This window comes from Panthera tigris, chromosome D3 (assembly GCF_018350195.1).
Source record: "Panthera tigris isolate Pti1 chromosome D3, P.tigris_Pti1_mat1.1, whole genome shotgun sequence".
Taxonomy (NCBI): Eukaryota; Metazoa; Chordata; class Mammalia; order Carnivora; family Felidae; genus Panthera; species Panthera tigris.
The window spans coordinates 1,852,254-2,135,590 of record NC_056671.1 but is presented as its reverse complement, the minus strand read 5'-3'; the positions used below and the strand labels follow the sequence as shown (position 1 = coordinate 2,135,590).

General features: G+C 54.8%; 4 protein-coding genes and 1 long non-coding RNA gene across 22 annotated transcripts; 3 read left to right on the top strand and 2 right to left on the bottom strand.

Moving 5' to 3' along the window:
• Nucleotides 1–852: 852 nt before the first annotated feature.
• Nucleotides 853–2,641, top strand: FZD10 (frizzled class receptor 10). The gene has a single exon (XM_007090046.2). The coding sequence runs from the start codon at nt 896–898 to the stop codon at nt 2,639–2,641; it is 1,746 nt and encodes a 581-aa protein (XP_007090108.2). The 5' UTR covers nt 853–895.
• Nucleotides 2,642–104,559: 101,918 nt separating this feature from the next.
• PIWIL1 (piwi like RNA-mediated gene silencing 1) lies at nt 104,560–135,496 on the top strand. 4 transcript variants are annotated; one of them, XM_042963111.1, is made up of 22 exons: nt 104,560–104,689; nt 106,541–106,709; nt 107,908–107,993; nt 108,548–108,659; nt 113,322–113,447; nt 113,955–114,169; nt 114,757–114,878; nt 115,017–115,097; nt 115,739–115,936; nt 116,356–116,467; nt 120,751–120,877; nt 121,079–121,196; nt 121,703–121,817; nt 122,898–123,085; nt 123,457–123,529; nt 126,916–127,116; nt 127,226–127,329; nt 128,181–128,251; nt 128,346–128,499; nt 131,718–131,843; nt 134,387–134,534; nt 134,669–135,496. In XM_042963111.1, the coding sequence occupies exons 3-22, from the start codon at nt 107,916–107,918 to the stop codon at nt 134,783–134,785; spliced, it is 2,586 nt and encodes an 861-aa protein (XP_042819045.1). In that variant the 5' UTR covers nt 104,560–104,689; nt 106,541–106,709; nt 107,908–107,915; the 3' UTR covers nt 134,786–135,496. The 4 variants fall into 4 exon arrangements, with proteins under 4 accessions (XP_042819045.1, XP_042819041.1, XP_042819042.1 ...); XM_042963107.1 differs by having other exon boundaries at nt 104,560–104,695; XM_042963108.1 differs by having other exon boundaries at nt 104,687–104,769.
• A 10,983-nt stretch (nt 135,497–146,479) lies between these two features.
• Nucleotides 146,480–241,654, bottom strand: RIMBP2 (RIMS binding protein 2). 15 transcript variants are annotated; one of them, XM_042963106.1, is made up of 21 exons: nt 241,565–241,654; nt 232,297–232,419; nt 216,155–216,259; nt 208,638–208,688; nt 197,560–197,761; nt 194,327–194,472; nt 193,619–193,698; nt 189,957–190,066; nt 186,798–187,610; nt 178,323–178,474; nt 176,004–176,465; nt 174,719–174,862; nt 169,586–169,744; nt 166,399–167,085; nt 164,679–164,796; nt 159,737–159,921; nt 158,687–158,855; nt 154,111–154,211; nt 153,044–153,115; nt 148,906–149,040; nt 146,480–146,864 (listed from the first exon to the last, which is right to left on the bottom strand). In XM_042963106.1, the coding sequence occupies exons 3-21, from the start codon at nt 216,254–216,256 to the stop codon at nt 146,676–146,678; spliced, it is 4,077 nt and encodes a 1,358-aa protein (XP_042819040.1). In that variant the 5' UTR covers nt 216,257–216,259; nt 232,297–232,419; nt 241,565–241,654; the 3' UTR covers nt 146,480–146,675. The 15 variants fall into 15 exon arrangements, 14 of the variants coding, with proteins under 14 accessions (XP_042819040.1, XP_042819037.1, XP_042819038.1 ...); XM_042963103.1 differs by lacking the exon at nt 166,399–167,085 and adding an exon at nt 207,166–207,186 and having other exon boundaries at nt 241,565–241,639; XM_042963104.1 differs by lacking the exon at nt 166,399–167,085 and having other exon boundaries at nt 241,565–241,639.
• On the top strand, nt 159,848–160,984 carry LOC122232803. The gene is made up of 3 exons (XR_006210215.1): nt 159,848–159,931; nt 160,039–160,182; nt 160,698–160,984. It is a non-coding gene; the product is annotated as an uncharacterized LOC122232803 (long non-coding RNA).
• On the bottom strand, nt 241,093–245,315 carry LOC122232711. The gene is made up of 3 exons (XM_042962797.1): nt 244,613–245,315; nt 241,565–241,654; nt 241,093–241,260 (listed from the first exon to the last, which is right to left on the bottom strand). The coding sequence occupies exons 1-3, from the start codon at nt 245,162–245,164 to the stop codon at nt 241,093–241,095; spliced, it is 810 nt and encodes a 269-aa protein (XP_042818731.1). The 5' UTR covers nt 245,165–245,315.
• Between the last annotated feature and the right edge of the window lie 38,022 nt (nt 245,316–283,337).

The following is a 283,337-nucleotide window of genomic DNA, read 5'->3' as shown; positions in this document are numbered from 1 at the left end:
GGCAGGTTTACAAGCCGAGGGGCCACTTTATGGCCAGGGCTGTAAAACGCAAATCCCACCTCGCTTTGAAAGCGCCCCCCGCCCGGGGCCCACCGTCAGGGCGAGGGAAGATGCGCCCCCCGGCCCCCCGCCGCGGACCACCCGCCCGCTCCGCCGGCCCCGTCTCCGAACTTCGGCGAGCCGGGCCCCCCGGCGGCGCAGGGGGGCGGGGGGGGGGGGAGGGGACACCCGGGGCTTCCCGGGCGGGGGCGGGGCGCGCGGGGGGGGGGGGGTGGGGGGCGGCGGGCGGGCCGGCGGGGGGTCCGGCCGGCGGGGCGGCGGGAGCGGGCGCCGGGCCGGCTTTCTCATGCAAAGCGGCGGCGGGGGCGGGGCGCGCGCCCGGGGGGCGGGGCCTGTCGCCGCCCGGCCGCGCTCCCCCCGCCCCCCCTCGCCTTTTGCGCGTCTTCTCCGCCCGGGACGCGCGGCGCCGAGCAGCTGCGGCCGGGCCCGGCGAGGCCGGCGCGGGAGGGAGGAGGCGCCGCCAGCCGGCCGGCCACCGTGCGCCCCGCGCCGCCGGCCTCCCGGACGCGCTCGCGGAAGAGCCCAAAGTTTGCCGCGGCCGGGAGCCGCCGCCCGCCGGGAGCCCGGGGCCCGTCGCGCTTCCCGGTACTGTTGGCCAACTTTGCCCGTCTCTCCCCCGTCCCCTCCCCGTCGCCTCCCCACCCCTCCCCTCCCCTCCCTCCGCGGCCCCCCACCTCGGCCGAGGCCGGGGGCGCGGAGCGCAGCGCTCGGGCCGGCCGAGCGGGCATGGGCGGGGGCCCGAGCGGGGACGGGGAGCCGGGGCCCGCGGCCCGAGCCGGGCAGCGGCGGCGCTGAGGGGAGCCGACCTCCCCGCCGGGGCACCTCCGACGCCAGCATGCCGCGGCCGGGCCCCCGCCTGTGGCTGGTCCTGCAGGTGATGGGTTCGTGCGCCGCCATCAGCTCCATGGACGCGGAGCGCCCGGGCGACGGCAAGTGCCAGGCCATCGAGATCCCGATGTGCAAGGACATCGGCTACAACATGACCCGCATGCCCAACCTGATGGGCCACGAGAACCAGCGCGAGGCCGCCATCCAGCTGCACGAGTTCGCGCCGCTGGTGGAGTACGGCTGCCACGGCCACCTCCGCTTCTTCCTGTGCTCGCTGTACGCGCCCATGTGCACCGAGCAAGTCTCCACCCCCATCCCCGCCTGCCGGGTCATGTGCGAGCAGGCCCGGCTCAAGTGCTCCCCGATCATGGAGCAGTTCAACTTCAAGTGGCCCGACTCGCTGGACTGCAGCAGGCTCCCCAACAAGAACGACCCCAACTACCTGTGCATGGAGGCGCCCAACAACGGCTCGGACGAGCCCTCCCGGGGCTCCGGCCTGTTCCCGCCGCTCTTCCGGCCGCAGCGGCCGCACGGCGCGCAGGAGCACCCGCTCCGGGACGCGGGCCCGGGGCGCGCCAGCTGTGACAACCCGGGCAAGTTCCACCACGTGGAGAAGAGCGCCGCGTGCGCGCCGCTGTGCGCGCCCGGCGTGGACGTGTACTGGAGCCGCGGCGACAAGCGCTTCGCCGTGGTCTGGCTGGCCGTGTGGGCCGTGCTGTGCTTCTTCTCCAGCGCCTTCACCGTGCTCACCTTCCTCGTCGACCCGGCGCGCTTCCGGTACCCCGAGCGCCCCATCATCTTCCTCTCCATGTGCTACTGCGTCTACTCCGTGGGCTACCTCATCCGCCTCTTCGCCGGCGCCGAGAGCATCGCCTGCGACCGCGACAGCGGACAGCTCTACGTCATCCAGGAGGGGCTGGAGAGCACCGGCTGCACCCTCGTCTTCCTGGTCCTCTACTACTTCGGGATGGCCAGCTCGCTGTGGTGGGTGATTCTCACGCTCACCTGGTTCCTGGCGGCGGGCAAGAAGTGGGGCCACGAGGCCATCGAAGCCAACAGCAGCTACTTCCACCTGGCGGCCTGGGCCATCCCGGCGGTGAAGACCATCCTGATCCTGGTGATGCGCCGGGTGGCGGGGGACGAGCTCACCGGCGTGTGCTACGTGGGCAGCATGGACGTGAACGCCCTCACCGGCTTCGTGCTCATCCCGCTGGCCTGCTACCTCGTGGTGGGCACTTCCTTCGTTCTGTCCGGCTTCGTGGCGCTTTTCCACATCAGGAGGGTGATGAAGACCGGCGGGGAGAACACGGACAAACTGGAGAAGCTCATGGTGAGAATCGGGGTCTTCTCGGTGCTCTACACGGTGCCGGCCACCTGTGTGATCGCCTGTTACTTCTACGAGCGCCTCAACATGGAGTACTGGAAGGTCCTGGCCACCCAGCACACGTGCAAAACGAACAACCAGACCAAGAGTCTGGACTGTCTGATGGCCGCCTCCATCCCCGCCGTGGAGATCTTCATGGTGAAGATTTTCATGCTGCTGGTGGTGGGTATCACCAGCGGCATGTGGATCTGGACGTCCAAGACCCTGCAGTCCTGGCAGAACGTTTGCAGCCGCAGGTTCAAGACAAAGAGCAGGAGGAAACCGGCCAGCGTGATCACCAACAGTGGGATTTACAAAAAAGGCCAGCATCCCCAAAAGACGCATCTGGGGAAATACGAAATCCCTGACCAGCCTCCCACCTGTGTGTGAACTGGCTCGTGGGGGGGGGGGGGGGGTTGGGGGGGGGAGGCTGGAGTGGAAAACTTTTCCCAGACAGGATACAGTGGCAGTCAGAGCCACGGGTCGGTCGGTTGGTTTTTTAAATAAAAGTGAAAGAAAAAAGTTTTTGCCCTGAAAGTCAGGATGCTGTGATAACACTGAAAGTAAATATGAGCTTACAGGTTTGTTGTTGTTGTTGTTGTTGTTGTTGTTGTTCTGTTTTGTTTGCGGAAGGAGAGCCCCTCGGGGTTAAGTAACCCCTGGTGTAACTAATTTGCGGTAAAGTGGTTGGTTCAGCTTCCAGGAGAAAACTTTTGTTTAGAACCTTCCGTAAATGCACGGTGCTATGTTGTATGTTGACGTTGGCTTTGCTACCCATTTGCAAATCAGAAGGGATGACTTCTCTGTCAGTTAAAGAACTTCTTTCTGCTGGGTGGCGTGGAGGGGGACAGGGAGGGAGGGAGGGAAGAAGGCGAAGCGGGTGTCCAGGAAGGAGCCATCCCCGGGGGCCCACCCGCAGGAGGGCTGTGTATGGGACAGCAGTTTCTGTGCAGACAGGAAGAAAGGGGAGCCCTGACAATTCAGTACACTCCAGTGGATTCGGAGTCACTTAAAATAGACTCCAGCCTTCACAAACGGTCTTTCTCCAAGACAGAAACTGTCACCAAACCCCACATTTGCAAATGCAAACAATGTGCGATACATTTCTTCCCTCTTTCCTTGAAAACGAAAAGACAAACAAGTATTTTGCTGTTCCAGAGAGACGACAAAAGAAGTCTCAACAAAAGCACGGGGAGGCCCAGCCCTCAGAAACCCTCTAGTGTTAACATTTTGTGGCTTTTTAATGGAAACCAAGCCAATGTTATACACGTTTGGACTGATTTGTGGAAAAGGGGGGGGGGGGGGGAGGGGAGAAAGATCATTCAAAAGTACCCAAAGGGTTTATTGACTCTTTCTATTGTTAAACAAATGGTTTCCATGAATAGATCCAGAAGCACTAGACAAGTCTGGTGTAACCTCTCTACCACACCCGGAAAGAGTGGTGCTGCTTGTGTATATTTGTAATACAGGGTATTTTTCACGCTCCACTATTTTTATTAAAAATAAAATCTGTTCTCTAGTTCGGTGCCCGTCCCTTGTGCATCATGACGTTTCCCTCTCCCGAGTGTGGAGAGACTAGAGAAAACTTCCCCTCTGTTGGCTTTTCGGGCAAATCCCGAGTGTGCGTCTCTTCCTAGAGATTACGGTGCTCCGTACGGAATGGCAGATGGGCGGACGCTAAGGTAGGCAGAATGATTTAATCTCGAGTTTCGGTGGAATTAACGCAGGAAATGCGGAAGGCTGGATGTGAGGGCCTGGTTGGAGACGCTTCCTCAGGGAGTGACTTGGCTGCAGAGTGGGGGTACCCTGGTGAGCCCCGGACCAGCCTCCGGTAATATCTCTGGGGAGCGGGGCCAGCCCAAGTAAGAGGACCAGATCGGAGTAGTGTTCAGTTTCTTGCTGGGATCAGGTTGTGCCTAGACGGTTCTGTGCACCCGTCCAAAGCGTGCTGGCTTTGTGGCAAGTCTCGGCCATGTTTACGAAACAGATTATAGACCTGGACAGGAAGAAAATAGCTGCTAAGGGTGGGCAAGTCGTTAAGGAGAAGTTAATCAGCTTTGTATGTCTGTGAACTTGGTTCTTCTCCTGTGTTGGCTGCGGGAGGGACGTAGGTAATACCTGAAGGGAGCCCAGGTTCAGCGGTCAGAGGCACAGCTACACTCAGGTCCTAACCCGGAGTTTCCAAGGGCACGGTCCAGACCCACTGCCGTGGGAAACCGGCAGAATAAACCACGCTATCCGTGGGTCGTGGTGAAGTCAAGCTCTCGGTTGAACAAAGAGCCCGTAAGAATTTTGAACGTGTGTTAAGGGCTTACTAAAGACGGACAGAAGCCTGGAGTCAGGACAGCCTGTTTCTTGAAGAGGGTGTTTAGGAATTGAGCCTGGTGACGGTAAGGCCACCCTCGCATCGATACCAGAGCTGGGCAAAGGTACGGGTCGGTGTGGGGGCACCACCTCCCGTGGACGTGTATGGCTGCGGCCTTCCCGAACAGGGACCCCGGGTGGTTTGGGATGACGTTCGAGAAACACCACCTGAGTAGGCAAATTAATTCAGAATAAAATCCAAATTAGCCTTCAGCGCATTGAAAAAGAAAGACAAAAGTTTTTTTTAAATGCCCGCAAATAAAAACCTATTTGTGGACCGTTCCCGCCCAGCCCCCCCCCCCCCGAAAAGACCATCTAGAGATACTCGTGTATGGGTGTATGTATGTACGTCATGTTCCCTTAAAGTGACTCTTAGGAAAAATAGAAATGACGTGCTGACAGAGCTTTGGAAAGTCTGGAAAGGTAACACTACGGAGAGCTGCTGTGAGCATCAGAGCTGAGTGTGACCCCCAGATTCCTCCGTGGTGAACTCCGCGGACATCTGCCCGCGTTCGGCTGTGTCGGCCGCAGACCTCAGTCCCCGGGAAAACTAAGTTCCGCGGCAGTGGCATGCGTTTCGGCGTGGATACAGACCGCAGGAGTCGTGTTCGCAGATGTCAGGGGCTCTTACCACACGGTCGGGGCAGGGGCACGGGGCGGGGCCGAGTCGGCCGGAGATGCGTGCCCGTGGCCACAGAAGGGATTTCTTACCAAACTGCTTCTTGGGGCGCTTTCCTGCGGAGCCCCCATCTGACCTGGGTCACGCGCAGATAATTTGTGAATTTTAGGAGAAGCATCGAGGCTCGAAAGCGCAAACGCCACCACTAGGCCCTCGGGTCCTCTCGAGCCGGACTCGGGACTTCCGCAGGAATTGTCGCCTGCCTTAACGTGGTGATTTCCCAGCCTCCCGGCCCTCGCGTTCGCTCCAGGGAGACGGAAGCCCACTTTGGGGGACGCATCCCAGCCGCGAGGTCGTGGTGAGAAGCCCAGAGCAGGGGACTGTCCAGAGTCACGCTGCAGTGCGTCCCCGTGTGTTCCGTCATTCTTTCCCTCTGCCGCCCAGCTCCTCGCCACCTCCTCCGTGCCAGCGCCCGGGAAACGGGGCACCGTGGCTCCGAGGTCACGGCCCGGCGCGGGAGACCAGCACGCCGTGAAAGGGGCTCGTGAGTGACGCGTCTTCTGTGTACTTCTGTTTTGAGCGGGGGAGGCCGACCAAGGGTGGCCCCAAGTGCACCAGACAGCAGATCCCACACGAATCGTCTCACAGCAAGGCGATGCTGCAGGGACAGGGCAATGGCCAGGGCAGAAGCCGTGAGCCGCGCAGAAGCTTCCGCGCGGCCCTCGCGGTGCCCGACGCCCGGCGGAAGTTCCCGGCGTGGTAACAGTAACTCCAGCAGCAGCGGAGACAGCAGTCGTTGCTGCTGGGCCGAGTGCTTTCCGGGAGTCTCCTTTCATGGTCGCCCAGAGAGGTGCCGCTGTCAGCCCCGCTTTCCCTTGGGGCCCAGAGAGGTTCAGTACATTCCCAGGGTCACCCAGCAAGTAAGAATTAGAGCCGGACAGGACAGGCAGTCTGGTCACAGGTCCTGGACCACCGACTGCCTCGGTTCTTGTTGAGCGAATGAACGATCGCTGAGCACTGGATGCCACGTGCTTGCTCGATCCGCTGACCCTTTCTGGCAGGACCGTTCCCATCCCCGTGCCGCAGATGAGGACAGGGGACCACAGAGAAGTCGAGACACGAGACACGTGCCCAAGGCCACGCGGGGAGCCAGCAGGAGCCCGATCGTGGACCTGGCTGTGTGGCTCCAAACCCACAACCGTGAGCACCGGCCCTCCCACCTCTCTCCATGGTCCTAAGGACTCCAGTGTGTTGAGTTCCTTGGCCTTCACAGCAGCCCCCCCATGCCTGTGCGGTGAGCCGGGGGGGGGGGCAAGGGCATGCTGGCACGGAGCACAGGTCGCCTCGCCGGCTTGGGAGACGACAGGAGGGGGTGGCAGCCGCTTGCTGCGCTGGCTGGAGAGTGAGCCCAAAGGTGGGCGCTCAGGGGGCGGGGGCAGCAGGGCTGGGCCCAGATGGGCCGGAGGGGCCGGGTGGTCAGGGACGGCCACGGTTTTGACTGGGGCGGCCAGGGGGCGCTCGCCAAGACAGAAGAGGACAGGTGGCCGCAGGCCGGAGGAGAATGGAAGGGGAAAGTGGCAGGAGACGGGGCCTCTGATGTGCCGGGTGGAGGTCAGCACGCAGGCTGTGCCTGGGCTGCGGGACTTGGGAGGGAGCCTGGGGCCAAGGGTGGGTGTCCCAAAGCGGTCAGGGTTGGAGGAGGGTTTAATTGGGAGCAGAGGAAGGAGGAGGAAGAGAGGGATGAAGGAAGGAGTGGGGAGGGGGAGGAGGGAGGGAGGAAGGAGGGAAGAAGGAGGGAGGGAGAAGAGGAGAGAGGGGGAGGAGGGCAGAGGAAAGAAGCAGGGGGGAGGGTGGGGAGAAAGAGGAGGGAAGGGAGGAGGGAGGGGGAGGGAGGAGAAGAGAAGGAGGGAAGGAAAGAGAGCAGAGGAGGGAGGGAGGAAAGAAGAGAGAGGGGAGGAGGAGGGAGGGAGGACGGAGGAGAGAGGAGGAGGAGGGAAGGAGGAGGGAGGGAGAAGAGGAGAGAGGGGGAGGAGGGGAGGAGGAGGGAAGGGGACAAGCGGAGGAAGAGCAGCCACTAAATTTCTCAGGGTCACAGTGGGAGTGTTGCGGGAGATCACGTGACGGTCTCATCTGGAAGCAGATATGTGGTCCAGATAGAGGTAAGGGGAGCTAGGAGGGTGGGCGCCTACGAATCCCTCCCGCCACCCTCCGGAGCCTGGGGCATTCGCCTCTCTCTCTAACTGACCCCTTGGGCCACCCAAGCAACATTAAAATGATCTCCACGGGCTGCTATTCTTTAATCCTCTACCGGCGCCCGCGGGAATGCTGCTTCAAGACCGAAAACAGAAAGCAAAAGTCAAGAAGTGACGCCAAGCAGTGGATGTCCTCCGATTTCCCACACCGCCTTCTCGGGGCTGCAGACAAGAGACCGGGGTCCAAGCTGGCGCCTGACACTTGCAGGGCGCGGGGCCGCCGTCTGATCTGGGACCGAGCACCGTCTCGCCCCCACTCTGCCCCTGTCTCCAGTCTGCCTCGACCGCCGGGGCGGGCTGCTGGACTTGTCTGCCTCCGTTTCTCTGTTTGTAAAATGGGGGTGCTGTCGGTGCCTGCCTCGCTGGGGGCTCAGCGTCCCCTAAGTGGTCCAACGTGTTCACCTGTCTGCTCCCCACGGCTGTCCGGAGCCTGGAGAAACCCCCGTGTGCACGGTACCCAGAAGACGATGTGGCGGAGGACAGAGGAGGGCGGGCGTTGTGTTTACGGCCTCTCCCTCCCCCAGAAAGTAAGCCCCGCAGGCTAATGAAGAGTGATCTTTAAAGAGGATGAGGGGTTCTTTTAGAGAAACACTTTCCCAATGCCGTGTTCGGTTACACAGGATACCCACTGGTCTTTCAAGTTGAAAAGGCAGGTGCAGTGTCTCTGCCACGGTGGAGAATGTGCTCGGCCTTCCTCTTTGAACACAATCACATCGCACTCACTTCCCGGGGACTCAGACCTCATGCATGGACATTTCTGTACGCAAATGGATGGAGGTGGCTGTAATGGGCCGACGGAGAAAAAACGGCCAGACTTCAGGGAAGCTCGCCGAACACGCTCAGGCAACATAGCGTGGCGTATTTTTTAATGCTTTATTAAGAGTGTGAAGGCCAAGCTGGAGGGAGGAGGGAAGGAGGCGTTTGAAATCCGTGCGGGTGAAGTTTCTGCCGCTGCCGGGGTGAGCCGTCGTAACTGGGGACTCCCGACAGTCCCGCCCCTGGGAAGGTGATGTCCCGGACCCCGCACACTATCCGCAGCCGAGGGGCACTTCTCGAAAGTCCCTGAGTTTCGCTTTGTTGTTCTAAGACACGTCTTTTGTGCAGGGAGGAGGGCGGATACCAAGCCCGCATCCAGAGGGCTTCAGTTTGTAGGAAAGAGCTCTTAACATCCATCCTTGAAACACATGCTTCCGTCCCACACGGAGGGACTCTTCTGGAATCGGTGGCTTCCGGGAGCGCGGTAATGATGGATGGGATGCTCTCGGGCGGTCTCTGGCGACCCGGGGTCTCTCCCAACAGATGTCCTCAAAGGGAGCACTCCATGGCGTTTGGGGGAGTATTTGCACTAGAAGAAAGAAAGGGGGGAAAAAAAACCCTCTTAAAAACCTACCTTGACAATGTTTTTGTAACTCAGGCCGGACTACAAAGTTATCAACCCTGACAGGTGATCTATCCCGGCCTGCTTTGAAAGGTGGGCGCCCGTGATTATGGGGGGCAGGTGCCGGTGCCGACTTTGATCAGCAGAGACAAGCTCTGGGGTCGGGGCTGCGTCCTCCCTCGCTCGCCCCTGGGGCACGGCAGCACCTGTTTACCTCCGGGCCGCCCTCTCATAAAACACTTGGGCTCTGCTGGCTCCCAGTAAGATTTTTCATTTGCAAAAGGCTTTTCTTCCCACAGCTCGTCTGGAGTGCTGTTAACCAACCTGTGTCCATGTTGGCTAACTGTCCTTGCATTTCAGGCCGCAGCTTAAATTCAGGAACCTTGTAAGCCAGCTGACACTTTTTTTTTTTCTTAAAGGGAAGACATACTTTCTTAAGTACTGGGAGAATAAAAGTCAACTTGCCCTTCTGTGCGTGGCATAGCAGACAGAGGATGTGAGAGATGTATAAAGAATTTGTGGTTCTACTTTGCTCTAATGCTAATACAGGCCTGCGCAGGCAAAAAGAAACACAATCAGAATGAAAGGGAAAGGTCAATTACAAAATGTAACCATTCGTCTAAGGGTTTTTTCCACCAATGAAGCCCGATACCGCAGCAATGTTCACAGTATCGCGTGACATCTTTTGGGTAATAGAGGGCATTAGAGAGAGAAAAGAGAGACGGGGCATTAGAGAGAGAAAAGCGTAAGAGAGGAAGGGGCATCAAACAAAGTTGGAACTGTGTTTTAATTTCCAGCCCACCTCTGTCTTCTCAAGGTTTTATTCTTGTAAATAAGATGATCCCACTGGGTTAGGGGTGTTCAAATCACTCAGTCTGGCCAAGCAGGTGGGACAGAAGAGTGGGTGTGTGTAGGTGAAAGTCAGGGAAGCTTCTAGGAAAGATTGTGCTTCGTGGTAAAAAGACAGATGATGAGGAAGCCTGTCCTTTTCCTGCACAGAAGTAGCGTGTGAAAGTCGTACGTGGAGCTGTTGCAACCGTTTTGTGACCGTGAGGCAATAAACTCAGTATTAAAGCCATCGCTCTGAGGATGGCAGGTGCAAAACGAGAACGCCAACCTCACGATGACTTCATCAAGCTCCTACACCTCCAGGCTTCTTGATACTTGAGGTAATTAACTGCCTGGGTCCTCCGAGAGTCCTTGAGTTGGGGGTCTTATGACTGGTAAGAAAACGTATTTGATGTGGTCAACTAGTCCAGTGCTTCTGAAATCTTAATGTGCATACAAATCACCTGGAACTCTTGATAACCTATCAGATCCTAATTCTGTAGGTCTGGGCGGGACCCGAGAGTAATGAACTGTAATAAAGAGGAATAAAGTTTGTAATAGACTCCCAGGCGGTGCTGAGGATGCTGGCCCCCTGACGTAGTCTGAGTAACCATCCACCACCACCTGCACTGTAAAGTTCTTGCACATTGTTCCTGGCCACAATTAAACGGCCTTCTCTTGGGCACCACCACTTGGGTGTCCCAGCTTGGATTATTAGCTCTCCGTCTTTAAAAACGTCTTACATTGAAGTAAACTCTGCTTGCTTATGACTCTTGCCTCTTGGCTCTCCTTCTGACACATGGTCTGCTATCCTTCATCTAATTCATTTTCCCCACGAAGCCCCCGTGTCTTTAAAGTTGAGCGTTATGTGTTCCCTGCCTCTGGTTGGATTCTTAAAACTGTGGCCCAGACAGCTTGGCATCACTTTGCTGACTGTCCTCCGAGTACGCTCACCTGGGTCTAAATTCTCGTTCAGGAGCGGTGCCCACAGGCGGCTTCGACTCTCCAGGAATTGCCGAACGAGGACCCGAGGATCTCTGGACACCTACGGCACGCAATGTCCGTAACGGTGGGACACTAGAGGCATTTTTATGAAAGCGGGAACCGAACAAGGCTCTCGACGATGGTCCAACGTTACCCCAGACGTGCCGGACCCACCATGCCGTGAAGTAAGGCACGAGGAGGAGACACAAGGGAGAGCAGCGGAAGCTGTCAGTATTTGCTGACGATGTGATCGAAAAGATAATTAGCTTAAAACAGAATCTATGAGAACGGAATAGAATTGATAAGGAGACGAAGAGAAAACAAATCTGCAGAATTATCAGCTTCCTTAGGACCCAGCAGTAACCAGTCGAAAATATAAAGGACATAAAGACCACCTTTGCAGAACCTACGAAAAGCGTAAGTAAACCTCCAAGAAACAAGGTGCACAAGCCCTTTGGAAGAAAACGCCACTTGTTCCCGGAAAGAGAAAGTAATTGGGTCAAATACTTGCCAAATGATACCATGTACCTGGCCAACATGTCAGTTGTCCCCAAATCAATCCCTAAATATAATGCAATTGCTATGTAAAAGCCTGTATTCTTTGGAACTCTACAAAATGATATTAAGCCATCAAATCTGAGCAAAGACCCAAAGGAGGGGAAGAAACTGAGACAATGGTAAGAAAGAGTGTAATTTTCACAACAGTCAGGTGCCCTTTGAAGCTACAGTAATGAAAACAGTATGGGAAGACAGCATTGAAACAAACAAAATATAAGGCCCAGAAAGAGCCTTAAATGCGTTTGGGACTTTATTTCAAATGAATAACAAAGAATGCCTTATTCAATCAATAGTGTTGAGGCTTGTTTTAGATTTGGGGACATATTTATACCAGAGCTCTCATACATTTATCAAAATCTATTTTGGACTGTTCAAAAACGTAAATGTAAAAATAATACTACCATCAGGGGGAAAAAGCTATTTGAAATTGTCATTCCGTGCCAAGTAAATTCTGGTAAATACTACCTATCACTTCCAGGAAGGAATCTTCCTAGTATGTGACACCACAGCCAAAACCAGTAACAAAAATGATTTGACTCCATCGAACTTACACATTCTGTATGGCAAAAAAATAAAATAAAATAAAATAAAATAAAATAAAATAAAATAAAATAAAATAAATAGAAAATTTAAAATGCGAAATCCGGGGCACCTGGGTGGCTCAGTCGGTTAAGCGTCCGACTTCAGCTCAGGTCATGATCTCACGGTCCGTGAGTTCGAGCCCCACGTCGGGCTCTGGGCTGATGGCTCAGAGCCTGGAGCCTGCTTCCCTCCCTCTTCTGTGTCTCCCTCTCTCTGTGCCCCTCCCCTGTTCATGCTCTGTCTCTCTGTCTCAAAAATAAATAAACGTTAAAAAAAAATAAATAAATAAAAATAAAAATAAAATGCGAAATCCCCAGGAACAAAATTAAAAAGCAAAAACTATAGTTTCCTGCACGGGTCTATAAAGAGGCGATTCAAATGGGAAGAAATACAATCATCCGTAAACGTGTAGAAATAAAGTTCATCTCCCCCAATGTAATCAAAGCGTGCGTGTGTGAAAACATGATTATTTTTGCCTAAGACGTCGGCACTCTCGTTTTAAGGCTCCTAATACCTAGATTTGGCTTGGGCGTGGAGAAACGGGTTCCCCGTGTCATGCCAGTGGGGATCTAATGTGGATTGTCCTCACTGTAGCGAATGCAACGTGTATCCAACACCTTTTCAGATGGGTGGACCCTGTGAGGCAGGAATTCTACTAACATTAAATGTATTGAAAGATGGAAACAATCTAGGTGTATACCAGCAGGTTGACTGTTCAATTCAACCGTGGTAAATCCTTAGAATATCATGTAGTCATTGCAGTAATTATGTAGAAACATGTTATTAACATGGGCAGATGGCCAACCGCGTTACTAAGCAGGTGGACACCAGCCAGGGAAGACCAGGGCAGCCCTCTGGCTGTTTATGATTGGCATGTTTTCTGATTGGTTCATACCTAGGCCACATCAGTCGTTAGGCATTTTGAATATTAATCTGCTGTTAATTGAACAAGGCAGGGCATGCGATACATTCTGTGGACCCTACCATCTCGTTTTTCGTCAAATGTGTGTATATTCCTGGGAAGACATGAAATGTTTACAGTGGTTATCTGTGCTTGGCAGGATTTATGGACAATCTTTACATTCTTCTTTATACTTTCTCAATTTCAGTGTTTAGTGATAAATATGTATTATGTAGAAAGAAAGAAAGAAAAAAGAGAGAAAGAAAGAAAGAAAGAAAGAAAGAAAGAAAGAAAGAAAGAGGAGGGAGGAAGGAAGGAAGGAAAGAAAGATGGATGAGTAGGTGGATGGATGGATGGATGGATGGGAGGATGGATGGATGGGCAGACAGATGGACACATGCATAGGTGGACAGATGGGTAGGTGGATGGATGGGTGGACAGGTGGATGGGTGGGTGGAAGTTTGGATGGATGGATGGACGGACGGGTGGACAGGTAGATGGATGGATGGATGGACGGATGGGTGAATGGACAGGTGGATGGATGGATGGATGGATGGATGGACAGATGGGTAGTTGAATGGATGGATGGATAGATGGACGAATGGTTGGGATGGGTGAGAGAGGGTTTGCAAAGCTATTAAAAACAATAGGATAATTGCGTACTACTTTGTACATCAGAGGCTGCAAATCCAAATGCCTGTAGGGCTAGAGAAACAGTGAATGAAGCAGATAATGGGAGAGAGTAAACAAGGAGAGTTGTAGGGTCTCTGGATCTATGTGTCCTGTCTGAAAGGCTGCTGCAGCTAAGCTCCAAACCACTGCTGCAGTGCAGATTTGGGAGCCTGGTGTTAACAGAAATTCTGATTTTTCAAGATAAACCAGAAATCTTGATTTTTTTGGGGGGGGGGCGGTTAGTGTTACGCTTTTAAATATGGACAACTAATCACAACTTGTAAAAAACGCTCTGCTAGCCTGCCATGTCTATGCCCTGTTCTAGACCCCAAATTTGGGGGAGAATTACAGCGGCTTTCCAGCGGGTCCCCGGCACGAATGATTTAAATTGGGCTCTCTCCCCGCTGTCCTCCACACCCCGCGTCTGACCCGTGCTCCCCCGACCCCTGTCCCTGTGTGACTGCGCTTGCCTCCCCCCGGAGACAAGCGTTACATTTACCCTGTGACATTTCCTTCCCCAAGCTCACGGCCGTCCCTTTGGCCCCGACTTGGCTCCCCCCTTCCGGCACGTGCCTGGTTCTGAGCTCCTTCTGACGCCTACTTCTGTCATACAACGTGTGTTGTTCTTTCCGAGTCTCTGTCATCCCAAACTTGACCAGTGTGTTCTGGGGCCTTCTGGCTTCACAAATTCGTTGTGGGAGGGGGGAGCGGGTTTTCCAATTCCCTGAGTTGGCTGTTGGGAAACAATCAGGGAGCGGCTAGCAAAGGCAGCCCGTCCTTGGTAAGCCCGGCTTTGTTTCCGGCGTGGGGTTCTGACGGCGCCGGGGACGGCTTTGGTCGCAGCGACCCGGGCAGATTTCTGCGTGCCCCTCAATGCTGACATTCGTTAAGGGATGTTGCAGAAGTTCGGGAGCTGGGTGCGAGATCCGGTTGTCAGCATCCTTCCCAGCTCCGCGTGAGGCTGGCGGCTTGAACTCCACACAGTGGGAGCGTCTACACCGCAGAAACTGGCAGGTGCCCCCAGCGAGGGCAGCGTCTCCCTCTGGGCAGCTGCCCGCTGACTTTTTCCAGCAACCATCCCCCCCATGAGCTGTCTTTGTTTTTATTCTCAGATAGAAACGCAGGCAGCATAGTCTTCAACGCGTGAGCCGAAGTGTATGTGTGAGAATTTCTCACACCTCGTTTTCTTTCACTACTTTATTTTTTTACTCTTTATTTATTTTTGAGAGAGAGAAAGAGACAGAGAGACAGAGCGTGAGCAGGGGAGGGGCAGAGAGAGAGGGAGGCACAGAATCCGAAGCAGGCTCCAGGCTCCAAGCCGTCAGCACAGAGCCCGACGCGGGGCTCGAACCCACGAACCGCGAGATCATGACCCAAGCTGAAGTCGGACGCTCAACCCACTGAGCCACCCAGGCGCCCCTCTTTACGTTAAATATTACCTCAGTTCTTATAAGTGTATGATTTATCTCCTGCTCTTGAATTATGGTAACAACGAGCAGAACTTGGAGGTCTTTCTCATTGTAGGGAAAGCGTGGTCGTGGCGTCCGTTTCACGAATGGACGTGAGCTGGTTTCCTCCCCGCCCCCACCAGGATTCACCGGATCCTTTCTCTGTTCGTGGCTCCGTGTGGTTACAGGGGTGCAGGAGCCCGCTCCGGCCTCCATGGGCTCCCTCCATCCGGCTCCCCGGGGAGGTGGGCACGTGCGGGGTCACAGTGCATCTCTGTCACCCGGTGGGCACAGGCCCTCCCTCCCGGGGTCCGGCGGCATGGCAAGGCCAGTACCTGGAGGGGAAGGTATTTTCAGAGAATCTGAACCAAAGCTGTGCTCACATCATGAAACGCTGGGCCCGTCCGAGCCTGAACGAGGACATTTGGGCTTCTCGGTCCCGAAATGACTTTTTAGATCGTACGGCAGGGTCTTCTCCTCCTCGCAACCTGACAGAGGGGCTCCCACTGGCACAAAAGCGGCTCGTGAGGACTTCGTAGGAGAGCCGAGGAGGTGAGTGGACCCACCCCGGGCTCTGGCCGTCTGTCCCTCCGTAGCAAGCACCTAAAACTCTTATTCCCAGCGGCGCGTTGGTTTTGCCGGTGATCTGGTGAGTCGGGGATTCTGGAAGGGCTCGGCCGGGTTGTTGGGCTCTGATCGCCCTGATGATGGCCGTCCTCTGTAGGGCTCCCCGCGTGCGGCCCACCAGCCTCAGCGCTGGGTTCACAGAGGGTGGCCCCTCCGTGCGGGCTGTGTGCGCGAGGGCCAGACCCAAGCCCTGTCTGACAAGGGAGTCTCGGAGCCACCTGGGTTCGAGGAGAGAAGTTAGTCTTCACCTGCCCGTCGGAGGAGGCAAGGACGCTGTGGCCCTCTCCAGGCCCGGGAGGCGGGGCGCCTCCCAGCTCACCCAGAACAGAAGCTCACCTCCTTCCCCCTCCCGCCACGGATCCCCCACCTGTGGTTTTGGTTTTTTTTTCTCTCATAAATTGCAAGAAAAGGGTCCCCAGGTGGGATCATTCCTCCTTGTCAGAATCACGCTGTCCCTGTCTTTAGCGGCATGTTGACTTTCAACCAGAGGACCTCAGCCCTGGAAAGAGCGCGCGTTGGGCCGTTTTGTCCAACGTGCTGACGGGTCTGGTCTCCAGGCCGACGAGGGACACTTTTTGTGGGCCGAGTCTGTTTACTTCTGGAAAAACCTGGCTTCCTGTCTCTAAGGGGGAACAGGTTTAAAAGGCCTCATAAAAAAGTGCTCAAAGCCCCTTAACATCAAATGGTTCTTACAGGACAGCGTCTGATGAGTTAAGTGTAAAGGAATCAGAAACATAAGGCTTGAATTTCCTCACAGATACACATAGGTTATAAATTAAGGGGGAAGAATCATGTCAAAACATGTTCTGGCATTTAGCCAGAACTGAAAATGTTTCAAAATTGGTTTTGAGATGCTGGACGTTCCCGTGTCCCGTGTCCGTGGACCCCTTCTGGTCTGCGAGGTTTAGTTATTTTTTAAGTAAACGGCAGTGGAATTGAGGGACGGGGGAGCGGCTCCAACTTGAGTTACCAAATTTAAACAAAAAGTTTCTTCCTGCAAGACGGTCCCGCACGGAGACTCGAAACGCTCTCGTTTTGTGTTGGTTTTAATTGAGACTTCAAAGAAAGGGCCGTAGCTTTTATGGTGGTTGGTATGGTTCTTATTTAGATTAAGGCTCCAGGAAGGATAAAGCTCATTAAATTCAGTGCTCGGCCAGGGAACGGCTGCGTGGCCTTTGTTTCACCTGTTTTCTGGAGGTTTATGTACCTACAGCCCCGCGTCTGGCCATGGGCAGAGCCCGTGTGTGGACGGAGACACGGGAACCTTTAGGAGGGAAGGGAACGTGTATGACCGTGTTCCCAGGGGAACGTCTGTGAGCTGGGGCTGCAAGGGCAGGGATGCACCAGAGTTTTCGTTTAAGCTTTTCGTTTGAAAAACTTTAGACGTGTCATACTTCTTAAAACGGATGCCCCAGTGCCAGCTCAGCCCGGAATTGATCAGCGTCTACATTGCTAGGGGTCCTCAGCTGGGACGCTCCCTCCCATCCTTAAAAAATCAGTCGGCGGTAGGAACGTTGTCCTGAGCAGCCCCAGCCACCAGGGAGGTCACAGACCCTCCCGCCCCTCCCCCCGCCAGCTCAGCAGAGACCGGCAGGGCTGATCCCCGGGACCCGAAAGCCAGTGTGACCTGCCCTGTCCTTCCAAGCCACCTTCGGCCAAGGTGCAGGCCAGCGGGACGCCGGCTGTCCCTAGAAATACCTTCTAGTTCCTGCCCACAGGGCTGTGCGGCAGGGTGAAATGAGGACACGGGTGTAAGCACCTGTCAGAGCGGCCAGCGGGCATCTGGCCTTAGCTGAACCCTGCGTGCACGCCGTGCCGTGGGCGCGTCCACACCTTGTCTGCACTGGGTATTTGTCAGGTTCCAAGTCCCTCCGGGAACCCACGCCGGGCTGCTCCCTCGCCGTTTGCCCCTTCGGGCCCTCGGTCCTCCCTGCTCTGCCGGCCCCTACTCACCGTCTCCTGCCCTGCGCTCTGGGCCCGCCTGACAGAGCAGTGATGGTTTTCCTCTCCCCACTGCCCCGCTCCTGTCTGGCTGTGGCTCCCGTCCCTAGGGGTCAGCCCTCTGGGGCCGAGACATCACGGTGCCCACCCGGGTGTCCACGCAGCCCTGCCATCCACTGCTGGGCTCTCCACGCCACCCACACTTGGCTAGGGTGTCAGTGACTTAGATGGCCTCCAGGTCGGCCCGCCTGAGCGATCCCGGGCGGCTCCCACAGGACACGTGTACCCCTCAGGGCTCTGCAGGCAGGCGTCCCAGATCTGGATGCTGGCAGCTTCCGTCCCAGGCGAGGGCGGCGTCCTGGCTCACGGACGGCCACCGTCTGGCCGTGTCTCCCCCCCCCCCACCACCTTCCCCCGAGTATGCAGACACTTTGCTGACTTCTGCCTCCCACAGAGGTGCCGACCCTGTCGCATCTAAACCTGGTCGCCCCCAGAGGCCCCGCCTCCTCACACGGTCCCACTGGGGGCCAGGACTTCCACAAATCCACTTTGGGGGGAGCACAAACGTTCCCGCGGATGCCGGCCGCTTCCCGCAGGAGCCCTGGGTGCCGCACGGTCTCAAGACGCGAGCTATTGGCCTCGTTTCCACGTTTCTCGAGCATCTGCAGGAAAACAGACGGACCTGACAGTTGCATGAGGACGAGAGCTCAGGGAGCGTGCGAGGAACGTGACCCCCACTCCCACAGAGATGCGGGGCCACCCCCACCTCACAGACGGGACATGACGATTGAAGAGAAGGAGGAGGCAAGGACGCTACGTGACAGCATGGTGATCGATCTCCCCGGCTCGGAGCCTGAGCCTCAAGGTGCAAGGTGCTCAGTGAATCTTTAGGTTTCTTTTTAACGAAACGGCGACGCACAGAGTAAGGCGGTGAGTGGCCAGGTCTAGCCCAGCTCTCCCAAAAAGTCCGGAGAAAACGGGCACCAGACGCAGGCGGGGAAAGGCAGCTGCGATGTCACAGCGTCGCAGACCAGCCGCCCGCGGCTCCTCCCTTTCCGCAGCCTGGTTCTTCCAGGGCTCTCGCGGGGGAGGCGGAGGCGGTGCTCCCCCCCTCTCCCCTAGGCAGAGCCTCCGTTTCTCCTGACTTTCCACCTGTCAGAGGCGTCCGCAGAGGGGGCCCCGGGGCACGTGCCCGCAGGCGAGGGTCCGCCCAGCCCCGCGGCCCAGGGACGCTGGTCATTCTAGAACAACGTCCGTCTGTGTCCACCCTAGGGGCGCCTGAGTGGCTCAGTCGGTTAAGCCTCTGACTTTGGCCAGGTCATGATCTCACGGTGTCTGGGTTGGAGCCCCACAACGGGCCCTGTGCTGTCAGAGCGGAGCCTGCTTCGGATGCTCTGTCTCCCTCTCTCTCTGCCCCTCCCCTGCTCTCTTTCTCTCTCTCTCTCAAAAATAAACATTAAAGAAAAAAAAGAAAAAAGAAATGCAGGGTGTGTAGCTGCCTGGCTGCCCGTAGTTGTGCGGGGCAACGACGCGTCTGACTCTCTAGCACTCTCCACAGGGGCCCCACCCGGCTTGTCCGTGGTGCGAGGGGACGGGGGTGGGAAGCCGGCCTGCAAGCCGCCGGGTCCCCGGACCCCCTGGCCCGTGCCCCCCGCCCCCAGCCCCTCTCTGCTGCCTCAGCAGCAGCCCTGAGGACAGGCCAGGGATTCCAGGAGTCACACAGAAGAGAAAACTGCCCCCCCGCCCCGCCCCCGGGTCCTGCTGACTCAGGCTTTCGGGGCAAATGGACAGAAACAACTGTACCTGGTTTGTAATGAAACACTGACTTCAAAAGCCTCAGCAGCTGTTTTCTGGGACTCGGTGCCCAGCTCCAAAGCCCCGAGCTCCCGGCCCAGCGTCGCCCTGGCCCAGGCCGGACATGCCAGCCACGGAGCAAAGTCGAGGAGGACGTTTGACCATCCGAGCCCGGGAAACCAGGCCGGTGACCTTAGGTCCTCGGTCACGATTTTCTCAACTCCCTTTTCCACGGGACGAGCAACCTGTGGGATGCTCGGGGCTCCCCTGCGAGACCCGCTCCCCGGGTCCGTCCCAGCAGGCAGGGACCGGGTGGCGAGCAACGGGGCTCACCGTCCCCAGCAAGAGGGGCTGTGGGCGGTGGGGAAGGCGAGTCCGAAGGAGGCCTGAGGGTCCAGCGCCGGGACTCAGGAACCGCCCGGCAGGCGTGCCCCCGTCCCCAGGCCCCGTGTGACCACAGTTTATAAAATAATCTCCAGCCGTTCCCACTGGTTTGTGTCACCGGCTGCAGAATCCCAGCTGGGGCGGTGCCACCGGCCAGGCCAGGTGGGAGAGGGGTCGGTCGCCCTTGGGCCTCCGTAGTGGGAAGAAGAGTTCTTGAGAAGGCTGACCCTGACCCGTGTACCTCCTTGGAGCGAGGCCTAGAGGGCGGGTGGCCCCCTCCCCAGCAGGGGCCCGAGTCAGCCATTCCACAGCAGTGCACCTGCGACCTCCAGGCAGGAAGCGGGTCAGCACCAGATGGGAGCCAGGGTGCCATTTTCCCACCCACTCTGCTGTGATGGCGGGACCCCCCTCCCCGGGAGCCGTGGTGTTCTCCGTGCCTCTTGTGGGTGCCCCCCTGCCCGGCCTGCGTTCAGGGGTCTCTACAGACAGCAGCCGCTGGAATAGGGCCGGGGCTCAGGGGTGGCCTCCCTCTGATGCCCAGATCCGGTGAGCCAGTCGGAAGGGGTGGAAGGCCACACCTGCGCCAGCTGGGACCGGGACCCGGCAGAGGATTGGGCCGGGAGCTCTGACCTTGGGGCGGCCTTGCCAAGTGCAGGAAGCTGGACGCCAGAAGCCAGACCCCACTTGAGGCTGGGCACACACAACGTCACGTCCTCTGCACGCGTTCCGTCCGGGCGGCCTCGGCCACCACAGGGATTTCCTCTCCCGCCGGGGCCGCGCTACCTAATAGCCCGACAGATGACGCGCCTGGGATGCCGGAAAACTATGGGCGCCAAAGCTTCATCTTAAAGCGTTTAATATTTCAAAGGGAGCCTGAGGGGGAGGCCAGCACGGGAAATGCTGGACATTCGCTCGCATATTTTACCCTTCAGAGTTGCTTTTGCTTTGAGTGATTTGCAGGGGCACGAGGCTGCTGGAATGTTCTTCAGTGTCACACGTGCGTGCACACCCCCAGCTGGCCAGGAGGCCCCCCCAGTAGTGTGACGCTCCCGGCCAACAGCCGACCTTTTCTGTTCTCTCTCCCAGGGGCAGCAAAATTAAAAATCACTTTTTTTTTTTTTTTTTTTTTTGCCTTCTACTGCACTTGGATGACCTTTCCGTGACATGTCGGGATGTGCCGTCTTCCTGAAGCCGCTATCTGCCGCTGATTGAGACCTCAGGTTCTCAGAGTGGGGTCCCCGGGGCCGGCACATCAGCGTCACCTGGGAGCTGGGTAGAAACAGAACGGAGCCTTCTCACCCCACACCCGCTGAGTCAGAGTCCCCGGGACCGGCCGGGCGGCGCGTGGCCATCAAGCCCTCCATGATGCTGTGCGTGGCAAAGTTTGAGAACCGATGGCTGAGTCAGAGCAAAGGGGGAAGCCAGACGCACGTGCTTCGCCAGCACAGGGCACCCCGCCCTTGCAGACACACCTGCTTTCTGCTTCCCCGGGAGCCTCCCCACGACCCCGGTGGCCGCGCCCGTGAAAGAAGGATCCCATAATCGTCGCACGCGAATTGTGTATTAAAATGTGTTACATTCATTAATTAGTTTGGATAGTGCCAAGAGCTTGTAAATCTACTCAGGCCCTTTTTATACGAGGCTTGGAAAGGTATTTTCGTTTTCTTCCCGGTTTAATATACCATTCATCCCCGGAAGACAAAACAGAACAATACATGCTTGCTGTGTATTTGTTAAATGTATTTATAACAATTTTTGCTCTTTTATAATCGACTTGTTTCTTTTAGCTTCAATTTCTTTCACCTTTTCACTTTAATAATTGTCTGTATTTGAATTTATTCCTCAGTTTATAGCATATCCTTTTTACAGATGTGTATGTATACATCATTCTGATACGGTATTTGTTACATTTGTTAGATTCTTGATTTAAATGTGTGTCTGCCTTCCACCATTTTCCTGTTTTCTCTCCGAAACATTCTTTAAAAAAAAAAAACCACTGAACCCACTGAAGGTGGTAAAACGTCTCAGGAGAGCAGCTCTGGGCACATCCTGTGCATTCTAAGATTTCATGTGTTTGTAATTGTTATTCTAACGTCCACAGTCGGAAAGTCTATTTCCTCCTCCTTGACAGACTTTCAGAAGGCAAATTTTTATTGTTGGAAACCTGAGTTTCCTATTTAAACCTTCACAATGACTCCTGCTTTCTGGACCGTAAACATGGACGGTGCTGACACTTTTTAAATGTGCTAAGGTTTCTTGGTGCCCGATCTGTCCTTTGTGTCGCTGGCGTGCAGGTAGGTTGATAAAGGGCCTGCTTTCTGGAAGGCACAGGGCGGTGAGTTGTGGTCAATCTTAGTGCTACGTGGTGGGCGTTTCTTCTTCCCTTCTGTTGCATTAGGAAGTTGGAGGTCGGTGGGGGCTGCTGGCAGGAGCCTTTTTTTTTAAATGTTTATTTTTGAGAGAGAGAGACAGAGAGAGAGAGAGAGACAGTGTGTGAGTGGGGGAGGGGTAGAGAGGGAGGGAGACACAGAATCCGCAGCAGGCTCCAGGCTCTGAGCCGTCAGCACAGAGCCCGACGTGGGGCTCGAACTCACAAACTGCGAGATCATGACCTGAGCCGAAGTCGGTTGCTCAACCGACGGAGCCACCCAGGCGCCCTGCAGACATAGCAGAATTTCAATGGGAAAATGACTATATTTTCCAAAACGGCAAAAAAATAAAAAAAATAAAAAGTAAGAGCATTGTGGTTTTTTCCAGATTTTGTGAATCTCTTTCCTCTCTGGCCTAATAAGACAGTGCTGGGTTCTCACGGAGGGGCGTGGCCCCGCTTGGCAGGCGCCTCTGCTCCGTGGGGTCGCGCCGCCACCCAGGTTCCCTCCGCTTGGTTGCTCTTCTGGTCCCTGGAGCCTCGCCCTCACCTCCCCGAAGCAGCCGTGGGAGTGGCCGTGGGCACCGAGCGGGGTGGCCGTGGGCACCAGCTCTGGTGCCGGGCGAGGTTTGATCTACACGGGCGTTTGTTTTCGAGAACGACAGCCCAGCAGCGTCTCTGTCGGCTCCGGCTGCTGCCGTAAATCACCCCAGGCCGAGTGGCTTCAACGGACATTCGTTTCCCGGGGTTCTGGAGGCTGCAAACCGGAGCCCGGGTGCCGGCACGGTTGGGATCTCTGGTGAGACCTTCCTCTGGGCTCACGGAGGGCCGTCTCCTCCCTGCGTCCTCACGCGGGAGAAAAAGAGTGAGCTAGCTCTCCTTGTGAGGGCCCGGGTCCCATCCTTGGGGACTCCACCCTGTGACTCATCACCTCCCAGAGGCCCCACCTCCTAACACCAACATTGCAATTAGGGTTTCAACACACGGGTTCGGGGAGGACCCCGAACATCCAGTTCGCGGCGCTTGGCAACCTTCCCCTTAAGGTGCTTTATCAAGAGCGGCCGAAAGGGAGGCGGCCCCTCCGGCAGAGCAAGAACCTTCCAGAAGCTTTCTCAACGGACAAGACAATTCGCACTTGGTTTGGTTTGACTTTTTTGGTTTCCTCGTTTGGTCTTTGAGGCCGTTGACCTGGCGTAGCTAAAAGTCTCAGTGATGGTGCCGTCACCTTCTCGTCAGCCAACATGGCACGCCATCTCAGAACAAGGCAAGCAGAAAACAAAGCAATACAATCACAATGATCATAATAAACCAGCAGCCCTGCATTGTCACATCTGAGAACTTGGAGAGTTCTGTCCGTTGACTCACATTTTGATGGGGCCTGTGGCCTAACCAGTATTTCATTTCCAGGAGCTTCCTCGGAGTTGTGGCTCCGGTGTCTGAATGAACAGGCAGGTGCTCGCGATGAAAGCAGAGCTATTTTTGTCACAACGAATCCACGGGAGGCCGCAGTGCCTTCATCCTGACCTACTTCCCTCAGCCCCTTTGCAAGTGCACTCGCGGCCCGAAGGATTCTCTATTAGCGTCTGCCTTGCCGTTCCCCTCTTCACCCCACCGTCCGGGAGAGACAGGCTGTCTGGCCTGCATTTGGCGCTTGGGTTATTAGACGGCCTTCCTAAACGTAAGGACCGGGAAACACAGTGGGGGAGCAGCCCCTTGCTACTTTAAGGTTGTGTTATCACCCGCGGCTCCTGTAGACGCAAATCTCCGTTTGTGTCTGGACCCGGTTTCCCTGTCTTATAGCCAGACCTTTGGCCCCAAACCTTCCACGAGAGCCTGGTTTTCGTAGGCAAGAGGCAGAAGGATTTTGGACAAGGAGGGAAGGTGTTAGGAAAGAGGCAAGCGGAGAGGACACGTTAAAGGCTCAAGAACTGTGTGGTGCTGTTTTCCCGAAACAGAGGCCGTCGTGGACGGTTCACGGCGTGATAGCCACGCGTGCCCCACAGGACTTACACTCGGACACAGAACTCCGTATTTAGGAAGTCAGATAAAGTATCGAGCCTCGGAACACCCGAGAAGCTTCGTATGTCCCTCAGCCCGTGCTGCTGTCTTTGAACAACCTACAGCTACTTTGCCCGCAACTCAAAGGGCGGGACTCCGTCACCTGGTGACATTCTTGTTTCTCGAGACCGCTGTCGACGATGTCTTCCAAATGCTCCAGCGGTAGTGGTCAGCGATAACCAAGCTCCTCCTTCCTGAGCTATTGGCCCACCAGCTCGAAGGTCTCCAGGCCCTGCTTGTCACAGGCTTCTCCAACGTTGCGGATCAATAGGCCGCCGTGGCGCAGGAGAAGATGCCTCCCCGCCTGACGCTGCTAGAAAAAATAATCACTAATGGGAAAAGTGGCACTGTGCATGAGAGGAATACTTGATTAAGTATCATAAATAAGCCTTTACTTCATGCCAGTACTGGAAGTGTCGAAATTACTGTAAACGTCACGTTGTCAAAGGTGTTAGCGCAGTAAGACAAAGAGGAGAGCCCATCCACGGTCACCTGAAGGCCTGTCACACTGCTGTGTGGCCCGCACCTCGGATGAGCCCAGCGCAAACCGTATCTCAGAGCCACCGCGGTTATCCCCCGAACGCGGTCCTCCAGCAATACTCGCATACGTGCGGGCAGGTGTTTGTGGCATCATTTTTTTTTAATTCTTTTTAACGTTTATTTATTTTTGAGACAGAGACAGACAGAGCATGAACAGGGAAGGGGCAGAGAGAGAGGGAGACACAGAATCGGAAGCAGGCTCCAGGCTCTGAGCTGTCAGCACAGAGCCCGACGCGGGGCTCGAACTCACAGACCGTGAGATTGTGACCTGAGCCGAAGTCGGACGCTTGACCGACAGAGCCACCCAGGCGCCCCGTGGCATCATTTTTTGTAGTAGCACAAAATGCAAAAGGAAGCAGACGTCCACAAGAGGTTAGCTAGAGTGCTGCACATTACGGGGAAGCAGGGAGCCCTGGGGAGGGGCGGTCGTGCCCCTCACGCGCCCGCAGCACAGCCCCCTGGACGGACGTATTGAGTGGAGGAAAAAAAGCCAAGAGCCCGACAGTCATCAGAGCCTGACTGATTTGTACAGAACGACAGGTATGTGTCCGTTTGCTTGTGTGAATGTTCAGAGCTGAAAAACGGACGGACACAGGGAAATATTAACAACATTGTTTCGTGAGACAGGAAGCGGAAACCGTCTGGGGAGGGTAGGAGGCGTCAGGGGCCGGAGCGTCTGAACCTCTGTGTTTTCTGTTACTATGATCAATGAATGGTGGGAAAACCTGTCATATTTTACAAAAATGATACTTGAGAGGCACTTGAGGAAACTGAACACAGACTGGGTGTTATTTTACATCAATGAATTGTTGACAATGGTCTTGCTGTGGTGTATTTCAAGGAAAACGCTCATTTGTAAGGAATATGCACTTAGGTGTGTGCAGGTAAAGTGACAGGATGCGTGGCTTTAAACACGACATCAAGGGGCGCCTGGGTGGCTCAGTCGGTTAAGCATCCGACTTCGGCTCAGGTCATGATCTCTCAGTTTGTGAGTTCGAGCCCCACGTCGGGCTCTGTGCTGACGGCTCGGAGCCTGGAGCCTGCTTCCGATTCTCTGTCTCCCTCTCTCTCTGCCCCTCCCCTGCTCACGCTCTGTCTCCAGGGCCACCTGCAGGGCCTTGGAGCCAGCTTTTCGGTTCACACGTGGCCGATGTCACACGTGACCAATGCTCCTGAGTTCTTGGAAGAAACTAGGCACGCAGATGGGGGTCTGCCTGGGGCTAGCAAGCAGGGAGCTGAGACTGCTGAATTTGAGGAGCACTCACTCTGGGGGAGCCCCACCCCCGCAGACCCTCAGACCGAGCAGGGTGGGGGACCAGGGGGGTAGTAATTATGTGGCCCAGGCTTCTGCTCTCCTCCCCCAGTCAGGCCCTGTCCTGGTGGGACGTTTACCTCCTATTTTGAATTTACCTCCAATTCAAATATTGGCCACTGATATAATTGCACGTGAGTGAGTGTGTGCGTGCACGTGTGTGAGCGTGCCTACAGGTGTGGGCGCGTGCATACCGTGAAGGAGAATGTGTCTGGGCACCCCTGGGCCCACGGGTGAGCAGAGAGTGATTCCGGAGCTCAAACCGTCCCTGTGAAGGGTCCTTTCCTGCTGGCAGGCGGAGGTCCTAACAGCAAGCCGCAGGTGGTCGAAACAGAGCCCGGCGATCCGGTGACCAGAGGCCGGAGGGAAGGTCGCTAGAGGGGCGCCAAGGTTGGCTTGCACGTACGTCAGAGTCTCTCTAAGTGTGTGCTTCCTCTATACGTACCCTGTTCAGTACAAAGTGATTCTGACTCCCTCGGAGACACCCGTCCATCCAAGTCCCTCGTGTTGGAACCTCTTGTCGGGTTAAGGGTCTTTAAAAGACGTTTTGAAATATAAACGGGGAGCACGGCCCCAAGGTTTCCTTTCATCGCAGAGATTATAATCTCATGGGGCTGCAGGAAGTCAGCAGATCAACAGAGAAATGAGCAAGATCTTTCCAGAAGGGGGAAAGGGGGCCCCCGGGGGATGGCTACGCCGGAGGGGCGGCTGGGGACTGAGTGGCCCGCGCGAGGCCTCGTTCCGAGGACCGGGACGCACGGCTCTTCCCGGCCCAGGCCCTGCTCCCGGCCACGTGCGGCCGGGCCGGGGAGGCTCGCTGATGCCCGGGGCCGAGAGAACCCGCAAACCCTCTCGCACTTACCCCCTGCCCGGCCTCGCTCCCGTTTCCGCTCTCGCCTTCCTGCGCCCTCACGTCCCGCTCACCTGCGTCAGCGCTCTCCTTCGGCCCCCAAGGGATGACGGCTTCGGTGGCGCTTGGGGCCAGGTGTGGAGAAGGGCGAAATCTGGGCTGGAGCCCCCGTGACCCGAGCCGGCGGCGGCGCAGCAGAGAAGCCGCCTGGAGAAAACCGGGAGGGGCTTTCAGACGCACCGCCAGGTGGCTTCCCTTCTCGTTCCCCGTCTTTAACTTCAGGCCAGGATAATGCCGGGGGAGGAGCCACTTTGGAAAAGTGGGGGAGCCTTCCACCCCCAGGCTGCTGGAGGAAGAGGTTCCCGCTGTGACACTTGAAAGCCCCGTAGACACGTCTGAATTTATAATACGCTCTTGAAGTGCTCATTCATAGTCCTGAAGGCAATTTCAAAGCCACGCAGAGGACGGATGACGCGTGGACGGCTTAGGTGCGGGGAAGGGTGTCTCCGGGGCTCTCGGGGCAAGGGCACGAGCCAGACTCTTCGCAAACAGCGCCAGTGGCTAAAACTCTGGCGCTTAATTCCATCTGGCACACGTTTGTCGCGTGCCGTCCGTGGAGCACAGGTCGGGAAAGGGCAGGAGGTAAGGATCCGAGGTGCCCGCGAGGGCGCGCGGTCCGCGTCGGGAGGGGCCTGGGTGGGGCTCCCATTCGCTCTGGACACACGGGGGCGGGGCGTCCGCCGTGTGCAGGGCTCTCTGCTGAGCACCGGTGCCCAGGAGGTGCCCGTCCTGGAGCAGAGAGGCGGGAGGCGGGTGCACGGCAGGCACGGCCCCGGGCTCGCCTCAGAGCGGGCCGCACCAGGCTGCCGGGTGTGTGCGCCATGCCACGGCATCCGAGCGGATAGCGGACAAGGCGTGCGGACGGTAGGGATACGCACCGTTGCGGGAAGTGAGGTGGGGCCGGGGGGCTGGGGTCCAGGAGGCTGTTTCGAGGACACCGTGTGCACGCGGGACGAGAGGCGACGGGTGACAAAGAGCGAGCGACTCCGGGAGGAAAGTCATTCCGTGAACTTCAGCCAGAAAGTTACCGCGGTGAGCCGGGCACAAGTCCGTCCCTGGGGTAGAGGCGCCCGCCGACCCGCTACCGTGGAGCTCACGGGTCAGGGCTGTGCCCACTGCAAGATGGGATGTGAGCGGTGGGCGCTTCGCGATAAGGAAAGGCAACGGGGAAATGGGGCCGGGCGTCACCTTTTCGAATGGGATCGCAAGGAGAAGCCAGTGGGAAGGGGGTGTCAGGGGAAAGCCCTGACGGAGGTGGCCCCCGGACGTGTCAGAGAGAAGAGAGATCCGGGCGGACGGACCAGGCTGTGCAAAGGTCCTGAGGCAGGGACAGCCCGGCAGGCCCAACGAAGCCGGCAAGCTCGGCGGGAGAAGGATGGATGTGAGGGTGAGGGGTAGAAGACGAAGCCACGGTGGGGGCAGGGTCCCAGCGTACTAAGCCTCAGCGACCGCCCAGTGCTCTGTGGGTTCGCCTTGAGTGAGATGGGGGAGGGTCGAGGGCTCAGGAGCGGAAGCCGGGATCGACATCCCCCGGGAGGGGATGGGGAGACCGAGGCAGCCACATGAGGGTAGAGCGGGAGCAGAGGAAATGAGAGTTCACTCCTCGCGGACCAACAGAGGGGCTGAAGCAAAGCCTCCAGGAGCGGTGTGGTGCGCACCCGGGACCCCCTGCTCCCTGGAAATCCCAAGGAGGGGTGTGCGGCGGGGTGAAGCCAGGGGGGGCTCCACCCACCACATCCGGGTCCAGGCGAGGCCGGCGGTAGCTGTCGGAGCCCTCGGGGGTGCTGCCGCGGGAGTCCCGCGTCTCCTTCCCTCTGAGGCATCGTCTGCCGTGGCACCTGCCACCAGGTTGCGTTCCTTGAAGGAAGAAACTGGGCTGACAGCTCACGTTAGGGCCTGGTGCTGTCTCACCACCTGGAATTCGCATCGCGTGCGTATTTTGCGCACGTGGCAGGAGCTCTTTGAGACGAGCGTAGACCCCGAGCTTCACATCACGCAGCTCTCTGCGCGTGCAAAGTGCCAAACGCACACAAAACCAACCTGTCAAGGTGTCTGCAAACTTCTCCGTTCAGAGTCCGACTCCTCTGAAACGTTTGAGGCCAGAATCATCGCTGCCCAGGTTTTCCCACACGCCTGGGGGCAACGGTGGTTCCAAGTCATGGGCGAGGCTGCCTGCCTCCCTCCTCCCTCCCTCCCTCCCTCCCTTCCCTCCTTCTTTCCTTCCTTCCTTCCCTCCCTCCCTCCCTCCCTTCCCTCCTTCTTTCCTTCCTTCCTTCCTTCCCTCCCTTCCTCCCTCTTTCCTTCTCTCTCTTTCTTTCTTCCTTTCTTTCTTTCTTCCTTTCTTCCATAATCTCACCTACTTGATTCAGAGAAGGAATTTGACTGAAGCAATATGACTTAATTTTGAGATGATCTTGAAATGTTTAGTGAACTGAAGTGTAATTCCGTACGGTCTTAGAAGTAAGTACACTTTTCATCTGTACTACAGCGCTTTCTTTTTAATTCTTAGCGCGTCTTTTACCTTTAAAATGTTCACTATTGGAGTACAGCTGGCATTCAACGTTATGTCAGTTTCCAGTGTACGATAATGCTCCCTTTCCGGAAAGAGCTCTCCTCTGTGGGCTCTACGGCTTTCTTGGACCACGGTAGCCGTTCCGCAGTGTTGCACTTAGTGCTCTGTCTCTGCAGACACATCGCTATTGTGTTGGTTTAGCCAACTGAGCCACCCAGGCGCACCAACATCGCTATTGTGTTGGGCGCAATCGGTTACAAAACACATCCTCGTATCAGAAACGTCAATGCAAAAAGATACACCGTTTAGAACCAACGGCAGGTGGTGGGATCGACTGCCCAGCGACGCGGTGCAGGCTAACAAGGGGAAAAGGAGCGCACGAGAAATGCCTATGCTCGAGCAGGCGAGCGTAGGAGCTGTGGTCTGGACAAACGTCTCAGGCGGCCACGGCCACAGACCTCAGAGGCCGGCGGCAAGTGTTGGTGGCTCCCCGGTGGGGGTGGTCCGGGGCTGAGCGGGCCTGCGCGTGTGCGAGGGGTGGGCTGGCCGTGGCTCCGTGGGTCTCCTCCCCAGCAGGCGCGCCTCCTCGTGGTGACAGAGCACGGGGACAAGGGCAGACACACAGGCCTCTTGAGGGTTGGAATGAGCACGCTGTCCTTTGCATCCCACTCTGCTGTCTAGACCAAGGGTCGCCGGCCTAGACTCAGGAGGAGGGGTTGGGCGTTCACCTTTGTGAATGTGCGGGTGAGGTTTGGAGGCCTCGTTCCAACTTCCCCGGGCGGGCCTGACGAGCACTGTCCCCCGGAAACACGGGGACAGCGGCGAGGGGACACGGGTGCGGTCAGACTTGCAACTTCCTCGGGTGAGATCATTGCAAGGGCGTCGGACCCAGGGTGCGATCCTGGTGTGGGTGACCAAGGTCAACCGGAGTGATGGGGTCCCAACTGTCTGGCCATGACTGCTGGAGGGGCTGTCTACATGGGTGGAGAAGTCCCCCCGGGGCTGTGGGTGGGGAGGACAGGCTGGGTGTGCGGACCCTGTAGTTTCATAACAAAGAACCACACCCGGGGCGCTGCAAATAAGAGACACTTGTTCTCGCTCGGTTCCCGAGGCCAGAAGCCAGAAAGCAAGCGTCCAAAGTGCCCTGCTTTCGGCGCCCAGGTGGCTCAGTCGGTTGAACATCCGACTTCAGCTCAGGTCATGAGCTCATGGTCCGTGAGTTCAAGCCCCACGTCAGGCTCTGGGCTGACATCTCGGAGCCTGGAACCTGTTTCGGATTCTGTGTCTCCCTCTCTCTCTGCCCCTCCCCCCGCTCATGCTCTGTCTCTGTCTCTCTCTCAAAAATAAACATTTAAAAAAAAAAAGTGCCCTGCTTTCTCTGAAGGCACAAAAAAGGGGGTCTGTCTGTGGCAGGCCCGCTGATGGCCGGCCACCCCTGGCTTTCCTTGGCTCGCAGACGCATCGCTGGGTGCTTTGAGCATCGGGGATGTCTGGCACCGGCTCCACGGGGCGCCCCTCTCCAGGCGCCCCTCTGTCTCTTTCCCCTTCTGACCAGGACACCAGTCACATTGGGCTTAGGGCCCCCTCCCGCTCGCAGCGTGAGTTCATTTTGACACATTCCATCTGCAGAAACCCTATTTCCCACTAAGACTGCGTTCTGAGGTCCTGGGTACACATGGACTTGGGGGGTTGGGATTTTGGGGGCCAGTGCTCACCGCAGGCAGAGAGTCAGTGCTCCAAGTCTCAGTGATGGGGGGCACCGCAGGGAGGTTGGTAGAAAGCAGAGGCAGGAGGGCGGAGAACACAAGCAGATGGCAGGGGCCAGATGCACGGGGCCTGGTGACCTCGACACCCTCCCTCCGCACTGGCTTGGCCTGATCTACCAAGCAGAGTGGTCCCTTGATCCCGTCCCCCGGGTCAGCTCAGGGAGCTGCGGGACCTTGATGCTGGCTGGTCCCTTGACCACCTTGACCGGTCCGCCCACCGGCACTGGTGTCTCTGACCTGCCCTTGATCCTGGGCCATCCTCACCAGATACGGGCTCCGGGCACTTTCCCAGCCCCCTCCACAGCCGCCATTCTATGCAGCGACAAACAGGACTGGGGAAGGGAGGCCTTGGACGGGCATTTCTGGTTCCTTCTCTCTCCTTACTAAGAGTGCTTTTCCCACTACGACCTGCATTCCTCCCCTTGTCTGTTGGCGTCGTCCTCAATGTACGGGCCTCACACAATAGCTCAGCTTAATGCATTCTAGCAGAAGGAGAAAGCGACGCGTGTGTCACGGAAATGTTTAATTCCTTGTTTGCACACAAGGCCATTGCTTACAATATGCTTATCAAAGGCGGAATCATGAAATAATGTCCCCCCTGCCCGAAGACGTCCCTGCCCGAAGCCACAGAAGCCGGGGGTTTGTTAGGCTGCAGATGCCACGAAGGTGGGAATCATCTGGCCCGACAGAGGGAGAGTCCTGGGCTTTCCAGGCGGGCCCAGTGATCCCTCGCAGCCGATCTGACGTCACCCCTACCTCCATCCACTTTCCCTTCCCCGGATGAGTTGGAAGCAAATCCTAGACATCATATCATCTACTATTGATGATTTCAGAGCATCTCTGTAAAAGACAAAGACTCTTTCTTGAACAAAACCGTGATGCCATTAGGTTCATAGAGCAGTAAGCCCCTGACCGCGTCAAAAACCCATCAGTGTTCGCATTTCAGTCGCCTCATGTACTTTGTGCGGAATCCGATCACATCTGCATGGTTTTATTCATTTATTGACGTATTTACTTAATTTACCCGTGTTGATTTGAATCAGGACCCAGAATCACTCCACACTTTTGCCTCGGGGGTGATATCCTTACACCTCAGCATTTGTGGAAAAATCTAGTTTCCATGGTCTGGCTGTGCTTGTGAGTTTGGGTTTGTCAATCACGGCCTCGCGGCGACGCTAATATTCTTCTCCGTCTTGTGTGTTTCCTGCCAGTTGGAAATTGGAGGGCCAGGCTCGATCGGTCGTCACCTGGATTTTCGGCAAGAAAGCCGCAGGCGTGGGGTGTTGTTCTCCCCTCCCCCAGAGCAGGGAGGGGCGCCGAAATCTGTCGCCTTCCACTCTGATGTCTGCAGCCGTGGTGCGCGGAGCCTGGGCCCGTGACCTCAGTGCAGTGGTGTAGTGGCAGCTTCGTGTTCACATTCTGTTCTGGGCTTTCTCCTTCATCTGTCTGCTGGACAAGCCCGCAAAGAGAAGATTCTTCTCAACTGTACTTGCTTATTAATTGGCAACGTTTTCTGAACTGTTTCTTGATTAACGAGCATCGGCAACAAACCTAAGGTCTGCTCTGTGTTTGGGGGGCTAAGGCCTGCGTGTCGCTAGAGACCCACGGGGCTCCCGACGGTTGAACGCTCACACACAGTCCCTCTCTGGCCGAAGCCAAGGGGTCCTGCCTTCTTGAAGGGGTCTCTGCTGCCCCAGTTATTCTGGCTTGAGGGCCCTCCACTTCTCCATGTTGGGTTGTGTTGAGCTGTGTCCTCCTCCCCCCAAAATCCCGTGATGAAGTGCTAACACCCAACACCGGAGTTAGTTAAGATGAAGTCGTGAAGGTGGGCCGCGATCCAATGTACCTGCTGTCCTTATGAGGAGGGAACATTTGGACACAGACATGCACACACGGAATGAGGGAGGCGTCCACAGCCGGGAAGCACCGACGGCAGCCAGTGCCCGCCAGAAGCCGGGGAGAGCCCTGGGAAGGGGCGACCCCAGCACACGGTCACGGCTGCACCTGGGAACAAACGTCCACTGCACAGAGGTCTCCTCTCTGGCCGTTTCTTTTCACACACGCTTGGTGCATCTCCGACTGGTCTGGCATTTTGCACCCGGAAGTCATTCAAAGTTTCAATCCAACAAATATGTACGGAGATCCTACGTCAGGTGCGGCTAAGGATAACGGATTGAAAGAGGAAATAAATCACGTCCTCTACCCCCGTCTGGAGGCATGCAGACACTTAGCAGGTAAATATATCAGATGGTCACTCACACTGATGGACATTCACGTTTGTACCATGAAGGGCAATGAAGCCAGAGTGGGGTGGAGGGTTTGGGGAATTGAATGGAGATGAGGGAGGTCGAGGCTGCAGGGCTGGGGGCAGCTCGGGAGCTCGGGTGGATAGCTGCCCGCCCCAAGGTGAAGACATGGGAGGAACCAGCCTGCGACACAGGGGCACAGAGCCACGGGGCCTGCAGGACATCAGGGGTGGGGAGCTCTGGCAGACACTGTGGTCCCCGAGCCCCAGCTCACGGGGACAGCCTAGGGCACAGCGCTGGAAGAAGCCCACGGAGACCCAGGGACAACACTTCTTAGGACCATTCTCTTAACTGACGAATATATTGGGTTGGGGGGAAATGTTGTTCGGATGATTCACAGGCTTCTCTGCGGTTTCCCGTATCAACTGGTGATCGGTTGGGGGAAGGGGGACGTGAAGGAAAACCCTGTGGCCTCAGCATAGCCCTAGAAACTGGACAGGGAGCCAGCAGTGAGCAGCACAAGTTGCCTGGTTCTGTTCTATTTCCCTCGTATTCCCCTCCGGTACCCGGGTAGGAGTCCCGCATCGACCGGCTTCAGCCCCTTCACCGTCTCCAGCACCCCGCTCACAAAAGCAGCGGTCTTGCTGCGTAATCCCAAGCTGGGGACGGGCCCTGTGTCCTCGTCCCTTGGACGGTTGTTGGAAGGACATCATACATGTAAGCTCAGTAGCCCCAAGCCAAGGCCAAGGGCAGGAGAGCTCAGCACGAGCTCTGGAAGCAGACGGGGCTGAACCATCACTGCCCAGCTCACTCTCCACATTTGCGACATGGAGACAATCACAGGGACTTCACGGTCTCAAGATGAGATGAGACGAGATGGCGCCCAGCCCCCACCAGCCCCTTCTTGCCCTTTTGACGCACTCGCTGTTCCCACTGCCTTACGTTCTTCTGACACAAAGCGGCAACAAGAGCACAGTGCAGAACACTAAACGAGGGTCCGTGAGCGTGAGAACCGGTCTGAGATATTTGCTGGCATCCCCGGTGCCGAGCTACCAAAGGAAAGATCAATCGGGACCCCCTCAACCCTGGGTTTATCAGAAAAAACGAGCCTGTCTTCGTCAGGTCACACCCTGCTTTGTGGACTCAGAAGTCCCCACCGTGTCTGTGCCACAGTTTCCGATGCTTAGAAATTTCTCCGATAAAATTCTCAGGAAGCAAGATGAGTGGGGGCCTGTCTTCTCTTGTCGCAGCTCCACGGCTCTCGGCCTGAGAGGATGAACATCTGTCGTGCAGGGAAGTAGCAGGAGCCCCCCCCCACCCCCTTCCCCGCTCAGCTTCGTTAGGGAAACCCAGGAGTGCCCGAAAACGGCAGAGAAGAGTGCCCACATGCTCATGGGACAGGAGAGGCCATGCTCCTGGTTTTGCAGTGGTGGGAACATCACGGGGACAGCTGCTCCGGGATGCGGAGGGGGCCGTGTGACCAGGCTGGGGGAGAGGCCCCATGAGAGTTTAGGCCCCTGAGAATAGCTGATGGGGCCCTGGGATACGTGGTATCATGTTCCATCAATATTTGAAGAGACTGAAGGAAAGGGCCAAGTTTTCCTTGGAGCGTGCTGCTGTAAACCAAGCCCTATTCCAGGTTTCCTTTGGACTGTGCTATTGTAAGCTGAGCCCTATTCCAGGTTTTCCTTGGAGCATGCTAGTGTAAACTGAGCCTTATTCCCGGTTTTCTTATCAGTATGTTGCTGTAAACTGAGCCCTATTCCAGGTTTTCCTTGGAGCATGCTACTGTAAACTGAGCCCTATTCCAGGTTTTCTTATCAGCATGTTGCTGTAAACTGAGCCCTATTCCAGGTTTTCCTTGGAGCATGCTACTGTAAACTGAGCCTTATTCCCGGTTTTCTTATCAGCATGTTGCTGTAAACTGAGCCCTATTCCAGGTTTTCCTTGGAGCATGCTACTATGAACCGAGCCCTATTCCAGGTTTTATTTGGAGGGTGTTACTATAAACTGAGCCCTATTCCAGGTTTTCTTATCAGCATGTTACTGTAAACTGAGCCCTATTCCAGGTTTCCTTATCAGCATGTTACTGTAAACTGAGCCCTACTCCAGGACCAGGATGCACATGTGAAATTTTGCTTCATCAGAATCAAAGACAATGAATTGGATCGTGCAGCGACCACACCACAGGAGACCGTGAGCGCTTCCCCCTCAGGCTGTCCCCGGCCACTTGAAGAGACAGAGAAGCAGGTCTCCTGCGTGAGAGTCTGTCCCTGCTGTCTGGGTGGGTCGGCGCTGGGCGGGCAGCGTGAGCTGAGGCTCTCCTGGAATCCAGGGAGAAGGCGGTGTGTGGAACAGCACAGGCTGGTTAGGGGCCCGTCGGGACAGAGAGCCAGGGGGAGCTGTGCTGCTGGAGACACATGGGAGGGGGATCCCGCGGACAGGATTTACTCTTACCAGGTGCCCCTCCAAGCATCCGGCTGGCTGAGTGCTGCTGCGGGAAGGGCCCCCCCAAGGTCGGAGCCTCGAGTGGGTATCGTGAACAGTGCCTCCTGGTTAAAGTGAAATACAGCCTCACCAGGGCCCCCGTGTGGTTCTGGTGACTACTGTCCTGCTTTGCCCCGGGATGGAGGGGCTTCCTGGAACACAGGACCTTTGGAGCCCAAACCCGGAAAGTCAGCCGCCCGTGACCACCTCATGTCAGCATGCTCACACGGGGGTTTCTGGAACACCCGGCTCCGGGCTTCGGCCCTCGCCCCTCCCTTTTCCTACAACACTCTTTGACCCAGACCCGGACCCGGACCTTTCAACGGTGACCTGATTCTTGTCATCCTGGCCTCAGGTCCCACACCACCTCCTCCATGAAGCATTCTTGGCTGCCCACCCCCCCCCCCGCCTCCTCCCCTGTTTTCCCGGTTGTGTCTCTCAGGAGGGACTTTATTTGGGTGTTTATCGTGTGCTTACGGCTGCGTGTTTCTCTAGGAGGTAAGCTCCATGGATTCCAGTCCCTGAATGCAAACGGGACACGGGTAGATGGGAGAGGGAAGAAATTCTACGCACCCAAGCGCACCGACCAGGATCCGCTGCCCCGTGATGCCCCATGATGCCGGCACACCACGCCCCGAGGCTTCGCGACAATGCACGAGCTGGGGTGTGTGGGCGGGGGTCCAGGTGTGACCTCTCCTGGGTGCCCCTGTGGCCACACTCCACCCACGGGCACCGTCTCCCGGGGTCCACCGTCTTCCCAGCCCCCCATGCTGTTCCCTCTGTGTGTCAGAACCGGGCTTTCTGAGATTTACCTGCAGGCCTGCATTTCCCACTGGGGCCCCTTCCCTTCCTGCCCGCGGCCTCCAAGGCTGCTCCCCCTGCCCCGCTTCCACTGGCTGCCCTCCCCTCTGCACCCCAAACCGCTTGGTCTCTGTGCTGCTACCGTGCGGGACTCAGACCCAAAGCAGCTTTGCTTATGTTTAAAAACTTCTGTCCGTCCCTCTTTCTCCTTTTAAATAGACTTTAACCCCTCAGGTGCACGGCCTCCAGGCCGTCAGCATCCCCACCAGGGGGACACTTGTCACAACGATGACCCACACGGACTTGTCGTCCTCCCCAGAGTGCAGCTCTTAGGCTGGGGTTCGCTCTTGGTGTTGGCCATTCTGTGGGCTTGGGCGAATGTCTGCGGGCTCGGGCACACGGCATGGTCTCCCTGTCTCAAGCCGCATCTCCCCCCCAACAGGGATGCCCCTGTTCACGCCTCCGCTGCTGTGCCTTTTCCAGAATGTCACCGAGCTGGAATCGCCCAGTGAGACCCCCAGAGCTTTTCTCGCATTGGCCCTGGTTAGCTTCCCGCATTCCATCCGTCCTCCCCGCAGCCTCTAGAAGGCTCCGCGTCCACGGCGGAGTGCACACAGGCCGCCACGTCCAGCGAGCAGAGTAACCGGAGTGAAAGGAGAAACTCGGACACGAGTCTGACCCCGAGGTTGGCGTCGGGGTCCTCCAGGCTGCCCCCCGTCCCGGCTGGAGGGCCCTCCTTCCCCGCCCTGCCCCCCACCGGCCCCATCAAGTCTCATAAAAATATCAAACGAGAAAGTAAAATCTCCCCCTGTTTTTCAAAAGCAAAACTTTAACGAACGGTCTTTGATCCACAAATGTAATTGGAGATGGAACGGATATTTGTCTAAACGCATTAATTTAATTCCTGGCCCAGTTTTTTTCTTTCCCCCTTATCGGAGCCCTTGTTCTAACGGTGCCTCTGGCAGAATCAGAAATCAGAGGGAAGGAACAAGTGAGTCTTCGTGCAGCAAAAGCACAAATAAAACTTCCACTGAAAATATTTTCAGAACCAAGGTGCACGGAGCGGCCCAGACAAGTGGGCCCGCTCCGAGGGCGCGTCAGAAACCCAGGCTCGCCGCCGTGCTGACGGCCACGGTCTGTCCACACACATTCTCGCCCACGCTCAGTGGGGGTCACGTGTGGAGCTCGGCGCTCAGGCCCCGAACACCATCTGCCCAAACGTTTCTCTCGCTGAAATTCACGAGCTGCTGATGTCATGTCGTGTTTACAGACAGTGACTTTACGGCCCCAGTTGAGAAGTTCCGACGAGGTTTTGGGGAATGAGATGTCTTCTCTTATTCAAAGTGGAAGAGACATGGGGATTTAAAGCTGGATTTTTCCAGTCACCTGCCGGGTGCGCGTGCTCGGGCCGCCTTCACAAAACGCCACCGGCCGGGGGCCCAAACAACAGACGTTTGTTCTCAGGCTCCGCTGTTGGGACCCCCACAAATGCCTCTGGGGGCACATCCAGCCCACGGCACCTGCTCGGCCAAGCGTCTAACAAGACCCCGCCTCTGGTCTCACCAGCCGGGAACCTCAGCGCGCCCCTGGTTCGCAAGCCCTGACTTCATGCGTTCTGGGGGAAACTCGGGGTCTTGGCGGCCACCGGAAACACCAGAAGCCCCCCAGGGGCCTCGCTGCCCTCAGCCCGTCTCCCATCACCGAACGTCCCCGCAAGCTGGGTGGTGCGGATCGATCCCACGCTTCTCCTTTGCTCCCCGGAAGCCGCACCGGGCCTGGAGCCCACCCTGTCGTGCTGACGTCGCTCTCCTCGGCTGCAGGATCGATCGGCGGTGTTGTAAAGGTTAACAACGTGTAGCTGTTTCCCCATCCCCTGCACAGTGTTGTCAACTGCTTTATTCATTTCCCAAGGAGGAAAGTGACTCTGGCGGAACAAAGGCCGCGTGGCTGTGCCAGAGACGGCCCTCGGAAGCGTATCAAAGCCACGCCGAGTGGGAATAATTACTCGCTCTCAGCTGGGGGTGCCGGTGACACCATCTGAGCACCAGGGCCGCTCATCCCTTTCAACGAGGAAAAGTAAGAAGAAAATGCAGGAGCGATTCTGGGGAGAGGCCGGGGCCCGGGAGACACAGGCAGGACAGGGGCCTCCTTCCCTCCAGAGCTCACCAGCGGCAGTGTCTGAGACGAGACAGCGGCCTCAGTTCTAAATAGTGTTTCTAAAGAGCCTCAGGGGAAGAGGAAGGAAGACAAAACCTTTCTTTATCTTCCACCCAGAAATCGAAATACATAAATAATAGAAGGGTTGGCTGAGGAGGAAATCGCGGGCTCGTTGAAGGAGTTTTTGCTTAATAACTGATTAGGCTGCTCTTCAGAAGAGTCGGCCGTTATTCACTTTTTATTTCAAAAAACATATACGAATTCGTATAAGACAACATCTAGGAGCCGAGGTCATACTGTGCACCCTCTGGCCCCCTGGGCGGGGCCGCGTGTAGTGTGCTTGCAGCCTGACCCGAGCGTCAGTTACAGGGTCCCCAAATGCAGTCGTGACCAAAACAAATCCGGTGCCCGTCGCATCCTTCCACCCTCCCCACGTGGTGTGCTCCACAGAAGAGCGGGAGGTGTGAGCAAAAACCCTTCAATAGAGACAGGAGCGTTGTACGGGGGAGGAAAGGGACGAAGGGTGGGGGTGGATGTGCCCACATGTGTGCGACTGTATGTGTATGTGTGTGCACGTGTATGAGGATGTATGTGCATGCGAGTATGTGTATAAAAGTATGCGTGCATGTGTGTGTGCTTAAAAGTGTGTGTGCACATATGTGTATACCTATGTGTGCACATGCATGTGTGAATGCCTGTGTGTAACAATGTGTGTGCGTGCAAGTATGTGTATAAGAGTGCATGTGTATGCATGCGTGTGTATATGTGCATACATGTGTGTGAAAGCGTGCACACATGTGCATGTGCGTGCATGCATGTGCATAAGAAAGCACGGGCATGCAATTATGTGTTTAAGTGTGTATGCATGTGTGTGAGAATGTGTGCAAATGCGTGTGTGTGTACATATATGTGTATAAGAATGTGTGTAGGCAAGTATGTGTATAAAAGTGTGCATTCATGTGTGTATGTGTGTGCATGAGTGTGTGCACACATGTATGCACATATGTGCATTGTGTGCATGCATGTATATATATGAGTGTGCGCACATGTGTGCACATGTGTATCGTGTGCATGCATGTATGTATAAGAGTGCACACATGTGTGTTGTGTGCATGCATGTACGCACATGAGTGTGTGCACATATACGTATTGTGTGCATGCAGGTATATACGTACGAGAGTGTGCATGTGTGTGCACACAGTGCGTCCGAGTGTGTGTGCATGTGTGGGTGCATGCGTGTGCAGGACAGAGTGTGCCGTGTGCTTGCTGAGGTCAAAGCACAGAAGAGCCCCCTGCCCACCTCCACAATCTCTGGTCGTTCCCGCCACGGCTCCTGTGTGAACTGTGACCCCACTGCCGTTGGATCTGGAGCCCTTGATGCCCCGAACCTGGTCCATCCCAAGCTTGTGACGAGCAGGCTAGAGTGACGGCGGGGTCTCCTCTCCTTTGCCTTTGCTCATCTGGATAATGACTTTATACAGCTCATGGAAATGAGCCCATCCGCCTATAGGATTCGCACTCTTTTGGAGATCAAAAAACATGCTTAGTGGGCTGGACGAGAGGGCAGGGTAAGTGGGATGAAAGTCCCGGGGAAGGACTGAGGCAAAGGCAGACGCGATCCCGGTGCAGTGAGCTGGTGGCCAAGGGCGGTGTCGCTGGCATTGCACCTGCTGGGGGAAAATGCCCGCACTCGCCGAAGATACGTGTGGCCACTGCTCTTTAGGGAAAGTCGAACGACGTGCCGCTGGTAAGAAACGAGGGGGCTGGCAAGCTGAAAATGCGGACGGTCTCATCTCCACGCGGGTCCCCTCTCAGGGGGAGGCGCCTCATCCTTCTGCCTGAAGGGCGTCCCCCGGGGCTGTGCACGGCCATCCTGAGGGCTTGTGGCCACCACGCCCAGCTTCCTCAGCCCTCTGAGCCACGCGAACAAAAAAATAAAAACAGGTATTTGGGACCTTCGGATTCCAGGATTTGGAAGGCACAAGGAATAACAGAAATGCAGTCCCCGGTCCGGTGATGAGTGGACACTCACACACACAGACGAGCCCCAGGCCGGGCACGCTGCACACACACCAGGCCAGGAGCCCCGGCAAGGGCGCGCCAGAACTGCCCCCCACACGCGGCTCTGGCAGATGCCTGCTTTGCGGACGGAGCCGGGTAAGCCCTCCGGGCCACCCTGAGTCGTGCACGCTTTCTGCCATCGAAGTGACCCAGGCAAATCCGGGTGGCGTTTCAGGGGCTCCGATCGAGGCGGCAGTGGGAGAACAAAGCTGGTGGAAACACAAGCTGGGGCCCGCGTGGGATGGAGACCTCCTTCCTTCCTGCAATAAACAAGTTGCTGCCCCCCCATCCCCCCTCCGCCACGCACACACCCACTCCCCTCCGCCGGGGGCTGCTTAGATGTTCTGTAATAAAAATACCGCGCGCATGCTATGTATTCCGTAAGACTGGCACAGCCGTATTCAAAACGAGTTGAGTACCAGGGGAAAAATGTTCCCCATTGTCAAAAAGAAATGGTTGGTAGGGCTTTCATTTTTTTTTTTTTTTCCTTTAAAAAAAGCAGTCGCTACTTTCAAAGTCAGGAAAGGCAATTTTTTTTTTTTAACACAAAGAAAGAGATAGCAACAGCAGGGTGTTGCCTTACTCTGCCTGTGCCCTTTAAAATTCCAGCTTCAGGATACACTATTAATTTTCCCCTTTCTCTTCCTGCATGAGGTTCTGAAAACTACCCATCATGCTGCAAATCTGCAGGCAAATTAGCTGAAGATCGCTTGCCTTGTGGGATACGGGGTGGGTAGGAGTTCCTTCTCCGACTGCCCCCTGCCCCACGTGCTCGGGCTCCGTTTCTCCCCGGGAGCGACTGGTGACCGCGTGGCCCAAGTCCTGCCGACGTCCCGCCCGGGCTCACGGAGACTGATGAGGCCCGTGTCTCTGCCCTGCCGCACAAGCCAGAGATGCACCGCCGCGGTGACCCCGGGGCCCGCGGTTATTGTCAGCAGGTCAAAGCGCTGAATATCAATAGAGTCGGTCCTGCGCCCCGCAACCCACCCTCTGCCGGGAACGTAAACTTCTGTAACACACGTCTCACCTCTGCCCCCGCCCTCTTCACGGCTCCTTGCTTCAAAGGACGCTCCTCACGTGGAAAGCGCTTCACGGAGGAAAAATGGCCATCGCCGCACAATTATTTCAGAAACTCTGCATTGTATTTTAACGGAGGGCAGACGCCCTGGCTGAAGTCTGGAGTGCTTTTAAGATGAAGATCTGAATCCCGAGGTTTAGAAACGGGCGCGTCAGAAGTACAATCGTGCCTGCACACCGAGTCGGGTCTTTGCGCCTTGAAATAGATTAAATTAAAGAATGAGTCTCGGCTTGACAACTCGCCACACCGTTTTCAAATAAAGGTAACAAAATCCCAGTGCTAATAAAGCCACTTTCTTTTCTGCAAGTTGGATGACACTGTTGATTATTTGATAGCTCTTTGAACCTTCAAACAACGCTGACTTTGAAACGCTGGCTGTGCCGGGCGAGGAGTCCGCTGCCCTCTCCGAATGGGATTTCTCCTCCGATTCCACATCACAAGCCCTTCCTCGGCCAAGTACAATGCGAAGACGGTCCGTGTCGGCCTCGCAAGGAGGGACGCGGGAGCCGGAGCGCGGGCGGGGCGGCGGGAAGGGGGTGGGCGGGCGAGCTCCCGGGGGGGCCTCCCGGCTCAAACGCGTCCTTCGGGGAGATGTTAATACAACAGGCGGGTTGCGATCAACGCAGCAGCTCGACACACGGAAAGTGGGATCCCGCGACCCAGCCCACTTGTCCGTTCCCGGAAAACAGCCGAGGGCGGCATCCGGGAAGACGTTTTCCTGTGTCCTCTGGCACGATCCCCGTTTCTGCGAGAAAGTTTCTGATGGCGAGGGGGGCCCCCCGGGGACACACCTCTGCTTGGCACTAACCTTTTCGTGTCGCCGCGCAAATACTCGCGGGTCAATCAGATGGTTTATACGCGGGTGCTTGATGTCCCCCTTTTAGAATTTCCGTGTATGGGGCCGGAGGACGGTAAAAGGTGACTTTTGTCACCTTCATAGAGGTGTCTGATCTTTGGGAGAACGGTCCTCACAGACATATCCCCACAGAAAAACCGTAGCAAACATCCCTGTGGCGATCACGTGGGTCCCCCTTCGTGGGTTTTGATGGGATGCGCGTTCTCGTGAGGAGAAAAAGCACAATGAGTTTGCGGTCAGAACGCAGACAGCTCAGGACATGCCAACCGGCCGCGAGTCCGCTCCCCACCTCTGCCCCCGGCTCACGTCTACGCGCCCTCGCCGGTCGGAGCACTGTGACCGATCGTTCCGTGTGCTGGGCTCCCTGCCTCCCTGAAAGACGGAAACCGCCCGGTTCACGGAATTCCCCCCAGTGTAGAAAATGCCCGCTGCACGAGGCTCTTCCCCACTGCTGTCCGCTGGCCGGTCCTGGCCCGGGTGCCGAGGCCTGCTCCAAGCAGCGGTGGGCAGGGCGTTCGGACAGGTGATGTCTGACAGTTTTAGAAGCTTGTCTTGGCCCCGCGTGCCCTCCCGGGTCCCAGCCGGGGCTCCCAGTGCTTGTGTGCGAGCAGGCGGCAGGGTGCGGGGTGCCCGTGAGGAGCTGTGCGAAGACAGGGCTACCCGCCGACCCTTCCGGGAAAATCCCCCCCGAAAGCCAGACCCTGGCTCCCAACAGGCTGCTGCCCCACCAAAATGGTCATCGCGTGAGAAGCTCGGTACATCTCACATTTCCGAAAACACGGGACGCTGTCTCTTTCCAGGTGAGTTGTGGGAACAGGGCATTCGAGCTGGTCTCCAGCCTCCCTGTCCAGACTCACCCATCCGTCCTCCACAGGACAACCGGAGCGAGCCTCTGTTGTTGTAAAAGCCATGTGCACTCCTGGTTTAAAATAAATTCAAATTATCGCATATCCATTAGGAGGGCTGCTATGTAAACAAACAGAGAATAACAAGTGTTGGTGAAGAAGTGGAAATGGGGAGAGATGTGGAGAACTGGGGACCCGTGGACAGCAAAACACCAGGAGGACACACCCACAAGCTAGAAGAAAACGTAGAGCTTTTAAAATAAAACGATAGGAGGGGCGCCTGAGTGGCTCAGTCAGTTGGGTCCGACTTCGGCTCAGGTCATGATCTCGCGGTTCATGAGTCGAGCCCTGAGTCAGGCTCTGTGCCGACAGCTCAGAGCCTGGAGCTGCTTCGGATTCCGTGTCTCCCTCTCTCTCTCTCTGCCCTTCCCCCACTCATGCGTCTCTCTCTCTCTCTCTCTCTCTCTCTCTCTTTTTCTCTCTCCCTCACAAAAGTAAATGAAAAGAAAACATTAAGAAATAAATAAATAAAAATAAAATGATACGAGATTAACTAAAAAGAGAACAATATAACTTGAAACCAGAAACCTCAGAAGGGTTTTATACCCAGCCCTGCTGGTCATCGAGACTGTCACCCACTTAACGTGTAAGGACTGAACCAGGATGCATCTGTGGATCTTTCTGGAGAACCTTGTAAGTTTATAGCTTCATACAACCAACAAGAGCGGAGACACGTCAACACAGCTGACGTGAGCTGTGAATGTGTTCATTTGTGGGTGAGACCCGTTGAATGGTGTGAGAAGGTAAGGAGGGTGTGCAGGCACTCTCCGTCCCGACCACGTCAGCAGAGGACAGCGGTCATAAGCAGTAAGTGGTGGGAAAACAAATGCAAACGTTTTTGCTATTTTCAAAGGAGGTGGCCTTGGTTTTGCTACTTTGAGACTGTCATGAGCGTGACACGGGATAAGGCACCGTTTTAACCAGTGTCCTATCACACTGATGTCCTTGAGAACGAGGCCACTGTGGTGGCAGCCAAATGACACATGTAAAGGAGGAGACATGACATTAAGAACCCTGTAGTCCTGGGGCCCCTGAGTGGCTCAGTCGGTTAAGCGTCTGCCTGCGGCTCAGGTCAAGATCTCGCAGTTCGTGGGTTCGAGCTCCGCGTCGGGCTCTGTGCTGACAGCTCAGAACCTGGATCCTGTTTCCGATTCTGTGTCTCCCTCTCTCTCTGCCCCTCCCCTGTTCACGGTCTGTCTCTGTCTCAAAAATAAGCATTAAAAAAAAAGTTTAAGAACACTGTAGTCCTAAATTTGAGCGGGAAAAATCAGCACGAAGCCCGGAGGTATTTTTTTTTACAGATCTTGATATGTAAACCTGTATTTCCCGCCTCTGTCCACTGGAAGGTCTAGAATTCAGGAACAAATTAATGGAATGAACACACCTAGCATAGATTGTGGTCTTGAAATACCATTTCCAACGTAAACTAACAAATTAAACAAGACTTCTTTCCTGGAGGGATGACTGATGGCTGTCCCCAGGTCTGGGGCAGGGGAAGGACAGAGGAGGCTGGCACCAGACAGCAGTGAGGTCCCCAAAGACTTCTAGAGTCCAGCAGAAAAAAAATCTCAAAAGCCAACTTGGAAAGGCTGCCACTAACCAAAGGTGAGAGAGCACGAGCATCGCTAGGAAAATGACTATAATGAATTAAGACGCATTAAGCATGTTTAAATCCACGAGTTCAAAATGACGTTGCAGACGTAGAATCGGTTGCTGTTGACCATGGGAATAACTCAAAATGTTGAAAACTGACAGCAAAACAGAGCTCTCCTATGTGAACTGTCCCATGATAACTGTGTCACTGCATAACCAAATAATAGAAAGAGGAAACTGCCTTTTTATGAAACTATCCCAGCTAAGAAAGGAAGAAACAGTATAGAATTATAACACCATCATCAGCTACTTCTAGTGAATTCAAGGTCCTAGGCGTCCAAGGTCACATTTGCCATAACAACCACTTGTGTTTCCAAAGGATACCACTGTGCGGTTGATGAATTTGTCTCGCTGAAAAAAAGGTTGAACCTGGCGACACCTGGTTGGCTATCGGTTAAGCATCCAACTCTTTTTTTTTATTTCCTTTTTTTAATGTTTATTTATTTTTGAGAGAGAGAGTGGGAGAGAGAGAGTCAGCGCGGGAGGGGCAGAAAGAGGGAGAGAGGGAGACACAGAATCCGAAGCAGGTTTCAGGCTCTGAGCTGTGAGCACAGACCCCGACACGGGGCTCAAACCCACGAGCTGTGAAATCATGACCTGAGCCGAAGTCAGACGCTCAACTGAGCCCCCCAGGTGCCCCAGCATCCAACTCTTGATTTCAGCTCAGGTCATGATCATGATCTCATGGCTCATGGGATCGCGCCCCGAGTCAGGCTCTGCACTGATAGTACGGAACCTGTTTGAGATTCCCTCTCTCTCTCTCTCTCTCTCTCTCTCTCTCTCTCCCCCCTCCATTTGCGCACCCTCTCCCTCCAAAAATAAACAAATAAACATAAAAAAAAATTGAACCGGAATCTGATCAAGCCTAGATGGCCAACTATCAGTTTACAGGAAATACAAAGAACAGAGGAACACGGTGGGGACTGGTCTCTAGTGACGCTTTCGGGAAAACCCCAACCGTGGGAATACACCACATGCAACAACCTGGTTTCTTCACCAAACAAATTACACAGAAAACAGAAGAGGGGTAAGGGAGGAGTCTATAGATTAAAAAAGACTTAAAAGACATATTAAAATGGACGAAACCAAACACGCCATTGAGAGATCACACCTGAGTGATAAAACTGTGGGAAAAGGCCAGGAAGTAACTATCAGGAGACCAGGGTGGTGGTGATTTCCAGAGCAGGGGAGAGGGTTGGCGCCCAGGGGCCCCGGGCCGCGGAAGCGGGCTGACGGGATTCTGTCGCATGACCCGCATGGTACCTACAAGGGTTTCGGTCATCATATTAAGTGGGCTATACGTTTTCTTTATGTAATTTTCTGTATCTGCTCCATACTGCATATTATATATGCATGATAAAAGTTAAAAGCGTATATAACAAAGAAAAAAATGCACATAGCATGCAAACACATTCAAATGTATTCCACACACTTTAAAGCTGCATTAAAAAAAAAAAAAAGAAGAAACCCTGTGATTCTCTATCATGTATCATTAGACGGGGCCCTTGAAATGTGTTTAAAAACAGACAATTCTGTAAGCAACGATGAGCAAAAAAGGAAATCTGAGTTATGTAGAATGAATAAAGCTGTAAGTTTTGAAGGGCTGAAAGGTAAGGAGTGTATGAGTGTGTGTGTGTGTGTGTGTGTGTGCGCGCATCCTGCTGGAAACCCCAGTAGGAGAGAACAATTAACCACCGTGATGCATGTATTTCTAGTCTCAAGACGATTTATTTATTTAAGGTGTTTTGTCTCGATCAGAAGTGTTATCACATGTGCACGTTTGATGAGGCTGGTTTCCTGATGTACAGGGCAGGCGCTGTGAGCATCAAGTACGAATGAAAAATGTAAGCGCGTTCATTTGCTAAAGGAAGAACTTTTATTTAAATCAATATATAAACAGCTTTGGGAATACGGGGATAAGTAGACACACAATCTGTGAGTGTAAATAAATGAATACCGTGCTTATTAATTGGGGCATTACCAGCGCTGGCAGTGGGACCTTTCCCAAGTTCCTTCCCTCCTCTGCCTGGAAAATGGGAGTGCCAACCTTGGAAGTTTCTTCTGAACAAAAATGAGGGCACGTTTGCAAGTGCTTGGTGAATGTTCCTTGAACAAGCTGCCCGGTGATGCTGATGCACATTCCTGGGACAAAAAAATGAGCTGGAAGGAAAAGAAATTACTACCTGGGACAGAGATTAAGGGCTGTGAGAGCAGTCCAGGCAGGAGAATGATCCAGATCCAAGGGGCAGAAGAGATAAGATGTGACGTCCGATTGGGGAAGGTTGGGACGCCATTGATGTAGGGAATGAGCCCGGAGGAGTTGGGCTCGGGTCGTGGGATAGTGAATTTAATTACAGACTTGTTACACTTGAGTCTATGGTCTATTTAGAAGGTCACGTTCAAGAAGCTCTCAGGAAATGGTCCATCGGCTCAAGGGAAGGTTCGAGGCGGAACAACGGAGTTGGCGCTCAGTGTGTGGCAGAAACCAGGGCAGGGAGTGTGACCCTTAGGAGTGCTCTGCAGACGTGGCCAGGGTGACCAACCACGGGACTCATAGCCACAGAGTCCGGAGACAGAAGAAACAGAAAAGGAGTAGCCAGATGGGCAGAAGGGCCATCTAGAAATCGAAGAAAGGGTGCATTTCAACAGGCGCCTGGTCCGCAGAGTAGAAAGTTCCTAGATGAACTTAAACGTGGTATTTAGTCTTTGGAAGGTGAACAGGGCCTTCAAACGTGGGTTTCTATAGAGAACACGGGGGCTGGGAGCCAGGCTGGTCCTGGCGGCCGAGCGAGCTGGAGAAAAGGCGCTCCGGCTGCCCTTGGGCTGCCCCAGCACGAGGGAAGCAGCTGGAAGGAGAGCAGAGAGAGGGAGGACAGCTGAGCTCGGGGGCAGGTGGAGGCGAGTTTGGTGCCTGAAGGGAGGCACGAGCTGCGACAACAGGGACGAGGGAGGGCATACATCCCGTGGGGGGGATAATGCGTGGAAGGAAAAAGAGCTGTGTTTTCCCCCAAAGAAGAGATGGGGACCATTGTAGGTTTGTTTCTAAGCAGGGGAGGGGACGTCAGGGGGCACGGTGGCTCGGTGATCTCTAGTTTCCCTGGGACGGAGACAGCAGAAACAACGGATCCTGTACAATGGGAATTTGTACACACTGGGAACAGACGCCTGGAAACATTCGGAGGCACGTGGCCTTATGATTCCAGCCTCAGGATGAGCGCCCTTGCCCGGAGTTGGCCAAGCACAGCCCGACGGCTCGGGTCTGTTTTCACCCCCAGGGTTGGGGGACCGACTTTTATGAACTCTTGGGAGAAACTGGGATGAAACACAACGGGCTGGGGGTTGCGGGGTGGGGGTGGGGGGTGGGGTGGCCGAGAGCCCTGGGGCATCAGGCGCCTTACAGACCGAAGGAAAACTCTACTCATGAAAACACACCAGCACTAAAGTCAAGACAGAGAACCAGCATTTGTGGACAGATTTGATCATCAGACACTTGAATTTGGAAAACATTTTGAAGTAGGGATTTCCTTTCAGGTCCCCTAAGAGGTAACGGAGGGGGATCTGAGACATGGTCCCCCATGTCCTGGAACAAGGCGGAAATGCTTTCATCATCAATTGGATTGTAGTTGGGTTAACAAAGAATGCGTTTCAGTCTCTCCCTCCCTCCCTCCCTCTCTCTCTAGAAAACGCATTTGGCCCAACTTTATTGTTCAGTAGACATTACGCTCCACCCACCCATTTACTTTGCTCCTAAAATGTTTCTAAGATTCTAAAACGAGAGAGACCCATGCATTCCCTATGTCCTCCCTCTTTTCTACGTCCAGTTCTGGGATCATGGCTCCCCTTTGGTTTTGTTCTGGTCGGATGCCTTCCTTCTTTTATTTTTAAATTTTCTTTCTTTCTTTTCGCCTGCCTTCCTTTAACACTGCACATCTTCGCGGCCGCCATGTTTCGAAGATGGTAAAGTGGCCCAAGCTGAGTTCCACCTAATGGAAATGTGCCGTCCAGACAGGAAGCAGGGACCTGTTAAGGCTTCTCATGGACTGGGATCTTGGTTTTTGCAAAATACACGGCGGCTAAGAAAATGCCACCACATTTGCTTTGCACGTCTCCTGTTTCAATTTTTTTTAATGTTTATTATTTATTTTTGAGACAGAGAGAGACAGAACGTGAGTAGGGAAGGGGCAGAGAGCGAGGGAGACACGGAATTCGAAGCAGGCTCCGGGCTCCGAGCTGTCAGCGCAGAGCCCGACGCGGGGCTCGAACCCACGAACCGTGAGATCATGACCTGAGCCAAAGTCGGATGTGTAACTGACTGAGCCACCCAGGCGCCCCTGAACTTCTTCCATTTTAAAGACTTTTCGTCACGTCCAATGTTCCTGTTTTACCTGTGTGGTTTGGGAAGGATTCACGCCACAGTCTGTGCAGAAGACCTGGGTAGAGACAAGTGGGAATTGAACACGTACGGGTCGTGTTGCTGGGTACAGAGTCCAGGAGAAGAAGAAAGTAGCGCATTATTTTAAATTAGGAAGTGGTACCTGCGTATCAGCCACACGCTCTGCTGCCCTCACCCGAGCTTGACCAGGCCGTTCCCCCTCTTATGCCCCGGATTCTGGATCCCCCCTCCTTCCCCCGAGTGCTTCCCTCCAGCCTGCAGGTGTGCTCTTAGCCGGTCTTAAACGAACAAACCTCCCTGGACCCCTGTCCCCTCCAGCCCCTGCCCCGTTTCTCTCTTCCCCTCTCCACAAAGCTCCTGGAAGCTCCTGTCGGCCAGCTGTCTCCGTTCCCTGCTCTTGTCTGCTCTTGACCGCTCACGCCTGGTGTCCGTTGGGCAGCCGTGGGGGGATGTCAAGGAGCCGGCTGGATATGCGGGCCTGGGGTTTGAGCCAGAGGCCGACGGAGGCGACTCGGGGGTCATGATGGTGGAGGCCGTGGCTCGAGCCTTGGGGCCGGGGGACTGCCCGGCAGGCAATGGTGGGGAGACGCGAGCCCGCGCCTGGGCTCCGGGGGCGGCCCGGTTAGCTGGTCCGGGGGGGAGAGGTGCGGGCTGGGTGCTGGGGGGCTTCCCCAGCGCTGGGCGGAGAGCGGGGTGTGGTCTCCGGGAGCCGAGGGAAACAGGGTCTGGGGAGAAGTGAGCTCTGGCCTGCGTCCCGCCGACAGATTGGGAGGAGGGAAGAGCGGAAGGGCCCAGGGGAAGCCGGTGGAGTCCTCGGGGGGCTTGATGGGAGCGGCCCGGCGGGGGGCGGGAGGGTTACAGGACTGCACGTAGCCCAGCGAACCCCACCTCAGCCTTCAGGCCCCAGAACTGAGAGGGGATATTTTCACCGCCACTGAGTTCGGGTGGCTTGTCCCAGGAGCCTCGGGAAACGAATCCAGTGCCCGATGCTGCCAAAGAGCCGTGAGTGAAGATCACGGTCAACGGGACTCTGCGGCGGGAAAGAACGAACACGTACAGCTGTTGCTCTCCGTGCAGATGGAGACACAGACACAAGGAGGAAAACAACTTTGTAGCAGCTGCAGGGGACCCAGCCCCTCTCTCACCGGATCCGTGCAGATACTGAGCGGAGAGACCGAGAGACGCTCAGACCCGTGTGTCCGTCTCCCTCCACCTGCTGAAGAACAGAGCCCCACACTGCCCACCTGCCGCCCACACGCCCTCTGCCTCTCACCTGAGTGACTCCTGCCTGGTTCCACGGCCTCTGCTCTCACCGCCTCAGCAGCCAGAGCGACTGCCTAAAACTCGGTCGGTGCCTGTCGCACTTCTGCTCCGACCCTCCTCGTACTGGCCCACGTCTCCCAGAGAGAAGGCGACGTCCTTACTGGGTCTCCATGCCTTGTGGTCTCACCTCTCCTCCCTCCTGGGCCTCAGCTGTCACTTTCCTGTCTGCTTATTCTGCTCAGTTCCGCAACAGGCCACACCGGCCCTACCGCAGGACCTTGGCACTTGCTGCGCTCTCAGCCCAGAATGCTCTTCCCTCTGATTTCCACCTGGCTCGTTCCCCTTTCTCCCTAAACTCTATGCTCACCTGTCCCCTTCCCAACGAAGCCCCTTCTGGAACGCTGTCCAAAATTGCAGCCTGGCTTTCTTCACCGGTTGACACTTTCCTCAGTCCGTACCGCCACCTGCCAGATGCTCTGGATGTTAACTGTTGACCTTGTGTGCTACCTGTATCCGCACACTAGCTCACGAAGGCAGCAATTTCTGCCGTGTCCTGTTCGCTGCTGTGTCCCCGGTGTCTGGGACAGCGCCCGACACGTAGTAGGTGCCCAGTAAACACTTACTGAAAAAATGAATGAGTGAAATTCTACATCGGGTTCATGAACACTGGACGGTCATGATGGTGGGCCAGAAGTTTCCTTTTTTAGCACAAGAGAAGGGAGCACTGAGGCATTCGGCCGGTTTTGTGAGGTCAGCACCACAGTGCTCGTCTTCGGCAAGTATCGCCAAGAACAGTGTTACTGGGGAAAGCCGGAAAATCCAAACCCGCGGATCATGATCCATATCCGTTGATTTTTCAAGAGCGACTTTAGGTGGGATTTTGACTGCGTTTGATGTACCTGATTAGAAAGCAACACCCCCCCTCCCCCCACCTAAATTTCTGTTTTAAAAGCCCGAATCTCAGTCCCAAATTCAGCTGACGGCAGGGTCCTGCTCTCTCGGAGGTTCTGGAGAACAGTCTGGTCCGTGACACCATCCGAGCTTCTGGGGGCTTCTGGCAATGCTCGGTGTTCCTCGGTTTGCAGAGCGATCATTGGAATCTGTCTGTCCGCACGCGGCGGTCTGTTCCGGACACGAGTCGCTGGCTGAGACCTGCCTTAGTCGGCCATGACCTCACCTCCACCCTGTAGGCTAAGACCCTCTTTCCAAATAAGGTTTCCGGTAGATGTGAGCTTGAAGGGGGGGGGGCAGTACAATTACCCCCACATTATATGGAAAGGGAGCTGGAAAAGGCTGACCTTTCAGAGGCCATGTTGCCCAGTTGACAGAGAATTAAAATCAAAATATGAGGCCTTGTGATCTTCCTTTTCTTATAGACGGCAACACTCTAGGGGGCTAGCGGTCTGCTGTGCACCCCGGGAAAAGAGGATTTTATTTAGAATATACCGTAGTGGTGTTTTGCAGCAGGCGTCCAAGGAGAGGCCTCCGTGATGAGCCGCTGGGGATCTCGTCCCTCCCTCTCCCCCACAGTCACGCGCTGTCATTTGAGTCTCTGCTTCTCCATGACCATCCCGGAGATATTTACACCCACAAACACCCTGTCCAGTAACGCACTCCGGTTCGGACACGGATAAGGTGCTCCCACACCCCGGAATCCTCAGGAGACCCCCCCAAGTCCCAAGAATATCCGGCGTGTGACCCAAACCCTAATTCCACAGAAAACCTCCGGAGGACTGATCTCTAGCAGAGCTCTTGTCTTTAGGGGAGAAACAGACAGGAAGCCGCTGACGGGGCTCGCAGGTGTTTGCCGCAAGGAGCCGGGAGCACGGCCCCTCGGTGCTCCCCGTGCCGCGTAAGCCCTTTCCGAAACCCCTTTGCCGGTGTGAACGACTTGGCTGCTCGTGTCAAGGCAGCATCACAAATCTGCTTTCTAACTGCACAGAATCTGCCAAGATTGAGTTCTGTAGTGAAGATCCCACGGGTGTCGAGCGATATGAGGGACGTGCTATAATATTTGCTGCTGATCACACTCTGTTCCCAGAGTTTTGAACATCCTCCTTAACTTCGTCTTTAAAGAGCCCTTGTGAGTTAATTGCTACTATTACTCCCGCCCTACTGAAAAGATAAAGTTCAGAGGGTACCAGTGACCTGCCCAAGGTCACGTAGCTAACGAGAGGCGCGGGGACTGTAGCGGGGTTTTGTTGTAATGCGTGGTTATGTTGAAAAGAAACTGGCAAAATAAGGTAAAAACACAGAGGGAGGCAAACCCTAAGAGACGCTTAAATGCAGAGAACAGACCGAGGGTTGCTGGAGGGGAGGGGGGTGGGGCATGGGCTAGATGGGGGGATGGGCCTCAGGGGGCGCTTGTTGGGATGAGCGCCGGGCGTTGTGCGTAAGAGGAGAATCACTGGGTTTTGCTCCTGAAGCCAAGACCACAAGGTACGTTAACTAACGTGAATTAAAATTCTAAAAATAAAATAAAAGATCCTGGGAAAAACCACCATTGGACACACAGTACGATAATAATCATTTTAGACAAGAATCGTCCATGGATGCTAAAACCAGTGGTGAAAGTTTGATGAGAAAGCAGCTATTTACAGAGTCCCAAAGTATCTCCTCGGAAGACACTAATTCCTTACAAAGGGACAGACGGCAGCTTTGCGGTAGAGAGATCTGGTCGACCCCCCTCTATCCCCGAATAGAGTTCCATCATACGCCCTGTCAGCATTTAGCACCTGCCTCGGAGGTCACAACGCTGAAGAAAGCATCATTCTCGTCTCAAAATAGTTGAGAGCGACAATCAATCATCTCTGCATTTCTTCGGGTGTAGAGGATGTTTGAGGTCAAGCCAACTTTAATTACTTGTTGAAAAGATTAAAAGGGGAGTAGGTGTGAAGGGTGGGGGCCAGGGTGGAGGGTGAGGTTGCATAAGAAACGTGTTGTGATCTCACTCCCACCGGTACAAGTCACAACCTGGAGAGAAAATCCGGCCAAGTCGTGTCGCGGCCGAGCCCTCTCCCCTGAAGAGCTGAGCACACAGCTTCCCCATCGAGCCGAGAACGATCCCTCCAAGGACTTACACATCCATCAAGGGTTCCACCCTCTCCCCGCTCACACAGCATGAAGATTGATAACAGACACCCCGTTCCATTTATCTCCGTGTCTTGAAAACACTTGGAAGTTGGTACACTGCGGGCTCGGTGAATATTCCTGAACGAGCCAATTCATCAAGTCCTTGGGGCTACCTCAATTTGAATCTCAGCAGCTGTCAGGCAGCGTTTAGGAGAAGAAAATGATGCAGAAAAGTCAAGTCCAGGCAACAGATTTTCATTTTTTAAAATGCAGAAAGAGCCTTCGTTATACCGTATAGTTGAAGCAGAGCGAGGTGTCTTTAAACTGTGTTCTGTGAAACGGAACGATGCTTTTGGAGAATATTAAATCACCCCTTCGGGGTGTTTCCTATCTTCAGCTGATGGGAAAGTCCAGTTTGTGGTTCTTACCTTCTGGCTTCAAGCCCCTTTCCCCTTCTGTATCCCAGCGCACCGTGCGGTGGTCATCTGTGGGCATTTACTGAGCGCTCATTTAAGTGTCTGGCAAATAGTCACCGATCGCCCAGCAGGACCTGGCGGGACTGTGGATGAAGACAAATCTGCTGGGGGTGGGGGGGGCTTCAAGTCGAGCCGCCAGAAGAGACACTGAGCGAGGAGTTAGAATGTGGGCGTCGGGCCGGGGGGTGGCCCTGGGGCTGGGAAAAGGAGAGAACCCGTCGTTGCTCTCTCCAAGGGACTCAGATGATCCTTAGGGGTAAAGAAACCAATAATTATCACAAAGAGGAGAGGAGGGGAAGAGGGGGAAGGGGGGTGCGGGGGGAGGGAAGGGGAAGGGGAGAAGAGGAGGGGGGAGGGGGCGTGTGGGGGGAAGGTAGGGAAGGGGAAGGGAGGAGGTGGGGGAGGGAGGGATGGGGAAGGGAAGGGAGGGATGGGGAAGGGAAGGGAGGGGGAGGGGGGAAGAGGAGAGGGGAGGGGAGGAGGAAGTGAGGGAGGGGGTGTGGGGGGGAGGGGGGGAAGGGGAAAAGAGGAGGTGGGGGAGGGAGGGATGGGAAGGGAAGGGAGGGGGAGGGAGGAAGGAGGAAGGGGGAGGGGGAGGGGGAAGGAAGGGACGGAAAGAGCATGAGCTTCAGTACCAGACCGTCCTGCTTTCCAGTGCTGGCTTTTCTCTCTTACAAGACGGTTGTCATTCCACACCAATCAGCTAATGTCTCTGGGACCTTGACTTACTCATCTTCCAAATAAGAGTCGCCACACCTATGTTTCTAGGCTCTGGCTAAGAAGTAACCAGGTGGATCCATTATTTAAATCTGTAGAAACCGGAAACATGCATTCAAAAAGGACGTTTGATCCAAATGCACGTTAACACCTCCTTCCCCTTCTTGCTCCAAATTTGCAAAATCCTGGAAAAAGCATGGTTACGTATACGTTGCAAATCCAAGATCCGTGGAAAACAAGAACGGTGCCATGAGCGGAAGGGGAAATTCCAGAAATACGTGGAAATGGGAACCAGGTTGGGCGGACGGGACCGGTGGTGGGTCAGTGTCCCACAGGCCACCAGGAGACGCACTGGCTGTGAGGCGAGAGCCGTCTTGTGACAACCCCAGAAAGCTGGGGGGGTGGGGGTGGGACAGGAGCAGGAAACACGGAACTGGGGCTCTTGTTGCGTTTGGCGGGGGAAGCCATTGATTAATATCGGCTATATCAATCCAACTAGAAAACTGGACATGGCGATTACGTTCTTCAATGACCTCTGAAGGTAGAACCAGGTTGCGTATCTGCCACCGCAGCTGCGAAAGAGGCGGTTTCTGGAATGAATAAGCCTTGCTTGGCTTAATTTGAAAAAGAAAAAGGCACCAAAAAAAAGAAACAGCCTAAGCAGAAACAACCCGTGCGTGAAATCACGAGGTAACCCGTGCTATTCGGGCAATTCTGCCAAAAATAAAATCAATCGATGAACCAAAGTTGCACCAACTTGGGGAAATACAGAAAGTCGGCAACATGCTGTCCACAAGAGGTGCGTTGATGATACAAAGGTTTGAGAGAGAAGGCGACGTTAATACTTGACAAATAAACTCACAGTGAGAGGCTGGAGAAGAAGGTGTCAAAAGTAAGATGGTTAAGAAAACATCCCAACCACAGAGCGCCCCCCGCACGCCGTTTCTTCCGTACAGATAAAGTGGATGTCGTCAGCCACCAAGAGCTGAGATCACAGCAAAATGCGGTCAAAGCATCTGGAAGCGACCAACTGCGGGTTGGTCGCCTTTACTTTGTGCTTTACTTAATTGCAAATACGTAGAAGTTAATGTTGAATGATGGCTGGGTTCGACCACCGGCTCACAAAACCCCTGAAATGTAACGGCCGGTGGTCAGAAGCCGGTAGGGGCTGACCCCGACGCACCACCGCCTGGTGCTGAGGAGGACCCCGGGTGCAAGTGGGTTGAAGGGACGGCCGGTAGCCGGCCCCGTATGGCTTCCCCTAAACCACAGCCTCGGGGCGCCTGGGTGGGTCAGTCGGTAGGGCGGCCGACTGCGACCCGGGTCATGATCTCACGGTCTGTGAGTTCGAGCCCCGCGTCGGGCTCTGTGCTGACGGCTGGGAGCCTGGCGCCTGCTTGGGATTCTGCGCCCCCTTCTCTCTCTGCCCCTTCCCTGCTTGGTCTCTGTGTCTCTGTCTCTCTCTGTCAAAGATAATCAACATTAAAAAAAATTTCTTTTAACCACAGTCTCTTCACTTGCTGGCACACAAGGGCCAAAGCTGTGTTCCGGCGCAGACGAGGGTGTGACGTGTTCGTCGATTGACTAATGGTTCTCCGCGGCAAACCTCCCTTTCTGAGCCGATCTCGGAGTGTGAGATAAGTGAGCTCAGCTCTCCAGAATCTCAGCTAATTCAGCTAATAGGAATGCAAACATTGATCTAAACTGAGGCCGGGAGACGGGTCTCTTACATCTCCCTCGCCCCAGGGGGATGCATGAGAAAAGATTACTCGTGGATTATAATTGCTCAAAATAGGTTGTGATGTAAAACTCTAATACCCTCTTCCCTTCAATAGTAAAGTTCTACAGACAGAGAAATTATGCTGAATGCCAGTGTCTTGAAGGTAAAAAGAAAATTCTGTTCTCCCTTTGGGGGAAAAGAAAGGACATCTTTTTAGAGCTGTCAGAATTCACAAGCCATAATAAATTATTCTTTTTCATTACTGATTTATTAAGCAGGCTGCTTGGTGTAATGGCAGAAAATTTCTGTTTAATTTTCATAGGACTAGACGACTCTGATTCCTGATCTGAAATCAAGTTGTTATTAAAAGAAGGGAACGTATTTAACGTCATGCATCAGGGTCTGTCTTTACTAAATTCTTCTAAGTGTGGAGTTTAAGTATTTATGTGATGCGGCCATTGTTTGGGTACAAATGAGACATCAGCCTGTTTGGGGGACGGGTCCCTGTCGGGTGCACAACCCGGGGCTCCGGTCTTGGGGGGACTGGTGGGGAGGTCAGCTCTGGAGCACTAGAAATGGTTCTGCAAATCCCAAGCCAACAGGTCAGAGGATGCAAAGAATTCTCATTTCCCCTGGAAGTAGAATTTCTTAAATGGCAAACGACGGACCACAAGGTAAGCCTCGTTGATGTAGCCACAGCTGGGGTATATGTGGAACATGGCAAGAAACTCGCCATGATCTACATAGAGTTGTAATTCTGTGAGCCGCGTCCGCACCCCTGGGAGGAAGGAAAGGCACCGGGTTACCTTTGCACGTGGTCTCAGCTGGGTTCCGGGGTTGCGGTCTCGGGTTCACGCATCTCGTGTGAAACAAGGGTCCACCACAGTCTCTCTCTGGGGTGATGTGGCCCTGGAGGACGTTTTGAAATATTCTGGGAAGACGGCGAGCGAGAGAAGGTCTGGATGAACTACGAGATGTTCCAGGCAGGTGTGGGAGCGTGTGGGGGCAGCACCAGTGGCTGATCCCTGCCTGGACGGGTCTGGGGGGGGGTGCCTCGCTGACCGGGGGCCCTGAAGCCGAGGCTCTATAGCTTGTATGGAATTGACCTGAAATCGAGATCGCCTGTAAATACAGCGGCTTCCTGCCATCGGTAATGAGAGAAAACTCTATTTTACCGAATGAGCACAGCCACTGAGTGGATAGGTGCTACCCGGCTCCAGATCATCTCATTTCTGGATTATTCTACCGGAGCTCATTTTTAAAATCAACCTCTAAACTTGCAGAAACTAGTCAGGTATGAATTAAATGCATGCTGACACATCCGAGTGAGTGAACTTGGGACTTTTGCCCACAGTGCAGATTTCTTGGTTGGGAATCCACCCTTCCCGGGCTCAGCCAGCCGAGGGGCTGAGACCATCTGTGGCAGCCTTTACGGGGCTCAGACACGGAGGCGTCCTTTACACGTGGTGCCCTTTGTGCGAGGTGTGTGGTGTGTAGGTGAGGCCCGCCTTGACGCTCGGCTGAGGCCCGAATGACCAGTCGGGGAGACAGGGGGACACCCAGGGAGGCGTGGGGGCCCGGAGCAGCGGCCCCTGGACACGGCCAGGTCGGGCAGCCCCCCCTCCGCCAGAAGGAACTTGCCTTTTCTTTCAAGAGAGTCTAGGAGCCCCGAGGGTTTAGGCAAGAAGTAGCATGATCCTCGTTTTAGAGCGATCTCGCTCGCTGCAGAGCAAGAAAGGCCAGGGGGCAGGAGGGAAGCAGGGGTTCCTGAGGCTCTGATTGTCCTGCAGACAAGGGAGAGCTGGCTTGAGCGCGGCCGGAGCTGATGTGAACAGAGCGGACGGGCTGGGCAGCAGGTGGGGGTTGGAACAGCGGTCCTGCCGAACGAGCGGGTGGGGGCCAGGGGCTGGGGACGCGTTCCCGTCAACAGGGGCACATACAACACGGTCCTGGGGTAGCAGGAGGAAGGTGGGAGGGGAGCGAGGATGGGGAAGGGGTGAGGGAAGGGGAGAAGGAAAAGTGCCGTCCCGGGTTTACGCTTTTCCGCCTCCGAGCGGACGGTTGTGACCCGCTGGCCCGTGGCGGGTGGCCCCCTCCCGGTCACCCCCGTGGCGTGACCTCCAGAGGCGGTGCCAGAACCCACAACGCCGAACCTTCAGGAAGAAAACAATCCACGGCTGAGGGGTCGCAGCCCATTCGCGAGGAGGGGAGGGCGGTCTGCGTGAGGCCCGCCTCCCCCGGCCGCTCCCCCCCCCCGCGCGGTCACCCCGAGCTCCTCCTCCGCGGACGCCTGGGTGCTGTGCGCTTGGACGGGTGGCCCAGCTTGCAGATGGCGGCCAGGGCGCGGGCGTGTATCACCAACCCCAACGATGCAGAAGGCCGTCGTAGGGCAGGATTTTCTCTTTCACTGGGGCCGGGGTGGGGGGTGGGGTGGGCAGGAATTAAAGGGGAGAGAAAAGGAGCAGAAACAAAAATAACAAGGCCATTAATCTTTCATTACGTTAAAGGGATGAAAAGGAATCACTTACAGGATCGTTCTTTCCTTGCGCCACAAGTGTGCTGCCCCCCGCTGACTTCAAAGGCGCCGAGGAGAAGTTGGTTAATGTTGTTGGCACAGTATCAGGCTGTGGTTTACTTTTGCTTAAGTGTGATCTTTTTTCCCTTCTCAACAAAGAGAGCGTGAGGGTCGGGCACTGGCGGATGGCAGGAGGCACATCCCACGACCTAGAAGGTGCCTTTGTGTCGTGTGCAGAGGCCTGGGGGTGGGGCTCTGCCCACACGGGGGGTCTGCAGACTGTTGTCGTGGAGGCGAGCGGCCGCCACGCACACGCGCACGCGCACACGCCTGCCGTAGGGCCATCGCCCTTCTCTACGCTCTGCCCCCCGCCTCTGAGGAGTCAGGTCCAGTCATCCGGGCTCCTGGTGGCCTCATCAAGGGGCAGTTTGCAAGAAAGCAAGAAACCCCACACACAGATGGTGGACCCCAAGCGTCTGTCTCCTGCCGGGGGGCGGAGGGGAGGGATAAATCACCTGGCTCCCTGGAAGGCCGTGCTTTCCTCCAAGGCCGTGCTGTTTACGCTGGTGGCCAGGGGCAGGGTGTCGAGGTTAGGCCCTGGCTCTGTGCTGGCGGCTACAGAATGGTGAAGGCAGGCTGTCCCACCTGGCCAGTGCAAATGGCCTGGGGCAGAGGCACAGGAAAGGGGGCTGTTTGGGAAGGTCTGGGGGCAGGTTTTGAGGGGGGCTTAGTGGGAAGCCCCCCGGAGGGCTCCTGCCATACTGGAGGATTGTTCCAATGCCCGTTTTTGGTTTGTTTTCATGAGAGAAGGCAAGGAGTGGGAGGCAAAACGTGACCCCCTCCAGGTAACGGAGGCCTTGCTCCTGGGCACCACGACAGGTAGGGGTTGAGGGAATCTTTGGGGCCCAGGGGTCATGACCTGTGGTCCCCGCTTCCCCTGGACTGTCCTGGGGTCTCTGCAACCCTTGACTTCTGCTCTTCCAAGCACCGTGAGCCCCGCCATCGAGGTTTTGGGGTCAGATTAAACCAGGTGGAGTCCTGGCTCTGCCGTAATGCCGAACGGCCGTACCTCCCGGGGTCACTTAGCGTGACGACTCACGGAAACACGGGCCCTTACACGGGGCTCGACGCAGGCTGGCTGGCTACTGTCATTGTCACCAACGTCTACTGCATCTATCGATTGCGGGAAATGTGGGCTTTTCCAAAAAGTATTTACTGTAGAGAAAGGGAGGGGATGTTACGGTTTCTTTTTTAGAAACACCAGGCGTGTAGGCTTAAATAAATTCTCCTAACGGCTTACCTCCGCACTGAGGACTGAGCGGGGCACCTCGGAGAAGCGGGGGACGTCAGGAGGGACGAGAGGGGTGGATCCCACCACGGGGCCAAGGATACAGCTTTGGCTCCCTCACTGCTTGGAAACCACGTGACAAGAGAGTGACGCGGGGCAGGTTCCTCACAGGGCTTTTGCGACCGTGTAAATGGAGCACGGGGCCCGCACATCGTCACCTCGGTTAGGAGTTAGCTGTCCATACAATTGCCGCGTTTAATAAAAGAGCCTCTGACCCGACTCGGGCCGTTTGGAGCAGAGAGGTCTTCATCCGGAGTGACCTGGGCGGCCCGGGTTGTAAGCAGCTGCACCAGGGGTCCTAACGTCGTAGGTGCCTCGGCACACGGTTTTCTCTGGAATCCCCGACCTACGTAGGCCGCACGCATACGGCTCTGCCGTCTGGTTTTTGAGAATCAGAAGCTGGACGGGGTCTCACTGCCGCTGTGAATTCTCACCTGAGGCTGACTTTCTGCACAGGGCGAGCCCCAGTTTGCCTTCATGGCCATTCCGATGGCCACAGCCAGCCATTCGGAGTCTAATAAGTGTGTCGAACAGAAGATGCAAAACCCAAACCTCTGGCCTTTCTCCCAGACACAATCCTTCTACCCCATCCCTCGGCTCACTTCTCCCCAGACACCCGCCTTCTACCCCGTCCCTGGATCACTTGTCCCCAGACACCCCCCCTTCTACCCTGTCCCCTGATCACTTGTCCCCAGACATCCCCCTTCTACCTTGTCCCCTGATCACTTGTCCCCAGACACCCCCCTTCTACCCTGTCCCCTGATCACTTGTCCCCCAGACACCCCCCTTCTACCTCATCCCCCGGCTCACTTGTCCCCAGACACCCCCCTTCTACCCTGTCCCCTGATCACTTGTCCCCAGACACCTGCCTTCTACCCCGTCCCTGGATCACTTGTCCCCAGACACCCCCCCTTCTACCCTGTCCCCTGATCACTTGTTCCCAGACATCCCCCTTCTACCCTGTCCCCTGACCACTTGTCCCCAGACACCCCCCTTCTACCTCATCCCCCGGCTCACTTGTCCCCAGACACCCCCCTTCTACCCTGTCCCCTGATCACTTGTCCCCAGACACCCCCCTTCTACCCTGTCCCCTGATCACTTGTCCCCCAGACACCCCCCTTCTACCTCATCCCCCGGCTCACTTGTCCCCAGACACCTGCTTTCTATCCCGTCCCTGGATCACTTGTCCCCAGACACCCCCCTTCTACCCTGTCCCCTGATCACTTGTCCCCCAGACACCCCCCTTCTACCTCATCCCCCGGCTCACTTGTCCCCAGACACCCCCCTTCTACCCTGTCCCCTGATCACTTGTCCCCCAGACACCCCCCTTCTACCCTGTCCCCTGATCACTTGTCCCCCAGACACCCCCCTTCTACCTCATCCCCCGGCTCACTTGTCCCCAGACACCCGCCTTCTATCCCGTCCCTGGATCACTTGCAAGTGAATCTGTCCTTCCAGTTAGTTGCTTAGACCGAAACACTTGCGTTATCTTGGACCATCCTTTTCTCTGAAACCTACATCTAAACGGTCACAAGTCCCACAAACTCCCTCCCCAAAATACCCAGAATCTGACCTTCCCCTGCTGCTTTCCTGATCTGGGCCACCAGACCTCTCTCCCGGACGACGAAGTCCAACCAGGCTCTCTGTTTCCACCCTGGCAGCTTCTGTCTAATGCTCAGCGTGGCAACGAGGTGATCCTTTTCAAAGCTGAGTCACGTCACATCACTGCCGTGCTCAAACTACCCGAAGGCTTCCCAGGAACCCAGAGCGGAGCCTTTTGCGTGTGTGATGGCCTCCGAGCCCTCCACACCCTGGCCCTGCTGCCCGTACTGGCCCATCTGCAGCCTTGCGCCTCCCGGAACCCCCGGACGCCGTCCACCGCAGGCTCCACGGCCCCCACGTCCTCTGCCGGGGTCGCCCCCCTCAGCTCTCTGTGGGCCGTGTTCTCACCTAGTCGGGGGGCTCAGGTGGACGGACGAACGCGCACATGACCACACATCTGGAGGCCCTCCCCGCAGCTCTGTGCAGCCAAAGGGTAAATGCAGGTCCCCGAATGTGGGGGGGGGACGAGGTGCAGGCGATTTCCGGGTCTCCGCCTTCCAAACAAGGCCGGTAAACCAAGACTAGTGCGGCCAGCCTGGCCCAGGGAGAGAAGGCACGTGTCCCCGATGGCAGAGCGCCCCGTCGCCCCGCACCGCCTCTCTGGAGGGAGAAATCAGCCTTGTCCTCCAGCCTCGTGGGAGCCGGTCTGTCCTGTGGCCCCCATGTTTCGGCAGCTCCCCCCTGTGCCCTTAGATGTCTCCACAGATTTTCAGGTCAGAAAACTGACTGAAAGTCCTGTGTGTCTGGCCACCGTATTCTGGAATATGACCGAGGACGCGGTCCTTTGAAAGCGTCTCCGCGGAGAGCGGACTCCCGGGAGGAAGCGTGCCCGCACCCGCCTGGCCGCGGAAGGCACCAGCGATGGCTGAGGGTGCCTTGAGAATCCCGGAATCAAAGGGAAACGATCCGGTATTTCAAACAGAATCGTGTCTCCTACGTGTCTGCTCCATTACGATAGGGTAAGTTCGATCCGGTCTTACCGGGCCCTGCTATCTGAGATGTGGGACTCTCTCTCGGTGCTTAAAAATCTTCTATTTTATTACATACACGAAGGAGCTCTTTACTACAGCTACTGTCTGTGACACGGAAGTCACGTCTCCGTTTTCTGTTTCGACGGAGACCCCTCGAGACGAGAAGGCAGTCCCACCACTGAAGAACGTATCTCACGGGTGTTCGGCACAGGGGAACGGGCCACGGGCATCGTCGTTTCTTTAAAGGACACTGTTCGTTGACCAGATTACCAAAACAGTTCACCTGTCTCCAGTAAGTTACACATTTTTGTGATTTTTGGTACCTGTGAAATATTTTTTGGTCAAAATGTAAAGCTATGAAGTGAGTGTTTTCTCTATAATTAAAGGGTAAGTCCTTGGTAATTATACATCCCCCCCCCCGCCCCCGCCCTTGTTAACTGTTGAAAGAATCCGACTGATGAAGGGTTTTGAAAAGTAACCTTTCTGGGACGTGATTCCGGGTTAATAGTTTATCCACGAACGCACCATCGTAAAATCTCATTTGCTCCGTAAAAGCAAATCTAAAATGCAGAGTTAACGAACCAGAAGAATTTTGCAAATCTAACACCGAGATTTTTGGCCCCACGGAAAATTTATCCTTATAAATGCCTAGTTTTGGACCCAAGCTCCCAAGACCGTGGCTTCTGTGGTCCTCTCACGTACGAAGCGAGGTGTGACGGCTAATGGTCAGTGCAGCCGAGTGGTTGAACAGACAAGGGGACGAATTTTGATGTTTTCCTGTTTCAGCTCGTGCTTCTTGAGAATCTAGGGTGTGCAGGCAACAAAAACTGTCCCTGTCCTCACGAAGGTAATCAAGCGGGAATACAAATGAACATACGGGCATGTGAGGCACCCCTTAACACGTGCAAAACCGTGCTGGCGTTTTTCCCAGGTTCCTATCTTTTCTTTTTCTTTTCTTTTTTTTCTTAATGTGTCACTGATGAAGTTTCTGAGTATGATGCCTCAACCCCTTGTGTCTCATAAGCGGCGTGAATCGTATTCTGGGACTCTGCACAGCACAGTGAGTTTTAGGCACGCGTGTGTCCCATTACAGCAGAACTGATTACAATGATCTCTGCTCAGTTTTCTCGACTCTCAAAATATTTTGACCCTGATTCTGTCGCTCATAAGAATCGATGTTTCTAATCTTCACGTTAGGCATGAATTGCATGAGAACATTAAATGCCTGTAAATCACCAAGAAGATGGAAGGCTATATTCGGGACTACAGCCTGTGGAATAAGGTGTTTTCAGGGTAACGATGAGGTTTTAATAATGTTATGGATTTAATAAGCTCTTTTCTGTGTTTGCTTCGGGAGGAAAAAACATTTCCCCTGGCTACTGAAATCCTTAAGAACCATGGGGCTGTGGACTTTGGGCAGCGTGTAAGGATTTGCCTAGCACGATTTCCTCACTCAAGACGCGGGCCAGCGTGGCTCTGGGGACGCCGGGGACGGAGCCAACTTTCCAGGCTCCCAGCTCACGGCCGTTCTTACAACACCGGGCCGAGCCCCGCGGTCACAAGTCGTGCAACGTCCTTGTAATGGCAACACCGCAGCTTGTCCCAAACCGGACCTCCCTGTTCCCGCAGGATGGTCCTGTGTGGCAGCAGTTAATCAGCTTGGGGAAGAGCCAGGAGAAGCTTCCCAAAGTGCCAGACGCCGAGACGCAACCGGCCGGGCAGCCGGGACCTGCCAGTCGGCCACCCACCGGAGAGGCGTTGTGCAGGCAGGTGGATGCCTGCCTTCTACACTCACACCTGTAATGGGAAGACAAACACGGCTCCTTCCCAGGAAGCCTCTCTGGAAAACGGGGGCAAGTGACTCTCTAGAGCTTTCAAAGTCCACAAGACCCTTCATTTGCCAGTGGCATGAAACGCACACGCACGTGCTCTATTGGTATTGTTTACGATGACAAAATCGGGCCGGAAGCACCGGCCGCAGTCTGGATAAGCTCAGTCTCTTGGCTTTCCTAGAATAATTCTGATTACTCCTGTGTTTATGCCATCAGAGCGACTTATTTAATTATTTAGCTTACAAATGTCGAACTGGTGAGGAGCCTCCGCATAATATCTTCACATATCCATTCATGTACGTGTTTATTTATTAATTAACTCACTTCTCCACTTACTTATCTCCGTGGAAGCTCCTGGCTTGGAGCATTCCTTCCTCCGTTGGCTCGTCTGGTGCCTGAGAAGAGGTACGGCATCCACAGGGCACACGGGCTCAAAGGCGTCACAACACAGGGGTGCCACGGGGGTTCCGTTAGCTGAGTGTCCGGCTCTTGATCTCGGCTCAGGTCCTGATCTCACGGTTCGTGAGTTCGAGCCCCGCGTCGGGCTCTGTGCTGACAGCTCAGAGCCTAGAACCTGCTTCGGATTCTGTGTCTCCCTCTCCGTCTGCCCCTCCCCTGCTTTCTCTCTCGCTCTCTCTCAAAATAAATAAGCATAAAAAAAGGAAAGGGTATACAGCAAAAATAGATCTCCTTCTCTCCCCCGCTCTCACCTCACCTGGGAGAGACAACCACGTTTTGACAAATAAGAAACGCGTCTCCCTTTCCCGGGTGGCCCACGTGTCCACAACCGAGTGTGTGGTAACCACGTACCCGTTGTTCCGGTGCTCCTCACCAGGAGTGGATTGGCCTCCCGGTGATGGCAGACGGTGTCTGGGGATAGTTTGGGTCGTCATGACCAGAGGTGGGCTGCTACAGGCATCTGGGGCATCTGATGGGTAGACACCAGGGATGCTGCTCAATGCCTCACGGCACGTCCCAGGATCCGGCTGGAGCGTCAACAGCGCAGAGGCTAAGAATAACTAGATTTTACTGTTCCCGTTTCACTTCTTTTTAATTTTTATTTTTTTATGTAGAGAGAGTGTGTATGAGTGGGGGAAAAGGGCAGAGAGAGAGAGAGAGAGAGAGAATCCCAAGCAGGCTCTAAGCCCGGGGTGGAGCCCAACATGGGGCTCGATCCCACAACTCCGGGACCACGACGTGTGCGGAAATCAAGAGTTGGGCACTCAAATGACTGAGCCTCCCCGGCGCCCCTGTTTTTGTTTTACGTCTCAAGCTACCCTGTTCTTCGAACGGTTTAGCCAAGCTCTCCTCAGAGCATAGAGGGGAGAAAGTTGTACGTTGGTACAGAACAGGATCTCCAGTCTGTTTTTTTGGATCCCAGCATGTGGCAGAGACACAGAGAGCACGGCTCTCAGCAAGTAGGAGTATGCTTTTAATGCATAAATTATGAATTAATTATGGATGGGAGACGTCCGAGATGAATAAAACAAAACGGAACGTGCCGTAAGCTCTCCCATCCTTCAAATCTGAATTTCCCACCGTTCCCACCGTTCTGCCGCACAGCTCTCGGCCCGCGACTCAGGAGCCACCAAAGAGGCAGAGCGCACGATTCTTTGGACCCACGGGAGACACCACGGCTCCGAAGAGACTTTCCTGGCTTGGAGACAGGCGCTGGAGAAGTTAGCCGCCCAGAAAAGGTCCCGGGTCCTTCAGCTGTCCTCATTTACAAAGACGAGTTATTAAAATAAACAGGAAGCCTGCCTGGTTTTTTCAACGGAGAGGCAGCCACCCTCCATAAAAGGCGTTAGAACCCACATCAGTGAGAAGGGTAGAAGGTGTTTCAAGTTCATCAAAAAGCATGAGAAGGAGGACGTCCTTTGTATCTGTGCTTTCAGGAAGTTTCAGGATTGGTATTTATTTCACATCAGAGCCGCGCGCATAGCAAGCCCCCCTTTACGACACGCGTGGCGTGTGGCGATCCCAGCGATGACCTCTACCCTCCGTGGCTGGACCGAGATATTATTTTCATGGGAAAAATGGGTCTCTTTAATCAGCTTTAAAAAAACATCATGACCAGTCGTTTCTCTTATTTAAAAGTTTGACTTTACTTTCATCAATTTATAATCAGAGTACCCCTGGTATGTTTGATTCCTGACAAACAAGGATAAAAGTCTTGTGCCCCCATTGCTAATGAGATGATAAGACAGCAGGGATCAAGTTTTTAATTACTACAGGCGAGGCACTGGAGAGGTACCGATGATATTTTCTATTGCATGTCTAAGTTGTAACTTCAGGCTCATGACAGTCCTGCTGAGTTGCACTGTCTTTGATGATCACTCATTTTTCTCTCCTGAGAACACACAAAAATTTCTGAGCTGGGATCCTGGGGGGCTGGCAATTATTGGCATAACCTGGTGCCGGTTCCCTCTCTAACCATTATGCTCAGTAAGGACCCCGTCTCTTAATGCCTGCCATTATCCCAAAAGGGAGATTGGACCCTGGAAATGTCTGTGAACTCTCCCACTGAAACGACACCCATTCTCCCTCTACCAGCGTGGGCTTTCCATTAATAATAAAATGCTTAATTGAATTGGGACATTTTTAATATAGACTGTTTCAAAGTCGGGCTTGAAGTTTTTTCAAAAACCTTATTTTTATACACTTTTGCAGACGTGTATTATACTTCGCACGCCAAGCTATTTAAACATTTCTGACAATATTCTTTTTGTTACTGTAGACAGTCGGTAACTGGAATTTTTAAAGGTGCCATTTTGGGTCAAGTGTGTGAAATGTAGAGGTTGCATTCTCCTTGCCCTGATTGAAATGGAAGCTGGGAGTGGTTTTCATTAATTCTTGGCTTCACAAGCCACATGGACACACACACACACATGCACTTCGCTGGATGGCCACAGTACTCAACAAATACACCCTGGCCCAAAATCTGTTTTTAGCCCTAAAGACCAGACCACGGAATTAATCCGACGTATGGACCATCACCAACCAAATGTGAATCTAACCAACAAGCTTTACCATCTACCCAACTCATCAAACAACTAATCTCTGATCCCTCAAATCATTTCTAAATTAGGAAGAAATGACTGAGTGTCAGAATCACAAGCGTAGACTGAGTCTAATCCTACATTTCTACGATTCGGGGTCATAAACAGAAAAAGGCATCCTCACATACTACATTGGGAAGAGCCCGCTCACGAAGAGAGCTTCACGAATAATAAAGGTAAATGGACCTCTTTCGTGTCCACCACCTCTCAGAGCCTAAACGTGCACAGCCACTAGGACTTTTCTAGGGCGATCAGCATAATTTTAGGGCTTTTAAAAAGATGCCGTGTCTGTGACACTTGAAGGCCAGATACTCGCGCTTTTTTTTTCTTCGTGGCGAGGGGAGGTTAAACATGTTTTCATTGCTTAATTTACGTGTAACACAGCATCAGTGTTGTCTGTATCAGTCAGGCTAAACCAACTGCCATAACAAACAGTACAGAACCTCAGTGGCCGAACACGGCAGGTGTTTGGTCTTGTTCGTGGAAGCCTACGTGGCTGGCCCTGGTTGGGCACTGCTCCCTTGCGGTGCCCCGCGGAAAAGGCCAGCTCCTCGCACCCAACAGCCCCCTCCCCCTGTCTTTCTTTATAGCCGCTATCAATAATGCTTTATGGTTGTTGAGAGCTTTGCTGATACCAAATCATTTCGTCTTCAGAGTCTTGGGAATTAGAGGTTATTACTATTCACAGATGAGCAAGCCAGAGTTCAAAAATATTCATTCCCTTATGAGAGTTCAGGCAGCTACTAAGAGCTGGGACCGAATGCTGGTTTCCTTACCTCTCCCTTCCTTTGATGTCTGCTGTGCCACAGGCTTGCCTCGATTTATGAAGTCCATTGTCCTTTAGAAGTAGTTATTATAAGGCCATTTATGCTGCAGATAAACAGTGTCACAAGACATGTAATCTTCTGCGTAACTTGAAATGAAGTTCACAGTAAAATGCCAGTAATCCAAGCAGCAGAAATCTTCTCATTTTTAATGCTTTACTCACTCACATAACCCCAAGTCTACAAACTTTGGCAAAACGTACCCACAGACGGAATAAGTACCCCAACTATCAGAGTGATAGGTCTTGAAGTTTGTTTGCAGATCTTATCGTCTGGGAGACCCTGACGATTTTCATTGTAGTGTGGCTCACATTTTCATAATTCCAGTGACTGTGGTGTAGTTAAACCCTATATTCTTCTCCTGGCAGACCAGAGCACAAGGGATAGATATTTATAACAATGGCTGAACATAATTGTCGGGATATATTCATACAAATGCACAACAAAACTGTAAAAACGTGCGTGAAGGCTGTTTTTAAAAAAAAATGTTTCCTTCAGAAACACATAGATCTGAACCCTGTAACTTGGTCAAACGGCTCAACTATGAGAATTTTTTGAGCACAACCACCGATGAAGCAGGTTAGATTTGGGGCAGGTAGGTAGGTAAGAGCAGACATCGCCGGGGTAGCTGGCGGGTGAAGGGTTGCAGCCATGAGTGGACCAGAGTGTAAGGGTTTCTGTCCAGTGACACCAAAAATTGCAGAGACGGACGGATTCCTGCAGGATGCCAACCACTGTGCCCAGAATCCCACGTATGTTACCTTAAATCCACGCAGCGAAAATGCAAGGTGGTGGTATTACTTTTCTGCTAACCAAAGACACACGGAGAAAAAAATGGGGGGCGGAGCCTCCTTCAAAGTGGGATCCGGCTGATTCTGAAGTCTGCGTTGGGTTGATTGCAACGGACAACACAGCCCTGCACAGGAGCAACAGACCGCCAGAGTGGCCCCGCGAGTGTGGACAGTGGTTCCAGGCCGCTGGATTCTCCCACCGCTTGGCCACGTTACTTAACTTCTTACCCCGTGTGTCCTTGGCCTGTTTGTAAAGTGGGGGTGATAATGGCACCCAGGTCCCCGTGTGGATTACGGGGGGAGGATGCACCCTTCTGGCACGCGCTGACGTGCTGGCTGTTACTAGCACCCCTGTCGGCTCCCCGAGCTCATCAGTAGACCAAGAGGCACGTGTTCAGGGGCGCCTGGGTGGCTCAGTGGGTTGAGCGTCTGACTTCGGCTCGGGTCGTGATCTCGCAGTCTGTGGGTTCAAGCCCCGCGTCAGGCTCTGTGCTGACAGTTCAGAGCCTGGAGCCTGTTTCAGATTCTGTGTCTCTCTCTCTCTCTCTGCCCCTCCCCTGCTCATGCTCTGTCTCAAAAATAAATAAAAATATTAAGAAAAAAATTTTTTAAAAATAAAAAAAAGAGGCACATGTTCAAAGCACCAACTACCACGCCGGTCCTCAGAAAGCTGAGGAAATAAATGTGCATTGTCTACACCCCCTGCTGACTCCCATCCCGCAGAAGGGAGCGTCCTCAGCCTCCCTCTAAATAAAAATCGACCCCACCACACGGAAGCATCCCGTTCCTTCAGAGAGTTGGTGATAACCAAAGTCAACCCGTGACTTCAGGCAGAAAACAAGACACACACAGTCTTCCTCGGGAGGAAGCTACGCACAGTTAGCTGAGCAAGTCCTCCGGAGAGCTGTGTGCCCGACTCGGCCCCAGCCCGGGACCAGAGGTCAGGAAGATGCCACATTTCCTGACCGACGCCCAGGAGAGCCGTGGGAAGGAGTTGCACACCAACTGGCTTTTTCTGCGAGGTGAAGACAGACGGCAAGGAGGCAGCGTCTGCCTCCCGCTCGTGGGTTTGGCCAGAGGCTCTCCTCACACACACTCAGCACCGGGACACCCGCCACGGGCCCCTTCTGGCCCTTGTGCACTTGACCCACACAGGAGTGGTTCACACAGGAGTGCGTGGGGGCAGTGTTTCTGAACTTGGAAAATTTGGCGTGCGGGTGAGAATCGTGTCCTTGGCGTTGTCCCCTCTCCCCAGACCCAACCTCGTAAGGGTCCCTGACTTGCCCCGGGGCCTGCAAAGTCACGTCCTCTATGACACGTCTCTGTCCTCGGCACCCAGAGACGGATGAGACTCTGACACAGGACTCGTGCATGAACCGTCTCTGAGCCAGGATGCCATCAGTTTTAAAATGTTAAAAATGTGTAGATCTTCATGAAATGTGAGCCATGAAGTTGAATGTACCCGTGAGCCCCTTAGTATACCAAAATGTCCACACCTGGCTACTTTTTAAATTCCTTCTATGATCTCCAAGGCAGTAAGGATGACGGGAAAATGCCATATTTTGTTCCATTTCTTTTTGTAATACAAAGTTGGTTAAATGAGAGCTCCCAACAGTCAAATTCGCCGTTAGGACTTACATTCAAGAGAAAAGGGTTTAAAGTTTTTGAATTTTCATCTATGGCGTGATGGCTAATGTTAGTCAGTTTTCACTCGACTAAGGGATGCTCAGATGGCCATGGCGTGTCTATGAGGGTGTTTCTGGAAGACATTTGCATGTCAGTGGGGAGGTGGGTAAAGACAATGACCCTCATCAATTTGGGCAGGCTCCATCCAATCCTTTGGGGGTGTCTGTGGAAGGGGGGATTTTTTGCTCTCTCTTCCTGAGCCAGGATGTCCATTTTCTGCCCTAGGACACCAGAGCTCCTGGTTCTTGGGTCTTTGAATTCCAGGACTACACCACTGTGTCTCGGTCCCCCGGCCCGGGTTCAAGGCCTTCAGCCTCAGACGGGAAGATACACCATTGGCTCCTGTGGTTCCCAGGCCTTGGCCTCAGACTGAATTACACCCCCAGCCTTCCCGGGTCTCCAGCTGCAGGTGGCAGATCATGTGACTTCCCAGTCTCCACAACCACATGAACCAATCCCTCTAATAAACCTAGCGTCGATAAATAAATACCCTACGAGTTCTGTTTCTCCGGAAAATTCTAACATGTACGGTTTACGAACCACCCAGACCTAACGCCCGTTAGTTGGTCAGAGCTTCGTTATGACCCTCATCATTGCCCTTTCTTTCATTAAAAGAAAATAATAACATTTATGTTTATGATTGCATTGATATAAAGACTAATGTGATACAGGCCAGATTATATTCGTATTTTTTCTTCTGTCAGTCCACTCTGTGTCTGGCCCTTAAATATTACATAATGAAAATTAACAGCAAAAGTGGTGACCCTCCAGAATTAAGATGTTTAGCCATCGAATACCTAAGTCACTCATTAATCGCATATAATAAAATAATGTTTTGTTTCCCTAGAGCTCGGTATGGGTAAGGCATTGTTTTAACTACTTTTATATTTGCAAACTCTTTCAATGCCTGGAGCTACTTCATTAGGTGGTTACCGCCATCATCATCACCATCATTTTCATTTTTTTTTTCATTTTTTTTTTAACATTTATTTATTTTTGAGACAGAGAGAGACAGAGTATGAACAGGGGAGGGGCAGAGAGAGGAAGACACAGAATCCAAAACAGGCTCCAGGCTCCGAGCTGTCAGCACAGAGCCCGACGCGGGGCTCGAACTCACGGACCGCGAGATCGTGACCTGAGCCGAAGTCGGACGCTTAAGCGACCGAGCCACCCAGGCGCCCCACCATCATTTTCATTTTTAGCACCGTCGTCATCATTCTCCATTTTGTAGACAAGTCGAGTGACTTTCCCTGTGTCACACACCAGTAAGTGGCAGCGGGGGGGATTCAAGTGCAGGCAACATGATCGCAGAGTTCACATTTTGAACCGGAATGCCCCGCCATCTCTTACACACCCAGCACTTATTTGAGGCAAACAACGCAGACTTGCTATTAAAATCTTCCTACCACGAAGGATGTTAAGATTTAACAGAAAAGCATTGGACTTAAAAAGAGACAAGGGGAACGCTTTATTCCTTTGATTCCGATCCGGATTTTTTTCACTTTAGTGAGAATTTTTTTTTTTTAATTTTTTTTTTCAACGTTTTTTATTTATTTTTGGGACAGAGAGAGACAGAGCATGAACGGGGGAGGGGCAGAGAGAGAGGGAGACACAGAATCGGAAACAGGCTCCAGGCTCCGAGCCATCAGCCCAGAGCCTGACGCAGGGCTCAAACTCACGGACCACGAGATCATGACCTGGCTGAAGTCGGATGCTTAACTGACTGCGCCACCCAGGCGCCCCGACTTTAGTGAGAATTTTAAAACGTAATTATACGCAGATTATTTTGTAGAGAATACTATTTAACAAATCCAACTTTATGTAAGTTTTCTTTATGAACCTATCCTGTTAGAGTTATGGCAATACAGACATAAATTTATCTTGCTTTTTTCACCTTAATGTTATTCTGATATCGTGTTCCCCCGTGTTAATGGAGCTACTGTGCTTGGTAATCTGAACACTTACATCATATTCAATTATAATGGTAAGCCACGGTTTTCCAGATCATTCCCAGTTCCTGGGCATAGAATTCTTTCCAATTTCTCACCATTATATATATATAAATATATATATATAAACCCAAGCTTTAAATACTCTGGATAAGATATTTTTAGATGGGTGGTTTTCTGGGTTTTATTCCACAAGGTGGGATTAGGGTATGGATAATTTTATAGCTGTTTACACGTAGATCCTTATGAATAAACCATCTTAAGGCCTATGGAATATACAATTTATGATAACTTCTACAATCTAGTTATATCAGTTAGGTTGCCCTGAGATACAAGTAACAGAAGACTATTCAAGATGACCTAACAAGAGGTTTGGAGGAAACATTGTTTCAGATATCTGTTGGGACCCCATGTTTTTCCACCCGGGGCCCAACATGGCTGCTCACATTCCAAAGGGAGAAGAAGGAGGGAGGAAACAGGACATCTGGTTGCCATGGCCAGCAGGCCATGGCAACAATTAGGTGAAAGATCGTGGTGCTCAGGGCAGGTGGTAGCAGCGAAGATGTGTTCAGATTCTAGAAATATTCTCAAACTCACGCTGGGAGAATTTTCTGATGACTGGACATGGGTTTTGCGGGAGACACATTGAACATGACCGCAAGACGGACCTAGATCTGCCCGTACCCCCAAGAAAAGATCCTTAGGACAGAGGAGGGAACAAACATCATGGGCGTTATCTCTATACGGACGTGTACACACATATCTAGGTGAATCGACAGAAAAAGGCTGAGACAGACTACAGAGCTTTAACAGCCGCCACTTTGGGGACAAAAACTCAGGGCGTAGGAGGGGGAAACAGCAGATACGGGGGGACTTCGAGTTTTTACACCATATATTTCGTTCTTATCTCTCACTATGAGCAGTAATTCCTTTACTACCTCTGTGACACTTTTAAATGCTTGAAACAAGTTCTAAAAATTAAGTTTTCAGGGTGTAGCAGAATGAAAAATATGGGGCAATTAGCACAACACTATTGGAGAAATATTTAAAAGCATACATATGGAGACAGACCGATAGATCTTCTTACACGGACAAAGATGTCTCTGGAAAGACACGTAAGAAAATGGTAAGAATGGAAGTCTGTGGGCAGGAAGTAACTGGCTGGGGAGTGGGGGAGGGGATTGTGACTTCCTTTCCATTTGGTACCTTTTGAATTTGCTACCTTGTACACGCATTACCTACTTAAAGTGAGTTACTTAAACGTTAAAATAAAGGATAGAAAGAAAACAATGTAGACGCCCAAGAAATAAATTAGTGCAAATAAAACAAAAATTACCCAGTCCTATTAAAGTCCCTTGGGTCACTACCATTACTTTAGACGGGTTCTAGGTGAAGTCTGGATGAGGATGAATAGGACAGGTGATTTGGAGAAAGTTCCCCAGACCCTAAAAGATCCTATAATTTCTCACGATCCGGCACAGGACGAATTGGTCTGGGTAGCTCAATTTCTAAATTAAGAGAGGAAACGGAGTAATTCTAGAAGCATCTAATCATCCCAAGTCAGTAGGTATTTGTGGAACCATGTCATGGAGCTAGGTGCTTGCTTGCTTGCTGAGGACAATATAAAACACTAAGTTATTTTTGTGGAAAATATAAATACTTAAAATAACAATAACAGCAACAACGAAAACCCCACAGTGATCTCCCTAACTTGAGAAAAACCATTTGAGTCTTTCAGGACCCGGTGCTGAGATAGGATAACAGAGGGTAGAGATTGCCGTTGCTACTGGACCTGTTGTTTCTTTTTTTTTTTTTTTAATAACACTTTTTAAATGTTTAAAAAAATATTTTTTAATGTTCTTATTTATTTTTGAGACAGAGAGTGAGCAGGGGAGGGGCAGAGAGAGAGGGAGACACAGAACCCGAAGCAGGCTCCAAGCTCTGAGCCGTCAGCACAGAGCCCGACGTGGGGCTTAAACTCACAGACCGTGAGACTGTGACCTGGGCCGAAGTCAGATGCTCAACCAACTGAGCCACCCAGGCGCCCCTAAAAAATTTTTTTAACATTTATTTATTCTTGAGAGAGAGAAAGAGACAGCAGAAGCAGGGGAGGGGCAGAAAGAGAGGGAGACACAGAATCCAAAGCAAGCTCCAGGCTCTGAGCTGTCAGCACAGAGCCAGACGCGGGGCCTGAACTCATGAACCTCGAGATCATGACCTGAGCCAAAGCCGGACGCTGAACCGACTGAGCCACCCAGGCGCCCCTGGAGTTGTTGTTTCTAAATATTGTTTAAATGTTTGTCTCTGATAGTAGTTAGTCTCACTGCCTTTCGTTCCTCCACTTACAACATCGGAGAAATCACTTCCTTTCCCCTCTTGTATTTCAAGGGGTGCCACATAGGAAAGGAGCGGAGATAAAGAGGGGCTTGGTAAGAGCGGACGCAAAGCCACCACCACTCTGGAGAACGAATGAAGGCTCAAGCCTAGTGACCAACAAGCACCCTTTAAAAGTGAACGTGTCTTGCATCAACCGTTGACCGAAAGCGTGAAGACGTCCCTCTCGTGATGAGCAGAGGGACAGGGGTAAGTTGTTGACAACATCTTGGCTTTCCTTCCAGAGAAGGTCAGTGGCTTGAATGACGTCAACACATTCTGAACGGCAGATTATTTAACGATGTCAAAAAGATTAAATTATCCAGTTAGCCAAAGGTCTGGCACACAGACACAGGTCATCCGGCCCAGGGCCGGGAGATAAAAGGCTTTTCCTAGCCGTTGGTGGCCGAGTTACACGTTACTGCTGTCTCCCCAGACCCGCCATGTTCACACACAGGGATCCTCGGGAGACAAACGCACAGCCATGTGATTGTCCCCTGCTATGTTAAAAATGCATTTCTATTTTTTCAAGCGTGCTTCGATTAAAGAGGGCACATCTGTTTTAAGTCCTCTTTTATGAAAATTACTGAGCTTCCTCAGTGTGCTTATCTTTTAATTTCGGAATTCTTTGTAGCAATAACTTGAGATAATAACGAACCATATTTCTGGCCCCTTTAAAAAATAAAGGGGGGGAGGAGAAAAGAAAGCATGAATGAGCCATTTTAGAGCTTTGAACTCTGTCTCTAATCCTCCCCTTTGGGCCCCGGTGGAAAGGGCCCCCTCATTTGCGTTTAGAACGGCTGAGCCCCGCCTTGATCGCAGTGCTGGGTCTGGCGGCCCGCGGAGAGCCAGGCTCAGCTTGAGGCTCCAGGATTATTCATCAAGTCCCCGGCAGGGGGGAGCCGCCTCTCACTTCCAAGGCGCGGCCCCAAGTGTTCCCCTTCCCTTTCTAAGCCGTCGTCGTCCTCGTTGGCCTCCTCAGACCCTTTCACAAAGTTTCCCCCCCTCTCCTTCCCTGCAGAGGGGTTTGCCTGAATGTCTAGGACGCTAGATCGCTTTTTAATCCCTAAATCCCGCCCCCCCCCCCAGCATTTCTGTTTTGAATAGCACATAATAGGCAGGGGTTGATTTGCCGTGTGCCTTTCCACTTTTCAACTGTTGTCCGAGGCTCGGACCCTTCCCCGACGGAGTCTGGGACCGAGCAGACCTGAGTCGGAGAACCCGACATGGACTGCCACCGTCCCTCTCTTGCTTCCCCTGAGCGCCAAGTGCCAGGCTCCGGGGCGAGGTGGGAAACAGGACGGCTCCATTTGTCCGGGGACTTGGGAACAGGGGGCACGTCCCGAGGCTTCCGTCTGTGACTTGTGCACTGGTCTCGGTTTGAGGACCTTCAGCAGGAGACCCGGTTGAAGTTTTGGTCTTCCTTCCCGCCCGGTGAGGCCAATGACATTTCCCAGAGCGTTGATCATCATCCAGGGGAAGGGGTTCCCGCACGGCCAAATAGGTTTTAGCGTGTGCTGTGCTGACAGGTGAAGGGTAAAACAAGCAGGAACGTGAGGTTCCTGGCTCCTTCTCGTTCGCCGCATAGGAAGCCCACACATTTCCATCCCGGAAGTGACCACTGCCATACTCACATCTGCAATAGTGACTTGGGCATTTCCTGAGCAAATGACCGCGGAAGGCAGGAGACGATCATCCAATTCAGAGAAATTCGAGGACATCTGCCTTCCTCCTGCCCCCGCATGATGGCAGGGTCTTTCTGTCTTGGTGGACAGGGACGGAAATAGAAGCAAAATCTAAATTACCCAGTCCCGTTAGGTGAGCAGCTCCGATCATCAGTATTTCTGTGGATCCGGGAGTCACAGCACCTTCTCTGCCTCTCCCTAGGACATCGGACGTTGAATTTACATATGACTTAAAAATGAACTGAATCAAAACACCTTGCTCACCATCCACAGGTTACATTTATTGTACACCTGCTATACACAAGAAGCTTCCAGGCTAGGCATTCAGGACAAATGCAAATTATCAGAGGGATAGGTTTTTAAGATTTCAGATCTGATCGGAGAGAGGACGTCTATGAAAAGAAAAGGGGCATGTTTGGGGCGCCTGGGGGGGCTCAGTCCGTTAAGCATCCAACTCTGGCTCAGGTTCTCAAAGTTCGTGAGTTTGAGCGCCGCGTCGGGCTCTGTGCTGACAGCTCGGAGCCTGGAGCCTGCTTTGGATTCTGTCTCCCTCGCTCTCTGCCCCTCCCCCATTCATGCTGTCTCTGTGTCTCTCAAAAATGAATAAAGGTTTAAAAAAGAAAAAGAAAAAGGGCACGCTTAATTCAGGATGTCATTCGAAAAGTGTCCACAGCAGTTGCAGGAGTATTATTCAGAAATGAGTGAACAATGTTATTCTTGGTTCTGGGATCATCATAATAAGGAGACATGCAAATATTCTGCTGCTGTGGAGGGTACATACAACCTTGCAAGGAGAGTGAGGCAGAAAATAGACATGCAAACACAGAAAAAATTGAATTCCAGATAGGGACACCAGGGAAGAAGGAAACAGCAGGGTGATGAGCTGGGGTGTGGGTGATACTGTAACCATCTCTGGGAAGGTGACCTTGAAGCTAGGGCCGGCCAGGTGAGGGGTGGGACCAGCCAGGTGAGGGGTGGGGCCTGCCAGGTGAGGGGTGGGGCCGGCCAGGTGAGGGGTGGGGCCGGCCAGGTGAGGGGTGGGACCAGCCAGGTGAGGGGTGGGGCCGGCCAGGTAGGGGGTGGAGTCGGCCAGGTGAGGGGTGGGGCCGGCCAGGTGAGGGGTGGGGCCGGCCAGGTGAGGGGTGGGACCAGCCAGGTGAGGGGTGGGGCCGGCCAGGTAGGGGGTGGAGTCGGCCAGGTGAGGGGTGGGGCCGGCCAGGTGAGGGGTGGGGCCGGCCAGGTGAGGGGGTGGGGCTGACCAGGTGAGGGCCTGGGGCCAGCCAGGTGAGCATAGGGGAGAGAAGGGCTGCATCATCTAGGGTGGAGTTTCGTGGGCTTTGATGTACATACCACCCACTTGAGGGATCGCGACACAGCGCAGCCTGCTTTGGGGGAGAGAGAGACGGTATTCCTAACAAGGCGATGTGATGCCCCTCATGCAGCCTCACTCATCGCGGCGGGGACAGGAGCCATGGATTCCCACCCGGCCGACCCCAAGGGACCGGCATGTGCAGCCAGCACCGAGAGTCTCAGCCCCCCTTGCCTGGGTGGGGTGGGAGTGTCTCCACCACCAGAAGCAGCGGGCAGGAGCCTCGGCCTGGCCTGCAGAGAACGGATCTGCGATTCTCTCTGTGGGACGGGTGTGCTCACGAGGACGGGCCGAGGGGGCCTTCTGGGTGCTGGAAGGGTTTGCCCTGGGGAGCAGGGTGGCGGCTGTCAGAATGCCTAGGGACGTAGAGATGGGTAGAGGTGAACACCTGAGTTGCACGCTTGCCTGAAGTTCTGTGTGCCCAGAAGGCCCCCTTTCCGTGAAGCTTGGAGCTTCTAAAGCTATTTCCAAGCCTGACCCAGAGAATGCCTGGCTGATTTCTGTCTGGATGATGAGATCTGTGTCGAATTATTGTCAGCTGGGCACAGAGCTGGGTGGAGGAGGTTTGTGATGGAAAAGTCAGCGTCCAGCCCGGGAGGGGTGGGTGCTGCGGGCGCGTAAAATTCTCTCTTCCAGCTGCCGGGATGTCTTGCCCCTTCGTGCTGTTTAAATGGGCCAGAGAGAGAGTGGCTGGCAGTTCGGATCAGGCCCCTGCCATCAAAACCTGAAGATGGGACGATGGATAAGCGAACGGACGGACAGACGGATGGTAAGGCAGCTCCAGCAGAGGGTCCGTGTTAGCGTCCAGGAGTGGGCGTCCTCCCTGCAGGTCTTTGTATTTTTCTATATGTTTGAAACATTGCATAAAATCTGGGGGGGAAGTTGGGCCCCTTGTCTCGTTTCCGCTGAGCCAAAACACCCGTGAGAGCTTGTATATAATGTAGCAAATCTCATTTTAAAGCTCTAGTTGCTGGGGCGACTGGGTGGCTCAGTCGGTTAAGCATCTGACTTCGGCTCAGGTCATGATCTCATGGTTTGTGGGTTTGAGCCCCGCGTTGGGCTCTGTGCTGACAGCTCAGAGCCTGGAGCCTCCTTCCGATTCTGTGTCTCCCTCTCTCTCTGCCCCTCCCCTGCTCATGCTCTGTCTCTCTCTCTCTCTCTCTCTCTCTCTCTCTCAAAAATAAATAAACATTGAAAAGAAATTTTAAATAGTCCTATGCACACGTGCAAAATCCAACACGGGGCTTGAATCCATGAACCGCAAGACAATGACTTGAGCCAAGGTTTGAGGCTTAACTGACTGAGCCACCCAGGCGCCCCTATAATTACATTTAAATTATATGCATAATATATGTAGCTATGTAATATAGATTATATGTAGTATAGGTGATATTAACCTGTATTCTACATAAAAATAAACATAGAAAGAAAGAAACGTGGTGTCTCTAAAATTTGACTATATTCCAAAGGATTCCAAAGTAACACTAAAGATTATTATTCGGGACATCGCTCATATTATCAAGCCGAAAAACGAGCTAAAATTTTCAGACTTAAAATCTCTGATTACCAATGTTTACAGACGCCAATTTAAGGCATTTTGTTTTGCAACAAGACGATCTAAAATATTTACTTTGGGAAAAACAAAATAATAATCCTCCAGCGATAAACTTTTTTGCGTAAACAAGACCTCAACCTATAGGGCTGTTGTAACTCGGTGATGAGCGCTCCTTGGAACGCCATGGCCCACGTGGCTGCCTGATTCCCTGGGATCGTTGCAGCTGAAGCTTATAAGACCCAGGGCCTTAAACTTCAACCCAGTAGCAGAGGTGTCCTCCCCCAGCATGCCCCAGGCACCCTGGATCAGAGTAGTTTGGATGAGACAGAGAACACAAGGCCGTGGAGGACAAACCAGAGTGGACGCACGCACGCGTGTGTGTGTGAGTGAGTGTGTGTGTGCGTGTGTGTGTGTGTTTAAATCTATCTAGGTCTACGTGCTCTCTGTATTTCTGTATTTTCGCACGAGTCAACTATAGCAGCATTGACATAGCATTCGCTGTGTGTGGAGGGCTGTGCTTGGATGGTTCCCCGACTCCTTACCCCAACTCCTGAGATGTGTTTTGAAACTGGGGTAACCTCTGTAATAGCAAGACCCAACTCCACGCGGTAATATTCCATAAAACTACAGGTAGCCTCGTTACTTACTGTCAAATGTGGGGTCTCGGAGCTATTTGGATTACACAAAAGGACTTAGGTCACTTTGTTAACTCTCAGAACAACCCTGTGACATCGCTAATATGATTATTATTCCCACCGTGTGGATGGGGACACGGAGGCATCATGAGATTAAGCCGTTTGCCCACATCTCGTGGCTGATGTGTGGTAGATGGGGGTTTGAGCCCCGGGGCTGGTTCCGGGACTCAAGGTCTTGATCCCTACACCTTGCTGCCTCCAGTTACTTCCATGAGCTCTGCGTTACACCGTTCTGCTCTGGTGCTGTTCTGTCCGGCCGCCGCATTCACCCAGGCACCTATGAACGTAGACATCATGTAACGGGAAAATCTCTCGAAGAAAAGTCTGGTGAAATGAAACTCTCACCTCAATGTGTGCGGACATCCATCAACTTGTGCTTTAAATTCCAAAGCACGTCCGCGACGGTGTTGTTGCGGATGGGTCCGGGTACCCCCGAGAGACCCCCATGTCTGTGCACCCAAAAGTACGCACACCCATGCACACTTGTGTGCACACACACTGTTTTGCAGGTTCCTGAAAGAGACAGCCTGGGTCAAAATTCTGCTCGAAAACGAACCCGTGATCCTCGAGCTGGCTGTACGATATCTCCGAGCCGGGGTTTCCTCATCTGTCCCATGCGAGGAGTGCGTGTGTCGAGGGTGCTGTTACAGCAATTGCACTGAGCTGTCTCGTCCGTGGCCTTCAGGGCTGCACGTCAGCCACCGTTAGGGATGGGCTGCAGAGATGTGGCTTTGTGGGATTCCGTCTTCATCCGACCCTGAAAGCAGAGGACGGTGGGACCTGAAAGAAAGATCTCCCGTCCAGGTGCACGCTGCCTGTCTCCCCAGGTTCGCGTGGCCGGACCGGCAGGTGACAACATCGGGCAAGAGTGTGGTGATGGCCACCGTGCCCCCGTCTGCAGGCGGAGGAACTTGGGTCATCCGAGAAAGTCTCTTTCCTGTCGGATAGACGTTTTAGAATCATCTCCCATCTTAACCGGTCCGTGGCATGCGACACATCCCCAGGGCGGTGCGGTCCTCACCACCGCCCACCCCCGGACCCCTTTGCACCCTGCAGAACTCTGCGCCCGTCAGGCACTCACCACCCACTCCCCGTCCCTCCAGCCCCCGGCAGCCACCGTCCCAACTTCCGGCTCTGCGGGTTTGCCGACATCCTTGGGGTAAATCCCTTTCCTGCTGAAATTCGCCAGAGTAGCGTGCGGCTGCTTCCAGGGAGGAACGTGGCTGGCGTTGACGCCGTGTTTGTGTTCCCGAAGCCCCCGAATCCTCGCCCCCTCGTAGGAAACTGCTGGATGGTTGCAGTGGCTAAGACACCATTTCCGGGGAGGCTGCTCAGATACCCAGCAACGCACTTCGGTGGGCGACGCCCATCTTTCCGTTCTGCCTGTAGGGTTAGCCAGAAAAATCCTTTTATATCAAGAAAGGCAAAGTGAGCAATTGCCAAGGATTCAGTTTTCTGAAGGCACGATGCACTCAACCGGAGAGCGTGTGCCCTCGTGATGTGGCGATGCTTTTAAGGGACTTCAGAATAAATCTCCTTCTGCAGGACGGTCAGGAATGTGGGTGTGAACAGCTGGTGGGTTGCCTCAGTCCAACCATTGCTGGCACATTCCACACCAGCTTCATAACTAATTGAATCTGCAGGGAAAATGGCATTTGATCTGAGATGCATTCTTTTTTAAAGAGGTTGAGGCACCCAGTAGACTCGGTCCAGCAGCTACAGAAGAAAATGTGAAGGAAAACCGAATACGCCACTCAACAGAAATCCCGTAATCAAAGGGCGGGGGAGAGAGAATCTGCTGTGGATTGAAGGGTGTCCCCCAGAATGCATGCGTTGAAGCCCGGCCCCCCCCCGACGTGATGATATTTAGAGATGAGGGCCTTGGGGGGGGTCATGAGGGTGGGGCCCTGGTGGTGGGATTAGTGCCCTTAGAAGGAGCGACTCCCCAGAAGGTGCTCTCTCTCTCTCTCTCTCTCTCTCTCGTCAGCACGTGAAAACACAGCCAGAAGCCAGCCGTCGGCAAGCCAGGAAGGGAGCTGTCACCAGAAGCCAGCCGTGCAGGCACCCTGGTCTCAGACTCCCAGCTTCCAAAACCGTGAGAGTAGCTCTCTGTGGTCCGTGCCGCCCAGTTGACGGCATTTTGTTACAGCAGCCGAGCTACTTATTATTATTTTTTTCTGATAGTGAGTAAGAAACACATGCCCGGGGGCGTGCACGACACTGAGGGGAGCCCCGGCCTGGTCTGCTGACACCTGGGGCGGTACCGCTTGTGGCCGTGGGCGAGCCAGTGCCTTCACCGTGTGCTTCCGGGCTCCCACAATGTGCCAAGGGGTGCACCGGGGGCTGGGGGTGGAGCAGGGTTTGAGTGAGGGAAGGCTCCCCCCGCCGCCCCGGAGCTTGCACACGCGCACGGGGGGGGGGGGGGGGGGGCGCGGGGAGGGTTGTGCAGAAGTGAAGCATCATCTCAGAAGGGGCAGGTGCCAGCCCAGTGCGGTCGAGGCAGAGGCCACGGCGGGCGTTTCAGCAGGTGGACGCAGCCCCGGGAACGGGTCACACGGGGGGCGGAGGGCTGACAAGAGCCAGACGGAGCAGGGGGGTGACCCAGGGGCGGTAACCGCGCGAACCACGGCCATGCTAGGGCTGGGGGAGCGGGGACAAAGTTGGGGTTACTCCGGACAGGGGGTGCTGTCCCCTCGGTGCAGGCAGCTCAGGAGCTCACCGGAGGGGCCTGCTGCTGGGACAGCCGGGCTACTCTGGGGGGAGGGGGGCGGCTGGAACCGCCTGCTGCATTGGGGGTGGACACAGTGCGGGTGCCTGGTGACTCGGACAGGGCCAGCCAGCGAGCAGGGAGGAGCGGGCCCCCCCTTCTCCCCGCGGCCTCTCTCCCGCACCGGAGCCCTCCCCTCATGGGTTGAGGCAGCCGGCCAAGGAGAAACAGGCCGGGCAGAGTCCCGACCCCGGCCTCCAGGCGGGGCGTGGAGGGCCGGGTGTGCCGCTGACTGGGGGTAGCTCAAGAGCGAGCGGGCAGAGGTCGGGTCAAGTGAGAGAGCGGTGCGTGCTGGCACCTGGGGGCGGAATATTTCAGGCGCGAGGGAACCGGCGATGAGGGTCCGCTCGCGCAGCACGGGCCACGGCCAGCGTGCAGTGACCAGAGGCCGCTCGCGTGTATGATGCCCGTGTCTGCCTGCCAGCAATACAAAGAGCCCGACTGCTGTGTTCCCCGAGTAAGCAGAGCCCCGCTGTTGTCTGATACTCTGAACAGTTCCTTGCAGCCCGTCGTGAAACCCTTTCTAGTCAACTACCTGTTACGCCCCTCCTAAACACTAAGCCCTCTTTAAAAATTTTTTTTCTGAAAGGTCCTAGAGGCCGATAAGAGACGGTTTAGAGACCGTCGAATAGCTCAGTTTTAACGTCAGCCCTCGTCCGGAGCTTCCTTCTCCTTTCTGCCCGGAACGCAGGCGAGTCTGGGGCAGCGGCAGCTGTCTTGCAACCGTGAGGTAGCTGTGGAGGTCAAAGTCACTCCCCCCACGGATGGTGGAGCAGGAAGACGGAAGAAAGCTCGGGTGGCGGTCAACCCCAGAAGTCGCCACACCAGTCTGGCTGGCCTGTCTCTTGACTTTTCGTTATCATGCAAAATTAACGGTTGTCTGTATTTTAACCGAGTGAAGTTCGAGGTTGGTTTGTTAGACAGTAGCTAAGAAAGAAAAGTCCCTGCCCGTTAAAGTATGCCACAGTATCTTAATGATAATCTCACGGACACATGAACGGTCGTATCATGCCCTCTCGGCTGTGAGATTTCTCCCATCTCTCCGGAGACTCTTGACTGTCCCTGCTGTCCCTAGTCGTATTGCTTGGCCCGTGCTGGCCAATCCAGCTTCTATCTTAGCCTCTTTCGTTGGCGGGTGTTGGCGGGTGTTTTCTTTTCTTGGATTCCCGGAAGCACTTTAATGTCGCCTTGGAAGGAAAATGTGGAGCCAGACTCACTTCTCTTAAGACAAACATGTGCCTTTGTTCATAAGCCCGCTTTCCAGAAGCACATGGGTGCGTAGTTTTGGGCTCACATCTCCACCACCGCTAAACCCAACACACACAGCGCTGACGTTGTACAGAAGTTGAAGGAAGTCGCAAAAGATGAACAGCTGTGGCCAAGCTCGAGCCCGGGCAGGAAGCTCTGGCAGCTGTCACACCTGCCTCCCAGCCCCAGCGATTCTGGGACACCACCGAGGACAAAGCCGACGCTGTCTGCAGAGATGAGAAATACGTCTTCCAATCCACGGGGCGCGGAGTGCTTCACAGAGGTTGCCATTGCCATTGTCATTGCAGTTGTGAACTTTACCACCGTTAAGAACAGTTGTGTGACTGTCCCACCATTGAATTTGAGATCTACTTGGAAACCTACTAAGTTTCTAAACCCCAAACATGAGATTCATCTGAGCTTCTTAACCTATGAGACAAATCGGTGTTTAATTCGCGTCTGTACCCCCAAAAACATTGGGGAGGGGAGTGTCCGTGTAGGTTAAATAATCTCACCCCGAGTAGACTTTTTGCTGAAATAACCCAACATGGTACACGTTTCAGCTGCCTGCGTGGACGCTGGACAAGCGGGAAGGTGGCTTTGAGGACCCAGGGCGCTGCTCGAAGGCAAAAGGTCGTCGGCATCTGAATCCTTTGAGCTGTACGCCCACGCCTCATTCATTTCTCCTGTCTCAGGTGTGCTCGTTCAGTGAGCAGCCCTTAGGTCACTAGACTTGAGAGCCTGAGCGCCCGTGCATGGGCTCACACCCACCGCCCCCTTTCTCTCTGCAGATCTGTGCATGGCACACAGAGAGGCACTCGCCTTTCACTGAAATAAAGCTCTGACTTGAAGACGGACTCTGAAACGGCCAGAGGTAGAGACCCAAGCAGGAGGGTCCCACCTACACTCCGCTTCAGGAGCAAGGGATTCAAAAGTATCAAAGTCAAGGCCCCCCAGTGTGAGACATTGCCAGTTACTCACATGACCCGTATATCGGAGTGCCAGATAAAATCCGATGTCAAGCCTTTGGAAATATATGACATTTTTTAGCCTCAAGCCACCCACGGATATTTTCACATTTAAATACCCTTGTAAACAAAACTCCATTGTGAAATGCAGCTTTAAATATTCTAGCCTTGAAGAAAAAAAATCCTATCGTGGAGATTTCTTTCCACTCATAAACGAGTCATGCATTGACGGAGCACGGAGAGTTTTTATTTTTAATTTATATTCCTTTGATAAATAGCTATCTATGGTGACAAATATTCTATCCTTTACTTCAGAGCCCCAGAGATCAAATCCTTATTATATGATACGGTGTTATAGATCATATTACACTGCTTGATTAATTCTAAACCAGGGGTATTAAAAGAGATTTAGAGTATGTGAGGAGCATAAAATGTTTTTAAAAAAGAGCCTTTGATGTTTACAAACAAAAATACTTTATTTCATTGCCGAGAAGGGATTTTTTTTTAACTTGAGATGCTAGAACATATTTAAATGGGACAGAAAACACCAGAGAGGCAGGACCACTCACTCTGAAGGAATTTGCTAAGTTTCTACCGATGTAATGTGAAGAAATTTGAGCACAGGGCCGCAAAAGAGACCCGTTCCCTCCTGCTGAGGACGCCCCACCAGAAAATAAACACAAGTGACCCGACTCAGAAGAATATAAATTGCACGGCAAAGTGACAGTAATATGGGTTGATTGTCACGGGAAATTTCAAGACCTCCGAACAGCTTTATTAAAATACACATTCTTTGCAGAGATCTTGGCAAGGCCACAAGAAAATACATTTTTCCCCCCGAGGGTCTGGAGTTTTTTTAAGAAGTCGCGGAACGACCATGCACGTGCAATAAAACTGACCCTTTGCAAGCCTACAACTCGGGGGGGTTTGCACACGGTTGTGCGGCCGTCCCTGCTAATTTTAGGACATTTTCATCAGCACGGAAAGAATGTGCGTACCCGCTGGCAGCCGCCGGCCCCGCGTCTCCCCCACGCCAAGCGTTCGTTAGCCTACCTCCTGTCTCTACGGCTTTGCCTGCCCGAGGCGGTTCACGTAAGGGGAATCCCACAACACAGGGCCTCTGGAGCCCGGCTTCTTCCGCTGAGGGCGACGTTTTGAAGGCTCGTCCATGTTGAAACGTGGCCAGCATGGTGTTCCTGCCTCTTTAGGGCTGAATCGTAATCCATTTCAGGGATAGGCCACATTTTGTGTTCTCGTCGGTCTGTTAACGAACTTTTGTGTTCCTTCCGCTTTTTGGCTCTTTGGTGCAAGTTTTTCAGGGGATACACAAGTTCGGTTTTCTTTCAGAGTGTGTGCTCTCACAGCTCCGGAGGCCAGACGTCTGAAGTGAAGGCGTGGGCAGGGCCACGCTACCTCTGGAGACGCTGGAGAGGGGTTTGCCAGTGGTCTCCCCGGGCTTGTGGCCACACCAGTCCAGTCTCTGCCTCTGTCCTCACGCGGCCTTCTCCTCTGGGTGCCACTCTGTGGCCTCCTTGCTTCTTATAAGGACACCGGCCTTATAAGCCCCCCGCCCCCCATCCCTGATGATTTTGTCTCGAGATCCTTAACCGATGGTACCTGCGAAGACGCTTCCAAGTAAGGTCACATTCTGAGATTGCGTGTGGACGTGGGTTTGAGGGGGCGTCTGGCGGTCGGTCAGGCAGCCTCGCCCAGGGCCCCCTTGCCGGCTGCCTTTGAGCTGGCTACAGTCAACAGGGGCACCAGCAGCAGCCAGAGGGCGGGAGGAGAGATGGATTTCTTCCCACCCCTGCGCCCCTGCCCGCCTGCAGGTTCCAGGCGTCTGTGGGCTCCGCCATTCAGAACCCGGGCGGGACACCCCCTATTCCTGCTTGCCTGGGGCCCCCACCTCTAGTGCTGCCTCCCTTAACCCTGCCCACCCTCCCAGGGAGCCCCTTGTTTCCACATCCTTTAGCGAACCACCGGCATAAATTCTTTTTCCTGCTGAGACCCTGATTGATAACAAAGGTCGTCCCTTACTTGTTTTTCTCAGTGCTAACCACAGACAACCCTTCCTGGGGTGAGAGAGTTTTTTCACTTTATGTACAAAATAACCAAACGTGGATGTGCCGGGCTCACCTCAGCACTCTTGAAAACACGTCTAGACTAAGAGCAGCCCTAAAACACAGGAGTCCTCGGGGAGAGGTGCTTCATGAAGCCAGGGCACATTTCATTCTTTTTCTTGGTTTGATTTTTTTTTAACCTTTATTCATTTCTTTGAGACACAGAGAGAAAGCGAGCAGGGGAGGGGCAGAGAGCAAGGGAGACACAGGCTCCGAAGCAGGCTCCAGGCTCCGAGCTGTCAGCGCGGAGCCCCACGCGGAGCTCGAACCCGCCAACCGCGAGATCGTGACCTGAGCCCAAGTCGGACGCTTAACCGACTGAGCCACCCAGGCGCCCCTTCCTTAATATTTTTTAAGGGGTCTGCCTTTTCTGTCTGTGGAAAAAGATTCTTTAGCACGGAAACATACACATATCCACGTAAAATCGGGTTCCAGTGTTTCCTTGGTTTCATTTTTTTTTACATTTAAATATTTAAACCACCTAAAACTTATTTAGAGAAAGTTATAAATTATGGGTTTGAATTAATTAATTCGGTTCTGAGTGGTTATGTAATTGACCCCAGACACGTTATTAAGTAATCCACCTTTGCCCCTGGTTTGAAATACCTCATTCTTCTTCTTTGGCCCCATCCTAAAGTTCGTACCTGTGCTGATGATCTGCCTGCTCCTGGCCCTGCCAGGCCCCCTCTGTCTTTACTGTTATAAATATATATTTAACAAGAAGATGAAGCCTCTGCAATACTCGGGATTCTGGACCGGGAGTACAGCTTCCTGTCTATTCATTGTCGCAGCCGTCCGCAAAGTGTGAGGGTCTCTTCTTACACATGGTTCGTCTCGGTACCTTCCTTTCACTGTTCATATCCCTTCTATCTATTTCTTGCCTTGTTGCATCAGCTAAAACATTATCAAATACAAGTCACGGGTTTTTAAATCTTTGATTCTGGTTCTCGTGCGAACACGCCCGTTTCTCGTGTCGGGGGGGTTGCTGGCTAGTTCAGGGTGACGCTCACCCCACCATGTCTGGCTGTGCCTCTGTCTTCCCAGTTTCTTTTGTGTTCAATCAAAAGTCTCCCTGGCATTTATCAGCCTGGTTCAGTGGCTTTCCTTCTTTATCCATTTCACGTGATGAATTATATCATTAAGTTTCTAAGTAACGAGCTACCCTTGCATTATCAAAATAAACCTTAATTGGCCATGGCGCATTATCTTACAGCATAGTACTGAATTTGATTTTCTAGTATTTGGTTTAGGATTTAGAGATCTTTAATTATAGAGGAAATAATCTCTATTTTCTTTTTTCAACTGTTGGGTTTGGGGAACCAGGATTAGACTGGTTTGTAAAACAAACGGGGAAAGATTCCATCTTTTCCTATGCGTATAAACTAAGGAATTTTCAAGTTTTGGGAATTTGAACCCCACATAGTTTCTTCCATCTGTCTTTCCCATACCTTCTTTTTTTAAAATTTTTTAATATTTATTTATTTGTTTTGAGAGAGAGAGAGAGAACAGGGAAGGGCAGAGAGAGGGGGAGAGAGGGAATCCCAAGCAGGCTCCGTGCTGTCAGCATAGAGCCCCACGTGAGGCTTGAACCCACGAACCACGAGATCGCGACCTGAGCTGACATCAAGAGTCGGATGCTTAACCGACCAAGCCTCCCGGGCACCCCAGTCGTTCCCAATCCTTCTGCCGGTGCTTGCTTCTGGCCCCTGTCATTACAGATTCCCAGCCAGTGTCTCAGCCTCCAGTCTCCGCCCCTGGAAAATTCAAGGTAGATGTTATGATTCAAAACCAAGCCCCAGACCCCATGCTCTGAGCCACCCTCCTACACTAGTGTCCGTAGGGTTCAACACTGAATTCCAACTGCCTGAGCACAGATCCAGGCCCCACCCATTGCTGTGTGACCAAAATCAAGTGACATAACCTCTCTGTGCCTGTTTCCTGGTTTGTCCATGAGTATAATAATAATTCCCTCGTGGGAGTTTCCTGGGGCCGTCATAACGAAGCACCACCCAGAGCGTACTGGAGACAAGTGAGTACGGAAGTTAGGAGTCAGCACCACTACAATTGTTTAAACTTTATTTATTTAAATTCGAGTTAGTTAGCATACAGTGCAGTGTTGGTTTCGGGACAGATATTGGCACGGAAGCAGAGAGAGGGCACCAGTCCAATCCGATGGTGCTGTTTGTCAACGCTAATTTCAAAATTGAGCTTGTATTTTGTACGTCCTTGTTTTCTCTTCCTCTCACTTTCCCGGACACTCGTTTTTGTCCTATTTTACGAGAGTAGCGGTCCGTGGCACGCCGGGCATCAAGCGCAGCAACCCAACAGTCTTCGCCTGCCGATGGTGCGGGAGCCCCGTCCCAAACAGCCTTCGCGCCTCGTCTCCGCGGCAACTCGGGAGTCCCGCAGATCGCGCCCGAGACACGCAGGACCAGCGGGGCTGTGCTCACACCAGGCGCATGTCATGTGTCCGTCAAGCTCTTGGTGCAGAAAGGATTGTTTCAGGTTTCCAAGATTCCCCACGACCGGCGGAGGCTTCCAAAGTTGAGCAGACCATACGAGGGCTCCGATCTGGGAAGCAGCAAAGACAGAATCCAGTGGTGCTCCCTGAGAGCTGAAGCCCACGTTCCTGTGGCCGGTGAACTTGGGGGGTGGCGTGGGGGGAGGTCTGCGTCCATCACTGACAAGCACAATGAGATAGGTTCCCAGTCCAGTCATGGTGAACTCCCAGGTGCCTTTTAAAAAGAGAGAGGAAAAAACCCAGGCGCTGTCTCAAATATTAAGCAGAAGGAATCGAGCCATTCCAACAGCCCATAACCGAAGCACGGTAGCTAGAAAAAGCAACCTTTCAAACCTTATCCTAGGATACTAGTCGCTTTTTTTTTTTCTTTTTGAAAAAAAAATGACAAAACGTAGCTCCAAGATCCAGCATTTCAGATGGTCAGCTTGATCCAGAGAAGCAGGACAATATTTTCTCAAACGGCAAGCCTGTCTGCGGATTAAAGGCAAGCATTTGAAAAATTACTCTGTAGCTTAAGAAAACATACTTCAACAATTACTGTTTCCTTTTCCGTGTAACCAAATTCACTGTACATTACAACTTTAAAGCTGAGATCTAAGGTTTAGATCAGCCCTTTAATCCTGCCTGTGGCTTTCGGTCCTTCCTGCTCTTTATGAGAAGGGCTCCAGGCCAGCAGCTGCCTCTGAACAAAAAAAAAAAAAAAAAAAAAAAAAAAAAAAAAAAAAAAAGGAAAAGAAAGAGAAGAACATAGCTGACTGGGACAAAGTTCCACAGCATTATCAAGGTTAAGCCACGGCATTCACAAACCTGACACTTGAAGGGTACGTAACTTTAATGACACAGCTCGGCCCTTGTGCCGGGGGTCAGATACAATCACTTAGGACAGAAGTGGCATTGAATCTCCTTCTTGTCAAGCATTTAACTTGAAAACTGTATTGCAGACCAGGAACACCTAACTTCGGTCTTTCAAAGTCAAATGCACTTTTGCCTTAATTTGGTGCACACCTTTCCAGATTTACCTCCTTTTTTTTATTCATCGGTCTTCTTCTACGTCAGCTTAGTTTCACCGTGCGTTACGATGGTGTTGTCGTGGGGGAAAGCCCAACGCGGGCTACTCACTGATCCCGCAAGCCGGGACTCCATGCCAGCTGTTCATAAAACGTGGGCCCGTGCGTGGCTCATGACTCACCACTGCGTGGCCTCGGGCCGGTTGGGTACAGCTTTGGGCTCTACCCAGGAATCTCCACCTGCCAGGGTTCTTCTGGGAATGAAACGAGATGGGAAAGTCGTGTGTCTCGTGACAACGCCTGGCCCTCCGGTGTTGCTTCTCACGTCGTATTGTGTAGACATCGCTCCCTACGTCCCCTACCACGGCTAACTGCACTGTCACCAGGCCAACGGCCACCGAGGAGCTCTGTGGAGGACAGAGAGACAGATACTGTCACACCCTCTCAGAAAACAGAAAATGCTTTCTTTTCTTGGCTCCGCCTCCCTGAGCGAGTTACACCCCGTGTCAGGGAGAACGGAGGTTTCCGCCTCAGTCGCGTCCACCGAAATGAGAAACAGGAAGTTCAGGTCCACAACTGTCACGAGAAGTCTTCCCTCCCATGTCCTTCTGCTTGATTTCAGCAGAAACGTTTGTTTCTTGCTCAGAATGTTCTAGAACATATTCAACACAACACCGGAGACCCCGCAGTGTCTCTGAAAATCAAACGAGTGACGGGATTACGGATTTTGCACACGTAACTACTGACACCCTAATGCAGTCTATGTTCCAGGTTTCCTTAAATGGGACCAGCCTGTGTCAAAACACGCTCGATCCAGCAGCAGGCGAAGACGCGGGCAACCCCAGATTCCCAGCATCCCGCCCCCCCCGGGCGGTGTGGGGGACCGCCGGCGGCTGCGGCCGGCCTTAGCACCCTTCACACCCTGACAGTCATGCAGAGGGCAAGTGTTCAGACTCCCTCCGAGGTGCACCCCTGTATCTGGGAGCTGACTCTCAGGAAGTCAGATACGGGCTCCATTCTGCCCGTGCAAAGGGGACTTAAAATAGCACGAGAGAACGTGGGGTCTTTCTCGAGCCCTCTCCTTTCCTGTATTTTCTTCCTTTGCAAATTCACCGCCGACATGAGTTAACAGCCGTCTGCTGAGCAATTCCGGTCTCCTCAGGCATCTCTTTCCTGTTTACACTTGTACATCAAATGTGCCTCTGGAAAGTTCCCTGGTTTCTTTTGTCCTGTTTTCTTTGTTCTGTTTCCACTTAGACACGACGTGGAAGGGAAGTGGCTTTACTGCAGCAACTGGGGATGGTGGGAGAGGATGCAGACTGTGCAAAAGAGAGCACACACACACACGCCACATGGGCACACATATCGTACTCACACATATGCCATGTCGACACGCACACACACACACCCCATATGCACACACACATATACACACACGCACACCATATACACATATACACACACCATATGCACACACATACACACACCATATGCACACACATACACACAGGCGCACACACATATACACACATACACACACGTGCACACACGTATACACACACCATATGCACACATGTGCACATACATATACACACATACACACACCATATGCACACACCATATGCACACACATACACACAGGCGCACACACATATACACACATACACACATGTGCACACACGTATACACACACCATATGCACACATGTATACACACACACGTGCACATACATATACACACATACACACACCATATGCACACACCATATGCACACACATACACACACCATATGCACACACATACACACAGGCGCACACACATATACACACACACACGTGCACACACGTATACACACACCATATGCACACATGTGCACATACATATACACACATACACACACCATATGCACACACCATATGCACACACATACACACAGGCGCACACACACATACACACATACACACACATGTGCACACACGTATACACACACCATACGCACACACATACACACACATACACACACCATATGCACACACCACACACCATGCACACACAGCACACACATACATAAATCACACACCACACACGCACACACACACACACACCACCCACCCCACATGCACACATCCACACACGAACCATGAGAAGGCAAATCTCAAAGCCATGTTTCCCAAATAACCACCGACCGCTACCCCTCACACACGATCGGGCACATCGAGACGTGAACGTCTTTGGGGGAAATTTTGTACAAAATGGCATGTCATGAGCTTTTCTGGAACTTTCAGCTTCACAGCTACTTTGTTTCTGACCATCAGCAGGTGTGCCCCAATTCCAAGCTGCTCAGTTCCTCCCAAAGCCCCCTCGACCCAGCGATTCCAGTCTCCTTGGAACCGGCCACATCCCGCAGGTGCGTGCACAGCGCACAGACGGCAGGCCCTGCACCACGGATGGCCTGGCGACCGACATGGGGGTTAGCCTTCCTCAAACTCACCGCGAGGAGCATAACACTGAAGGGAGAACGGCTTGCTGGCTATCCAGGGGGGCCGCCCCGGTCCCCACAGAGGCACGGGGTCCCGCACCCACCTCGAGGAAGCCTTGGAGGGGTCACCGTTGGCCCCGGCACCATGACCAATGAAATACCCTCAGAAAAACAATACTCACAGGCATTTATTGTAATTGACAGCACTTTACAGGCCAGGGAGGGACCAGGGAAGACCATCTTGAACGGTTCCAGACTAAAACTAATCCAGATCTGTAAATGTAGCCTCGGGAAGCGGGATGCGCGCTCTTTCGTGAAAGCGACACTGGTATTTACAGGTTTGGTTTTGCTTAGACTCCGCTGCCCTCCCTCCTCCCCCCACCCCCACGGCAGGGCATTTAACTAATATCGTGAAAAGGCTTTGATAATCCTTCTGTTTATCTTCCCGACAAAGCTGAGCTCAGATGATTCTCAAATCATGTTTCTGTGGCTTTAACCCCTGACCCGCAGGAGAGCTCAGCTGGTTACTGCAGAATAAAACTCCCCACTGCGGGCAAAGCGCCCAGGGCAAGTTCAGTGCTAATCAGGAGAGAGCACGCCTTGCATAACTGTGCTCTGTTTTGATGAAATATTCATCTATATTGATATTGAAGCAATAAAAATTATGGTTGAAAAGTTCCATAACCTCTCTGTGAGCTCAGTCCTGACACGCTAAATGTCATCCTTTCAAAGGGTCACCGACGTTTTGATTGGGTGATATGGGTTCCTGGCCTTTTCGATGAAAACCAAAACACAATGGAAACCTTTGATCCACTAAGACTATTAGTCAATCGCATACATTGCCTGGTTTGTTTGTTTTTTTAATAGAAATAATTCCGTTGTTTTTGTCTATTAAAAAGAGTATGTCCACACAGAACTCATATGATTAGAAAAAGACACATAAAGGACAACTCAGAATGATGAATTTACCTCTCTCCATTGTATCTATCCTTCCAGATTCCCCCAGACTCACGCACAATACACACACACACACACACACACGTGCAACATATGCACATCCACACAGAGGATATGGTTCCAAATATGTGGAAAGAGACAGAGATACAGGCAGGGAAAGGGGCAGGGGAGGAGCAGGGAAGAGGCAGGACCTGGGAGAAGAGGGACACCGAAGAGGGGCCGTGTGCCATGGGCTTGTTTGTAACCGGCTTTCGCCCATTAAGAGTGAATGCTGTGCCTTTTGACATCAATAAACATAGACCGACGCATAATTTTTCAACGACTCTGTAGATTACTACCCCCCACACCATAATTTATTCAGACACTCTCCTACTAGTGGGTGCTTGTTGTATCCATGTAGCCTCCGTTCTAATACCATATGTCCTTTATGATGTTTAGAGGCTGACCCACCCTCTAACCCTCAGTTATCCTTGGGGTGAGCGAATGCAAGTCAGATCAGAACAGAATCGTTCCCAGTTCTCAACCGTTATCAACTGGGCGTTTATGAATTCACTTCCGTGATTTCAGATCCCCTGGAGGAACAAAAATGATTGGCCTGGGGAAGAAGTGAACTGGATCCAAGAGGGGAGAATAAGGAGGAGGGTGAATGAGGCCGGATTTGGGAAATACTGTCAGATCCTAATGGGGGCGGAATATATCAGTTTGGTGAATACCAAACATACGTCTGCAAAATTACCGTATTTTACATACGTTCGTAACTTCAATTTTCAACCAGCGATGTGGCTTCTTCATCATGGTATCACACACGTCAAAAGTGTGTTTTTAAACTGTGCCAAACCCCAAATGCAGCCATTTGTGTCGGGAGGGCGGGGAGCACATAGGCACATCATTCGAATCTGCAAATGTCACTTCCTTGTACTAATAAATTCACGCAGAATATAACGTCCATCGACTATGCGTTGAGAATTCTGTCAACGTCATTGTGAGGTCCTCACTTGTGTGTTGAACGGCTCAGGGCGACCCCGACCCACAAGCTCTGATTCTTGACCTGCCCGGCCTCCGTTTCTCCACCTGTAAACCAGGGCTAACTACAGAGCTTCCCTCGGGAGTGTGGCGAGGACTGAATGAACGGCGGCCTTAAACCACCCACCAGAGCGCCCGATGCACGGAGCTTGCATGCGACGTCACGCGGCGTTTGTGTGTGACGATGGGGCGGTCATGAAAACGACGGTGTCTCTCAAGCCGAAGCTGAGCCGCCGCTTACAGCCGACCGAGTGCAGGATGTACAGGTGAGCGGTGGCATGGCCAAACCACGTGTTTCCACCACGTGAGCTAAAGAAAAAGTCGTGTTGGCGTGGGCTGCCGCACTTCCGGACGGAAAGATGAAACTTTATAAAGATGACAGTTTGTCCCAAGTTAGCACGGAGCTTCCTCACACGGCCGGTCCCGCCAGGACTTGTGCCAGAGCTCACGAGGGGTGGTGGCGTCGCCGAGTCAAGACTGTCCTCCGGTGAGAGTTTAAGCTGCACCAGCCTATTTCTTTACATTCGCCTCCATAACGGCTCTCTTGGGGTCTCGTACAATTCGTCCATTCAGAGCGTGCAGTTGGGTGGTTTTTAGCGCCTTCACAGGGTTGTGCGATCCTCAGCGCTCTTTGAGAACGTTCTCACCAACCCCTCCAAAGGAAGCCTGCACACAGCAGCGTCACTCCCACCACCCCTCAGCCACGCCGGCCCCGGCAATCGCAAGCCTAATTTCTGTCTCTATACACTTGCCTCTTCTGGACCTTTCACGGAAATGGAGTCATAGAGCACGCGGGGTCCCTTGTGTCTGGCTTCTTTCATCTGGCATCACGTTTTCGAGACGCTTCCACGGAGGAGCAGGTAGGACTGTCTAGCTTTCCGTGCTGGTGTTAAAGCGTCCGGTCTGATTTTGATTAGCAGCCTTTGACTTGTGGCCTCTTTCTGCCCCTTGGGTATCTTTCTTTTAATCCCTGAAATTCGTGTCTTTTGCATTCTACTACTTGAGGGGCTTAGCATTTTATGGCCATTCTGTAATGCTCCCTTCTGGAACACGTACTCACCTACTCACATCATATCCTTGCTGCTCTGCTAGATTACGGGCATTTTTCATACAGTATAGACGGGACTCCTTATCTGTCGTCTGCATTGCGGCCAGCTGCTCGGAAAGGTTCTTTGTTCACGTGCTCTATTTATGGGACCCTGTGGCACACCAAACTTTTTACATCCTTAAATATTTTCATCTCTCTATGATAGCTTTGGGTTTTCTAAGTCACAAAGGCCTCCTCAACACCCAGGCTGCAACTTAGTCTCCCAACGCCTTCTGAACATTTGCATCATTTCTTCTGCACGTGTACATCTGGATGCCATCGGGAATTGCATTTTGTATGGTGCCCAGTTTAGGCTAGAAACGCGACGTGACTTTCCCCTAGATACCGCGTTGGCTGTGGCACCCATTTATTTCAAAAAAGTCTATGTTCTCCCCACTGAGCTGAAAAATCACCTTTGCTCTCTCAAATCCCCATTTATACTGGGGTCTCTTTCTTAGGATCTCCCTGTTGGTCTATCACGACGTCAATACCACATTGTTTTCATGCTGGATAAGGAAGACTAGTGTCTTGTCACTTCCCTTTCTGATGGTGGCCCTTAGAGGACACAGTAAAACTGATATCTGGGTAGCTAGTGGCAATGGGGAGTAGCCCAATCAGGACTTTTCGAAAAGCAATTATGTAATATGCACAGGGCCCTAAAAGTGAACAGTTCCCTGGGAGATAATAACACGCTTTAGGGAATTTATCCTCAAGATATGTCTAAAAGAGAGAAAAGGCTACATATGGAGTAGAGCATTGTTTACAATGTTGCGAATTTTGAATCAACAAAAAATCCAATCAAAGAGAGACGATTTTCAATTTATGATGAATCCACATAATAGCATAAGCCATTAGAATGGTAATTTGAGGGGCGCCTGGGTGGTTCAGTTGGTTGAGCGTCTGACCGTTGATATCAACTCAGGTCATGATCTCTCGGTTGGTGGGACTGAGCCCCATGTTGGGCTCTGTGCTCAACATGAAACCTGCTTAGGATCCTCTCTTCCTCTCTCTCTGCCCCCCACGCACACTGCACCTCACGCTTTCTCGCACACGCATTCTCTCTCTCTCTCAAAATAAATATATTTTTTAAAGCAATTTGATTAATTTTGAATACCCGTGGCAGCAACGTAATGGTGCATTTGCAAACAGAGATAAAGGTAATGTACCATTAACAGGCCGTATGTGACACGATAAGCCAATGGTTTGAGAACGGTTTTCTCTCCTAAGTAGGTTAGACTTGTCTCTTCGATTGTGTTTGCACAATTGATTAGTATCTGGAGCCCTTCTTGAAGTACAAAGATAAACTTCAACCCAATTAAGATTGCATTATCCCTGCTCCTCATTAACAAAACTCAACATAGCAAAATTTCCCCACGCATCATCACTTACCAAATGAATACGGTTTTGTGTTCGCTCGCGTAAGGAAAACCAGCATAGCTATAACTTTCCCACCTGTAACTCAGGTTTACAGACCCCCCCTCCCCCCAGAACTGGGTACAACAAGTGAATTTATTGTGAATCTATGACACGATGGGAATAGTTTTAGGCATTTTATGTGTATTACCTCGTCTGGTTCGCACATTTCTCCTGTGAGCTTAGAATTATTGATTCTACTGTGACCGTGAGACACTGGGTGTGAGAGAGCTGTGGCTCGCACACACAGCCCTAGGTGTGTGCGCTCAGCCATTTGTGCGTTCAACAGACATTCACGGAGCCACTTTGTTCGGAGTAGAAATTAACAGGTGCTGGATGACTGTAACAAGAACGTCAGGGTCCTTGTTTACCTCGAAACAGTTCCCCAAGGTCAGGTACATATTTGTCAAAACCGGTGTCCTGGGCTAAATTCGGAATTTAATTTCTGCTTCAGAACAGACTTTGAAACAGAATTTATCAGTGCTTGTCAAAGTTTGATGTTGATGTATCGACACAGAATCAGCGGGAGAGCCTTCTAAAACCCGAGGTTTCCTGTGGCGTATCGTCTGAATTCGATGCTGTGGGTTCACGGCTCAGCCTTGGAGCCGGGAATTCTCGTTCTCCGAGTTCCTGTGCAGGTGCTGCCCTACGGGAACAGCTACCTCTCTGCTCAGGCGTCTTCGGCCGCAGTTACAGGCATTCAACGGGGTTCCCTGGATTCAGTGGGGTTGAGCCTCGAGGACAGTAGTCTGGACTCACTCTGTTCTCAGCCACAGGACGGCCACAGCACTCTGGACTGCATCTACTTCAAAGTCCAGAGTCAGGAAGCACCGTCTCTTTGTGAAGCTCCCTCTCTCTCTCTCTCTCTCTCTCTTTTTTTTTTTCATATTTCTTTTTTTCGCTGACCCCAGCCAACAACCTCTCTTGTGTCTTTGGCCAGAATTGTGTCACATGCCACTGTCAGACATAAAGCACTCGCTGGCAAAGGTTTGGGGGCCATCACTAATAGTTCAGCCTAATGTGCAGTGAGCCCGAGTCACCTGGGGAGGGGGGTAGACACCCACCGAAACGCTGGGCCGCGACAGCAGGGAAGGTAGGAAATGGCCGTGGGGGTCTCGGGCACCAGGAAGCTGTGTTCAACTTAATTTGGGAGGAACACGGCCGGTCGCTACTGCCATTGCAGAACAGAAGTACACGACAGAAAGCAAAACACCTGAGGCTATTAGCCAAAGACAAAAAGTCCAGAGCGCAGGACACGATGATACTTGAAGGGGAAGGAGACGCCAGCATGTCCATGGCAGGTGACTTTCACCCTCGCCTGGCCGCCGGGAGGCACGCGGGAGTGGGAAGGACGGCGTGCTCACAACACAAAGGCTTATATAAAGCTGAACATGGCAGCTATGCTCATGTATTCAACGGCATTTCCTCAGCTCACACCCAGCTGAGGGAGACAGGGTCCTGTCCTCAGGGAGCTTCCCGAATAACAAAGGAACTAGGGTGGGGGAGGAGTACCTACTTCCAGAGCACCCAGTGGCCAGCAGGCCATGGGCGCTCTTAGGATGTACACAGGTCAGGAGCCGCAGGCCCAGAGAGCAGGGCCCTCCGGGGCCCAGTGGCCCCCAACCGACCTCCAACATGCACTTGTCACAAGTTTTTGGAGCAGGTGCACCCAAGACATTTACATTCATTTATGACAAAGCATTACATGTATTTACAAGATACAGCACCCTATTATGCTCGTGATAAATATGCTCCAATATAAAAATCTCAAAAATTTCATCTTGCAAAGCTTTATTTTAAAGATGAAATTTTAGGGGCGCCGGGGTGGCTCTGTTGGTTAAGGGTCTGACTTCAGCTCAGGTCATGATCTCACGGTTCGTGAGTTTGAGCCCCACGTCGGGCTCTGTGCTGACATCTCGGAGCCTGGAGCCTGCTTTGGATTCTGTGTGTGTCTCTCTCTCTGCCCCTCCCATGCTCATGCTCTGTCTCTCTCTCTCTCTCAAAAATAAACGTTAAAAAAACATTTTTTTAATGAAATTTTACTTTTGACCTTTGTTTTATAAAACGATTTGATAACATTAGTTACATATTTTATTTATTTACATATTATTTTATATTTTGATACTTTACATATTTTAAATGATGTTATATTTGTGTATTATATATTATTATATATTCTCATATTTCTCAAGAGAGCAACGGGGCTGTTAGGCCTGCAGGATTCAGCATGTACAGCCCCACAAAAAACTGATTAGCGGAAGCGTCGGTTTTAACACTTTCTTACTGTTTGGTCATGTTTGCGTTTTTCATTGGTTTTCCGCCATGTTTCTGCGGCAGGAATCTTTTGAAGCAGCTTTCTCATTTCGTGAGGCTTGGTTCAGAGTGAGTAGGATTACGTAACCTGAGCCACGGCCTACAGACCACGTGCAAACGGCAGCCCGTCCCAGTGCTCACGACAACAGGCGGGTCGCGGGACAGCTGTCAACCCCTGCCCACCCACTCACTCAGAGACCCAGGAGCCACGGGAGGGCACCAGGGACACCTACCTCTCAAATATCATTGAGGCTTCATTTCTTTCCTTATTTTTAGAAAAAAACTAGTTATGAGTAGAAGCTCTTCCCCAACTTCCCACAGCTGTCCTGTGCCTGCTTACAAGACTACTGCCAAGGCAACTGAGAACGGAGTGGCTCCTGCCAGAATATGCCAGAATGGAGGCTCAGGAGCCACCCACAGACTTCAGGGCCATTGCACTAAAGAGGCCATCTGAAGTCATGGTGATAACCGGGCTCCCCCATGAGTGAGCAAGGTGGTCAACTCAACCCCTTTGCTCAGGGGTTAGCTCAGGGGAGCACCTGCTACCCGGTGAATCAGAACCGACCAGCAGGCTGCTTAGATACAGATTTCTGGCCCTCGCCTTGAGTTCCTGGTTCGGCAGGCCTGGGGTGGGACCCAAGAATTCCCCGTAGGTTCTAGGTGACGCTGATGCTGCTGACCTGGGGACCACACTTTGAGAACCGCTGCAATGGACATTTAGGACATGGGCAGGAAAAGACACACCCATGAATCACACGAAGGAGGACTAGCCTGAGCCAGAGGAAGAACACCCGGGTCATGGAAGGCAGGACAGAATATATGTAAATGGAGCATGCATCACTCGGTGCTACGGAGAAGACAGGTGGGTCCAAAAGGTGTGCACTGGATTTGGAACAAGGGTGTGATGTGGCCACAATGCCCCTCAGCACAAGTGCCACCAACCCACGGCCACGGGCTGACAATGAGCCCACAGGTCTCCAAGAGCCCTGCTTCTCTTTGAAAACATTAGACTCTTCCTTCGAATGATAAATGGATAGACAAACATGGTCTTCCCGTGGTCTGTGGGGTACCATTCGGCCATAAAAAGGAACAAAGGACTGATGCATGCTACAGCGTCCAAGGACCAACCTTGAAAACATGATGCTCAGTGAGAGAAGCCAGACCCAAGGGACCACATAGTGTAGGATTCCGTTTACATGACGTGAATAAAGTCGATAAGTCCATAGAGACAGAACATAGATTTGTGGTGGCCAGGGGCTGGCAGGGAGGGGGCAACAGGGAACTGGCTTTACTCGGGGACACTGGAACCAGACAGAGGTGGTGGTTGTCCTGGCAGGATGCATTCAATAGTCTGGACATTCATTTTATGGTCACTCAGCTTCTAGAACACGGTCTGCCCCTTCAGTGTCATCACCTGACCCTCTTCTGCATGCACTTGTCACTCCCGCAGCACCAAATCACTGGTGGTTCTCGAAACACCCCTCCCTGCTTGCACCACAGGGCTCCCCACAAATCCCATTCACCCTTCCAGACTTCAGCACCCACATGTGCCAAGCGACCCTCCCTCCCAGCTCCCAGGTCACTTGAAGTGCTCTGCTCACTCTCAGTGATTGATTCCCCCCTTTTCTCCTGCTCTTGACCAAGCTCCCAGAAGGAGGATCTACCTCCATTCATTTTTCAGTTTCTAGAGTGTGGCGCATAGTTGTATCCAGTAACTGGTGTCACTAGGTCATGCGGTCAATGTAGAAACTTAAATTAAAAAAAAAGTTTCCCCAACTTCTCTTGTAGCTTGTTTATTTTACACAAGCACTGTGTCCTTAGAAGTCCCAAGGGGTGTAGGCACATAGAGCAAATCAACTGAGGGAAAAGTGTTACTTCTACCCTGCAGGGTGCATTCCTGGCCTCTTTCTCCCCTGCATCCAGGGGAAACTGTAGACTTATTTCTTGTTTTCTTGCCCCATCTGCTGGCAAGATCACAGAACATCTTTCCCGCCAACATCTTCGATCCTTCCCAGAAAAGTTAATGTTTGCCTTTGTATCCCCAATGGTGCCTTTTGCTTTTTAAAAAGTGAACAGTGAAGCCGTTTCCCCCAAAACTACTGCTGTCATGTGCCACGGCTTTTTGGGTAAATTCCTTAAGCGTGCACGTTGTCAGGCTCACGCATCCTGCCTTAAAGGTCTCAAACTTCTCTCAGCATAAAAATCACCTGGTGACTCCTTAAAAGAAAATTCCTCGCTCCCCTCCCAAACCTATTGAATCAGGATTACCTGGGAATGTGGGTTTTTACAATGCAGCAGGTGCAGAATACGCTGAAACCCAGCCTGTTCCTTCTGTCCCACAGAGGAGACCATAGACTTGGGGACGTGGTTTGGGAAAACTCCCAGCCCCCTGAATACACGCTTAAGAACAAAATAGCGTTCGCTGTGCAAAGGCAGCTTTAAGACAAGTCCGTCTAGGCAACTGTATTCCTGCTCTCCCCTACACTCCATCGTTAAGAAACTGTTGAATATTACTGGACTTAACTAGTTACATCAGTAGTCTCATGTCCCATCCTGACAATCCTGTCCTATTGGACAATGTTTACAATAGTTTTAATTGTGTTGGGGTTGTCCAATGAGGAAACGAATTCCCACTGAAGGCATCTAACAAAGAGCCTCGGATCAACGTGGACCCAGAGCAGCGCGCCAGCATCACCGGCAGCTCATCAAGAAATGGACCTCAGCCGACCCCACCAACCGAATCTGCAGAATCCGAATCCCCAGGGGAGGGGGCCAGCCATCCGTGCTTTAACCGGCCCTCCAGGTGACTCTGATGCCCGTCAGTAAAGTTGAGAACGGCTGCCGCACACGTCAACACGCGTGCACTCGGCACACAATTTGCGCCCACTGAAATTTGCAGGTTCACAGCCGCCTGGCATTCTGGCTCCGGAACGACTCTGGCTCTTTCTTTGGGGCAAAAATCCAATCTCATTTCTCTCTCTGATGAGCTAAATCGCTTCTAATTTTAAGGGGCCACCCAAGGTTCAGTGCACCACTTTGCGGCGGGGCGCTCACAGCTAACCCAGGCCCAGCGCCGTGCACCACGGTGTCCCCGGAGCGGGGAGCCCGCCCCGCCCCCGGAGCCCGGCCCGCCCCCGGAGCCCGGCCCGCCCCCGGAGCCCGCCCCGCCCCCGGAGCCCGCCCCGCCCCCGGAGCCCGCCTGCCCAACCGCGATTGCAGCCCCGGCCTCCCTCAGGCCTGAGCTCGTCTGGCCCCGCCCCCACGGGCAAACGGCCGTGGCGTGTCAGCCAATCGGGGCGCAGCGCGCGCACGTCCTCGCCGCGCCGTTAGCCGGCTGTCACGTGCAGACGGGCTCACCGCCAGGCGGCAGTGTTCATCCGCCCAGAAAAGGAACGCCGCGCATCTTCGGCCGGAGTCCGCGCCCCGCAACCGCCCGCAGGTGGGAGCCCCGGCTGGTGGCGACGGCGAGCGGCAGGGCTTCCCGGGCCGAGGAGCGCCAGGTCACTGGGGTGGGCGTCGGGGCGTGAAGTCCCGGCGCGGAGGGATCCGGCGTGCGGTGACGGTTGGCGCGGTTCGGTCGGCGGAGGCGGAGGCGGAGGTGGAGGTGAGGCGAGGGGCTGGGGGTCGCGGGGCCCGCACGGCGTGTCGGCTTCCCTGCACCTGCAGCCTCTGGGCCTGGTGAGGCCGGGCACCGCGGCGACGATGACGCAGGGGTTGGAGGGGGCCTCGCCGGTGGGGAAGGGACAGGCCCAGGGGCGGGGAGTGCGGCGGGGTGGGGGGAGCCGCATATCCGGACACTGCTGGGGACTGGAGGCCACTTGCAAGGTCAGGGGGGTATTCCTGGACGCTGCCCGGGTTCGGGAGGGTAGTGTCTGGGTCAGAGGGCATCTGGGTCAGATAGGTTTGGCCCTATTTGGGTCAGGGGGCATTCCTGGACACTTCCGGGATCAGGGAAGGGCATTCCTGGACACTGCCTGGGTCGGGGGCCTAAGGGGCATTCCTGGACACTTCCGAGATCAGGGAAGGGCGATCTCGGGCGCTACTTGGGTTGGGGGGCACCGTCTGGTTTGGGGGACATTCCCAGACACTGTCTGGGTCGGAGGGTATTCCTGAACATTGCCTGGGTTGGGGGGCACTTTCTGGGTCAGGAGGCATTCCTGGACACTCCCGGGTTAAGGGGGCACTGCCCCTGTCGGGAGGGCATTCCCCGATACTGCCCAGGGTGAGGAGAGTGGCACTGTGCGGGTGGGGGGAGTTCAGGGGGCCCTTCTTAGGGGGTTGGTCTGGACTGGTCTCCAGTCCACAGGGGCCGGGGCAGCTCTCGTTTGGGGGCAGGTGCTGGGATTGCATTGCCTCTGGATGGAGCACAGTTTGACCCGGTGTGGTTTCTAGCTGGGGTGATGATTAGAAGCATCGCCTCCAAATCTTACTTGAAAGTGACTATCCAACTCGTCTCCTGTTCTGGGGCGCCCTGAGGTTGGAAGGATGTAGCCGAGAACCACAGCTGTACCGGCCAGCCCAGCACGGGGTCTACACACCCCACCTGTGTGTGTGGTTACATGGGTGTCTTGGTTGATGGTGAGAATCACCTGGAGGCCCGCTGAAACGAGCCGTGGACCCCGTGGGTCTGGGAGCGGGGAATCCCCCTGTCTAACTGGCGTTTCCAACGAGTTCTAGGTGTTGCTGAGAGAGAGAGATCACGTTCTGAGAAGCGCGCTAGGAAAACGTTTTCTGTCGGAGGTGACAGTTCAGCTTTTTACCAGGCTTAAAAAGAAACCCCGGACGTGCACTTGGGCCGGGCAGGTGCGCAGGCCTGACTAGGACCAGCGTCCGCGTCTAGTGAGGGAGGGAATTATCGGGCTGCGCGGTAGCTGCAGTAATGCCGGTGGGACCACAGCCGTGTGGAGGAGGTAGGGCACCCCGTGGTACAAGGTGAATGGTGGAATTTACCGGGGTGCGCGCGGGAAGGAAAAGTCTCATTCTGTACCCCTTCAGTGAGCGCCCTGAGCACATATGCCGGTAGGCCCAGGGCGGGAGTTCGGTGCGCATAGCCATTGTCCTGATACGGGCAGTATATGCACGGTAGTTGAAGACGGCATTAAACACGGGTTCCGATACGTGGGCCCCTCGCAAGTGATGTTTTGTAAGCTGCTTTGGAGATGGCTGACTTAGAATCAGATCGTGAAGGTTTCTACAATTTGGTAAGTTTGAGGATTTGCTTCCGATCCTGTGGAACACAACGGGAAGTCAAAGAGGGCTTTCCCAGTTGGAGGATGTCATTAGGTTGGTCTTTCTAGGAAGGCCCTCGTACAGCACGGATTTTAGAAGCTGTTCACACTGGAAAAAAAGATGAAAATGGGAGGTGAAGCAGAGTGATCTTAAATGTAAGTGTCACAGCCCGCCCCTCCGTAATTAGAACCTTCGTGGCACCCCACCCCGTTGTCTGCAGGGCCCTGTGCATTCGGATCTGTGCCTGCCTCCGAGCTCACCAGCCTGCCTTCCTGGTACCTGGAGTCCCCGGGCGGCTCCCAGTCCTGCCGACCAGCCACACTCAGCGCCTCGCCCTGCTGGGGAAGACAGGCACCGTCTCCCTTCCAGTTCTAATCTTCCAGCTCCGTGTAAGTGCTAGCTCCGTTGGAGGCACACTTCAGCGTGTAAATCAGTTCCTGCTTGCTTTTTGTATGAGAACGTTGTTTATTTGCCGCGTTAAGCTTTAAAAAATTCGTGGCTCCAATTTCGCGTGCCTTTCCTACTACAGCTGATGTTGAACGTTCACTGTGTGTCAAGTGCCTCGTGTGTGTTCTCACTTGCACCGCACACTGGACCTGTGTGGTAGGTTATTAACTCCCTATCACGGATCAGAGAGGAGTCCAGGTTGTGTGATGTGCTCAGGGTCACTTCTGTGAAGGAGTGGGGTTCGGGCCGACTAGCTCTGAGGTCTACACCTGAACAACCCGACGATACTGCTGTCCACTCTGGTGGGGGTGAGCGGGTGGGGAAACTTGGCGTGGTAATGTCTCTGACGCCCAGCACCCGTCCTGGCCCCCAGGGCCTTACCAACACGGTGTTGGAGAGAGGCGTTGGGTCAGAAGTAGCAAGAGCAATAACGGAGTAGTTACGTGACTCCGTCCTTTTTCCCCGAGAGAGAGATTGTGGAGCGCGAGTGATGTGCTGTCACAGACACTCGTTTGGGCGCGTTCGCACGTGGACCTGTGGGGAGATCCCAGACGCTGTGCTACGTGTGGGCGCGCACGCGCGTGAGTCCCGCGAAGGGCCTGCCCGTGCCACCAGTGCCCGGTGTCCTAGATGCGTGTCTGGGTGTGAAAGAGCTAGTCCCCACCCTCAGACGCTTCTGAACAGTTTTCTCCCTGCGTCCGTATAAAACGATAATTCAGGGCGCCTGGGGGGCTCCGTCGGTTAAGCGTCCAGCTCTGGCTCAGGTCCTGATCAGATCCTGATTTGCGAGTTCGAGCCCCCGCTCTGTTTTGTCAGCACAGAGCCCATGTGGGATTCTCTCTGTCCCCCTTTCCCTTTCTGCCTCTCCCGCATTTGCATTCCCTCGCTCTCAAAATGAGTAAACTTTTAACTATTAAAAAAAAAAAAAAACAGTAGTGCAGTGAAAATGAGACACTGTATTAAAACAGGTCTTCTGCTTTAGCGCCGCCCCGCCAGCGCTCGAGTTCGTTAGAGGACAGGTTAGGAAGATACGTGATAATTCAGGAGCTTCTTTTAGAATCTTGAGGCTTAAAGGTCACGTCGTAGAAACAGTCAAATTGTGCACATTGAGTATTGTGTTTGTGATTGTTTTCTCTCAAGGAAGAAAAATGACCGGGCGAGCCAGAGCGAGAGCACGAGGAAGGGCTCGCGGTCAGGAGACGGTGCAGCACGTGGGGGCCCCTGCCGTGAGTGCTTTACCATTTTCTAACTGCAGAAACGACCTTTAGGAAACAAAAATCTGTGAAGTCTGCTTTTTAAACTTTAGTGTTTATTTTTGAGAGACAGAGTGGGGGAGGGGCAGAGAGAAGGAGACACAGAGTCCAAAACAGGCTCCAGGCTCTGGGCTGGAGTCAGTACAGAGCCCGGCCTGGGGCTCGAACTCACAAAACGGGAGATCGTGACGTGAACCGAAGTCAGATGCTTAACCGACTGAGCCACCCAGGCGCCCCAAATCTGTTAAATCTTTATCAACGTAGGCTGTTGAAAATAAGTGTAAAAGACTGTCCTGTGATGGACACGGGAGGAGAACAAAGACGATCATGTTCCCTTTCCTGAGGATCTTAAGAGTCGGTTCTTCAGTTAGTGACCCTTTTTGAAGAAACTGCTCTGTGGGAACACAGCGTTGGATTTCTGATTGAGATGACTTTTGTTTGAGTGTCTCAGTCGTGTTTAAGACGGTTTCCTCTGTCGTGTGACCTTTGACGTGAAAAGCCTGCTGTTTATTTGCATGTACCTATAGAGTCAGCCCCCTGGCTTCGTCCAGCCTCGGCCTCAGCAGCCGGCAGCAGAGGGGGAGTTAGTTGGCCGTGGACGACAGAGAGGAGCAGGCGGAGCGCCGGCCAAGTCACAAGGTGAAAGGAGGGTAAAAAGACTTCGCGCGCGCGGTGGACCTGGCACGGCAGCCGCTGTGCAGACCCCTTACGATGAAAAGCCACAGTCCTCTGAAGTATGACAGGCGCGCTCAGGCTGTGTTGGGCGCCACGGGGTTTCTCTCCTTCTTGGAACGCAAGAGCGTGTCCTCGCCAGGCCCCCGGAGTGGCCCTCACAAAGTAGTTCTGAACCAATCCTACGTCTGCTGCTTCGCTCATTAGCCACTTAGAACGTTCTTGGGGCATCTTTAGTGATTTCACCAAAAGCTAGACCACCTGTAACGTTTCTGACTTTGCTTTGCAGGACACGGTGTCTTATGTGTTGTGTTGGCTTCCCCCGTTTCTCAGGCACAGAAACTTGGGGGCCAAAGTTGCCACAGCTGGTGAGGTCAGAACACCAGTTCTGATTCCAGAAATTGTGCTTTTTCGTTACTTTGTTACAAACCTGGATTACTTGGGCGCTTGATGTAAGATCCTTCAACAGTTAAGTTTGGTTTCAGTGTAGGAAAAGCTCCCCTGTACATGCGGGACCTGATGTAATGACGCTGGCTTTCTTGCCGGGGTGGCCACGGGAGACGGGCTGTTCTGTAAACCAGCGTGGGGACAGCTGGTGATGAGGCGAAGCTTGTACCCGGCTTTGCTCCGTGAGTGACCCCCCATGTACTCCAGAGGTCTGGTCCTATCCAGTGAGATCCACGAACGTCAGAGGAGCCCCTGGATGAGTCTGTGGTGTCAGAGCCACGTAAACGGTGCCGTGACAGCCGCTGTCCGTGTCGGAAGCCTGGAAACTTGGGGAAGTGATGGTGGGGCTGGGTCTGTGGCCCACACAACACTCCTATAAAACCCGTGATGTCTAGCAGGCTGCTGGGAGGCGGGCAGAGGAAAGGGGAGGGCAGTGCACTGAGAAGTGCAAAGACTAATGAAAACAGCCTCGTGGAAGAAAGTGAAATCAAACGAACATTTTGTTTACCTGTCTGTTGTTCTGTCTTACCGCTTTGCCGATGTTGGTGGTTGTCAGGCCGGCACTGTCCTCCTGAGGGGTTGTACGGTTGTACCGACTTTTGTAACGTGTAGCAGCCGTGACGGTGCCCGGTCGTTAGCACGTCCCCTCCTGGGAGTGCACCCGACGGGCCGGGGCAGGGACGGCATGACCGTGTGAGGGCTGTCACACACCCTGCCCCACACCGGGAATGCCTGCCCGAAGGGTCGGAGAGAACTGTCGCACTAACGGCACGGCACCTTGTTACCACGCTCAGGGGTGTAGACCCTCGCCTGGGCTACGGCAGACAGGATCGGGTGGTGAGACAGCGTTAGCTTCGTGTTTTTAACGCATACGTGAGTATGTGTGTGTTTTTGTTCAGACACGTTTGAGGGAAAATGTCAGTTAATAGTGCTACATTTGAGGGGCACCCGGGTGGCTCAGTTGTTTAAGCGTCCAACTTCGGCTCAGGTCATGGTCTTGCAGTTTGTGGGTTCAAGCCCTGCATGAGGCTCTGTGCTCACAGCTCAGAGCGTGGATCCTGCTTCAGATTCTGTGTCTCCCCTCTCTCTCTGCCCCTCCCCTGCTCACGCTTTCTCTCTCTCTCTCTCTGTCTCTCTGTCTCAGAAAGAAATAAACATTAAAAAATTAAAAATAGTGCTACATTTGAAGAGTCCGTGAGAAGTCTGGAATGGTCTTTTGTTATGTATCCAATTACCTGTTAACTATTCTGATATGTGATGTTTTGTTTTTTAAGCTGCCTGATGAGAATTCATTTATAGGCATTAATCTCCCTAAATTTATAGGGTGTTATGCAGTCACTTCCTCTTCTACTTTTGATGCCTTTGTTCCTTCGAAACTTAGAGTACTGGGCATGGTCAGTGTGTTCACCAGCAGCTAGATTTGCCAAAGTTGTTTCAAAAACATTTCCCTACTGTTGCAGCCTTAAAATTACGATAAGATTGTGGGAAATACGTTAATTTCTTAAACATGCTCTATATTGACCATTATTAATCATTAACCGTTGTGCATGAACTTAAATTTTGTGGAAACTCAGTTTCCCATCTATAGAAAGGTAGCATCTAACTTTAAGGACCATTGTGAGGATTAAGTAGCACTTGGAATAACAAATTACGTCATTTCACTGCTTTGGGGGGGTCGTCATTTCACTTCACTGGGAACTGCTTGCCCCAAATGTTCACAAATCTGCTGGGTTTTAGAAACTGAAGTGACAAGTTAGGTTTACTGTCAATAAACCTTGTTTATTGATTTTCATTCTCGAGGACTCTGTAGTAGAAGAGTAGCGAGGTCTAACGTGTAGTTTCAGTGTTCGAGCAGCTGCTTGGAGGGGGAGGTTCTAGGTGGACCTCAGAGATACGGCAGGCCCGGTCCCAGACGCTGCCATACAGCAGCTGGAACAAGGCGAGTCGTGTGAAGCGTCGCGTTTGCCGGCGTGTATGGAAGAACTGTCCGCACTGCTGTAGTCTGCTAAGTGTGCAACAGCGTTGTGTCCAGTGTATGTACCTAATTCGAAAATACTGCTAAAAAGCGCCAACCATCATTTGAGTTTTCAGCAAGTTGTAGTTACTGATCACAAATCACTGTAACAAATACGATAACGAAAAAGTTTGAGACGTTGTGAGAATTACTGAAACGTGACACAGAAATGAGACGAGCAGATGTTGGAGAAATGACCCCAGTAGACTTGTTCGATGCAGGGTTGCCACAAGGCGTCAGTTGTAAAAACTACCTGCAAAGCACAGTAAAATGAGGTACGTGAATAATTAGCAAGGTTTACAGTTTTATTCGTTCTGAAACCTGTTCTCTTTACAGGTTGACAGTTATGCTGTTGCTAAATGTGATAGCAATACTGTGTGTAGAGAGGGGAATGGACTTCATTATTTATAATCAGAAACTTGTACTTGGGTTTTTGTATCTGGAATGGAATTTTAAGACAAACTCAGATTTTTTTCAGGAGAAAAAAGCCTCTATGACCTGTCATTGTTACTAAGTTGGATTCAGTACGCTTGACCTGTGTTAGTATACAGTTAATCACCCAGTGCCGAGGATGCTCTAATTTGAAAGTTTTGGGGATAAAAAAATTCACCAAAGGAGACAAAAATAGTTAAATATTTAAAGGATTTTTTATCTTTAAGAAAAAAGCGTATTTATTAGAGAGAGCACACGTGCGCGTGAGAGCAGGAAAGAGGCCAAGAGAGTAAGAGAATCCCAAGCAGGCTCCGCGCTGTCAGCGGGGAGCGTGACACGAGGTTCAGTCCCAACTGTGAGATCATGACCTGAGCTGAAATCGAAACCTGGATGCTCCACTGGCTGAGCCACCCAGGCACCCCTAAAGGACTTTGAAATAGGGCCCCTGAATATCATGAAGTACAATAACCGACATATTTAGCAACACCCTTGAGGAGTTTTATAAATCATATTCTCATTTAAAACATACGACATACCCGTGAAGTTCCTCACTTTTCCACGTAAAGAAGTCGAAGCTGACGTTAGAATAACTGGTTTCCAAGGTGTTTCAGGAACCCGATGTTTTGCTCAAGCCGCCGTGTCCTCTAATGAGAAGTCCAGAGGTTGGCAGTTGGGTGCTAGATTTGGAACTTGCCACCAAAAACTGGGTTCTTCAGTCACTTTGTTCTTTTGTCCCAACTTCTTGTCATTAAGACCTACATTCGGTGATGGCGACCAGAGTCCAGGCAAGATTGGCAGGCAGGGGCACAGAGAATGGAAATGCCAGCCGCTGGCTCTCCTCCCAAGGTGCTTTCCCCAAAGTTTCTGCTTAAGTCTCTTCCGCCGTCCTTGCCTGCAGAGAAGGTGGAATTCTAGTCTTTTAGGTACATTGTTCCCTAAGTAAGGTGTTTTAAAAAAGAAGGCTGAGAGGTTGGGAAGGCTGAAGTCTCTAGTACACGAAGTATCATGCCGATTAACTGAAAGCTAGAATTCTAACACGTGACCGCAAAGCCCATGTTCATTCTTGGGCCCACATCATACTATGATATGAGCTGCTTCCATATGTTGTAAAAATTGGAAGCTTTAATGATTTTGGATATTATATGCAGTTTTTGCAACTAAGCATGAGCGGATAGTTAACCTGTCCCAAAAGGACAGGTGCATGATGGCCATGGGACAGGCACCACACGGTCCCATCTGCTCTGCTGGGTGTTCAAGGAATTAGGAAATTATGCTTTAGACCTGTATTTTCTATTTCAGGTTACATGTTGAAACCTAGAAACCACTAATTCCTGTAGCTATAATTATATCATAAAGCTGTGAAAAATACTGATAAAAAGGTCCTTAGGTTGTTCAGAAGTTAGATTCGAGAAGAATAACTTCCTAGTCAACAAAAGTGCTCCTGAGTTGTTGAATCTCCGTCCAGTTGTCTTAATCCTTTAACGGTACGTATGTCCTGTGGGGGAGCGGCAGAGCTTGACTAGGCCATGGCGAGAAAGGCTTTATAGGAGAAGTCCTAGCTAGGATGTTGTGATGGCCAGAGATACCTAAAACCCTCTGACGGGACCCTTCTACGTGATCTTTAGCACCTCAGTAGCTTTCGGGTCTCATATGGCATGATTTGGTGTTGATGCTGTTGTCGTATATTTGGTGTTTCACGTTACTGTGTGTATAATTTCTTCTTTTTTTTTTTCAAGACCTCCAGATATCCGCTGGATTTCAGGAGTTATCGTTAGCAGAGAGGGGAGGTCGTCGTAGAGACTTTCATGACCTTGGTGTTAACACAAGACAGAACCTAGACCACGTTAGAGAATCAAAGACAGGTAGGCGATTATGAAGAACACAGTGTTCACGAGATTACGTTTCAAGTACGTAGGACGCTGAATTGAGGCTCCGCGCTTCGCACATCCACGCGTGACGCGGTCCTGGGGAGGAGAGGCGCATCTGCATCTACTCAGGGTGCCGCGTGGCTGTTCCACCTCCCCCTCTCTCTCTGCTCTGACGAAATAAGTTATAGACGTCCTCAGCTGCATTGCAGTCTTTTATTACATGTGATGTAGATAACGTTTTTCTTTTAGAGGGTTTTGCCATAGGTTTGGTTGGTTCTGTTGTACGTTGCTTAGTCTGAGGGGGATTTACTCCTAAATGTATGCTTTTAGGAACTTCTCCGGACAGGACAGTGGTCCTCAAAGTCAGATGTCTGAGAACTATAGTGTCCTGTACTATTCCCAGCCTTGTGTTTGCAGAACCGTGTCTGCTTGCCACAGTAGGAAGGAGTTCAGGGAAGACGAAACCTGTTTTGTTAATCAAATGCGACTTCCTTCTTGCAGGGTCTTCAGGTATTATAGTAAGGCTGAGCACTAACCATTTTCGACTGACGTCCCGTCCCCAGTGGGCCTTGTACCAGTATCACATTGACTATAACCCGCTGATGGAGGCCAGAAGACTCCGCTCAGCTCTTCTGTTTCAACATGAAGATTTAATTGGAAGGTGTCATGCTTTTGATGGAACGATATTATTTTTACCTAAAAGACTACAGCACAAGGTTATTTGAAAACGTCGGGTCGGGGAGAGGGTGATGAAGGATCCCCACTCCAGAGCAGAACTGCCACAGTCTAGGGTAGCTTTTAGAGAAGCACCAGCGGCCTTCAGTCTGATGTTTCATGTAATAAACCCACGGGGGACTTGGGCATTGTTTCATTTTCAGATCCACCCAGTAACTTGATTACAATTATATTCATAAATCTTTTTTTAACGTTTTTATTTTTGAGAGGTGAGGGTGAGCAGGGGAGGGCCAAAGAGAGAGGGAGACACGGAATCCGCAGTGGGCTCCGGGGTCTGAGCTGTCAGCACAGAGCCCGACGCGGGGCTCAGACCCACGGACCGTGAGATCATGACCTGAGCCGAAGTCAGATGCTTAACCGACGGAGCCCCGCAGGCACCCCACAATTGAATTTATAACACGGGCTGCAACTACTCTTCCTCTCCTAGCGTTTTTCTTTGTTTGTTTTTTTTTTTTTTTAATTTCAAACTGTTCTGTAGTCCTGTCGTTGCCTTATTAGCAGGAATTATGCGATTGGGCTTATTTCTTTTGATAATTACAAGTGTGGTTTTCCACTGCTCCGGCTTCAGGTTACTGAAGTATTTAGTCAGACCCGAAACGGAGAGCACGTGAGGATAACGATCACCTTAACAAATGAGCTCCCACCTACATCACCAACTTGTTTGCAGTTCTATAACATTATCTTCAGGAGGTATGTTGGTGTTTTCTAACCCTCTACACAGAAAAATTAAAAATCAAGGGGAAAGTTGAAAAACCAGTGTGGTGAGGACCTGTGTGTTGGAGATGCCTGTCAGTATTCACATCTCTGTTCTGACTTTTGAATTTCTAGGCTCTTGAAGATCATGAATTTACAACAAATTGGACGGAATTATTATAACCCAAGTGACCCAATTGATATTCCAAATCACAGGTTTGTATAAGGTGGAAGCTTTCTATTCCTCGGGCTTAATCGTGGACTTGGAAAGGGGTGCTCCAGTTGGAGACGGTCAGGTTGACTACGGTGGCTGTTAGCGGTGCCCGTCATGGTACGTGAAGTTTCAGCTTGGTCTGAATAATAAGAGAGACCTCCCGGATTACTCGGCTTTAAAGACGTCACATGCTCTCCATCTGCCACTGGGGAAGCATAAAGAGCTGTCCAGCATTTGTATTTGGTCTCGGGTAACCAAACTTGTGAGCTCAGGAGATTGCTTCAGAAGTTGCTTTGTGTGGCGTGCGTTCAGGTGCGGCCCACACGGGTCAGGCTTGTAATCACAGGTGCTTTCAGTTCGATCGGCAGCTTTGTTAAGGCTTAGTCCAGCATCAGCAATAGTTTAACAGAGTGTATTCAAAATGGAACTTCAAGATTACGTTAGGAGAAAACATTCGTTGTCGAGATCTTAAAAAGATGGGTGTCTGTATGGAACCGCGTGAAACCTGGAAATAACGAAATTTATTCACTTCAGGGACTTTTGTACTTTAGACCCACTTAAGACAGGAGAAAAAGACAACGTGATACGTGCAGACCACGTTTGGGCGTTAGAGGTTACTTCGTACTTTCATTCTGCTCGGCAGGTTGGTGATCTGGCCCGGCTTCACCACTTCCATCCTGCAGTACGAAAATAACATCATGCTTTGCACCGACGTCAGTCATAAAGTCCTCCGGAGTGAAACTGTGTTAGACTTCATGTTCAACCTGTACCATCAAATAGAAGAGCATAAATTTCAAGAACAAGTTTCCAAAGAACTGATAGGCTTAATTGTTCTTACCAAGTAAGGCTTTTTTTAAAAATGCACAGCAATCGTCTTGCAAGTCTTAAGACCTCATGGCTTTCTGGTCCATCCTGTTAGAAAGTAGGGTCTACAGTTGACTGGTGGGAGCATGAAAATGGGGAGGGGTGTACGTCACCCTTCACAAGACACGAGTTCTCGGGGAGTATAGTCGTCTGAAAAGGGTATCTAATGACTTTTATCCTTGTCAGTCTTTGTTTTCTGGTAGTAATTTAGTCCCTTCCCCACCCATCTAGCATGGTCTTTAAGAAGATTTCCCTTTTCTTCCCAGGACATTATATATCGCTAAGCGATTTGAAATTTTATTTTGTAGGGACTACATACTATCTCTGTTTAGGTTCTTTTTAATAATATCTCTACACGTTCCAAGCAAATACCAGTAAATCTCAATCATTTCATAGGTATAACAATAAAACATACAGAGTAGATGATATCGACTGGGACCAGAATCCAAAGAGCACCTTCAAGAAAGCAGACGGCTCTGAAGTCAGTTTCCTAGAGTACTACAGGAAGGTAAGGGGTCGCCGTGGACCTGATCTTTTAACGTGTGGTATTTAGGCCTTCGAGGAAATCTGAACTCTACTCATTAGGATTTTCTTTTTTTTTTTTTTTTTTTTTTTTTTTTTTTTATTATTATTTATTTTGGGGACAGAGAGAGACAGAGCATGAACGGGGGAGGGGCAGAGAGAGAGGGAGACACAGAATGGGAAACAGGCTCCAGGCTCCGAGCCATCAGCCCAGAGCCTGACGCGGGGCTCGAACTCACGGACCGCGAGATCGTGACCTGGCTGAAGTCGGACGCTTAACCGACTGCGCCACCCAGGCGCCCCTCATTAGGATTTTCTAACGCTCGTACACTTGAAAACTGTAGAAACGTGTTTGTTAAGGCGGTCGGAGCATAGTTCACTTGAACTCGTTATCACATGAGAAGTGCTTGGGCCCGTTTCCTTTTTCCCAGCCAAACAGAACGTGACATTTGAATTTAAGCACAGGGAGGACAAACAGGCTGATCTGTAGTGAACACCAGAAGTTCACTGTTCTGACCCATATTCCACAGTGGACACTTTTTTAGATTCACCCAGGGATGGGGGTAAAGATGGCTGAGTCTTCAGCATGAGCTGAATCTGCCTATGGGTTACTCTTAACTTTCATCTCCCGTATCGATAACCTCAGACCAGCTCGTATCATCCAGGCTAGGTCCTTTGACTATGTGACCTTCCAGCGCTAGTTTTATACAGAGTAATCGCTGAATTGACAGATGACAGCGGCAAGAAAGAACCTCTGGGACTAGAAGAGAACACAGTGTTTATGCAGGAGCGTGCACGAACGTTGCTGTCCCGAGAGGGGCAGATCTGGCCCCTCAGTCCTTAGAAGGCTGCATATGCTCTGTTACAAGTGCTGGAAAAGCGTTTGTGAAACGCTCTGCACTTAAAATTTTAAAACTTGGTTTTGAAGTGCTAAGATTTATCTTCTTTTTCCTACTTTCAGTACATTATTTCCTTTTCCTAAAAAGCTGGGCAGATGAGCTGTTTGTTGCATATTTATATCTTATGTCAGAATCATACGTCAGGTTGGTGACCCTGAAGTGTCTTGTTACTTGCTGGTTATCGACTGTTGTGTGACGTTGAGCTGCTCTGCTATGAATGAAAAGATCAGACGCTCTGGAGGGAGAGGATTCTCTGAAGTCGTGTTAAGAGCTGTTCTCATTTTGGGCAAGATGAAAACAGGCCAGGGGCCATCTCAGCTTGATTTCTCTACTGCCCTTTTCAACCTCTAACTGCTTGAGGACTCCGGCCACGTTTAACCTAGATTCTTTCCGGGTGTTCGAGGCTACCGTGAGAAATGAGTTGGCATCGTTGCGTGGTTTCGTAATCCCTGTCAGGGTTGGGAAAAGTTGGTACGTGTCAACAGCAGACACGAAGGAGTTCTCGGCGGAAAGTTTGGTTTAGACCCGAAGGAAGGTTAAAGGAAAGTCCTCCCCTCCTCTGCCTGGTCGTGAGTCTTAGATGGCAGCTCATTCTCCGTAAGTGGCCTTCTACACATTGGCATACTTGGAGGCTCTGCCTCGACCCCCGACCTAACTATATTTTAACTTGCTAGGTGATCTCCAGGCTCGTCTGTTGTCAGACTAAAAGTGTTCTACGTTCACAGTTCTCCAGTTTCAAGCTCCAGCCCAGACCTGTCTAAGCCTTCCGGTTCTCAGTGTTTGCAAGTCTTAAAGACTCCTTCCACGTGACCAGTGCTGAGCATGTTCTGTCCCATGACCTGGCCCCTGTGCACCGCTCTGGGTCACTGCAGGGACTGTCACTTCCTCAAGGGCAGGGATTTTGTGGTTTATGTGCCCCTCCCCCCCACCCCTGTGCCCGCATAGGCACTGAGGTATTTGAGTGGACGAACACATGCCTGACGGACAGTTACAGCCTCCTGCCAGCGGACAGCTATGCCACCTGCCACCTGCTTACCTTGCTGTGCTCCTGGTCATCTCCCTGCCGGAAATGCCTCTGTCCTCCCCCTGCTGAGGGGCTGCCCTCCCTGTGGAGGCCCCTGCTGTCTCTCATTCCGCTGGTCTCTCGGTTTTCATTTCTCCTGCTTCCTGATCCATTTTCATACTCCTACAGATGGGATGTTATTTTCTACCCACAGCACATAAGTGGTTTCCCCTGCTCCCGTGGCCTATTGAAGTGCACTTGGTCTGTATCCAGTGAGCCCCTGAGCGATGCGGCCTTGGCCTGCTTGCCCTTCCTCACCTCTGTCACCCTGGCTGTCTCCTCTAAGCCTGGGGCTCCCCCTGCTTGGAACGCTCTCCATGCCTCATTCGTGTTCTGAGGCCTCAGTCTCCGCTCAGATGATTTCTTCTGGAAGACTTCTGTCACAGCCAGGCCTCATTGAGTGTATCTGCTAGCTATACAGTTAATCACAACGGGGTAAGGGTGAAATGTTGGAAGGATTCCAGGCATTCTTGGGACTTCCCAGTGGAGAGGCAGTTTCAATGATAAGTGATAGCTTGGATGTTCTATAGCAAAGGTCATATTTAAGGAAGCACAGAGAGAGAAGGGCCTTTGAAAGGAAAGATCGTGGTCAGTTTTTAGCTTCTGTTCGGGCCCCGAATATAGAGAGGGGGTCCCAGGGTTCTGCAATAAGGAGCAGAATATAGAGAGGAGGTCCCAGGGTTCTGCAATAAGGAGCCCTCAGTGAGGTAGGGACACACCTGCCTCCACTCCCACACCCCCCCGTGGGTGCACCCAGGTAACAGACACGGGAGGCAGAAGGGCGGGGGCTGTGAGCAGGGGTGCAGGGTGCTGGGGGGCTCAGGCAGTTAAGTGTCCGACCCTTGGTCTTGGCTCAGGTCGTGATCTCGCAGCTCGTGGGTGGGTTTGAGCCCTGCATTGGGCGCTGCACAGACAGCCCAGAGCCTGCCTGAGATTCTCTGTCTTCCTCTCTCTCTGCCCCTCCCCCACTCGGATGTGCACTCTCTCTAGATAAATTAAAAAAGCGCTAAAATCAGTAGTGTAGGTGCACGGAGCAGAGGTTAGATAAGAGCACTGATGTTTTCTGCCCTGAAATAGGAAAATTCGCTTTCTTACTGAATGGTTGCTGAAGAGTTCGGTACAGGACAAAGTCAAGAACAGTCTGGGATTCAAGGTCTTCATTCACGAGGGTGGGTGGCTGGGACCTTATCATGGGATGGGAACAGGAAGTAGTTCTTACTGTGTTGGTAAGAGATGGGAGCCAACGGAACGGCCGTGCTGATTAAGCTCACGTCCTGTGTGCCAAGTAGAGAGGTGTGGTTCTCTTAAAAAGAACCCGATGAACTGGGGTGTCAAAAGATGCCAGGAGAGGGTACGAGAGATGCCACGAAGAAGGTCTCTAGGAAACCAGGCCGGAAACTCTGGTGAGGTCGTGCAAGGCCAGTCCGTGGTTCTGAGGCTGCGGGGCCGAGCTGGAGGCCCGCAGGCCAGCGCACGCCTCCATTAACCCCTGGAAGTCAGCATTTTTGTCTCTTTTTGTGTTGTAAAAACCTGGCGATTGATGTGGGGGATCTGAAGGCTACTCACTGAGGGCAAGTTCAGCTTCTACCAAGTGTCAACATTTGGTAAAAACTATTCCTAATTAAAAATGTTCTCTGGCATGCCAACCTCTTCCTCCCCCACATTTATCATTCTAGCAAGACTTGTTTCCCCCACGCTTCTTGCCGTAACACTAGTAGTTTTGGGGGGATTGTTGTGAGGACCCAGAGGTATGCAGACTACTGTTGGTAGACCAAGAAATCACAAAACGAAGTGAACTGTGACTAAAACTCAGAGTTTAGATAAAGTCAGGGACAGTGAGGCTCTTAAGTTCTTGGAAAGAACGACGAGCGATCACATAAATCACACCTCGTTTTGGTAGGATTAAAAACGCACCTTGTAGGGGGCACCTGAGGGCTCAGTCGGTAAAGCGTCCGACCTCGGCTCGGGTCATGATCTCGCGGTCTGGGAGTTCGAGCCCCACGTCGGGCTCTGGGCTGACAGCTCAGAGCCTGGAGCCTGCGTCAGATTCTGTGTCTCCCTCCCTCTCTGCCCCTCCCCCGCTCATGCATGTGCGCGCACGCGCGCGCGCTCTCTCTCTCTCTCTCTCCCTCTCAAAACTAAAAAATAAAAACGTAAAAAAAGTGCACCTTGTTAGCTTTCCTTGGAAACTGATCCCAGCCTTGCTGTGGGCGTCAGTTCTCAAAACACAGAACAAAAACCCCTTGGTCCTCCGACCTGTTAGCAGAGGTGTTGCCGTGAACGGTGACGGCGTCTTTTCTTGACCAGCAATACAACCAAGAGATCACGGACCTGAAGCAGCCTGTGTTGGTCAGTCAGCCCAAGAGGAGGCGAGGCCCTGGGGGCACCTTGCCGGGGCCCGCGATGCTCATCCCGGAGCTCTGCTATCTTACAGGTACTGCCGCGCCCCGGCTCCCCCAGCTTGCTGCCCCGTTCTCTTCGGGGAGGCCTGAAACCCTCGCCGAGACGCCTGCCCCCTCCCCCTCCACGGGAGCCCTTCCTGCTGCCTGTCCCGTGTCCTCACCACCCTGCACCCCAGACGTTCGCAGACCAGACCCTTGTCACTAACCCGCGCCTTCCGACGTCTTGTTTCAAGGTCTGACTGATAAGATGCGCAACGATTTTAACGTGATGAAAGACTTAGCTGTCCATACGAGACTAACTCCGGAACAGAGGCAGCGCGAAGTGGGAAGACTCATTGACTACATTCATAAGTAGGTCCCCCCCACGGCTCTGGAGCGTGGCTTCCAGTCTGTGCTATTTTCTGTGGGCTTGGGGAGCGACAGAGCGCAGTTTGGGTTTCCTTTTTGCGTTTGCGGTCTTCGGGGCGGGCTCTTGGTGTTTCTAGGCGAGGCTGCTGTCGTCAGGGCGTGTCGCGTTCTGTAGCCCGCGGCCTCATTCTTCTGTTAGAAGAAGGTAGTAGAGCAGAAGGTGAACCATTTTGGACAGACGGATGTTCTGTCTTGGTGACGACCTCGAGGGGGTTACTTTGAAGAGGTGGTTCGGGCATCAGAACTTCAGGTGAAAGGCCATCGCGGAGGGACCCAGGGCTGCGGGGAGGGAGCAGCGGCCGGCACCTTGCGTGTTTCCTGGCGCTGCGAGGCTTCCGGTCCCGGGAGACACGGGCACGCGCGCTGTAGGTCGGAGTGGGTCCGTTTGCCTGTGTCTGTTCCTGCCATTTCCTTCTGTTGAGTGGTACGTAAATATGTTAAATTTACAGAGATGATAACGTTCAGAGGGAGCTTCGAGACTGGGGTTTGAGCTTTGACTCCAACTTACTGTCCTTCTCAGGAAGAATTTTGCAAGCAGAAAAGATTCACCAAGGTGGAAAAACAGTAAGGCGGTTCTTAAAGTTGTCAATCACGTCAGATGCGGGTGTGACTCGTGATAAAGTCCCACGCCAGTCTGCTGCTGCGCCCACTCCTCCCCTCCCCTCCCCTCGCCCCTCCCCTCGCCCCTCCCCTCGCCCCTCCCCTCGCTTCACCGCCTCCCAGGAGCAAGGAGGTGCCTGGGGCTGGGTCATCGGTGAGACTTCACTGAAAGCCAGCTTTACTTTCCCTCGTGACACAAGTCGTTGAGCTAAGGTATTGGGTTGGCGTGATGTCTGCCGCCGAAGTGATTTTTTTATCCAGGAAACTTCCAGTCTATTTGGCCTCGTCTTTGCCTGGATGACTTGTTTGTAGAGAAACATGTTAAGTGTTGCGATGCCTTTTATGCTTTATGCTCAGGAAAGGGAAGCAAGCATTCTGAAAACACTCTGGTGTGTAATTGAAACCCACAAGTGCTAGAACTTGAAAAACCCTTTTATAGAAAATGATGCCCTCCCACCTCGTAAATGGTCTGCGAATAACAGCCCGATGAAGTAGTTTCGTATTTTAACAGCGGTTGTTTTTATCACCCCCGTGGAAACGGTAAAAGCATCCGCCCCCACATAAAGGTTGTCGGGAGGTGGGGAGGACGCGCAGAGAGCACTGGGTGGTTTTCCTCTAGGGGGAAAGTAGCACCAGGTCACTGAGCTTCTGGCCTGTGAGCCCTCTGTCTTGCTGTCACACATGGTCACCGCTCGCTTTTGGTACTGACACCTCAGCCAGTTGCTCCTCCCTCTCAGAGCCTTGTTTCTCTTGGGTCTTTATCACGAGGGAAGTACCTCGCGTCCTCGCGGTATCTCAGCAGAGGAAGGCGGGTACGGGAGGCGGCGGGGCGGGGAGTGCCTGGTGGGATGGGACCCCATCGTCTGTGGATACCTCCGTGTCCCTTTCTCCTCCACCGAGGCCATTTTGTCTGTCACCACAGTCGAAAGTACAAGAAGTTCTGTAAGGTTCGGGATGGGCCACGAGAAGAATTGTTACAGACTTGTTGGCTTTGTCACCGAGAGCATTCCGTGGAATTCACAGTGTCTCTGAACTTTCTTCTAGTTTGATTACAATCCACAGTTTGCAGATTGGTCAAAAGAAACCAGAGGTGCGCCGTTAATTAGCGTTAAGCCACTAGATAACTGGCTGTTGATCTATACTCGAAGGAATTACGAAGCCGCCAATTCGTTGATACAGAATCTATTTAAAGTTACACCAGCCATGGGCATACAAATGAAAAAAGCAATAATGTAAGTCTGTCAAGTCATTTCTACTCTGAAAGATTGATGAGTAGTCATTTGGAGGGCGTGGGAACGCGGAAGCGATGAAAGTGTTGGAAACGTTCTAGATGACGGGAGTTTAAAGATCTGCTCCAGTCCCCTGTAACGTGGATGCGGAACTGTACTTGAGTAACAAAGAAGGGGCGGGAGAGCAGGCAGTCTCGTCTCAAATTATCTCTGCTGTTTGTGGTAGAACGACCTTTGCCTGAATGACCACTCTCGGTGGTTTATTTCGTATCTCATACGGAACGTGTCGTATGTTATAATCTATAGGAAACTGTTTCTGTTGGCACGTTTTTCGTTGCTTTTTCTGAATGTTGGATACCGGGTTTCCATTCCAGGATTGAAGTGGATGACAGAACTGAAGCTTACCTGAGAGTCCTACAGCAGAAGGTCACATCAGATACCCAGATAGTAAGTAGCGCACAGATACGTAGGTGGGTGTCCCGGAGTGACTGGTTTCAAAAACGGCATTTGTAAATCTTAGTGTTAGAGTTTGAAATGTCGTAGTTAGGGTCATAAAGTAGCCACACGACAGAGGTCTCGCCTTCATGAAGTGGCCCTGGTGATGCTGGCGTTGCTGTGCGCAAGGAAGGGCTGGGGGAACAGAGCCATCTCGAATTTATTTGCATTCGAAGGCTTTAACTGTATGGGTCCCACTCCGGGTTCTCTGTTCTATTCCATTGGTCTGTGTGCCTCTTCTTGTGCCAGCGCCATACTGTCTTGACGATGACAGCTTTGTAGTAGAGGCTGAAGTCTGGGATTGTGATGCCTCCCGCTGTGGTTTTCTTCTTCAGTATTACTTTGGCTTTTCAGGGTCTTTTGTGGCTCTAAGAAATTTGAGAAGAATGCTGGTGCAATTTGGAGTGGGATTGCATTGGATGTGTAGATTACTTGGGGTGGTATTGGCATTTTAACACTATTTCTTTTTCTAGTCCCTGAGCATGGAATGTCTTCTTGTTTCTTTGTGTTTTCTTCAATTTCCTTTATAAGTTTTCTATAGTTTTCAGCACACAGACCTTTTACATCTTTTCGTTAGGTTTACTCCTAGGTATTTTATGGTTCTTGGATCACTGACAAAGCAGGAAAGAGCATCCAGTGGAAAAAAGACCCTCTCTTCAGCAAATGGTGCTGGGAGAACGGGACAGCAACATGCAGAAAAATGACCCTGGACCACTCTCTTACACCATCCACAAAAATAAACTCAAAATGGATGAAAGACCTAAACATGTGACAGGGAGCCATCAAAATCCTACAGTTGGAGAAAGTAGGCAAAAACCTCTTTGACCTGGACCACGGCAACTTCTTACGCAGCATGTCTCCAGAGGCAAAGGAAACAAAAGCAAAAATGAACTATTGGGACCTCATCAAGACTAAAAGCTTCTGCGCTGCAGAGGAAACAGTCAACAAAACTAAAAGGCAACCAACGGAATGGAAAAAGGTATTTGCAAATGACATATCGGATGAAGGGTTAGTCTCCAAAATTGGTAAAGAACTTAACCAAACTCAACACCCGTGAGAACAAATAATCCAGTGAAGAAATGGGCAGAAGACATGAACGGACACTTTTCCAAAGAAGACATCCAGATGGCCAACAGACACATGAAAAGATGCTCAGTGTTACTCATCATCAGGGAAATGCAGATCAAAACCACACTGAGATACCAACCCACACTGGTTAGAATGGCCACAATTAACAACTCAGGAAACAACAGATGCTGGTGAGGATGTGGAGAAACGGGAAACTTCTTGCACTGTTGGTGGGAATGCAAACTGGTGCAGCTGCTCTGGAAAACAGTGTGGAGGTTCCTCAAAAAATTAAAAATAGATCTACCTTATGACCCAGCAATAGCGCTGCTAGGAATGTACCCAAGGGATACGGGAGTGCTGAAGCATAGGGGCACTTGTACCCCAATGTTTATAGCAGCACTTTCAACAATAGCCAAATTATGGAAAAGAGCCCAAATGTCCATCAGCTGATGAATGGATAAAGAAATTGTGGTTTATACAGACAATGGAATCCTACTTGGCAATGAGAAAGAATGAGATCTGGCCATTTGCAGCAACATGGGTGGAAATGGAGGGTATTGTGCTAAGTGAGATAAGTCAGTCAGAGAAAGCCCAATATCCATTCATACGTGGATCTTGAGAAACTTAACAGAAGACCATGGGTGAGGGGAGGGGAAAAACTAGTTACAAACAGAGAGGGAAGGAGGCACACCGTAAGAGACACTTAAACACAGCATAAACTGAGGGTGGGTGGGGGGTGGGGGAGAGGGGAAAATGGGGGATGGGCACCGAGGAGGGCACCGGTGGGGAGCACTGGGTGATGTATGGAAGCCACGAACCATGGGAATCTACCCCCAAAACCGAGAGCACCCTGTACACACTGTGTATTAGCTAATTTGACAGTAAATTATATTAAGACAAAAGGCTTTGATTGTAGAAAATTTTGTGGGGAAAAGGCACAAAAGTAAAAATCAGTACTTAGTTGGTGAGCATGCGTACAGGTACGGCTAGGGTGGTGGCAGAGACCAGTGTGATGGTAAACAAGATATGTATGTTGCTTTAAGCCTAAGAAGTGAATTGGCTTCAACTAATCTGTTCCCTTTTCCAGCCCTTCATCTCCTACTTAAGTGCCGCAGGCAGATTACTATTACGTTGTCGGGAATAACAGAGACACCTAGGAAAGCAAAGTGATTTGGTTGGGGACTAGAGAAAAGAGAAGAATCGGGGACTATAAATTAGGAAAACACAGTGCGTTAAAGATCTGTGTTCAATTCTAGAACGCAAACTCGGATTGGGCAGGGACTGGTTGTTTTATTTCCAGTGTTTCTAAGACACAGTGGACACAGAACAGCGTAAGTTGAAAGTGTAGGGTGTACGGTGTGGTCGTTGGATGTGCGTGTATGTTGCAGAAACGATTATCACGACAGGGTTAAGGCATAACGTGCACAGTGTGATCACTTGATCATCCCAACAGGGCGATTTCTCTCCTCTGTCACCTCACTTACAGTTTTGTTTTTTTGAAGATCTAGTCTGTAGTACCTTTCAGGTGCATAACACAGCCTTGTTACCTGGTCACCTGCACCGTACATCAGATCCCCAGAACTTAATTTATAACTGCAAGTTTGTGCCCTTTGACTAACCTCGTCCCTTTTCTGGCCGGGACATATTTAGATTGGGCACTCCATTTTGTCCCCAGAATTGTCCATGGACTTCCTGAGAAATTTCATAGGGTGATCAGGTTCTCAAGCCAGAGCTTTAAAAGTTTCAAAGCCACGGCGCGCCTGGGTGGCTCAGTCAGTTAAATGTCTGACTTCGGCCCAGGTCATGGTCTTGCGGTTCGTGGGTTCAAGCCCCGCGTCGGGCTCTGTGCTGACAGCTCGGAGCCTGGAGCCTGCTTTGGGTTCTGTGTCTCCTCCTCCTCTCTCTCTCTCTGCCCACCCCCCACTTGTGCTCTCTCTGTCTCTCGAAAATTTTTTGTGCACCTGTAGGTTACCACTAACTTATTTTGCCCTATTCTTTATCCCTAAAGTACTCCAGGCTGGCAATAGAGCGTGTTTAAGTAGGTTGGCAGGTTTTCTTGGCCTTCAATTTTGAGTTGTTTGCTCCACGTGGTTTCTTTCCTCTGTGAGTATCTGTCACTGGGTTGAAGGGAATGAGACCGTATCAGCTAACGTCACGCCAGTTAGCTCATGGTGGAGATGTGGCGGGTGGGCTTGGTTCTCTCTTCTCTCCCCTGAACTTGATCGTCACTTTCCTAATCCTCTGTGACGAGAACGTTTTTTGGTTTTCAGGTTGTTTGTCTGTTGTCGAGTAATCGGAAAGACAAATACGATGCTATAAAAAAATACTTGTGTACAGATTGCCCTACTCCAAGTCAGTGTGTGGTAGCCCGGACCCTGGGCAAGCAGCAGACAGTCATGGCCATTGCGACCAAGATCGCCCTGCAGATGAACTGCAAGATGGGAGGGGAGCTCTGGAGGGTCGATATGCCCGTAAGTTTGATTGATGTAATTGGTGCTTAAATGCTTTGTTTACCAAAAAGGGACTTTGTAACCACCGCTGGTATTCCGTTTATCTAAAAGCACAGGGTTTTTGTTACAGCTGAAGCTGGCGATGATCGTTGGCATCGATTGTTACCATGACACCACAGCTGGACGGAGGTCAATTGCAGGATTTGTTGCGAGCATCAACGAAGGGATGACCCGGTCAGTGCGGTCAGGTGACGGGCGGTTGGCTGTGGACACCGCAGGAGAGGTGTGCGTGCAGGGCCGACTTCTGGGGTCTGCGAGGTTCTCTTGAACCTGTTGACTTCTCTGAACTCGATAATCAAGAAAGTCAGGGAAGTAGAATAACAGCTACCTGGCCATTTGCGACTTTGTCCCCTGGCCCTTAATCTGTACCGGTCAGATCACATTTCCGGCTGTTTTATAGGTGATTTCTGTGGGGGGTGGGGAGCGGATCTCCTTAAATGCGGCCGTCTCTGAAAAGGTCTCTCATCATTTTTATTGACCGCTGAAACGTACCTTAAAGTTTTTGTGTTGACTTTATTTTGGAAAACCCGTTTCTTCAGTTTACCCAGTCACTTGTGTTGTGATGGAGTGAAATTGCTTTTCAGTGCTTTTTTTAGAACTAAGCATTGCCAAGAATAGGAAAGGATGAAAATTGAGGGAATGTTGATGTGTGAGCTTTAGTAACGGCATATTTCAAGGTATTTTATCTTTTTAAAAGAGTGCAATCTGTAATGCCTCCCGAAGAGCAGAGCGAGAGGGGGGTGTGTGTGAGGGAGGGAGGAGGTGTCTCTGGGTCTCCTGGTTCCGATTTCACTTTCGCCTCAGCAGGGGAATCGTGTCGATCTGTGACGAAAGCAAGCTTGGTCTGTCGCGTCGTAAGTGGCTTGTCGTTGCCGTCCAGGGTTTCACAAAGCACCCGACATGCCAGGGGACCTCTTTAAAGGGGCGAAAGACGAGCTGCCGGGAGGGAGGCGGTGCTGTGAAAGGAACCGCCTGCGGGCAAGGGCGTTCTCACCGCGGTCCGGTCGCGGTTTCTCTCGCCACAGCTGGTTCTCTCGCTGCGTCTTTCAAGATCGAGGACAAGAGCTGGTGGACGGTCTCAAAGTCTGCCTCCAAGGTCGGTCTCCTGTCGCCTTTTCACCCTGGTCCCTGACGTGGCCCTTCGAGAGGTGACCCCAGGGTTACGTGGCGCGGTGCTGGCTTTCCCGCAGCTGCCCTGAGGGCTTGGAACAGCTGTAACGAGTACATGCCCAGCCGGATCGTCGTGTACCGGGACGGCGTCGGCGACGGCCAGCTCAAAACCCTGGTGAACTACGAGGTGCCGCAGTTCCTGGACTGCCTCAAGTCTGTCGGGAGAGGCTACAAGTAAGCGTGTGTGTCGGAGAGCCTTCTGCGTCCGTACGGTCGCGGCTCTTCAGCTGCGAGGCCCGTGTGGCGGGATGCCGCGCGAGGGAGCCCTTAACCTCAGGTGGGGGGGGGGGGGGCGGGTGAGGTCGCGGAAGGGGCGGGAGGCGCTCGGGGAGCCTTCCCCGGGGGCGAGGCTGGAGGCGTGGAGGCCCCCTTCCTCCAGGGAGGATGCGTGAAGACACCTCTGCCAGCGGTCTGCCTTCGGCCTTCTCGCCTGGGGCCGTGGCGCAGGGTCTGAGGGTTCCGAGACGTCTGCGGGCATCTGCGGAAGCAGTTACTAGAATAGGTTCCCAACGGTCTTCGTGTACTCTCTCTCGGTTGCTTTACGCAGCGAATGCTTCTTTGTGAACCCGACTGGCACCGACGTCTTCACTCCGTCCGTGGGGATGGCGTGCGCGTGCGAGGGACACACTGGTCCTCCCCGAGCACCCCGCCTGTGCCCTTGCAGACCGTGCCGGTCTCCGCCTTCCTCCGCTCCCCCGCGGCGGTGAGACCGCGCCGTCTCCACACGGCCCTTCGGAGGAGTTACGTTTTGCTAGTCTGTCGGGTGGCGAGCAAGCTGACGTCCGTCCGGGACCGTTGCGTCAGGGGCTCGCTGGTGCAGAATGACGGCCGGCGGAGTCCGTGGCTGAGGAGCCCCAGAAGTTCCGAGAGGCCTGTTTGTGCGTTCAGCCAGCAGTCGGTACCGTGGCAGAAAGGAGGGCGTCGGAGGGCCCTTGAGTGCACCTGGGCTTGTGGTGGCGCCGGGCACCTGCGGGCTGGGCACCCAGAGCCGCTTGCTTCGCTGGAGTGGAGGCTACTTCTGGGTCAGCCTTTTGTGTCTGTACGGTCACGGCTTTTTAGCTTCTCGGTGTTGATGGCACCCATTTCTTAGAGTGAGTTTATTAGTAAGCGCTCAGAGCAAGTCAGGGAGGTTTTTCAGAGTAAAATGCTACTCAGCATTTTCCGATATTTTGGAAGTGGATGTTAATGTTCTTTTCTGTCTCCTTTAAAAACCTTAATGCTTGCGTTTTCTCACTAAAAGAACGGTATTGGCTTCCGGTCTTCGAAACGTTGTGAGCCTTACTGGATGTGTTTCTCTGAGTTCAGTGCTCCGTCCGCACGGACAGGGTCGGGGGGGCGGGGTGGGCAGAGGAAGGCGCGGAGAGGCGGCTGCCTGCTGGTCTCCTTTTCAGGTCCCTGCTCTAGCCCTCAGCATCTTCTAGCCCCGTTGCCTTTCTCTCACACGGAGGGGAAAGGAAATTTCCGGGAAGTAAGGAGGAGACGTAACGGTGCAAGTTGATCTCACAGCCCCGAGCTGCATGTTGTTTGGGATTTGGGGACACAGCCTGTGGCCGTGTGGGGCCTGGGGCTCTGCTGCTGGGAGTCTTTCAAGTCCTGTGGGCTTGGGTCCCAGAAGGAGCAGAAGTTGCTCTCGAAGAGGAGCCTGGAGCCCGAGTGAGGGGAGTCGGTGAACCGGGTCCTGCCCGGGGCGGGGTCATGCCCAGGGTGGCTGCCGGGGGGGGGGGGGGGGGGGGGGAGGGGGGGCGGCCTGCCGGCTCCCGCTCCGGGGATGGGCTAGACGGGTGTGGGGGAGGGGACTTCACGCCGAGGCCGCACGAGCCTGACCGGCTGCCACGGGACTGGAGCCACGTTGTGAGTTGTGCCAGGACGTGGTGGCTGCGGGGAGAGGTGACCGAGCGCAGGGTGTCTCAGGAGCAGGGCCAGGTTCCGCCCAGCTTCACCTGCTGCATCTGGGAAATGGGGAGGCGACCAGCCAGGGTCGTCAGAAGGAATAAAGGAGAGTGCTTGACACGGTACCCGATACGCACCCCATAAATGGTGGAGAACTCGTGTGTGAAGTAAAGTAATACCCGAGAATCGTTCCTCACTTTGAAGAGATGCGGTGTGGATGTAAATATCCGTAATTACTCTTAGAATCACAGTATTTGTGTTTTGATTGAAATGGTGGTGTTAACTTTATAAAAATGCGTAATGGATTAGCTCATTTAGAACATTTGGCAGAAGAACAAATCAGAATGTCACCTCATCCTTACGACTTTGTTTTGTGACATTTGCTGAATCGCTTCCTGTGATGTCAGAGGGCCGGAACCCACCTGCCTTAGGTTCCTGGGACTGGCTTTGTTCTATCCAGAGCCGCAGTAACTGGGCAGCAGGGTGGTGTCTCTGAAAATACCTTCTGTTTATTGAAGTGACATCACCTCCCTGCCCCTCGTCTGTTTGGTTACTGCTACCAGGAAGGAGTGAAGTTAGGTTTACCACGGAACAGAAGTTCCCAGTTCGGGGTCTCTTTGACCATTTGCCCAACAGCGTACCCTGGACCACCTTCCCAAGCCAAACGTTCCAGATCCCACTGCACGTAAAGCCCGTGGCATCCCAAAGTTTGCAATCCAGTGTACTGAGGCTCTTCAGGAGCCAGTGCTCTGGTTGGGAAAAGGGCACGGGGGAAACCGAGGCATCGGTGACCGTCCTGTTTATCAAACGTCCATCCCCTGCCAGCAGGGTCCCGAGCGCCTTCCGTGCACCAGTTCACGTATTCCGTGTTTCAAACGCTGGATTTGACGTGGGCCTTGGAGGTGGTAGAGGAGGTGCGAAAGTAGTCGAGCCGCACGTGCTGCCCTTGGAGGGCTGCCCTGCGGGGAGCCAGGGCCAGGTTAGGGGCCAGCACACCTCCTCGGATGCAGAGCCGGACGCTCGGGGAGAGGGACTCCGTCCTGGTGCGGGAAAACCGAGCAGAGAGTCTCACTGGGGGAGACGCAGAGGGCACATTCGCTGCTGCCGTGGGGTGGGCTGAGGGGTGATGGGGACCCCTGATTCCTCGTGAACTGGTAACGCTCGGACACTGCTCGCACCAGCCCCCCTAGCAGGGATTTTAGATTCGAGGTCCTATTCTCCACGTAGAAGAGGCTCCGAACCGTGTGCCGAATTTAGTGTTGCAGTGTGGTAGGCAGATGACGTGCTTACCTGTTGATTAGACACCGGGCACGTGCACGCTGTCCCCTCACACCCTGGATCGGTGCCCTGCCCTGGGGGGGTGGGGTTCTGGTTAGAGCCACATGAGTGGGTTGTTGATTGACTGTGAGAGCGTGGCTAACTCGGTGTCGTTACATTCGTCCGCATCTGCATCATCATCATCGTCATCATCATCGTCGTCGTCGTCGTCGTCGTGTTTTAAGCCCAAGACTAACAGTAATTGTGGTGAAAAAACGAGTGAACGCCCGATTTTTTGCTCAGTCTGGAGGAAGGCTTCAAAACCCACTTCCTGGAACAGTTATTGATGTGGAAGTTACCAGACCAGAGTGGTAAGTTGTGTAGTGTTCGCTGAACATTGTTTTCTGCTTTATCCACTTTAACTCGTTTACTTTTATGTTTTTTTTTTTTAATTCATTTGAGAGCAGCTCACATGTGAGCGAGCAGGGGAGGGGCAGAGAGGGAGGGAGGGAGAGAATCCAAGCAGGCTCCACAGTCAGCACGGAGCCCGACACGGGGCTGGAACTCATGAACCAAAAGGTCAGGACCGGAGCGTAAATCAAGAGTCAGATGCTTAACCGACTGAGCCACCCAGGCGCCTGTTACTTTTTCTTCTGTTTCTTACGAATCCTAAAGTCCCCGATTAGTTTGATCCAATAGTATTGCTAAAGCCTAGGATTTATTTGCGTCTGAAATGGTCAGCAGGTTTCTGTGCAGTTTTTCTTTGGGGGAAGACGGTTCTTGTCTGTGGCACTAATGATCTAGAGAGGTTAGAACGGCTGCTGTAGATTGCTTTTGTCTTTTCTTTCATATCTGTATCTTCATCCAGATTGTTTTCTCAGTAAAAATTTTTAGGTCTGTAATGCTTTTAATTACCCAGAGGCCAAAATGTTTCATCTGAAACACAAGCACAGGTAAGAAAAGTGGCTTCTGAGTAAACATTTTTATGCAACCTGGGCTACACTTTGCCGTAGGAAAATAAGCTAGTAAGTAGGACCTGAGGGGCCCGTGGTAATGAGATCAGCGCACAGTGTTCCGCTGCCCAGTGCTGAAGCCCGCTGGCCCCTGGGAAAGCCCTGTGTGCGGCTGGGCGCCCAGCCCGTAGGTCCTGTGGGTAGTGGGAGGTCCTCCCTCGGCCCAGGTTAGCCCCTCCTCGGGAAAGCACGCTGTTGGGACTGTTCTGTTTCATCGTATTGGCGCTTTTTCAAAAGGCCGATCTGGGGCTCCCGGGTGGCTCCGTCAGTTAAGCGGTGACTCTTGGTTTCGGCTCAGGTCATGATCTCACGGCTTGTCAGTTCCAGCCCCACATTGGGCTCTCTCTGTGCTGACAGCGTGGAGCCTGCTTGGGATTCTCCCTCTCCCCCGCTTGCTCTGTCTCCCTCAAAAATAAATTTAACCAAATTTAAATTCCAAAGGTAGATTTAACCAGAATCAAGTGCAGGCCTAGGTGCGAAGCTGTTAGTGTGCTGCTCCTGTATAAACCGCGGGCACAGGAGGGTTTCTTCTGCTAACTTTGTGTGGATAAACGATCACACAGGTTTCAGTTCTGTCAAGCGACCGTGAATGCGTGGCCTTGGATCGTGGCAGTGCTTCCGTAGGATTCTGCTACTGGGGGGGAGTCAGCTGAGGAAGACAGAATAGCTAAGATGCTAACTTAAGTTCCTTTCCCGCAGGATCCCTTAGCCATTCAGAATGACCCCATGGTACTTTCTAGTAACGGTATTCCTGCTGCGGTAACCAGAGCTCAGGGGGTAACACGGACCCGAAGACAACTGATGTAAACAAATTGGGTAAAATCCAAGTTGAATTAAGAAGTATGAAAACATTTCATTACTTTTTATTAGATGCTGTTGAAAATTTAGCTGATGATGCTGTTGACATACCTGGAGAAGTCCACTTTTAAAAACGTCTGTTTATTTTGAGAGGGAGGACGGGAGGGAGGGAGAGAATCCCAAGCAGGCTCTGCACTGTCAGCATAGAGCCCGGCCTGGGGCTTGAGCTCACGAACTGCGAGATCACGACCTGAGCTGAAATCGAGAGTCAGATGCTCAACCGACTGAGCCCCCCAGGCGCCCCTGGACAGGTCCACTTTTAAGGACTAGACCAGAGTCGGTGTCAGCCGCCAGCACTTTGGACGGTGACTTGCCTGTGTTGGGAACTGAGATTTTTGACTCCAGCTCTGGTGTGAATTCTCTGTTCTTTGGGGCAGGTTATTTGTCACTGAAACCCTCATTCTTCTAAAACACTACAGTGTTACAGATCAGTCCTGATTTTTATAATTTCTGTAGTTTTCAGTGAACCTAGCAAGTTGCACACGTAATCCACTTCAAGTCTGGTAACAGCCTCTCTGGATTGACGTTTTGTTGTCCGTCTTGTCCCTTTATGCTGCACTCCTTGGTTTTGCTTTACCATTTGGGTCCTGAACGAATTGTGCTTATGTCTTCGGACGCTCTAGTCTAAAATTGTTTCTTATCCTTGACGAGTAACATTAAGTGTGTTTTTGTTAAGTAGCACCGGGAACAGCAAGAGGGGGAAAGGTCCTGGGGTGAAAGCAGATTTTGGAAACCGCAGAGCCCGCAGCGAGACCTCCTCCACTCACCCCCACCGTCGCTGCCTCTCCGGGCCCGTGTCACGGCTCCGTCCTCCCCTGAGCTCCCGTGTCCACCGCCGCGGAAGCAGCCCCGTCGGGTGCCGAGGGTCCCGAGGCGTAGTGGCAGCTTGAACATCCGAGATGGTCCGCGAACCGCAGTCTCTGACTTCAGGAGGCCCGCTCTGTCTTGAACGAGGAGGTCACGTCGGCGCGCGGGATCCCTTCGCCGTCCGCTTCGGCTCTCGTTCGCCTCACGACCGTGTGGTTTTTCTGCCGTCCTTGCAGGTATGACTTTTTTATCGTGAGCCAGGCGGTGAGAAGCGGCAGCGTCTCGCCCACACACTACAATGTCATCTACGACAACAGCGGCCTGAAGCCGGACCACATACAGAGGCTGACGTACAAGCTGTGTCACATCTATTACAACTGGCCGGTAAGTGTGTTCGTTCACTTCGGTGAGACTCGGAAAGCAGTTGCTGGGTTTTTAAAGGCCTTTTATAGTTGACACCGACACGTGTAATGCACACCAGATTTAGAGTAACAGGCCCTGTGTTTCTTCCTCTAAAGGGCGTCATCCGGGTCCCGGCTCCTTGTCAGTACGCCCACAAACTGGCTTTCCTCGTGGGCCAGAGCATTCACAGGGAGCCCAACCTGTCGCTGTCCAACCGCCTGTACTACCTCTGACCTCCACCAGAGGACGACACACAGCGGTTTCTGTGTTGGGAATGTAACGTCGGGCTTTTCTTAAGCTTTTTATTTCTTTTAGCTGTTACCTTTCTAGATGAAACTTGGGGAAGGAATTAGGTCTGGAGTCTTATTTCTAGCATTGCTACTTGACTGGCTTATAGGTAAACATTCAAATTTTACATTTTCTCTTGTTTGTTTCCTCAGCTACAGCGTGAGGATTTTTGTTTTGGAGAAAAGCTATGGATGAGGTGCTTTGTATTATAAACACACTTTTAGACTATTTGAAAGGTGGGGATTTACTCAAAAGTACTTCCAGGAGTGAGCAAGTCCTTCTTTGTAGGCCTTACGTTAATTATCTTCTTTTTGACATATTTTCATTTAAGGAAGCTCACTAGAACTGTAAGGTGGGGTTTTATTTGGGTGTCTGATCTATTTTAGAGGTGAAAGCTGCCATTAAATAACCTGTAACTGTATGCGACTCTGTGGAGAAGTAGGCTGATTTTTTATTTCATTTTGGGGCTAGGTGGTATAGGGGTTAAAAGGAGATGGTTGAAAAGTTTTAAATTTCTGTCCAAAGAAACATTTTAAGACTCTTAAGAGGTCAGTAATCTATATTAACATTACGAGTTGTTTTGCAACTGAGACATTATTCTGCTTGTTATAGAATAAAATTGGATTGTTACCCTGTTCAGGAACAGTTTGTTTTTACTGAAAGCATCTGCATTTTCATTCATTTACTGTATTTTTTTTTAAACGGGGAGAGTTCACTCCGTCAAAGGGCTGTGATCCATTTACAGAAGCGAAGGTCCATGAGTTCGAGCCCCGCGTCGGGCTCTGTGCTGACAGCTAAGAGCCTGGAGCCTGTTTCCGATTCTGTGTCTCCCTCTCTCTCTCCGACCTTCCTCCATTCATGCTCTGTCTCTTGCTCTCAAAAATAAATAAATGTTAAAAAAAAAAAAAAAACCACCGAAATCCGCATCACTTGAACTTGAGGGTCTACGGCTGCCATCTGCGAGTTTGCAACCCAAGAATGGGAGCCGTAGCTCAGAAGTGCAGACCAAGAAGGGTGGTGTTGAGTTGATAATCGTAGCTGTTCACGTTTACGTATCTGTAGGAATTGCCAGGAAATTCTGCACTTAACGAACGGAACTCACTTCTAAATGTTGCTTGTAAATGTAACGGGTGTGAATGTTAGCGATCGTACATAAACTCGTCTGAGCATGTTATACTTGTCTTTTCAAATAAATGCCTTATTAACATGAACGAAAACCATCTTATTTTCCTTTTAGTTGTAGCTAATAACTACATAGCTATTGTTAACACTGATCTTGGCTATTAGCCCAGGTTCCTTAACCTGCTTCCTTAACCCTGTGAACATGAGAGGGAAAGGAACAGGGCCTGCCTTGCGAGCGTTCGGAAAGCTGCCGGAGACAAGATGCCGTTGCAGAAGTTGCGTTAGACGCTGTCCCGGTTCAAAGGGGTGTGAGGACGGCTAACCCTGCAGCTGTGACAGATTGGTTTGGGGCATTTATGTGTGGATTTGTAGTGCTGCCCAGTAGCTGTTAAGTCAGTAAAGCGTCATCCATAGCAGCTTTTACATGATCTCAAAGGTTTCAGGTCTTTACCGATTCTTCAGGATTTCAGTCTAGAGAAGTTACAGTGGCCAAGAGACGCTCACCCAAGCCCGAAGACTCTGCCGCCACGGACGGAACATCTGCTCAAATTCGTTCCGGCCAAAAGGGTTCTGGCTTGGCTTGTTCACTCATCCCGGGCAGTGGTTCCCAGACTGAATGTTAAATGTCACTCATTCGCCTGGTCTGGGTCCGCGCCGCACCTAGGCCCAGAACCTCTGCCAGGTGAACTGTCCCGTAGACACATCCGGGGCTTCGTCTGGGGACTTGGGCCAGTGCCAGGTGAGAAGGCATCTGGAGCCTAGTCGACAAGAGGATATGGGGGGGGGGGGGGGTCTCTGTTGTCTGCTTTCTTCGCTGGTGTTGATGGGCCTCCTGGGGGGACAGAGAGGGCCAGAGGGTCTAGGTTTAGGTGTCCACCTCACCCCCTTGGAAGGGGCACCCTTTCCACAGTAGTGCTGGCAAAAACCCTGGCTGTCTACACCTCTGGGAACCTAAGGGATGCACATCGGGATAGGTTGAGCCCGGCTCCCGTGCCGTGTCCAGGAGCGCACGTGTGTGCGATGCCGAAGGGACGGCGCCCACGGGAACGGCAGGGGCCGCGCTGTGCGGTCTGCCCCCCCTCTGGTCTGTCTGGGTGGAGCGGGCCAGGTGGGGACCTCGGGACCCTCCGCTTCAACACGTGGCAGAAACACCCGTTCCGAGCATTCCCTACTTGTCTGTCCCAGGCAAGCCCACGACCCACCTCGCTGACACGCCGACCCGCGGTCAACGCTGCGTGTCCCCAGTCTGCACCCTGCCCCTCCTGGAGGGCCCGGTGCCTGCCCCTCTCCACCCCCCACCCCCGCCGGCCCTGCCGCTGCTGCCCTGCTTCTCCAGCAGCCTGGGGTTGGCCACGGCCACGTGCAGCCCCCTCCCCTGTCACTGGGGTCCCCGGACTCCCTGCTGCCACACCTGCTCCCGCCCACCTGCGCGCCGGACACACCCGCTCCTTCCAGGATGTGCTATCATCGCGCCTCCCCTTGCCCCACATCAGCGTTTCCTCTGCCTGCCTCCCTCTCCGGGGCCGACAAAGCCGGCCGTGTTTTTTCCATCCTAAAAAGGCCCCCGGGGCCCCCGTGGTCCCTTTAGGTGGGGGAGGTTGGTAAGGTGTCCTCCTACCTTCATAGCAAACGGCAAAGCCAGCCACTTACTGGGGTAACTCCCCGCGGGGGGGCCCGGTGGGGAGGTCGTGACCGGCGGGAGGACAGGAGGGGGGTGGGCCGAGGGAGGGAGTTCGTCCCGGGGACCCCACAGCCCGAGGTTGGCCTCCCGAGCCACCGCAGCAGAGAGGACGGTCACGTGAGCCCGCCCGGCTATGCTGGCGGGGGTCCCTCTCGGCGCACCTAGCGGGGTCCTCGTGCGCTTCGGTGCCACGTGGGGGGCTCGCCCTGCCGCTGGCACTTCGAGGCCGGTGACGGCGGCCAGGGTCGTGCAGACCGCACGGCTGTGGGCTCTGCCCTCAGCAACGCAGTGGCCGCTGGTGACGAGCCGGCCCCGCCCCAGCTTTTCTCCACTCCTCACTGCCGAGGGGGTGACTGCCCCGGACTTCCTGCCGCACAGGGGCCTGTGCGCCCCGCACCCGGCCTCAGACACCCCCGTGCTCAGAGAGCCATGATTCTGGAAGCCCCAGGCACAGGCTCAGTCTCCTTGCACGTTTCATAGCAAGGGGAGGCCGGGTAACAGTGGCCTCCTCCCGGGAGGTGGCCCTGCCTGGGGGGAGGGGGGGGTGGTTTTCAAAGTCCGGCGCGAAGCATGCAAGCAGCCGGGCCGAATGCGGGCCACGGGGACACCAGAGTGGTTCTGCAGGCGAGCACAGCACTGAACTTCCGGGGCCGGCATCCAGGGGTGCTGCCGAGGCCGTGTTCTGCCCCCCACCCCCCGAGCTAATTCACCCTCCTTTCTAGCAGAGGTCGAACAGTCCAGTCCTCCAAAACTGGGCCTAATCGTTCACATAAGTGCGGCAAGAACAGCGACGGGTCGTCTAGGCTCCCTTAACTCTGCTGGGGCTTTTCCTAAAGAACTTCAGTTAAAAGTTTCTTTAATGGCTTCATTTTGGGGAGCGAGTGAAAAGGGGAGGTGCAGGGAGAGACAGAGGATCTGCAGTGGACCCTGTGCTGACAGCAGAGAGCCTGGCGCGGGGCTCGAACTCACCCTGAGATCATGACCGGAGCCGAAGTCCGACGCTTGACCGCCCGAGCCCCCGCCCCGGGCACGCTTCTCCTAAGGAATTTCAGATGGAGCCTTCAACAGCCGTTCAAGGCCAGGAGCCCCACCAGATGCTCACCCGCCAGCAGACTCGCCTGCAACACCGTCTGCAGCTTGGAGTTCCCTCCCTTCCTGAGGCCCCCAAGACCTGCCGAGGTTCCTGAGCCTGTCGGGCAGCGACCTCCCTCATTCACCTGGTCAGGCTCCCGGGAACCCCGGAAGCAAGGTACCAGGCCAGTGTCTTCCAAGGGCTCTGTCGGGTCCGTAAAGTCAACCCTCGCTCCCTAAAGCCGTGTGGGCGCCTCTGTCTCAACTACACTTTCCAAAGCCTTGTTGGTAACAGCCGGTGTTTCCAATGACGTCATGTCACAAGAACAGATTGTCCTCAAACTTGTGCGAATAACGAACCGATTTCCTTCTGTTGCCACAAGCCCCAGCCCCGTCCTCCTGGGTATGAACTGACACGGAATTCATCACTCACACCCCCAGGGCCTGTACCTGTTTCACCAGCATTTTCACCCGGGAGAAAGCCTCTTGGATGGCACCCAGCCCCTCGGCTTCCGAACCAAGCCACATACAGGTCTAACACCTGCGCTGGTCGGGGAATAAAAGGCCTCCGGGAACCTAACGAGAGCCTGGAATTCATCTTAGGGACCGGGAAGGTTCATACTGTGTCAGCGACCGCATCCCGCATCACTTTTATCCGGTGAACCGAATGACCCCGCCCTGGGCTCTTGCCGGCACTGACCTGCCATCCTCCGGACGTCACGCCGTAATGACGCGGCCGCTGGAGACCGAGGGTGACTCTCGGGGTCCGCAACCTGAGTTCACCTGCCCTGGTTAGATCCAGACCCTGCGGAACGTCTACCCCCACGTGTACGCAGGGATGGGGTAACTATGCACCAGGAAACAGGGGGAAGAAGCCCGCGGATCCGTAGAGACTAACGGGAGCTTGCTAATCTGTCCCCTGTAACCATCGATAAGCCTTCTTTCTCCCCCAGATTTCAAGGGTTTCTTCAGGTAGGTGTGCATCCAGCTCCAATGCCTATCGGAGCTGGTTCAGTCTGTAGCAGGACCAGCAGGACCAGTAGATGCTCGGGTCGCCCCCAGCTGCAGACCCTAGAGGGCAACGTCGTCCCTACCCTGGTCTCCACCGCGAAATTCCTCCATTACCGGACTGGCACTCGGCACACCAGTTTCTGAACCTTCTTACAAGGAAATAAACTCCTTTCCCTGAGGTCGTGCCTTCCACACGCTGGACAAGACCGCATCGGCAGGTTCCGATTTTCTCGCGGGTGCCAGATGCGACATCTTGCCACAGCTGGGAGAGGCCTGGATGGGCTCCATCCCATCGTCGTCGGCAGGATCCTGTGTTCCCAATTTTCCCACCCGTCCGTCTCGTCTCCCTGCTGCGGGAGTCTCGGCGAAGCCGGTCTCCACCGCGGCTGCCGGAGCAGCAGGTGCGGCCTCCATACCGGCCTCTAAGCGCCGGGCGGGCTGCACGTTTCCAACCAATCACGTTAGCCAAGGGCCGGGGTCCTCTCGAGCAGTGGCTGAGGCCACCCGTGACCCCCCAGACCCACGTAACGTACTAAGGTGCCCCCGGCGTCGCAGCCGGGACGCCCAACCTGCCACCGCCTCGGCCCCTTTGCTCCACCAACGCCACGGACAAGGGGAAGGCCCCCCCTCACCCTGGGCAGCCCCCTCGCCCACCGGCGCCTCTCTGGTTTCCGCCTCCTCAGGAGGTGGAGGAGGGTCCGTGTACCCTCCAGACCGAGAAGACCCTTCACTTCCGAAACGCACGCACGCCAGCCCACCGCTCGCTGTCGTTCGGGGCGACTTACCGCAGCAGACGACCCAGGACACCCCGGCCACGCTCCGTGCAGGACGGCCCGCAGCCCGCAGCTTTTATGGAGCATGGCCGTGAGGGTCTCTGCGGGTTCTCCGCAGGGGCGCCACCTGTATGCCTGAGGGCGGGGTCTCTGCGAGTTCTGGCAGGGGCGTCACCTGTATGCCTGGGGGCGGGGTCTCTGCGAGTTCTCTGCAGGGGCGCCACCTGTATGCCTGGGGGCGGGGTCTCTGCGAGTTCTGGCAGGGGCGCCACCTGTATGCCTGGGGGCGGGGTCTCTGTGAGTTCTCTGCACTGGAGGGGAACCCAAGATGAAGGACCTAGGACGCCCCCTTAAAACAAAATTCTGTTGCCCTCAACCCTCTCATTTCCTCCGCACCCGGTGGTCTTACCGAGATCCCCCCCCCCGCCCCGCCCCGCCCCCGTGTTGCTCATCGGTGGGTTCCCAGGACTCACACCCCACACCCATGTCCCCCGCCTCGGAAGCGCTCCGTGTGTCCGGCTTCTGGGGTGCCGTGCTCCGATGTCCCCTCCGCCCCCCCTCCCCGGGGCCTCCCGGCTTCACGGAGGGGCGCCTCCGGGTCTATCTGCGGAACCCCTGGTAACTCCGTCCGTCCCCACGGCTCACTTCTGCGAAAGCGCTTCCCAGATGCACCCACTTTCATCCCGTCTCCCTCCCGAGGATGGCTCGGGAGGGCAGTGACTTGTGTCCGCTTCACTGGCGTCTTCGCGGTGTGGTTCTCAGCCACCGAGCCGGTACCGCCACTCCTGCACTCGTGTTCCCTGGGCGCGGCCGAGTTCAGGAACCCTGTCTACTCAGCCACCTGCGGCACACGCCGCGCACCCGAGTCGCTTGTCCTGCGCGAGCGTCCATCCGGGCCTGGGACCTGGACACGGGCGCGCGCCGCCCTGCCAGGGCTGACGACTGGGATGCCAGCACACCAGGACAGGAGGGGCCAGCCGCCCGCGTGGGCAGCGGCCGTCAGGCGCCGAGCCCCAGCCTGTGGCCGCACCTCAGCTGTCCTGCCGCCGGCGGGTTTCCTTTCTGGGCCCCGGCTGCGCAGGCGCGGCCACCCCACCCTTGTCCGCGCTGCCCAGCCCCCCGCCCCACCCCCTCCCACCCCGCTCCTGTCCGGTACAAGGGTGCGATGGGGGGGGGGGGGCGCCAGGGGCAGCCCTCCCGGCTGCTGTGTGGCCAGGGCTGCTCCTGGCCCCGGGGCCACCACACCTGCCCTGTAAGTGGCCGGGACACAAGGCTTTGTTTGCTCCAGGGCCTTGGAGCTCCTACCTTAATCTGCAGTGTCTCCGCCCTTCCCGGTCCGGCCCCCAGGCCTGCAAGCGGGGGCCGGGCAGTCTGCGCACCTTCCTAATGGACAACACGTCCCTTGTGTCCCCTCTCACCGACTTCTGTTTTAAATCCACTCACCGAGTATCCAACGTACACCTCCGCATCCCCAGCTGGACGAGCTTCGGCAAATGCCTACACTCGCTCTGCCATCGTCAGATTTAGAAAACGTCTACTGCCTCCCTGCCCCTTTGCGAAGAGTCCTTCCCACCTGGTCCCCAAGCAACCAACGACGTGCCTTCCACCTGCTCTGGGATTGAGGACCAGGAAAGCCCGCACCCTGTGCCGCTCTGGGCAGAGTGTTTCAAGGACAAACCCACGTGACTGTGTGAGCGGTGCATTTGCTAAGCTGTGTTCCGTCCCATGCGGTTCCACGTTTATTCACCAACGCAGGGATATTTGGGGTGTTTCACGCGTGGGGCCACTACAACGAACTGTAGCAACTTCTGAAGGCTTTACGCGAGTATCTACTTTTATTTCTCGTGGGCAGACACGCGGACACGGGCCTACTAGACCTGCGAGCTAAGAGTCTGACCGCATGGAAGCCGCCCGGGCCCCGCTCTGCGAGACACGACTCCGGCCGCCCCGCGTCTTCACCCGTATTTGATGATGTCGGTCTTTTTAATTTTCACAGAATTTTAAAATGTTTAAAGTCAACCTAAGATTAAACACACCCATAGCAGTGGGCGTAGAATGTTCTCTCATTTGGGTTATTAACTGCATTTCCCTGCTGGCAAACGATACTGAGCATTTTTGTGCTTGCACACTGGCCGTTTTTACATCTCTTATAAAATACGTGTTCAGGACACTGGGTGGCTCAGTTGGTTGAGCATCTTTTTTTTTTTTTTTTAATGTTTATTTTTATTTTTGAGAGAGACAGAGGCAGAGCATGAGGCAGAGAGAGAGGGAGACACAGAATCCGAAGCGGGCTCCAGGCTCCGAGCTGTCAGCACAGAGCCCGACGCGGGCCTCGAACTCACGAACCGTGAGATCATGACCTGAGCGGAAATCGAGAGTGAGATGTTCAACCAACTGAACATATTCTTTCTAATGAAATCTGCATTCTTAAATTTAAAAAAAAAAATTGCTTTAATCCTTATTTATTTTTGACACAGAGCGGGAGCAGGGGAGGGGCAGACAGAGAGGGAGACACAGAATCCGAAGCAGCTCCAGGCTCCGAGCTGTCAGCACAGAGCCTGATGTGGGGCTCGAACTCATGAACTGTGAGACCATGAGCTGAACCGAAGTCAGTCACTTAACCGACCGAGCCAGCCAGGCGCCCCAATCTCCCTGTCTCTACGCCCTTCCCCTTCTCCTGCTCTCTCAAAATAAAATTTAAAAAGTTCCAATCTTCTGCACTTTTAAAAAAAAATTTGGTCTTATTGAATTGGAAAATGTTTTTCTACCTTCTAGACAATTCTTTTGTCAAATACACGTGCTATGCATTATGCTGCTGTCTCCCAGTTTCCGGCTTGCTGTTTTGTTAAGTATCATTCAAAGAGAAGACATTTTTAAATCTGCTGAAGTCCAGTTACCAGGGTTTACTTTTTTTCTGGCCAAATTTCTCCGTTTTCTTTTAGCAGCTTGATAGTTTTAACTTTTTCATTTAGGGCAGTGATCTGTTTGGGATTAATTTTTGTGCACCACGTGAGAGGAGGGTCAGTTTCCCACCTCCTCCCCTGTAAGTAGCTCTTTCTGCAACATTTCTTTCTAGAAAAGACCATACTTCGCGTCTTCCCCTACTGAGCTGTCTCGGTACCTTTGCGGCAAATGAACGCACCACATATGTGTGAGTCTACTTCCGGACTCCCCAGTTCATCCCGGTGATTTCAACGTGCGCATTTTACACAAAACCAACACTGCCTCCGTCACTGTAGCCTTACAAGTCTCAAAATCGGGCCACGTGACTCTTTTCAAACTCTGTTCAATCTTTTTCGAAATTGTCTCGGCTGTTGTAGATCATTTTGCATTTCTGTATCAGGACTTAAACCAGCTCCTCAATTTCTAGACAAAGCTTGCTGGGATTCTGACCGGGATTTCACTAAATCAACAGATCCGCTTGGGAGAAATTGGAAATTTAACATTACATTTTCTACACCACCAACATATTCCATTTAAGAGCTCTTTTATTTCTAAGTGACGTTCTTTATTTTTCAGTATACAGGTTTTGCTCACATTTTGTTAACTTTACCCTGAAGTATTTCACGGTTTTGATGCTAATATAACTAATCACATGTATTTTTATTACTGTACCACTTCTCTTTTAATTTCTGTCCTAATTGTTCCCTGCTAGTTTGTAGAAATACCGATGATTCGTGTACTCTGACCTTGTACCTGTTCTCTTGCCCAATGCACGTGAGTTCCAACAGCATCTTGTAGCTGACTTCGCATCATATCATCTGCACATAAACACCATTTTGCTCCTTTCTTTCCAAACCGTGTGATTTTTCTTTCCCCTCCTTTCCTTCTTGCGCTGCCTGGAAGCCCAGCACGATGTTGAATACAAGCAGTCAAATGGACGCGCCTGTGTCGTTTTTGATGGAAAGAAAGAAGCGGTCCGCGTTTGCACCGTTAAGTATGGGGCTGGCCGTTAATTTTATGAAGTTGAGATCAACTCCTTTCTTTGCCGAGTTTCTTGAACAGCTGTTTTAATCTGCTAATATTTTGTTTAGGGTTTTTAAAAAAATTCGTGGTGCTCTTGGTCTGCAGACCTCTTGTGACGTCTAGTTTTGGCATCTGGATACGGCTGACCCAAGGGGTCTGGGCATCTGTCTTCTCTCCAGGAGTTGTATACAGTCGGCATCATTTATTCCTTAAACGTTCAGTAGTGTTCGCCAAAGCGAGGTGCAGCTCGTACTGTCGCGGGTTTGCCTACATATTTTGGGAAATTTGTACATTTTTTCAAAGATGTAGAGGAACATTAGTTCTGGCTACTTTTGCTCTTTTTTTTTTTGAGAAATTGTCAACTTTTTTTTTTTTTTACTGTGGTAAAGTATACGCAGGAAACTTCGCCATTTCAACCATCTTTAATTGTGCGGTGGCGCAAAGTGCATTCACACCGTTGCGTAGACTTTAATTTCTTAAATCAGCATTTCTTGAACTAGAATTCTTTTTTCTAACCTCAGACATGCCGTTGCATCTAGCACTGTTTTTACATTAGTTCTTCAAGGTGGATTCATCTTGGGCAACTAAAGCTCTGTGCCCTCCGACCTTCCCGTGCCCCCCTCCCCCCCGCCCTGGCACCCAGCATCCCACTCTTGGTGGGTCGGTCTTGGATCTCACACGTACACGACATTGTGCGGTGTTCTCCAGTCCCATCATCTGAACTGTAAAGCTGCCAGGGGAAAGGTTACAAATACGGTTGGGGTTCACCCTCGAAGCCTTGGCTGTACGAGAGCGGTCCTCGCGCACAAGACATACCCACTCAGCGCCAACTGCCTCCGTTTCCCCGAGCGGGCCGTCTGTCGCCTGTGCGCACGGGAGAAAGGAATTCTGGGAGGCTGCTCTGATGAAAAGCGCTTGAAACAAAGACACAGAGTAAACGGCCTTGTATAAAATAACAAATTTTATTTCTAGAAAATATTTTACACTAACTGAACACATGCACACACACACATGATATGTAACCACACACTGAGTAACTTCCTTTTAATAAATGGACCACACACTAATATATTACAATTTACAATAGAGGTTTTGAAGACACAATGGGGGAAAGCTTGGTCATTCGTTTATAAACCTTCCATAAATTACAAAAGAAAGGCAGTCTGAAAAGTATGTATAAAGAGTAAAAACAATTTACAAGTGGACAAGAATTACAAAATAGAAACCATCAAATACATCTGCCGGCAACTTTGCAAGTCTCTTGTTCGAGTGCCAGTGGTGGAGACTGGTGTGGAATCGATGTGAACAGACTGAGATTTCGGGGGCTGTACGTGTGGCTTGTGCATCGTGGGGGCTGCTCTACTGTGTGTTGCTCGCTGCTGGGGGCTGTGGGGGGGGGGGCGGGCACTGGACAAACACGGAAGTAACAGAAATGCATTTGCCACGAGAGGGGACACGGAAAGCCATGAGCCTGGTCAGCTTCCTGGCAGGTTGGAGGAGTGGGACTTGTCCGAACAAAGTCCCTCCCTCCCTCCCTCCCTCTCTCTCTCTCTCTCTGTTTTTGAATGATCTGAGTAAGTAAACATTTCTTTTCTGTGTTTCTGTGTTACCCGGCTGGCTTGGAAAGACGAGAAGCCGGGACTCGGAATGCACAACTCGATTCCAGAGCAGTGTGTCTGTGGGGGTGACGAGCGCTGAATGTACAACACGTACGAAGTGCACACCGTAGATTTTATTGGACAGTACAAACCATTGTGCGTTTATAAGGCAGAACATCAAGGCGGTTAAACTAGGAGTTTCAAGACCAGAGTTAGAGTGAGTTATGCGTCATGAGGCAAGCATTCTGGAAAGGGGGTCAAGGTGGAAACCATTCCTTTAAGGGCGGATGACAAATGCACAGAGACCGGAGGGGCCCGAGGAGCCCCTGGCCCCCCGCGTGCGTGCGGAGGAGCCCCCCGGCCTCCAGGCAGCCCTCGGGCAAGAGCGGGGCGGGGGGGGGGGGGGGAGGAGTGGGGGGGAGGCGGGGGGGAGGGGCACCAGCAGCTCTTTGTCCTTGCGGTGGCCTTAAAGTGCGCGGCGGCGCAAAGAGCGTTTCTCTACTGGTGTCAGGGGAGAAGAGTGTTTGTTTAGGAAGGTACTTGAGTCATGAAAGCCCTAGTTTGGAATTAAGGAGAATTACGGAGGTGTGGGAGTTGTCCAGAAGCACATGGGTCATTTCACTGCACCCAGCCTTTTCAGCAGTTTCTTGCCTTTGGAAAGCAGCCCCTTTTTCTTTTTCGAGGACATTTCCCTGCCTCTCCCAGGACTACCAGTACCCATAGATGACGTAGGTGACCCCGAATGGAGATGGGCTGAGGGGGATGACGCTCTCCTTGCTGTACCTGAACCCTCGGGAGGAACCTAGTAGGTACAGTGTGACAGTTTATTGAGTGCGTGCGCGCCAACAACATCCATCCACTCGGTGACATCACACTGTCCCCGTCTCCCACCAGGCAAGACAAGGGGCGGCCCGCGGCTTCCCTCGGGGTGGAAAGGGGGCCCCGCAGCGGGCCCGAGGGGGACGGCCTGGCCACCACCGGCTGCTTTGCCGTCACTTTGTCTTCGGGGCTGGGGGGCGGCCGTTGCTTCGGCAAAACAAAGCTGGGTAGTAATTTACTTTGTAAGTCAAGACCAAATGCGGGAGCGTGGGAGGTGGGGGTGCCGCTTTGAGTGGAAGTGGCCGAGGACCCCTCGGCATCGCACGAGCGAACGCTCTGAAAGGGGGCTTCGGGGCTCGGCTATGGAAGTGCGGACCGTGGCGGGGGCGTCCCCGAGGGGCGGGCGGGGGGGGGGGGGGGGAGGTTAGTGGGCTACAGCAGACGGCACACCGGTTGAAAGAAAAGAAAAACTAAAATGAACCTCAATTGCAATCAAAGGAAGCGTCGAGGCCCTTGTCGCCTTTCATCATTTCCAAGCGACTGGAGATGAGGTTTTGCCAACAGAGCGCGCGCCGCGGTGCCTGCGGGTCCTCCGCGCGGTGGCACCCGGTGCGTCCCGTCCCCATCCCCGTCCCCGTCCCCGCGCTCTACGCGCCGGAGACCCGGGTCCTCCGCCCCGCACCCCTCGCCTCCCCGGCCGCAACGTCTGCCTAGCACGGGTGTCCGGGAGCCAGCAGGCACACGAGAGGAGCCAAGGGCCTGACGCTTGCTTGGATTTAAAATCAAGGTCTCGTTCCAATGGAAAACACCTAGTAATAAGCATCCCAAAGGACACCTGAAGATACCATCTATGCGTCTGAGGCAATCATTGGAGCTGCATGTGTCGCAAAGCTCAGGACTGCACTGGGGCCCCCGCCCGTGTGCTCGGAACACGTGTTTGTGCTTTGGCGAGGAGCCTCGGCTCGCTCGCGCGAGAGAGGTACGGTGGCTCGAGCGAAGCTCGCCTGGCATGCCAGCCGGCCCGGGGCGTGTTCGGAGCCAACGCTAGGTGGCCGCACGCCCACTACTCATCTGCTCGATCTCGAGTTAACGTGTTTGGGAGTGAGATCTCCTAGAGTAAACAGAGTCGTGAGCTTGTGCTTTTTCCGAGGGGGGCTAACGATGCGATATGCAGCTTCAGTTATGAGGAGACATTGGAACATTCTCTATGTAAACAAACAATTAGCCTGTTAAGAAATATGTTCCCAATGTTGGCCTTTGAAATGTTCTTAATGGAGACAGTAGGAAAGGAGTTTTCAACATGATTATCCTACTACAGATTCAGTTGCTTTACAACTGAGGCCAGTAACGGCCTGATGTTTTAGGTCCAATGAGTTTTTGAGACATATTTCTTTTTTTTTTTTTTTTTTAAACCCCACAGTGAAGCCTTAAGTCTACTGCACTCGTCCGTGTAAGGTAGCTTAAGTTGGTATCTTTATAGGTATCTTCAGCTGCTCACTTACGTGAAGGGCTACAGTGCCTGATTAGGGTGTGAAATGAACACTCTTCTTCTGTTTCCAAGCAGATGAGCAAAGAAATAAAAATATATATATATAAAAATGTAATATATAAAAACTGGCAGTGATGGAAAAAAATAAAAATGAGAGACTACACATGAATGTAATCGGATAGTCAGTTTTGCTCGAGGAGCCCTCGGGTCTGTGGCAAGAGATCTGAAACCCCGGCGGGGCAGGCGGCCGCCAGTGCCCCCTGGACGGAAGGACTAGCCGACCCCTTCGCTCTCAACCGAACCGGAATGTGCGTCTATGCTGTAGGACGGGGGCTCCCTTGGTGAGGAAAGGCGGATTTGGAAGAATCGAGAGGGTCTGTTTTGGCGAACTAAATAAGCTTGCGTAAGAATCTCGAGGCACAACCCCCAGGGAAGGGCGGAGACAAAAGATACAAAAATACCAGCACAAGGACCGTGGCAGGCCGTACGTGGCAGAGCGGGACACAAGTCAAAACTGCTGGGGGCGTGTGCTTACCCGTTTGGCCTTGGAGCGCGGCGGTGCGTCTCGGGAGTAGTGACAGGGCGCGTCGGAGAGGTAGACCTCCACGTCGTCAGGCACTTCCTCCAGGAAGTTGGAAGGGACAAGGCCTTTCTGCCCATTAAGTTCCCCCTGGAAGCACAGAAGAACGAGTTACCCTGTTTTTCCGGAACCCGACTTCCTGCTCCAGCTGCGGGAGGGAAGCTTCGAGCAGCGTGGCCTGCTGGGTCTGTTCTGGTTCAACAGCGGAGGAACTTCCAAAGGGACCCCGGTGTGTCCAAACCCACCCTGGTCACGGGAACAGCCTCACGACACGCCGACCGAGCTCCCCGGGGTCTGCGTCTGGCCGGTCTGGGCTGACGCCGAGGCACCTGTGTCTCGGGCAAGGGGCAAGGGGCCCGGGGCCACTCCTGGGCACCACTGGCTGGGATGCCCTCACGGAGCGGCCGTCGACCCCGGCTGCCCTCAGAATCCCTACGGAGCCTTGAAAAACGCCATCTGTGCGGCACGCGGGTCCAGACGGACCGAACCCATCCGGGGCGATGTGACGTGCGGGCAAGACGGGGAGCTACTGATCCGTCCACACACGTCATCTCTCTAAAAATCCAAACAACGTGGGCAAATGAAAGCACCTGCTGACCCCTCCTCGGACGATACTGCTTCCCTTCCGGAACGTTCTCTCCTTTCCATATCTACACAGGTCGCCATCCACGGGACATCTGTACCCAGCAGGTCACAGCCACCTAATGGCTTCTTCCCCACCACCCCCAACACAAACCTGCCCCCGCGGTGCCCAGAACCAAGTCCCAAACTGGTGACCCCCGGTGTACATGGGAATCTGCGTCCCTCTTCACAAGTCTAGGAAACGACGGCATGGGACGGGCAGCCGACTCCCTCCGCACCAGAAACTGCGCCCGAGGACACGGCCAACGGCGTGGAAAGGGAACCTACAGGATGGGAGGGTATCTGCAAGCCATTTATCTCGGAAGCAGTTAACGTCCGGAACGCATCAAGAGCTCTCAACACCACCACAAGAAACCGATTAAAAAACGCACAGGCGCCTGGGGGGCTCCGTCTGTTAAGCAACCGACTCTTGATTTCAGCTGACGTCACGATCTCGCAGTGTGGGGGTTCAAGCCCCACTTCAGGCTCTGCACTGACGGCACGAGCCTGCCTGGGATTCTCTGTCTCCCTCTCTCCCTACTCCTCCCCTGCTTACGCTTTCTCGAAATAAATACACGTTTTTAAAAACGGACAAAGGACTTGCATAGACACTTCCCCTGAGGAAAGACACATAAATGGCCAACAAGCACACGAGAAGATGCTCAACATAGATCGACATGAACGTCTTAGAGCAACGCAAATCAACATCACAGGATACCACCTCACATCCGTCAAACGGACAGGACAGAAAACAAAAACAATTAAAGAAAACACGACCAGAAAATAGTGTTGCCGAAAACACGGACAAGCCGGAACCCTCGCGCGCTTGCTGGTGGGGACGTGGAACGGAGTGGCTGCCGGGGGCAAAACCGTCCAGCAGCCCCAGTTAAACGCAGAAGCACCCCCCCGACCCAGCGATTCCGCTCCTGGGCCTAGACCCCCGAGAGCTGGAAGCAGGGTCCGAGGGACGTGTCTGTGCAGCACGCTCACGACTGTGTACTTCACGGAAGCCACGTGCCCCTGACGGGGGTGAACGGGGAGCCAACCCGTGTCCCCACCGCGGAGCAGCACCCGGGGGCGGACACGTGCTACGACGCGGACGGCCCCACGGGACTCGTGCCTGGTGAAGGCGGGCGGAACAGAATTCACGCGGTGACCGCGTTTCCACGAGGCCCCGACAGCAGGCGGGTCCGCGCGGACGGAGGGCAGACGGGGGGCCGGGACCGGGGGTCGGGGGGTGGGGGAGGGTAAAGGCCAACTGTGTTCAGTGGCGACGGAGTCTCGGGTTTGCGGGACGGCGACCATGTGGCGTCTGCGTCACGCCGGGAACGTATCCACCACCACTGAACGGCACGCCTGACGATGAGGACGGCCAATTGTACGGTTTTTGCAATTAAAAATAAAACTTAATTAAGCAAGAGAGGCGGCCCCAGGTACCTCCCACGTCTCCCCAGCAAGAACTCTCGCTGGGCCCGGGATGCACGTGCCCGGGGGCACCTGCCCTGGCTGCGACCCTGGAGACCCCTCTCCCCTTTCTGGCGAGCCCCCGATCCTCCTCCCTGAGGCCTCAGCTAACTTTCCTCAGCGTCCCTCAGACTCTCTCTAGGACACGTGCCCCCGGGCCTCTGCTCACATCGAGGGTCCCCAGTCACGTCTCCACGCGGGCACTCAAGCGTCTCCGCGGCCCAGACGTCCGTCAGGAAACCCGGCCCCACCAGACTCCCCAGCAGCATCAGAGAACTCGGCTCCTCCGGGTGAGGCCGCGGGCGGCTCGCGTCTGGGGGACGTGGGACCGTGTCCCGTGTCCCGTGGGAACGCACAGCCTCACGCTCAGCTCCCCGGTGGTGCCGCGTTCACCTCACGCGGGCCTGCGGCTCCCCGACCCAGGACGGTCCTGTGCACGCCGGCGTCCAGGCGGACCCCTGCTCCGGGCCTCCCACAGGCCGTCTTAGGAACGCACGCGTCGGAAGTGCTCACGACCCCCTCATGGTCGCCCCCTCTGCTGCGTGCTGCTGCATCTGACCTTCTGGTGGCCACCAGAATCTTCCGGGATCAACGGCACGGAGGCCGCTCCGTCTTGGAGAGGGTCAGCTGTCCTCCAGCTCGCTATTTGCCAAAGCACGTTTTTCTCTCTGCCGTGCCCTTACGCCCACGTTCCCAAGGGCACCCATCACCTGAGGCAGAACCTGGGGGTCCTCCCTGGACGACACTCTTACCCCAACTAGTGGCCTGAGCTCTGGGTGATACAGACGCCAGCTTCTGTCCACTTTCCTCCGTCTTTTGGCCCAGCCCGCAGCCTGTGCCCTGGCCCCTGGGGCCCCCACCGCCCTTCAACCACCTGCAGGGCAGGAAGCCTGGCACTGTCCCACTCACAGACCCTTGAGAGTCTCACCCAGGAGAAACGGGACAAAGCGTGAGAGGCCTCACTAATCAGGACCTGCACGAAGTGAGGACCCTTGAGTCCACGTGCCCGAAGCCGTGAACTCGTTGGACTCAAAGAGAAACCTGCCTCACAAAGGACTTGATGGTTTCCCAACTATTCTGATAAAATAAAAGGGGGTGGTGGGGAGGCTGGTGCAAGATGGGCGTCCTGTCCCCAAGCCACCACTGCACCAGGCCCCCCGCAGTCCTGCCAGCTCCATGGCGGCCCCTTGGGCTCGGAGGGCGGCTCTCACAGGAGGCACCCAGTGCAGAAACACTAAGATCAGCCTATCGGTGGACATTCTTAATAAAGTAACCGTAATAAAACTCTTTTCCTCAGCAAATGCCAGGAGCCATACCCCCAGGAGCACCAAGCGGGGAGGCCGGGCCCCCAAGGCGACTGGGCGGAGACCCAGAGCCCAGCCAACACTGCCAACAGCCATCAGCCCAGAGGATGGTCGGGGAGGAGTTCTACATTCTGTTGGTGTGAAATCATTAACTTTGCTCATTCGTATTTCTTTCTTCTCCCGTATGAAAACACATTTGTTACCTTACAAATAATCAGAAAGCTAACTTGTTTGGTATGTGTCCAGATGGAAGAAAATCTTAAATACAAGAATGTGGGAGGGCGCCTGGGCGGCTCAGTCGGTTGAGCGTCCAACTCTTGCTTCAGCTCAGGTCACGAGCTCACGGTTCGTGGGTTCAAGTCCCGCATCGGGCTCTGTGCCGGGAGTGCGGAGCCTGCTTGGGATTCTCCCTCTGCCCCTCCCCGCTGCTCCCTCTTTCTCTCTCTCAAAATAAATACACTTTAAAAGACAAAGACCGTGAATCCACGTGCCGTGTTTACGGCTTACACGCGTGGGAACTGCCCCTCACAGAGGGGAAGGGGCGGTGCGGCACACAGCACGGCCTTTCTGCATTAGACGGGACCCCGGGGAAGGGACACGGGGCAGGCGGGCCTCTCGGGGAGCCGAGCACACAGCGCGCACCTAAGTCAGGGGCGAAAGTATCGATCGCGAGGCGGTGCTTCCCGGGGGCTCCGGAAACTTACGTAATAGAAGCCATCTTCATCGATATCACCGAACACGGTAATAATGTCTCCCGTGCAGAACGTCAGCTCCGCCTGTAGAGACAAACATCAAGCTAGTGCCACTTTCCCGCACAAACCAGGAGGGTTTTTGTTTCTCCCAGGTTCTTCACGACTGCCCTACTGGCTTCTTTCTCTCGTTATTTTGGTGAGGAGCCACTCCCTCAGTCGTCGGGGAAGAAAGGCAGGAGGCCGCCGAGCGCCTGTAAGCACAGCTCAACGTGAGGCCCCCCGAAACGAAAAGCGCCCCGGCGCTGGGTCCGAGGCCACAACTCAAGACCGCTGCTGGGCTCCCCCGGTCGCCGTTCTTTGAAAGTAGTCAAATAGTTAACTGGAAAAACCCTGATCTCCAGGGAGACGTTCTCTGCAGACTGGGGACCGTTACATAAATTACCGCCCCCCCCCCGAGCGCCAAAACAATCTTGACTCAGTTCTCAAATGCCACTCCGCTCAGTGCCAGGCAGTGGTGGAGGGCGTGAGAAAACAGGAGCACGTGAATGCAGCTTTATCTCCGGACCTGGAAACGAGGGAGGGAGGCGCGCGTCTAAGCGTCACCAGGCACACAAATCGATCTGCACGGAAGTGCCTGGTGAGTCAGTCGCGCTCCACGTCTGCCCACGAGCTGGGGGCGGGTCCCCTTCCGAGTCTCGGTGCTTCGTGGCCACGCCGGCCCAGGCCACGTGCAGAGAGGACACCGGGCCTGTCCCCCGGCTTCTTGTGTGTCAGGGCGGGGGTGGGGGGCGTACTGCTCTGCTTTCCCTCGGGCTTTATTTCCCTCGTCAAGACGACCCTCCGGGGCCACCCCCAGCAGACCAGGATCACAGCTGCTCTGCCCGGAGCATCCCGGATGGGGACCTCCCGGCCACAGCAGCGACCTTGGTCGGCACCTGCTGTGCTCTGTCTCCTCCCTCCTGGCTCCCTAACACCATTCACCGCTCTGGTAGTGCCCCCTGTGGACGGTTCCAGCGATGGCGGGAGGCCAGATCCCGGTTTCCCGGGGCAGCACCGCAGTGAAACCGCGCTGCGGGTACCTCGACGTCGATGTTCGGTGAGCTTTCCCTGGGGTCGTAGTCATACAGGGCCACCACCCTCCGAGTCGCCCCCGGGTGCCGGCCGCCTCTTCGGCTTCTCTCTGTTTACACACAAGAAGAAAGCCGTCGTGTGGTTATTTCAAGAGGAGAGGTGCCCCCTCCCTTGCCCCAAGCAGCACAGCAGGCTGCACTTGGCCGCTGGGACCAGACCCGCCCCCTCTCAAGGGGGGCCGGTCGCCCTGGGCTGCATGTTCTAGTATCTCTGCTCGGGCACAGCCCTCCCACCCCCAACCCCCAACATACACACACACAGTGCCAAGGACGCTTTCCTTTCCCTGGCATGTCCATCAGGCCGGGAGACAGGTGAAGCAGGGATTCTCCGGAATAATAAATCTAAACGATTCAGAACATTGCTCCTGGGGGAAGTTGGCATTTGTGCATTTCTTCCAAACACAGCCACTCTGCGCCTAGAATTGGTTTCTGGAATTCGTACAAATGAAAACCGTGGAAGGCAGGTATTTTGCAAGCACCTAAAGTTGGTTCTGTGCCCCGTCAGTGGTTTTCAGCCGGCACAGGGCCCGGCTGTGCAAAGATCCAGAGATCACCCGCACCTCGGCTCCTGCCCAAGAGGCACTGCTTCATTTAGAGAAAGCAGGGCACCGTTGTAGGGCCTGTGCACTTGCTTCCTCGAAACAGAGAGGAGAGTTATTCCAGGGATCAATTAGAGCACTCCCGGGCTTGTTGGTTTTCCAGGGCAAGTTGCAAGTACGAATTCCTGCGGGTGGCAGTAACAGTGAAATTCACCCTTTCCGGCAGAGGCTGGGTAAGCTTCGAGGAGCTCACACGGTCCTGTGACCACAGCTGGCAGCAATCAAGGTGGACAGTTCTGTCAGCCCCCAAAATTGCCGGATGCTTCTCTGATGCCACCTCCAGCCCCAGGTAACCACCGGTCCGCTTTCTGTCCCGAGACTTTTACCTTTCCAGAGTAGCATTTAAGTGGAATCATCCCAGATATAGTTTTTTTAGAAAGTGGCTTCTTTCACGGGGACAGTGCACCGGAGACCCGCTCGTGTGACCGCGTGCATCAGCAGTCCTACTCTCCCGCGCGAGGGGCAGCCCCCGTGTGGACGCACCAGTTACCCGATCCGCCTACCAGGGGAAAGGCACCTGAGCGTCCCGCTGTCGGTGGTGCCCGGGCAAGCCCCCTGTGAACACCCTGTGCAGGATTTGAGCGGGAAGTCCTATTCCTGGGGGGTGAGCACTCAGCGGGGGAGCGGGGGGACTGTGCCGGAAGCGTGTCTAGCCTCGGAAGGACCTGCACATCTGACTGCGGAGATGCCCCAGGCGGGTTCACCTCCGGCGGACGGTGCGCTGGCTCCATATCCCTCCTACGCATGGTGTGCCCCGTGGCTGTGCCCGTGGGTGAGTCTTGGCTCCCTGCCATGCCTTTAATTTGCATTTCACTGATCACGTGAAGCATCCTTCCACGTGCTTGCTTCCATGTGTCCTCCTTGGTGAAGAATCTCTTCAATCTTTTTTCTTCATTTATTTTGGGAGAAACCAGGACAGAGAGTGAGCAGAGGAGGGGCAGAGAGAGACGGGGCGGGGGGGGAGGGGGGACACAGAATCCGAAGCAGGCTCCAGGCTCCGAGCTGTCAGCTCAGAGCTCGACGCGGGGCTCAAGCTCACAGACTGTGAGATCGTGACCTGAGCCGAAACCAAAAGTTGGACGCTTAACCGACTGAGCCCCCCAGATCTCTTCAATCTTTTGTCCCCATTGTTATTGGTCATTCGCTTTCTCGTTGTTGAGTTTTGAAAGCTTGCCATGTGTCCTCTGAATTCAAGTCCCCCTTCAGCTGGGTCACGTGCAAATCTTTTCCCCCAGCCTGTGGCCTCTCTCTTCCTTCTCTTCACGGTGTCTTTCTCAGCCCAGAACGACTCGATTTCCATGAAGTCCAACATCAGAATTTTCCTCTTCCGTGGCATGGTTTTAGTGTCACATCAAAGACAGTGCTGCCTGACCACCACCAAGTTTTTCCATGCTTTCTTCTAGAACTTTCACGGTCTTAGTTTTTACATTTGAGACCGTGTTCAGTTTTAAGTTAAGTCTTCTGGTTTGGCGGGAGTATGGCCCGAGCTTCATTTCCCCACCGAATCCAGCACCTGTTATGGAAAAGACTGTCCTTTCCCATTGAACAGCCTCTTGACCGTGGACGCGAATCCGTGGACGGTGTTATGTGTTGGTCCGTTTTGTGGACTCTGTTCCGTTCCATTGACGTGTGTGCCTCTGTGTCCTCCGATCCCACCATCTGGATTCGTCTCCCTGTATGGTCTTACAATCCCGTTAACGTCCACTCTTCTTTTAAATCTGCTTGGGCAACGGTAGTTCCTTTGCCTTTTCATACACGTTTTTGGCTCAGCGTATCGATTCCAAACAAATCCCTGCCCAGACGTTGACTGGGGTTGTGCTGCATCCATAGGACAGTCTGGGGATGCGGGACGTCTCGCCGCCCCAAGTCCGGGAACACGGCGCCTCCATGCACTTGGGGATCTTTAGCCCACAGATCCCGCACCCATCTCGTTAGACTCACCCCTCCCCCTTTCGCGTCTCTGTTGCGTTACCGTAAACAGTATTACTTCTTAAATTTCCGTTTCAAATTTTCCACTGCTAACATTTGGAAAGACAACTGCTTTTGTATCCAGTGACCTTGCTAATAAACTCACTAGTTAATTTACGGGATCCTTTGAGATTTTCTAGATTTTAGGTCACCTGTGAGTAGGAAACGTCGAACGTCTTCTTTTCCGGTCCGTGCACCGTTCCCTCCTGTCTCCCCGCGCGTGGTGTCCGAAAGGGACTGAGAGGCGGACACCGTCGTCCAGCCCCAGCCGCGGGAGGGGCGTACTCAGTCCGTAGCAACTAGATAGTTCCTGGTGCTAGAAACACACTAGTATCCCAGTCTGGTTCCTTCAAAAGTCATGTTTGGGAAAACAGAATAAAATAGACATTTAACCTAACCGATCACATGGATCGAGCTGGTTTCTGGCAGAGCGCTTGCTGGCTTTCCGGTCCGCGGCATACAGAGCCCGCTCCCCCTCTGAACCGGGCACGTGGCTCCGGGGACAGAGGCGGCGTGTACTCAGACGGCTTCGGCCTCGTGGACTTGACCCGGGCAGCACATTCACAGGCGGCCTCGACTACCAGATGCGGGTTCTAACCTCAAATGCTGCGTTCGTTCACACCAAAGAGACTGAAACGCGTTTGATGTGGTTTTGTGACTGTCCTTAAAAATATGCGTATTCTTTGAGTCGTTCAGTTTTGTCTCTGAAATCTCATTTCGAGCTAAGTTCACCTTATGTTTTGAAGTATTAAAACCTTGAACACGAATGGCATCCAACGGATCTGTCTCCTATTTAGAAAAAGCAAAGGTGCTTCTAACGAGTGGATTTTTCCTGCACGTGGGCAAGATCACAGATCACACACATAACGTTGCTTAGAGTCACTGAAAATAGTCTGCTGTGTGTTCACGGGTGCTCGCGGACTGGTTCGTGATAGGCGGGGTCATCGGGTCCACCTTACAGGTGCAAACCCTTGATGGCTTCTGGAGAAGCAAGGAAGAGCGTGGCAAGACCTCATCAGCCTCTGGGACTTCACCACCGACGGGCTAATGTTCGAGGCACGTCACCGACGTCTCAGTCCGTCCGCGCTGCCGGGACAAAACACGGTCACTTCTCACGGCTCTGGAGGCTGGACGTCCGAGAGCAAGGCGCCGGCAGATTCGGGGTCTGGTGAGGACCCGCGTCCTGGCTCACAGATGGCATCTTCTCGCCCTGTCCTCACAGGGTGGACGAGGCAAGGGACGTCTGCGGGGCGTCTTTCAGAGGGCAGGAATGCCCCTCCGACGGCTGCACGATCGTGACCTCAGCTCCCCCCAGACACCATCGCCGTGGGGTTTACGTCGTAACTTAAAATTTTAGGGGGGACACAACATCCAGTCAAAGACACCCTCAGAGCGGTAGTCTGCTTTCTAGACGGGACAGACTTTAAGTAAGCAAGGCTACACTTCATCTTCCATTAGAAAATCTTCTGTGTCTGCAGGGATATGTCGAGCACGTACGCCCATAAAGCGTGTAGGACTGTTATGACCTGGTTTGTAGAGTGGATTTTGCCCCAAAAAGTGGATGGTTAACTTTCGGATTCCCTTGGGATGTTCATTTGATTTTTAACGTTTATTTTCAAGAGAAAGAGAGAGAGAGATGAGGGTGAGCAGGGGAGGGTCGGAGAGAGAGGGAGACACAGAATCCCAAGCAGGCTCCAGGCTCCCACCTGTCGGCACAGAGCCCGACATGGGGCCTGAACTCACGAACTGTGAGATCGTGACCTGAGCCGAAGTCGGACCCTCAACCCACTGAGCCACCCAGGCACCCCTCCCCCGTGATGTTTAAACGGCACAGACTGGACCCTGCCCACACGCCTTGGGCGCCCGTGAGCCTGTGGCGTGGCTACGGACCGCCGGGCGGGGGGCGGGGGGGGGTGGGGGTGGGGGGAGGCGCAGGTGAACAGGGGCCGGTCTCTTACCTATTTTCTCCACAGGCGTGTTCAGAGGAAGGAACCCTTGCCTCAGAAGCTGGTCCATCATATCCTCGTCGTCGGCTTGGATCTCCGAGACCATGTTGCAGGGAATAAGGCCGAGCCGGGCACAGGTCTCCCCCCGGTAAAAGCCGTCGGCGTCTTTGTCCCCATACACCTGGAGCCGGTGTGAAAGGCCAAGGCGGCAGGACCGTGGGTTCACAAGCGCCTCGGCCCTGCCGGCACGTCGTCAGAACACGCTCGAACGAACGAGACCGCGGTCACCCACGCGCGCCCTGCACAGCTGCGCTCCTGCCCTCGGCCCCCGAGTTTCTGCCCCAGGGTTTGGACGACGCTGCTCTCCCCATCAGCTGGTGGCGGTGGGGCCACAAGTCGGGGCTCTGGCTCCACTCTGTGCGCGGCCTGCGTATCTGAACTCACGCAGCGAAGGCCGTGTGCGATGACCCCACCCGCGGAGAGGACGTCTAGACCCCACACGGCGGTGTCCCCGCCCGCAGCAAGTGGCTTCCTCCGCCAGACGGTGTGGCGTGTCAGGATTCCAGAAGTTAGGAATCTCACCTAACCCAGAGCTGTTCATCACTCTCTGGGGTCACAGCACCACGCTTTAAGGGCGTGTCTTACTGGACACGTATCATAACCACGTTCAAATGCAACTTGGCGTGCCCTCTGGGGAACCTGAACACTTAGGGCTCAAGGGCTCCCTGTTTCCCTCTGCTACTGAGCACCAGGCTCTCTCTCCAGCTCCTACTTCAGACTCACGACATCCCTCCTCTCTGCTGCTCAGCCGGCTGGATATTTAATGCAACAGAAAAAAGCCAGCCATTGGGACGAACTAAGGAGCTAAGGTATGGTGAGACCGCTCCCCCCTTCCTCGGGTGCCCCCACCAGCCCAGCGGCCCCCAGCCGAGCCCCCACCTTGAGGATCTGTCCCCCTGGGTGCCCCACCAACCCAGTGGTCCCCAGCTGAGCCCCCACTTTGATGATCTGCCCCCCCCCCCAAGTGCCCCACCAGCCCGGCGGCCCCAGCCAAGCCCCCACCTTGATGATCTGTCCTTCTTTAAAAGGAAGCTCTTCTTCTGCAGCATCCGGATTTGGGGACATGGTGAGGGGGTCATAGTCAAAAAGAGCCACAAAGATTCGAGCTGGGAGCTCTTCTGTACCAGGGTCTGTTTCCGACTCTTCATAGAAGTCTGGAGAAAGGTGGTCTCGCTCACTGTATTCATCTGGGAGCAGGTGGGGACAAAGACAGAAAGCTAGGTGATTCCCGCCCGCCATGCCCCCCACCCCCCCGCCCCTCATTGACTCAGAAATGTGTGCTGTTAATACGAAATATGGCTCAGGGAATAAGGATGGCTGAGACACCAGAACTCGTCTTTTAAAAGAAGTCTGCGGTTAACGTGTGGACCGACACCAGTGGGTCTGAGTGGCAAATCGCGGTCATCAAGCACCAGTATGAAGGCCCGCCCCGCGTGAGTCCGTGACAGGTGGGTGATGCTGGGCGGCCTCACCAGCCGCAGACCCGAGCGAGGGGTCAGTGGGGATGGACAGGCCATCTGCCACCATGCAGAGCGCCACCCGTGTCCACAGCAGGCGAGGACGGCGCCTTCCTCCCGTGACCGAGACACATTCGTGTGTGCGTCCGGGGTCATCCGCTGAGCTGTCCGCTCAGCTCTAAATATTTCAGCAGAGGGGCGCCCGGGGGGCTCAGTCGGTGAAGCGCCGACTTCGGCTCAGGTCACGATCTCCCGGTTCCTGAGCTCGAGCCCCACGTCGGGCTCTGTGCTGAGGGCTCGGAGGGTGCAGCCTGCTCCCGATTCTGTGTCTCCCTCTTTCTCTGCCCCCTCCCCCACTCGTGCTCGGTCTCTGTCTCTCAAAAATGAATAAAACGTTAAAAAAATTAAATATTTCAGCAGCAACAAATGCACTCTCCACAAAACTCCCCTACCATCCAGCTGCTAAAAGTTATTCTTTGAAATCCTATTATGTTCTCGTATATCAGACATCATCGTCGGTGTCGCTGTATACGTCATCGTAGCGGGACAGAGAATTCGCTGGCAGATGACACTGCCCTGCTCCCACGGGCCGCGCTCCCACAGCAGCGGGAAGCGAATGGGAACCGCCACCGAGGCAGAGCATAGGCGGCTCACACAGCCAGCCAGGCCCCCCGGCGACCAGGACCCCGACGGGAGGACGCCACAGGGACGCAGAAAAGACAGGAGACCAAGTGAAGAACCAAGCCACTCGGTTTCCTTCCCCAGAAAAAAAAAAAAAAAAAAAAATAGTTGAAAAATAAATAAAAAGCACTTTAGCAGCCGAAAAAGTGGACTTTTAAAATGCAGTGCACTGTTGACGTTATTTAAATTGGGGACCCTTTAAGGACGCCTAGATAATCTAGAAGTTCAGTGATTTCTCTTCTGCCAGGGAACAAGGCTTGTCAATGGGGGGCGTCATTCGTGTCCTAAGTTTTTATTTTGTTTATGGTCAATGGAAAGATCTCATGCATTTCCCCCTACTTTTCAACGTTACCTAACTGAAATCGTGGGAAGCTACATAAGCCACCCCGTGGCCTCTGGGGTCTCGGGTGAGCACGTGCAGGGGGGAGGCGGAGAAAACCGTCAGCAGCACGAAGGCGGCCGGCTTCTACTCCGGGCAGGTGGCTGGTGCGCAGAAGGGGCCCGGTGCCCGCGACAGCACAGCCAGCAGCGCCCTGCCCTGGGCGGACAACGGAGAACGGCCGGGAAGGCAGACTCACTCCCAGGGGTTCTCGGCCGTCTCCGATGGCCAGACAGCGCGAGGGCCGGGGACTAGGTCCGCTCCTAGGCGGAGGCTGGCCACGACGGCCATCGTCCTTGAGGGTCTCGAGCCACCCCTGCGGTCTGCACTGGCCCGCACACCCTCGGCAGCTGGCCCGGCTCAGGGACCCTGACGGTGGCCACACTGCCCGAGGCACGGAGGCCAGGGCAGACATCCGAGGCTGGGTCCCAGCGAAGGCTCCAGCCGGAGTCTCCTGAAACGGGGGGAGACGACGGCAGAACTGCCCACCTGCCCCACGGGCTCTTTCTGGTGGGGCAGGGGGTGGGAGTGTGGGCAGGAGGGGGGCTTCACTGCCTCTTCTTGCAGAGAAGGACGGTGTCCACGTGGAACGTGGCCATGGCCCTGGCCTCCCCAGAGACCGCAGGGAGCGGCCGGGGGTCCGGCCCGAGGAGGAGGAACTCCCCTCCAGCCCTGGTCTGACCTGGTGTGGGCACTCCTCCCCCTCTGTCCTGAGGCTCTGACCCCGGGTCACCCTGGCGGGTTCAGGGGGGTCTCTTCAGGAGGGAGAAAGGGTCTGCACACCATGCGCCCGGACAGGCCTCCTGAGTCCAGCCGTGCCGTGCCAACAAGCACCGTCTTATACGGGTGAGAGCCGGCCCTCCCTGCCTGAGACCAGCAGCCTTCACCGGTAACGTCCGCGGTCATTTGTGCAGGGAAAGAGGGAGTCGTGTGTTAAACATACTTCACGCCGTTTCATTTTCTCCTCGCCAGGAAACCCATGGAAAAGGCATCTCTGTTCTAACGGGCCAAGCTTCATATATTCATTTTCAACTGTTCCTCTGCGCACAGAATGTGCCGCGTTTCCTCGTTCTGGGAGCTCGGCAGCCGGGACAGCCGAGGAAATGGGAAAACCTGGAGAGGCCACAGACTCCTAGAACGGGATCCTCGCCAGGGGAAGGGGCACCCTCCGGGTACACGGGTAAATACAAACAGGAGAAAGCCAGAAGCCGGGCCCAGGGAAATCCACCCGTGGAGTCACCGACCCGTGTCCTGAGGCCCCCCTCACGCTGACTGTGAGATCGACACTACAGCTGTAGCTCCCCAACTCTTGTCTTTTTACATCAGGAGGGGCGCTGTTTCCTTCATTTTGGAAAACCCAGAGAATACGAAAAGGTACGGTATTTTAATTCAATCGTGAGTGCGTTGCTTCTTAAAAACGTATTGGGGAAACGTATGGTCTGTAGACCTAGGGTCCCCTGGAAAAGACCACAGATGCTTCTGGAGTAGAGCAGACCCCTAAAATGACAACTGATATTTGCACAAGAAAAACGGAAGAGGACCTGGGGGGAAAGTCTTCTGGCGCGTCACCGACCACTAGCTCCCGAGGGTCACTGGCAGCTTCCGAGCGCACGACACTTCTGTCCTTTGAGAATATACTAGGCGTTTCTGTGTGTGTGTGAACGTACCGCGCGCATGACACCAATCGTGCTTTTACGTGGTTTCTTGCATTGCTACACGGTAAGAAGTCAGGTACAATTAAAGCAGTAAGTCACAAATTTATGCAGCGCTTTTTTGAGTCACGTCATCAAGAGCTTTTGTCGTCGTTACAATGTTAGCGTTACTCTTTCCACTAACGTCACTAGAGTCTTACTGAGATCGAGACACGCGTGCAGCCCTTTCAATCCTTTACCGTAAGACACAGCCACTCAAAGGCCCATCCCGGGGTGGGCGTCCGCTGGCCCACTCGGACGCACTGATGTTTCCCCTGTGCGCCCCCCCGGCAGTCCACGGCCACGGGCAGACGTTCCCTCCCTCTCCCAGGGGACCGGGGCCGGAGGACACCCCACCCCAGCACCCACAACACTAACGCTCCCACCCCGGGAACAGCAGCGGCTCCGTGACGAGCCTCGCCGTGCCCTCCGTGCCTCCAGTCACAGCCCAGTGAAGACCCGGACACCCACAACAACCGCAGAGGAGAGCAAAGTCTGGGCGTGCGTCTGGCCCAGGCCTGCCTCGTTTCCACAGACGGCCCGTCAGTCCCCCACAAGCCGCTTACACACCAGGAGAACCCCGCCGGGCTCGGAAAGGGATACGGGGGATGACGCACAGATTACGGGAGAGACCAGCGTCTTCCAAGTCAGACTGCGGATCCGCTTATTTTCCAGTTAACGGAAGAGACCCTATCCCGTGAAATTGTCGCCAATAAATAAAAACATCCTAAGGCTGTGAAGGCGGAAGGGGAAACGTTTTTTTCCCTGTTGTCTGGACTTGACAAGGAAGAGAAGTCCAGAAGGAGGACGACACTTAGAGAATGTTTTGTGTTACCACGTCTGTCCGTCTTTCCAGCTGCTGTGACAGAAAGGACAGTCTAGCAAATGTCAGCGGTTTGGCTGCGATTAGAGCCGTGTGTGCGGGCGTCTGGAGGCCCCTAACTTGTCTCCTGGAGCCCTGAATTGCCAGGGCAAGGGGTCTCATTCTCTTCTATCCGTCCCCAGTCCCGCCTGCTCTGTTTCCCACGTGTGCGCGCGTTTTCACGAAAGGCTGGTTTATTTGGGCTGATGACCCTGGCAGACATCTTCCCATCCGACCGCCCACCACGTCCCCCTGGCCCAGCGGGTCGGTCACAGGGACGAAGATGACGGATGTCAGCAAGGCTGGCTCAATCCCAAAAAGGAATGGAAAGAACGGACATGAAGTGCCAGACCCGGGGACTCGCGAACAGGGAGGTGACCGGATGGGGGAGGGCGGCACATGCTCCGAGGACACATTTGGGCCTCCTGGCGTTTCTGTCACTTCGGGTCCCGGCTGCCAAAGCGTGTTGTGCACGCGGACAACTCTCCGTCACTCGGGGCTTATTTCTGTGTTTGGAGATTGGCCGCCATCCCCGCTCCCGTGCCGCTCTGACCACGCGCACGTCCCGCGAGCACGAGCGGGGACGTGGGAGGCAGTGCACTGCGATCTCTCCGGGGCTCGTGCCGTCCGGCCGCTCCGGGAAAACATAAATAAAGATCGGCAGGGAGAAGACAGACCTAAGAAGCCAATATGGTACTTGGTTTTATCTATCCTGTGCTTTCTGCCTTCTTTTTGCCATAAGCACTGGAGAGTTTTCTGCGTGTGGTTGAAATGCTATTTCTCATAAGTTTTTAAACGTGTTTAGATCAAGGACTAAGCAGCCACGTGCTCTGTGCTCGGAAGAAGGAGAAAGGTGTCAACCAGGCCCACTAACCGATGCATGGGACCATCACTGGCCGCGACCTCTGAGGGCCAGCACTGCCGTGGGGGAACCTCCGGCCCGCGTGGTCCGCCCTGTCGGCCCGTCCTGCAGACACCGGGTTTCCTAAAATCTAAAGACAAAACAACGGAGTCATAAGTCTCGCCAGCCTTGGGGGACACAAGAACTAAGTCAGCCAAATCAAGTCAACTTAGAAGCGGAAGCTCTAAAGGCAACTAAACTTAGCTTTTAACTGAAAGGTTAGCTGAATCACCTGGAAGAGAAACAAGCTGCTCACCCCAGGCCCCCGTCTTCCAGACCAGAGTCCCTCTGCGACACACTCACAGGGGGTGGGGGCAAGAGGGGACTCCTCGGGAGGCACTGTTTCCTGTGGCTACTGCTGCGGAAGCCGGAATCTTGGAACCAAAGCGAGAGGGGCCGACACAGGCACCTGATGCCTCTGGCACCTCTGACCACCCACGACCCTTGCCTGGTCCCAGAACCGCCCACCGCCGGCAGCCATCACGGAGGCGGGGAGATGACTGCATTTCCAAACATCCCGCCTGGACCGCGCTGTACGTGAGGTTACCAAAAACTCAAAGACAGAAGTTTCTGCGCATTATCGGCTGTGAAACTCACGGCAACGTCCTGGCCCTAATCCGAAGGCGCCAATCAATTTTCAGGGCTGACTCGGATGGTTCTCCTTTATGGACGGGTTCACTCCTAATTTGCACTAAAGGTCAGAATCATACGAGCGAGTCACAGCGAAACCTCCAGCTCACTGGGAAGTAATTTGAGTCCGGAAGTTCTCAGGGACACGGGGCATGAACGGTGGTGAGGGAGTCCCGGGAATTAGGCGGCTTGTGACAAGCAGGGGCAGGTAGTGGGGGGCTGCAGGTGGCAGGTGACTCAGCGGGGTACGGATCGGCGCCCTCTGGTGGACACACCGCGACTGCACGGGCTCAGACCGGAGGCCTGGCGCCCGGCCGCGTCTCGCCCTTGTTTTCATGGAAAAGTTCAGCGTGACAGGAGCAGATGTGCTGAAAAGAGGGCACAATATAGACATGAACGAAGCCTTGAATGAGCCCCTACTCTCCACAGCCCACTTGCAAGCCTGGAACACAAGGCAGGGGGTGCGTCTACAGCAGATGATGGAAAACCCATTCTGAAAACTGGACACAGGCAAGAAAGGGGAAGGAAACAAAACAAAAACAAAAACAAAACCACTTTGGAAACAATATATAGAAATGGATCTCTTCGATAACTGTTCTTTTTTTTTTCCCCCAGTTATGGATAAAGACCAAAACACAACACCAACCAAACACCAAAACCATCAGTAAAGACTACTGGTGGTGGTCACCAACAGGTCCCTGGGGTTCGTTTTGGAAAAAAAAAAAAAAAAAAAAGTGTTGCCAAACTTTTGGATAATCACAGTTCAGCTAACCCTTAATTAAAATTTAGATTCAGTTGCCCTTGAATTACAGCAGCCATAATCATCGCTGATTCTGTGGGGTGGGGGTGGGGGAGGGGGTCAGTATTCGACAGCAAAGTAAAGGGATCGTCAGCGTGGGCAAAGATCAGGAAGCAATGGGACGGAAATCAAAATGCATGGAAACCAAAGCCAGCCAGCAGAGGGGCTCCCCAGGGATGGCTACCAAAATAAATCGACCGGGGGAGAGAATGGAAATGGATTGGCCTGGCAAGCGGACGTGAGCAGGAACCGTACTTCACACACCAAGGGGCCTTCTGCGGGCCCGGGACGCGGCTGTGCCTGGCGGCCAGTGGCCCTACTGTCGGGCACTTTTACGCTTTTCTTGCAGACATCCCGCGAGCCTTGGTGAGCCAGGGGCTCCTCCCAGCCAGACCTCCCGGGGGTGGCTCTCTCTGGGCTCGGGGGGGCGCCATCGCTCCCGAGGGCGTCACCGGGGACTGCTTGCTCCCCAAAGTCCTCCTCGATGCTGCTCTGCCGGGTCAGCGTCCGTCGCCGGGCCAGCAGGGGCCTCAGGCTCCGCCTACAGCGACAGTGCCCGGGGCCTGGGCTGCACTTGGCCGTGTTCCAGAAGCTGAAGTGCAGCTCCTCCTCGTCGCTCCCACAGTCCAGGCCGCTGTCCGGGCTCCTGCTGGCCGAGCGGCCGAACCGGCAGCCTCTGTCTTCCGGCACGAAGTCCTCGGCGTGGGGGCCGACCCCGGGGCCCCTGGGTTTTGCCGGGAGCCAGGACGCCGGGGGGGCCTCGTCCCCGCTGCGGGCGCGGGCCCTGGCCCTGGCGGAGTACCCTAAGCCCTGCTTGTGCAAGAACCAGAGCTGCTCCCCGTCCTCGGCTACTTCGGGGATACTGAACAGCCCCTTACTGTGGTAGGTCTGCTGGGGGTGGTCGGGGCGCTCCGGGAAGACCCCTTCAGTGCGGCTACTCTGAAAGCACTCCTTAAAGGGTGGTGTGTTAATGCGGGGTGTGACCGAAGTGACATGGGGGAAGGAAAGAAAATAGACAGGATTAGTCTCAGACGCGGTGAGGGGCAAGCATGCGTGCACTCGGGGGCGAAAGGCATGCTCTGGCCCGGTTCTGGAATGAGAACAGAAGGTTAACGGACGGTGCCTGGAGCGGGGCCGGCGGGAGGCGCGCTCTGAGTGGAGTGGAGGCCGCAAGTGTGGGGGGCGGTGGGCGAACAGCCGGAGGCCCGGGCGGGTCTGAACTCGGAAGTGGCAGTCGGTGCGGGGAGGCGGTCCCCACGGCGCCCCCCCCTCCTCTACCCCCCTCCGCTGCAGCTAAACGCCTGTGGGACGGCGGGGCCTCGGCCCTTGGGCACATCCTGGCTGGGGCAGTGTGGCTGCACAGCCCTGTTCCGCCAGTGTCTGCAGAGGACCTGGTGGGCCTGGCCCTCTGGATCCTGGCCCCTGGCGCGGGGAGCCACGTTCCCCAGCCGCCCCCCCCTCCCGCCCCGGTCTCAGGCCCAGCCTGCCTGCACAGCGCCACCCAGGAAGCTGCCCCACGCCGGAGGTGACCTGGCCACTGCGAGCCCACAGGTCACACACATTTCTGTCCTCAGGGGCATCCCCGAGCCCATCCTCCACACCCACCGAGCCCACCCAGACAGCTTCTCCTTCCGGAGGCCCTCCCTGCCCCTGCGGGCAGGCCTTTCCTCCGGGACCCCCGCCTGGGGCTCCACAAGCTGGGGGCCCTGGCGCATTTCCCCGGCGCTGTGGCCGGAGCTCACTGCTTGCAGGGAGGGCCTGGGCAGCGCGCCCTTGCCCTGGACCCAACCTCTCCCCTTTGCTGACCTGACGCCAGAGTCTGTTTGGGAGCAGGAGAAAGGGGTCTCACCGGGGCTTCCAAAGCGAGGCTGCCGTGGGGGAAGCTGGCCCAGCCACAGGGAACTGTGCCAAGGTGGGAAGCAGAGCCCAACCATGCCAGACTTGGTGGGACTTTCTAGAGAACTGCAAGTCCACACCAGCCTGTGAAATCTCCTGATTTGAAAACCTGTAAGAGCGCCGTGGGCACAACAAAGTAAGTGAGCCTGTGGCCGCCACAGGCCAGCTCTGCCCTCTGCCAGCTAGCTCCCAGGCAGACAGGGGATTGGGGGGGGGGGGGGCACTGGGCCATCAGTTTCCTAGGAACTTGTTGCTCTCCAAGCCTCCCTCTGCTTCTTTACTAAACTATTTGCAGAAAGTGCCATCCCAGGGGCTTTCTCCATCCAAAGGAGAAGCATCCTGGAAAAACGGATACAGGCTTCGCCCAGCCTAGCCACAGACACCTGCAGGCAGCTCTGGGGCCAAGCAGGGGGAGTCTTGGGGGGGGCCTGGGGGGAGTCAGGCTGGAGCAGGGGCAGCCTGGGGCCTGCCTCCCTCAAGGAAGGCTGCTGTGAGTCCGCTGGCCAGTGTTGCCTCGGGAGCTGGCAAGAGGCTGGGGGGGGAGCCACCAGCACCGCCGGGAGCTGCGACCATGCAGGATTTGCATGCGCATCTGGAATGTTCTTTGGTGACAGAGGATCTCCAAGGCTCTGCCGGGGGCCTTTGCTGCGAGAACATCTGAGTCTTGTCTGTGCAAGCGGGCACTGAGCTGGCAGCCAGCACCGGATGTTGCCTTCTATCCACCACTCAAGATGCCTGGCTGCGTGTCCTAGAGGAGTTCGGTGGTGGGGTGTGCTATCCCCCAGCAGAACGTTCCTCTCCGTGGCCTTTTCCAGTTGCAAACCCCACAGGGGTCCCAGCAGCCAGGCGGCCCTTTATCTCCCCCGGGGTTGGGAACGGCCACACTGCTGGCTCGGCCTGGCGCAGGGCCTGGTGCAGAGGCGGGCGGCTCATGCCCCGGGACGCGGTCCGGGTACGGGGACGCGCACGGGGACAGGCCTCCTACTGGGCTCTCCGGAGGCCTCAAGCTCATGTTCCGTGAAGGTGACCCCCATCCAGCCTGTCACTGGCGGCCGCACCAAGGACGCGGGGCTCTGGGGGTGTCTGAGAAGGGGCCTGTGTGCGGAGCCCGTGTGGCCCCCGCTGCCCCGCCCTCCTCTGGCCTCCGTGCCCCGTGGAGCAGCGCGCTCCCCAGCTTCCTCCTTTCCTGGAAAATCTGCAAAACCTCTGCTGGCTCTGCTCATCCCCAGCCCTCGTCTGACTCAGACACCTGTGTCCCGGCTGCTGGCTCTGCGGTCAGCATTCAGGGCCGGGCCGGGCGTCTTCCCCGTGCCGTTTTCCTACCCCACTCCATTCCCCGTACTGAGTCGTGCACCCCCAGGGGTGAAACACGCTCTGGAGCTCCTCCTCCTGGGCTTTTGGGGCGAGCTTGGGACAGGAGACCGGAGGAGTGCCTGAACATGAGCTCAGCACCAAGGAAGAAGCCGATCGAAACGGCAGGGCGCGGCCCCGGCGGAGGGACAGGGAAAGGGGGCCCCAGGCCGCGCGGAGGGAGCCGGTGACCCGGGCCACTGACCTTGAGGGCGTTGTGGGATGTGCCGCCAGGCCGCCTCCTGCCCCCGTCCTCCAGCTGCGTCTCGGAGCAGAGCTCCTCCTCGTCCTCCTCCATGATGTCGGACAGGTCGGAGCCCCGGCTACTCTCCGTGTGGTACTCGTCTCCGTGGCAGCAGTGCGGCTGGGGGCCGAGAGCAGGGGACACCGTGGGGCCCCCGGAGTCGGGGCCCCCGGGCTGTGCTGCCACCCTTTCCCTGCCCTGCAGCCTTGGGAGCCCCCGACTCCTGCGTGTGCGTGCACGTGTGTATGCATATGCGTGTGTGCGTGTGCACAGGTGCGTGTGGCTCCCGTCAGCGGTGACAAGGGCCTGCACGTGTCCATCCCATCAAGCGCAGGGAGCCAGGAGGGCAGGGAGACGGCCCGGGGCTGCCCGCTCGGAGCCCAGCGGGAACAGGCGCAGACCCTTGCCGGCTCAGGCGGCCACAGGGCTAGGGCACGCGGTGTGTGCAGGGCGGGGGGCGGTGGGAAGCGGGCGTGTACGCACCATACAAAGGCACTGAAGGCTCTTACAAATATCATGTGGTCTAATACGCGCACCGTGGGGTGTCTGGAGAACAGCCCAGCCCGGGCAGGCAGTGGACTCCCCCGCCATGGGCTGTGTTCACCCTGCGCCCAGCTTGGGGGCCGCGTGAACGGTTTCACGGGAAAGCCCCCTTGCGGGTTTGGTGACATGCAAACAGAAACACAAAGAGCCCGGCCAGGAGCTCAGCTGCAGGTCAGCGCCACGTCCTCACTCACGGAGCGTCCGTCACCGACACCCCCAGCACCGACGGCAAAACAGACTGCGACCCCCCGAAACCGAATGCCCTGACGAGCTCAGATTTACGAACGCACTCTGCATTCGCTAGATGGCGGTAAGAAAGGTTTCTTTATTTTCCTGGTGGGCGACAAGACAAATGCATTTCATCGCATCCTGCGACATCCTTATTAAAAACACTCCAGCTTCCGATTCTACCCTAGATAAAAACATGCAAGCACTTCCAGCCACATTAAGCTCGTGGCCTAAGGTTTTGCCTGCATCGGCGGGGAGCAGTGGCCGGGAAGGTTCTCGGCCTGAGCCTCTGTCACCTCGGGGCTTGAGCTGTTCCAGCTGTCATTCTTTCAGTCAGGCACCAAGGAGAAGACATACAACGAATGGCTTTAAACACACAGAGACCAGGCTGATTTTAAGGAGGTCTTCCCCCAGGTGTGCAGGAAGTGCCCTCCTACACGAGAACGGTCTCATCGGATTCCAACCCCGTGATGAAGGAGTTAACTCGGGATGGAAGCAGGTGTCTACTGCTCGCCAGGGACATCGTTGGTGGGAATCCTATTCCTCTCTCGGTGCTGGGCACATGATGCCCAGTGAGATGTAGCAGGGAGTGACTTTTCTCCCAGTTAAGAGAAAAGTGCCTGCCCAATATATAAATCAATTAATCGCAAACATAAGCAAACTTACCGACAGGAATACTGTAATTGCAAGGGACTGTAATACTCCACTTACAACAATGGACAGATCATCTAGGCAGAAAATCAATGAAGAAACAATGGTCCTGGGGGCATACGGGTGGCTTGGTCGGTTAAGCGTCTGACTTAGGCTCACATCATGATCGCATGGTTCATGGGATCGAGCCCCACGTCGGGCTCTGTGCTGACAGCTCAGAGCCTGGCACCTGCTTTGGATTCTGTATCTCCCTCTCTCTCTGCCCCTCCCCTAATTCCCACTCTGTCTCTCTCTATAGATCTCAAAAATAAACATTAAAAAAATAAAAAAAATTAAAAAAAACAACAATTGCCCTGAATGATACACTGGACCAGACGTACTTGACAGATATATTCAGAACTTTTCATCTAACGGCAGCAGAATACACATTCTTTTCGAGTGCACATGGAACATTCTCCAAGACAGATCACACACTGGGCCACAAAACAGCCCTCAATAAATATACAAGAACTGAAATCATACCATGCATAGTTTCGGATCACAATGCTATGAAACTTGAAATCGACCACACACACAGAAATTTTGGAAAACCTCCAAATACATGGAGGTTAAAGAACGTCCTACTAAAGAACGAATGGGTCAACCAGGAAACTGAAGAAATTAAAAAATATATGGAAGCAAATGAAAATGAAAACACGACAGTCCAAACCCTTTGGGATGCAGTGAAGGCAGCCCTAAGAGGAAAATACATTGCAATCCAGGCCTATCTCCAGAAGCAACAAAAATCCCAAATACAAAACCTAACCACACAACCACAGGAACTAGAGGCAGAACAGCAAAGAAATCCCAAGGCCATCAGCAGAAGAGAAATAATAAAGATTAGAGCAGAAATAACCAACACAGAATCCAAAACAACAACAACAACAAAAAAAAACCAGTAGAACTGATCACTGAATCTAAGAGCTGGTTTTTTTTGAAAGAATAAATAAAACTGATAAACCCCTAGCTAGACTTGTCAAAAAGAAAAGGGAGACACCCCAAATAGATAAAATCATGAATGAAAGGAGGAGAGATCACAACCAACACCACAGAAATACAGATGACTCTCAGAAAATACTATAAAAAACTTATATGCCAACAAACTGGGCAACCTGGAAGAAATGGACAAATTCCTAAGCACCCACAGACTTCCAAAACTCAAACAGGAAGAAACAGAAAATCTGAAGAGACCCATAACCAGCGAAGAAATTGAATCAGTTATCAAAAATCTCCCAACATGTAAGAGCCCAGGACCAGATGGCTTCCCTGAGGAATTCTACCAGACATTTAAAGCAGAGTTAATACCTATCCTTCTCTCAAGCTGTTCCAAAAAGTAGAAATGGAAGGAAAACTTCCAGACTCATTCTATGAAGCCAGCATTACCTTGATTCCCAAACCAGACAGAGACCCCACCACACAGAAGGAGAACTATAGGCCAATATCTCTGATGAATATGGATGTGAAAACTCTCAACAACCTAATAGCAAATCAAATCCAACAGTACATTAAAAGAATTATTCACCATGATCAAGTGGGATTCATCCCCGGGATGCAGGGCAGGTTCAATATTCGCACATCAATGTGATTCATCACATTAATAGAAGAAAGGATAAGAACCATATGGTCTCGTCAGCAGATGCAGAAAAAGCATTTGACAAAACACAGCATCCTTTCTTGATGAAAACCCTCCAGAAAGTCGGGATAGAAGGAATATACTTAAACGTCATAGAAGCCATTTACGAAAAGCCCACAGCTAATATCATCCTCAACGGGGAAAAACGGAGAGCCCTCCCCCTGAGATCAGGGACACGACAGGGACGTCCCCTCTCACCACTGTTGTTTAACATAGCGTTGGAAGTCCCAGCCTCAGCAATCAGGCAACAAAACGAAATCGAAGGCATCCAAATTGGCAAAGAAGAAGTCAAACTTTCACTTTTCCCAGACAACATGATACCCTAAGTGGAAAACTCGAAAGACTCCACCAAAAAGCTGCCGGAACTGATACGCGAGCTCCGCAAAGTCCGAGGATGTAAAATTAACGTACAGAAATCGGTTGCACTTCTACACACCAATAATGAATCGGCAGAGGAATCAAGGAACTGATCCCGTTTACAACTGCACCACACGCAACGGAACACTACTCGACAACGAGAAAGAATGAAACCCTGCCATCTGCAACAACGTGGATGGAACTGGAAGGTACTATGCTGAGTGAAGTCAGTCAGAGAAGGACAGATGGATGTTCTCACTGATATGTGAAATTTAAGATACTTAACAGAGGACCATGCAGGAAGGGAAGGGAAAAAAATAGCTACAAACTGAAGGGGAGTCAAGCCGTAAGAGACTCTTAAATACAGAGAACAAACTGAGAGTTGATGGGAGGTTGGGGTGGGGGGAGACGGGAAAACGGGTGATGGGCATTAAGGAAGGCACTTGCTGGGATGAGCACTGGGTATTGTATGTAAGTGACGCATCATGGGAATCTACTCCCGAAGCCAAGAGCACACTGTATACGCTGTATGTTAGCTAACTTGGCCATAAATTACATTAAAAAGAGAGAGAGAGAGAGAAAGTGTCTGAAAAGAAAGCCCCCTTCTTTTCTCTCCCTTCCTTCCTCCCTTCCTCCCTGGGGGGCTGCCACATGAGGGTGTGATTATCGGAGCCACGGCAGCCACTTTGGAACCACGAGAGGAAGGCCAAAAGCATCGAAGCCTGAGAAGCCAGAGCCCAGACGCACCTGGAAGGCTGAATCAACCTTCCTCCTGCGTGGGCTTCCTATTCCTGTATGGTGGGGTAATGAAGTATGTTCATCCCCTCTGTCATCGTTAGCTGGGTGTCCTGTTTCTCGTGTTAACATCGAGGCAAGCGGAATTCTTTTAACCTTGCAGACAAAGAACCCCGATGCCTGGAGACGCTGGGAAACTTGCCCGTGGAGCTACCGCCAGCCAGGCAGGGCCAGGATGTGACCCCAAGTGTGTGAGTCCAACATCGCCCCCAAGGCCGTGACACTGCCCTGCCCTGTGTGTGCCGTGGGTGGCGGATGACCTGCGGTGTCTTCACGCCCTGACACTCCCCCCCCCCCCCCCCCCCCCCGCCCACTGCAGGGCCTGACACCAATCAAGGACGCTTCCGTTAGAGCGCACACGTCCAGAAACTGCAGCCAAAACCCACACTGGATGCACCCGCCGCCCAAGAGGCTGGTCTGGACGTTGTGTGCCCTGGGGGCGGGATGCGGACCCTTGAATTTCTGGTTCCCCCCGCCCCGATGCCTGGCACATGGCAGATACCCAACAAACATTTTTCCCATTAGTAAAGTGAATAAACAAATGGTAGGTTTTGCCCAACTTGACCAGGTGGTTATCTGTGGCTTTACCTGGCCCACAAAACCGCCCCCATGACCAGACGCCAGGACAGGGCAGTCGGGGAGTGTGGAAGCCTTCTGGAACCATCCCCAGGGGAGGTCACAAACGCACGGGCACCGTTACATCTAAAGCTCCCAAACCGACCGAGTGCCGTAACCGGGCCGGGTGCCTCCTCCTCCCCCCAGGGACGGGGATGGCCATGGCCCTGGCCCTGCAGAGGCCAGGGCACTGAGGCCAGGGGAGGCCGGCGGGGACCCCAGTCCACGCTTACCTGCTTGCCAAGCTCTGAGCCTCTCAGGAAGTCGTCCACCGAGGCGCCCCTCCTCTTGACGTCCGGGGAGCCGTAGCCGTCCTCCTCGTCTGAGTTTACATACAGACTGCCACCCCTCTCCAAGAAGATGCTCCTTTTCTCTAACTTGGAAGGACAAAAAAGAAGCGGTCGGGAGGGCTGCAGAGGGGAAGGGGGCCTCCAGGCCCCCACGTCTCCTGGGCTCGGCCCTTCCTTGGCCCAGCCCCCTGTCCCCCTGGGGGCCACCGTGGGCTTGGGCAGGTTTTCTGGTGCACTGCCCCCCTCCCTTGCCAGAACCACTTCCAGTCTTTGATGGTAACCTACAGAAACCAACGGAAAGTTCTCTCTCCATGTGTCCCATTTGCCTGGCTCTCTCGATCTGATTAACTAACGTTTTCTTGAAAAACGAGATTCACACATTTGCTTTCTCTCCATGCCTTCTGAAAAGCGAGCTGGCCAGGGAACCAGCAGCCCCGGTCTCTGGCTCCCGCCTGCTGTCGGACGCCCTCCCTGGGGGTCTTAGAGCTGCGGGATGTGCGGCTGCCGTCCAGGAGAGCACAGGGGCACCTGTTCACCTGCCAGGCCCTTCCTGCCCACAAAGCCTCGCCGAAAGCACCTGACATTCCGGGCCTGGGCTTCTGCTTTGTGAGACTCAGCACGGAGGCGGGGGGCCCCCCGGTCAGTGTGCGTATTCAGGACCGTTCTCGTCACAAGTCACAAATTAATGTCGAACTCTTTTTTTAAGTATTCCAGGCCCATACTGAATCAACTAGGAGATGTCACATAAAAGCCTGGATTTGTGGTGTTACAGGCGACACTGAAGGCTGTCACTGAACCCCTCATCCCTCCTGGCTGTTCTGAATGTCCCTGTGTCTCTCAGCTCTGACCTTCAGGGTCTGCACCCTTCCAGAGGTGCCCTGACCTGGTCCCCAGCCCGGAGGCAGGCTGGCCAGCCCTGGGGACATCCCAGAAGTGGGGGCTCCCCAGCACTGGCACGGATCTCTCCATCCGGCAGCTCAGAGAGGGCGCCGTCAGGGGTCAGGCTCCTGGAGACCCTACAGGCTGGACAGGCGGAGTGGAGGGGGACACTGACCACCACGGTCCCTGTGCCAGAGCCCTGACCACAGGCCGCAGCAGACATGCTGGGCACCCCAGGAGACCAATGCACCCGAGGAAGGGATGGGGTCCTGGCCCTGGCAGGGAGGGGGGTATGGCTCCCAGCCGGGCCGAGGGACGGTGGGACCAGGGAGAAGACACCCAGCCTTACCCGGCTGCTCTCGGCCACTCTCTGCGCGGCTTCCCGGGCCATGGCCTTGGCGACGGAGGTGGAGACCGGGGTGCCCTGCGGCTGCGGCAGGATCCGGCTGGGCGAGGGCGACCGCCGCCCCGGGCCCGAGCCCTGCATGCTGGGTGGCTCCAGCATGTGCCCGTGGGCGGGGGCCGGTGCCCGGCTCTGCTCCCAGGCCTCGTCCGCCATGATGTGGGGACCCGGGTGTTCCTCTTTGGTATCAGGGGCTCCGGCACTTGCTAATGGCTTCGGTGTGGGAGCGGTTCTCGGGTGGGGGGTTGGAGGCACCAGGAGGTCGGGGGGAATGGCAGTGAAGGCAGAGTCCGCGGACTCGCCCTGTGCAGAGAGGGTCCGCACGGTCACGGCCCTGGCTTCCAGGCTCCGCAGCCGCACCAGCTCCACGGCCGCGCTGTCCGCCACGGGGGAGATGACCTCAGCCACCTGTCCACAGAGAGTGCTGGTCACGGGCTGCCCGCGTCCCCCCAGCTTGTCCCCCTGCACCCTGACCAGCGCGAGACAGCCTCTCGTGCCCAGGGACTGGGGCCCGTCTGTGCCCAGCTAGACGCACTGCCCAGCCTGGAGATCAAAGGGGCCTTAGAGAGGGGACCAGGCAGGAGTCAGGCTCCTGGACTGGGGGCTGGGGACTTCTACCAACCCTGCACCTGCCAGCTGTTGGAGGTTTCCAGGGCACAAACCAGGGCCACGCTTTTTCCTTCCATGTCCGGCACCAATTCAGATACAGATGCAGGGGCCCCAGAGGCATGAGAACACTCAGTGTAAACTACGAAAGCTGGGTTGGGGGAGGGGGGCAGGCAAAGGCCACAGTGGACTTCCTGCTGCCTGAGAGGGAGGACAGCTCCTCTTATGCACATAGCCTGCCTGTGGGCTTCCCCACAGAAGTGGAGCAGAAGGGGGTCCTGGAGAAGGAGGGGAAGGAAGGGAGCAGAGGAGGTCCTGAGGGAGGAGGAGGGACAGAGGGGAAGAGTGAGGAACAGAGGGGAGTCCTGGGGAGGAGGGGCAGAGAGGAGGAGGGAGTAAGGGGAGGAGCAGAGGTGAGTCCTAGGGGAGGAGGGGAGCAGAGGGAGTCCTGGGGGAGGAGGGGAGCAGAGGGGGTCCTGACGGAGGAGGAGAGTCCTGGGGGAGGAGGGGAGCAGAGGTGAGGACTAGGGGAGGAAGGGAGCAGAAGGGAGTCCTGGGGGAGGAGGGGAGCAGAGGGGAGTCCTGGGGGAGGAGGGGAGCAGAGGGGGTCCTGGGGGAGGAGGAGAGTCCTGGGGGAGGAGGGGAGCAGAGGGGAGTCCTGGGGGAGGAGGAGAGTCCTGGGGGAGGAGGGGAACAGAGGGGAATCCTGGGGGAGGAGGGGAGCAGAGGGGGTCCTGGGGGAGGAGGGGAGCAGAGGGGGTCCTGGGGGAGGAGGAGAGTCCTGGGGGAGGAGGGGAACAGAGGGGAATCCTGGGGGAGGAGGGGAGCAGAGGGGGTCCTGGGGGAGGAGGGGAGCAGAGGGGGTCCTGGGGGAGGAGGAGAGTCCTGGGGGAGGAGGGGAGCAGAGGTGAGGACTAGGGGAGGAAGGGAGCAGAAGGGAGTCCTGGGGGAGGAGGGGAGCAGAGGGGGTCCTGAGGGAGGAGGAGAGTCCTGGGGGAGGAGGGGAGCAGAGGGGAGTCCGGGGGAGGAGGGGAGCAGAGGGGAGTCCTGGGGAGGAGGGTGCAGGGGAGCATACCGCCTGCAGGTGGCAGTGTTTAAGGACAAGGCAGGCCGATGTCAGAGAGGAGCCTGCACTTGCTAGGTCACCCCGGGTCCTCGGGGGAACAGCAGGATGGACAGAAGCTTCCCAAGCCTCCCCCCAAGGCACCAACGTCTGTGTCATGGGCCAGGACAGAGTTGGGCCTCGTGTGTTGAGGTGCGGCTGTCTTGCTCAGTGCTCCCAAGGAGGGCTCCCCTTGGCCGCTGGTACCACCTTGTGGAGTTTGTGAGCCTGTCAGCGGCGGGGAGGGGGAGTGCTGATTTTGTGGGGACGGAGAAGTGAGTTTTCAGTACTGAGGGGAGTTGCAAGAACCGCCCATGGCAGGGCAAACGTTGTGGGAGGAGGGCAAAGAAGATTCTGGAAAGGGGAAGGACAGGAGAGAAGGGGGCTGGGGCGTTCTGCGGGGGGCGGTGGGCACCCCTCTGGGTGCTGTTTAGGAAGTGCTGGTGGTCCTGGGGGTGGAGGAGAGAGGGGAGAGGGAGGGCGCCCCCAAGTGCTCACCCCTCCAGGAGCAGGTGCGGGCAGGCCCCGCCCCCACACGCCACCGAACCAGAACTCACCCTCTGCCCTTTTGCGTACACGCCGTAGCCGGTCACGTTCGCCCCGTTGGACAGCCCGGCAGTCGTCAGGGCGGGTGGCTTCCAGGAGACCTGGACGGTTGCTGGGGTGGGCCCAGCGTGGACGGTGACATCTTGGGGGGGCGCCGGAGGGCCTGGGGGCACAGAAGGCAGCACTTTCAGGGCACGGCCCTCTGGCAGGCGGGCGGCTGCTCTGCCCACTGCTCTCACCCGGGAGGACAGCGCCGGGCCGGGTCGCCAGGGCAGGAGGTCGGGGTGAGGAAAGGCAGAGGCAGCAGGAGGGCGGAAGCTCCCAGCGTGCACCGCGGCTCTGCCGCTCACCTGGACGCTGATCCGCCCTCCGGGGCCACCTGCGCCCTGCTCCCAGCCCACCAGGTGGATGCCATCACCCGCCACGGGATCGGCTCCGGTCGCGCTAGGAGATACCCGCGTTTGGGAGACGGAGGCGATCCCTCCCTCTCTCCCTGCCCCTCTCCCTGCTTCCCCCTCCCCTTCCTCTCTCTGTCTATCAGACTAGACAGGACGCAGGCGTGGGCCACGTATCTTGCCACCCCAGGGAGGGGACAGAGCTGAGCGACAAGACACGGGTGCGAGGACACCATCTGAACCTGAGAGCCCAGCTGTGCACACAGGTGCACCAGTGGCACACCAGGTGCGTGTCGTGCCTCAGCCGGTCTGGACGTGCCCACTGGTCTTGAGCAGTTCAAGCCACGTGGAGGCAGTGGCCGTGTCCCCGGTCCTTCTGGCGGCTCCTGGTGACAACAGGATCGCCAGTGCTGCCTGTCACCCGCGGGAGACCTCCTTTCCCGTGGGTCTGGTGCCAACCCCCCACCACACATCTTCCTGTTGGAACGCGCGCGTGGCATTTCACTCGGAAGGGAATGTGTTTATAACGTCCAGGAGGAAGGCCCTGAGCCCCACACGCCTTGCTACCGTCCCCCCAAGGCGTGAGTTTCCGGGTGGGAGGGCACCAGCTGTCCGGCGAGGCTCCTCCGTGAGCCACACGTTCTTCCACTCGCCACGGGTGCTCACACAGGCCTCGGGTGGCCGCGCGCACCCACTCTGCACACGAGGCGATCAGGGTTCAAGAGGAGTCGCTGAGCCATCGAGTGTGGGAGGCGGGGCTCACGCCCACACCCGCCCAGGCCCACTTGCAAGGGCAGCTTCGAGTCCACCGTCAAACAGCCGCCGTGAGGAAGGTCCTCCCGCCGTCTTCGCAGCCTGGCCGGGAGGGAAGCTCTACCCGGACGGCTCCCTCACACGTGACGTGCTTCCAAAGGAAGGCGTGCTGAGGGCCTGACCAGAGAGCAGACGTCCTCTCCTCTGTGCTCCCCCATCCACTCACCGCTCGGCGCGGACTCGGCCCCTCCTGGACGCCGGACCTGTCGCTTTGTGACCACATCCTCCTAGAAACGCAAACGAGCCAGAGGCAGGACGGACAGGACGGGGCGCAGATCAGAGGGCACCGGAGCCTGCCCGCCCGGGTTCCAGTCCCACATCCGCCAATTACTGGCGTGGGACCTTGGACGACCGCTCGCCCTTCCTGTCTTTATTTAGTCACCGTATCTAAAGACAGACGCAAGACGGCACCTACCGGCAACAACGGCTACGTACTCACTAGAACATCGTCGTCATGTTACTATTCTGCCTCTGCTCAGACAGCTACACTCAGTTTCCAAACTTCCCTCTCGGTAAGACGGGCCAAGTGACAGACTTCCGCACAGCAGCCCTCCAAAGACTCCCCAGGTGAACCTTCAAGGCCTTGCCCCTTGTGGTGGTCTGAGAAGGAGATGACCCCCGGGGGCAACCTTAGAGGCCACGTACTGGAAAGGGTGAGGCCACGGGATGGACGTGCCCGGGTCCCCGGATGGCCGCTGGAACAGAGCTGCCCACCAGGAACGTGTGCGTCGGATCGACTCGTGCGCGAGCCTCTGAGAAATCACAGTTTCTAACATACAATAAACAATCAGTATCACCAAGCTCACCAAGCTGCGCGACGAAGAGAACTAAGATGTACGTAAAGTGCTCATAAGAGCACACGGGCCCGGAGTAAGCGCCATCTGTATGCTTACTGTTGTTACCGGTCGTTTCAACTTGACCCCAAGGGCACGATACTGCTCCCCCTCCCATAAAAGACACCGAAATCCCTACCTTCTATATCAGAAGTGGAGGGCCATTCTGGAGGGAACAGTCCTTTGGGTGGGAATCACCTGTTTCAGGGGCTGCTGGTAGTTGGATGGTGTCTGACCAGACTCCGGGGATTTCGCGGGGAGGAGTCTGTGCTCAGTCTCCAAGGGTGACTGTTCCTTCTCAAGCACTGCTAATCGCATCAACCGTGAGTGCCGTCTGTCTCCCTTCCCTGTGATTGGTCACCATCGCGGACTCACCCCCAGAGCATGGGACAGATCGCGGGGGCTCTCATCCACTCACAGCTGACTGGCTGCCAGGGCTCTCGGAAACACCGTGGGGCACCACTTCCCCGAGTCTCCCCAACACTGTCCTCGTGACCTGGTTGCGTTCACAGATGAAAGCAATCAGTGGTTCTCGTCAGAGCCAGACTGCTCTCCTTTGTCGCAAAGAACACCCAGCAGGGAGAAAAGCAGCCCACGCCTCATGGCAGAGAGAAGACTCTCGACCCATTTCAAAATGCTTCCCGTGAACACACCCAACGTGGTTCATCCCGCGCTACGGGGTAGAGAGGGCGGACACCGTGGCTTGCACTTTTTAAGATGGGAAACACATAGCACATCGCACACGTAACCAGATTCCTTCTCATTCTCTCCTAGGGCACCGCCCAGCTGGCTCGTGTGAGAGACAGAGTCCAAGCAGAAAGTGGCAGAGGCAGTCTTGCTATCGTGGAATTGGAAGGTGGCATTCAGTGATGGCAGAGATGACAGAAATCGAGAAGAGAAATCCCAGAGAGGGGCGATGCAATGCAACAGGATCCCTAACCTCTGTGTGCCCGTTCCCCTCACACTATTTACGCAGTGACTCCTAAGTCGTGCCTGTGCAGGGCAGACAAGGATGCAAGGAACATACAGGAAAGGAAAACAGCCAGACGGCTGCAGAGTTCAGTGGTGATTCTGAGAGCTGCCTGGTGCTGAGACGAAGGACTTGGGGTTCAAGTCCTGCCAGGTCAGAGGAGCCTGGGTTTTCCACTGGAGACACGGAAGGTCCAAACCACAGAAGCTGGGATCATACATCAGGATGGAGGGCTGCATTCTAAAGGCAAAAATGAAATACACCCAACCAAATAAAGCTAAAACAAGCATATACTAGACGTAGATATGTCACAAGTAATATAACTGTCTGCAAGGATAAACCTCAACACCCTCCAGAGGTGCTGTTGTCGCTGTTACTGAGAAAGGTAACAGAATTCAGTCTCCACAGTGCATAATCTACACTGTCCAACACACAATGAAAGTCACCACATGTGGAAAGAAATGAGCGAATATGTGATTGAGAGAAAAAACAGTCAGTAGACACAGGCCCATATGTGACTCAGGTGTTAGAATTAGCAAAGACTTTAAAACAATTATTACAAACAGGTTAAAAATGTATAGGTAAAGATGAATGTGATAGGCCAAGAGATGGGAATCCCCAGAGTGATAAGAAAATTAAAAAAAAAAAAAAAAGAACCAAATGAAAATCCTAGAACTGAAAACTCCAATGGCCAAAATAAAAATTTCATTTAATGGTCTTAACAGCAGATTAGACACTGCAAAAGACAGATCTAATAAAGTTGAAGATATTATCATAGAAATTATCCTAACTGAAACACAATGAGGAAAATGATTTAAAAAATTAACAGAAGTTCATACATCTGTATGACATTAGCAAGCAATTTGACTCACGTACAATTAGGTTCTCAGACGGGAAAGACAGAATAAGGTAGAAAAAATGTGGAGATATAAAATTTGAAATTTGCAGAAAAACTACCACCAATACCACCCTTATATCAAGGATTGTCAGTAAATTTCAAAAAAGACAAAGAGAAAAATCTTGAAAGCAGTCAGGGAATGAATGGGACAATAGAAAACTCAGCTGACTCCTTGTAGAAATATGGAAGGCCAAGAGAAAAGGAATGACATTTCCAAAGTCCTGAAATTTAAAAAAAAAGCCTAGAATTCTATATCCAGAGAAAAAATTATCTTTAAATAAATGTGAAATAATGAGGATTTTTTTTTTTTACCTAAGCAAAAGAATTCTGCAAGAGACGCTAAAGGAAATTGTTCAGAGCTAAAAGGAAATCATAACAGATGGAAATGTGGACCAAAAAGGGATACAACATTATTATAACACAATGAAACATATGATAGAATATATAAAAGCAATAGCAAAATTGAAGGTGCATAAGTGGAATTACACACTGGTACTATTCTTCCCTTATAAATAAGATTATGTTATTAATGTAGACTAATTCTTAATAAGCTAAATAGGCATGTGTTACTCCCTACATCAATCTTAAAACAAATATAAAGAGTTATAACAACAACAACAAAAGAGTCAGCAGAGGAGAAAATGGAATAGAAAAAAAACTCTTAGTTGATCCCCACCCCCCACCCCCCCCCACACAAAAGCAGGGAAAGATGAAGAAAGAAACCAGACAGGACAAATGAAACATGAAGAACAAATGGCAGACTTAAAGTCATATCAATCATTGTACTAAACGTGAAGGAACTAAAGATTCCAATTAAAAGGCAGAGACTGTCATACTGTTATAACACCAAGACCCATTCACAGACCACTTGCAAGAGACATACAAAAAATAAAAATACAAAGAACTTGAAAGGTTAGGAAGAGATATAACATGCAAATACTAAGCATGGAAAAGCTGGTAGTCCTGTGAGTATCAGACAAAACCGACTTCAAGACAAAAACTAATTATCAGAGACAAAGAGGTGCATTTCATTACAAAAAAGGAGTCAATTCATCATGAAAAACTAACGATTTTAAATGTGCATGTGCCAGGGCGCCTGGGTGGCTCAGTCAGTGAAGTGTCCGACTTCAGCTCAGGTCATGATCTCATGGTTCGTGGGTTCAGGCCCTGCGTCGGGCTCTGTGCTGACAGCTCGGAGCCTGGAGCCTGCTTTGGATTCTGTGTCTCCCTCTGTCTTCCCCTCCCTAGATCACACTCTGTGTCTCTCTCTCTCTCAAAAATAAACAAACATTAAAAAAAATTTTACAAAAATGTGTATGTGCCTACAAATGGAGCTCCACAATATATAAAGCTAAAATGAGAACACTGAAGAAGAAATTAGACATGCAGACAATAACTCTCAATGACCGGATAGACCAAGCAGACAAAACCCAGGAAGGACATGAGGAATTTACAAGTTCTATCGATAGGTCTCTCATGGCCCATCTGGGAAGCAGCCTGCCCTTCCTGCAGCGACGGGGGACTCTGCATGCAGGCTCCTGGTCACGATCTGCTTTGAATCTTGGAGGCTGCAAATACCAAGCCAGGCCCAGCAGGCGGGGGGGACAGGATAGCTCAGGAGAAATGCCAGCCCCTCTGTCCTCACTCAAGTATGCAATTCACCTGGCACTGGGAGAGTGGGGGTCACGCAGGGCAACGTTTGGCCCAGGCTGGAGGGAGGAAGTCAGGCCGCTCCCAGTGAGCAGGCCTGGCCTCTTCAGGGGCCCGCTGCCAGCTGGGAATGATGTGCCTTGTTTGTCTAGGCCCTGCTGGGTCCCCGTAGCTGCCAGAGTCCTTTTGAGGAAATGCTGTATGCAGTGTTGCAAACCCTAAAGATAATCTTAAATTCTGATCTGAAATCTGCCGGTGAACGCCACCTTTAAATTCCACACCGAGAATTTAGGTACCACAACGGCTACCACTGAAAACGTTTCCTGCCCCAAACCATTCACATGGCTGGTGTCCCAAAGCACACACATTGCCCATCCCACTGCTGACGACTGTCCCTGGGACATGCAGGGACAGTTGCAATCCCACCTGCGAGATCCGGTATTGGCTTGCTCGGGACCCACGAGATCTGTCTCCTGGGCTGTGAGTGGCTTCTCGTAAAGGAGGGACTCTGGAACTCGTGATGTGCCAGCCTCTCTGCGGAGCGGGTCGCTCTATCCAGACCAGTTTTCTGAGGGCTTGCGCCGCAGCCTGTGGCTGGCACCAGTCTTCAGAAAGCCCGTTAACTCGTTCAGGGTCACCAGTGTTCCCTTGACCACCTGGCTCTGGCACTTTGGAAGTCGATTAAGCTATCAGGCCTCATTGTTCTTAAGGGCAATGGCCAAGAGCGGAAACCGGTCCGGGATCTGCCTCGGTGCTCACTTCTACCTACGGTGGAATCACACTACAGGATTCGTGGGTGAAGAAAGCCTGGTAACTGCCGTTCCGCCACCCCCGGCCCAGCTCCCCACACTCGGGCCCAGAGATGCGGACCAGCGGGAGCGGCGCTCACGTCCGTCACGTCGGGGTGCCTCGAACGAGTCATACCCGACACGAGTTCAGAGGGGCTGGTCTAGGAGCACCCCTTTCCTCCCACGCAGGGCAAGCTGCCCCCAGGCCTTCCACTCACTCCACTCACCACGGACAGGACACCGCTCCTTCTGGTCAGGAGACAGAAACGTTTGCGACGAACCCAATGTTGGGTCCACTACCCCCAGAATTCACGGGCTCAAATCCTCGCCTCCAGACCCCGAATCTGCCGGTGCCTCGGTCTCACATTCAGCCTCCAGAGTTGTGAGGCCAGACCGTCCGCGGCGTGAGCCCTCAGGCGTACGGACGAAGACATCGGTGACGGGGAGTTAAGCTGCGGCACACGACCCGTGCTCACACCCCACCTGGACCCCGTCCTCTCCATCGCACCCTGGGCTTCTCTAGAAGCCTCCGGGGGGGACCAATGCCGTGTGCCCCCTCGTCCCTCCTGAGCCCCCACGGAGCCCTGAGCTTGGCGTGTCTTGTCTCTTGTGCCCCCAGCACTGACCCACAACCTCACGGTAGGCTTCAGGGGAAAGGGGGGGGTCCTCGTTATCCCAGTTTTCATGACTGACACCGGTGGCCGGGCAGGGAATCAACTCAGCACGGAAGACAAAGGTGCTGACCCTTTATGACTCGTCTCCTCCTCAGACCGCCTCCCGCCGTCGGGTAGAGTCTGCCCCCCTGCCCGCGGGTCAGGCTGCTTTGTGGGTCAGGCGCCCATTGATTACAGGCCTGGCACACGCTGGAGAACACGACGACACGGAAGTAAACCATCACGAACTGAAAAGCCCACGTTGTGTGGGACGGAAGACGTTATGCAGCCGCTTAAAATGATCCCGGAGAAGAAACGAACTGTCTGTGAAAACTACTGACAAGCGAGGTTCGGCAGGACGGGATTAACGAATCACAGAGGTCCGACAAAGGGGCGGCTGAGACGGGCACTTCCGGGGGATCTCGCGAGTAACTTGGGACTAAGAGACGATCCGCAGGAGACAGATGACACCCCTGAACGTTCTCGAAGAATAAGAAGGCTGCTCCTCCCGCCGGTACCCAGGCTCCCCCCCACCGGGCACAGCTGACCTACATGGACGGGCGGCCCTGGACGGGCCCCACAGCAAAGAGCAGCACAGCAGACGTTTCTGGAGATCGGGGGGGGGGGGTAGCTGCCCCTTAGCGGCACGGGGACCCTGGAGGATCGGCAACGAGCTGACCCCGCAGGCGCGTGTACCTGAGCCCCTCTCTACAACCGCCCAGGGTGTGTGTGGGAAGGGAGGCGCGTCACTTCTCCTGCCATCCTTCCTAGTGGAGGACGCACAGGAGACGGGCTCTCCCTGGCAGACGTGCCCAGAACCCAGAAGGGCGTCTACGGTGGGACGACACGCCTTCGACGCAAATCCATCCCCGTGTTTGCGTCCAAAGGAAAAACTGAGACGGAAAAGAACCGTCGCGAAGGCATGTAGGCGCTTCATTCGCTGTCGCCCTCCACGAGCGCACGCGTGTGGCGGCCACGCCGTTGGGGAGACGTCCTCGCCCGTCCCCGAGGTGGTCTCGCCTCCTCCCGTCCGTTCCGGGCTAGGCCTCTTGCACGTGCCAGTGTCAGAAGGAATGCTCTCAAAACCACGGTCCCCAAACAAACTCCAAGTGGTCTCTTTCCCTCTCTCTCTCACACGCACGTGCACACATACCCATAGATACGCACACATGGGCACACATGCATACACATGCACGTGTGTACACGTACACACCCATGCACATACATGCACACGTGTGCGCGTGCACACACAATGCACACACTCACCTACACACACGTGCACACACATGCACACACACGCACACGCACTGCTTCCTGCTGACTTAACGGGATTTTCTAGGACAGCGCTGACTGAATGTGGTCTCCCCCCCCCCCCGCCTGCCCCCTCTCACCCACCCCTCCCCTCGTACAGGTGACAGCCCTTGCCCTCTCCCCAACCCCCAACCCCTCCCTCCTCCCCCTCCCCCGCCGGGAGGACGGGGCTCACCTGCCGGCAACGTGGAGAACTCCACGAAGGCCTCCTTCTTCTCCCGCTGCTCCAGGGGCAGCTGCCACGGCATCTGGTGGGGCCTGGCCAGGACCTTCACCTTGTAGGCCACGTTGGGCCTGAGGTTGAAGAACTGGTACGTGTAGCTCGCGGCCCGGACGACGTCGAGCTCCTCCTCGTTGAGGAAGATGACGTGGCTGTAGTTGCTGTTGGCGGGCAGCCAGGAGAGCTGGGCCGAGATCTGGGTGATGTTGTCCACCCTCAGCTGGGAGGGGGCCACCGCCACGTCCTTGCCCACCAGCAGCGTGCAGCGCAGCTCGTCCGAGTGGCCCCTGCTGGTGGCGCACTGCACGGAGATGCGGTAGGTGCAGGCCGCCGTGTCGAGCTTCTCGATGAGGGCCTTGGTCCTGCTCCCCAGCGTGAGGCTCACGCGCGGCTCCTGGTCCACGAGCACGCTGTAGCTGCTCACGGTCCCCCAGCCCGGCGGCACTGCCGGCGGCTCCCAGGCCACAATGACACTTCTGGCGAGTTGTTTGATGAGGGTGATTTTCCTAGGGTAAGGCACGATGTCTTCTCCGACGTCGTCGACGTTCCCGCCCAGCGTCTCCGCACCGCCGTCCGCGACGCCGGCATCGACGGGGGTGGGGGCGTGCAGGTCCAGAATGTTCTCCCCCTCCGAGCCGATGCCCGAACGGTTGATGAGATTCTGGTCCTGCTCGTTCCCCAGCGTGCTTGCCGGCCGCGACTCGTTGTCCTGGACAAAATCCACAAAGTTGGAGGGCACCAAGCCCCTCTGCCCGTCCAGGAGCTCGCCTGTTGGTACAAAGGCAGTGAGATCACCCCGCCGTCGCATCGGGGCCCCGAGGTCCCGCCGCACCCGCACGGCTCCCCGACAGGGCCGTGCGGTAGAGCCGTGGGATTCCACAGGTCGTCACGGACACCTGCTCAAACGTCCCGTCCTCGGGACCTTGCTCCCACCGCTTGCCCCCTGCGAACCGCGAACCCATCAGGCAGCGTGGCCCCCTGCTTAGTGTAACACCTGCCTACGGACACGGACACCCCATGAGCGCAGAGATCTCTTTCCGTTCGTCACACTGAAGAGTCCTGGCACACAGTAGGTGCCCAGTAAATGTTTGTTTATGGACGAACAAACGTGCATGAGACGAGAGCTTGGGAAGTTAAGAAAGTAAACGTCTTACTATTATTTTTGAGGGTATCATCATATGAATAGGATTTAAAGGTGACCTCTCCCCCTTGCAAAGCACACTGTGTATGTCCTAAGGAAGCTCCCAGAATGCCCGTTCGCTGTGAGAAAGAAACTGCCCATGTGGTGCCAGACCACCTGTAGGTTGAGTGGCAAAAAATTTCATCACACCAGCTCTCGTGGCTACTGGCGGCCACAGGGAGAACCTCTTCTTATTCTGCGAAATGCTCTCTTTTTAGTTGGGCTCAAAACCTGTTAGCAGCAGAGGTTTAAAAAAAGAAGTGTTTTGAGGAGCCTCAAAGATGCCATGATTTGGGTAATCTCGCAGGACCAGCAGGACGGGCCATTTGCCCAGTACGTGGCAGGGCGTGGCGGGGAGGTGCCCGCTCCCAGTAGACCCTGGCCTCAGGAGACGTGTGATGGACCCAGAGGAGGGCACGCGACCATACGATGGGCCGTGGATTCCCCCAGAGTAAAGGGGGACTCCGGCCTGCTCCCGGCCCCACGTAGGGTGTGGGTCAGCTGGCACCCCTAGGATGCTCTCACGGGGGCCGGTGCTCGGGTGACGCCGACAGTGATAACCTCACTCACCGTGCACCGGGTCCTGTCCTACCCGCCCTGCACCTCATTTACCCAAGGCTGCCGGCAGGTCGAATTCGCTTTCTCCGTTCTACACAGAGGAAGGCACAGAGACAAGGAAAATTCCTGAGCTCCGCAGCCCTGTTTGAATCAGGCCTCCAGAAAGCTGATGCGGGCAAGATGCCTGCTGTGAATATTCTAGAGATTTCCAACAAGGGTTTGCCGGCGGCCGCCTCGGGCGCCTGTTTCTACAGGTGTGAAAAACAGTGACGGTGACGTGAACGTAGGTTAAGAGTTCGGGCTGTGCTGCCACCAGCCGTGGCGGATTTCTCACGTGGACGGCCCACGGCTCTGCTACCACGTGCCCGGCAACTACTGGCAAGCGACGCAGCCCACGGCCTGGCGGCTGTTCAGCGTCAAGAGGCAACCTGTGGGGCGCCCGGGTGGCTCGGTCGTTCGAGCATGACTTCAGCTCAGGTCATGATCTCACAGGTCATGAGTTTGAGCCCCACGTCGGGCTCTCTGTTGTTAGCGCAGAGCCTTTGGATCCCGTCCCCCCTCACTCTACCCCTCCCCCACTCCTGTCTCTCAAAACTAAACGTTAAAAAAAAAAAACGGAAGCAATCCAACCTCACGTCCAGCAAACACCAGCTCGAAAGCCAACTGCGTCTATCAGCCCTGGGAACACTCAGCAAGGCCATGAAACAGGAGCCCGCTAATTTAGCAAGAACTGGTCCCACAGCTCAAGGTAAGAGGCCAAGACCCTTCCGTTCGTCCAGGGTGACTGAGCGACTGGGGACTGAAGAGTCTCGCGAGGCTCGTGAAGCCGCTGGTGCTGTCCCGAGCTCATGCTCGGGTTGCAAAAGGGACGGAAGGTTAGGCGTCCCAGAGGGAGGGAAGAGGTCGCATTTCCCGATTTCGGACTGGGCGGGGCGGTAACCCTGAAGGGAGGGATCCAGCAGCAGGTGGGGCAGACAGCCAGAAAGCCCAGGGGTCAGTGGGACCGCCCTGAGCCAGGCGGGGTCATCTGTCCTGCCGGGAAGGAGGTCAGCTGGGGGTCCGGGGGTCCTGGGGCAGTAAGATAGAAGACGCAACAGAGCCCCTCTGGGAACAGCAGTCCGTCGGCCCGGTGTGTCCGCACAGCCACCCGGCGAGCTCTGCGGGGACGGACGTTGCAAACCTCCGCCAGTGCCTCAGGTCTGCGGGGTCAGGGCACCCCACTCAGTCGTCAGAAGGGGGAAAGCTGAGGAGGGCGGGCGGAAGGTCAGGGCGGAGGGCTGGGGCGGGCAGGCGTAGCTGGGGGCCCGGCCCGTCCGCGGGGACCGGTCAGGTGCGCGCAGCAGCCCCGGCACCCACCGCCCCGGGCCCTAACACACCTTCATAGAAGCCGTCCTCGTCCATGTCCCCGTACACGTAGAGGTACTTCCCCGCCGTGAGGGGCAGCTCAGCTTCCGGGTTCTCGTTCGGCCCGTCGAAGGGGTTGTAACTGGAGGAAGAAGGACACTCGTGGAGCAGGTGCTGCACGCGGAGGGCGGTGGGCACCTGCACCCCCGCGCCAGCCGTGTGCCCACCAGGAACGGCGGCAGCACCCGCGCTCTCGCACACACTCAAAACAGAGAGAGAATTCTGAAACTGAGGCGGACGCTCGGGGTCCCCGTGCCACATGACACACTGATGACCCTGATCTCGGTTCGTACCCGTCACGTCTGCCGTAAGTGTTCACATCAGTAAGCAAAGAAGAATAATTAACCCTACGATCTTTCTGTATGTACCGCTCAGCAGAGGTAGGACCGCACCGCATTTACTTTGCAGTAATCTTATTCTTTCACTTTCCAGTATGCGTGACCCTCCCTCTACCTCATGAAAGATTCTATTGTGACCCTTTATTAAAAATTTTTAAGGTTTTTTGTTTTTTTTTGAGAGAGAGAAGGAGAGAGAGAGAGACAAAGCCTGAGTAGGGGAAGGACAGAGAGGGAGACACAGAACCCGAAGCAGGCTCCAGGCTCTGAGCTGTCAGCACAGAGCCCCACGCGGGGCTCGAACTCCCGAGCTGCGAGATCATGACCCGAGCCAAAGTCGGACGCTCAACCGACTGAGCCACCCAGGCGCCCCTCTGTCATGACCTTTTTTAATGGATGTGGAATATTCCACTGAACAGACTGGCATACTTCACTTAACCGATGTCCTAACACTGGGCACCGATGTGGCCTCTAACCTTTGGTTAATACAATCACCATTGTGTCAAATATCCTCATAAACGTGACATTTTTTACAATCGTGCCCAACGTGCAAATAAGATATACAGTAAATGAAATGGGGATTTTTTAAATTAGTTTAGAATAACAAAGAAGGCCCCAATAAAAATTAAAACAGCATCTGCTGATAGTCAAAGACGATAGGCACGTGTGGTAGAAATACAATAACGAGGCGATAGCGACTCGCACGCCAACAGTTACCAGAAAGCTCACCAGCACTTCCGTGTACGTTTTACGAGATCAGCGTTCCAGCTCGGCGAGGCGAGCAGAGAAGATACCATTTCTCCCAATTTGAATCCCAGAGTGAGGTCAGGGGCACCCGCCCAAAGTCACAAGCTCACAAAGAGGCCCGGGGTGGGGATGCTGGGGACCAACATCAAGGTCTCCTGACCCCTGTCCTCTGCAGGTTTAACGGCACCAAGTCACCGTGCCCCTCACTGTCCGAGTCCAGGGCCTAGGCAAGTTTTGCAACAGTCTGATGGTTTTACTGAGTCAGTAACTGCCAGGGGCCATCTGTGTAAGGAAGAGACACAGACAGACGTTTGACGTGATAGCCCAGCGGGCGGATGAAGAGAGTAAGCAGCTCCCGGCAGAGGGAACGGCACGTGCAAAGGCCCAGAGGCAGGAGCAGGGTCCCTCTGGGGCGCCAAGAGTCAGCCTGGCTGGAGGAGGGTGCTGACCTCAGGAGCGTCGAGGGATAGGGACTGGCAGGGTCCCCGTGGGTGTGGATTTGATCTTCGGTGCTGGGGGGTATTGGGATTTAAGGCAGGGAGGGATGTGACCACACCCGCATTCGGTAGAGACACTCGGGTGCCCCATGGATGGGGAGCCGGCAGGTGGCAGGTGGGGCGAGGACACCGGATCAGGAGTGGCTCAAGAGGTGACGGACACCGGCTCTGGCGGGGGGGGGGGGGGGGGGCTGAGAGCTGAGTCAGGGTGGGCAGACGGGGGTCACACGTACTGAGCCGGGTCCACGGTCAGGCGCGGCTGCACCGAGCAAGCGGGGCGAGGGTCAGTCCGGGGAGTCTCGCGTGATGCACCGAACGCGCGAGCTCAGAGTTCTGTGTCTGCAAAGCCGTTTGCACAGAGCGATGGTGGTTTCGGGCGGGCAGGAGAGGCGGGGGCAGAGGCAGACGCACCGCAGGCGACCATCCCAGGAGGTGACTGTGCCAGCCACTGAGGGGGGGGCGGCCTCAGGCAGGTATTGTCTCGTTTCAGGTTTGGGGAAACCTCCACAGGCTTATTGAATGATGTCCGTGTCTGGTCCCAGGGGATCCCCCCAGACTCCTGCCTTTACCTTCAGAACCACCCCAGCGGGGGCGGTAAGGTACGAAGAGAACTCAGACGTGCAAAGTTCTCTCTGCGCCATTCGGTCTCACGTGGTTCGGGCTTCTTTGGCAGGGTGGCTGAAAGAGTCACAAAGCCAGCACCAGCACCGCATCAAGGGCACCAGCAAAGAAGAGAACGAACGAGGGGACATCGTGCACTTGGGCCGTGCCTGGTGACGGCAACAGCAGACGGAAGCCGGTTGGTCAGCCCGCCTTCTCCCGTGCCCGACTTCACGCTGGCTACAGAACGCGTCCACGGGGTGCACCGGCTGTTGGGCCCCCGTCCCCGGAATGAGACCTCGCCTCTCCTGGAAGAGGAGGGAATGCGAGCCCAGGGCACACGGCACGCGGGGAGGCTGGGGAGTGTGGCTCGCCAGGGCGCAGGCCAGCTGGGAAGCGAGCCAGTCCCGAGAGCCCAGTTCAGCGCGAGAGCCATCACGAAGGGCTCCCGCTGGAGAAAATGGAACGCGTGCAAGGTATACCGACCGGCGGAAACCAAGGACAAGAGGCTGGGTCCTCATGGAGCGTGAGGAACGGGAGACGTGAACGATGTGGTTTGTGGCTAACTCCTTCCCGTGGCAGAATCTGGTCTCGGGCTTGCCGGCACTGTCCCCAGGTAGCGGAGTTGTGGGGAGGCAGCTACCCCACACCCGTCTCAGAACTGGGGGGTCGTTCCCCACAAGACTCTGAGGGTCGTTCAGACCAGATGGCTCCTTAGTTCCCACTGAGCGTGGACACCACAGGACCCCAGCGAGAAATTAGCGAGGGGCGCCTCGCAAGTGTGAGGACCCCAGAAAGGCAGTAAACGGGGGCTCCGGACAAGAGTGTGCCCCTGTGAGTTTCAGCTTGCCACCTGCTGAGGGCTAAACCGTCCCCCTGAATGTTGGTTCAGGTCCTAGCCCCCCAGTGTGGGGAACGTGACCTTATTTGGAAATAGGGTCTTTGCAGATGCGATCAGGACGGGGTCGTGCTGGAGTCGGTGGGCCCCCATCCAGTGACTAGTGTCCTTACTGACAGAGGAAGAGAGAACGAGCAGATGCACAGGGGAGTGGCCAGGTGAGGCCGGGCAGAGACCACAGGGATGCACCCATAACCCAGGGACGCCTGGAGCACCAGAAGCTACAAGAGCCCCCAGTGAGCACAGCCTTGCTGACCCGATCCCGCACTTCCCGCCTCCAGAGCCGCCAGAGAACGTGCTTCTGCTGGTTTAAGTCTCCCACTTTGCGGTAAGTCGTTAACGGCCGTCCTGAGAAACAAATCCGCCTACACGCTTTCCGTCAGAACCGACAACAAACCTTCCCCGTCTCCCGAGTCTGGCCGAACTGCCTGCCTCCGGCCGAGGACCCGGGGAGGGTGGGGAGGGGAGCACGCCCAGACCCGCGGCCCCATCAGCCCCAAGGCACCCCCCGCACGTCCACGGATGCTCGGGGATGCAGAGAGGAGCTTCGTGCCTACCTGTAGCGGGCGACACACAGGTGGACTTTCCCCGAGTGCCTCTGCTGCTTGGAGGTACCGGAACTGCGTTCATCATCCATCTGGTGAAGACACAAACCACGTTCAGGTTACGCAGCGGCGGGGTCACGTTTTTGCGGGAAGCACACAGGAAACCCCTCAGTCTCGCTGAGCCTTCTCGCCCCAGACCGCGGAGCTCCCACGAGCCCCGACTAGACCAACTTCTGTGTCTTGGGCACCGGCCCAGAGATGAAGCGGCTCCCTCAGTGTGGGCCCCCTGGTCACGCAGAAGGACGTTTATAAAGAACGCATCTTCCCGAGCCAAGAGTGGACCGGAGGTGGGGCCCCCCAACACGGGGTGTGGGACTCGCCGGGCAGACCGCGCGAGATTGCCAGGCCCTACCGGGCATCTGTGGACACAGAGACGGACAATGACCCACGGCCTCTGCTCGCAGGGGCTCGGCCCTGCGAGGGAGACAGACACCGTCCACCGCGATCACGTGTCAGAGGGTGCCCGGTGCTGTGGGGCTGAGACATCCGGGAATACTGCATGGAGGAGGTGACACGAGGGCCGATGAAGACCAGATATGGGAATTTACGGGAGGAAGGGAAGAAGCCCGGAGGGAGAGGGAGGAGGAGGGAGGAGGAAGGAAGGTGAGAGGACCATCGTGTTCCCACCGGACGGATCCGCGTGGGCGGGCCAGAACTCACGTCGGATTCAAATCTGCATCTTGGGCTAGCGGATCTCGACAGAAAGGTGGGCTTGATGGGCAGAGGCTCCGGCTTGTCACCAGGGAGCGGGAGGGGCCGGATATAGTCCCCAGTCACAGTGCGGCTTCCGACGGTGCTCTCCTGACCTGGCCACGACATCGAGACAATTTGAACAAGGATGCCAGTGAGGTGACAGACGCGTGGGTCCTTTGACTTTCCAGCGTGCCCGTCCCCCTCGCTGGCACCAGCCTCAGGTTTCCATCTTGGGAGCTGCCTGCTTCCTGCCCTCAGTCCCCACTGGCCACCTGACCCCCTGCCCCGCCAGGCCATCCCCCCGGCAGAGTCCACTCCTGGCTGTGAGGACGGTCTGGTGGCGATGGCAGTGTTACACATGCGGTGGGAAGGTCCAGCCACGGGGAATTAAAAGAAGCCACAGGGAAAGAGCCTCTCCTTTTCCCTGGCTGCAAACTGAGAGGCTGTGAGGCCTGGTGAGGCTGCAGCCACATTGCCCCCAGGAGGCGGAAGGTCTGTCCCACCGGAACTGGCTCCTAGAAGGGGAGCCGCCAGATGGGTAGGAAACGCATCCTGGGGGCACAGTTGGAGCCCCCGAATCCAGCTGTGCAGGAGCCAGACATACTGGCTCATCTACTCCAGGTGATAAGCAAGTTCCCTGCGGCTCACACCCATTTAGGTCAGCGTCGCTGTCATTTACGACCCAAAGTGTCCTAATTTACATACAAAGCGGCCAAGAGGCTGGGAATTTTTAGAATTTCGAGGAGAAGCACAGGAGCAGTGATTCCCTCCCTGACCTCTCTGTCCAGCCTCTGTCCTCAGTGGCCAGACCTCGGGATCATCTCACCGAAGATTCAACCTGCCGAGTCCACGCTGGGAAAGGCCAAATGATTCGCAGTAAGGTGGGAAGTGTCCCTACAGAGGCTTTCACCCGCCAGGGGCCCCGCAGCTCCGGCCCGGTTAAAGGAACTGTGGGATAACACCCCTGAAACAGAATCAGTGCCAGAACAGACACAGGGCCCTGCTGGGGCGTCAGATCCCAGAGAGCAGAGGTGTGGCCTGGTCACGGCCGTCTGTCCCCACTGCTCACGGCAGCGCTCGGCATACAGCAGGTGCAAAGTGATGCCAGGAGCCCCGGGGCACCAGCTGAGAAGGGGGAAAGGCCAACCTCTGACCCACGGCCGGTCCGACCCCCTGGCAGTGGAAGTCACGAGTCCCGCTTTTGGACAGAAGCTGTTTGAGCAGGTGCACAGTCCACTGTTTCCTCTTCGAAGGAACATTCCAGACAGAGAGGCTGTGCCTCCAGCCCAGCACTCCTGAGCGAGAACAGTGGGGCCAGTGCCCTACGCCAGCCTCAGAGGAACGCAGAGCCACGGTCATCGATGCCGGAAGGGCAAGGGTGAAGCCAGGGGCGCGTGGGCCCTGCCAAGGGCGCCCCCTCGTGGGGCGAGTCACTGACTGTTACATGAGCTACGTCCATCCTGGCGGCTGTGTGGAAGGCTTGCTACAAACCTATTCGCACACCAGGATCTCATCGATCCGCTTGGTGGCGACCCGGAACCACTGTGGGTCTGAGTGGGCACCTTCCACCACCGCGGGTCACACCCTGTTCTCCAGATTGTTTCAACACCGAGCCACTCCCACTGGACGCACGTCTGCATGCCTCACGGAGGCGCGCACACAGCAGCCCGAGACACCACGGGGAGAAGGGACGGCTGGCCACGTGGGCCGGGGTGGGCACGCGACGGTGGGTCGGGTGCTCTGCTGTGACCAGCCTGCAGACCCGACGTGGGCGAGGACCCGCCTGCCCCGGCGGTCTGGGGCTCTGGTGCACGCCAGGCAGAGGTTCCACGTGACGGGCCCCTGTTAAGCCCTGGGTGCCACGAAACCACAGGCTTCCCTGGGCCGTAACTCTGCACTCAGAGGCTGCGTTTTTCAGTGCACGCGAGCGTTCTGCGTGGCCTCCAGGCACCCTGTCCCTGTCCCTGAGGATCTGACGTGTCCCCGTCCCGTGTCAGGATCTTGAAAAGCATCACCGGCCAACCTCATGCGGCCACCCAGCCTAAGAATGTTTGTCTCATCTAGTGACAGCTGAAACTGTCCTACCCCTTCTCATCCTTCAGACGGCACAGCCCAACGTCCTTTCCTAGAGCCAGGCTTCTTCGTCCACCTGGTCTGAAGCAGTCCTGGGTCACTTTCTAGCTTGTCACTCTGTCCTCACGCATCTGTCCCCTTGTCTGTCTCCAGCCACCGAGAGGCGTTTCCACAGGGGCCTGGCCAGCTGGCTGACCTCACAGCCGCAGCCCCGACACAGGGGCTAGGTGCACCATGCCCTCGGAACACCTTGGAGGGGTGTGCAGACCCTCCTCCCTCTGCCCTGCTGCTCACAGCCACGTGGCATGTAGCTAATGACTGAGCGGGAAGGACGGGGCACGTCATTTATCAAGACAAAGGCAGCCTCGCTTTGTCTTAATATCACGAAGCATCAGAAAGAAACGATCACGTATTCTGATGCCAACAGGGAGAGATCTGGACATTCTCTCTCCGACGGAACTCAGAAGGGGGGGCTCTGACACTCATCTCCCCAAATTAAAAACAACAGTAACTTTTAAACAGGCGGGTATTCTTGCAACCCCCGTGTCCTGGGACAGCCGCCCCTGGGCGGGGAGCACAGTCCCGACTGATCAGGGCAGCCTCTGTGCCCCGGCTGGAAGCCGCGGCGAGGGCTGAGGACACACGTCTGCAATCTCCGTGCCGGATACAAAGACGAGATCCCTCCCCCGATGTGCAAGGTCCGTCCCCATCCTGCGTCCTGAGCACAAGTGTGACAGGGGGGCGCTCAATTCACCGCCGTCACCGTCGCCGCCTGAGCAGGAACGGGAATCGGTCCCCACACGGAGGGGGCAGGGCACGAAGGCGGGAGGCGGCCGCAGCCCAGCGGTGCACCTCGGGACCCAGGCCTCGCCCCGGTCTCTCTCCTCCGCACAGCGGGACCGGGACAGCGTCCGCAGGGCACACGGCCGCGCGAGGAGCGTGTCTGCCGACGGCATCGCGTGCTCAGAACGGGGGCTGGTGCACCGCGCGTGCGCAGTGACTGCGGCCGGCCCGCCGTCGCTCGGAGCCCTGGGACGCCGGTGCCTAGGCCGGCGGGTCAGACAGACGCTCACTACGCACGCCCAGATGCGGGGTCACCGGCCATCCCTCCTCCGCCACGCACTCACCTTTGCCGATGGAGGGGCTGAGTCCGTTCATGAATTGCGGGAAAGGCTTGCCGGGCGCGGGGACGTCTACGGAGACGCCAGGGCTGACTCCCAGCAGGTCGATCTTCCCGGCGTGCTGCCGGAGCCTCTCCAGGTCCTGCGACAGCAGGCTGAACTGCTCACTCTGCGTCCGGCATTTCTCCTCCAGCTCCCGAACCTTGCTCTGCACGGCAGACGCACGGACACGCGGTCAGGGGCGGGCGGCGGGGGACACGTGTGTCTGCGTGTGAAAGCGTGTGAAAGCGTGTATGCACACGTGTGCTGCCTCCCACCTCCACAGGAGGACAGTGTCCCATCAAACCAAGCGTCCTGAGCGGCCTGGCCGTGGTGCCTCACCAGACAGACGTGGGAAACCACAGGTGCAGAGAAACCCTACGGACGGTCAGCTCCCAGCCAACCGTGGATTGTTCTGGGCTGTGTGTGCAGCCCAGGGACTGGTGGTGGACACGCCCCACCGGAGCCATTTGAAATTTGGACTGCGAGGCTGACACAGCCCAGACAGGGGGGGCAGCTCGGCTACTAACCCGCCGACCCGTTCAAGGAACCTAACCCCAAAGAAGTGCTTTGGCAATAAAAGGGAACTTCTACCTGCTGCATGTGGTCAGCAACACAGCCGCCATTTGCAGACATCCAGAGGGGTCTCGGGAGCACCGAGGAGGGCGGGGGGCTCCCCCAGACACGCATCAGGGAAGGGGCAGCTCCCTGCTGACTGCCTGCTCCTGTCCCAGCCGGTGGTTCTCAGGTCGGGGGGCTGGAGACGCACTCCCCGCTCCCCACTCACGGACCACACTTCCCATCCCGGTGCAGACACCAGGCTTCGCCGTGGGGACCAGAGCGTCCCGCACTGTCCACTGCGGGACGCACGCCAGGGAGGGAGGCGAGCGGGGTCAGCTCCGCCCCTTCCCTGCGGTACCGCCCCCCGACATTGCTGCATTAGCTCCTGGGCTATTTCTCCTCTGTCTCCCGCACCGTGAGCTCCAAGCCTCTCTGGTTCCCTCCCTGATACAGCCTCAGTGCTTTTCACGGAATCAGGCCCACAGTAGGTGCTGGACACGTCTGCCGAATCCACGAAAGGGGGAACCGATCTGCTGTGCGGGGGGGCTTACTTCGTCTGCACAGAAGTCCTGCCTGCGCTCCGTTCCTTACTCCGTGATAAACGGAAAATCCCGTTTACTGTGTTATTGATTTGCCGTACTGCCCGGTTCCCCCACTAACGTGCCAGCCCCACGAGGGCAGGAGCTGCTGGCTTTCCTGCGGCGTCCCCAGCACTTGGGACAGAGCTCAGTGGCGAGTCCGCCTTCAGGAGGCGTGTGGTTCACACAGGTGTGCACACAGGAGGGTGGGGACAGCCAGGGAGGCCCGCAACTGTGGAGAGCCAGCAACAGAGGCGCCTTTCCTTCCCCCCGCCCCTCCTCCTCCTCCCTTTCCTCCCCCCTCCTCTTCCCCTCCCCCTCCCCTTCTCCCTCCCCCTCCCCTTCCTCCTCCCCCCTTCCTCCTCCTTTTCTACCCCTCTTCCTCCTTCCTCCCTCTCCTCCCCCTCCCCCCCTTCCCCTCCTCTGGCATTAAGCTTTCCAGCTCCTTAGTATAGAATGAAGTGCTATTTATGTCTGAGATCAGGGATTTCTAAAAATAAACCTAACAAACCCCAAGCCTATAATTAATTTCTTTGATTCATTAAAAAAAAAAAAAAAGCAGCAGGCTTCTTTTAAAAAGCTGAATGAGCTTGTCTGTGACAGCTGTCTCCAGCGAGGAAGGCAGAGAAGCGACATCAGCCAGCACTCCCAGGCGCAGGCGGGGGACACTGGGACGGCGTCAGACCCGCCCCCAGCCCGGGCGGCCGGGACCCAAGTACGGGGTAACATCTGCCCCAGGGCAGAGCCGCGAGCCCTTGGGGGACAGGCAGGCGGGCTACCCACCTCGGGCGAGGGGCGCTGGAAGGCCTGAGCTCCCCTGGGTTACCCAGGTGGGCTCCCAGGTGCCGGCGCTGGTGTGTGGGGTATCAGGTGGCTCGTGGGAGAACACGAGCACCACTGAGATGGCCGTGAGTTCATTTTCACATGCGTCACGACAAATTCCGGCAGATCAAGTCCTCAGCACTGTGTGCACGTGACAAGTGACCTTGCTAAAAACAGCAAACAGATTCCTCGCTTGTGTGACACTCTAGAAATGACAAAACCATAGTGACGGACAATAAATCAGCGGTTGTCGGGGCCGGGGGAGGGCGTGACTCCCAGGGGTACCAGGAGGGGGTGTCTTTGGGGCCATGGGGCATCCCTATTCCCACGGTGGCGACACGAATCTCTACGTACAACCGACCCCACGGAACTTCACACGAGATGGGGAAGAGGATGAACGTAGAAACGGGCAAAATCCACATCACGGCTTGCAGCCTGGCGGCCCGGCTTGCGCCAACACGGGCTCTGGGCCTGAGAGTGCGCCACGGCCCCAGGAGCCGAGCGAAGGGAACGGGGGAAGGATCGTAGCGGTTTATGTACCTTCTTGTGCGTCTCAAATTATTTCAAAAGAAAAAGTTTTTAAAAATGAGCAGATTCAACGAAGTAAGAAGTGATGCTGCAGGCGGCCTGCAGGCGCCAGGAACGTCTCGGTGGCGCGTGAACGGTGTTGCGTGCGGAGCGCGGCCGAGGTCCTGACGGGTCGCCGCTGGATCCCGGCGCCTGAGACACACGTGGGGCCGGCCGGAGCTGTCTGGCTTGAGGTTTCCGGGACAGGGCGGGCACAGAGGTGGAGGAGGGCGACCGAGCTCCCCTGGCCGGGCCCCGCAGGACTCAGACACACGGGGAGACGGGGGGGCACGCGGAGGCACCCAGTGGCAGCACCATTCCTGTGCCGCTGTGACCACGGCGTCCTTGGCACCCACTGCCGGCAGGCCCAGGACCTGAGTCCCCTGAGACTGGCCCTCAGTGACTCCCTCCTTCCGGGGTGTGTTCCTGTGTCCAGGGTCCCCTTCAGCGACGGGGACCGTGACACGCCGCCTCCCCTGCGGCTGGCTCTGCTGGGAGCGGACCTCAGAGCATCGGGGTGCCTGGGGCGCCCACGGAGGCTGGCGGGGAATGCCAGTGGGGAGGGGAGCAGGGGCAAGACCGCGGGATGTCGGGGGGTGGGGGACACAGCGAACCAGGGCATGGGTGTCCTGTCTGCATCCACGCAGCACCGTCCAGACCCACCGTGGGCAAAACTTCGTCTCCCGAGAGCAGCAGAAAGTCTCCAGCATAATGAAAAACGTCTCAGTTTTTAAATTCCGGCAAGTATCTCAGAGGCCAATAAACGGTCCGGGCTGACGAGTCCCATCTAGAGACGGCACGGTGGCTCCATGACTCCCGGCTAGTGTCCCCGGCACGAGCTCAGGCTGGCCTGGGTGGCCCTCGTGGCCCACAGGATGATCCCCCGCAGGGTCTGGGGCTCCAGGCTGTCAGATGGATAGTTGACGTTCTTACTGGATGAACAGCATGGACTCCTACTCCAGAGCAATCGGCCGGCACCGCTGAGAAGCCCTTCCCGGGGTGGGCAGCATGACGCTAGGACGGCTGCAGCCCGGAGCCACCTGCCCCGAACACGTCTGCTCTCTGTGCCTCTATCGGCCAGCCGTGCTCACCGGTACGGCCCAAATCAGGAAAACCGAAACAACCCTGATGAAATGGTCAGCTTTTCCCTAAGCACGATGAATGGGAGAAATGGACAATTACCGGTGACGTTAAAGGTACCATCCCACCCTTGAGCGAACAGGGCAGAAGACCGCAGGCCCCAAGCCTCGAAACGGTCCTGCGTCCACATACTGATCAGAGGACGTCCGACTGCCCAAGGCCACGAGGACCAGGCTCCGTCAGGCTGACATCTTTCCCTGAGCACACCTTCCCTGGGAGCTGATGGCAGAAGGTCCTAATGGTGCACACAGGATGTTGCTGGGCTACAGGACAAACACGGATGTGCCGCGTTGTGCCTGTCTGTCAGGGCGTTTGCTTAACCCACATGTGTCCACGTGAGGCCACTTGGTCTGGGCCTTGCTCCCATCATAACCTGGGGTAAAGGTGTAGGGGGGGTGGCCGAGCCTCTCCCACCTCCAGGTGCTCCCAGAGAGAACGGAGGAGTCGAGCCGGCCACACCTAACTGCCTCTCCCGCTCCGGCCTCGCTTCCCCTCCGGGCATCAAGGGCAACGGCTGTAGGGCAGCAGGACGTCAACCCTCGGAACCCAGGAGCTTCGGGTGCCTGTTCTCTGTAGCCTGGGTGGGTGGAGACTCAGGACAGCGAGGAGATGGGAGCTGGGGACCCGTGACACCCAACGTGCACTGCACGGGAAGACACTCCCTCTGGAAGCTCCATCAGGCTCTCCCCCTCCCGGAAGACAGGAAGGATTTCCGGGAGCACGGCGTCCCGGCCTGGCTACAGGGGCAGGGGCGGCCCGGGTGGCAGATGCGGGCCAGCGGCCGGGAGGTGCCTCTGAGGGTCCCAGAGCCACCAGCAGGAGGAACCACTTCCCCGCAAACAGGAAGGCAGCAGCGACCCCGCTGATCCGCCCGGCTGGCGTATTTGAACAAAAGTGTTTATTTCAGGATTCAGGGCACTGTCGCCTCCTGGGTGGGTGGCCTCCCGGGGAGCCGGCCACCTGCAGGCATGGGGAGTGGGGGCCGCCCAGAAGCGGCTGTGTTCTGACCGCGGCGGGAACAGATGGCAGGGTCGTCAGGCAAGTCAGCCATCCCTGGGAGAAACGCGGCGACTTGCACATTTGGATGCGGGTATTTATAGACATGACGGAAAACACGCCATGAGCACGATCGCTAGCGGGCCCAGCTCGGCCACTGGGTAGTTCACGTCTGGCGCTCGGGCTTCGTGAATGAGGGCCACGTGGGGGGCCGTGCCCGGTCACCGGCGTCCGAGCAGGGCCGCCGTGGGTCATCAGAACAGCAGGCGAAACCAGGGAGCGCTCCAGGCAGCCTGGGAGCAGCGGCTGTGTGTGGCGTCCTGACGTGCAAACGGGATTCGGGAGCCGTTTCTGAGCGCCACACGCCTGCTGCGTGCCAGGCGCTGCCGGGGGCTCTCACGCATTCTCGCGGACCGTCAGGGGGACCCACGGGGTAAGGAGGTAGGAGCCCAAGGCAGAGTAAGGAAATAAGGCCAAGGTGCGCAAAGGCCAGGGTCACACCACCAGGCAGTGGCCGGACGAGGCCAGGCCTCTGAGTCCAGGCTCTGAGCTGGCTCTAGATCCTGGACCCCCCGCTCACTCACGGGGGGGCCCCCGCTCACTCACGGGGGACCTGGAGGCAAGTCAATCACACAGCCTCAGTGGGCCTCGCTGCCTTCACCTATAACATAGGGCGAAGCACGTGTTCCAGAACCCAGTGGCAAACTGCAAAGTCAGACCCTGGGGGGCAGGGTGGGGACTCCGCTGCAGAAGCTAGAAACCTTCTACCCTCCGTGGGCAAAGCCTCAGCACGGACACTGCTGGGGGTGGGGGATCGGGTATCCTAGTAACTCAGTCACCCAAGCTCCCTCACACACACCCACCCCCCCGGCCGGACGTCTCTTTTCGGCACCTTGGAACCCATGCAAGTCTATCAAAATCCCCTACATTTCACTATTAGTGGGGACACTCAGTGCTGTCGTCCCCGTGACCCCACGAATGAAGGAATGCCCTCCGCTGCCAGTTTCATACCCATCTGGGTCGGCTCCTGCCTGCAAGCAGAGCCCATGGGAAAATCCACGGAAGCGCGTGGACGGGCTGAGTTCTAGAACGTCTGCAGGATGATGCAATCTTGACACTGAAACGAACCGCGTCGTAGCCAAGGGGAGACTCCGGTAAGGGAAGCCGTCTCTCCAGTTGAGGTCTTACATCCTACAGTGTGTGGACCCAGCACGGCTAAAACACAAGTGTCTTAAACATTTGCTTTGGTTCATACGATTGAGCGTTTCCCCAACTGTCCAACTTAAATCGCAATGGATTCTAAGCTGGCGGGTCTGGACCACTGGAGTGTTCCTGCTTCGGTACGGACACCCTCTGTCACGTGGTTTTACGGGGGCAGATAAGCACCGATCGCTGGCGGGACCTCGGAACTCCTGAATCGCCTTCAGGGGTAGTACCAACAGTGAGCGGAGGCGGCGGCATCGGGGACACAGAGCTGGACTCGGGCGGTTGGTCCCGGGGCAGCCGAACTCCCCACCGTTGGAGCGAGCGTGCCGTCCTTGTCCCTACGCACGTCGCCTTCCAGCGGAGACTCAGGAGGACGGGGCTGCCGAAGCTTCTTCCAGGGGGGCAGAGACCCCAAGCCGACCACGATTCCCGGGGCAAAGAGGATTCTCAAGACACGGAGGATGGAAAACGTTAATGATGAATCTTCAGATTCTCGACGTGGCTAATCCTCTGTCACGCTTCAGGATCACAACCGAGACGTCCTGAGGATTCTAGAATTCAGGCGGGGCAGGGACGATGCCACAGCTCAACCGCGTTCGGCTTCGTCTCCTGGGCCGGTGACGCTGTCCCGGCTTCTCCTGTGGCGAAGTGTCACTGGCTACGGCCGGTGCACAGTGGACACAGAAGAGAAGGTAGGAGCCGTCCCTGCCGCAGTCACCGGGAAGCCCTGTGCTCCGGACATAGCCACAGGAGGCAGGGAGCCCGGGCGGGGCGCTCCCGGGGGCCTTCCCAGGTGGGCGGCGGGTGTCGCCGACAGGAAGCGACCTTTGTGTGTGCAGCGTGAGGCTGCGATGCGCTGGGGAGGCTGGCCTTACGCTTCACCTGACAACCAGCTCCAGCTTTCCGACGGGACCAAACCCACGTGCTCCTTCACCCACATGCGCACTCAGTGCCACGGGGTCACCAAGTAACCAAGTGTCCTAACACCCGCCCAGCAGGGTGACGTCTCCCTGAGGGCCCCGCGACACGGTGCCGGCACATTCAGGGACCCGCGGAAACGTTTTCGTTTTAGTTTCCTTGAAAACCAGGAGTAAAGAGAATACGGGAAGAACGACTCCAACCTGGACTATAGCCCTCTTTACGCCCACGCAGATATACGTAAAACGTGACACTTGACATTTTCACGGGGCCCAGGAAAGTCACAACGCAGCCCGGATGCTGGGTCCCACCTCTAGGAAGGACCCCACGCCTGTCTGGGTTGGGGGAGCGCGGTCTGCTCTGGAAAGTCTCCCCAGATGCGACCCAGGGATGAAAGGAGCCCGCGAGGGTTCCTTCCTGGCTGTGACGAGTGTCTGGTGTCGCGGGCCATCTGATGCCTCATCCCGGAGCGGACGACCAGCAAGCTGGGGGCAAAGCAGTGAGGCGCTAGGAAGACGCCCCGGGGGAACAAGCCACAAAGCAGCCAAACGCACACGTAAAGCACACGGCACCGACACCGGTGAGAGCAAGCTCATCGCGGGGGTGGGGGCAGGAGGGGGGCTCCCCCTGCGACGGACCCCAGAGCCCGTCCCCTCCCACCCCACGGAGGGGCGCTGCTCCCCTGCACACTTTCCTCAGCCGCCGCAGACGGTGCCACCAGGGGGCCCGCCTGCCCTTGCAGCCCGGCTCTGCTCTTGCGAGCCGCGTATCCCCGGGCAGTTGGCTCAGTCTCTGTGCCTGATTTCCAACCGGTAAAGAGGATGCCGATGGTGGCCACCTGACCGGGTCCAGTGCCCAGCGGGTAGTGGCCACGTGGTATGAGGGACCGTCTCCTGCTGTGACGCACCCGCCAGGGGAGGCGGGGCTTCTGAGTCCTGCACTGTGTGAGCTAATTCACGACTCAACTCTCGCCGCAGTGTTGCTGGTAGGAGAGCTGAGCCCGGCTCCCAGGGAGGACGGGACAGGGAGGTCCCGGGAAGCCAGGCTGCAACGCAGCGGCTGAAGGGTGGGGCTCTGGCACCAAGTTCCTGGGGTTTGAGTCCAGATTTTACTTCCTACTAGCTTGCCTTGGCCAAGTCACTTAAACTGACTGTGCCTCATTTTCCCCTGGGTCGTCATGGAGATGAAGTGAACATGTGCACCAAGCCCTAGATGACCCCAGACGCATCCCTAGAACAGCACTTGGCACGGAGTAAGTGTTCAATAAACACTATAGTCACTGCTATTACTGTCATTACTGTTAATCGATTTTAAAATATTTTCTTGCTTCTTTGTCTCGAAAGAACTCCCTCACGGAGGGATTAACTGACACTACCTACTCCTGGGCGTACAGAGTGCTCTGTCGGGATTCTGGAAAAGCTCTGTTCTGTGTTAACTCCCGACACCCATCTTTGCTAAGCCCCGAAGCCAGCCCCGACGATTCTGCGGGTGCTGGGACTCTGCACACGTCCTGACCGGGAACAGACACAGCGCCCCTCTTGCCGTCCCCAAACATCCTAGCCATTCACTCATCAGAAAACGGGGCCTGGGACACCCACAGAACCGGCTCCGAGCACAACGGTGTTCTGAGGGGTTTTATTTAATGTGTTTTTGGAGGCGATCCTTACTACTCCTGTTTTCTGTCTCACTGGGCAAGGTTGGGGGCCTGTTCTGGGCTGTTCTGCTGAGTAGAACACCTGGCCAGTGGCAGTGACCAGCGCGCGACCCTCCAGGGACACAGACACGTTCCAGCACAAGCGTGTGGCACGCCACAGATGTTCCTTGTCGACCCTTCTGGTAACGGTGAGGGGGCAGAAGGGGTGGAGGTTCGGGTCACTAACGTGCTGAGCCACGGATCGGCTAAGATCCCAGAGGGCTGGCTGGTCCAACGTGCTGCCCTTCTCCAGACTAGCCTCGCAGACACTGACCAATGCTTCCCAGACGCCAGCTGCATCCGAACTGGGTCCCTCCCAGGTTCCCGGCTCCCTCCTCCAGAGCGTCGGACTCCACAGGTTAGGCAGGACCCGACAACCCGCATTTCTAACAAGCCCCCAGGTGATGCTGACACGGCCAGCCTGGGAACCCCACTCTGAGAACCACTCACCCCCAAAGTGGGAAAAGCGTCCCTTCCGTGAATACGTGATCCGAGTCAGAGTTTCGGAAAACACTCAAAACCCTGATCAGAGGGACACGCGGCTCCTCGTGTTCCCCGGGGGGGGGGGGGGGGGGGGGGAAGGTTGGCAGGGGGGGTCATTGAGAAGCGTGGCAGCTTGTTCACGGAAGAAGGTAAGCCCCCAGCACAAACACAAAGGCGGAGCGTTCAGGGGCTAGGATCGAATCCCCGATGACCGACAGAGAAGCTGCATCCTGGGCTCTGGGCCCTGGGTCCCGTGAATGACCCGAGGGCAGAACGAGTCCCACCAACTCCCACCCCCCCACCCCCAGTGGTCATCGGGGCTCCGACATGCCCTTCCAGCCTGACCGTTACAGCCTTCGCGGAAAACGGGAGACCAGGTTCGCTGGGCCCGCTCAACACGTGCGAGACCAGAGCTCGCGCCCCCGGGGCCCCCGCGGAGCCCCCTGCAAGCGGCTCCCCGAGCCCCCAGCCCCACTGCACCAGGAGGAACCTCCAGCTGCCGGCTCCGGAGGAAGAGCTGGGTTGAGCCGGCCCAGGGACCCGTGGGCGCCCCATGCACACGGAAGGCATCGCCACGCACACACGGGGACACGAGGTTCCCTCCAATACCTGCATGCTGTCCAAGGCGTTCTGGGCGGAGCGCAAAGCAGGACACAATCACAGGAAGGTGTTGTGAACAAAAGAAGACAGAGGATTCTCAGCACATCTGCACGGCCTTTTCCATTCGTTAAACCCAAAGCACGTTACGATGCTACCACATCCCAAAGCATGCACGGCCACCGGCGCCGGGTGGCGGGGCCTCGGCGGGCAGCTCCAAATGCGGGTTAGAACAAGAGACGTGAAATCAGTGGGCTCCGGGTGATGGCGGAGGAAGCAGACCTGCGGCCAGGAGATGATGTGAATGGCAGCGGGGGTCGGGGCGGGGGGGGGGGGTTGTTCAGGCAGGGGCGGAGATCATCTGTCAGGGAGCAGCAAGGCCACTTGGGGTCTGCGTCCATTCTCTCAGGTTGTGTATCTCCCACTGCCATTCGTCACACTCACCCCTCCAGATACTCGTTAGCTAACGGACGCTCTCAAAAAATCAATTCTAACACACGTGATGGTAGCGAAGCAACCTTTCCCTGCGGGAGGAATAGACGTTGAAAGGCAACGTGAGAGACGTAAGAGGTGTGCACGCGGTGGTCCGTGGCCGCCGGTCCCCTGTGGGTGAAGGACGAGGTCATCTCGGGGGACAGCCGCGTCCCGTACCTGGGGATGGCAGGCCCGACGTCACCCACGCCCGTGCGTCTGCAGCGAGGGGGTCGCTAACCGTCTGACCTGTGTCCGCGTAGGCGGGAGGCCTGGCGTGGTCGTTACTCCCATTTGTCACGCACAGAGCGTGCAGGTGGCTGGGCCTCGGGGGGAGTCTGAGTTCCGTCCAGACCCGCCCATCCGCCACTCCTGGGGAGCCGTGGGGCTCCGCGCGAGGGACAGAGGTGCGGTCACTCCTCCCAGGACCCCACGCGGGTGGGACTTTGCACAGCTCGCTGCCGAGCCCCCCGGCGCCAGCAGGACCGGCTGCAGGGAGGCCCCACGCTGCGTTCACTGGGGGCGGCGCTGAGGCGGCACCTCGGATGCCGGTCACCGCTTTCATCACCGACGTCGTCCCCCTCCTAGCTCTGCAAATGCCTCCCCAGATACCACCTGCCAAAGGCTTCCCCGGGATCAGCGCCGGCCCCTAAAGTGTGCCCTGCACAATTCACCTGCGGGCAGGGCGCCCAGGGGGGTGGCCCACCTGCTCTCTCTCCTCATTCCCGCGTGAGGGCGCGACCTCATCCTCCCTACGTGCCACCCGAGAGGCGCCCGCAGGGGACAGCAGGTCCCATCTGAGGCCCCCGCCCCCGGGGCGGGCGGTGTGGCCACGGGGACGTGGCTTCGGCCCGCTTGTGCGTGCGGACCCCATGCAGGGACGGGTGCACCGCGCTACTGACCGGCTCCCAGTGGGTGCTCGCAGCCGTCGCCCGCTTCTGGGAGGCGTGAATGCCATGCCTGTCCCCGGGCCCGCCCACCCCCGAGGGCAGCCGGCTGACCCCGGCACTCACCTCTAGCAGCTGGACGGCACCTTCATGCTTTCTCTTAGCTTCAACCTGAGCCTTTTTTACGGCAGAAAGAGAAAAGAGTCAAGGGTTAAAGCAGGGGAAAGAAAACACCCTCAGACCGATGTCTGGATCATCAAGGCACGAGTCGCCGCCTTTTCCCCCCTAAGAAGCCCCCCCAGTGGTGAGGAGCTAGGTCGGTTTTGAGTTCTCTCTCCTCCGGAAAAGACGGAAGGAATTCTGGCCGGCCGTGATGCTCTTCGTAAAACCCAGAAAGCGTGCCCCGATCTGGCAACGAAGGGACGGGCCGGACGGAGCACAGGGCGAAGGCCCCGGTCCTGACAGGCGGCCACACGCGAAAGGCGGCTGGACCCAGGAGAGCAGGACAACCCTGCCTGCCACCTCGGAGGGCATCACCGTCTCCCCAGGTGCCCTTCACTGCCCTCCACTGCCCTCAGCTGCCTGTAGCTGAAGGTCAGCTACAGTGTCCCCGGGCCCCAAGGACAGGCAGAGACGGGGGCCCTGGGCATCTGGCAGGCTCCCGGCGGCTCAGCCTATGGCGGGGGCGGCCTCCTCAAATTACTTGAAGCAAAGCCATCTGCTTCACAGAATGAGAAACGTTATGAGTTTCACTAAACCAGTTTCCCAGGACGGCTGCTGCCTGAGCCAAGTGGAGAGTTCACGCAAAACCGAAACGTAACGTGATCGTCCTTCGTCCCGTCTGGACCCGGGTCTGGCCTCGTGATGCCAGCGAATGTCTGCCGCCTGCCTGCCTGGCACTCACGGCCCCCTCTTGTAGGAAGGGTCCTGAGTGCTCTGGGGCCACAGCCCCCGGACTGTGAGCATAACAGCTCTGGACTCCACTGGCTATTTAAGGGCAGGTGTGCAGCCAGGTTACAGCAAAGACGCCTTGCCTGGGGATGCTGGGGGAGAGGGGACAGACACTCCAGGCCTGCTGGACCCGAGCCGGAGTCAAGGACAGTGTGGAGCGCCACAGCTGTCGGCCAACATGAGGGGCGAGGCTGCAGCAGCCAGTGGCCTCCAGCTGGACACCGAAAATGAAGCCAGCGCAGAGGAGAGCAAAGGCAGGAGCGAGCTGGATCCAGCCGCGTCTGAAGCCCATCTCGGCCGCGTGTCCGACTGAGATTCCCTTTCTGTTTTCTGTCCCTCAAAACCAAGAGTCCTAAGGGACACAACCATCAGCCGTTTGAGAATACAGCATTTCCCGCTTTAAAGCTGGAAGCACTGAGGTTCGGTGAGAGCCCGAGGCTGAATCCCACACCGGGAGGGAAAGCCTGTCCCCACCCGCTGTGGCCGCACGGATGCCCCCTCACACTGGGTTCATTCCCAAAGGAACTGAGAAGTGGGTCTTTGGAGAGGTTTATCTCCCACCACCAAAGGCACCTGCCTCAGAATTTCGAGCACTAGTGAAGGATCCATGTGTTCAACCGAGATTCACACCTAGAACTCTCGGTTCTAGAGCAACGTCATCTCCAGGCGCTGGCAGAGTAAGTGGGGACGGGCCACCCAAATCTCAAGGAATCCAGACAGTGTTATCTTAACAGCCTCTCGGGAGGAGGCGGGAGCCCGGCTTCCCGGCGCGTCGGACACCATGAAGCAGCCTGAGGTTCCTGCCGACTCCACCCACAGGCACCTCGTGGGCGCCAATGCCCCAGGAGGGGCTTCAAGAGCTGGGGCAGCGAACAGACTCCCGGATTAATTACACTGCTCTTGAATTCGGTGCAATCTTCAGAGTGCTGAAAACCGTTCCTTTCAAAGCAGAAATGAGAGCCACGATAAATAACAAAACAGGGTAAAAGAGACAGCCATCCGGAGAACGTACAGAGATTATATAAATAACCTCACCGTTGAGCCAGTTGAGTCAAAGATAGTTTCCAACTGGCAGGATGAAAAATAACAAAAAACCCCAAGGCGGTCTGTGAAAACTCCGCCAAGTTTGCGGTAATGACTCGGTTTCCGGCTTCGAGAGAGAATCAGGAGTTCGTTTTCATAGGCTATCGCGAGCTGGGCCATTTGGGCAATCAGAATAGATTGTTAAAATTAACAGTTAAAATTGGCAGCGTTGAATTCTCAAAACATCTAAGCAGCAGCTTAAGCGAAGCTCATTTCGGGGCCACCGTGAGCTTGCGGGGAAGCTGCGACCTTCACGCAGGCACCGTCTCCTACAGAACATGGTGACTCTGGAGAGGGGCCCAGGGGCCCGCTGTCAGAGGAAGGGGGCTGTCGTCCCGCGGACCGAGCGTCCAGGGCAGTAGGCTCTCACAGCGGCACGTGCGCTGGCTTCGAGGGAGGCACAGAGGTGCAGACGTGCTGAGGTCAAGGTCTGGACCCTGGGCTGGGACGGACCGCACACCTGACGTCCCGTCACCGTGGTGACTAGCGGGTGCTGGTGAGGATGTGGCAGGTGAGGGCATCGCGGGTGCTGCGGGCAAGGGGCCGGCAGTCACGGAACCGGGCTGGGGGCTACAAGGAGCCTCACATCCGAGCTGAGGAAGCGGATGAACAGACACGGGTACCCCGCGCGTGCACTGCGGGGGCACACAGGACTGGAGCAGGGGCCCCACTGACTGAACGCAGGGTCAGGGTCGGTCTGTGATCCTCTGTCATCCACAACAGCGAGATCCCCAGCATCCAGGAAAAGCACTCGGACCGTAGGCAAAGCACGGGTCACGACGCGCATGGTGGGCTCAGCTTCTCTCACGGCACAATCCGGTGACAGCGCAGGGAAAGCCACCGTTTCACACGTGGGAGCAGCTCTGAACCACAGGAACATCGGTCAGGTCTACAGATGAATTTTAAATACGGAAAAGCCCTTCCTTAGACTATCGTCACGGCTATTGTAATCAGGCAAGGACGTCACTTGCACAAGAATTCCAAAGTCTGAAGCAGCAGAGAGGCTGGGGTCTGGGCACCGGTCACCTAGAGAGGGCTCGGGGTCTGGGAACCAGACCTCTGGGGGACCGGCGCTCGCAGGTCGTGGGGAGGGCGGAGCCACGTCTCCGCGATCCCTTCCACAGGCGTTCACGGATCACGGCTCTTTCCCCGTCCAGTGCCTTCGGCGCCTCGCTGGCCATGTTTGCTGAGCACCCGCTACGTGCGGGGCGGTGTTGTGGGAGTGCAGACACTCCCCTCCGGAGACGGACGATCGGCAAGTCTATGGCAGGGAGCAAATGACACATCGCTCCAGGGGGCGGGGGCAGGGAGGGGAGCCCGTTTCAGGCGAGTTGGCAGGGCAGACACTTCAGGCACGAAGGTAAGCCAGCTCTGCATCATCCAGGGACCAGGCATCCCAGGCGGAGATCCGAGAGGGGGCCGATCTGGCGTGGCCAAGAACTGAGAGGCCAGCGTGGCCGCAGCCTGACAAGGGAAGCAGGGGTCGCGGGAGACGAGGAGGCCGGGAGCCGGAACTCAGGAGAGGCGAGCAGGCCTCCCGGGCAGTGGGTCAGGGTCAGTCGGTGGTCCTCCACCATCCACGCACGACAGGACTTTGCACGTTGAGAACGTTCAGCGTCGCTGTCCCTGGCCTCTTCACACCCTGCCTCCCTCACTACTGTGTCACCAGCCCCTGAAACGTCACCGACACAAGGTGCTTGATGATTCCTGAATTGTTCGTTGAATGGATGAAAGCAAGGATTCTGGACTGAGCTCTTGGCCCCCTGACTTCCAGGACAGGTGTCCCACAGCAGAGCCCAGGCCCCTGGCTGCCCAGAGATGGGGCTGTGCCCTACTCGGCTGCCTTTCGTATTTTTAGAGTCTGCCTCCACCCGGCTACCAGAGCCACGGGCCGGCCGGATGGCCTTACCGTACCCAGATTCTCACTCCGACAGTCTTGGGCACCTGAATCTCGCTTCTGTTGATTCGGCGACGTTTCCGCTTCCTTCTCTCAAGCACCGCGTTGGGCAGATGGAAGAACGGAGCTTCCAGGGGGAGGGAGGCACCCCAGGGAAGGTGTGGGTCCCGGGTCCCCGCCAGAGGTGAGGCTGCAGCCGTGCGAGAGCCTCCAGGCACCGCCGCGTTTCCAGGGAAATGATACACCTGCCTCCCCCAACACGTGCTGCCCAGCAAAGAAAGGGACACGGCAGGATCCAGGACAGCGGACCATCCGGCAAAGCAGAGACAGGTGTGAAGGGCGGCCCCCAGATGTGGGCGAAGGGCATCCCAGGCCCAGCTCTGCATCCCCAGGAGAAACCGGTGTGGGTGGAGGGAGGCTGGGGCTCCAGGCAGGAGACTCCTGGGGCGAGTGGGGTTAGCGCCTCCCCACGGGTGACCATCCTGAGAGGACCTTGGCAGCTCTGGCAGAGAGTCTGGGGGAGAGGGAGGGGCGGACACACAGAACTAGGCAGACCAACAGAAAGAGCCAACTAACTCCAGGGAAAAGGCAAGGCCGTGCACGAAAGGACACCCCGCCATTTGCAGAGCCGGGCAGGGCAGGTGAAGAGCAGGTCCTGCCAAGGCCGCTGTTCAACTTGGAATCTGTGCCGAGGCACCGAGGGGTCAGGAGGAGGGCTGGATGAAGGCAGTGGGTTCACAAGCCAGCGTGGAGAGCTAGTGTGGCAGCTGGCACACGGTCAGCGCTTAGACCCCCAGGACCAGACGGGGTCGCCCCGGGAGCCAGCGTAGACGGGAGAGGAGATGTGGTCTGCGGGCCGAGTTGCGGGGAATACCCGGGACGTTTATGGGGGATCCGCGTGGATGGAAGATGACCAGAGAGGGCGGTGTCCCGGAGCAGGGAGGGACGGACCACCCAAAACTGCTCTGGGTCACAGAGGATGAGGACAGAGGGCCGGCCCTTGGCATGACGTCCCTCTGGGGGCGACAGCAAGAGCCACTTCATCGGCAAGAGGAAGGTGGGGGTCCTGTGGGAGCTGGCTCAAGAGAGCCGGGGAGCTGTAGTCAGACAGGACACCCAAACCGCCCTGCTGTCTCCCGGGACTCAGCCTTGACCGCGGATGGTTCTGGTACTTTTACTGCGATAGGGGGACAAGAGCCAGACCTCAGTCGGCCCTGAGCCTTATGGGGCAGCATCCTGGCCTGGCGGGTTCAGCACAAATCCAGTTTGTACCGCTTACGAGCCGTACGGCATTTGGCAAGTTCCTTGACCTCAACGGAGTTCAACTTCCTCAATTCAGAAATGGGGTGATGATGCTGGTACACGCTGTAGGGTCATAACAGGCTCGAACCGAGATCACGCTTGTTAAACACTGTCCCCGGCCTCCTTTAGGGTAAAGATGCCATTTGTTTCCTTAGCCCTTTCTCATTCCTGTGACATGTGACCCCGTGACTTCCCAGCCCCAGCGTCCCCCCTCCCCGCCCCCGACACTGGCCCAGCCTGTCCACGGGTCTTTGCGGCCCTGCGATGTTTACGTGGAAACGAAATGCCCCCTCCACGGTCTTTTTCCCAGAAAATGAAAACACGGATGATGGGTCACCTGAGGGCGTCACGACATCCACGGCTGTTCCTCCACGTACAACCCGGAGCCCCTCCTCCCATCGCGATGCACCTGAGCCTGGGCCTCAGCACGTCCAGAACCACATCAGCCACGGCAGTTTCTCTCCAGATCCACACTGATGTCTGAAGCCCAACGAGCCCAGACCAGCCTGGACATCCCCGCACGCCCCTCCCCCTCCTACCACGGCCCATAAGCAGACCGGTCACCCTCCTGATTGGTACTGGGATGTGTCTGCGTGTCCCCTCTGCAACTGCTGCCCCAGTCCCGGACACCAGGCTTCATGGCCACGGCTGACGGGCCTCCCTGCCTCTCCACACACCAATCCCCAGCGCGATGCTCGAAGAGGGTGCATCAGACCCGCTAACCCCTGCCTCAACCCTCTGCCTCGGAATGAGGTCAAGCTCCTGCAGAGCACCTGGGGCTCGGTGGCACCTGCCAGGGATGCGCCCCCTGCCTGCCGGGCATGACCTGTGTCCTCCTGGGGCCTCCTTCCCCGGGCACAGGGGACCCGAGCACTCATATGACCCATGCCTCCCACTGACCTAAGCTTCACGCTGGTGGGGCCCTGCCCGGAGCCCTGCCCTCAAGACCTTGCTCTTCAAATGCTCTAACACTCAGAGTGGTAGGAAGTTACAAAATCCGTACTGTGCTTTGCACGAGTTTCTCCTCCTCTGCTCCCACCACTGGTGAGGCATCAGTGGGTCCAAAACAGAGACTGAGATGAATGCAGGGGAAGGAGACAGGAATGTGGACGACGTGCCGGGGAAGAGGAATAACAGGACCGGCTCTGGTGCACGTTCCCTGGCATCAGATGCTTCGTAAATAAAACTCCAGGCTCCCGGAGAATGCGCTGCTGAGAAAAAGCGACCTGTCGCCCTCCTGGCAGGATGTCTGTGTTTCCGCAGGCTCACTGTGTGTGCAGGAAGCGCCGGGCCGGGGCTGCGGCTTCCAGGGCCGCAGGGAGCAGGTGCCAGCAGGGCAGCTGGGTCCAGGCACCCAAAGTCCCTTCCGTGCGGAGAGCCAAGGAAAGAGCAATGTCGCTGCCCGGACGCCCGCGAGCAATACCTTTCTGGACGGCGTGCGACGCAACGTCGCTTCTCAGTGCGCCAGCCAACTTATCACGGCAGGCGGTACGGCCGACCGTCCCCATCGGCACCGGCTTTGGACGTCTATCCTCGACACGCGGTCCCAATAAACGAGTGGAGAAGCGGCCTCGGGAGTTCCCCACCTGGTGCGAAACATGCTCCCAGGCTCCTCGGGGAGAGGCCGTGCCGGCAGATTCCTTCCCATCACCGGCCGGGTGGGACACGGGGCCTCGGGAAGGAAACGAGACCCAGCCCTCGGACCCCAAGCCCCACGTGGAGAGAGACACGAGGACCATCGCCAGCGACGGAGATGAGGCGGGGACGCCCCCCGATCTGCTCAGTCCTCCCCTCTGTTTTTTCTTCTTCCTCCTCGTTTCTTCACCTCTCCTTCTCTTCCACCTTTGTGCTCTCTCCCTCTCTCCTCCTCTGCTAACGAGACCATGCTGTAAATATTGCCCTGAGACTTGGTTTGCTCAGTTAACGACGGACACATCACAAAACTGTCCCCAACACAGCGGATGTGAACCTGAATTACTCCTTTCAAGATGACGCCGTCCTGGTCCGCGGTCCGGGTGTACCACAGTGCAAACCCCCCCCTCGGAGGGGGGTTCCCCACCCCCAGCCCACACAGAGCAGTGCGGAAAAAACAAACAGACGGACTCGAACAGGGCATTCTGCCCGAATGGAAGGTCGCAGGGTCAAGATCACCGCCGCTGGCAGGCTGCTCGTGCCCAAGGCTGAAACCACGCACACCCGCAGCCGCCACTGCTGCGTGTGGGGAGCGTGCTTTTCCCCACAAGCCCGCCAGCGTCGCGTGTCCGCGGGCAAGCACGGGAACCTGGGTCGCTCAGGGGAGTACAGATGTCCGAAACGTCCCCGCGGCGGGAAGGAGGGGAGCCGCCCTCTGCCGGCCGGGGAGGGAGACTCGGGTGGGCAGCCCCCCGCCCCGGGCGTGCCCTCCGCTCACCTTCTGCAGCAGGTCGATCTCCTGCTGTTTGGCGCGGAGGACGGCCAGGGCCCGCTCATGCTCCAGCTCCAGCTGCTGCCGGCGTTCCGCGGCCTCGCGCATGTGCTGCAGGGGGACAGGGTGAGGTCGGGGCGGGGGCTGGGAGTCCCGCTCTGGCTGTCCCGGCCCCCTCCCCTTCCTGGGATGCCAGCAAGCCCTCCCCCCGCCCTCCCTTCTCTTTCAAATGCCACGGGCGCGTGAGCCGAGGTGAATTCCTCCCCCGTCTCCTGTGAGTGACAGCCAGAGGTTAGAGATCTCTGCCGCCACGGTGGGTCTGTAGGGTGACGTGGGCCCTGTAATCCTCCTAATCTTCTGGGGGACGGGCACTATCACCGGCCCCATTCTACACGGGGGAAACTGAGGCACGGGGAGGTTGTCCTCGCTCATCACCCAGCTGGCAAGTGGCCGTCCGGGGTTCAAGTCAGGCTCGAGGGAGCCTGGGAATCTCGGGTTTGGGCACTGTCTGCTGGTGAAGCCACACTGGCCTCCTCCTAGCTGCTGGAACTTTCCAAGCATCTCCGGCAGGTGCCTGTGGGGACAGCACAGATACCGCGGTGGCAGCGCAGACCCGCCTCTGCATTTCGGGGCAGTAAAGGGGCAGCACGCGGCACCGAACAGCCACACTGCCAGGGTTCAAATCCCAGCTCTGAGCTTGGGCTGGTGATTTAACCACTTCGTGCATTTTCTTCTCCTGGATTAATTACTCACGAGCATCAGCCATTTGTCAGCGGCCAATTACCGACAAGTGACGTGACTGGTGCTGATGAGTCAGTTACGAGTCAGCCCCCGCCCCTCAGAGCTCTTGCGCACGTCTCACGAGTGGGGAGCAGCGCCTGACAGCGTCCCGGGTCACCTGCCGCCCGGAGCATCACTGAGCCCCATCCGGCCCCACCAGCCTCGTACACGTGGCGCGGCCCTAAGCCCCGCGCCGCCGCCCTGACAGCTCCAGATACACGGGGAACCGTGGAGCCTGTAGGGAGCAGGGCCTCTTCCCACGGGACAAGCGGCTGGGACCACGGCACCGCTAAGACGGCGGCCGAGAAGCAGCTTCGCCGCCGTCTACGGAGCACTCGCTGTGCTCACACCGCCCCTGATGCTGGCGGCAGCCAACGGGCCCAGAGAAGCCCAACAACTTGCCCAGGGCCACACAGCACGGCCACGGCAGCGCCTGAAGCCCTTCCCGGGGGTGTCAGGCCTCAAAGTCACGGCCCGCCTACTCAGGGACCTTTCCTGGCCTGGGGCCGCTACCAAGAGCCGTCTCCACTGTGAAACTCCCCCCGGGGGCTCGGGAGCGTTTTCAGGCTCCCAGAGCCAACCTGCTTTGCATGAACAATTAAGCGGCTGTTTAATGACACCATTGTTCCAGCTAATTTCTGTGCTTCTGTTTATTTTGGATTCGGCCCGGCCACGTGCGGCCTGTGTAATCTTTATTTAGCGCCGGGAAGGAAGTGATTAGCGGAAGGAGGAAACCACTTTGCTTACGAGGGTCCAAGGCTTCGTGAGAAACACGCAGCGAGCACGGAGGTGGTCTGAGCGTGCGGCCGCGGGGTGCGGGGTCCGGGGCGCCCAGGGCACGAAAACCACGGGGACAGAAAGGGCTTCCACGCATGTCAGGCTGATGAACCGGTCAGCTGAAGGAGCTGTCCGGAATGCACACGTGCAGACAAACACGTGTCCCTCGCGGGTACGGCGTCTGGGGCTCACTGTGATGCCACGGCAGGAGAACACAGTGGCGGGAACTCGGATCGCACGTGTCCTTTCAGCCCCCCCCCCCCCCGGCTGCCTCCCTTCTCAGCGATGCGGCTCCAGAGGCATCCACCCCCTCGCTCCCTGCTCCTTACCCCTCTGCTGACACCCCCCCTCCGACATCCCCCAGGACGGTCCCGCTCCACTCCTGCCCGGAGCCCCACGCCTGCCCGCCTCCCTCCCTCCTGCGTGGTCCCTCAACACAGGGGGGCCGCCAGACTCCTTCCCGCGTGGCCGTCCCGCATCACGGCTGGACTTGCCATTTATAAGCTCACGCTTCCGAAGGAAACGCTTATGTCTTTGCTGGTAGCCAACTGCCCACTCACCCTCTCCACGTGCACGGACAGGAGGAATCTCAAATTTAGCCTGTGCAAAACCGAGTTCTGGGTTTTCTCTCCCAAACCACCCTCCTCCCTCCCCCCCAGGCTGCGCATCTCGGCAATGGCACCACCATCCACCTGTCTCTCCAAACAGCTGGCTGTCGTCCCTGGTCCCCTGTCCCTTCCCACTCAACATCCAGAGCTTTGCGAGATCCTTCCGTTTGCATGATCTTCCATATCCGCCACCGCCAGGCCAGCCGCCGTCACCTCTGACCTGGGTCGTAACCACACACACGGCTAGCTGGTCTTCCTGCCCCCGACAGGCCCCCCCCCCAGTGAGACCAGGGTGTGCCCTCCAGGACAGAAGTCACCCCACGGCTCTATGTGTCCACCCGACTGCGTAGGGGTGCCCAGAGAGCTGGGGAAGCGTTCCGTCTGGGCGCTTCTGGGAGGGGTTTCCAGAAGACACTGGCATTACGAACGCGTGGGAGAGGAAAGGAGCCCATCCCGCCATCCACCCCTCTGGGGACCCTGAAGGACAAAAAGGTGGCAAAGGGCCAATTCGCTCTCTCTGCCTGTGTGGAGACACATCCGTCCTCCTGCCCTCGGACACCTGTGCTCCTGGATCTCCTCCTTCCAGACTCGGGTCGGGACTTCCGGTCGGACCTCCAGACTCAGACTCGTGGACCGCAGATCAAGGAGCTTTTCATCCTCCATGACCGCGTGAGCCAATTCTTAGGCTAAATCTCCTCTCACATCCGCGGATCTATAAATACCCGGTCGCTTCTTTCTCCGGAGGACCCTGACGCACCTGCTCCTGTTTGAAGCACTCAGTGGGTGCCAGAGGCTTCTAGAACAAAACCCAAACTCTTTCCCGCAGCCGACGGGCTCCTCTGTGACAGGACCACTTCTCTGCCGCACGTCTTACTTCCCCCTCTTCACTGCGTCGGCCACACTGGCCTCCCCCCAGCTCGCTGTCGCACATCACAGAGCGTACCAGTCCCAGCGCCCGAGATGCTGGCCCGTGTCCCCCCGTGGCTGCCCGCCCCCCCCACAGCACTTATCCCGGCCAGAGATGACTGCGTTTGTACGTTTCCCCTCTGTCCTCCCTCCTCCCGCCTTGTACTGAGGTCCCGAGGCCGCCGGACACACCTCGGTCGACTGATACCCGCAGGGCCTAGGGCGTCCCTGGCCCGCGGCTTCCGGAATCCAAGGTTGTGTGGGAGCCCCTCCCCTGCGGCCCCGCCCCGCCGCTGGCGGTCTCCGTCACCACTCGGCACGTGACGTGACGCGGCACCACCCTCACTCCCCGCGCATCATCGGCACCACCTCGAATGGACAGACGCGGTATCCTTGCCCCACACGCGCCACCTGCAACGTTCTGCGTGGCGGCTCTCTTCTGCTCCGTGCCCTTCTACTTCTGGGCCAGTCTTTCTCGAAGGCTACGAACGAACGGGACAGCCACAAACACATTCCCGTTTTACTTCCGACATCACCTCTCGACTCAATACTTGACGTTCCAGACACGAGGTAGAAGGGAAGCACACAGGTCTTCGGGTCTATCGTTCGCCTCTGTCTTCCCGGTTTCTGCGGAGACCTCGGCGGGCGGGTGACCGGACGAGCGGCTTTGACATCGTAGCCTTCCCCGCTTCCCTTACCGTTCAGGCTTCTCGATCAGCCCCTAGGCAGGCCACCGAGTGCCCCCACGGCGGCCGGCTTTGGTGTCCCAGGAACAACTTCGAGGTCATTTCGCCTCCCTGACTCCGATTAGGGTGGTCCCTGTGCCCAGGGGTTTGCTTCCCTCCTAACTATTCACACACCCACCTGTGCCCCAGGCCCAATCAAAGTTCACCTTCTCTGGACCGACGCGGAAGCAAGCAGCAACAAAACACAAAGACAGACTATTCTCGGTGACCTCATCAGAGCTCCGTGATTCAGCCATGCCTGAAGCTTCACCTCTCTCTCCTATTTCCTACTTTACAAACTAATGCTTTTCCTCTTTTGTTTCTTCGAAGTATTTGACAAAAGTTTCGGTGAACTTTACCCCAAATTGTCCAAACTAAAATATTTTTCAACAGCATTTACGGCTGCCACAAAATTTAATTCCATAATGTCTCACATTATGCACTGACGCTTCATGATTTTTTAGTCTTGCTTCTCAAAATAAAGAGACAGCTGGTGGATCATGACAGCTTTGGGGCTGTTTCAATTCCCTGTTTGGGGTACGAAACAGCCAGAGAGCCAAAGGAGCTTTCCAGAAGTAACTGACACCGTCTCCGCAGCAGAAAGAGTATAAACTGGAGGTCAGGGACCCAGGGGGACAGCAACCAAGCCCTCCTTGTCCTGTACGTTGTGCAGATACGCCCTTCTTGTCCCTGCAAGCAGACTGCCGGCCTTGGCTTCCCAGCCCCAGACATCGGCATCCTCGCCGTAGCCAAGCACGAGTTCTGGAAGGACTGCTGTGCTAAGCGGTTCACACACACGACCCACTGCCTCTTCACAACCACCCCTGAAGCAGGCAGTATTTTCACTCCCATTCACAGAGAGGGAAACCGAGGCCCAGGGAGGTGAAGCAACCCGCCCGACGTTGCCCGGCGAGGAAATGATCGAGCCAGGACCTGAACCCAGACAGCCCAGCTCCCCGCTCCCCAGGAGGCTTCCCAAGGGACCCTCCCGTGCTCGTGGGAGGCTCCCTGCGAGAGGAGCCGAGGGAGCCCTCTGCACGCACCGCCTGCGAAGCGCTCAGGCCGCTGGACCCACGTGCACGGCTCCCGGGAGACGGTTCACACTGTCACCCCTCCCGTTTCCTGAGCCGAGATGATTCCGGCCGTCCCCGGGAGCGCTAGGGGCCACGAGTTCTCACGGAGTCTGAAAACCCCGGCCCTCCCCCGAAGACAAAGCTCCGCCAAATTCCCAACATTTGCCCTCACTTCCTTTTACCAACAGCCTCCCAACGGCAAGGCCACGTGCTGCGTTCCACCGGAACGTTTCGCATCTAAAAAGTACCACGGGTTATCCGCCACGGCAGGAAACGCCTGTCGAGAGCGCTCTGTCTGTGGCGCGATGTGTTTCTCAGGTGGCGACGCCACAGCTGGATGTCGACATCAGCGCCAGCACTTAAGTGGCCCGCCTTCCCGGCGGGAGCCTGGGCGCCAGACAGCGCGATCACGCGTGGAGCAAACCGCGCTATCCCTCCGGTGTCAGGGCAGAGGCGGATGCGTCTTCTGCTCCGGGTCCTCCCTGCCTGCGCAAAGAAGTTACGGAAAAACCGATTTCCCTCCACGAGAGTCACCGGCGACGCGCTGACCACCACGTTCGGGCGGCCGGACGCGCAGCGGCAACAAGGTGCCGTTTCTGCACACGCTCTTTCCACACGACACCTGGCGGCGACAAGTGCAGCATCTCCCGAGCTCACGCCTTCAGACGTGAGGAAGGGGAAGCGCTTGAAGCTGTCTGTCCCCCGGGTCCTGTGACGTCCTGTCCCATCTCTGCAACTCAGACTCGTTCATGACGAGAACCGGCACGGACACAGAGCCGCGTACGTTCTGGGAGCTGAGACGGGTCTTAGCCGGAGGACCGGAGTCTCGTGCTGCAAAACACTGGGAGGTGGGGAAGCCCCTCTGACAAAACCCTGGTTCTCTCCCCACTCCCCACGTGTCCTTAGTCCCGCGGACTGGCCCCCGCTCCCCACGGGACCCCAGAGGAGGCAGAGACACAGGGACAGGGGCACTCGACCCGAGCAGAGTAGTTCGGGCCCCTCCTGCCGGTGCCCGGCGGCCCCAACTGCGGCAGGCGGAGGGTACGGTCAGCCAGAGTGCACGTGGGGGGCTCTCGGGAAGGGGCCTCCCTGGGCCCCGACACGCCTGTTTATCAAATGGAGGCAAAAGCCCGCCTTCCCAAGGCTGTGGCGAGGACCGGATGAAGTATTTACTGATTCGAGGGGACCTACCCAAAGTTATGTTTAATGTAACGACCAGTGTGTTTTCAGTGTGCCATTTTATTACCTGTTCCCATTTTTTCTATCCTTTTCGTTATTCTGCTTCCCCTTCCCCGCCTTCTTGTGGGTTGTCTGGACGGTTTCCAGCATTTTACTTCAACGTATCTATTGAGCGTCTGGCTATAAATTTTCATGTAACTTTTAGTGGTGGCTCCAGGCATCTCAATACACACGTTTACATTTAAGAAACCTACTCAGCGGCGCCTGGGTGGCTCAGTCGGCTAAGCGTCCGACTTCGGCTCAGATCATGATCTCACAGTTCGTGGGTTCCAGCCCCACATCGGGTCTCAGAGCTCAGTCGGGAGCCTGTTTCGGATTCTGTGTCTCCCTCATCCTCTGCCCCTCCCCTGCTCGTGTCGTGTCTGTCTCTCAAAAATAAACAAACGTTAAAGAAAAAAAAAGTCTACTCAGAACGATAACGCACCTCCCAGGTGGAGTGGAGAAACGGGAACACAGCTTACTTTCCCGCTTTACGTACCGGTTGTCTCAGGTATGACTAAATCCAAATACACGAAAACCCATGGAGAGGTGCTCAATGTTGAGATTCTAAACGCACAGGTACATGAGCCCTGGGGAAGTGACCCATGAGTGGAGGTTTGGGGGACGGGGAGGAACAAGGCATTCCATACACAGGGAATGGTGTGTGCAAAGGTCCCGTGGTAGAAAGAATCGAAGCGAGCGTGAGGATAAAGGAAGGCTGGTGTGACCGCGGCCTGGTCAGGATGAAGGAGAAGGGCTGCGTGCTTCTGGACACAGCAGCTGGGTGGGCGGGAAAACGGAGAATCAGTGAGGCTGGACTTCTCATTTTAGTGGCTGTGGGCTCCTGCTGAGACGCGCTTTACCTCCTGGATACGTCCTTTCACTTAGCCAAAAATAATTACAGGACACTTATTCCGTTAACGAACAAGTCAAAGATGAGTTTTGTTCTCGTGAAGCATATGTTCCACCAGTGGAGGAGAGGTGCAGGAAATAAACAGGCAACCTAGCAAATAAGTCAGAGTTTCAGGGACCGATAAAAGCTGGTAGCCAGGCCGGGGGGGGGGGGGGGGGGGGGGGCGGGGTGTGTGCAGAGGGAGAAGGAGGGAGCAGAGACTCTACTCAAGCTGGAGCGGGAGGTGACGTGTGGCCGAGACCCACAGGATGACAAGGCGCCGGTCAAGCACAGTTTCAGGGAAAGCTCACTGAAGCAGCAGCCGGCCTGGTGTGCATCTCTGTGGTGCAGGGGTACACGGGCCGGGTGGTTAGAGGTGAGGGAAGCGGGCAGATCTGGAGCAAATGAGGCAATCCCCCTGGCACGGTCCAGTGTGCACGCAAACCGGCATGGCAGCATGGCACAGCCCTCACTTGAATACACATTTTGGCTGCTAGTGTGGACCTGACTCAGTTTTCACGGACGGCACGCTGATCCGAAGTATCCCTTTCGCTGGTGCAGAACAGGGCAGGACACGCGTGCGTCCACACCACCAGCCAGCGCGCACGCGGCCGCTTGCAGAGCCTCTCCCCACGGAGATGGAGGTGGACAGGGAAGCTTCCAGAGCAGCAAATTTCCTGTTTGCGGCTAGTGTCTGAACATCTAGACGATACTCTCGCTGTCTGGATCAGGCCCATCCAGGGTTTTGCTGGAGACGGAGCCCTAAACGTTATTCTCATGTTGCAGAAAAACCCCGGAGGGTGTTATTGGTGTTTGAGAATCAGAACTTAGAAAAGGAGCCAGAAAACATTAAATACAGCTGATAACGGCAGTAGGTCCAGGGACGCATGTCCACGGGCAGGTGCAAGGACACGGGAGGGGCACGGGGAACGAGCCGCGGATGAGGAAGATTACTTGTTACTCTGAGAATCACTTATTAATCCCAGATAATCAGTTGTTCATTAACAAAATAAGCCTTAGATTACGTACGTTTAAATGGACTAATCTGTTGATTACGAGAACAAAATCTGGTCCCCAATGCTTTTTCCCTTTTCCTTTGAATCATAAACCATAACACGCCGAGTTTAATTAATCAAAAACATTTTTGCGTGCTCAGGTCAAACTTGCAGACTTGGCACAGGGTGCCGTGAATTCCGGCCGGTCACTGAAGGGAGACTGAGCAAGTCACGGGGAACCTGCCGCGGGCATCCCGCGTGTCGGACCAAGAGCGTGCAGGACGGCCTCGACCAAGCCATGATTTTAAAAGAAGGATAGGGGGCGCCTGGGTGGCTCAGTCGGTGGGGCGTCCGACTTTGGCTCAGGTCATGATTTAACAGTCCATGAGTTCCAGCCCCGCGTCAGGCTCTGTGCTGACAGCTCGGAGCCTGGAGCCCGCCTCCGATTCTGTGTCTCCCTCTCTCTCTCTGCCCCTCCCCTGCTTGTGCTCGATCTCTGTCTCAAAAATAAATAAACATTAAAAAAAATTAAAAATAAATAAATAAAAGGATAAAACCCAGCCTCGCTCCGCAGTCTTTCTGAAGGGGCCTGCAATCAGGTGTGGGCAGGGCCAGGCTCCCCCAGGGGCTCAGGGCAGGGCCCCTCTGCCGATGGCCACCAGCCCTTGGCGAGCCTCGGCCCCATAACTCCCGTCTGTGCCCCGTCCTCCCGCAGTGTGCCTCCCACGCCTGTGTCTCCAAACCCCCTTTTCTACACGGCAGGCTCGGGTAAGCTGCGTCCTCCTCCCGTGTGGTCTCATCTTGTTGGGTTCCACCTGCTGAGCCCTCTTCCCGGACAGGGTCCCCCAGCCAGGCTCTGAGCAGACATGACCGTGGGGGACACCGCTCACCCCACTGTGCCGCCCTGCAGTTTCCACGGCTGCGGCCCCGCCCCCAGGAACTGCCCCCAGGTTGGGAGGGGACGGTGGCTGTGCCCTCTCAGGGGGGGCAGTGGTCCCTCCCTGCTTTGTGGCTCCTCAGCGGTGTCTGTGTTGAGCTCTCCTTGGGACAGGACGCTGTCCCCTGCCAGGGCTCTCGTTCTCTCCTGACTACAGAGGGACATCTCTGTTCTGTCTGACAAACAGAACCACCTCCCGGGCCCTGAACCAGAAGCCAGACAAGACAGAGGCGGCTGTGCCTGGCTGGACGCACGGCCGTGATGCCACAAGCGGCTCTCCCTTTCCACGGGAGCTGGTGGCACACTAGGATCTAGAAGGCCGTGACTGCCGGGCAACGGGAAGTCCGCGTGGAACACACCGAGGCTTTCTTGCGGAATATCCTAGAGCCCGAGAAGCTGGAGGAAGAAAACGTGGGTTTGCTCCCTTTTGCCACCAGGTCGGACACTTGCCAGGACCGCTGGGCATGCGGGCGCAGAGCTCGGCACGGGCGTCCATGTCAGACCGCCCCCCGGCCAGGCTCGCGCAGGCCAGGAGCCGCGAGCGCTGCAGCGTCTTGTCCTCTTGGAGACGCTCTGTCTGTGCCAGGAGGAGACAGGGCTTGATTTGCGGCTGCGTGTTTGCAGAGCACTGGCAAACCCCAGAGAAGCAATCCGCCCCGACAAGCTCCCCTGGCTGCCGGCCTTCAAGTCCACGGCTATCCCCCGCGGCACAGAGAGCGTTGGCAACGGGGACGCTCACACTGCATTCACTTGTTCGCCGATCTACTCAATCGACTGGTATTTACTGTGTGCCCACCATATGCCAGATTTTGTCCTAGGCACTGAAACAGGCTCTCTCAAGTGTGTTACTTTTGGGAGGGAAAACCAACAGTACGCAAGTAAACAAAACAAAGACGACGGGGTGTCTTGAAGAAAACGTATTCAGGCAACGTGGTGGTGACGGGCAGGACAGTAGCTCCTGTGGAGAAGAGGGTCGGGAGAAGAATCGCCAAGGAAGGGACACGAGACCAAGACAGAAACAAAGTGCTGAGGGAAACAGCATTCCAAACAGCAAGTGCAAAGGTCCTGAGGTGGAAACAGGTGTCGTATGTTCCAGAAAGACAGAGAAGACCAGCATGGGTAGGCACAGGGTGAAGGGGTCTGGATAGGAGCAGGGGTAAAGGACTAGGTTGGGGGGCAGCGGCTGGGGTCTGTAGTAAGAGTGCAGACTTTAATCTCTGGGCAAGAAGAAGCACTTGCTAGATGTAAACAGCGGTCTTGTGTTCTTTTGCCAATATGGCTGTGGCTGCCGTGTGGAGAATGGGCTCTGGGGGATAACGCAGGGAGGGCACACCTGAAGGCCTCTGAAAGCTGAGGGCCTCACACTGTTGGCCATTGTGAGCAGGTCGCTTGGAAGTGACCGGTTCCACCGGGCAGACTTAAGACTATCCCGTGCCTGTGTGTGACTCAGCCCACGCTTATTATGTGGCTTCTCTATGCCTGCGTGGGCACCGGGCATTCGCTGATAAGCAGAAAAGATAGGGAAGCTGCCCACCCGGCACCTATCGTCTCCTTGGGGGTGATCGGGACACAAGCCATCGCACAACAGGCACCACAAGTGCAAATGCCCTGGGGTGGATGGAGCATGCCCAGAGAAGCACTAGGAGGCCAGTGTGGCTCAGTCTTCAAGACCTGAGCTTTCCTGGCTCTTCCCTGCCTCCCTGACCTCATCTGCTTCCTATTTCTGCAACTCAGGCCCCTCGTCGTTCCTCACACATGTCAGGCACCCACCCGACTCAGCCTCGGTACCTGCTCTGCACACTCCCTCCCTCCCTCCCTCCCCCCAGGTCGCTGCCCACATGTCACAGCATCACGCAGCTTCCCCAAGCACTGCAGACAAACGGGCATTTGCGTCTTTACCCCCCGTTCTTCTCCCCACTCGACATAAACATTAGTTTCTTGATAAACTTGGCCTAAATCGAGGGTGTGGACTTAGGTCCCTTTTCTCCGGCACCCGGAGCGTTTGGCACATATTAGGTGCCCGTTAAATACCGCTGAACGAACGCGTGTGTCCTTGGGTGTGGGTCCCGCTGGGTTTTTCAGCGGGGCGATTGCAGGAGCTCTTGAAGTGTCTGAGGCACCCCGAAACCCGTTTCCCCTTCCAACTGGCACACGGGGTCGTATTGTTCTGGCCGTTTGAGGCCTGTGTTACCAGGCAGCCCCTGGCATGGCAGACGGGTCTCTGGAAGGGCCGTGTGTCAGTGGACCCGTGATGTACACAGCCAATTACAGCCCATCAGAGAAGAGTCACGGGCACCTTTAGCTAGACGGAATCACCAGCGCCCAGGCCGGCGGAAGATCGGTGATCTTTGGAAACAAAAAGAGGCAACTTAGGAACGTGACCGACGGGCCGATTATCAGTTGAGACACCCCGGGCACGGAGCCAGGGCCCGTAACTACACCGCGCTAACATCCAGCGAGTGGGCCTCGTTTACCGAGCGGCACGTCCCCTCTGGCACGTCCCCTCTGCCGCCCGTCACTTCGAGGGCTTTCACGATGGCGTCAGGCACGAGCCGGCTGGGACCAGCAGGTGGTCAGGTGACAAGGTGCCAGCAGTGCCGTCCGAGCATCACACTCGAACCCGGCGAACCGCTTCTGCCACACGCGTCATCTGTAACTGAACGGAGCCGCCTTCTGGACGATCAGCAGGATGGTCTCTGGAGTGAGGCCACGGGGTTCTTCCGCACAAAGGATCCCACGGCCACCGGGCACCCCATCTCCAACACACGGTGACCGTGACCCCCGGCCCCATCGCCGGTGTGCTGCATCACAGCGAAAACTTACAGCCCAGCCCTTGCCGTTGTCCTTGCCACCCCGTCTGTCCCGCCCCACGTCCAGGCCCTCGCGAGGTCTGACTTTACCTCGGAAACCCACCTCTGGCTCTGCCCTGCGCCCCCTGGGGGAGGCCGCCCTTCCGGCGGGCTGGAGGGCGGCTCCCCATCCGTCTCCCGCTCCTCACGCCAGGCTCCGCATGGCCACAGGAGTGACCCCTTCACAAACGGGACAGCAGATGCACTCTGTCACCCGCCAACACGCCGGTGGCCTCTGCGGCGAGCTGCCCACGCAGCGTGCCCAACGCTGTCCTGCCCTGAGCCCACGAGCTTGGCGGGGGACCGCACAGCCCCACGAGCCTGGCTGTTACTCCGCCCCTTGCAACGTGCACGATTACGCGGCGATCGGGAGCCGGAGGGAGCCCACCGGAGGACGGAGCACCCAGGCACGGAGCCGGTCGCCCGCCCGGAGCCAGCAGATACCAGCCGAGAGCCGGCCGGCCGCGGGGAAGCGTTCAGCCACTGCGGCCAAGAGGACACGCACCGCGTAGCCAACCCACAGACTCGTGAGCAACGCGGGGGGCTGTTCCCGGCCACAGGCCTTGGGGTGCTTTGCGGCCCGGCAGTACTGCGACAATACGTGACCGATACAGTGTCGGACGACCCTCAGGACACGTTCCGTTATCTTGGAATTCTGCTTTGGCCTGGAGGCCTCTGCCCCAGCTGACCCCAGTCGGGTCATTTCCGCCGCCTGCCCCTCCCCCACCGTCTGCGCGCCGTCCCGCCGATCCCGGTGCGTGTCCAGCGGCGGCCGCCAGGCCCTGTGTGCTCCCGCCCTGTGTGCTCCCGCCCTGCGTGCTCCCCAACGCCCGCAGCGCTCCTCCCCTGAGCACTGACAAGGCCCTCCGCGCAGCGGGACGTCCGGGAGAGGCCACCCCGCAGGGCCACCACATCCCTTCCCGCTCCTGCACCCTGACCCGTTTCCCTTCAGAGCACTCACCGCCGCCTGACAGCCTATCACCTACGCCGCTCTCGACGCTCTCTGTTGGCGCCACCCTGCCGGCCGCCGTGTCCCCGCGGCCCGAAAGGTGGGACGAACGAGGTCAGTGCTCCGTCGACACTTGGGGATGAACGGGGGACGCAGTTTTCACGTAACTCGTGGGCTTGGGATCCGCCGTGCGTCTCGTCCACACAGACGCCGCTGAGATGCGCGAATCCATCCCTTTCCCCTGATGGGAACACGGCAATTCGCAACGCACAGGGCGGCCACGCCCACACGCAAGGAGACACGCCATCACGCAGGGCGGCCACGCCCACACGCAGGGCCGACACGAAGGCACGCAGGGCCGACACGCCGACGTGCAGGGCGTACACGCCCACATGCAGGGCCGACCCGCCGTCACGCAGGGCGGACACGCAGGCACGCAGGGCCGACACGCCCACACGCAGGGCGGCCACGCCCACACGCAGGGCCGACACGAAGGCACGCAGGGCCGACACGCCGACATGCAGGGCGTACACGCCCACATGCAGGGCCGACCCGCCGTCACGCAGGGCGGACACGCAGGCACGCAGGGCGGCCACGCCCACACGCAGGGCCGACACGCCTTCACGCAGGGCGTACACGTCCACACGCAGGGCCAACACGCCGTCACGCACAGTGGACACGCCCGCACGCAGGGCGACCACGCCCACACCCAGGGCCAACATGCCGTCACGCAGGGCGGCCACGCCCACACGCAGGGCCGACACGCCGTCACGCAGGGCGGCCACGCCCACACGCAGGGCCGACACGCCGTCACGCAGGGCGTACACGTCCACACGCAGGGCCAACACGCTGTCACACAGGGTGGACACGCCCGTACGCAGGGCGACCACGCCCACACCCAGGGCCAACATGCCGTCACGCAAGGTGGACACCCCGGCACGCAGGGCCGACACGCCCACACGCAGGGCCGACACGCCCACACGCAGGGCCGACACGCCCATACGCAGGGCCGACACGCCCACAGCAGGGTGACCACGCCCACACGCAGGGCCGACGCACCGTCACGTTGGGCGTACACACGAGCGTACAGGGTGGACACGCCGGCAAGCAGGGCCGAAAGGCAGGGCCGCCAAACTGAGGGCTGTTTGTAGGGACGAGGGACGGGACGAGGGACGGGACGAGGGACGGGACGAGGGACAGAACCGGGACATGTACATGTGTGCAAGGCCCTTGTGCCGAGGTTCAAGCCCGGGCTCAGGCGGGAAGGGCGGCGGGCTCCACGCCGCTGGTCGAGACCCAGGACCGTCCACCTGCTGCAGAGGCAGGCGGGGACACACGGAGGTTTGGACACATGGGAATTTCACACACCTGAAGCCATAAATGAGGCCTCCTCTGCCCACAGAGAGGACCGGCCTTATTGTTCACTTTCCTAATCGTCTAGGGTGGGGTCGGCCGACAACGACGCGTCCCTCCCAGTCCCTGGGGCCCGGGAGTGTGTCGCGTCCCACGGCACAAGGACCCTGCAGGTGTAACGAAGCGTGTCGAGGGGAAACCGTGACCACACGATGGGCCCAGCGTGACCACAGGGTCCGTGCACGCGGGAGGCAGGTGTCAGAGAGCAAAGAAGACGCCCCATCGCTGGTTTGCAGGTGGAGGTAGGGGCCGTGTGCAGCCAGAAGAAGGTAGAAAAGTCATGGAAGAGTCCCCACAAAGCCTTCGGAAAGGAGTGCCCTGCCCACGCCCGGATTTGGGACGCCGGGCCCCCTGGACCGTAGGACACTTGTGTTTGGGCCGCAGCCTCTGTTACCCCAGCAGTGGGAAGCTTACCCACGGGGTTTATCCGCCTCAGCACCACTTGATCGCCTGCCCTGTGCTCGTGGGGGTCCGTGCCTGCTAGACACCCAGAGCCCCCTCCCCAGTCGTGCCGATCACAAACGCCTCCAGACCGCCAGACGTCCCCTGGGCGGCAAAGTCACCCCTGCTGAGAACCGCTGCTCTGCACTACCCTTCACGACGACGCCAATCCAGCAGGCTGTCGGCAGAGCCCCAGGGCATGGCCGGGGATTCCCAGCCCAGCTGCCACGGGGTTCACCCAACACCGACTTTGTCCGGGCACCGAAGGCAGAGTGGCACAGACCACGCCTCCTGGCTTCAGAGACCTCAGGCGGTAATCTGCGCTGTGGAGATGAACGACTGCCCGGCAGGGCCTCATCTGTCTAGGGTGACACATGGTGGGAGGCAGGAGGTCCGAGCCAGCCCGGCCGGTCCTTCAGGGAAGGCGAGGTGGGCACAGGCTGACAGCCACATATGCAGCTGGGTTACCCCTCATGACCACGGGCAAGCAGGCCATCTCTTTTTTTTTTTTTTTTTTTTTTTTTTGAGAGAGTGTGTGAGCACGGGAGGGGCAGAGAGAGAATCCCAAGCAAGCTCCGAGCTGTCAGCACAGAGCCTGGTGTGGGGCGCGAACTCACAAACCGTGAGGTCATGACCTGAGCGGAAACCCAGAGCTTAACCCACTGAGCCCCCAGCCATCTCTACCTTTAGTTGAGACAGCGCTCCCACACCATCAAGCTCACCCTCGGACGCGTACAGACCAGCGGTTTCGGTAAATTCGCGAGGGTGGGTAACCGTCACACAAATTCCAGAACATTCTGTCACCCTGAAAGAAAAGCAGCCGCTCCCCATTTCCCACCTCACCCCAGTCCCTCCCAGCCACCAATCTGCTTCCCTTGGAGATCCAACTGCTTCCCCAGATGGGGCCCTAGACAGAATTACAATCCCTTCTTGATTGGGGGCGGGGGGCAGTGGGTGCTGGGCGTGGCGTGGGAACCACAAAGGACCCAGGCCACGGAGGTGCCACATTGCAGGACCGCAGGTGAGGACTAATTTATTCTTTTACGTTTTACAACACTTTTCTTCGATGAGAATTCATTCAGCTTCACTCCGCACCATCGGTAGCAACCCCCCCCCCCAACTCCCGTTAAACACTGACGGGGTGCCCAGTGCGTCAGAAATGCACGAGGACTGTCCAGTTCCCCGCACCCCGATGAAGCCATTTTCCGACTTAGCTGTTCTCTTTATAACAAAGGTCATTCAACCTCTGAGGAGCAGCCTAAAATTCACGAAGTTTGGGACCGGCGTAGACGCCCCTGGTCCTCACCGCGAGGAAGCTCCATTTCTGCTCAGAGCCCCGCCTGGTGTCTCTCGCTCAGCTGTGTTTAGCATCCTAAGAAATGGGAATGCGTCATTGGTTTCACGGGACCGCTTCCAGAAACATTTGAATTTTGTTATTTATCGCTCTTGATGCCACGGAAAGGGTAAAAACAGCCCCGAGAGCCCTGAATTTGGATGGCGGCTTCAAACAGGGTTTCATCCGCCTTCCGCTCCTCAGCCTCGTCCCTCGCGCTGACCCTAAGGGAGGCAGAGGGTCCCCTCCTACCTTTAGGACCTGTTCTAGGTTCTCCAGCTTGGCTTGGAGCTGGCGTTTCTCCTTCACGGCCAAATCGCGTTCTCTGGTCACTATGGCGAGCACGTGCTGGAGCCAGGCATGCTCTGTTTTCACCTACAAGTAGCGGGGAGAGAGAGGGGGGCCGTTTGTAACACGCACCCCATCTGTGGGGTTTGTCGTCAGCTGGCGTCTGCCACTTTCTCCTCCGTGACTTTTCAGGGAGCCTTCCCCTCCCTCACCCTGGATCACGGACTTCGTGGCGGGTCGGGGTGAACGCATGTGCCCCAGGCTGGAGAATTAGCACACAACATCCCTCTTCCTCCTGCCTCCCCACCACAGTGACAGTGACCGGCTCAGGAGTAATGGGAATGTGACCCGGGCCTGGCCAATCAGTGCTATCCCACCCCCTGATACAGCGACTGGTTGGAAGGGCCACGAGACCCCGTTGCATCCGTGGAGAATGAATGAGACACCGGACTGGTATGGAAGCCTGGGAAGACACTTCCTCTTTTGCTCCCCGGACTAGGAAAGTTGAAGACAAAAGGATGGGTCTGGAGCCCCAGTTGCCATCAGGAAGGGAGAGTCCATCTGAGAACAGAGCCAACAAGACAGCCAAGAGAAGCAGAGAGAGAAGCAGGGTCCTGACGCCGTAATTTGAGCACCTAGATCAAGCTGTGCCTGAAGCTGATATTTTCGTTTCCAGTCACACAGCCCAATTCCTTTTGTCTGCTTACACCAAGCTGAATCATTTTCTGTTCCTTTGAACGGACACCCCTAACAGATACAAAGCGTTACCCAAATTGTTCAGGATACGAGTTCTTTTGTCTGAGAATTCCACTTTTGTTTTACAAGTGGACAAAAATGGCCACAAGGCTCTGTGTGCTTTATGATGATGGATGCTCTAAGAACCTCAGACACCAGGTCCAGTCTCAGACCACAGACCCCCTGAGAACCAAGTGTTGAATTTACTTGGGGTGGGGGCGGGGGGGGGGAGGGCACCACTTACTCTCAATCTCTCCTGTGGCTTTTTGGAAACCAGGAAGGACATGCCGTGATGAGGGAAGATACCTTGGTTTATTCCCCATTAATTTTCATTGTGCGGCATACTTGAACCGAAACGCGGCCTTTTGGTTTCTTTCCCTCCTCCCCAGATGTTACAGCATGAATTAGGGCTTCGATGACGGGCTGTCACAAGGTCGTATTTGTCAGCTTTAAAAGAGGTCCTTTCCGTTTCACACGCCCTCTGTGCAGCGTGTGCGTTTAACCTGACAATCTCCGTGATACCAGGAGAAAGAAAGGCACCCACTTGGAGCTCCTGAACGGCACAGGGTCACGGGGAGGCTGTTATTAAGAGGTCGTACAGAGGTCTGATTCACAGGAGTGTTTTCGTGCCGTTTTGCGACAGCCTGAAGCGTCAGGCCGCGAGCTTGGGGAAAAAATTCAGACGCACCAGGTGAACAAGTCGTGACCTAATGGAACTACACAGAACTCACACCTGAACCCCAGCACCGGGGCACAGCGTTGGTGACACCACCACTTCCCGTGTTCTGACTCGTCAAGAAATTGTGACCCGTGAGTTACGTCCAGTGCTCTAAGGCCGGTCTCCCACGGCAGCCAGCACAGGCCCAGATATAAGTCAAGGCTTGCCTCTCTCCGACTGAGACGTCCCATAGCTGCCGTGGAAATGAGATCCAGACTCCTGGCTGGTCGGCACGCTTCTGCAGCCTCTGACCCGCCAGCTCTCCGTTCTCACCTGAGGCCCCGTTACCACCACTCTCCTGCTCCGACTGTCCTGTAAACAAGCCAAACCCAGTCCCACCCACCCCGGGGCCTTTGCACGTGCTGCCTGCACCACAGCAAGCCCCTACCCACCCCTCCCTCCACGCCCCCCCCCCCCCCGATCGTGGTGGCTCTGGCTCCTGCTCATCATTTATGCCACTTCCTCATCAGGCCCTCCCACCATGCTTGAGATAACAAAACGCTCCTCCCCTCACCTGCCCCCAGCGCCCTCAGTGCTTTGCCGTGCTTTGTCTCGCTATCTGGAATGATCCTGCGTAGCTGTTTACATTTCCCTGCGGTGGCTCCTTGTTAGAGTCTAAGTCCCAGTTGGACAGGACTTGTCCCTGTGACCCAGTTCTCTGTCCCCAGTGCCTGGAAGGCTGCCTGGCACGGCCAGGGTTCCAGGAATGGAAAGGCATCAGGGGAAGACGGTCAAATGCAAGGTGGCTGTGTTCCCGGGGAAATCAGTTCTGCTGGTCCATCCAGGTCTGCTGGCCACCCACACGCCCATCGCCGCTCTCCCAGCTTGTCCGTTTCCTAGTGAAGTTTGGCCGCGGGAGATGCCAGCAGGAAGTCGGGGGCTGGAGAAGACACAGGCTGGGGTTAACGCCCTCGCCACCACGGCTGGGGCTGTTCAGACACAGAGTTCTGTCCGCAGGCCTGACGCTGCTGTCCCTGGAAGGGGCCTGCTGGCCAGGCTGGCCAGGCTGGCCGGTGGCTGGGAATGTGGATTGCAGGAGGACCCCCCCCCCCCGCCGTTTCTCACCGATGGGAGGCCTCCCCGTGTCCAGACTCTGCGCAAACCACGTGGTTACTGCTGACCCCCCCGCTCTCCTTCGAGGGGGCGGGGCTCTGGGACGCACCAGGGAGACCATGACCCTGGACGCCGAGTCCCTGCCGGGCTTCCCGCGGCGACCCTTCGCACGCGCCGTGACGACGTGCCGCTAGAACGCAGCGCGTCCTGCGTGGCTCCTGGAGGCTGGCGCCCGCCCGCCCCCGGGTGTTGCTCACGTGCTTTCCCTGCGCCGACGGCACTTCGGATGCTTCCGCCGTGATGAACCGTGGCCACGAGCGCGACTGCACACGGAGTCCCACGAGTCGCCCTCGCGAGTCACGCACCTTGGGCGGTCCCGGGGGCCCGACGCAGTGTCCCCCCTACCTACGGCCGGCGCTCTTGCCCTGGCCCCCTGGGCTGCCCACCCAGCGGCCTGGCTGCCGCTGCCTTCTGCCCCCACCACCCCGCCTGGTTCCCGGAGCCGCACCCACAGCTTTGTGAGCAGTATCTCCTCCGTCCCCCACCTTGAAGGGGCCAACTGTTCCTACTGGGACTCCGGTGGATTAATTCTCGAAAGAAAACAACGTTCCCACAGTAGAGACACAGAACGAAGGGTTCAAAGTCCCCATGAGTGAGGCGTTTCCGAGAAGCACGTTTGCTCTGTCGGGAAGCCGGGGTGGGTTTCGGGCTCCCTGTGCGGAAGGCGACGTGAACTGTCCCCACAAGAGCGTGGGGCTGTCGGGAATCACGCCCCAAGGGGCGCTGAGCGGGGGCCGTGGTTGACAATGGACGGTCCCCAACCTGGGGACACTCACAGTCCAGCTGTGCGTCCGGAACCTACTGGCAGGCGCCAGACCCCCGCCCTCCCGCCGGGATGCTGCAGATGAGGTTGGGGCAGATGTGCGAGGCCCGTGTGTGCCGTAACCCCCCCCTCCCCCCACGTGGAGCCGGGATGCTGTACTTTGGTTCCTGGAAATAGTGCAGATGACTACAGCAACATGAGAGAAAGCGATGACGTCGGGGGGAGGGAGGGAACGAGTTTTATCGGTCTGGAAGTCAGTGCTTTGAAGGAAAGTTGAAATGGACGAGGAAGAAAATGCAGGGGACGTCTGGACAACTAGAAGGTTCTAGAAGTGGTTGGCATTGATTCTGTCACAGACCTCCTCTCGCACCAGGATCGGTATTTCTCGCACCTAAAACTTACCAGAGTCTCCCCCGTACGTTTACCAGAATGATTAAGGGCATCGCTCTGGTCTTTCCGAGGAGGGCGAGAGGGTCTGTTGGTAGGGAGGGGAGGTAAGCAAAGGCGTGACTGAAGATTGCAGCAGGCTGTCCGCACCCAAGTCCCCGGAACCTTACACAGCAGAAGGGACTTTGCAGAGGTGACTGAGTGTCCAGGCCTCGTCCCCGACAGTCCAGGTGGACCGGTGGGATCACAGGGGTCCTTACAGGAGGGAAGCAGGAGCATCAGCGTCTAAAAGGGAGATTTTGAAGACGCTGTTCTGGCTTTGGTGGAGGAAGGGCCCACAAGCCAAGGGATGGGGGCGCCTCCAGAAGCCGGAAACGGTGAGGAGACGTCTTCTCCCTTAGAGCCTCCAGGAAGAGTGCGGCCTGCCCACACCTTCGCTTTAGGACTTCTGACCCCAGGCAGCCTGGCTCCAGAGTCCCCACAACCAGAGAAGGAGGACAAAGGCGACGGTAAGCTAAAAAGCGTCTCAGAAACCGCGAACACCAAGCTGTCCCCTGGAAGATGCCTTTGCCTGACAATCTCCTGTCTGTCCCCAGCACCGAGGCCTCGGCTGGGGCCGGCTGCCGGCTCCCCTACTGGCCACACCTGTGTGAACAGCCTTGGGGGTGCAGTCTCTTCCCCGCCGGGCCCCCCAGTGGAGATGCCACATGACCCTGAGCAGAAATCTCTGGGGGACGGTGACCCTTCCTGAACACACTTCCTGAGAGAGGCTCGGTCTGCTCTTCTTCCAGCTCCAGCGAGGAAGTGATGCTGGGGGACGGAGTAGCCACCGTGTCGTGGAGATGACACATCACGGCCCCAGCACGATGGCACTGGGGAGGAGCAGAGCCCGGGCCCTCTTGCGTCTCCGCAGCCGCCTCTGCCCCGGGCTCCTCACATCTTCCTGCACGAGAGCGATGATGCCCCCCGGGTGTTTATGCCACCAAGCTTGGGTCCCTGCTACAGGCAGCTGGAAAGAATCCCAGCTGACAAACCCAGGGAGGGCGTCGTTCTTTCGGGTTCGGTAGCAGCTGATCCCGCCTGGAAACAGATGCCTCCAAACAAAAAACACAGTAAATGTCAGCTGGCTGGGGGGGTACGTGGGGCTGGAGCCTGAGGCCTCACCACGCTGCCCAGTGGGCCTTCCCAGCCCTTGATGGTGCCAGAAGCCTCCGTAGAGAAGCCCCCTGGCCTACCACTTCCCTGGTCCCCGCTGCCTGCCGTCTAGCTCAAAGCCGGGCACTCCCACAGGCGGAGAGCTCTCCCGGGGCCGACCCACATCCCCCCCACGTCCCTGCGCCTGGACAAGAACGTGCTCCTGGGAACAGAGCCAGGCGCGGAGAAAGAGTTCTCAGAATAGCAGAAAGGACATAAAGGGCTTTTCACTAAGACACAGAAACTACGACCCCACAAAAAAACAAAGAAACGCATTGGGAAAGGTTCTGAGATGTTCAAAGTCGGGAGCCCGGACGGTTCTTCTTTTGTTCTGGTCAGATGGAAATCTAACAATGTGCTCACTCCTAGCGGATTTTGTTCTGAGGAAAAACGGATGATATTCCGGTGTGACCCCCGCCCGGGCCAGGGCCCTCTCTTTCCAGCCAGGGCTCTTAGCCTCACAAACCGCGGATGTCTACAGGTGTTGTCCTTATCAACACCCATAATTTTCTCTTACTAGACGAAGAGTGAGAACAGCTAGTAAGTAGGATGACTGTTGTTCGTACCAGTGATTCATAACCGGACCCAGGATTCCTGCCACCCTCAGATTTCTGGCCAGCAGGTAAGCGGAGTTCACGGGTGATGGGTTCATAGGTCATGGACTTCACCTCCTGCCCCGAACTTGGCTGCAGGACGCAGCCGATGCCAGGTTTCCACGCTGCCCTGGGACCGTCCCACTGCACACAGACGCAGCCCCTTAACACCTGGGGCACCAGATCCAGCCAGTTGACTCATTTCCATTTCAGAACACAGGCCTGGGGGCAGACCAGTGGCACCAGGGGAAGTGCAGCCTGAGGCATCTGGTGATGCCCTGGGAATGAGCCCGAACCTCCCACTGGCCCCAGGAACAGCTGCCCAGTTGGGGGGGGGCGGAGTTTCATAGGCCCCCTTGGACTGAGGCAAATGGGAAATCTGAATTATTTTTCTTTAATCAGGGAAAAGTGGGTTTGCCAGCGTAAAGGACCTTGAACACATTCTGTGCCCCGTGCCCTGGATTCCCAGCTCATTCGTTTCCTTGCACAGGGCTGCCTGCCCCAATCTGATATTCAACCCGGTTTTCCCAAGAAGCCCACGTCAGATTTTGCACCCGAGAGGCAATCATTTCTGGGCAGGCTCCTGGGACGACAGTGACGATGCATCTTTCTGCCTCCAGAATTAAGAGCTCGGGTCATTACTACTGCTTTCTTAATCGGGGATCCTGAGAAGCACATTGCAAACCCAGGCCAGAATCAGATGGGGGAATTGGGAATTTCCAGGCATCGTCCCGAGAACCAGGAGGGTTCCTTGTGTTTCTGCAGGGTCACAGGGACAGCTCCCCCATCCATGAGTCTGGTGCTGGGCTTGAATACTTATTTTGGCATCATTTAACCAACCCGGTCCCTCCCACCTCCCCTGCTTACGCTGGACACGCACCCAGGCTCCAAGGACGGTCTTGTGAGAACTGCTGTTTCCCAGGCCTTCTCCCTCCCTCGGTCCCTCTCCATCCCATATCAACCTCCAACCCATCCCCCTCACCCCTCCCATCCCCCTCTCCACCACCACCCCCACCCCCATCTCAGACAGCAAGCCCAGGCACTCTGAACTAACACTGAGCCTGCAAAGCTGGCAGAGGGGCAGGACAGAGCTGCATGGCCCCGCCAGTCTCCCTGCCTTCTCTCTCAAAGCTCTGCTATTCCTGTCTGTGCTGGTGAGTCACTGGGCGCCCTCACACACCTCTGCAAAGCTGGAAGGAACGTAAGCTCTCGTCTGTGCCCAGCAGCCTTGTGTAAAAAGTCAAGGCGGGGATGCAGCCCAGGAAGACGTTTCCAACCTTCCGTGAAAAAGTGTTGGACTCTGTGAGGATCCCCTAGGATGACCAGGGTGGCCCATCAGCACAGCCATCCAGCCAGGTCCCGGACAGGAGCCCTTGCCTGGACGGTGACACCAAGAACCAGGACTCTAACCCATTACTGACCAGCACTGGCTTGGCCGGATGCCTCTGGGAAGTACCATCGTCCCCGCTCCCGCCCTGTCTCTCTGAGCCCCTCCAAAGCTGGAATCACCTCTCCAGGCACAGGAGCCCCGCTTAGGAGGAGACACAAGTGCACGAGAAAGCCACCCCAAGTTCAGTCCTCCCTACAGCCAGCTCCCACCGCCCTGCTCTCAGCCTGCCTCTGCTGCCCGAAACACCACCGTTATGTTACACGGCCGTTCCTGTTGAAATAGACATACTCCTGGGCAGAGGGGGCCGCTAAGCCTCATTCAGCATTCACGCCTCAGGGAGAATGAGTTTGTCAGAGTCTTTCCCGAGAGGTTTGGAAAGGAAGAGGGCAGAGAGAGTGGGGGCTGGTGGGAATATGAGGGGAAGGGCACTACTTGGAAAGCTGGGATGCACCGAGCACACGTCTTTTTAGAGAATAGTGGTAAAACGCACATCCCGTAGGACTGAACCATCAACCATTCCTAAGTACAGCTCAGTGGCACGAGATACATTCACACTGCTATGCAGTCATCCCTCCATCCGTCTCCAGAATTCTTTTCATCTTCCCCAAACCGAGACTCTGTCCCCATCAAACACTAACCCTCCCGCCATTTTACTCTCTGACTCTGGGGATCTGGGTTCCTGAATTTCTGGGGACCTAAGTGGGATCATACAGTATCGTCCTCTATGACTGGCTTATCTCATTAAGCATCGTGTCCTCCAGGCTCATCCGGGTCGTGGCAGGTGTCAGAATTTCCTTCTTTTAAGGCGGAATGGTATTCCGTTGTAATAGACACCGCGTTTTGTTGGTGCGTGTGTCTGGTGACGGACCCGTGGGTTGCTTCCACATTTTCGCTAGGGCAAATGGTGCTGCTGTGAACACCGCTACACAGATCTCTCTTCAAGACCCCGCTTTCGGTTCTTTTGGATATATGCCCAGAAGCAGAAGTATTGGATCATCTGGTCGTTCTATTTTTCATTGTTTAAGAAATCACCGTCCTGTTTTCCACAACACCTGTACCGTTTTCCATTCCCATCAACGGCGCACGAGGGTTCCAACTTCTCCACATCCTTGCTAACGCTTATTTTCTGAAAAGCACATCTTTAAAAAAAAAAATTGGCCAACTGGAAGGCAGAAGAGTAAGTGTCAAATCAAGAAAGCTCTAATTTTTTTGTGAACTGTTAGAACTCCGTTCTCTGAAATACATGTTAGTACACCTGTGAAATTAGCAGCTGCAAACTGCCAATCGTCAGCAAATACTCTTTGAGCACCTACTGTGTGCGCTGTTGCTGGTGCTGGGAAACACTGCTGGATGTGACAGCAACGGCCTGTGCTCCCTTGGAGCTGGCGTTCTCGTCGCAGGAAGACAGGCGGACACAGAAATGAAGACGCGCGATCGACCATGTGGTAAGAGATACGAGAAAACAAAACCCAGTGAGGTCGCCAAGACCAGAGCAGGGGGGAGAGAGGGCCACCTGTGTGCAGCAATAGAGGTGTTGCCGAGAAGGTACCTCTTAGGAATGGATGCCCAGAAACTGCCAGGTATTTGGAGACGAGGAAGTAGAATTCTTAGCAGGGAAAATTATCCAGCGCTGAGACAAGCTTGGTGGTCTGACGAACAGAAGGTTCGGAGTGGCCAGAACGTCACGAGCCAAAGGTGGGGTGGCTGGTAAGGTTGACCAAGATGGCACCACGGAAGGACTGCCACTGCCGTTTATGGGAGGCATCGGAAGTTTGCTCAGAGGAGCCACGTCACCTGGTCCTGTCACTAGACCAGTCTAGCTGCTGCCAGAAAATGACCTAGGATGATCAGAAGGGCGATGGGCCCCTTAGGGGACGATAGCAGCAGGAGAAAGTGGTGGCCTGGAGGCCGTGACGGGGAGGAAGTTCTGACGTGGCTTGTTGGCGCGCGGGATGTAGGCATGAGGTGAGGGAAGGGTCCGGGTGGCGCCTAGCACCTTGCCCTGGGCAGTCGTGTGGACGGTACCTTCCATCCGCTGGGCTGAGAGAAGCCGGCAGGGGGTTGGTGGGGGGGGACCTGGTGTGGGCAGGTTTGAGGGACCCCAGCTGGTTTGCTCTGGGCTCTTTGTTAAGGGTATGATCCCAACAGACTTCCACGCGGAGAGAACTAGTGGACGGTGAACGAGATGCCACTAAGTGCTGGGTACGGGCATCGCACGGAGGAATAAAAGGGATGTGACCCAGGAACCGGCCACCCACGCACTGGGTGGAGTTGGGTGATTCCCTCTCCCCCGCCCCTCCTTCCCCGAGACCCCTCCCTGCCACCCCGCTTCCAGTTACCTTGTGAGGCTGCCAGCCCCGTGCGGGAAGGCCTGCATAGTGGGGTCTCAGGTGGTGCTTCCCCTGGATGGCATCCTTCAGTTCCTTTTCCTAGGACAGAAGGAAAGAGGGCGTCATGAGATGACTCCCCAACTTCAGGGACACGGCAGAGCACGGTAGCTGAGGTTTCTGATTAGGAAGTTAGCCCCTGGATAAGAGGTGATTCTGCAAACACCGTGCGATGTGGGACCGGCTTCCTTCTTCTTTCCGAGCCATGAGTGTCCTACTCTATAAAACGGGAGTAACAGTCCTCCACATGGCGTTATAAGATTATAATAAAATAATATATATTAAGGCTGTAGTGAGATTCCCAGCGGATAAACCACCCACAGTATGTGGCACGTTGACCTGTATTGCGCGTTTGCATCCTAACCAGGCAATCTTGGTAAGTAAAGCTTTGAACTGACCCTTTCCTCACAAACGCCAGTCCAAACACATTGCCAAAATAACATTAGAGAAGATCTGAAAGGCTTTGTCCTGCTCAAAAATGGGGTAGAAAAAAATCTATGAGGACTACAAATGACTGGAACACCCATGGTGAGTGGGACACTCAGGCCAGATTCTCAGGCACAGAATTGGGAGTCTAGGTTTTGTTTGCTTGTTTGTTTGTTTGTTTGTTTGTTTGTTTGTTTTCAGTGTATGTGGGACTTGAATTTCATGCATGAGGCAAGATATCTGAGCAAAGCTTACCACCCGCCCTGAGGCCGGTCCACCCCCAGACCCCAAAGAAAGCTGAATATAACTGACGTCTGCCCAGAGTTCCAGCTTATGTAAGGTAACACACCCAGAGACAGAGAGGGAGCAGGCCCGCTGGCTCAGTGTGTGCGCTGTGTTACGCCCTCGTATCACCTACTAAGAGAACAGTGAGCTACCAGTCACCAAACCTAATTCGAGACTGTGGGCATTCAGGGTGTAGCATAGTAACAGCAGAGAGGTAAGATAGAGTGGGGCTGAGCACAGAAAGAGAGAGAAATTGGGGGTAATTCTCCCCATTAAAGAAAAGCCTGATAATGGAAATGCCAAAACACGTTTAAAAGAAAAACAGTACTCTACGGATGTGACAAAATCAGTAATCAGGATGCATTGACACCAGAGGAAATAAAAATAATAAAGCAATCTGAAAATGACTTCGATATGTATGTTGAGGGTTCTCACAAAGAGGGAGAAGGAATGACATCCATCCAAAAGAACAAGAAAGAGGCAATAGAGACAACTAATGGCCACAGTGGAAGGTGCCTGGCAATTCATCAGCCTCCACCAGTCAAGTCTGCAATTTTGTTTGCCTGGTCCTTCAGGTTTGTCCTCCGTTCACTCCTCAGTGAGTCAATATCCGCAGGCCACCCACGTCTAGAACTGATCTGGTGACTCTCCTCTACACTCCATTCACCCTCCCAACAGGAAAAGGGCAGAGTCCTGTGGTTTCAGACACTTCCCACAGGAAGGAGGCTCCTCCTGGCTATTTTCAGGTCCCATGTTTCAGTCAACGTCCCTTCCTCTCCATCATCAGGAGCTTCTCCGCTCTTTGGCACCTACCTTGTTTCCATGGTGATAAAACACAAGGAAGCAACCCTACACGCCTTCCCAACACACCATATCAATGGTGCTTTGTTCTGGGAACAATGATTCCCCAACCTATGGGAATGAGCTTGACAATATAGCAGTCACATTGCCTCCTCGGGGATATTCCCCATAACACCGGCGATCTGAAGGGTATGGGTGTACTCATCGAAACACCAGGGTCCTGACCTTGGAGACCTTATGTGCCCCATGGTAGACGAAGGCAGCAATATCTCAGAGGACCATAGGAGAAACATTGGGGCTACAGGGAGAGGAGTATGGGTTCTGAGGTCAAACTGCCCAAATACAACCTCTAGCCCTTCCCCCTCGTAAGCCGTGTGGCCTCGCGCAGGCTGTCCGACAGCCGCACAGCTCTCTGAGGTCTGAGGATGTAAAGATGCCTACGCGATCAGGCGGTGTGGAGATTTAACTGCAGTAATTCTCCCGGAACACTAAGCACACTCCCCCGCACACAATGACGGCTCAAAAAGGTGGTCCCTTCCCTATTGGAAGCATGACCACCTTTGCCTACGTCTTCCCATCTTCTACTTTCTACCACCAAATGACCCCTTCGCTCATGACATCACCTCTCTGCACCTCACTTGGAAGAGTTGACTGCAGAAAAGGAACCTCAGGGGAAGGAAACAGCACTGGCTCGTTCACCCAATTTTTTGGAGGCTACATAAAAGTTCCATTCACTTATTTTACGTTCCTTCTCAGTGATTCCAGGTCAGCCGCTTAACCTGACGAAATCCGTCTTCCCAAGAAAAACAGCTCAAGATCGAAATCCTGTCCAAGCAGCACTGATTCACGACGTCGCCAGGCAAAAGAAAAGAATTACCACCGTCTCTTCCCAATGCCATTTCTCCAGCTCGGTTGAAGCATGAGTTGGCACTTCGGGCACCACTTACTATCCTGGTGACCCGCCCCCGCCCCCAGCAAGAAGGCCAACCACAGAAGGAGCTGCTGAAAACAAAACCACTCCCAAACAAACAATCCTCTGCCCTACACTCAGATAATCACAAAATACCTGCGCAGCGTGTCAAAGCCCTCCACACAATGATGCCGACAGAAGCCGATTCATTGGCAAAGACACCCAGCAAAGGCCCAAAGAAAAAAGAAGATACCACTTTGAACCTGCAAACCTATGTGATTTATCCTCCAAATTACGGGTATCTCACTTTATCCACGCTTGCTGTTTACCCCCGGAGAAAGTGCAGAGGTGGCTGGGGGCGGGGAGCGATGGGGCCGGTTGCAGGAGCGGGGGTGGGAGGGCGGGTCCGGGGGTCTTGTCCCAAGCGCTACAGTTCCCGCAGACTTCACCCCTTGTCGCCCCAGGGCACGGTGCCGCTCTGACATGCATGTATTTGCAGTACTTAAGGGAAGATTCCGAAAATGCCTGCTGTCCGTGCTTCGGGTCCTATTCGGATGCGGCAAAGTAAGAAGACTTACCCTGGAAGCTCTCATCATTGACACTGTGCAGGACCAGAGCCGCCCACCCAGGGATGCCGTCCCCGCTCCAACTAGAGGACTCCTTTCTGAGTTAATCAGCACCACCGAAGAAATGCCACCAAGCAAAATACAGATCACCTTGTGTATTGGTCGCATGCTTGAGACCAGCAGGCCCCCAAAAGATGTGGGCTTGTGGTCGCAACACGACAAAATGAGAGTCTCCCAACAGGCGCGCGGGTGGCTCCAGCTATGACAGTTCTCGGGAGGGGGAGGAGGAGGAGGACGGAGTGGATTTAACATAACCTGACAGGCCTGCCTGAGTCGCGAGGCTCTCCGCAGCCTGGGGTAAGCGGCCAGCCACAGCGGTGCCTGGGGTGCCTGGGGTGCCAGGTGCACACACCCGCTCCACGCGATGGGGAAGCAGGGCCCCCGCTCGCGGCCCCTGTTGTGCAGGTTGGACACTGTGCACCGTGGACCACATCTGAAAGCCGGGAACTGAGTTTGACGACACACACCCACGGCCTGAAGACAGGGATCTGGTGACTCACGCATCACCAGGACTGAGATAATGAAGAACTTTCCGAGCACTGCTGGATGAAATCACCCTCTGGCTCAGCACTCCTGACCTGAAATAACGGCGTGAAGGGAGAACAACCCGCGTCTGTGTATCTGCTCGCTCCTGCACAAACTTCACAGCTGTCCTTTCCACGGGAGGGCTTGAGTATTGCAAGGGGAACAGTTTGAGTCTTAGACCCTTTAAGCGTAAAGCCACACAAAGGAAGAGGGTTTCGCATTTGCCAGACGGTGGATGCCTAGTGGCAGAGGGCCTCCCCTGCAAGAGTCAGAGTGCCACCTGCCTGCAAGCACAGAAAGGAAGGGGCGCAGTCCTATTTCTGCGTCGTAGAGGGACATACAGAAGTTGGGACCAGCTCCCGGCGGGCCGACCAGAGTTCTGGGATCCGATCTGAGGAACTGCTGGCGCCCTGTAACCCCTGAAGCCTCCCTCAAAGGGCAACTACAGACAGTGCCAGTCAAGGAGTTTTTTTAATCCATTAATATCCACTAATGCACGAAACTGAAATAGCTGTATTTGATTTTTTATCTCTTGTTTAGCAAAAATATGGGGAGGGGGAACGAATCCCGATAAGGATAAAGCCGAAAGAGAAGGGTCCCTGCGACAGTTACAAATTCTAACACCCCAGGGAGTGAGCAGGCAATATAAAGGGGTAGATTGGGCCAGAAAGAAGAACATTCTAGAGTGATAAGAAATGCAGAGATTGGCAAGGCTCATGCCCCCATCTAAAGAAGTCAGCAGCAAACTGTCTCCAACCTGTTGATGCGAGGCAGGAGAGAGAACCCAGCTGTTCCAGGTTTTTAGGAACTGGAGGTCCGGGTTCCTATCTGAAACATCCCTGTTTTTAAATGTTGGCTCTTAACTGAGACAAAAACATACACTGTGTGCTCCTTCCCATAACAGATATGTCTTAAAAATGTTGGCTTAGGGGCGCCTGGGTGGCTCAGTCGGTTAAGCGTCCGACTTCAGCTCAGGTCACGATCTCGCGGTCCCCGAGTTCGAGCCCCGCGTCGGGCTCTGGGCTGATGGCTCAGAGCCTGGAGCCTGCTTCCGATTCTGTGTCTTCCTCTCTCTCTGCCCCTCCCCCGTTCATGCTGTGTCTCTCTCTATCTCAAAAATAAATAAACGTTAAAAAAAATAAAAAAAAATGTTGGCTTAAAAATGGGGCACTTTGTGAAAGAAGTCAGACCTCATTAGAATGAAGGGTGGGTGGGTTGAGGTGGAGGTGGGATGGGGGTGAAGTGCATTCCCTGGGTGCAAGAAGCGAAAGGAGAAGCATAGGTTCACCAAAGATAAATTTGCCCACTTACACCTACCCACTGTGTTGCCTTACCTACCTGCCATGCACTGAAACGTGTCCCCCCAGATTCACATATTGAAGCCCTAATCACCCATTTGGCGATGGAGCCTTTAGGGAAGTAATTAAATGAGGTCACGGGGTGGGGCTTTCATCCGGTGGGACTGGTGTCTTTATAAGAAAAGTCAGCAGAGAGCTCTCTCTCCACACACGTGCCAAGGAAAGGCCACGTGAGGTCACAGCTAGAAGGGGGCCACCTACAGACCAGGAGCAGAGCCCTCTCCAGACACCGGCCGTGCCAGCACCTTGAACTCCAGCCTTCAGGACCACGAGAAAATAAAGCTGGTGCTGCCTAGTCTGTGGTACCTTGTCACGGCTTCCCAAGCTGAGACACAGCCCCTGCCTGAAACACTGAGATACAGCCCGACTTTCCACAAAGCTCCCAAGAGCAGCTCCAGGGCTGAGCGAGGGGGTACCTGGGTCTTCAGAACCCCCACCTCATCCACACCAGGAACTGTAATTAAATCCACATTTCAATGGTTCAAGACAGCCACTTTCTCCCTTGAAAGATTCAGTGAATCACCGTTCAGCCAACTGTCAAATGGTGCTATCTTCACTGCAAAGGAAAATTTAAGTAAAATAATATCTGACATACTAAATTACAAGTTTGAGTTTGGATTTTATTGGCCTCACACATTTGTTTCCCTCAAATATGTTCATTCACTTTGGCTTTACAGTTTAAGAAAGCTGTAAAAATTTTATAAACCAGTTTTATCACTGGGCACATGTAATTATGTTATGAATTATAAATATATAATATTATGTTCAAATATATAGACTGTGTAGTTATAATATTCAAGTCTAGTAAAATGAGGGTATAATTATTAACTATAAGAAAATATAATAAAAATAATTTAAGTCAACACTGGGATGTGCTTGATAGTGCTTTTCTTTCTGAAAAGTCTTCATGAGTGGTTCTCACCTAGAGGAGTGACCAGGAGGACGGAGGAAAGGAAGGAAAAGGGAGTGTGAGTGTGTGTGTGTGGGTGTGTGTGCATGTGTATATGCAGGGGAGGGGGGTTCCTTGGGGTGACAGCATTTGAAGCAAAGGAAGAAGGTGAAAAATACAGAATGGAAGGAGTGATTTGCCCCCTGGGTGCTGTCCAAGGTGCTGAGCAAGGTGCTGTCCAAGGTGCTGCCTGGGGGTGCTGTCTGGCGTGCTGTCCAGGGTCTGAGCCCCATTCCTGCCCTTGCACTCAAGGCCAGGACAATTGGTTAAGTCATCATGTTACACGGAGAAATCATTGGGGCCTGGAGGACTTGGGTTTGAGGCCTAATCCTAACACTTACCAAGTGTCCATTTGTTTTTTTCAAAATTTAATTTAAAGTCTAGTTAGTTAACATAGTGTAATATAGTGTAATATAAGTGCTGAATCACTAAATCACCAAGAGTGATTTAAATGAGGGAATGTGTATACATGCACTTTGCAAACTGGAAAGGGCCATTTGAGTGTGAAAGATTGTTATGCCAATAAAGAGACTGTTACTGAAATAACTGTATCTGGTTTCCTGTCATCCTCAGGTCTGAGGAGGGGAGACTCAAACTCTAAGTTCCTTTCTATATTCAGAAAAATCTATAAATGTGCACTTGCTTTAACTGTGACAGACACATGCTCTTCCAGACCTGTTTGACATTCAGGCATAATACATACGCCAATAATGCAATTACAGAGAAGCACACTGTGCTGTTTAAAAGGTATTTTTCTAACACAGGTTAGAGACAAGCTTAAGCAGAAAAATATAACACACAAAGCAGGTTCTAATGCCAGCTCATGAACCAGACACATCTGAATTTTAAAAAAAGCTGCTCTCCATAAAAGTATTTCATCAACTTACATGTACCTGCAACATATGCTCTGTCCTAATGATGGAAAATAAACACAGTTAAAAATTTGTTCGCCTCCCATTGTTCACTCTCATCAGAACACAGGCTGCCCCAAAGACAGCTCAGCTCTTCTCTACCAAAAACAATGGGGTCAAACCCATAAGAATTCTTCTTCTTTTTAATGTTCATTTTTGAAAGGGGGGAGGGGCAGCTCTGAGCTGTCAGCACAGAACCCGACGTGGGGCTCGAACTCATGAACCATGAGATCATGACCTGAACAGAAGTCGGCCACTTAAATAACTGAGCCACCCAGGTGCCCCCAGAATTCTTCTACCTAAGATTCACAAGGTTGGGGAGCAAGCAGAGAGGAAGAGAACAGTTATCATGCCACCTGTCCAGGGGTGCAGAAAAGCTGGAACTCTCGTGCACTGCTGGGGAAGGGGGGGTATATAAAATGCTGCACCTGTTGTGGAAAACAGTTTGACCATTCTTGAGAAAAGTGAAACAGAATTGCCATATGACCCAATAATCCCACTCCTGGTATTTACCCCAAAGAACTGAAAACCGGTGTTCAAACAAATACTCGTGTATCAGTGTTGAGAGTGCTACTGTCAGCAGCCAAAAGGTGGAAACCCAGACGTCCATCGTCTGATGAACAGATGAACGAAAAGTGGTCTATCCATTCAACAGAATACTAGTCAGCCATAAAAAGGCGTGAAGGACTGATGTCTGCTACAACACAGACGAAGCTTGAAGACATGCTGAGTGAAAGGAGCCCCTTTTCACAACATAAAATGCTGTGTGTCCATTGTATGTATTTGATAGGAAAGGTCAGAAGCAGCAAATGAGACAGAAAGCATACTGATGGTGGCCAGGGGCTGAGGGAGGAGAGGATAAACAGTGGCTGTTGGTGGGTATGGGGTCTCCTCTGGGGTAGGGTGAGTGTTCTGGAACGGGACAGAAGTGGTGGCTGTAAAACACTGAATGTGCTAACCACCACTGGATTGTTCACTGTAAAATGGCTAGTTTTATGACGCAAAAGGTGTCACACATGTCTCCTGCAACAGAGCCTGAACGGAGGCGAACATGTCCCCGCCACGTATCCAAGAGCTTCTTCTTCCGAGTGCCACGTGGGACAACTGGTCCCCAGAGGCAAACTACCAGCACATCTGGTCCTCAACCGAGAAACAGCAGTCTCTCCAAGGCTAGCAGGCAAGGCCAGCACTCGTGAGGTCTATCTCCAGTACAGCTCTTACCGAAGGCGACTTTCAGGGTCAGTTTTCCCATATGTGATTTCAGGATAACCTGCTGACTTCAGAACCGAATCCCGCATAAAATCTGTCTCCACCATACGCTCGTTCAGTGTGTGCAATGCATAATAACTTACAAACTGCATTCACCTACTCTAAAAAAAAAGGGGGGGTTTGAGAATGCCTGTAATAAAAATACTTACACAATAAGGCAGTTAAGAATAATGATTTTAAAAAAAGAAAAAGAGAACAATGTGTGGAAAACTACATGCCAAGGAAATCACATAAAGAAGATTGTTACCCATTGATTGAATATCACATTTGAGTACTGAGCTCGCCAGCTGCTAATGCGAGAAAGAAAATGTATCAATTATAACTTTGTTAATGTAAAGGATGAGCCTCCTAGGATCCTTCCACGAATCACCCAGCAATGTAAAATATTTAAGTGCCTTTTTAAAAAGGCATCTTGCTTTTTCAAGAGATGATTTATCGGTATTGTTACAACACGCACTATTGCCTTGAGAATGTCAGTGCTTCGCTCTCTCCCTCCAACCAGAGACCTTCCTCCACCAAGTCTCAAATTCTTGATCACAGGAACCTTGAGTTATATGAGCAAATGAAAATGGTGCTTCTAGGGGAGCCTGGGTGGCTCAGTCCTCAGTCGGTTAAGCATCCGACTTCAGCTCAGGTCATGATCTCGTGGTTCGTGAGTTCAAGCCTTGCGTTGGGCTCTGTGCTGACAGCTCAGAGCCTGGAGCCTGCTTCAGATGCTGTTGCTTGCGTGCTCTCTCTCTCTGTCTTTCTCTCTCTCTCTCTCTCTCTGCCCCTCCCCCTCTCATTCTCTGTCTCTCTCTCTCTCTCAAAATATAAATACACATAAAAATTTTTTCTTTGAAAACGGTTCTTCTGAAACATGGCCCAACGAGGCAGAGTCAGGCTATAAATTTGGATGAATTAAGGAGCTCTCTGTGTTACCCAAACATTGACTCAGTAAGACTAACTTTCTTTCCCCAAAGACAGATCACTTCCATTAACACTGACAGAATTCGCCTCATGACTCAGGGCCCTCCAGGTGTTAGAAAACATGTCCTTAGTTTTAGATCCACATCTGTCTTCTGTTCACAACGCGGTACATCTGACACCATGGAAAACAGACCAAATTCCTTTCCCACGTGGATGTTTTCAGGTATTTTTAAGTTAATTGTTTAGATGAAAACAAAGCATACATACACAAGAGAGCACATGCCATAGGTGTACAAGTCTGTTAATTTCTGCAAAGGACACACGTCAGCATAGCATAACCCAGACCAAGAAAGAGACCATTTCCAGGAGCACCAGATTGCTCTCCTGCCTTCCTCCCAGTCAATCCCTCCCCCAAAGTGACCACTGTTGTGATTTCTAGGTCCGCAAATCTGTTACGCCTCTTTGTTCATTCTGTGTAAATGGAACAGAGACATCTTTTTGGCGTCTGGGTATTTCTCTCAATACTTTGTCCACGATTCACCCATGGCTGTGAAACACTGCTTCGGCACTTCATCTCTTGCATAAATATTCCAAAGCTTATTTCTTCATATTCGGCTCCTGTTGAACACCAAGGTTGACCCCGATCTGGAGCCTTTAAAAATAACGCTGCAAAGAACATTCTGGAACATGTCTCTTGGCGGATGTGTGTATCTCCTGACGAATATTTGCCTGGGGATGTTGCTGCTGGATCGTGGCACATGCGGGCGTTCAGGTTTTATAGAAACCGCCAGACAGTTCTGGACAGCGAGGAGCGTCGGGAGTCCTCACCAACACGTGGCACCCATGGTTCTCCTCCGGGCTGGCCACGCCAGTGGGGCATGGTGGTGCCCTTCAGATGGATGACGACAGCAAAGCTCACCGAAGCCAGAGCTCTTCTTCTAGAAGTCAGCAGACAGTGGATTCAGAGGTCCTGGTAGAGATGACCTTCAAGGCAGACTTCACACCGGATGGCCCAAAAGCCTAGGAGTTACACCAGCACGTGAAGCAGCCCGGGGCTGAAGATCAGTGGTGGTTCAGACTGGGGCAAAGAGAAGGGTGTGTGGCCTCTCAGGGAGGGTGCCATGTCGCAGCCCCAAGCAACCACCGCCAACAGCCGACGTGGGCTGGCATCGCCACGTCTTCTATTAGAAACGGACAGCATGGGGCGCCTGGGTGGCTCAGTCGGTTAAGCGTCCGACTTCAGCTCAGGTCACGATCTCACGGTCTGTGAGTTCGAGCCCCGCGTCGGACTCTGGGCTGACGGCTCAGAGCCTGGAACCCGCTTTGGATTCTGGCTCTCCCTCTCTCTGCCCCTCCCCCGTTCATGCTCTGTCTCTCTCTGTCTCAAAAATAAATAAACGTTAAAAAAAAAAAAAAAAGAAACGGACAGCGTTTTGTAAAATCTCCCCAAATCTGAAGTTTTGAATGTGAAGGCAGCTGAAGAGAACCTGCCTTAGACCTGTTTGGTGGCCACGGACCACGCGCCACCAGCTCCGCTCAAAAGTTTGCACGCCAACTCATGCTCCCCTCGCCGTCGACAGGACCTCAGACAGGCTCCCTTCCGTGAGGGGCTCTGGGTTTTTCCAGCCCCCTCCGTCATGAACGGCCGCCGCCCAGCTCTTCAGTGGGACCGTCTCATTTGCAGGCAGAGCGGTTGGTCTCTCAGTCAGAGATCAGATGCCGCTCGTTTTGACTCTCCAAACTTCGCATCTCCAAGTTCCTTTAACTCGAAGTTTATTTTACTTTTTTTTTTCAACGTTTATTTATTTATTTTTGGGACAGAGAGAGACAGAGCATGAACGGGGGAGGGGCAGAGAGAGAGGGAGACACAGAATCGGAAACAGGCTCCAGGCTCCGAGCCATCAGCCCAGAGCCCGACGCGGGGCTCGAACTCACGGACCGCGAGATCGTGACCTGGCTGAAGTCGGACGCTTAACCGACTGCGCCACCCAGGCGCCCCTCGAAGTTTATTTTTTAAAGACTAAGGTGAAGCCCCGCTTCTTGTCTTACGTGAACCATATCCTGCCCCTGCAAGGATCTGCCTGAATCCTCTTGCTCAAGCGAGCACACCCTCTGTGGATGTGGAAAGACAGATACGACTCAACACGACGTAGGGTCCTGGGAAGCGTGGAAGCAGAGGTCGGAGTCCAGGCCGCACAGTCTGATGCCTTTGCTTCCTCTACGTACAAGCCTGGCCGTGTCTGCAGAGCCCATGCCTCCCGTGGTCTCGGACTCAGGTAAAGGCAGGGGTGAGTTGGCAAAACCACCCTCAGGGTCACTTAGCAAAGCTTTGCCCAGACTGAGCGTGTCTCTCCGATCGTTTTACGTGGTGCGTGGACCCGGCACCTTAAACGACTGACTCACGTCCTGAGAAAGCTCCCCCTTGTCCTCAACCCTTTGAAGTCCTTCCGCAGAGTGTCTCAGCAGGTGCTAGGCTCCTGGCTCGGCGCATCTACAAATAGAAAGTGGGCCGCAGGCTCTGAGCCGTGGGCAGGCCACCGCTTACAGAACTTCAAAGGTTGCCTTCTGTCTCCTTTTCATTTCTCCAGTTAGACTGAATATACAAAAAGCAATACGGGTTTTCATTTTATAATAACGATACGAAGGTCCCTTTAAAATGACATTTAGTTTACGGGTGAAACGACTTGAACACGTTCATTAACAATGTGTCTTGGAGAGGCTGATGGTGATGGTCGTATTGAAGCCGCACAAACAGTGAAGCTGGGACGATAGGAATAGTGACTAAGGTGGCACCGGACGTGAATCCAGCCAACGATTCATTGGTGCCTCGCTGCAAGCCCTTAAATGGGTCACTATTTCTGCCCCCGTTTTGCAGATGGGGAAATTGAGGCATGGGGCAACTATGTGACAGAGCCAGGGATGTGTATAAGAATGAGACAGACAGACAGACAAAGAGACAGACTGGCTTATGGAGCTGGGAGAACATCGCCACCCACTTACATGTTATTTTGGGTCAAAAAAACAATCATCCTGTGGCTGTTGCCTTCCGAAACACAGATGGGTCCGGAAAAGTTGACACTTTTGATCCCTATCTGTCAGAGTGATTGGCTCTATCTAACCCAAAATAGAAGCTCAGGAAGGAAGAGCCAGCTCTTGCTTGATTTTATGAATCCTCTGGGAGCAGTTTCCAGAAGGGCTTGGGAGTCCTAGTTTAGCATCGAAAAAAAATTCTCCATCACACCCCAATTATACGACAGTATCTGGACTTTCATTTCTTCGGGGCACTTGTGGACTGACTGACTGTGCAATAATTATCCCCTGGCCAGCCCCGATACCGGAGCCCTAACTCAGAAGTTGCTCTAGGCCTGCTCTGTATAATACAGTAGCCACCATACTGGCTGTTTCATTTTAAAATTTAAGTTGGTGGGGCGCCTGGGTGGCGCAGTCGGTTAAGCGTCCGACTTCAGCCAGGTCACGATCTCACGGTCCGTGAGTTCGAGCCCCGCGTCGGGCTCTGGGCTGATGGCTCGGAGCCTGGAGCCTGTTTCGGATTCTGTGTCTCCCTCTCTCTCTGTCCCTCCCCCGTTCATGCTCTGTCTCTCTCTGTCCCAAAAATAAAATAAACGTTGAAAAAAAAAATTAAAAAAAAAATAAATAAAATAAAATTTAAGTTGGTTTTGGGGCGCCTGGGTGGCTCGGTCGGTTAAGCGTCCGACTTCGGCTCAGGTCATGATCTCACGGTCCGTGAGTTCAAGCCCCGCGTCGGGCTCTGTGCTGACAGCTCAGAGCCTGGAGCCTGTTTCGGATTCTGTGTCTCCCTCTCTCTCTGCCCCTCCCCTGTTCATGCTCTGCCTCTCTGTCTCAAAAATAAATAAACATTAAAAAAAATTTTTTTAAATAAATAAATAAAATTTAAGTTGGTTTAAACCAAACAAGATTCTAGCACAGAGGGCTTAGTCCCCTCCTCCTGCGTGTGGGCTGGACTCCGGGACCCGCTTCCAAACACTAGAATATGGGAAGAGAAGAAAAGTAACAGTTGAGGAGAAACGTGGCAGGCACCGCCTTGACCAAGTGAACAAGGTCAACGTCGCCAATGAGACATGGGGTTTTTTTTTCTGTGTTTCTTTCCCCCCAGAATCTATAACCCCAGTGGAATCATGAGAAGACATCAGACAACCCCAACTGGGAGACAGACCATCTGAGATTTGGACAACACTATTCAGAAGCGTCAAGGTTACAGCAGATAAGGAGGAAGTGAGAAACTCTGGCAAATCCAGGTGGGCGGATGCCTGCGGTGTGGCGTCCTGGACGGGATCCTGGGACACAACTACGGTGCCTTTTCTATTCTATTCCCAGCTCTAACTAGCGAGCTGGGGCCGTACGTCTGCAAATGCGGAGATCGGTCCCGTGGAATCTCTCTGGGCTGATACGAGGCCGTGATTTACCTTGTGGGCTTTGCCCCAGAAGTTCTACTCTCCGCCTCCATAGCTGACATTCTGAACACAACTTAGGATCCGTGAATCCCGTTTTGCCACCGGCATGTGCGAGACACCGGGCGCAGGGCCGGGAAGAAGGCAGTGTTTCGTGTCCAAAGTACAAGGTCGGCAAAGCTCCAGAAAAGGCAGGCTGAGACTCGGCTTTGGAAGCCCCCAGCTCTCCCGCTGGCTGGCAAATTACTTAATCTCACCTGCGGAAATGAGCACCACGACCCACACCCTTGCAGGGTAGTTGGGAAGATTGAAATCAGCAGCCCGTGTGAAAGATCCTGGCCCATATTGGAAAGAAAGTACACGTAAGCTTCTGATCTCCCCCCGCAGAATCCTCTCCCCAGGCATCTCTATCTGCACAAGAAAACCTTTCCCTCGCACAAACTCGTCAGCCCCGGGGACCAGCACAAGCATCCGGATTTCTTCTGATGGGAGGAAACCAGACTGCCTCTCTGCCCAGCGCGCGGAAGTCACTAGAAGGTCTGCAGCGAGTGCTCAGAACCAAGCCCGGGTCCTTTTTAAAAACTGGTCCTTTAGCGCCGGCTGAACTCAGGGTGAAATCCGCCTAAAAGCACGCTCGCTCTCGCTCCGTCTCTCCGGACGGAGCTGTCAACAAATGTGCTGCTTCCGTTTTCATTCATGCAGGATCTCTGAGCCCCGAAAGCTGACAAATGCAAAGCAGTGCGTGTCTGTAGAATCCCTCGATGTGAATAAAACCTGACACTTTCTACGTTTCTCCCCGTGTCGTATGAGGGAGATTACTCAGAACGGTGGCACGTGAGTGGCTTTGCCCCCCACACTATGTTTTATGCGGCCCCAAGATATCTAAGTAGTTATCAACATTAAAAACAGGACATTTTAGGGGCGCCTGGGTGGCTCAGTCGGTTAAGCATCCGACTTCGGCTCCGGTCATGATCTCACGGTTCACGAGTTTGAGCCCCATGTTGGGCTCTGTGCCGACAGCTCGGAGCCTGGAGCCTGCTTCGGATCCTGTGTCTTCCTCTCTCTCTGCCCCTCCCCTGGTCGTTTTCTCTCTCTCTCTCTCTCAAAAATAAACATAAAAAAAAATAAAAATAGGAAATTTTATGTAAAAATGAGGATTTACACTTCCTGGTTAAAAACAAAAATCAGAAAACTTGGCAGCCCCATGCGCCAATGGTCACAGCTAGCCATAAACCTGCACGCTTCTGTCTCCGGTCCTGACTGTCCCTCCTCATTTCCGGGTGGGTGGACGCACACAGGCGACCCCTTCCAGGGCCCAGACCTTCACCCGCGCATTGGCCGCCCTTCCTCCCGCACCCCCCCCCTCGACCCCAGGTGTGAGGCTGGCCCTACACCGCATCAGCACGCGGTTGTGCACAGCCTCTGTGCCGCCCTGCACGCCACAGTCTACACGCCGTAGCTCTTCAACATCTGAGCTATAATAAGCAAGCATGGTTTCTCGAGTGGCAAAATAGACTTTGCAGGATTCGCATTGATGCAGTGAGTCACGAGCAGTGCAGACCTGCTGGGCCGGGCGGCCGAGAACCCAGAGAGGCTGTTTCCCACTGGCTCCCCGTGCCGCACGGGCCAGGCTCTCAGACCGAGGGCAGCGGCAGGCGGGGCTTCTCCCTCCCGTTCTTATATGTGCTGCGGGGGGGGGGCGCCACCGCTGTGCACACACAGCACCGAGTGAGGGGAGAGGAAGCAGGTGGCAGGGAGCTGGGCAGGCGGAGACCGAGGGGGATCGACCCAGGACGTGCCCGGGGGCGGGTTAATGGTCTTTGGTGGCTTTCTACGGCAGGAGTCAGCAAACCACAGCCGCCATGCCAAATCCAGCCTGCCCCCTGTTTTTGGGAATAAAGTTTTATTGGAACACAGCCATGCTAATTCACTTCTAAAAATCCCGATCTTACGGAGCTTTGGGGAGAATTTGTGTATTCTACTATATTCTGGATATATATAATTTGTATCGTATTTATTTGTCTACATGGCCTTGTGTATGCAGAAAAGTAAAGCGGGAAACAGATATAGAGATTTCTAGAAAAAGAGGTCGGAGAAGGTATCAGATGATACGTAAGCAGAGACCTAATGAAGAGTGGGAACAAGCCATGTGGATATGCCCCGGAAGGTCCCGGAAGGTCCCGGAAGGTCCCGGAAGGCATGCCAGGCAGACAGCGCAGCGCGGCAAAGGGTGAAGACGGAGACACCGGAACAGAAAGAGCGAAAAACGCAGGATTGGGGGAGGGCGAGGGACGAAGCACCTGGGACCCGGAGCAGGGCAGAGGCCCCCCGCGTGTGTGCACGCTCCCAGAAGCAGGTCTCCAGCCTAAGGCACCCGCTAGACTCCCAACCGACTCCCTCGATTCTCTGACGCTCTGGGAGCCCAACGTGAATTTTTATCAGAGTATCTGCTTGATCCCTTGCCTTAGAAAACACCCATACTCTTGTTGCAGGAAAAGAAACTGGCAAATTGAAGCTGAGAAAAGAGGGTGGTGGATGAAGGGGAGTTCCTGGACTACACCGTCTGAAAGAAGTATGACAGGAATGATGCCATTCTTATCCAAAAGGATGTCCTCTGCAGGACAACGATATCCTAACTCCCACAGCCAGAAGTGAGCGCCACGAGGCCACCGCCAGCTCGCCCGCGGCCCCAGGACATGATCCGACTTGAACGCTCCTTAACGTCAGAGACAATGAATTTCATCCGATGAGACCCCAGGTTTTCAAGGGGATTTTTTAAATTGCAAAAGGGAAAAACAGCCTTTCTGTTTTAAGCAGGAACAAAACTGACTTGTAAGGATGCTTCGCAAAAAAAAAAAAAAAAAAAAAAAAGAAGAAAGAAAGAAAGAGAAAGAAAGAAAGAGAAAGAAAAAAGGAAAACCGTGGTCTGCGTTGCCACTTGTTCTCCGTGAGCCCACTGAAGCGGCATTCCCGCGAATCCAGCGACCTGGTTTTCGGAGCGTGATCCATGACAAAGCTGCGGGAGTGCTCAGCGGACAGGTGTATGGTCCCTCCACACACAAAGGCCAACGCGAAGCCTCGGGGTTTTGCTGACATAACGAGAGTATACGTGCGGATTGACTGCCTGCGGTCTCTGCTCAGGGCTCCGGCTGGAAGCCTGAGAACTGCGCTTCCCAGCAGCCCGGCCGCAGGGGGTGCTGGCCCGAGGGGGCAGGCGGAGCCTCTACTGTCGGGGTTCCTTCCTGCACCGGCCGGAACTCAAGCAGCCCTGAGCCTCCCCGGCTGTGCGACATTCCCCGGAAAATCTGTGCGCTGGCTCCACGCCACCGGCAAGCAGCACCCCCATTTTGCAGGGGACCAGATGCGGAGACAGCCCCTCCTCCACACTCCTCGGTTCCAGTGATGCCCCCCTTTTCTTTGTCCTCTGGTCCCAGGGGTGGCGGCCGCTTCTGGCGGTCACTGATGTATGGGGCACCTCGACTCTCCCCTTTGGGTCCTCTAGCCTTGCAACACCGCATCGTCAGAATCCCGTGGCCCAGCAGCACCGGCAGAGGGAACCGGGCACAGCCCTCCGCCCAGCCCGGGAGGGACCGCTTCCCTGGTCGTCAGCACGACGGCTGGAACCAAGCACCGCCAACAAGGCGGCTTCAAACGGAGGTGTGAACCATCAGCCCTGGAGGCCCGAAACCCAGGCCCGGGTGTGACAGGGTCCCGCTCCCGCCGAAGGTTCCGGGGAAGCATTCGTCCTCGCCTCTTCCCGGTGGCTCCCCGCAAGCCTTGGCTGGCAGCTGGCTCGCTCTGGCCTGTGTCTCCATCCCTACTCGGCGTCCTCCCCCGTGCGTCTCTGTGTCTCTTCCTACAAGGACACCAGCAACTCAGGCGTCCGGTGGATTCGGGGCCCGCCCTGCTCCAGCATGACTTCATCTCAACTAACTGCATCTGCAAAGACCCTATTTCCGTTTTTAATTTTTCTAATGTGTATTATTGAGAGACAGAGCACGAGCAGGGGTGGGTCAGAGAGAGAGGGAGACGCAGAATCCGAAGCAGCTCCAGCCTCCGAGCCGTCAGCACAGAGCCCGACGCGGGGCTCGAACTCACGGACCGCGAGACCGTGACCTGAGCCGAGGTCGGACGTTCAACCGACTGAGCCCCCAGGCGCCCCAAAGACCCTATTTCCAAATGAGGTCACTTTCACAGGCTCTGGGGGACACGAATTTTGACGGAACACCATTCACCCCAGTACACCTGGCCAAGAGACACCAGGCAGCCCGGCCAGGGAAGGTCCTTCCACCCAGTAGGTATACCAACGGCACTGCCCAAGGGACGTCAGGCAGAGCACAGAGACCAAAACAGCGCGGTGAGCGTTCTGAGAAACCAAATTGTCCTTGCAACCGGCCCACAGAAGCAGCCCAGGACCTACGTGCTAAACCTAACAGAGTGGCCGCGTGCCGAATGCATCGCCTGTGTTTGAAACCCTTCACGGTCCTGGGCCCTGGGTCATAGGAGGCACACGAAGCCACTCTGAAGATTATAAGATGTGACATACACACTACGGGATGCCGCTGTTTGACTCGGAGAAGTTCCGTATGTTTGTCAATGAAGAAAGTACTTCTTTCTTTTCTTGGAAGACCTGTCGAAAGTAAGCCAGGGAGCAAATGCACTGAAGTATATATAACGAATTTTCTTTTGAAAATGACACATTTCATCATAAGCAAAATTGAAATCTAGAAAAATGTAGAAAAGTCGGCTGCATTTCCGCCACTTGGCGATACCATTCTTAACATTAAATTGTACTTCCTGTCGGTGCTTTTTCTCTCCAGACACCTAAATATTAATACTCTTTTTTACAAAATTAAGGTCATACTGTTTAAGCTGTTTTAAAATACTAGGGGGCGCCTGGGTGGCTCAGTCGGTAAAGCGTCCAACACTCGATCTCAGCTCAGGTCATGATCTCACGGTTCATGAGGTCGAGCCCCGAATCAGACTCTGGGCTGACAGTGCAAAGCCTGCTTGGGATTCTCTCTCCCTCTCTCTGCCCCTCCTGTTCTCTCTCTCTCTCTCTCTCTCTCTCTCTCTCTCTCTCTCTCTCTCAAAATGGATAAGTAAACTTAAAAAAAGACATTTAAATCCCAGAAGCATTCCCCTAGGTTGTAAACTATCCTCCTAAAATAAAAGACTCTTAAATACAGAGAACAAACTGAGAGTGGATGGGCAGATGGGAGATGGGCACCGAGGAGGGCACGTGTGGGGAGGAGCACTGGGTGTCGCATGTAAGCGATGAACCACGGGAATCTACCCCCAAAACCAAGATCACGCTGTATACGCTGTATGTTAGCCAGTTTGACAATAAATTATATATAAAATAAAATAAAATAAAATAAAATAAAATAAAATAGTACAATCTGCAGCCTGTGGCAGGTTTGAGGTGCCCGCTGTGTCCTCAGCATACACAGTGGCTGCAGAGAGGGGGCAACGCTCTGGAACCAAAGGGTCCTGGGCCGCGGAGTCAAGACTCGGGGCAGTGACCACGCTGGGCTAGGGCACCCCGTCTGCCCCCTGCATGTCCGTTTGTGTCAGGAACTGGGAGAAGCAGGTGTGGCAGGAAGGGGTTCCTGGGACTGAGCTGTATGTATTTAGCATGGTCTCCAACTGTTTCACTTGTAATTAAAAAAAAAAAAAAGAACCCACAAGACTACAAGGTCTGTAACAGCAAAATCTCCTCCCACAGACTCCCTAGGACCCCGCACAATGTGGATCGCGAGAGATTCAGCCTGTCTCCGAATCCCATGCGAATCTCTGCGGTCCAGGGCGGTGGCCGCTAAGGACCTCTGCCTGTTGAGCACTTGTCCCGTGGCCAGTCCCAACTGAGATGTGCTCTAGGTGTAAAGGACACACCAGATTTTCACGACTTAAGCAAAAAAGAAAAAAAAAGAGATAAAGTATTAACCATTTTATACCAATTACATATCGAAGTGATAATACTTAAGTACGTTCGGTTAAGTACAAATATATTATTCAAATTCATTTCACCTGTTTCTCCTTACGTTCTGTAATGCGGCTACTAGAAAATTTAAAATTATATTTGTGGCTCACATTCGGGGCTTCTGCTGTATTTTTATCAGACAGTGCTCCCCTAGACCCTGGCTGGGAGGATGTCACAGGGGGGCAAACCCGATTCAGAACGACCATAAAATATCGCATCAGTGGGAGGAAAGGAAAGTATCATTTTGCAGCCCCTGTGAAAAAGCCCCCCATCTCTATCGGCAATTCATGCCATGTCATCACCAGTGTAGGCGGGCTAGGACGTGGACGTCTTAATTTTATTTTTACACAGATGTTAAAAATACACTGTGCCCTTATCCTTTTTCTCTAGTTTATGACATTGTGGGGAAAAAAAAAAAGCTGCAGGATTCAGGGTTCATCAAAAAGGACTTAGTTCCATTCTTTAGCACACTGTCTTGGTAGGAAAAAACAAAATTGAACACAGCTTGTGTAAAGAAATAAATAAAACGCCCCTAAGCAACAAGGCTTTGACATGACACATTCTCCTGCCGGAACAGAGTCGTGTTGCCTTCCAGGAAGGCGCTGAGCCCTTAGACCCATCACTCCTGGTTTCTCCCTGTCAAGGTTTTCTTTGGCTCAGGATTAAGAAAACGCGATCATTTTTTCTTGTTCTGTCCTGAGGCAACCAACCTCCTTTTTGGGCAAAGCTAAGTTGGCTCTGTCCACAGTAAGAATGGAAGGCTGGCATCCCCACCAGCGGGAGGCAGCCTGTGGATGTGTTCATCCACACACTGTTGTTTTTTTATTGGTTGTTCATTTTTTATTTTTATTTTTTTTTTTTATTTTTTTTTCAACGTTTTTTATTTATTTTTGGGACAGAGAGAGACAGAGCATGAACGGGGGAGGGGCAGAGAGAGAGGGAGACACAGAATCGGAAACAGGCTCCAGGCTCCGAGCCATCAGCCCAGAGCCTGACGCGGGGCTCGAACTCACGGACCGCGAGATCGTGACCTGGCTGAAGTCGGACGCTTAACCGACTGTGCCACCCAGGCGCCCCTGGTTGTTCATTTTTTAACTGGAGCTATCTACCAATATTTCAAAATCCAAACAATTCATGTAAAAAAAAAACCACATCTACCTCAGTTAATGACTTCTAATTTTTTTTAATGTTTATTTATTTTTGAGAGAGAGAGAGAGAGAGAATGCAAGCAGGGGAGGGGCAGGGAGAGAGGGAAACACAGAATCCGAAGCAGCTCCAGGCTCCGAGCTGTCAGCACAGAGCCCGACGCAGGGCTCGAACCCACGAACCATGAGATCATGACCTGAGCCGGAGTCGGAAGCTCAACCGACTGAGCCCCCCAGGCGCCCCGAGTTTCTGACTTCTAAAAATACCGGAAGTGCTAGCAGGTGTGGTCAGATCCACCCCCACCCCCACCCCACCCCCTGCATAATGGCACCTGCTGGGCTGGGTCTGCAGCGGGGAACCCCCTATGTTTCTCACATTATGAGCACATTTCTCATCAAGCATCCTTCCTCGGAGCTTGTGAATAGGAAGCGTGCAGACCAGGAAATCTGTTTCTTGCGTCTGTGTGCTCTCTGTTACAGTCTTTGAATGAAGATACTTCTGTCTGTTTTCCTCTCATACAGCAAAATCTGAGATGGTTAGGCTTTTTCCACTGAAGATAACAAAACGTATTTTTAAGCCTGTGTCTATTCATATGCAAAGGATCCGCGAAGCCTTGGGCTTCTCTAACATGACTTCGCATAGCTGATTTTCAGGCCAACAAACGGGGGAAAGTCTCCTGACTCCAGTTCCGTGCGTTGCGTAGAAACACCCACTCTTGAGCTATTGGTATAAATTCCAGTTGTAACACAGAGACCAGAGGCAGACTGTTTCCTCACTACCCTAGTTTATGACTTTGTTAGTGGACTTAGTATAATGTTAATTGAAGGTCTACACTTCATGCTAACACTGGCTGCAGAAATTGCTTTCCAGCAGTTTCCATTTGGAGGCCTTGGGACGTAATAAAACCCAACAGAAGCAATCCTGAGCCGGCAACAAGATGAGGGAGATCACATGGCTCCCCGCTGCACCAGGGAAATGAATGCCTGGGTTACTCTCTCACGTCAACCCCGGAACGGGGAGGATTCAAGACATGGCTGCCTCATTAGCTGTTGCCAACTTGGCTCTCAGTAACTCTCTTCCTGATGCCAGGGGGGGAGTCGCTGAGAAAAACACGATCTCGGAAAACTGCGCAAGCTGCTTCCCGGTCCGAAACCTTTTTCTTGTCCTTCTTCTTCTCAGTGAACAGACAAGAGAAACTCACTTTTTTTAAGAAGTAACCATCTGAGTCGCTAAGCAGGAAGTTTCTACCAAGAAAGACCTAATCTCTCCCTTCTATCTCCTTCGTCCTACTGAGTAACTTTATTGTGTTGTCGGTGCCTCCGGTCTTCCTGTGACAAGGCCAGAGACACTCATGTCTTATGTGGCAGCCACCGTGGAATCACTGGCTGGTCGCCCCCCCCCAGTGGTTGGCCACCACCCAAGAACCACCAGACTAAAGAGCACACTCATCTTGGACACCAGAGAAGACGAGAAGTCTGACTCATTTCGCTGCGCTGTGACATTAAGAATTTGGATGTGAGTCACAGATACAGTCTGGAATTTGAAGGGTGGGGTAGAATGTAAACTGAGGCAGCGTGCTGGAATACCTTCCTGATCTCAGTGATTTCTGGTCTGCCACCCGTGCCACTACTTTGTGGCATGATCTCCGCATCCTGTCTTTGTGGGCAAAACACGGTGGCCGGTTTAAAATTATGTATCTTAATTTTTTTTTTACATTTATTTTATTTTTGAGAGTCCGAGAGAGTCAGAGCACAAGTGGGGGAGGGGCAGAGAGAGAGAGGGAGACACAGAATCCGAAACAGGCTCCAGGCTCCGAGCTGTCAGCACAGAGCCCGACGCGGGGCTCGAACTCACAGACCGTGAGATCATGACCTGAGCAGAAGTCGGACGCTCAACCGACTGAGCCACCCAGGCGCCCCTAAAATTATGTATCTTATTTCAATGCCTTTTACTTATTATGTCTCTTATTTCAATGCCTTTTACTTATTATGTATCTTACTCCAATGCCTTATTTTATTTTCAATGCCACAGTGGAAGCTAAGAGTTTGATCTCCTGCCTATCAGACCTCAGGATGTTTTCGAACAAGCTTTCTATCACTTCCACGACACTGCCCTGAGGATGTCATCTCTGACCCTCCTTGGGATCCATGCTGCTCTGGCCCATGCGACCTCTTGGACTTGGCTCTAATCAGGTGAGACCCCTCTTGGGATGGCGGCTCTTGGTTGGCAGGGTGTGGTGGGCTATTTCTCAAAGGACCTTAGCAAAATTGAGCAGGTCCCAATGGTTCTGCTAAAGTATCTCTAAGAAAACGCACATCTGGGCCAGTAGTTTCATTCCCCCCCTCATCAGACAGTCCAGCAAACTTGTAAGAAATGCTAGTAGAATACATTTTATTCAGTGCCCATCGCCATCTGGGGGAGGACAGGCCAATCCAAACAAAATCCAAAATGTCCTCTAATATACAGACTGAGCTGGCACCTGTGCCCCTCCTGGGGGCTGATGTGACAATAGCTCCTAAATTAGCGTGAGCACTTGGGACTTATCATTGGTCTGCAGCTACAATGATGAGCAAGCACAGCATGCTATGACAGCAAAGCCATTCAAGTGCCCCTTGAAACAATGTGCAGCTATAATTTACGTTTGGACAAGGGTAAGAGAGAGGATAAGTAAGCATGTTTATCCCAAGTGGGGTGGAACGTCTGTGTCTCGACTGCCACTTCTGCACGATGCCCGTGAACGCGCTGCACCTCTGAGTCCGACTCCTAGAGACCTCCAACTTGCCCCCGTCGAAAGTTTCAGCATAAAAGGCACTCAGAGAGCAAAGCAAGGGTGTTCAGAGGCTTCTCAAAATGAAAACAAAGACCCAGGAACATTTGTATCTGGATAATGGTAAAAATGATCTCATAGAAAAGATGAAGATAGGCTGAAAATTTTAAACTCAGATTAAAGTAATTCTGAAAAATATCTGTGCCATAGTTAATTGTATTGTGTCAATGTCAACTTTTGGTAAGTGGGCCACAGTTATGAAGGATGTATGTGGTCCCTGGGATAAGCTGGGTAAAGGGTACACAGGAGCTCACCACTATTTTTGTGATGCCTATGCGAGCCTAAGCTTATTCCAAAACGAGTCTTTAAAAATTAAACTACAAAACACCAGGCAGGACATGGGCTGTTCTCTGCCAGTTAGTCCCTGATTTAACAAATACACACAGTTCTCCTACTGTTCCGAAGGTAAGATACTAAGTTCTGTGGGAGATACTGAAAGACGTGAGAGGTGGCCTGTGTCCTCAAGGAGCTTATGGTCTACTTGGAAAAACAGAGTCCGCAAACACAGGTAACATTTTAAGTGATATGTATGGAATGTAAGTGACATTACAAGGCTGCATATGAGTCATTGGTGGGATGGAAAGTGGATGTAGCCTGTTCAATGGAAAGAAAGCATGTGTGCACACACTAAAAGTGACAGCTTGCTGTGCTGTGACCATCCAGAGGTTGTGTTTATGTGCTGTTCATTTCCGACCTTTACCTTGCCTGACCCACAAAAATCACTGAGCCCATCTTTATTAAGTGAGTGACTGGATATGAATCAGGAATGACAAAAAAGGGGTGACCTGAGGGGCAACTCCAGGTGTGGAAACTCAAGCCACACCTGGGAAACCGAGTCTCTGCCAGTGTGCCTGCCACATCACATTTGCAGAGGTGAGTGGGAATATGCAGGCAGCAGAGGAGAGAGGGGCTGGAATACCGGGAAGAAAATTTATATAATTGTGCCATCTCCCCAGAGCCTCACAATATGTTTCCCATGGCTTAATTCATATGAAATATTTCTCACTTCATCTCTCCTGTGTTCACGTGTACATGTTCACAGGCATTCAAATGCGGCATGAAGAAATGTTAGTTTAAAACATAAACAACTTTGGCTTAGCTTGTTATTTAAAAAAGTAATAGAATACAAATAATGATAATTCTGTCCTTTCTTACCAATTCTTATAATTCGTAATTGTTTTTCTTCTTTTATTGCTTTGGCAAGGGTTGCTCGGGCAACAGTGAGTTGTAAGCCTGATGAGTTATCACCGTCCGATTAATAGAAGTATGCATTCTTGGGGTGCCTCAGTGACTCAGTCAGTTAAGCAACCAGCTTTGGCTCAGGTCATGATCTCACAGGGTGAGTTTGACCCCCACATCAGGCTCTGCACTGAGTGTGCCGAGCCTGCTTGGAATTCCTTCCTTCCTTCCTTCCTTCCTTCCTTCCTTCCTTCCTTCCTTCCTTCCTTCCTTCCTTCCTTCCTCCCTCCCTCCCTCCCTTCCTCCCTTCCTCCCTTCCTCCCTTCCTTCTCTCTCTGCCTCTCCCCTACTTGCTCTCTCTCTCTCAAAATAAATAAACTTAAAAAAATAAGTATGTATTCTTGACAAAATTCATACATATAGTAAGGGGAGATGGGAACCGGAGAAAACAGAGCAGGAACTCAATATGTAAGCATCCCAATGGGTCTCTCCAGTGTCGCAAAGATGCAGAGCACATTCCAGGGAAATTTCCGGGTGAAGTCAATTCTTTTCCACAAAGGGATATTCCGGTTATCCTAAGCATTGTATTCAAACATTAGCCTCCCAACATAACAAACAGTCTAGCAATTCCATTTAACATTAGAATTAAGTATGAATTACAAGCTTAAAAGAAAAGGTTCCAACTGACAGAAGGGCATTCAGGAATTTCAGATCCCACATTAACTCCATGAATCATTAAACTGCTGTTATAGTAGGTTCCAAGGCATGGCTTAAACTGAGTAATGGGTTGCTTGTGCTATTAATTGCTTCAATGCCTATAAATGTGTTCACTGACGTGAGGCTAAGGCATAATGGTAAAGCCAAAATCAATAAGAGAGCTTCTGATAAATGAAAGAGTAACACTTGTCTGTGTCCTTTAGTGGAGAACCCATGAAGTCCACATTGTCTGGAATAATTTCGGTTAGTTGGAGATGGGGTGGGGGGTGGGAAGTCTACACAGGCTCAGTTTAAAAAAACACACACATTTTTTTTTCTTTGATGCAGTAATTACCTAAACAGAGCTACCTCTGACACAAATTATCTCTTCTTTCCAAAAGTAACTTGATAAGTAAAAAAATTCAGGAATTAAAATTAGCGTATACATATATTTTTCAAGACAACCACACAATCGCAGTAAGTTAGGACAAGATCTGTGTCCAAAATGTAAGGGGTAATAATAATGTCAATGAAAATAATGACTACAACAGTAATGAGCGTGTTCTTTTCCAAAATAATACTCTGCTAAAATATGACATCTTGAAAGTTGTTGGTGAGCTGATAAGGAAGTGGGCATCATTAGTCCTGACACTAGGAATTAATACAGCAACGTCATATTTTCATAACAGAACAACTTGTTGGCTCTACCAGTATAAAATCAGTAGGCAAATCAGTGATTACAAAGGATCACGTTCGTTTTGTCTGAGTGTGAGATTGTGCTCCCCATCCACAGCGGAGCCTCGTGTGCTGTCCAAGGTGCTGATTAGACAACCAAGGCCATCCCGTTCCATGACACGAGTTACCTCAGAGTAAGTGGTACAGGTCATCTCGGATTCATACAAACATTCCACAAAATAGTGGACGACATATATTTGGCCAGCTCCACACCAAAGAGGCTTTTAACAAGATATAACTCACAGTAGTATAATAATGAACACTTACTGAATGCCTCTGTGTACCAGCTGCTGTGTCCAACAGGTGTCCCACATTTTTTCTTTAACATTTACAATAATCTTATAAGACAGCTAATATCATTATCCCAATTTCCACACACAGAACTTGAGTACTAGGGGGGCCAAATAACTTGGCCAAAGTCATGGAGCTACCAAGTGGTAATTTCTTTTTAGCATTTATTTATTTTTGAGAGACAGACCGTGAGCGGGAGAGGAGCAGAGAGAGAGAGGGAGTCACAGAATCTGAAGGAAGCTCCAGGCTCCGAGCCATCAGCACAGAGCCCGACGCGGGGCTCGAACTCATGAACTGCGAGATCATGACCTGAGCCAAAGTCGGACGCTTAACTGACTGAGCCACCCAGGTGCCCCACCACGTGGTAATTCTAAGGCCTCGACTAAAAATCTCTCCCCCCCACCCAACTCTATGGCAAGATGGAGAAGCTGAGAGGAAACATACATAAATTCCCTTGGTTGGTGGTGGATCTAAGAAAATTGACAATATATGGGATTTCAGGACTTCAGATTTATGAGGTCACAGTAAAACTTTCAAGAAGGAAAGGGATCAATAATCATTCATATATCCAGCACTTATTGTGGGCCAGCTGTGTTCCAAGTATAAACAGGTGACAGTGAGTTAACGCATTGATTTGGAGCAGCAGAGAGTTGAGCCCAAACAGGGAAATATATGTAGCAATAAAGAACAGGGACTCTGGGAGAAGACACAGTAATCCCGATTTCACATCCCTGATCTACCACCTACTAGCTCGGTGATCCTGGGTCAGTGAGCTTCAGTCCCCTCAATTCTTAACCACCTCGTAGGCTTTTTCTGGAGCCCCAATGACCTAATTCAGATCAAACACTTGCTACAGTGCCCAGCCACATACCAAGTACTCAGAAAAATGCTACAAGTTATTACCATTCTGTCCCATCATTCAGGTATCATTGGTGACTCTCCTGAGGTTAAAAAAAAAAAGTAGAGTACAAACTAGGTGTGAAATCTCGTATTTGTGGATGAGATTTGTGGGAAATGTATACAATATCATGTCCTCCTAACATGCCCATATTAACATCACTGTCATGATTCAGTGACAGTTATCTAAGCTCAGGAATAAAACTGGGTGCACCTGGGTGGCTCAGATGGTTAAATGTCTGACTCTTGGTTTCAGCTCAGGTCATGATCTCATGGTTCATGAGTTCAAGCCCCATGCTGGTCTCTGCTCTGACAGTGCAGAACCTGCTTGGGATTCTCTTTCCCTCTCTCTGTCTGTCTCTGTCTCTGTCTCTCTTTCTGTCTCTCTCTCTCACACACACACACACGCAAAATTAATAAACATTTTTTAAAAAGAATAAAACTAGGGGCGCCTGGGTGGCTCAGTCAGTTAAGCGTCCGACATCAGCTCAGGTCACGATCTCAAGGTCCGTGAGTTCGAGCCCCACGTCGGGCTCTGGGCTGATGGCTCAGAGCCTGGAGCCTGTTTCAGATTCTGTGTCTCCCTCTCTCTCTGACCTTCCCCCGTTCATGCTCTGTTTCTCTCTGTCTCAAAAATAAATAAACATTAAAAAAATTTAAAAAAAAAAAAGAATAAAACTAAAAATGGGAGAAGTTGTTAGTGAAGGCACCATTGAACAGAATTCTTAAATATTTATTTTCTTCCTTTAACAAGTATTTAAATGCACTTGTCCTGTGCTGTTCTGAACATTTTATAAACATTGGTCTGTTCCAGGATCATATGAAGTAGCTGCCATGTTACATCCATTTTATGGAGCGGAAAACGAGGCAGGATTGGCTAAACGGCTTGCCTGCGTCCCCCACTGGGACTCGAACACGGGCATACCCCGGCTCCAGGCTCTGGGCGCTCACCCACTACCCTGTTTTCAGCTGCCCTCTGCTAACGCCTGCCCCTGCGGAGATAACTCAGGAAGCAGCTTCTGCCAAACACAGATTCGGCACGAAGGGTTAGCAGGAAAAAAATGCTTCCAAAAGCTGACGCCAGCTTCTGGTTCCGGGGCTGTTCGCTGAGATAAGGGATGGAATGGAGTTCACATCAGGCACCACTCACCGTCTTGGACACAAATGACCTTCAACATTTCTATTTGTGCCTCTAAAGTTTATTCCGTTTAATGAACCCCAGCATCATAAATGCAGCTCTGAACACCGCATTTCATTTGAGGGCAGACGGATGATTATATTACCGAAAGCACGTGAAGTGGCAATTAATGAAACTGTAAAGATGTCTATTGCCCAGGAAAAAAAAAAAATCTAAACGTCTTAACATTTAACAAGGAAGCCATCTAAGAGGGCGGGGAGTGAGCTCGTCAACCAGCAGGCCCACCTCTGACTCACGAGAGGAATTCTTACGATGTATTCATGACTTTGACCTTGGAAGGATTTCTACACAAAACAGCAAAGGCATGAAGCGGCTCATGCAAAAAGCCAGTCACATAACCTGGAGGAGCGGGGGGCGGGGGGGGGGGTCGTTTGAGACCTTGAAAGCCATGCTCCATGTCTGGCAAAACTTAATAATCATCTGGTTCCGTTCTGAGCAATAATCATAAAAGGTAACTGTGCGGGCAGCTCACAGAAGTACATTTCCAGGAGCCAGGCTCATTGCGACGCACAAAGAACGGGAGCACGGTGGTTGTCATGGCAACCGCATGGCACGGCAGGTGAGTCTCTGCCCCCTCGTACTTCGGGAAAGAGGGGGGGGGGGCGCGAACAGAATCAACAGCGTTGTGTTTGATTCTGACAAGGGTTCAAAGCCTGCTGTACTTTGGTTCCTAGCCTCGAGAGATTCTATTTTTAAAAAGGTGTGTGTGGCGGGGGGGTGGGGGGGACCACACCTTAGCAGGACTGCCCTGGTGGTGTGGCTACGCACGCAGTCCGGCCAAATCTGCGCGCACCGGCTAAGGAATAGGGAGCAGTGGAATGGAGACCTCCTCTCACTCCGCTTGTGCAGGATCCATTTGTTGCCAATGAATCAAGGTGGCTTCCAAGAGGCCCCCGGAGACCTGTAATCCATCCCAGCTCTCCGCACTGTTCCTCTCACCCTTTGTCTAAGACAAACGACTGGAACTCCGGGAGCAGCATCAATCAGGGTGCTGTCTGGGAACAGATGGCTCCTGCAGGTTGGAGTGTGGAGAGTTAGGGAGGGAAGCGTTTGGAGGAGGGTGGGCAGGGTGCAGCCCAGGACCATTGGGGGGGGGGGGCCTGCCTGGTGGGAAGGGACGAGGTGGAGCTGAGGAAGGACAGGGAGGGGACGAGCCCGGCCCCTCCCAGCAGCAGAGCCCAGCGGGAACGTGCCCGGGTGGGGAGGGCAGGTGCATGGGGCCAGCCCCCCCGGGGACACGGGCAGGAGGGAGAAGGACACAGAGTAGTCGGGGGGGGGGGGGAGGTGGCTGGGGCACCGTGCATAGAGTGTGAGCCAGCACTCACTCGAGGACTCGAGAGACGGGCTCAGAAGCCGTCCCTCCTCCGTGAGTCTCTGTGACCTGATCCAGATGAAGTAGCCAAATCCTGTTGTGGGTTGAATTGTATCCTCAAAATCCTTATGCAGAAGCCCTAATCCCCAGAAACCCAGAATGTGCTGCTTTTTTTTTCCTTAAAGTAGGCTTCATGCCCAGCGTGGAGCCCAACACAGGGCTTGAACTCATAACCTGCAATCAAGACCTGAGCTGGGATCAAGAGTCGGACGCTCAACCCGCGGAGCCACCAGGCGCCCCTGTGATGCTCTTCTTCCAATGGGGCCCCTACAGATATAACCAGTTCAGACGAGGCCGTGCGGGAGGAGGGGAGAACGTGAGTGAGCCCCCACCTTGTGCACCAACACACGTGCCAGCAGCCTGTCCACAGGAGCCTCGGGTCTGTGGCTCAGGGTAGGAGGCACCCACGGGAAAGCACAGGCAACATGAGCTGTATTCGTGGGCTCTGCGGGCTAAGCCGCGTCGACTGGAAGGTCTGAAGAGGGGGCGGGACACGGAATGCACTCAGACTTCCACGACGTACCTCCCGCCCCTCCCCCCAAACGACATGGGATGTTTCCAGAGGCCCCTTTCTCTCCGATGGCAGGAGAGATGGCAGGTCCCCTTGAGCCCTCTGCTGCCGCCCTCGTCCCCCTGGAGACGCGGGACAGAGCCTGACAGGTGCTGGGCCCCTACGTGGGTCCTGTTCTGAGCTTTTATTCTTATCTGTCAAAATTTGCAGGACACAACAAGGAGGGCACTATCCTTATCCAAAGTTCATCAACAGAAAAAGCCAGACACAGAGAGAAACCCTGCCCAATGCACACACTAGCAGGTGGGGGGAAGACCTAAACCCCACAGCCTGAGCTCCTGAGGGGCCACCGGGCAGTGGCCTCCCCAGCAAAGACTCGTGATTTCTAGGAGTGCCCGCAGCCAGATGGGGGACTGGGGGGGACCTCCTGACCCGACCGCAGCCAGGTGAGGGACTGGGGGGGACCTCCTGACCCGCCCGCAGCCAGGTGAGGGACTGGGGGGGACCTCCTGACCCGCCCGCAGCCAGGTGAGGGACTGGGGGGGACCTCCTGACCCGCCCGCAGCCAGGTGAGGGACTGGGGGGGACCTCCTGACCCGACCACAGCCAGGTGAGGGACTGGGGGGGACCTCCTGACCCGACCGCAGCCAGGTGAGGGACTGGGGGGGGGACCTCCTGACCCGACCGCAGCCAGGTGAGGGACTGGGGGGGACCTCCTGACCCGACCGCAGCCAGGTGAGGGACTGGGGGGGACCTCCTGACCCGACCGCAGCCAGGTGAGGGACTGGGGGGGACCTCCTGACCCGACCGCAGCCAGGTGAGGGACTGGGGGGGACCTCCTGACCCGACCGCAGCCAGGTGAGGGACTGGGGGGGACCTCCTGACCCGACCGCAGCCAGGTGAGGGACTGGGGGGGACCTCCTGACCCGACCGCAGCCAGGTGAGGGACTGGGGGGGGACCTCCTGACCCGACCGCAGCCAGGTGAGGGACTGGGGGGGGACCTCCTGACCCGACCGCAGCCAGGTGAGGGACTGTGGGGGGGACCTCCTGACCCGACCGCAGCCAGGTGAGGGACTGTGGGGGGGACCTCCTGACCCGACCGCAGCCAGGTGAGGGACTGTGGGGGGGACCTCCTGACCCGCCCGCAGCCAGGTGAGGGACTGGGGGGGACCTCCTGACCCGCCCGCAGCCAGGTGAGGGACTGGGGGGGACCTCCTGACCCGCCCGCAGCCAGGTGAGGGACTGGGGGGGACCTCCTGACCCGCCCGCAGCCAGGTGAGGGACTGGGGGGGACCTCCTGACCCGCCCGCAGCCAGGTGAGGGACTGGGGGGGACCTCCTGACCCGCCCGCAGCCAGGTGAGGGACTGGGGGGGACCTCCTGACCCGCCCGCAGCCAGGTGAGGGACTGGGGGGGACCTCCTGACCCGCTCACAACCAGGTGAGGGACTGGGGGGGACCTCCTGACCCGACCGCAGCCAGGTGAGGGACTGGGGGGGACCTCCTGACCCACCCGCAGCCAGGTGAGGGACTGGGGGGGACCTCCTGACCCGACCACAGCCAGGTGAGTGGGCTGGAAGGCAGACGGTCCCCTATAGACGCTCCAGCCCCAGTGGGCACCTTGACTACAAACTCACAGTGGACCCTGAGTCCGAGGACCCAGCTACATTGTGCCCGGATGCTGGACCGTCAGAAACTATGAAACAGTAAACAGTAAATGTGTGCTGTTTTATGCCATTGATTTTAGGCACTGGGTGACTAATAAAGCTACCTTGAGAGATTGATGAAAAATAATTTCAATCATGTTTTGACCCCGGAGCTGCGGGTACACAGCACTGTGACCTTGCTCAACACCCACCTTCATTTGGGAACAGATCGTGGACGCGAGTCAGACGTGTCCCCCGTTTCTGCCTCCGCCCACCTAGTGGCTGGTCTGAGCAAGACTTTCACCCCATGATTCAGTTTCCTCACCTGAAAAGTGAGGGCGAGGACAGCATCTATCTCATCGGGTTGCTGGGAGAAGTAAGCGAACAGGTGTAAGCGTGTGCAGGGGGCAGTGCCCAGACCAGGGCCCACGAGCAGCTCAGGAGGCCACCCCGGGCTCACTCACCTGCTCCCGGATTACTCCTGTCACCACTGCCACTGTTAGGGGTATTTGATTCTGCCCACCAACCGAACTTCACAAGGACAGGGTGCTCCCGGTGGCTCCCGGCCACGCCCACCCGGTCGCTCTCGTGCTGTCTTGGGAGAACAGCTCCCTAATGACACGGGAGCCATTAGCACCACAGATAAATCTGAAAATAAACGTCTCCGCAGTTATGATCAGCTTGGACATATGGGCTCATAATATTTTGCGATCGCCAACAGACACACCTCTCCGTGCAAACAAACACAGCTGCCAGGGTGGGGCTGTGCTTTCGTACCCCTGAGACTCAGCACGGGCGTCTCCTCGCAGAGACGGTGGCAGAGACATCAGCCCCGGGCCCCTTCTCCCAAGGAGGGCCCCGCTCGGGAGCGTGTGGGCAGTGACGTGGCCCAGAGCCAGCCCGGGACTGAGGCAGGTGCCCCAACACCCCGGCCGAGCGGGTCCCCCGTCCAGGATTCAGCAGGCTCTTGAATCGCTTTGTGAAAACAAAGACTCTCCGCAAGCAGGTCTTGCAAGGAGAGCCTGTGATTCTGCTCTTCCAACACGCTCCCAGGTGAACATCTGTCCTTGCGGACACGACGCGAGGTTGCGTTTTACTGGCAACACGGTGTTTTTTCAAATAACGTATTTCCTTGGTCACAACATTGAAACTGTCAAGTAAGCCAGAACCTGGGTTTCCACCAACCACGGCTCCTGCTTGTGGAGGGCGGACTGTGTGCGGGGCACGGCGCCGAGGTCCCCGTTTACCCCGGCACCTCCCAGGCCTCGCGCCCGCGACTCACCGACTGACCAGAATCCTGGCTTGGAAGCCACAAATCCCACCTGGTGCCGCCTTCTTTTCCCCCCAGCTCTGCTGAGATACAGTTAACCACACGAAACACTGTGCAACTTTAAGGTGCACACAGTTAACCACATGAAACACTGTGTAACTTTAAGGTACACACCGTTAACCACACGAAACACTGTGTAACTTTAAGGTGCACACAGTTAACCACACGAGTTGTGATCTGATACATGTAAATCCCGCAATATGATTACCACAATGAGCTGAGCTAACCTCACTGAGCATAAGGTCAAGGGCCAGCCGTGTTGCTGCAAACGGCGAGCTCTCCTCTCTCGCGGCTGGACGCTATTGCATCACGTACAGACACCGATCCCTTGGTCGGCGGACAGACGCTCGGCGACTCCGCTGCTTTCTAACTAGATGGCCTCAAGCCGGCGACCTAACCGCTCCGTGCCTCAGACTTGCCAACTGTAAAGTGACGGATGATAATACTCCTCTGAAGGGGTTGTTTACCGACCCCCCGTGTGTGCACGTCTGTGCAGAGCTCTTAGCAATACTTTGCATAAGAGCAAAGGGCTGGCACACGGCAGACGTGGAATTCAAATACGACCCGATGCCAAAGCCTGGGGTCTTGTTTAATACAAGACGTGGGAATTACGACCCTCACAGACGGAGCCAGCGAGGTGCAGAGAGCTGCTGCAGGCAGAATTTCCACTTCCCCACTATGCTCAGTCAATGTGCGGAAGGGCTCCTGGGGGCCAGACTCCAGGCTCCGTCACCCTTAGCAACCGCTCTCCTCAACTAAACTTTATTTCCCTTTCTAATTTCACGGCAGATTTTTTAAAAAAATTTTTTAATGTTTATTTTTGAGAGAGAGAGAGAGACACAGGGCGAGCGAGGGAGGGGCAGAGAGAGAGGGAGACACAGAATCCAAAGCGGCTCCAGACTCTGAGCTGTCAGCACAGAGCCCGACACGGGGCTCGAACCCACGAACCGTGAGATCGTGACCTGAGTCGAAGCCGGATGCTCAACCGACTGAGCCACCCAGGCACCCCTCATTGCAGATTTAATATTTTAGAGGGGAGCATCTAACTCTGGGTTTCTTGACCTCGGCATTGCTGGCACCTGGGCTGGGTGAGTCTCTGCTGGGAGCGACTGTGGGGTGCAGCCCAGGACCTTTCACACCATCCCTGGTCTTCCTCCACTCGGTGCCCCCACCAGCGGCGGCAACCGAACTGTCTCTAGACAGCCAGCCTCCCCACCCCCACCTTGAGAACCCCGGGACTCATCTAGAGGCACTGTCCCCATTACCAGACTTGTCTTTTCCGTGATCCACTCTGACGAGTTAGGGGAGCAACGCATAAATCACGTTCGTCTAAACCAAGCGTAAACCTACTTCCGCAAGAAGTGCTCGACTGCGATACGTCAGTCTTTCAGACAGCCCGGAAATTCTCGTCGCTTTCCCACCCCTGAAGAAAACAGACTGGAATTTCTTTGGAATCTGGTGTTCCAGGTTGAGTGGTGTCGTCCCAAAAACCGCACGTTGAAATCCTCACTAGCCCTCAGAGCCTCAGAATGGGACCTTATTACCTGGAAACAGGGGCCCCGCAGGGGTAATGGTTACGATGAAGTCACGCTGGCGTAGGGCAAACCCGAATCCAACGTGACTGGTGTCTCATAAAAGGGGAACAGTGGGGGGGGGGCGCCTGGGTGGCTCAGTCGGTTGAGCGTCCGACTTCGGCTCAGGTCACGATCTCGCGGTTCGTGAGTTCAAGCCCCGCGTCGGGCTCTGTGCTGACAGCTCGGAGCCTGGAGCCTGTTTCAGATTCTGTGTCTCCCTCTCTCTCTCTGACCCTCCCCCGTTCATGCTCTCTCTGTCTCAAAAATAAATAAACGTTAAAATAAAAAAATAAAAAATAAAAAAAGGGGGGAACAGTGGGTGCAGACACAAGGGCAGGGACACGAGGCAGATTTCGGGATGTGCTTCTACAAGCCCCGGAACATTAGGGGCGGCCAGCGGACCCTCAGACACGGGAGAGAAACAAGGGCAAACCCTCCACGACCCCGGAAGGAACCCAACCAGACCCAGCCTTCCAGCCTCGGGCACCGTGAGAGAAAACTGGGCCCGCGCAGCTCACAGGAGTTTGTGCTGCGGCAGCCCCAGGACGCCGGTGGACGGGGGCCCTGCTGGCCCGGAGCCCGGCATGCTGTGATCTTCACCGACGTCTCTCCTGCCGCCAACCAGGGCTCACCTGAACACAGGTAGGGACGCCCCGGGCCCGCATCAAGGCGGTCAGACAGCAGGGTGGGATGAACTGGGAATCGGACCGAAGGGTACAAGCCATCCCGACCCTGATCAACACGTTCTCCTCTGGCGCGGACCCTTGAGCCCTTACTCTCTCGGGGCCCAGAGCTGGTGTCTCCCAGCTGTGATTTTTCTAGTGAACTGAACGCAGACGGGAAAATGAGGAGCTCAGCTAACAAGCGGTGGGAGGTGCAGCGGCCTTCAGGGCCGGCCTGATCCAGGGCCCCACGCTCTGAAGGCCTGCGTCTCTGCTCTCCTGAGTCCCAAACCCGCCCTGATCTGAAATCAAGACGGGCTCCTTCCAGTCCACTTGCCCACACGGCGTCCAAGGGAAGCCAGAGGGAGGCGACCTCTCGAAGCTCGCTCGGGAGAAAGGAAAATCTCTTCCAGAAGCCACCTGTAGGCCTTTCCTGACCTCGGACACCCCACCCGCCGTCCGGGGCGCGCTGTCCCAGGGCGGAGGGCGTCTCCGAGTCCGGCGGAGCTGTGCCCCGGCTGCGGGCCACCGGGAAAGCGGTGGCTACCTAAACCACACCGGGCCTGCGTTTGGCGGGAGCAAGATGGATGTTCCTAGACGGCCAACTGTCCCCTCGACTCTGCAGCAGTCGTCTGTGTCTGACAGCGTGTCAGAATTCCGCGGGGCACCTTGGAGAGTGACTCACGGTGCACTGAATAAAGTCTAAACAGAAATCTCCGACAGCATAACGCGGTGTGACTGATGGCTGGGGGAGACAGCTTTTGACTGGACTGATCTACTCTTTCCCTCCAGCCGAGGACCACGCCAGACGCCGAGAGCCCACGCTCGCCACGGAGAACGAGTGTATCTGGTGGGAAACGGTTACCCCGCTATCGCTTCTAAGTCTACGAGGCCTTCTCAAGAACCGTTTAAAAGTCTTGGGTGCAAGGGCCACCGAAGGGCCCGCCCCATCAACTTCCTGTTTCCCTCGTCCTTTCAGCCGGTCGACCTTTTCCTCCCGCAAACGGATGAGTTGCCAGACATTTGAAACACCTTCCCGTGTCCTGCTGAGCCCCTCTCCCCCACGAGATGCTCGGGTGGCCGGCGTCCCCACCTCGAAGTCCGGTAATCAGCTCGAACGTGAGGAAGGTAAATTGGTTCAAACACAAAGTGGAAGAGAAGGTCAGGGAGGCTGAATTTTTCAGATCCAAAGTTAACGGGGAAAGTTCGGGTTTCGTCTCCAGTTAGGAATGAAGTTGCCGCGAGAGATGAGCGCGAGAACCCGAAAAGGGAGACTCCTGGTTGAGACTCCAATGGACTCACACTTTCATCCTTTGAAAGGATAAACATGGGGCTCCTGGGGGGCTCAGTCGGTTAAGCGTCTGACTTCAGCTCAGGTCACGATCTCGCGGTTCGTGAGTTCGAGCCCCGCGTCGGGCTCTGGGCTGACAGCTCAGAGCCTGGAGCCTTCTTCCGATTCTGTGTCTCCCTCTCTCTCTGCCCCTCCCCCGTTCATGCTCTGTCTCTCTCTGTCTCAAAAATAAATAAACATTAAAAAAAAAAAAGGAGGGGCGCCTGTGGGGCTCAGTCGGTTAAGCGTCCGACTTCGGCTCAGGTCACGATCTCACGGTCCGTGGGTTCGAGCCCCGCGTCAGGCTCTGGGCTGATGGCTCGGAGCCTGGAGCCTGCTTCCGATTCTGTGTCTCCCTCTCTCTCTGCCCCTCCCCCGTTCATGCTCTGTCTCTCTCTGTCTCAAAACTAAATAAACGTTAAAAAAAAATTTTTTTTAAAAAGAAAGGATAAACAAATACACCCTACTGCGGCAAGGGCTTTATTGACATGCAATTTTTTTTTCCATGATGTTTTCTTTTTTTTTCTTTTTTAATGTTTATTTTGAGAGAGATTGAGAGAAGCAGGGGAAGGGCAGAGAGAGAGGGAGAGACAGAATTCCAAGCAGGCTCCGCACTGTCAGCGAAGAGCCCGGCACGGGGCTTGAACCCACGAACCCTGAGATCACGACCTGAGCCAAAGTCAAGAGTTGGACGCTCAACCGACTGAGCCCCCCAGGAGCCCTTCTGTGATGTTTTCTTACACCAGCTCGCCGTTGCAAACCGCTGGCTAAGTGACCCTGCACACGAGCTGACGGGGTGCCCAGCTCACACACCACTGTCTCTCCCTCCACGGCTCAGTCTCCAGAGGGACCTTGTGAGACAGAAGTCAGCTTATGTCCCTCTTACATTTATAACCCTGCAATGCTTTTCTGTTGCAATTATATATAAAAAAAAGCCAAAGTCCTTCCTAGGCCTCCAAGGCGTTATGTGATCCGTCCGACTCCTCATTTCCTGTTACTTCTCTCCCAGCTCACTGGCTGCAGCCGCACTCCTCTCACTGTGCTCAAAGTGAGCCTGTGGTCCCTACCTCAGGGCCTTTGCACTGGCTGTCCCCTCCCCCGGGAAGCTCTTCCCCCAGATACCTACTCGGTGCGCTCGCCCGCCCTTCAAGACTTTTGCTCAAATTTCATCCTTCACTGAGGCCACTCTGACCCCCTTTTACAAAATTTTAAACCTCCTCCCAGGCACACCCTCCTCCCTTCTTAACACTATATTTTTTCCCAAAGCATCTCACGTTGAAACATGCAACATCTTTTACTTTGTTAACACTTTTTAATCATTGAGATGAGGGGACGCCTGAGTAACTCAGTCCCTTAAGTGTCTGACTCAGTAGATCTTTTAGCGTATTGGAGCCACACATGTCCACACAGCGGCATAAAAGCTAAGGCGAAAATTAACAGTCAATGAATCGAAACCATTTATTTCCAAGTCGTAGCCATACAGCATTCCGACTTTGCTGGAAAAGTGGGAGTGGGGACATTCAATTGTCTTTTGGATAACATTGTTTTTACTCTGAAAAAGGAGAGATAAAAATCTGAAAACCCACATTGGAGATGATGCACTTTCTGTCCAGCAGTCTTTTTTTTTTTTAATGTTTATTTACTTTTGAGAGAGAGAAACAGAGAGACAGAGAGACAAAGTGCGAGCAGGGGAGAAGCAGAGAGAGAGGAAGACACAGAACCCGAAGCAGCTCCAAGCTCTGAGCTGTCAGCAGAGCGGGGCTCGAACTCACGAACTGTGAGATCATGACCTGAGCCGAAGTCGGACGCTCCATCGACTGAGCCCCCCAGGCGCCCCATGTCCAGCAGTCTTATTAAAGCTCGCGGTGAGAACCACGCGATAGAAATTCGTCATCAACAGAAAGGGTTGCCTCTGTGAATGGCCTGAGCTGCGGCCACACCCACGAGGTGGGTGGTTGGGGTGGGTGAAGAGTATAGGACAGAAAAGAATAAAGTCTTTCTAAAGGCACAGAGTGAGGGATGTGTAAAGACAGCACAAGCGAGAAAGTTGGTAAATACAGCAGAGGCCAGATTGAACCGGCTTATGTGAACAGTGGTGCCCTCTGGGGAAGCCCGAAACACAGAACATAGTCCAGGAAAACTAAAATTCTCTAGAGCAAAGGGCACTTTTGAAATATCTAAACTGCTGAAAATTTCAGAAGCATATATTCAGCTTGTTAAGCATCTGACTCTTGGTCTCGACTCAGGTCATGATCGTGAGTTCAGGTCCCACATCGGGCTCCGTGCTGACAACGCGGAGGCTGCTTGGGATTCTCTCTCTCCCTCTCTCTCTGACCCTCCCCAGCTCACGCTCTCTCTCTAGCTCTCTCAAAATAAATAAACAAACTTAAAAAAAATGAATGTATTGGTATAATTATTCCCTGCAGATGCATACAAAACAGTAGTGATTTAAAAATACAAAAAAAGCAGGCTTGAGACGTGAGGTTTTCAGGCATGGGTTCTGAAATACAAGAGCATGAAAACGGTCACCGCCCCACAGCAGCTCTGTTTCTACCGATTAAATGGGCTAATGTTTATCAACTTGTTTCTTATAAATTGGGTTCTGTAACGTCATTGTTTTGTGACTGCCCCTCGTTGGTCTTCCGATGTCCCCTGGTGGGGGCGGGGGGGATATCACCTCTTACCCAAACCCCCCCAGTCTGTCCTCGGCCCCCTCTCTGACTCTGCCAGGGGGGACACTAGGGCACGGGAAGGATGGAGGGAGGGGCCACCCCTTGAGTTTCCTGTCACCCAGGTCCCTGCAGGGCACAACCGGGAAGGGGCAGAGAGCCCAGTGGCCGCAGCTGACTCCCACGTGCGTTTCCCCCCCATTCTTCCCGGGGCGGCCAGCTTCCACTCACGGGCCCACCCATCATGTGTGTGGGCTCTGACAACCCAGCACTGGGGGGGCTAACCATTGGGCACCCCCTGTGCCGTCTGAGTAGCAGTTCTGCGTATACACGTGACGTTCTCTCTGCGGAAGGACTGGCGTGGTCTCGGTCTCCTGCCTCGGCCCCAGGGACGCACCTGTGTCTCTCAAACAAGCCTCAGTCTCTCCTACCGTCTCCGAGGGTGCCTCGGAGCTATCTTGTCAACACCGCCTGCCACACGTCAAGGAGGAAAGACGGGAGCGTCCGTCACAGAGCCATCATGTGTCATGTTTCCTCCCGAAGATTTCCCGGGGACCTGAAATCTAACATCGGGCTCTCCCTGCCTGGCGCGTCAGGTGAGGCTCTGAGGGTTGTAGGCAACAGAAATGGCCGTGGGCGATCCTATGCTGCAGGCAAGTTCCCTGCAGGCTGGCGGGGCCTCTCCTACCAGCCGAAGCAGAGTTCAGCAGCCAACCTGGCGACACGGGAAACCCGGGATATCTCAGGGGCTCACCGGACGAGTTTGAGAACTTTCCAGAAGGCTGCAATTCTTGCGCTTCAGCTCCTGAACACCTTCGGTTCTCAACAGTAAATTCCCAGGAGCCCGAATCGGGTGGCCAGGCTCGGATCTGTGGCGTCTCTGCTCAAATCAGCCCCTACAAGTGGGCGGGGTCTCATGGTGACCACAGGACCCTGGAGCCAGCGCCAGAGAATGGAAACCAGATACTCGGCCCTTTGATCCTGATTCCTAATACCAGGCGAAGACGTCACGCCCTCTGCGGGAAGCTGGGGAGCAGCGAGGAGACTGCTCAGCGGCCCCCCAGACTCCAGGGCCACTCAGAGTACCTGTCACACGCACAGACTCTCAGGCTTGGTGCCCTGCCCCTCCCCAGTGCTTACAGCTAAACACTTTGCTTGGAAACAAACATTTCTGTTCTCCAACCCCAGAGTCAAATCCCATGCAAATGGTCTGCTCCAGGGGCACCTGGGGGGCTCATTCGGTTAAGCATCTGATGCTTGATTTCAGCTCAGGTCTTGATCTCACAGTTCATGAGACTGAGCCCCGCGCGGGGCTCTGTGCTGACAGTGTGGAGCCTGCTTAGGGTTCTCTCTCTCTCTCTCTCTCTCTCTGCCCCTCCCCCTCTCACACTGTGTCTCTCTCAAAGATAAATAAATATACTTAAATCAAGAAATGTAGGGACGCCTGGGTGGCTCAGTCGGTTAAGCGTCCGACTTCGGCTCAGGTCATGATCTCACGGTTCGTGGGTTTGAGCCCCGCGTCGGGCTCTGTGCTGACAGCTCAGAGCCTGGAGCCTGTTTCAGATTCTGTGTCTCCCTCTCTCCCTGCCCCTCCCCTGCGCATGGTCTGTCTCTCTCTGTGTCAAAAATAAATAAACGTTAAAAAAAATTTTTTTTTAATGTATAAAATGATTTGATACATGCTCTTTCGCGACCTCTTTCTTTCAGCGAGATCCTCCGAGGCGGGCAGATCATCCCGAATATCATACAGGTGTTTACAGAGGGGTAAAAACTACTTCTGGACGGGAGGGTGTCATCCAATGAGAAAAACCGTAGAAATCCCTAGGGTTGGTTTCTAAAGTGCATATATCCCTCCCTGCACCGCCAGCCCCAACCCCTGAGCTGCTGATCGGCGACGGGAACCTCCGGTGGCCATCCCCCTGCCAGCGGCCGGCACCAAGCAGCTCGGGCACGTGTCCCCGCACATCTCTGACCGCAGGTCCGGGCGGGACGCCTCGCGCACGCGGAGAAGCACTGGGAACAGGGACAGGCGGTCGGGATCGGGAACCGAACACACACAGAGGCCACCGCAAGGGCCCTCCCGCAGGGGAGGGGACGTCTATCATCTTAGCCCCTCGGCCGCCTAACAGACTAAATCCGCCCCGTCCCGTCCACTCTCCTGAACGAGCCACGGCCAGGCCACAGAACCTGCAGGCCTGGTTCCCAGCGTGCACAGAAATCCAATCTGTGCAGACCGGGCATGGCTGGCCTTCAGAAGGCGCCGACAGAAGCATTTCTATAA

Coding starts and splice junctions, on each gene's coding strand:
- LOC122232711 (XM_042962797.1), bottom strand. CDS start 245,164: ATGCGTGAGTCACCAGATCCCTGTCTTCAGGCCGTGGGTGTGTGTCGT. Junction 241,655..244,612: donor CAATGATGAGAGCTTCCAGG/GTAAGTCTTCTT, acceptor CTTCTGTCCTAG/GAAAAGGAACTGAAGGATGC. Junction 241,261..241,564: donor GGGGCTGGCAGCCTCACAAG/GTAACTGGAAGC, acceptor CTCTCAGCCCAG/CGGATGGAAGGTACCGTCCA.
- PIWIL1 (XM_042963111.1), top strand. CDS start 107,916: ATGACCGGGCGAGCCAGAGCGAGAGCACGAGGAAGGGCTCGCGGTCAG. Junction 114,170..114,756: donor CTAAAAGACTACAGCACAAG/GTTATTTGAAAA, acceptor CTCCGGCTTCAG/GTTACTGAAGTATTTAGTCA. Junction 121,197..121,702: donor CTCATTGACTACATTCATAA/GTAGGTCCCCCC, acceptor TTAAATTTACAG/AGATGATAACGTTCAGAGGG.
- RIMBP2 (XM_042963106.1), bottom strand. CDS start 216,256: ATGCGCGAGGCCGCGGAACGCCGGCAGCAGCTGGAGCTGGAGCATGAG. Junction 194,473..197,559: donor CAGCCCCTCCATCGGCAAAG/GTGAGTGCGTGG, acceptor TGTCGTGGCCAG/GTCAGGAGAGCACCGTCGGA. Junction 174,863..176,003: donor GAGTGGCCGAGAGCAGCCGG/GTAAGGCTGGGT, acceptor TGTCCTTCCAAG/TTAGAGAAAAGGAGCATCTT.
- FZD10 (XM_007090046.2), top strand. CDS start 896: ATGCCGCGGCCGGGCCCCCGCCTGTGGCTGGTCCTGCAGGTGATGGGT.